Source organism: Balaenoptera borealis (assembly GCF_965194805.1).
Source record: "Balaenoptera borealis genome assembly, chromosome: 11".
Classification (NCBI taxonomy): domain Eukaryota; kingdom Metazoa; phylum Chordata; class Mammalia; order Artiodactyla; family Balaenopteridae; genus Balaenoptera; species Balaenoptera borealis.
Genome location: NC_138868.1, coordinates 108,152,673 through 108,367,783, shown reverse-complemented (window position 1 = coordinate 108,367,783; position 215,111 = coordinate 108,152,673). Strand labels below are relative to the sequence as shown.

At 45.8% G+C, this 215,111-nt stretch overlaps 4 protein-coding genes across 9 annotated transcripts; 3 read left to right on the top strand and 1 right to left on the bottom strand.

Annotated features, from left to right (window-relative positions):
• Positions 1-547: 547 nt before the first annotated feature.
• On the bottom strand, positions 548-130,663 carry ADAMTS15 (ADAM metallopeptidase with thrombospondin type 1 motif 15). 3 transcript variants are annotated; one of them, XM_082343083.1, is made up of 12 exons: positions 130,532-130,663; positions 129,709-129,833; positions 128,686-128,849; positions 95,042-95,116; positions 25,740-28,640; positions 14,231-14,363; positions 13,319-13,486; positions 12,859-13,142; positions 7,626-7,803; positions 5,776-5,957; positions 5,499-5,674; positions 548-3,979 (listed from the first exon to the last, which is right to left on the bottom strand). In XM_082343083.1, the coding sequence occupies exons 5-12, from the start codon at positions 26,694-26,696 to the stop codon at positions 3,205-3,207; spliced, it is 2,853 nt and encodes a 950-aa protein (XP_082199209.1). In that variant the 5' UTR covers positions 26,697-28,640; positions 95,042-95,116; positions 128,686-128,849; positions 129,709-129,833; positions 130,532-130,663; the 3' UTR covers positions 548-3,204. The 3 variants fall into 3 exon arrangements, with proteins under 3 accessions (XP_082199209.1, XP_082199210.1, XP_082199211.1); XM_082343084.1 differs by lacking the exon at positions 25,740-28,640; XM_082343085.1 differs by lacking the exons at positions 25,740-28,640; positions 95,042-95,116; positions 128,686-128,849; positions 129,709-129,833; positions 130,532-130,663 and adding an exon at positions 15,611-16,186.
• Positions 36,029-62,173, top strand: ADAMTS8 (ADAM metallopeptidase with thrombospondin type 1 motif 8). Its single transcript, XM_082343067.1, is given in 11 exon segments — positions 36,029-42,979; positions 42,982-43,047; positions 43,049-43,903; positions 51,340-51,579; positions 52,381-52,516; positions 53,051-53,218; positions 53,982-54,283; positions 56,264-56,447; positions 58,791-58,963; positions 59,088-59,263; positions 60,989-62,173. Coding segments are annotated over 11 exon segments (3,030 nt in total). The 5' UTR covers positions 36,029-42,820; the 3' UTR covers positions 61,560-62,173.
• On the top strand, positions 130,656-201,271 carry ZBTB44 (zinc finger and BTB domain containing 44). Of its 4 annotated transcripts, none has more exons than XM_082343109.1 (6): positions 130,656-130,794; positions 172,379-173,452; positions 188,231-188,315; positions 190,398-190,507; positions 191,861-192,161; positions 193,934-201,271. In XM_082343109.1, exons 2-6 carry the CDS (start codon positions 172,435-172,437, stop codon positions 194,214-194,216), a joined length of 1,797 nt encoding a protein of 598 aa, XP_082199235.1. In that variant the 5' UTR covers positions 130,656-130,794; positions 172,379-172,434; the 3' UTR covers positions 194,217-201,271. The 4 variants fall into 4 exon arrangements, with proteins under 4 accessions (XP_082199235.1, XP_082199234.1, XP_082199233.1 ...); XM_082343108.1 differs by having other exon boundaries at positions 190,395-190,507; XM_082343107.1 differs by having other exon boundaries at positions 190,344-190,507.
• Positions 142,241-142,763, top strand: LOC309606251 (large ribosomal subunit protein eL33). The gene has a single exon (XM_082343123.1). The coding sequence runs from the start codon at positions 142,393-142,395 to the stop codon at positions 142,723-142,725; it is 333 nt and encodes a 110-aa protein (XP_082199249.1). The 5' UTR covers positions 142,241-142,392; the 3' UTR covers positions 142,726-142,763.
• Positions 201,272-215,111: the final 13,840 nt, after the last annotated feature.

Below are 215,111 nucleotides of genomic sequence, written 5' to 3'. Positions count from 1 at the left end.
GCAGATTAGGAAATGGGATTCCAGAGACAATCTCAGATCTGAGACCAAGGCAAGCTTCTGGACTCTTAGTTGGATGTTCTCTAAAATGTGTCACGCCCCTGCCGTACGTCTGCTAACGTGGTCCGACCAAAACAAAACAAGGAAGAAAGGAATATTCTCCAAACAGAATGAAACTTCCCTCTGAAAACTTGGGCTCTCTCCTGAGGCAGGTGCCCAGGAGCGTGCTGGGCCCCCTGACCTCGGTCCAGCCCCAGAGGCCGCCCCTCAGGCCGCCTGCACACCCGCTCCTCTGGATCCCCTCCGCCACTCAGCAGGGTGTGCCCCTCCCCTGAGCCCTCCCCTGGTCCCTCTCCCCACACCCCCAGACCCAAGTGCTCCTTCTCAGCCCCAGTCCGACCCCTCTTCACACTCACCACACCTGTCACCATCTGCGTCTTTGCCAGCCTGGGTGCTGCGCGAGACAGGGACCCACAGGCTGGCGGATGGTGGGTGCTCAGTAGATCTGGGGAAGGTGTGTGTGGATGAGATGAAGTCACAGAGGCAGGACATGGGTCTTAAATACAACTTTATTGGGAGCAGGCCGTTGTCCCCGCAGCGGCCAGCTCCCACGTATACACAGTATACAGAGCCCAGCCAGTACCCAGGTCCTTCCATCCTTCTGCAGTACACACACGGAATGCAAAAGAACCAAACACAAGGGGGTCTCGGTAAACGACAGTGTCTAGTGCCTTCGGGAGCCAGTGCCCAGGCTGGGGGCACTCGGGTCCCTCCTCCCGTCCTCGGCTCCCCTGCCCCTGCTCCAGCATGGCGAGGCCCACGAGGTTGAGATCCTCCAATCAGTGCACACAACGGGCAGAGGAGGCAGGGGCTCCCGAGCCCAGACCCTTACTGGTCCACACCCCTCGGAAGAGGTTGCTGCAGCCCCAGAATGTTCCTCTTCTTCCACAGACATGAGAGACCACCTTAACTTTTTCTCCATCACCAGAAACCTGTGCCTTGAGGCTTGTCTCTGCTCAGCCTTGGAGAGTATGGTTGGATTAGTGAAATGGTCACAGACAAGACACACCTCCCAAGTTGTCTTGCTCGTACTTCTTTTAAAAAGGAAAAAAAAAGGTAAAAGGAAAACATCACGACAGAAAAGAGCGCTGAGACCCAGCTTACGTCAGGAACAAGGTTAGCTGTCCCTCCTGGAAACGATCCGTCGAGCCGCTCTCCTGGGGGCCAGGCGCCCCCAGTGACGGCACCCCCCTTCCCACCCACCCGGTCCCCGCCCCTTCCGCACGCCCCCGCGCCACCCTCTCCCCAGCGAGGAGGGCTGCACCCAGCACAGGGTGCGGTGCTGTCGTCAGCCAGCGGGGGTCCACCTGTGCCCTGCGGCCCCGCTGTTCGCTCGCGCAGGGAGCGGGTTCCTCCTCGCTCCCTTCTTCAAGGGTGGCTGCAGCCCAGCCTCCGAGACCCTCCTGCCCTTCGCCCCCCGCGGGAACTTGTTCAGGGCTCAGCCAGGGTCAGACTGGGATTAGAACACCATCCCAGGCTCACCTGGCTGGTCGGCTGGTTTGTGGATTCTATCAGGGGAAACCAAGTAAAAGGGCTGACGGCCTTTCCCAGGGAAGGCAGTGCTGTGCTCTCACCTCACCGAGGGCCAGGACTCACTACCTGCTCTCAGAGGCAGACTCTCCCGTCTTCGTGCTGGGGCAGCTGCACCCTCAAGAAATACCCTGCGTGGCCAAAGAATCCCTAACTCCAAAACATCATCCCCCTCGGAGCTGTAGGAAACATCCGGTTTCCGCTCCACTACCGTGTCTCCGAGATAGACAAGTCTCCGGCAGTTCCTACTGGTGGCTGCCAAGGGCCCCTGGGTCAGCTAAGTGATTCCTGGTGTCTCCTGAAACCTGTCCCCATGGCACCTGAAGAGAGAGACCCTGTCATCGCATTTGGAGGCCCGGGGGGTGGCCGGGCTGTGGGGAGCAGGAAGCATGCACCCAAGCTCATCTCTGTGTGTGGGCAGCTCAGTCTACAGGGGATGACAGCCGGGGTTGCTGGAAGCACCAGGGTCCCCACTGCCCCAGGGAGGGACAAGGGTGGGTTCCCAGAGAGCAGAGCCTGAGGTAGCAAACAGTGAACCCCGTTGTCCAACTGCAGGAACTACAGCCTGCGATGCAACGTGACAGACCCCGGGCAAGACCGCACGTAGCTGTCTGGATGATGGCCGCTTGTTTGTTCAGCACCTGGCCCTTCTGGGCATGTCCCACGTCCCCCTCGTGGGGCCAGGACCGTGGCAATGCTGGGTTAAGGTAACGGCCTTATTTATATCTGGCTCCCTGGAGGAAGAAGCCGTCAGAACTGGGGCCCCTCCTCCCCATCCTAGGGCGACATTCCTGCAAAGCTCAGCCCCAGCCCCAGTGACAGCACAACCCTCTCGATCTCTCCTCAAACTCCCTGCTTCGGGCTCAGAGTCCATCACCCCAGCATCTTTGTTTCTGATGGTCGGATCCCTCTTGAAGAAGACAACAGTCTCCCTACTGACCGCCTACCTCCACCTGCAAGGCCTCAGAGGACACCTATGCGGAAGCCCTCCCACTAGTCTGAAGACCGGACGACACAGGGAGAGGAGGTGACCCTTTAAGGGACGGCCGAGGGTGGAAGGAAGATGAGGAACTTGGGACTGTCCCCCACACGCCTCATCCCAAATGGAGCGGCCCAGGCTCCAGTTATACCTGCCCCCTGCCCCTCAGCTCTGCCCACCCCCGGCCAGTTTTCACTGTTCAGTCCGCATCGGTCAGAAAAGAAAGTGGCTGAAAGCACCATAAAAACCTGCCTTGTTCAGAGACGGCTCAGAGCCCTGGGGCCCCCTGAAGTTGCCAAGCTGCCGGGCCTTGGCTCTTCCAGCAGCCTGCGGCCTCCCTGACGGGGGCCAAGGTCCCTGAAGTTCTGCGGGGAGGCGCCCATCCTCCAGGCCCCTGGGAGACGGGGCCCGGTGCCTCCTGCCCAGCTCCAAGCACCCCTCAGCCTCACCCCGAGGCTGGCCCCGGAGGAGCCGGGCGTGAGGTAGACTGTGCCTTAGTGACTTAGCTTCCCCGCCCAGGTCCTTGTCCCTGGATGTGGGTGACCTCGTGGCTTGGGCCCCGGCCACTGCCCTCTGCCCGTGGCCGCCCGGAGGCAGCAGCGCGAGGGGCTGGAGAGTGAGGAGGCGGAGCGCTCCACTCAGCACGGCCTCAGGACGCAGAAGTCCAGCTCCTGGGGCTTCCGGCGCAGGTTGCACCGGTCCCGGGCCAGCAGCCGCCCTCCGTGGCCCACGCACTTGAGCGGACGCCTCTTGAAGCCCCGGCCGCAGCTCTTGGAGCAGGGGGACCAGGCGCCCAGCTCCCAGGCCGGGCAGGGCTCCCCACAGGCGCGCGCGTCCGCCGGCCGGTGGGCGGCGTCGCAGGCGGATGCCCCGCGCTGCCCGGGGGGCCCGCGACAGTCCACGGGCCGCCGCTGCAGGCCGCCCCCGCAGCTGGCCGAGCACGGCCCCCAGCTGCCCGCCACCCAGCGCGCGGGGGGCCGGGCGTCCGGCTGCTCCACCTGATTGGAGAGGCTGAGGACGCTGTTGTGGAGCACGGAGGGGGCCTGGGGGCCCGGGGGCGGCGGGGCCCGGTCCTCCCGGGGCTCCTTGGGCAGGTAGAAGGAGTAGCGGACCCGCGGCGGCGTCATCTTCCCCACGGAGAGCACCTCCACGGTCAGGGCCTCCAGGATGGGCCGCGAGGCCTGCAGGCTCTCCACTGCGGTGCCCGTGCCGCTGTAGCGCAGCAGGCTGCCCTTCACCACCAGGTCCCGCTCCACGGCCGACACCACGAAGTGCCCGTTGAGCAGGTACTTGCCTTGGCTGTTCTTCAGGGCCAGGTAGTTGTCGTCTCCGACCAGCCCTTTGTAGCCGCGCTGGCGGATGTTGATGCTGGAGGCGCCCGCCGGGATGGCGACCACGAAATTGTAGCCGTGCCTGCGGCGGCAGAAGAGTAAGCGTTAGACCGATGCCTGCAGGAGGACCTCGCTGCCCTCCGACGCCGAGACGGGTTCCCCTTCCCACACCCCGGGCAGGTCACGCAGGTGGCAGAGTACAGGGCCTGGCCCAGTCCATGGGTCACACAAACCGAGAGGTGGGGAGGCTGTCGGCACATCGGCCAGCACCCCCCACCCCGGATATGCTGGCTGCACCTGTCGCCTCCAGAGGGAGCGGAGAGGAAGGGCGAGGAGGACGGGAGGGGCCGGGGCTGGGGCTGATGCAGGGAGGTACACACCCTGGAGGCAGGGACCTACACCAAGCCTTGGCTCGGGCGCCAGCTCCCTGATGACTTCAAGCAAATCAGCCTCTCTGGGCTCCAGGGGCCTCATCTATGCAATGATCAGGTTAAAAGAGATGATGCCTCAGCTCCTTCCCACTCCACTAGTCTATGAAAGGGACACCTGCCATTTAGCCTGTGAAGACAGTCCGGGGATCTACCTTTAATTCCCAGCCCGGTCTCCCCTGCGGGCCCCTGAGGGACAGCCTGCAACACCATCTGCCTGCAGCACCCGAGTGCCCAGAGAGGTTGCACCCCGGGCTCGGCAGAGGGCACTGTGGCCAGGGGGCGGGCGAGGCTCCTGGACAGCCATCGAGGCCTTACTGCCACCGGCACCTGGACCCCCAAGTCCTCAGAGCCAAGCATACCCCTCAACGGAGACAGCAGGGACTCTGCTTGCCCCTGCTTCTTCCAGAGCTTGGGTTGGGACTTTGCAAGGAGCACAGCCCCCTGAAAATAAAGGGAACGTGCTGGACCTCGGAAAGGCAGGAGCCCAGGCTCAGCAGAGACATTTCTTCAGCTGATCTGGGCACCCATCTCCCAGGAGCGGGCTCCCTCAGTCCCAGCCGTTCACTCCGCCGTCTCCCTGCAGTTTAGTGCCATTCTCGGCTTAATCCTGTCCCCAAGGCCAGGGCCTCAGGCTCAGAAAAGGGGGAGGCTGTCACATCTGTCCCCAGGTATGTTTTGTTATCATCATCATGAACATTTAGTGAGCATTTATTATGCAGCAGGTACTATGCTAAGCATGTTACTTGAATAAACTCCCTAATCCTCACAATAGCAGGACATGAAATGTATTAGCATCGTACTCACTTTACAAGTGGGGAAATCTAGAATTCTAGAGATTGTGTCACTTGCCCAGCGTCATCCAGAAAATGGGGAACTGGGACTTGAACACAGGTCAGTCTCACTCTAGAATTCTAGACAGACCCTAACAACTCTGCCAAATGCCTGAATATCATCTCCAGCTAAGTGGCATCCTAGTCAAGCCTTCATCTTTGCTGGATGAATGAATGAATGAACATCATACTTGTAGCCGAGCATGAGTGGTCTCTGCAGCAAGGGTACTGGCCAGGATTTGACACTTACTCCATCTAACCCAAGCTTCCTACGCCTGGGGGCAATTGCACGGGAATTGCCCTCCTTCCCTCCCCCCATCCCCCAGGGCCCAGGACTCACATGGGCTTGGTGAAGAGTCCTGACACCTTCTTACAGCTCTTATTGTCTCCCCCGCACACCCCACATTTGTCGAACTTCTTCTTGGAGCCCAGGTTCCCGTCGCAGCCAGCCTTGATGCACTTGCCTTGGACGCAGACCGAGGTGGAGTCAGGGGTACACAGTGTGCCGTCCACCACCTGCAGTGGCCCAGGAAGGGGAGAAGAGGAGCGGGGGCAACTCTGCCTGATACTCCCCCAGACCTTGCCCCTGCCCTGGTCCCCTGCCCAGGCTCACCCACCTTCGGTGCCAGCACGTAGAAGTAACCGGTGCCGTTGGCTCGGCAGATGAGCTTGCACTTGTCCCGTGGGGAGACGCCCGAGTACTTGGGCACCCAGGCCACGGCCAGGGTGAGACGGTTGGTGCTGTGGTTGTAGCCGTTGAAGGCCTGGCACTGCTCCTCCCGGAAGCTCTTGCCAGAGGCTGGGGAGGGGGAAGCACATGCAGGAAGCTAAAGGGAGGGGCGAAGGAGAGACGCCCCTCAGGGGCGCTCAGCCTCCCCCGGCTCTAAACAGCTTCTCCTCACCCGCCGCCGAGTGGTCCTCATCACTGAAGCCACCCCACCTCAAAGGCCCAAGGCAGGCAGGGACCAAAGGATGCAGGATACAGATGGTAACGCATCCCGCAGGCAATGTGCCACCTCTCCCAGTGGTCTGCCCTTAAATTCCCTCTAACCGGAATCCTAAATAGAACCCCCCAGCAGTCTATTGAAACTGCTTTCAGAACGTTCTTAAATGCATAAAATACATAGATAGATTACAAAGAATACCAATTACATTTATATACAACTATCAATATATTTTGAAACGTATTTGTGATCTATGTGCTTCCTTGTTAACCTATTAAATAGCAAGATCCAATAATGAGTCTAAAACCCACTGTAATCTTGAGGTAGTGATGAGCACAAAGGCCATTTGAAGGAAAATCTGCAACAACTGAAAATATGCAACATATGAAAATGCCTGTGATTTCTAGTGGCAGAGCCACACGTACTGTGACTAGCATTGTAGTTTGTTGCCTAATTAAGAGAAATACTAAATTTTGGGTGGAAAGGTTAGTACAAACTACTAAATTTCTAACTGAAGGAAATACTAAATTTTAGATTAAAAGGTTAGTAAATATAGAGATGTCATTTTCCTCCCACCCAAGTTCATGAGGCTTGGATAAAGAATTCCTGCTTGGACTTCCCTGGTGGCTCAGTGGTTAAGAATCCACCTGCCAATGCAGGGGACACAGGTTCAAGCCCTGGTCCGGGAAGATCCCACATGCCGCAGAGCAGCTAAGCCCGTGCGCCACAACTACTGAGCCTGCACTCTAGAGCCCGCGAGCCACAACTACTGAGCCTGCGTGCCACAACTACTGGAGCCCGTGGGCCTAGAGTCTGCAGCAAGAGAAGCCACTGCAGTGAGAAGCCCGCACACTGGAACAAAGAGCAGCCCCCATTCGATGCAACTAGAGAAAGCCCGTGCACAGCAATGAAGACCCAACGCAGCCAGAAAGAAAAAAAGAGAGAGGGAGGGAGGGAGGGAGGAAAGAAAGAATTCCTGCTTGTATACAAGTAAGAATGGTGTCTGAGTTTGAAACTGGGCTGTACCTATTGCAATCTCATTAAAAATAGCAAGAAACTGAGAATGTGGAAAAGATGTAATTTACTTTTATCCCAGCAAATTACAGACAGCTGATCGTGGTCTATAGGAAAGTCAAACAAGGGATACGTAACAGTTCCTTTTTTTTCTAAACCATATTACTTCCATTCTGCTATTGTTATTGCAAAGGATTATTCTCAGAAAACAAATTAAAAGCTAACCTATTTAAAAAAAAACAAACAAAAAAGAACTTCTGCGTATGAAGATGGGCTTGTCTGTGCTTAACTAAGAGGGTTCTAGTGTCCTGACCCCTTGGGTCATCTAGACTCCCAGCCTCAGCATCAGAGGAAAACAGCCCTGGCAAAGGTGGCGAGGCCAAGAAATGATCCCAAGGATTCTGCACATCTGCACGTCCGGACTGTGCCCTGGGAGTGAGAATCTCGACTGCAGGAGCTCTGTGGTCTCCCACCCACCGCCCAGCCCGGCCGCGGCCGCCCCCGCTCACCTGAGCTGGGGCAGGACTCCAGGCTGCAGGAGCGGTATTTCACCCTCACTCCCTCGCAGTACCTGCCGCCGTTGGCGGGGGCGGGGCTGCGGCACTGCCTCCGCGCCAGCTGCACGCCCCCGCCGCAGGTGCGCGAGCAGGGCCCGTAGGGCTCCCACTTGGCCCAGGAGCCGTCCACCTGCGAGGAAGGGTCTGTTACGTCCCTGCGGGGTCGGGGCACCGCACCCACACGCTGCGCCTGCACAGGAGCCCCTCAGGGACAGCCTCCACCGTGCCATCCCACCGGAACGAAACCCACTTTGTGCCACGAGGGAGAGAATGAGCAGCAGATGATCCTGTGCCTGGGACGCACACGACACTTCAGCCCGTTGATTAGCGAGTGCCCACTGCTCCCAGTTACACACGAGGCCGCGCGCGGGACAGGGCTCCTGGCTGCGGAGTCAGGCAGGCAAGTGCCACCCGGGCCTCTGCCCTCGCCACGTGGGTGGTCTTGAGCAAGCAGAGAAACTTCCTTAAGTTTCAGGTGCTTCGTGTGCAAAAATGGGGCCAGCACATCGACCTCGGGTGTGAGGTCAGATGGAAGATTTAAATGATGCAGCGTGTGTGAAATTTCCTAGCTCCGCGCTTACCACCGCGAGGGAGCTCAGGGTTTCTCTTTCTGTGTCGTTAGTGTCCTTACAAAAGTCTCTGAGTCTAAAGGGTGGCCAGTAAACCGTGTCGCCATAGATATCCGAATATTTTTATTTGTAAGGTTTCCGTAATTCAGACTTTTCACCAAGCCAGACTGGTCTTCACCTCAATCCGGGGTTAAATTTGAGAAAGTTTCACTACAAGCAGATGTAATGTTTGTGCTGAGAGGAGATAAAGATAGGAGACTATTGAGCAATCCTGAAACTCTGTTTGGCTTTGGGGTGAATTATGCAGTGTTGTTTTACTTTTCAAGAGGGTGGAGAAGGGAGAGAAAATTTATAGTCTTCATTATGTTTTTCTTAGCCAGTTCTCAGCCCTGAATACACACGAGTTGGGCAACAGGGCCCAGGTGTACGAGGCTGGTGGAGAGGCTGTCACAGGTCACCGAAAGCCGCAAACCTGCACGGAGCCAGTCGGGAACCGGCTGCAGGTAAGACAGATACCTTAACTTAGGTAGATGCTCAGAGTTTCATCCTGAGGAAGGACACTTTCCCTGAACCCTGCTTTCTCCTCAAACCATAGCCCACCTCATTCATGCCTTCCCTTCCCCAGAGGCAGCTGCACCTGCTCTTTCTACCTGCTCCCTCCTCCGTGCCTTGCAGTGCGGGCTCTGTCCCCATCGCACCACGGGAGCTGCTCTCTCAAAGGTCAGCAGTGTCCCCTCTCAAAGGTCAGCAGTGACCCCCCCTAAAGAATGAAAGAGTCTGTGCCCAGGCCCGTGGTCCCCAATCTTCAATATTTAACTTTGCTCCTGTGGCTCCTGAGACGATGCTATGTTTTTTTTTACCTGGCATCACTTCTTCCTACCCATTCCTATGGGAAACACTCCTGCCATGTGCCATCAGTCACTCATTTGCCAAACATTTGTTGAATTCCTACCACAAGCCTGGCACCATGTGCAGCAAACCCCTGCCTTTGAAGCAACTGCATCCCAGCGGGGAAGACAGACCATAAAAATAAGCCTGTGCACATAGTGTCAGGTGGGGTTAAAGCAGGTGCTGGGAGCGGGAGATGGGGAGGGCCCTGGCGAGGTGGGCTGCCCTGTGTTACAGGGGGGCATGGAGGCCTCACCGCTGAGGCGACATTTGTACAGAGGCCTGAAGGAAGTATGGGAGTGAAGCACGTCGATATTAGGGAAAGAGCGATCCAGTGCAAAGGCCCTGGGGAGGGAGCGGGAAGGGCAGGGGCTGAACACAGAGACGGGGCTCACTGGGTCTGAGCGAGGAGTGAAAGCCCTGAAAGGTCCGTGCAGAGAAGTGGCAGGACCTGGCTTGCATTTCAAAGGATCCCTCTGTCTGCTCTGGAGGGAACCGTGTGTAAGGAGTAAGGTCAGAAGTAGGGGGACCGGTTAGGGAGCAGGGGTGATAATCCATGGGGCAGGGGGCGGTGGCGGGGAGGGGGTGACAGCAGAGGAGATGGTGAGAAATGGTTAGGCTCTGCATCGATTTCGAAGACAGTCCACAGCGATTGCTGGACACGAGTCTGGGGCAAAGGCGCATTGGCCTGAGCACCTGGAAGACGCCAGAGCAGGTTCGGGGTGGTGACGAGGAGCTGCATTTTACAGATGTCGTATTTAGGACAGTCATCAGTTATCCAGATTGGGAGATGGAGATCCAGGGAGACAGGCAGTGTCCAGGAGAGAGGTCTGGGCAGCAAACTTGGGAGTCTTCAACATGTAAATATAAATGGTGTCTACAGCCAGCGATCTAGATGCACCTCAGAGGGTGGCGTGGATCTTGACGGGGGCGAGGACCGAGCTCTGCAGCACCCACCCCAACGCTGGGAAACAGGAGTGTGGGGAAGGGGCAGCCGGGGGGGAGGAGGGAAACCGAGGCGGGTGAGGCTGTGTCCTCAGGGCAGAGAGCCATGGCCGGGTCAAATGCTGCTCACAGGTCAGGCAAGAATCACCGACCAGCAACGTGCAGGTTGTTGGTGACCTTAAGAAGAGTTATTTCAGAGAAACAGGAGGACTGAAAGCCTGTTTGGAATGGGTTCCAGAGAAAAGTGGCAAGACAGGCATTGGTGAGAGCCGGTTCATACAACTCTTTCAAGGAACTTTGCTGTAAAAGGGAGTCAAGGAGAGAGACTGTGATACATGAGAACAGGAGGGATCGTGAGAAGTTTAGTTTGAGGTGGAAGAAACTACAGCAAGCGTGCATCCTGTTAGGAACGATCCGACTCAACAGGGGACAATCCGATGCTGCAGGAGAGAGAGCGGAGATTGACAGGGTGCTTTCCTTGAAGAGACAGGAGAGGAGAGCATCGGAGCGCAAAGCACAAAGCCTGGCCTCAGGTGAGCGTGTGGGCAGCTCATCCGCTGTGCAGGAGGAAAGGCAGCGCCATGGGCGCAGAGGCAGGTCCGGCGGTGGATGCGGTGCTGGGAGCTGGTGGCAGTTCACGTCTGATAACTTAAATGCTTCGTTTTTCTTAGGGAAAGAGGAAGAAAGGTCACTGGCAAAAGTGAAAAATGAGGAGGAAAGAGCTGGTCACGGAAGAGAGAAGTGAAGGTGTGAAGTAACAGCTTAGGTGGTTGGGAGAGAACTCAGGAAATAAAACGTGATGTGACCCCTGAGCAGCAGGACAGGCCCACCGCAGCGTCCAGGTCATTGATTTAAGCTGAGGCCAGCGAGCAGGGCTGCGTGTGCTTCTCCGGCCGTGTTCACCTACGCTGGCACCACTGAGAAGGTGAGGGGGTCAGATGCCACCAGCGTGGTGGCTTAGCCCAGTGAGTACGATGAATGGGGATGGGGGCAGAGGAGTGTACATGAAGCAGTGCTTCCAACAATGGACCACCGTGTCTCAGCTCAATAAGAGGCTGGTAAGGGCCTGAGAAGCCTAAGGGATGATGGAAAGATGTCGGATCAAGGGACGGTAGGTCAGATGGGATTGAAGAATTGCTGGAGTCCCAAAACTGGAGGGAGTGAGCTGGGAAAATAGGGCTTCAGTGGACAGAGTGGGACCCCTGAAATGAGATCTCTGGGGTGATTAATAGGACAAGCTTTGTGCTTTGACCTTGGCTGATGAAGGCAGTGTCCTCCCTAAAGGGCCAGGGTGGAGGAGGGACAGTTCGCTCAGAAAGAAGGTTGAGGATAGAGTGGATTTGGCCCTGATGGATTGAGAGGTCCAGAGAGCTTCTCCCATCACATTTCCTGTATCCAGTATCCCCCTGACCAATCTCTTTATCCTCCGACTCATCTTCCCAAGAGAAGGAACTGGCAGTGACTGGCCTGTCCTCAGGACCTTCCAGCCTCAAGGCATCAGGCTGGTGGTCAAGGCAACTAGGGGCTAGTAGCAAACCACCCTCCCAAAGATGCCTCCAATGGAGTGCTCATCCACGCAAGCCTCCAGCTCAGCCCACCTCCCAGACTCTGCTCCAGCTCTGCCTGTTGAGACCCTACTCATCCCTCGAGGCTCTCTTCAAATCCAACCTCCTCATCAAGGCTTTTTCCGGCCCTTCTAATCATCGTTAATCTCTCATCCCTGTTCTCCACGACACGTTCTCGCACTCTGTCTCAACACACAGCACACACCCCTCTGCGTCTTGGATTACAGTTACATTTCTAGCTTCCCCACTATACTGTGAGCCCTCTCTGACGTGGCCCATGTTTCATTCGTTTTTCTGACCACCACAGTACTTTACCCAGATCCCTGAATAGAGTGGGTTGTTGCCTAATGAATGAATGAAGCTTTAATTAAACGTATATTCCCAGAACACAGAAGATTCTACATGATTCTGTACCATGCCCATCTCAGGGCAATGGATAAAGTGCTTGGTGAATGCTTTTTTATTATTGACCCATGGCCTCTGAGTACATAAAACCCCAAGGCAAGCCCTCCCGTGGCCAAGGCAGGGGCAGGAGAGGGCTTGACAATCCCCGCCAGGATCAAGGGAGAAGATGGGCCTCTTTCTCATTCCTTTTGGTGGAAAAGCGCAAATCCCTTTGCTATCTCAACCCAAGATCTGGAGAAAATAAAGTTTTTATTATATTCAGAGAATATGTGGATTCTGAATTTGTTCCGGTTTGGGTGCTATTCCTATTTATCGGGAAAAAATAACTTTTGTTCTTTTATGTTTCAACTTCAAAAACGACCAGTCACAACAGAAACTGAAGCTTGGTTCGGGATGTAACAAATAGGGTTCTGAGCCTGGCTCGTTCTGAGCCCGGCTCATCTTGAGCCCACGGCTCTCCGGCCATGAAACACCCGCTGAGGGCAGAAAGGAAGGAGCGGGCAGTGAGCCAATCCGAGCTCCAGGTGTTGGGTTCCAGGTGTTGGGCTCCAGAACTCCTCCCAGGGTGCAGCTCAGGGCCGGGCCCGCTGCCCCTGGGAAAGCACCCCACCTGTCTACGGCCTCACCAGTTTCTCTGACCGGCCTCATCTTTTCTCCCTGGTTTTGGAGTCAAGAAGGGGCCAGGACCGCAGCCAGGGCAATCGAGGCACAGAGCAGCAGTGAGATACAGCTATGGCCACACAGCAGTGTGTGCCGGGGCTGGTCCCCAGGACAGGGCCCCGGAGTCCACCCCCCGCCCCCCAGCCCACTCACCCTGTGCTTGCTGAGGCTGCGTCTCTCCACACAGGCCCCCTTGAGGCAGAAGCTGCCGTCCCCGCAGCTGGTGCCGTCGGCCCAGGGGAAGTGGCGGGTCTGGCACAGCGTCTGGCCCTGGGCCTTGCCCGTGCACCACAGCTTGCTGCAGCGCTGCATGTAGGGGCAGGGCTTGGCGCCCAGGCCGAAGGCCAGCTCGCACTGCTGGCTCAGGGGGTAGCTGGCACCCGGCAGGTCCTCGGGCAGGGACACGGGCTTGCTGGGCTCGTCCAGAAGGCAGTCGCCTGCAGGGGGCCGAGGGCGCTCATCAGGGGAGAGCCAGAAAGGTGGCCGTGGCCAGCGCAGGGTCTCGACGGGAGCAGGGATGAAGCCAGGGGAACGGAATGGGCCCCGTCAGACGCCGTGGGCCACGGGGCACAGACGGGACGGGCCAAGCCCGCCTCCCCGGGGCCCCGCTTACCGTGCCCGCTGTCCAGGAAGTCAGTGACGATGGCGGCGCTGCAGGCCGACCAGGGGTTGGCGCGGTCGATCTGGATGAGCGTTGGGGACATCATGTGGTTGCCCCGGAGCTTCCCGGACACCTCCTCGCACACCTTCACGTTGTCGTGGGGCATGTTGAACACGTGGCCTGCGGGGGAGGCGAGAGGCCTCAGAGGGCGGCACGCGGGCGAGCGTGGAGCAGCCCGAGGGGTGGGTGGGGGTCGGGAGCTAGAGGACCTGGGTCTACGGCTTTCAGGAGGGTCACTTCTGCCTAATGGTAGATTGCTTTGCAAGTGCCCTCAAGATCATGTTCCTGGGGACTTCCCTGTCGGCGCAGTGGATAAGACTCCACGCTCCCAATGCAGGGGGCGCAGGATCAATCCCTGGTCAGGGAACTAAGATCCCACGTGCGTGCCGCACCTAAGGAGCCTGCGTGCTACAACTAAGGAGCCCACGAGCCACGACTAAGGAAGCCATCTGCCACAATGAAGGCCCGGCACAACCAAATAAATAAATAAATATTTTTTTTAAAAAATCATGTTGGGGTTTTATTGCTGTTATATTAAAAAAACAGAGAGAGAGAGAGCATGATCTCACAGGTCCTGCCCTGCCCATCGGCTGTGGGCTCAGTGAGGACAGCAGGGTAGGGAACCTGCTCTCCCCTTGGCCCCTAGTCGATGAGACACTCTGACCGCTGACCGACACAGTGTCACCGGCCACCTGGGCTGGGGCGGTCGGGAAAGTGAGCCATCATCAAGGCTGACTCCGACCCTAAGGACCCTAAGGAAGGAGCCCAAGGGAGCAAAGATAGACGTCTACCCCTACCCAGAACACCCGGTGCAAACCCAGAAGGGCACTCCCTCCTCCCTCCCCCACGAGCCCCCCGCCTCACCCAGCTCGTGGGCGGTGGTGAAGGCCGAGGGAAGCCCGTCGTCCTCGATCACGGAACAGCTTCTCTTGGGGTCGCACATGGTGCCCACGTCGGCCATGCCCAGCGTGTCACAGGTGGTGGCCCCGCACAGGTCCTGCCCAGGTGGGGGAGAAGCAGAAGCCGGCCAGAAGTTAGAGACGTGACAGAAGGACCAGATGGGAAGGAGGGGCACTCGCCCCGCTCCGGGCCCCAGCAGGCCCGGCACTTCCCAGCCAGGCCCTTTGCCCAGGGGGCTGCAGGGCTGTCATTCGTGGAATGCACGCAGGGAAAAAGCCTCAGGAGGGAAGCTCGGCGGCTCGCTGAGAAGATGCGACCCAAATCCTACCCGGGGAGGCCCTGGGAGGAAATCAGGAGGTACAGGATTACACTGAAAGGACCGTTGCTTTCTATAGACACAGCCTTCCAGCCCTGAAAACGGCAACTCCCCAGCCGGGTGAGGTTCCGGTCATGGCTCACTGGGCAGGAGGGGGTGGAAGGCCGGCACCACCCCAGGCAGGGTCGACTCTGGGAGCCTCGATCCTTGATGAGGGACTGCCTTTGGACCACCATGAATTAAGCTCAGATTCTCAGCCAAAGGGTGACTGGCCAAGGGCCCGCCCTGCACAAGGCCTGGCTTCCGCGGGCTGGGAGTAGGCACAGCGAGGCAGAGACGAGCCCGGATACAGACCCAGCTCCACTGGCCACAGAGGCTTGGGGGACCACAGGCTCCACGGCCGCTCCGAAGAAGATACATTACATGAGTCGTGACCTAAGCAGGAAGGTCCCTTTTTTGCACTGAAACAGCCTGCAGCGGGGCCAGAGCCTCTGGCAGCCCAGACGGAATACACTTCACGGATGTGGAAGGGTCTCCTGGGGGCACATCTCGCAGGACTCAGGAGCATTATGGGCCAGCAACGCACCCAGGTGCCTTCGGAGCCCGGAGTTGGAAATAGGATGAGACACCTGTACACATTCTGCTCCTCCTGAGAAGACACTTTGAACGGGTGACACTGGTACTCTCTACATCACATCCCTGCCTTTAACGTGGAGGGCATTTGACAGTTTACACGAAGTTGACGTGCAGCATCTCGTGTAATCCCCACCACAGGCTGAGGAGGCGGAGGTAGTATTACACCCGTTTGGCGACGGTGGAGACCGTGACTCATGATCACAGCTAATCACGGTGGTGACTGAGTAAATGCTGACACCGGGCCTGCACCTGACACACATAGTGCTAGTTAATCCTCCAGCATCCCCTAGAGTCATGACTGCCACCGTCACCCTCCACAGACACCTCTTCAGAGTCCCCTGAAGCTCAGAGAAGCTCAAGACTCAGTCAGGGTCTGAGGGCTGGACACTCACTCTCTGTCCGCTTCATCGCAGCTGTTCACCCAGCGTCTCCTGAGCCCACGCACTGCGGGTGATTCCCCTGGGAGCCCAGGGGCTCACACAACAGGCACGGAGAGCTGTCCTCAGCTGTGTGTCTCCCTAGGGGTGTGTGTGTGCCTGTGTGTGTATGTGTGTGTGCACGTGTGCTGACATGGGGAAAAGGTGGGCAGCCAGGGCGTGTAAGGGGAGCCAGGGCACACAGGAGGAAACATGGTCACAGCACAGAAAACCAGCAGAATGTAATCCCAAGCGCTCAGAGGTTTACCGCCTGAGCGGTCAGACTTGGCTTCTCACGGTCAGGTGATAGTCACACCTCCGCAGGAGTTCACGGGGATTCTGGCCAGAGAGCTTCCAGGGCGATCAGACTGAACCCAAGGGCACCCGAGTCTCTGGCGGGTAAAAGGCTGTCCCGCACTTGCTCACGGCTCCTCTGTCCCTTCTGGGAGGCCCCGGGGGGACCTAGAATTCCGGCCTCTTCCAAGTCCCCTTCCCTCTCCAAAGGCTCACTCCCCAGAAAGTTCTCCCTATGCCAGAGTTCTGAAACCCAGAAAACACCTGCTGTCAGGACGCATGGGGGCTGGCGCGGGGGAGGCTCACCTGACCAGTGGTTGAGGGAGCGTGGCCGCCGAGGAGCAGGCTGGGTCGGTGGAGCGGCCCGAGAGTGGAGGACGGAAGGGAGGCAGGGAGGCTCGTGCAGGGGCAAAGGGAGGGGGGCACGAGAGCACAGGAGCCCACAAAGGTGGTCGCCCTGAAAGTTCTAGCCTGGCGGTCACAGCCGTAGGGAGAGCCTGCAGGACGAGCGTGTCACACTGTCCCCGGGCCACCATGTGCACCCAGCACTGGCCTTGTGTACGAGAGGGCACGGCAACAAGCACCAAGAAGCCCAGAGTCTGGTCCTGGCCCATCACGCTGCAGGTGTGTCCCTTCGGGCAAGTCACTCCTGTCCCCTCGTTCTCCTCCTCTGCGGAAGGGCCAGTTCCCAACTAAAACCCAGACGGTCCCAGCACCTGAAGCCTCTGCTTCTTCCCGACCCCAGGGTGCTCAGCCCCCCACCCCCGGCCTCTGGGTTATAAAAGGAACACCCAGAACAGTCTGCTTGTAGAATGGAAAGAACCCCAAAGCTGATCTGGTCTGCTGACCCATGCTATGTAGTTGACAAAACTGAGTCACAGAAACGTGAAGTCACCCACATGGAGATTCAGAGGCCCATCCCGTGCCCTGCTCAGCGGAAAAGGCTAGAGCAGAGTGAGAGCTCAGGCCGGAGGCCCGCGGCCGCGGGGCAGCCTGCCTCTGTGGCCAGGAGGTCCTTAAAGCCAAAAGCCGCCTTCCTCTCGGGGAGTGTGGATTCTCTCTGAAGCAGACATGCAGCTGCAGGCCCTTCCTGGCCAGGAGCAACCTGTTCTTTCCATCAAGAAATCCCAGTTTCCCTGGATCAAACAAGAGGAACAAGGCAAGAGCCGGCAAACTTCCCGCGGGTCGGATGCAGCTGAGAGCAGCCGTCCCGCAGTACCCAGCCCATCGCTGTGGGAAGACCAGCTGCGTGGGGTCAGAGGTGCTGCCTGGCCCTCTGCCTGGCCCTTTGCCCCGAGTCAGGACTCAGATGGAGCCTCGCTGGGCCTCCACGCTTTGAACTCCCACAGGTGGCTGTGCAGGGTCCCAGGGTGCCTCGTTCGTGGCCCTGTGTGTCTCCACCCTTCTGGAACGAACTCAGATGCACTCAAGCTGCCTTAACCTCTTCAGCTCAGGCACTTGTCTCCAGAAACTGAAACGGTTCTGGTTCCTTCCACCTGGAGGGCGTAGGCACCGCCCAGCCCAGCCCCTCACTATTTCTGGTGATTTGCCATTTCTTCTTGTAGCTGCAACTGCCTTTCCAAATGACCCAAGAATCATCCTGGCCAAGAACTTAATCCTCCTGGATTATTCTTTTCTAATTGTCTCTTTTTATAAAAATAATTTAGGACTAGAGCCGCATTTTGGAAACAAATCAATAAATAAGGATAACACCTCGCAGCGGCCTATCCCACGTTTACCAAGATTGTGCGCTACACACGCACCACACCTCCCTGGCAGCTGCCTTCCTTACGGCCTTCCTTCCACCTCCTCTCACTTCCCCCGCCATCTGCTGAGATGCTCGCGTGTTCAACGGTAGGAAGAGGGGGAGGCCCACAAAAATCAAGCACATTCGTTTTTTTAATGTGGCAGAAGATACATGTTCTGATGGAGCCAGCTCCCTGCTCACGCTGAACTCCTACGCGTGCGAGCCAGCACTCATGTTCACGGCCACGCCACAGCTTCCAAGAATTCTACTCACAGAACTTCAGAGCCGCCCTCTCATTCTGCAGGCGAGGAAACTGAGGCTCCATGAGCTAAGATCACTCCCCCAAGGCCACGCCGCTATGACGTAAAGAATGGGGTCCGCATCCGTGCCTTTTGACACCAGGCCAGCAGTGGCCTTTGGTCTGGATGGCACCACACGAGTTAGGGTATCCTAATCACTGGTGAAACCACCCTGCACTTGTATTAACACTGCCCCACAGCCTGTTACCCAGCTGAATCTCTCAGGCGTCACTGGATTTCTTCATCCAACTCAGAATCCACTTCTGTTTGTAATCTCCAAGGATGGGAGGGCGTGGCTTTGCTAGAAGAAAAAAAATCTAGCAGTTCAGTGCCCGGGCAGTGTGACTCAGGACGCCTGGAAGAAGAGGTTAGTTCACGCAGGCAGCTTCTATCAGCAGATTCTGTTCCACTGGGATATAAACACCTCAAGATATACAAAGTGGTATCCCAGCAAGAGGTGGATGAAACCAAACAAGAATTACATCATTGAGGAAGCAGAGCAACCTCACTGCAGGAAGACCAAACAACTTTCTCCAGAAGCCGTCACTTCAAGGAAGGGTGCGTACCACGTCCAACAGTAGCTGGCCTTCATGCACAGACGCTATTCTGAGCACTTCACCTGCTCGCTTACAGAATCCTCACAGCAGCTTTATGAAGGAGATGCCATTACCAGGCCCCGTTCTACAGATGAGACCCGGAGAAGATGCGTAACCAGCCCAGGGTCAAACAGCAAACCCAGGTTAGACTAGGAGGGAGGGGCCGAGGGAGGGCTGAACCCAGGCAGTGCATCAGCAGAGCTGGGCCCTCCCTACCCTTTCATGCTGCTTCCAGGGCACGTGCTCCCAAAGAACGAAGGGGCTGGGGGGGTCTCAAGAGGGCAAGGTCGTCCATTCCGGACCCCCTGCCCCCAGAGCGCAGGCTGGTCATGGGTGGGGAGAGGCCGGAGGGGCCCGGTGGGAGGGGAAGGCAGGATTAAAGGCCACGAGTGCTCTGGGAACGGGGTCTGCGCCAGACTCCCAGCCCCACACCTGCACAGACATACTGACCCCAGCCCTGCCGTGCACCGTCTGCCAGCTCCTCCTGGGCAAAGCCTGATGGTAAAGAGCCAAGATGAAATGCCAAAGAACCCGAGGCTCCCTCTCCCAACCCTGCAGCCTCAAAAGTTGGATGAACAGTCCCCAGGAAGGGAGGTGAAACTACCTGAGCACTCAGAGCTCTGTGGTCCTTTCACTGCATCAGCACCTCCCTCCTGCGAACACACTGAACAACGGCGACACGCATGGGCCCATCGGAGGCGCTACAAAGATGTAGAGAGGTCCTGCCCGGAAGATCAGTGGGACTGGCAACTGTGCAGCCCAGAGTTTCCACACAAATAGGAAGTGGTGGGCATACCTGCAGGGGGATGGGGCAGAATGCTTTGAAGCAGGGCCGTCTCAAACCTAAGCTCTGGCCAGGGACCCATCGGTGATGATGGGACAGCAGCAAACATACTGAGCGAGACTAAGGCAGCGATGGTATCAGCGGCACCAGTTCTGGAACACTCGGTAGCTCGTCCCCTCACGAGCCCTGCCATTCAGGTACCCTCGTCATCTTCATTATTCTTGTTTCACAGATGAGGGGAGAGTAGTTCAAACAGCTGATTCGCTCACTGTCGCTGCTAAAAGTGCAAGTGCCAGGATCCCAACTCAGCTCTGCCTGACTCCACGCCTGTGTTCTTTCCACTGAGCCCTGCGACCCGGGCAAGGTGTCACAGCAAGGTGAGCATGAGGGCCCCATGTGATGCCAACAGCTACAGAGACGTTGAAAGGCAGGGGGAGGGCAGGACCTACCGAGGAACCAACCTCGCTGGCCCTCCTGACTAATCAGCGTTTAAAAAAAGAAAGAAAAGATTACAGGGCACATTCCTCCCTCCAAACTTCCTCCCCACCCTCCCCCATCACTCCCGGCTTGCTTATTTGCTGCAGGTAAGAAACGAGGCAGAAGAACTATCACCCTACAGGCCAGGGAGAATCATCTCTCCTCCTCCTGCCTCCCAGAAGGAGTGGGGTTGAGTTTCCATTTAGTGATAAAGATTTACAAACTATTAAGTGACAAATCTACAGCTGTCTCTCTCTCTCTGCTAACATCTTCCTCCAAGACCTGACTTCAAAAAAGCTTCTCACAAAAGACAAAAACTCTAATTCGAAAAGATACATGCGCCCCAATGTTATAGCAACACTATTTACAATAGCCAAGACCTGGAAGCAACCTAAATGTCTATCGACAGATGAATGGATAAAGAAGATGTGGTATACTTATACAATGGTATACTACTCAGCCATAAAAAAGAATGAAATCATACCATTTGCAGCAACATGAATGGATCTAGAGATTATCATACTAAGTGAAGTAAGCCAGACAGAGAAAGACAAATATCATATGATATCACTTATATGTGGAATGTAACAGAATGATACAAATGAACTTATTTACAAAAACAGAAATAGACCTCACAGACATAGAAAACAAACTTACAGTTACCAAAGGGGGAAGGGGTTGGGGGAGGGATAAATTAGGAGTTTGGAATTAACATATATACACTTACATATGTTTTTTATATATTTATAAACATATAACACATATGTACATATATAAACTAAACAACAAGGTCCTACTATATAGCATAGGGAACGATACTCAATATTTTGTAATAACCTATAAGGGAAAATTATCTGAACAAGAATATATATATACATATATATATATATATATATATATGTATATATATATATATATATATATATATATGTATATATATACACATGAATCACTTTGCTGTACACCTGAAACTAAAACAACATGGTAAATCAAAAAGAAAAATTAAAAGATCCTGGCGACTTCCCTGGTGGTGCAGTGGTTAAGATTCCATGCTCCCAATGCAGGGGGCCCGGGTTTGATCTCTGGTCAGGGAACTAGATCCCACATGTATGGTGCAACTAAGAGTTCACATGCCACAACTAAGGAGCCCACGAGCTGCAACTAAGGAGGCTGCCTGCCACAACTAAGACTCAATGACACCAAATACATAAATATTTTTTTTAAAAATTAAAAGATCCTGGGGCTTCCCTGGTGGCGCAGTGGTTGAGAGTCTGCCTGCTAATGCAGGGGACACGGGTTCGAGCCCTGGTCTGGGAAGATCCCACATGCCGCGGAGCAACTGGGCCCGTGAGCCACAACTACTGAGCCTGCGCGTCTGGAGCCTGTGCTCTGCAACAAGAGAGGCCACGAAAGTGAGAGGCCCGCGCACCGCGATGAAGAGTGGCCCCCGCTTGCCACAACTAGAGGAAGCCCTCGCGCAGAAACGAAGATCCAACACAGCCAAATAAATAAATAAATAATAATTAAAGGTGCTAATAATTAAAAAAAAAAAAAAATTAAAAGATCCTGACAAAATTATGATTCTTTTTATTGTGTTGGGAGATGTGTGTAAAATCCATATTATTATTTTATCATTAGCATTTCTTTTGTCGGAACACTAAATTTCACTGCCATGCTGCAACTAGTTGATTATGGAAAGAACTGGCCTCTGTTTCAAATGAGGGTCCAGAACGCGGATCCTTTGTGCACAGTGTAGAATACGTATACATCCCCACAAAACCCAAGGCCAGAGCGGAAGACAAGCGCCAGCCTTGGGACGTGAGAGGAGGAAAGGTGAGAGCGTGAGTGAGGAGAGGAAGAGAAGAGAACGATGACAGAGAGCCTGCCTCGATGACCCCACAAGAGGAAGAAGACAGCGCGGAAGAAATCGGGGCGAGAAGGGGACGAGGCAGCAGCAAGCATGGTACTCAGCGCGACAGGAAACACAAGTAAATGAAGGAATAAGCAGGCAAACAAACCCCACAGACTATGAATCCCAAAAAACAGCCAGTCCCATGGAGGAAATGTCACAAATAGCCAACCAGAAGGTGGCCTGAAGGAAGGGCCTCCTGCAAGGTAGAAAACAGGCTTCCTGTCCCATCACCACCACCTCCTTCCTTCTTGCCTTTCCTTCGGTCCAGCATCTGTCTGTCCCTTGTCCTCAGCTTCCAGACTCCAGTGTTAAAGAGAATGACCCCCCTCTGGGCTTCCAGAAGACAGGGTCCGAGCCTTCGCCAGGGCACTTACACCGCATTGTAATGGGTTGTTTCCTTGTCAGGGGTCCCTGACACACAGTGAATTCCTGGAGGCCAGAGGCCACATCTTAGGAGTATCTGTAGCTCCACAGCCCGGGATAGTACCAGAAAGAATAGATGCTCAATAAGTGTTACGAGAATGTATGGATAAATGAATGGAAGCCAGCGGACCACAAAGTTGCCCAAACAGCAGAGGCGCTAGACCTAAAGAGAGAGAAGACCCGGAGAAGTGCGGTCCCACTGGACCACCGCCCAGCACAGCAGAAGCCACAGAAACTCCTCCTCTCAGAAATAAACGTCCACACGGAACGGCTGGCTCTCATTCTGCACAGATCCTGGTTCCAGCCCTATGTGACCTCACCCTGCTGTTATGAGCTGGAGGCTGATCGCTTTGCAGAATCCAGCGTGCACTCTTCCTATGGGAATGGACTTATTCCGAATCTTTAAGGAAACTCCTCCAGTTGTCAAAATCCTTGCTGTAGGATCCATTGTTTCCACTTTGTGGACAGTAAAGGATCCTCCCTGGGTCTCATCTTCCCAGTGTTTTGATTTCAATACCTCACATCCCTCCATCCTCCTGCAAAGGGGACAGCAGGCTCCCCACAGCCTGGCCCGGGCTTGTTTCCACCGCTGCAGCTCTGAGACGTCGGAGGGGAACTCCACGCCTGCCAGGCCTACCCTCCTCCTGCTCTCTGCCGGGCACCCCGGCACGGGGAGCTCCCTGGAGCTGCTCTCACCTCTTCCTCACAGGAGGAGGTACCATCCGGCCAAGCCCGACCCCTTCCTAACTGCTTCCTCCCCGTGAGAAACACAACCGGAGTGCAATCAGAAAGAGGCAATCGCCATTTTTCCAATTTCTCTGGGGCAACCAAGAGATAGGTGACTCTAAAGGGACTCCCCTGGAGGTCCAGTGGTTAAGACTCCACACTCCCAATGCAGGCGGCCCGGGTTCGATCCCTGATCAGGGAACTAGATCCTGCATGCCACAACTAAGAGTCCACATGCCGCAAGTAAAGATCCCGGACACGGCCACGAAGATTCCATGTGCTGCAACTAAGACCCGGCGCAGCCAAATAAATACATAAATGTTAAAAACAACAACAACAACAACACAAAAAACGGTGTCCGTCAGCTCAAGGTCCTTTAGAGACAAAAGGTAATTTACAAAATAAGCACCTTTCTAAAAAAACGTCTTATCCAAACAAATTATATATATTCTTTAAAAATTTTAGTTTGAAAAAGCATTGATTACACCACTATTCCAATAAATAGGGTTTAAGCAGAGAAGCTCACACGTCTGATTTAAAGGATTCCTCCCCACCCTTACAGAGTAAGACAAAAGTCCCTCTTGCGCTGGAGCAGAGAGGAGGCTCCAGGTTCCTGGAGACCACGTCGGCCTCCGTCTAGAAAGAGCAGCTGCGCGCTGGTGTTCTCATCTCATACTGTACCTTCCCCGGGGAGCTCAGGAATGAGCCGTTCCTAAGGCTCTGAGAATGCAGCAGGCCCTGAGGTCTGTACTGGCAGGGAGGTGGAGGAGAGACGTTTGCTCTGAAGCATGAAGCACATACCGGCATAATGGGCCTGCCGACACAGCCTCCCCACTCTCTGGCTTTGCCCTCTCCACGCCTAAGGGAAAGACAGCTTCTAAGAGTCACACCATGCACATCCCTGCTTCCAACCCAAGTGGCCACACATCTTGTACCCATTATGCATGGTCAACGTAGCCCCCTAGGGGAGGTCTGGCACACACCGCTGACAAACAGAAGCTGTCACGCTGTTTGATTGCTTCTTCTTCAAAAGGCGGATCCTTCTGACGGCATGGCCCATATCCCCAGCAGGAGTGCTCTTCCCAGGGCTGGTTCCAAAAGTCAGCCTCACCGCCAGGCAGTAGAGACGGAGGTCTGTTACTTTAGACCAGTGAATGGCCTCCACAGGGGCATCCCAGGTAGCAGATGGGGCAACAGCTGCTTTGCCCATTAAGAGATCCTGTTCTTGGCCTTTGCTTTTTCCCCAGCCATCTGACTGCCGAGTTGGGCTGTGTGCAGAGGCTGAAGCCTCCTCCTTTGCGGCTTCCCCGTGACTCAGGCAGTGCTTGTAGGGGCTGGGCAGTGACGGCTCCACAGACCTCAGTTGGAAGAATGAGCGCAAGGAAACGGCCTCGGGCCAAAGGCCTCCCTAGAGGAACCAGGTGGTGGGAGGAGAAGGCTGGGAAAGGAGGAAGCTTAGCTCCAGGAAGGGCCCAGCTGTGCCAAATGGGTTAGTGTGGACGTCTTCAGCTCCTGTTCCAGCCCCATGCGCGCCAGTCCCTCTGGATACGGTGGAGAGTCAGGGCCCCGTAGGTACCCAAGGATTCCTTGCCACCCCCAGAAGCCCGTGGTTATGATGTCAACAAAACAAGAGCCTGGCACAGATTCAAACCACAGCCCCCCAGATCAGAGGAAGCAGCAGGTCACATGGATGCTCGCCTTCCTCCCAGTCTCCTGTATCTGAGAAATTTCAAGAATCCAAAAACACAGCACCCAGTCACTGCAACATCTACGAATCTAAATGTTCAGTAGATCCATAGCAAAAGGCAGAGTTGCTTTTCTGATCTGCTTTTTTGATCTGTCTTTCTAATCCCAAGGCTCAGTATCTTTCCAACCCTGCAGCTGGGATCGCCAGATGCTCTGCCCTGAGCTCACTCCACTTCCGCACTGCCAGGGCCAGAAGCTGGAGCCCCGTAGTCGAGCACCGTCATAGGAAGTGTCAGTGAGTCTGGGTCATGAGCAGCCCTGCCCGCTCTGCCCAGAGCCTACATCAGGGCCCAGGGTCACACTCCACCAACAGGGACACGGGAAAAGTGAAAGAGGTGTCCTCAACTCGGCTCTAAGTGAAGCTCCACTTGAAACTCCAAGCCTCGAACCGTTTGCCTGCCCTGAATGGACCAGAAGCTCCTCAAAGAGGAGACAGGCCCAGCACAGACGGGTGTAGGAGAAGCAGCAAGGAAGTCGGAAATGTTGCCTGTACTTGAATCTGTCCTTTCACTGCAACCCAGTAAAAATCCCAAACGAGCCCCTCTATCCCAATCCAGCTTTCCCAGGCCCAGGACAGATAGAGGGTAAGGACATGCTACCCACGAGAAAAGCAGCAGGCGCTCAACTTCCAGTTCCACAAGCAGAAAAAAAGAAGCCTGGGAAGGATATGTCCGAAAGGACTTAGACGCCCCCTTACAGTAGGGGCGGACCTCGCCAACACCATCCTCAGAGCGCCTCCTGTCTGCCTTGGAGACAAACTGCGGCTCCGGGGCGGCAACTTCCTGGGTTCCGGCCCCTCGGCGCCGGATCCAGGAGGCGCTCATTGGCCGCGCCGGGCCTACACCTTCCGAAGGAGCAGGCGTTCCTCTGACCGCCCACGTGCATCCGGATGCACTAGAGCCGGAGCTCCACCGAGCCCAGGAGCCGGCTCTCCCCGGAAGATCCCGAGTGGCAGTCGGAAGAGATCAACGAGATTTCAACTCGGGGGTGGGGGATGGAGGTGATTGCGCGCCACAGAGCGCATTTGGAGAGCTAAGGGCAGTGACCTCCCCCCCAAAAATGGGGGCTATCTGGGTCCAAAGAGGTGACAAATCAACTCACCTGCCGGGTGAAGAGGATGGCGGTGTCCCAGTACTCAGGGTGCTTGTCACTCACTTTGTTCAACTTCTTCTGCCACGCGCAGAAGTTGCGCAGCGTCAAGGCCGCGTTGCCCGTGACCTTGGGCCCCGTGTCGCGGTCTCCGAGAAGCAGCACCTTGACCACGACGATGTTGATGGGGTTGAGGATACTGGGATGGCGGTAGAGCCGCGCCGCCGTGGCCAGCAGCGTCAGCAGATAATGCTCCAAGTCCGCGCCGTGGAACTTGACCATCGACTCGTCCGCCACCACCAGCGTCTCCACGTACCGCGGGATAGACACGAAGCGCTTGGCGCGCCCGGACCTGCGCGGGCTGCGACCCTCCCCTAAGCCGATCCGCGGAGGCTTGTAAGGGTCCAGGGCCCGCAGGATGGAGGGGTTCCAGCTTGAGGCCACCCCGCAGCGAGACGTGGGACCTGCGGGAGGCCCGCCGGGGGTGCCCCGGCGCTGCAGGAGGTGTGCGCGCTGGCCGTTGCGCTGCGCCGCCGGCGCCCTGGCGTTGGGCAGCGGGCTAATGACGTACTCGGCGCCTCGGTAGCCAAAGGCTCCGCGTAGCCCCCCGCACAGGCTCAGGGCGGCGAACGAGTCCGGCTCGGCATTCACGTCCCCAGAGTAGAAGCAACGTCGCAAGTCCGGAGAGCTCCCGATGAGTCCCTGGAGGGGGACGCCCAGATGTTCAGTGGCGAAGGCGGGCGCCAGGAACTGAGCATCCGGCGTCAGGTGTAGGTAAAAGTCCTCCTGAAATGCTGAGATCTGAAAAATGAGTCCCTGGTCCCCGGAGTCCTGGGGACCCCGCCAGTAGTAGTGGCGGCCGTTGATGTCCGGGTCCAGTCGGATGGGGACCACCACCTCTCGCTCTGGCTCTGAGCCGCCAGCGGGTGCCCCGGCGAGAGCCAGCGTTAAGACGCCCAGCAGAAGCATGGCGCCGGGCGGCGCACAGCAGCGCTCTGGGAAGGGCTCGGCCGGCTCCCCGGCCGCCGGCACCGTCTCCTCGCAGCCCGTACACCGGCACCACCGACGCCTGGGGCCGCCCGCAGCTCCCAGAAAGGAGAGCCCGGGGAGGGAGACTCCTCGCCAGCAGCGAGCGTGCACCGGGCAGTTCGCGCCTCCTACCTGGCCTTTCCAAGCAAAGCGCGCCCTGGGAGCTTAAGTACAATCGCTGTCAAGTGCAAGGACGAAGATTTGCAGCCGAGAACTAGAGGGAGGTGTCGGCCGCTCCTCCGAACCGCAGCCGCTCCGCTCGCAGCGCCGCAAACCAGGCGCTGGGCGAGCCTATTAAAGGCCCCCTCCTCTTTGGACTGCCCAGTCAGCGCCCTCCCTCCCTCCCCTCCCTCCCCTCCCAGCCTCCCAAAGCTTGCAGCCTCCTGGGGCCACCGAAGAACTCGGTCCCGCCTCCCGAGCGGAGAGCCACTTGGCGGGGAGGGAGTGGCGTTGAGCTGAGGCAGGAGGCGTGGGCTGGCCAGAGAAACCAGCGCCGGAGTCTGGATTCGTGTCCTGCCCTCGCGCTAAGTCCCAGTGCCCGACACATCGGTCCGGACCCACCATCCGGCCGCTCTCTGGGTCTTAGCCTTTATCTCAAGGCAGTTGGGGTCAGGAGTCGGACATGAAGACCCGCCGCTGACCCCCTCACCCCTACCGCTGCAGCATCCCTGTTTCCTCATCCTAGTGTCCCCTGAAAGTCCCGGAACCAAGAATTGCCCCCTGTAAATGTGCACACTCCCGGGCACATGGAGGGACCTTCTGGAAGCCAGGGCCGCCCAGGTCCACAGTCTGCCATGGGGGCGGTGGTGTGCTGGCTGGGATGAGACTGACGGTTAATTTTCAAGAACTTTGCCAGTCGGCTGTTACACAGTCATTCCTAACATTTTAATTATGTGAACTTATAAATTACGTTTAATAACAAGCCCCATCGCTTCCTAATTATTTGTGCAGGGTTATCTGGGCTCTTGAGCCTCCAGGACAGCCCCCAGCCCCCGGGGCAGGAGAGCAGAGGGGTGGGAGTACGATGGCAGGATTGAGTGGTGCGCCATTCCGCATGGCCCCAGGCTGGGGTGTCACGACGGGGGCTCGGACCAGGTCCTGTGGGATGTTCACACCACCCAAACGGGCAGACGCTGCCACTCAGGGCTTGAGGGAGGGAGGGGAGCCTCCGTGTTCAGCCCTGACCAGCGCACCGGTGCAGGGGGGGAGGCAGAGTCAAAGGTGCTCTTCCCGCCCGGGAGGCGCTGAGGCACTGGTGGACGGTGGGAGAATCATCAAGAAAAAGTATTTCCGCCCTGACTTCCTCTCATTTGATCCTTGACCAAGTAGACGCAGGACCCCGGAGTGCGACGCTGAGAGTGTGTGGGTGGGATGGCCGTCAGGCCGCGAGCTCGCGCTTACTGTGCGCGGAGGCTAGGAGCCCGGTTTCAGGCTCTGGGCCCCAGGTCCTCCCTAGGCCGCCGGAAAATCCACGTCTTTTCTTCTCACCAGGAAGGAGGTCAAGTAGAGGAAGGAAGCCTTTCCTAGTCTCTCCTGACACCGAGAACATCTTCCCAGAGCCAAAGGGCTCTGGGTTGAGTTCTCAAGAGGAGGGGGCAGGACAGTATGTGTCGCTGTGAAGCATGAGAAGGGGTGTGTGTTCGGAAGAAGTTTGGAATTTTCTCAGGAAAGTGGCTGCTGGCGAGTAAACAGCCCTGTTGTTGAAGGGAAGAGAAAGCTGGGACGGGTCCATGGCGGAGAGGGCTTTCTGCCCGTTATCTTCTCCCCGTAAAGGAGCCCGTCTGCAAGAGCCCCCTGGGGCCTTGGAACAGGAAGAGTGCTGGGATGCCCGCGAGTCTCCTGGGGCCCCTCTTCAACCGAGATGCACTGGGGCTGAGATTCATTCTGCGAATGAGGAAGAGACGGCGTCTATGCTCTGTAAATGAGAGAGCGAGGGTGTGCATATGGAGGCCGGTGAGAGAGAGAGTTCACGTTTCCAAAGGCCTTCTGTGTTTGAGTGTTTAAAGAGGGCCTGTAATTAAAGAGAAACTCAGACAACCAAGGGCAATCGTAAGTCACTTATTTAGGGCAAGCAATTGTTTTCCTACACCCAGCAGTTTCAATGGTGAGTTACAAGGTTACTTTCACTGTGATCCATGGGGTTTGGTAGGGGGCCGTGGCATGTCACTCACGATGGCAGGCCCGAGAGAGGAAGCCTTTCCCCAGCTGTGGGCCTCGCTTCCCCTTCCCCAGTCTCACCCCAGCTGCTCTCACCCCCTGAGCACAGAAACAGGCCACGTGGACGTCCTCAAAGGCACGAGCATGCACTGAGCCCTTACTCACCGCTAAGCACTGCACCAAGAGTTTTAGATGCGTTCTTATTTAATGCTGGTCTCTCCCTGCTTGGGAAGCTGCAATTCTGTCCAGGCACTTTTACCAGGGGCCCCTAAGCAGGAATTGAGGCTCTAGGGAGACGGCGAGGTAAAGCACATAGAACACTTGAGGAGAAGGTAGGAGAACTCTGCACGGACACTCCAGCGCTATCACTGATCTGATTCTCTGACCCTACACTTTCTCATGTGTCAGAGGAAGAGGGAGTCTCCTCCATCAGAGGTCTTCGGTCGGAAGACTGCTCTGGAAACCTCTGGTCTAGGTGATGTCTGTGATCACTTCCAGATCAAATACCACCTGACTATTCCAGGCCTGTGGAAGGCGGCAGAGCGTAATGATTGGGAGCCCAGGCTCGGAGGACCCGGTGTGCATCCTGGCTCCACCCCATCTTAGTTGTGCCATCTTGGATGAGTTACTGTACCTCCTTAAGCCTCAGCTTCTTCACTATTAAAATTAGCGCAATAATACTACCCATGTCCTATACTTATTATGAGGATTAAATAAGTGAATGCTTAAAAAGTGCTCGGAAGTGCTGGTGCATAAAAAAGCTTTCTCAAAGTTATCTAGTAGTGCTGTGAATATACTTATTAGCTATTATTATGAATTATTATTACCACCAAGCTTTACTTGAACTTCCGAGATGATTGCATCATCACCTTCTGAAGTTTCTGGTATTTCTAGTGGGAAAGGAGGAAAGCTAGTGGGACCACCTTCTCCCAGCTCTGCTGGGCCTCCCAATGTCACTTTGGTGGCCCCGCTTCCATACTAGGACACTGCAAGTGCCACCCTCTTACTTCTCCCTGTCCTCCAGGATGTTAAGATCTTTGGGAGATAAAAAACAGCGCTTCCCCCAAAGAAAGATCGGGGCCTGGCCCTGCTGTCAGATCTGAATACCTCAGCTTGGCCTTCATGCCCTTCACCTACTAGGCTGACCTCTTCCTGGCCTTCTGGCCTCAGCCCAAGTGCCACCGCGTCAGAGAGGCCTTCCTAGGCCACCCAACCTAACAAGCCCCAAATCGTGATTATGAGTCCGTATTTTCTTTTTCTCCACAGCATTTACCTCTATCTAAACCTGTTTTGTTCACTTGGATCTTTACTTCTTTATTGAACCCCCCAAACTATAGAATAAGACTGGGACCTCCTCTGTCTCATTCACTGTTACCTCCCCAGGGCCTGGCCCAGCGTTTGGCCAATAGGGAGCTCTCCATAAATACTGAGTGAATGAATGAATTCGCCTGATTCTAATCTCAGCTCGGCCACTCGCAGTGGACGCGGAACTTCAGCTCCCAAATGGGGGCGAGGCTATCTCCCAGGAGAATTGGGAGCGCCCAGCAACTGCTCCCATAATTATTAATTCCCTACACCTCTGTGACGGAACCTCAGCCCAACGCCCTAGTCACCCAGCCCAGGACCCTCGTGTCATAGTTGAGGCCGCTGAGGTCCAGAGAGAGAAAGTTCCATGCCAGCGAGCTGCTTTGCTCGTCTTATAAACTCATTGCTCTTTACCCTTTCCATGAAAACCTGGCTTTAGCTAAATTAGTTAGTTTGGCTTCTTCTGCTCTGAAGCTGTTACTTCAGCTCACCATCTCCCTGACATGGGATGCCCTCCCAACCTCACCTCTGCTTGTCTCTATAACTCTCACCTCCTATAGGAAAACTCTCACAGCTTTGATTATGCCTTTTTCCTTAGTTCCTTCAGCATATGTGTGTTCCATTTCTAGCAAATGAACATTCAATTCGAACTTGCTTGCCTTTCGCTAATTAAATGTTAAGCCCTTTTCCTGGGACTGGGCTGCAGCCACACTGGACCTGAAATCAGCAAAACCGGGGCTTCCTTTTCTTTCACGTGAGTCTCCATGACAGTCCCCAGAGCAGCTGTGGGTGGCTTGGCTGAGCCAGGTGGGTGCTGAAGTTTCCAGGTAGAAGATCAGCCCCGAAGGGCGATGTACTGAGGCCAGAGGATACAGCCACAGGATTCCGTTAGGAGAGTTAGAACTCACTTCTTTCAGATTCTGCTTATTCACCAACATCAGGACCAAGGATGACTTATGCCCCCTGTAAAATCGAGCATCCTGGCGTATCTCCCCAAACAGGAGATAAGAATTAAGGAGAAAAGAGAGTGGGAGGGAAAGTAGGAAGAAGCCCTACAGTTGAGGCAAGATTTAGTGGGGAGGGATGTCTCTCAACTCCTCAGATCAGGTGTTATTAAATCATTGGTTTACCATGTTAGCATTTAGATCAGAAAATAGATTTAAGAACGTACCATTTTTGCATGTGTGCTGTATGTCTCAACCATTCTCCGGCAAAGATCCCTGAAAGTCCCAGGTGTGTTTAACCTGCTTTTCATGGAAACTGTGCCATGGAGACGGGCAAAGCAGATAACATCCACAGAGGCATTAGGGAAGCTTTTTGGAAGGCTCAGGAAGTGTTAAAGGCATCATCCACGGTCTCCCAACCAGTGCTGGAGCTCTTGGCCAGTCTTCCCCCACATGTGGAGACAGCTGGGGCAGCTGGAGATTCACCTCAGGCCCCATGAATTATAGCCCTGGGCCTGGGTCCATTCTTCTCTGCTCACAGGAAATATTTAACTCTATTTTTCCCCACTCTGTTTTTCCTCTGGGGCTCAGTATTTAATAGACATCCCTCTGGTACTTAAGTCCTGTATCTCTTCTCTTGGATGCTAGGCGGTTAGAACACAGGGTCCTGACTTGGCCTGCGGACGCTCACCAGATAATAGTTCCAGGCTTCCTCCTTGCAACCTGAGTGCCCCCTTCAACCGTCTTAAATAACAGCCACCACACTCATATCTCAGGATCCCCAATTTAGTAACTTATTTCATAGATTTACACACACACACACACACACACACACACACACACACACACACGCCAATGTAAATCACTGTGGAGCTCTTGGCTGTTCAGGATATCGCTGGCCTTCGAACTGGTGCAGGAGCAACACCTAGAATGGAGATGAAATGAGGCTAAATCCTCAACTCCTGCCTGGGGATTTAGAAAGCAGCTCGTTCTTTCTGCCAAGCAAGCTTCTTGCTGCTCTGCTCCTCCAGTATATGCTTTCCCACCACCATCAGCATCCAGAATAGTAGCTTCAAGATTGGGCTTGGACCAGAGCCCCAGGCCCCCTGCGTGGTCAGTAGGAAACACCGCCTCTAAACATCAGGATGTCAGAAAAGGCCCCAAGATAATTTCATCATGCCTCCCAAGCGCCATGTTCTTCTCCATCAACCCATTCTCCTTCTTAATAAAAATACTTGACATGTACAGAATAGCATGTGATCTGTAAAGGAGTTCATATTGATATATATTATCTGACTTTATCCTCACAAAACACTGGGGGAGGGGGGGTGGTGGGACAGGAATGAGTAACATCTCCACTATGGGTAAGAAAAACAATTAACTTGATGGCCCTAAAGTGACTGAGCTACTGTGTTTGGAGTTTTTACAAAAAGTCACAGAGAACACCCTAACATAGCAGAGGAGTATTATTTAATCTGTATTCAAAGGGCATTTTTTCTGTTGTATTCATTTTCACTTCCTTCCTTCTAAGCTAGGGCACTAAGGGAACCCAGCTCAATGGAACTCAGCATAGATCACAGTTTGCTCCAATGTAGCGACCCTGAGCCTCTTAGGGACCACAGAGGATGTCGTAAACAGTGAGAAACCTGATCCCTGGAGTCACCCAGGCGCAGACACACACTCAGAACTTTGCCGGTAACTTTGGGAGATTTGTAGACCCTCAGAAGCCCACCCCTCTGCTCCCGGAGGCTTAGCAAGTCCTGCCTGCGCCCAAACAAGAGGAGAAATCTCCTCTCACACCTGTTGTTAAAATACTTGAACATCAGATAGGCCACAGCAGGACCTGGGCAGAAAAAAAGCAGCCCTGATGTGTGACTGAGGGTAGCTCACTGCCCCAAACTGCAGATCTGCAAGCCAGCGCCCAGCCCCAGCTCTGGCGGTGGGCTGTTTGGGGGTGTCAGCTAAATGGCCCCGTCTCCTGCAGCTTTGAGTTCCGTATCTGTCTACGAAAGAGGAGGACTATTCTTACTGTCATTAGTGAGGACCCATGGAGCCCACAGAATGAACAGCATCATTTGGGACTCTTGTCATTAGAAAGTACGATACCGTCCTCGCTTCAGGAGTTTGCCAAGAAAACCTGGGGCAAGCTGCAGGCTCTGGCTCTCTCCCTGTGGGTAAAATGGGGGGGAGGGGCATGTGGCCCGTGGAAACCCCAAACCCCGGGGGCCAGCTCTTCCCGTCCGCACCCCACCCTGCCCCCTCCACCCTCTGCTTCCCCCGTCCACCCCCACCCCCCAGGCTTTCTGTCCTCTCTCCAATTTCTGCATCCTCACTCGGCTTTCTCAAAATCTGCTGCTGCCACCGGCTTCATTTGCACTAAGGTGCAAGCAACTGATAACAGCTTTAAAATGTTTCCCATTCACGTATCTTTACACCTTAAAAGGATCAAAGCCTTTTCCAAAACAAAGTTCTGACAGTAGGATCTCAGAGAGTGGCCACCAGGTGAGGTGCTTTAAGAGGGCAGGAGGGCGAGAGGATGGCACAGAGACCTTCCCAGGCAGGGTCACAGCCCAGCTCTGGGGGTGCGGGTCTCAAAAACAACGAGAAATAAACCACCTGTGCCACATCTGATTCGTGTCCGCACCCTGCTCTCACCCATCACTCTGTTCCCTGGGCCCGACAGGCTGAAGGGTTCTCACCGAACCTCCCAGGACTGGAGGGTGTCCACTGAGGAAGCTACTGTCCCTGCGTTTTTTCTCTGGCGTCTCATTTAGAAATGCTCCGTGAACTGCCTCCCCCTGGTCTGTCCCTAATGGGGTCAATGCACGTAGGCCTCTCTGTTTCACCTGGAAGCAGAGAAGCGAGGGGGCAAAGGGAACAGGTGCCGTGGACGGCCAAGGTCAGAGCAGGAGCCAGAGCAGCAGAGACAATTCCCACCTGAGCCTCCATGACCCAACATTCACGGACATGCTTACAGGACATCAGAAATTAAAGGGCAGACCGGGAATTCCCTGGTGGTCCAGTGGTTAGGACTCCGCACTTCTAATGCAGGGGCATGGGTTCGATCCCTGGTCGGGGAACTAAGATCCCACATCCTGCGTGGCGTGGCAAAAAAAAGAAGAAAGAGAGAAAGAAATTAAACGGCAGAAAACCCTGGTATTTAACTAAAGAACGGGACTTCCCTGGTGGCACAGTGGTTAAGAATCCGCCTGCCGATGCAGGGGACACGGGTTTGATCCCTGGTCCGGGAAGATCCCACATGCCGCGGAGCAACTAAGCCCGTGTGCCACAATCACTGAGCCTGTGTGCCTAGAGCCCACGAGCCACAACTACTGAAGCCCGAGCGCCTAGAGCCCGTGCTCCCACAACTAGAGAAGTTGCATAATGAGAAGCCCGTGCACCACAACGAACACCCAACGCAGCCAAAAAATAAATAAATAAATAAAATTATTTATTTAACAAAAACTAAAGTAGAACATAGAACGAGCCCCTGACCAGTCCATCGGGAAAAGGAAAGCTGCTCTGGCTCTCCTGGCCCGGGCCCCCTCCCACCTGAGCAGGGGTCCCAGAGCAGAGCCCGGGTGCCCGGCAGATCCCCGCTTGCTCCCAGCCGGGGCGCCCCAAAGCTCTGTAGCGAGGCAGGATGCCGTCTCCTTGGTCAAGGCTCTTGCGCTCTGCCCGCCCTCGCCTCCTCCTCCCAGCACCACTGTGCGGTCTCCCTGGTCACTCTCGAGAGTCAAGAGGTGATGGGATCCAGTAAGGTCACTCCTTAGCCAACCTGGCAGGATCAGCCCAGCAACCCGTCCAGTACTTTCCAGCTGTGGTTGGTGAGACGCCAGACATGAGTCACTCCAAGTAAAGACTTCTCCCTGCTCCCCTTCTCTCTCCGGCCAGCTAGGAATCTCCTCCTTCACCAGGGCAGCCCACCCTCACACCCGAGTCGGCCAACAGACCAACTGGAAGACACCTGCAGACCACAGAGCCCAGGTGGGTGAAAATCACCGCGTCTCATCAAGGAGAACCAAGGGTGCTGACTCTTCGGGAAAGACCCCAGAACGGGGATTAGACAGGCTGGCCTCACCTGCACCCTGAGAGGCGCGAAAAGAGAGGAAAGTGAAGGAATGGGGAGATGCTGGGAAGATGAGCAGAAACTTAGGAGGAAACAAAGAGGATCCTTAACTGCGCACACATTAGTAGAGCAGAGCACACTCACAGCTTCAACTACCCATCTTGGCAGCCAGCTCCACATCCGCACGCCCGGCCCCACCCCTGCATGAGCCTCGTGGCTGTGTATCCATCCCCACCAGCCGTCCCAGAGGGCGCTCAACAGGTCTGAAACCAAAGGTATCACTCCCACGCACATTCCCAAAGCATCCTGCACGTACACGTACACCTCGTGCCGTTTTCCGCAACTGGGGCAACGGCACCTCTGTCCACCTCATCACGCCGTGCGTCAGCCCCACCTCCTCCCTCCCCTCGGCGCCCCGCAGCATCACCAGACGAACTCAAAGACTCCAGGGCGTTCCTGTGCGTCTCCGCCGCCCCTTCCTTCCCTCAGGCGCACACGGCCGCTGGAAAGCGTGTCATACCAGGCCCCCGTTACTCCAATCTCTCCCTTAATGCAATGCTCGTTCTACATAATTGCTGGAGTCATCTTTCTAAAAGATGGATGCAGTCATGTCACTTCCTTGCTTCCAAGTCTTTAATGAGTTTGCATCGCCCTCTGGAAGAAAACTCAAGTGCGCAGGTAACAAATACACCCCTCGCACCTGCCCCAGCAACCGCTTCACTGCCCGCCACCCCCGCCGCTCCAGACCTGCAAGACGCACTGAACTCCGTTCCTTCCCAAGTGCAAAAGCTCCTTTAATGTCATTGTGTGTGTGTGTGTGTGCACGCGTGCGTGCACTGGGGGGTATAGGTATGAGCGGGTGCGTGGGGCGTGCACACACACACACACACGACAAGACATGGGAAAAAAGCCTTCGATATTTCGAAGCTTCGATGCTAATTAAAAAGCTTTTCCATGCAAGGGCACCAGGCCCTCCATCTGTATCCTCTTCCCCTTCCTCCCCAGACACGTGGCTGCGCAAATGCCACTCTCCTCCTAAGTCCTCAGGCCTCTCCTGTTTCCCCATCACCTTTTGAGGCATTCGGAAGATACCTCCACATTCTTAGATAGTATCACTCAGGGTGAAACACTCCTCTGTAAGTCACTAAATATGGCTAAAGTCTAAATACTTTGAATTCTTCCTTAATGGAAGGTTCTTTTACTGGAGAAAAAGCAAACATACCAAGGAAGAGTTCTGAGTGAAGGTAACATGCTGGATGACGAAGGATGCTGAAATACACCAGCACGCCTCGCTGTACCCACGGACTGGGGCTCCGCCGCCAGGCCCGTCTCCAGGCAGCACTGGGACTTGGGTCGTGTCAGACGAACCCTCTGAGCTCAGGTCCCGCTCTGCAGGAGAAGGTGGCGTTAGATGGGACACAGAGAGAACGCCAGGCTGAGAACGCACATTCAGGCCCTGAATCTCCTGTCTGACGACCAGCCTTGTGACTCGGGAAGGAGGACGGTCTTGCAGGTCTCAACCTCCGCATCTGTAAAACGGGAGGATGGAGAAATGACCTCTGCCAGCCTCATCTAATGTCTACCGTCCTCTTTAAATTCTCAAATCCAGTGAGCTTGATGCAGACAGAGAGGACTGCAAGGAAGAATGTTCTGAAAAAAAGAAATGAGTCCTGGAACCTCAGGAAGTGGGATGGGTGGGCAGTTTGCACTAGGCCCAGGTGTCTAAGAGAAAAATATCTGGATTTTTTAATCCAGAATCAAGAGAATGCTCATTTCCTCCACTGCCCAAGAACACCTGGAAAATAGAATGCATGGGGCCCTCACGTTCTCATAACATCATCCCCCGCCCAGTTCAGAAATCCTCTTTTAATTTGAAAAAGAATAGACATGTGTATGTATAATTAAATCACTTTGCTGTACACCTGAAACTAACACAACATTGTTCATCAACTATACTCCAATATAGAATAAAAAGTTTTTAAAAATCCTCTTTTAACACCCTTTCGGGTGCCCCCATCTATCACTTAGGAGCCCTGGTGTGTGTCCCTGGCCCCCAGATTTCTCGCTCAGGCTACAGCCATGGTGTCTGAAATTCCACCATTAGTTGTTTATTTCTTTTGGTTCCCCTTCCTCCGGTCTCTTAAAATTCAAACACTCCTAGGGGTACTTGCTATCAAACCAAAGGGTACATGACTTGGATTCCTTTCTGTCAGTGAGAGCAGGTCAGGGAAGCACCCTGGACAACTCTGAAGAAGAGAGAAGCTGAGGGTGAGGAGAACGAGGCCAAGATAAACTCCAGAGACTTTACGACCTTTAGTCCACCAGGCCAGGGCCGGTAGATAACGATGAAGACAGTGATGACGATGTGATGGAAACAGTGACCATTTACATACGCCTACCGTGGGCCAAGCACTCTTCTTAGCACTTCCCATCCTAACTCACTGGGAACATATTTATAAAAAGTGGATCGTTTTTATATCAAGTCCCTTGATGACCTTGAGTAAGCACTTCATCTGCCCTGAGAAGTCACCCTCCATCCTGAAATCCCAGCTCCTTTCCTTCATCCCTCTTTTCTTCCCTCTGTTACAAGGAGAAATGCATGCAGCGTTGCACGTTAGTACAATAAAATATATTTATATGTATGTGTGTGCCTGTGTGTGTATAATCAGAAGTGGTTAATTAGACCCATTGTTTAGAGAGACTTCAGACCCTCTTGCATCGGCTATTAAAGGTAAATGTGACAAGACTCCCATCTGGTGGTTAGAATCAATAATGAAGATGTAGAGGAAATAGATTGTTTTCATTCATGATTAAAGGACGCACGAAAGCCAAACCATCCTCACAATTAAGGTGGTCCCGGGCCCTGGAGACACCACGGCTTGGTCAGCTCTCCAAGACTGCCAGGTAATTTGAGTTGAGACACACTGGTCTGATGAAGACCGGAAATCGAGGTGAAGGAAAGATGGTGGGAAGGGGAAGCACTGGTTATAACAAGCAGGACAACCACACAACACCTCCTTCAACCTTCTCCGGGGACTGGGTGTGAGAAACAGAATGAACACTTAGATTTATGTGCACAATTGTGAAGGACTGCCGCCTCAGACTTGCATGATGTGATAGAAATTTCTAACTTTGGAAAAAGTTGCTCTGCAGCGGATAAATGTCACGTTGAACAGTGCCACCTGCTGGCCATTTTGTGGTAAAGCAATCATGACCCAAACCTCTTGTCATTCGTCTTTGTGGCCGTCGTTACCGCATGTTAAGACTCAAAATGCGCAAGTGACTGGCCGGTTACGGTAGTGACCACAGATTGTCATCACGGATGCAGCCCACATGGATCTGGGGCGACTTTATATTTGGGGTGCCCCACAATGAGCCCAATACTTGGCAGTTAGTCGTTGAATATACAAAGTAGGAACAAAAAAAGTCTGTTTGCTTCTGCTCGTTATATTAAAATCAATCAACGTCTGGTCAGCAAGCAAGTCGACGTCAATATCGGACTAAAGTTTGTGCTAGATCTGGTTCTCGGTGATGTAAATAACAGGATTGGGAGCGTGCCCATTGAGACTGTCTGTAAACACCAGAACAGTCAGATGAAGGTAGGAAAAATAATCAGAGTAGCTAGCGCTGCACAGGAGTTAGGACATTGAACTTAAAGTGGCCTCAAGAATATGAATTACAGATTTTCCATATACTGGGTGAAGTTCCAAAGGTTCCAAAAGATAGAATACTTAGGACTAAGAAAGAATTAAGCAAATAAAAACACAGAGGAATGCTTGTGTACGTACAAGTGGCGCTCACAAAACCCTGCATACCAAACGGAATACAAAGGCACATCAGCACAGAAGTGATGTCAAAAACCAAACCCGAACTGCTGGGGGTCTGAGCTCACTAGTGAGACAGAGAAGGACCAGGAAATCCTCCCTCTGTTATAGGCAATGTGTGGGTCACAGCAATTAACCAAAGTTATAGAAAATGAACATGAATTGACGCAAAAAAAGGCATTATTTTGTTTAGAAAAAAAGAACTCTGTTTATATTTAAATGCCATCACAGGCTTTTGAGAAAAGCTGTTTGTTCCCTTCTTTGAAATCAAAATCCTAGAGGCCCTTCCAGCTCTGTAATACCATGATTTAATCTTTGGTTCTAAACAAAGAAACGCTAATTCAGTGTAGGACATCATCACTAGAAAAACATTATATTTAATTAGTAGTTTATGAATGCGACCTTAGTTAAGACCGCTGTTTCCACCACTTATTAACTGAGTGAACCTAAGCAAGTTATCTAACCTCTCTAAACCTATTTCTTTATCTGTAAGATGCCTTTTTCAGAGGATTGTCTTGATGGTAAAGTGAAATCATGTTTGTGAGCTGTTCAGCACAGTGCCTAGCCCACAGCAAGCAGTCAAAAGATGGACGCTATTATTACCGAGGATTTAATGGAAATTAAATTTAAATGAGTCTTTAGAACATTGCCTGGCTCAGAGTAAGCACTCACTTTTAACAGAAAGGTATGAATTGCAAATGAAATTTGAAAGTAATACATTTTTTTTATCTTCCTGCAGTGGGTACCATAGCATTTTAGGAAAATTTTTACCACTAATTATGTGTCTTTGGGTAAGTCACTTAACCTCTGAATTTGTTTCTTCTCTGCAAAATTGGAGTGCAAATGGATCAGATGGCCACTAATGAATGGATCTTCCAATTGGAAGGAGATTCTAGAGATAGCAGAGCTTAGGATACGTTATAAATTTATAATATATACTCTATAAATCTCTAGTGATAAGCTAAGAGATAACCAGTTACTAATAGTATGAGTTAATTAAAAACTTAAAATTCATAATAAACCTGTAGTATAAGGTACCATAAACATAAATATCCTTTAATTATTTAAAGACTAATTAAATAATAAATAATTGCTAGATACAGAATTAAAGACAGACAGAGATATTTTGATTTTCATTTTTTATATAATTTCCCCTTCATATTCAGAGCAAGAAATTATGTTACAATTCTTATTCCACATGAATCACAGACACTGAGTCTAAATAATCTCACATTCCAAATTTGAGGACGCCAAATTAATGTCGCTCTACTGTAATTCAGAGGTCAACAAACTGTTTCTGTAAAGGGCCAGATAGTACATATATTTTAGAGGCGCTTAACCCTGCCCTTATAGTACAAGAACAGCCGATGTGTAGATGAATGACCGCAGCTGCTTTCCAAAAAAACGTTATTTATGGACACTGAAGTGTGAATTTCATACCATTTTCAAGCATCGTGAAATCTTACTGTTCTTTTTCATTTTTTTCAATCATTTCAAAAATGGGGGTGGGAAGCATCCTTAGTTTGTGGACTATACAAAAGCAGGCAGCACGCAGGATTTAGCCCACGGGCCGTGGTTTGCCAGCCCCTGGTGTAATTATGCATTTTGGGAAAGAATATGGTAACGTAGGAAATCCGCAACCGGCAGATACCCCCCTGGGATTTTCACGGGCCCGTTGTTGCATTTTGTTTTGTTGTACTGTTTCTACCTGCCATTCTCCTGAGGGCTTTCACCACAAGCCAGGGACCCCCTCTCAGTCCCAGCGGCAAGGGCACTAGGTGGAAGCATAGCTAAGGTAAGCCTGACACCTTGAGGATGCAGCGCAAGTGGCAGGCACCACCCTGGAGTTACCAGCAAGGCACGTACAGCTCCGGGGAAGGGTGGATCCAGAAGGGCGGAGGGAGGCCAGCCACGCACGCTCAGCCCAAAGTCCACCACCCGACCTCTCTCCAAAGGAACTTCCAAAGAGCTGTCTTTGGAGGCATTTCATTCTATTTAAAAACAACAACTCCCAGAGCCCTCCCAGCTGAAACCAGGAGGCCCAAGGATGTCCAAGACTTTCCCTGGTCTGGTTAAATCTCCCAACTGTTGCCTCCCCAACGAAGGAGAAAGAAAAAAACCGTAAGGACCCAATTACTATTGATAATCAGGAGTTCTACTGGGGGGCTGGGGTGGGGGGGATGGTGAACAGGGGACTTTCGGCTCTAGGAAGCAAAGACGGATGATCACAGTGTTACAAAAGGCCTGCAGCAAATGGAATTACTCATTGCCTGCCCGGGTCAGACTCCCCCAGGGCTGTGATACCATTGTCCTGGGATGAAGTGTTTTGCTCATTCTTGGAAAAGGATTGAAGAGGCCATTCTTTCCATCCCCCTGCCTCCAGAAGTGTTTCCCCGGAACTCCAGTTATTCCTGTCTTGTAAATTATCCAGGAAAGAAGACTCGGGAGCATGATACGATAAAAAGCTCATCCTTCCTTTCATCTCACTCAAAGCCTTCTGTGTTTCTGAGAAAGCAGAGGGAGGGGACACTTGGAGGGAATTTGCCAGGACGTGCCCTGGGATTCTGTAGTCGCTAAGGAACTTTTGTGTCTGTGAGGGGCTCCTGTTTTCGAGGGTAAGAAGCCCTGAGAGTCTCACACTCATGCTGATCCTGCATAGACGGTGAGGGAGCGGGATGGGCTAAAATGAAGAAGGGGCGGCCCCAACTGTCTGTCGGCACCGCAACCCAGGTGGAGAACTGGGCAGCTGGGGTAGGTGAGCCGGCAAAGGTCCTGACCCCCAGGAGTCTCCCACACTGACAACTCAGAGCCCATCCTCAGAGGACAGGACCCTTGGCCCAGCCCAGACCTGTGCCATTAGGACTGGGGTGCCAGCCAGTGTTGTGTTTTATGGTCTTGAGAGAGGACCGTACCATTCCCCTCTCCAGGTTCCGGCCCCTCTCATCCCAGGGAGGTGACGTTGTGGGACAGAATGAATCAACTCTCATACACACTGGTACCCACAGCCATGGGCAGTGCGATGGGGGGTGGGAGTGCCACCTTTCCTGAGGTCCCCAGGCAGCTGAGCGCTGTTCCAGTTGAGTTTTCAGGGCCAGACACGAAGCCCCTGGAGCTCAGGTGCCCTCCTCTCCAAGTGCTTACCTGCCCCGGGGTGATTCCACCCTGCTGCCACCTCCCCTGGTGTAATTTACCCCCGTGCTGGGTTCTGCCCCCAGCCCCCGACCAGGCAGTCACAAAGTCCTTGGTTGCCTTAACCAAGGTGGTATTGCTTGCCCCGATCCGCAGCTTGGGGTGAAAACGTGTCTTTTAGCAGACAGAGTGACTTTAATATGACCTTTCTCGCCTCCCTCTTTTGCTTTACAATGAAAAGCTCTGGAACCTTCTCTGGAGATCTCTCTTCTGCACAGTCGGATCCCCGGAGTGACACTGTCGCTGGGACCGGTGTGAGGGTCTCCTGGGGTATGTGTCCCAGGCACTTGGCCTCAGAGGAGGGAGCGACTGGGGTCTCCCCAAGGACGCTGGTTGAGGGGCCCGTCCAGCACTGGAGGAGTTAATGTGGGACCGCGTAAGCGAAGGGGAAAAAGTTGGAGTTGACACTTAAAGGGGGGCGGGGGGGGCGGGGGAGCGAGCCCCGCTGACTCCTGATTGGTTTTACATTTCATCCAATTTTTTTTTCTCTCCTCTCTCGCTCCCTCTTTTCAGTTTCTCTCTCTGATCCCAGGGGAGGGGAAACGGGAATAGTGAGAGATCAAAAATAAACCTCTTATGTCAAAGCCGGGAAGGAAGTATAAATACGAAGGGCTCGGCAGCCCACTCTGTGCTTCCCGGGGTGGGGAGAAGGCAGGGGCGGAGGACGCGCACGCGGCCGGGGCGCCAGTTGCTCGCGCTCGGCTGGGCGGGAGGGCGCGGGAGCAGCGGCCGCGCCAGCCGGAGGGGCCGCCCGGGGACCGCCGCCGCTAGGCGCCCACCGGCCACGCGGCCGGCCCGCCGCCCGAGCTCCCGCCCGCGGGGCCAGCGGCCGGGCCGCCAGCACCTGCCCGCGCCGGGCCCGCTTTCTGCATCGCCCGCGCCGCAGCCGCAGCCCCCATGCCCCGCGCCGCCCCCCGGTGGCCGCCGCTCCTGCTGCTGCTGCCGCTGCTACCGCTGCTGCCGCCGCCGCCGCCGCCGCCGCTCGCCCGCGGCGCCCCGGCCAGGCCTGCAGGCGGGGGGCCGGCCTCGGCGCTGGTGGTGCCCACGCGGTTGCCGGGCGGCGCGGGCGAGCTCGCGCTCCACCTGTCCGCCTTCGGCCGCGACTTCGAGCTGCGCCTGGCGCCCGACGCCAGCTTCCTGGCGCCCGAGTTCAAGATCGAGCGCCTCGGGGGCTCCGGCGGGGCGGCCGGGCGCGAGCAGCAGCTGCGCGGCTGCTTCTTCTCGGGCACGGTGAACGGGGAGCCCGAGTCGCTGGCCGCCGTCAGCCTGTGCCGCGGGCTGAGCGGCTCCTTCCTGCTGGACGGCGAGGAGTTCACCATCCAGCCTCAGGGCGCGGGGGGCTCCTTGCACCGGCCGCACCGCCTGCAGCGCTGGGGGCCCGGGCGCGCCGCCGCCGCCGAAGCCCAGCCCTTGCCCGGAGCGCCCGAGGGGGAGGCGGAGAAGGGAGAGGGTCAGAGGCAGGAGGAGGCGGAGGAGGAGGAGGAGGAGGAGGAGGAGGACGAGCAGGGCAAAGAAGAGGAGGCAGAAGGCGCCAGCGAGCCGCCGCCGACCCTGGGGGCCACGAGCAGGACCAAGCGGTTTGTGTCTGAGGCTCGCTTCGTGGAAACGCTGCTGGTGGCCGACGCGTCCATGGCTGCTTTCTACGGAGCCGACCTGCAGGTAGGACTCGCTCTGTCCGGAGACCCCGGTCACCTCCCAGAGTCTCCAGATTCTTCCCTTTCCGTCCCTCTGAGGAAACCCTTCGCGTTCCTCACCCCAGACAAGGTTCTTTCCTTTCTGAGAAAGGCCAGTAACTCCTTCCCTGACCCCTGACACCTGGGCTACCTCCTCCTCCTCCCACGCGACCCTGCCAACTTAGAGCGCAGGCCCTGGGCGTCCGCCTCCCCGCTCAGCCCCGTCCCTCACATCCTGAACTGAAAGTGGGTTTTAAAGCACCCCCGCCCCAGACACCTGCCCCTCCCAACAGACACGATAAGTGAACATGTGGGAGAACATCCACCCCACCCCCATCTCTCCGCCCTCTACTGTCTCCAGACCTGGGAGGCTCCCAGGGAAAGGCAGCTGGGATGGAAAGATTCCCTTTGCCTACAGAACTGAGGCTGCCATAAGTAAAAGACATTGTTTGCAGGGAGTTGAACCTGGAAAGGGGCTGCCCAACTTCTGTGTGCCCAGCTGGTTCTGATCAGGGGCACGGACACCTTGCCAACCTGGCGCTCAGCCCTGGCAGAACTTGGCAGTGCCAGCATCAGCACAACAAGGGAGGGGAACAGAATTTCTGCCTGGGGGCTCAGCCCGGGAAACTGAAGCTTCAGTGGAAAAGGGAAGGAGAAGGGGGTGGGGATCTGAACTCCTCTGGTGAATGTTCCTGGTGGAGCCAGAACTAGCCTTGGTCCGCCCGAGCTGCTCTCCGCCCAGACACAGCTCTCTACTGAGCTGGGGCAGGAAAGCTGATTCCAGGGGACAGCTCCTGTCGCCAGGCCATTTCCAACTAGATTCCAAGATGGTGCAGCATCAGCAGGAGGTGTGTGTGTCACCCTACACCCCAGCACCTCGTGAAGTGGAAGGGTTCCAGGAGAGGCTGCGCTTTTCTCCTCCCTGGGGCAGCACAGAACCAGAGACGTGCGCGGTGGAGAAGAACTGACCTGCCCAGCGGTCATAGTTTCCTGAAAAAGGCACCTTGGCCGCTGCTGCAGCTCAGTTGCTGCCTTTTCGGTGATGGCACTCTTGGCTGGGACCCTATTCTCGGCTCGGCCTGTGCCCAGCTGTTGCGGGCACCGAGTGCTTCGGCATCCCCTATGCAGAATAGCCTAGACGAGGCGCAGCCGGCCCTCCAGCTTCTCGCCCCATCCTTCTCACTCTGCGGTCACTGGGAAATGCATTCTAGATGGAAGGATGGGAAGAGCTGGCTGCTGCCGGGGCCGTTAAAGCCCTGCGGGCTCCGTGGGCGCTGTCCCGGTATTCGGTCCTCCCAGAGCACGGGAAGGCGGCTTGGAGCCGTCAGCGCGGTCTGCCCCCGGGACTGTGGGTCTGCACTGACTGAGTATCTGCTTCCCTGCCTTCCATGAGAGCAGGGGGAGGCACCAGCCGCCTTCCCTGACTCCTTTCCGCAAGCAAGTCCTCCAGAGGGCGGCAGGTCGGTGGGCTTCTCCCGTCTCAGGTGAGGATGGCTATTCCGGCTACCAGGGGCTCCATCAGAAAGCACATTCACCACAAACCCAGAGCTGAGGGGCTCGGCCCCTCCCATGCACGACTCCTTTCTGACAGCTGCCTGAGAACCAGGAGGTGGGAAAGCCAACAAGAACCGGAGCAGCAGCAGAAAAAGAAACTTGCCCTTCGGTCTTCAGAGCCAGAATGTCCTCCCTGACGTTTTCCTACCATCTCACTCTCAGCTCAACGCCCAGACACTTCAGATGCTGTCTGTTTGCCTCCAGCACACACTCGGCAGCTCCGGATGTCAGAGCCATCTGAAAGCAGACGTGCTTGCTGCCGCCAGGGCTCCCAAGCCACTGAAGCCAGGGGCTGGGCTGGGTTCTGCCCAGGTCTGCTGCACCAGACGAGTTGACTTTCTCTTCGCAGAGCCACCCAGGAGCACTTCCAGCCTCGTATGACCCCTGGCTGGGTGACCCAGAGCACGCCTGTCCCATCTGTTCCCCCTGCACACACACAGGTTTCTGGACTATTCACAGACTGGCACCTCTGCAGCTGCCAGCTCCCTTGGGTCAGGAGAGCGTGTCACAATAGGCATCAGGCACCTTGAAGACTGAGGTCCTCTCCCTGGGCGGGCGGGGGGGGCTCCCTCTCTCCTTGGGGCCAGCCCTGCCACCTCCCCCCTTGGTCTCATCACGTCACTGCCTGCATCCTGCTGTCACCGCGCTGGGGTGGGGCAGGGGCTGAGACACAGCTGTTTCTATGACTGGCCCCTGGCCCCTCTGCTCTGACCGCTCACCGGCTATGGAGGTGCCACAGAACAGACTTGAACTTCTCAGCTCCATTCCCTGGGCTTCCTGGCTCAGCCAAGACAGGAGTGGATGTCAAGGGCCGGTTCCCCGAGACCTTGCCTTCCCAGACCCACCTCCCAAAATAGAGCCTAGTTCTTTACAAGTAACTCTCCGAGGGGCCTCCTGGAGACTTCATTCATACAGATGGAAAAAGCTTCGGGGTGTCCCGGCAACGGGGGGGTGTGAGGAGGATGAAGAGGGCCTTCCCCCTCACCTGTGAAGCGAGGCGCCTGCACTAGGTAATCGATTCTAGCCTGAACATCGATGAGGCTGCTTCGTGGTGAGTCTTCTGGAAAGTTCAGCGCCACGTGGAGAAGCCACCCACTGAGCATGTTCAATCTGCAGAGTGGTTTCCACGCACCGCCTGGTGGAAATACCTGTGAAGGGGCGGAGGAAGAAAGGCCAGCTCTCGCAGCACCCGAGGGCGGTGCTGGTTCACTGAGCCATGCCGCCTCCTGAGCACCAGGAGGGTCTGAGGCCCTGGCCCCCCGACATCATCCACGCTGTGGGAATGCGTCACCGAACCCAGCAGCCCAAAGACGTCCAGCCGCAGTGGGAGGCCAGGTCCTGAGAAGGAGCCGCCTTCGAGGCCAAGAGAAAGAATCAGCCGCGCGCAAGGCTGGTCCCACTGCTAAGCGACAGGGGAGTCTTCCAGACTCTGTACACTTGAGTTCAGTCAATCCCTCGACAGGAGGGGCCCTGTCTCCCCCCTTCCTCTCTGGCTTCACAGTTAAGGAGCTCAGACAAAGGGGGCGTTCTGAAAGGAGGGACCACCTCGGAAGAGACGGTTAACTCTATCTGCATCCGGCCGCAGCTGATTGTTCCCTGGATGAAACCGGAGCAGGAGAGGGGCGAGTGGGGATTGTGCTGCGCCCCATGGTTGGTCTGGGAAGCTGTCCTGCCAGGGCAGCAGCTGCAGGCTGAGCTTCTGAACTCACTGCTGAGCAGGGAGGGCCCCCAGAGAAGACCAGAGGAGTCCCAAGATTCAGGCTACTAGCAGGTGGTTTCAGGGAAGGGCCAAGTCACAGCCATTTCGTCTCCCCTTGCCCTTGCCCCCTGGGGAAACGCCTCCCCCGCCAGCCCTAATACCCGAAGTGGCCAAGTACCCCGGCTCGCCCAGCACAGCCTCCATCTAGGCCTGTTCATTCTGGCATAATTATTAATAGTCTCATCTTTCACTCTCAAAAGTGTCCTGTTTTGGATAATAACAGAAACAGACACGTGCCCAAGTCTCCACAGGCCACGTTATATGCATGTGAAGTATGTTCCCCCACTGGCAAAAGACCAAGTCTTCTCCATCCCTTTGGTCTGCTGCCGTCAGAATGATGGATTATATGAAGTATTTCCCAAAGAGAAGGCCCTAGTATTCAACCGTCTTTGATTCACCACTTCCCCCTCCCCCCCGGGGGGAGGGGGAGTTGGGCAGAGACAATGTCAGGGGGACCCTGGCTGGCTTGTTTGCATGCTTTGTTCGGGCTGTGCTGCAGTTTTCCTTGCGGCAGCAAAGAGGGTGGCAGTCAGTGCCATGATGAAGAGCGTAGACTTTGACAGGAAATAGACATGAGTGGCCTTGAGCGAGTTACCCATTTCTCTGTACCTCGATTTCCTCACCAGCCTGACAGGCACAGTTATACCAATGTCCTGGCAGTGTCTGGAGGAGATGGTAAAATACGGAAGGCACCTGACCCAGAGCCTGGCACATAGTAGGTGCTCGGCGAAGCGTGGCTGGCGCTAGAGTTGCCTTGGGTGATGCATTTGTCAGAGTAGGAGGGCAGGGCGGTCCCACGCCGTCAGAGCCAGCCAGCGCTGTGCCAGCTGTGCTGTCCCACGCAGCACAGGACCTGCCTTTCAGCCTGCTCTGCCTGGACTGTATCCACTGGACTCCTTGTGGTGCTGGTAACTGCGTGCTTTGGCGAGGTGGCCTTGCCCCTCGCTGCTTGGAGGACGAGGAGGGATGAAGGACATCTGTGCAGGACCCTGTCTTTTCTCCGTCTCTTCTTTCCTCTCCCTTTGCTTCTCCCTCCTCCCCAGCAGTCTCAGGCCCCAGAGAGATGCCAGAAGGGAGAGTGATGGCCCGTTGCTGCGGCCGCAGGGTTTCCGTGTTACCACCCCTCCTCTCCCTGCCTCTCCCAGGCGTGCTGCGAGGAGAGCGCTGGGCCCACAGCGTCCGGGATGACGTTATGAGCCAAGGAGCTGCTGGAAGTGCGTTTGGCCCGGGCCCAGCCTTCCCCAGACTCCCGCCATAGCTGGCCTTGGCTGCACGGGAGGGAGCTCCGGGGGAGGAATCTCCTTGTTTGTGTCTCAGAGAATCAGAGGGCTACGTCCCAGCCTAGCTGGCGGAGTGTCTTTTCGCTCCACCAGGTCCTGGGGGCACCAGGGGAGAAGGAGGCTCCCTGAAAAGTGCCCACCCTTCCCTAGGGAGACCCAAGGGCAGGAGATCCCCAGGCCATTCCAGAGTCGGGTTGTGTGACCACCCCGGCCGGGCTGGCCCTGGGCTCTGACCTACCCGACCTGGTTGTGGGGAGGTTGTCTGCAGCCCGCAGCCCGCGCCCAAGTGGTGCACAGGGAGGTATAAATAGACAGGGCGCGGTAGAGCAAGCGAGCTAACCTTCTCCTTGACTGGCTCCTGGGCCCACTCTCTGTGGGACTGGAAGTCAGGCCTGCCCTTTCGGACCAGGAGATGCACCGAGAAGCGGGGGCTCACAGACGCACGGCCGCCCACCCACCCAGGCCCAGTGGCCCTTCGCCCAGGGCGCTGTCAGAGGCACAGGCACCCGGGCCACCGTTCCTCAGAGGAGCCGATGCAAGGGGGGCAGGGCAACCCGCCCCCAAAAGTTCAGTGAGGCAAGACAGAGGCGGAGGTGAGCCGGACCGGGACTGGGGACTTGAGCAGAAACTCCGGACCACACTGGCCTGGCAGCCCTCTTGCGATGGGAATTATCTTCTGAGAAGGCAGCCAGAAGGACCTTCAAACGTCCTCCCGTCTAACCCACCTCCTGGAAGGAAAACGACTCTCAGGCCAGCTCAGCTCCCCAGTTGTTACTCGGTGTCTGGAGAAGATGCTGTGAGCTGCCTGAACTCAAGCACGGAGACTCCAAGGACCTCGGTGTCCGGACGCGCCCCCCAGGCCGGCCTTTGTGCAGCAGTTTGTACGTGTGCACCTCTGGTTTTCATCGGGGACGTGCCCATCGCATGGTCTCTGCTCGTCTGGCCAGGCACCTTGGGAACCAGACCCTTCTGAGACCTTAGGTCTTCAGTTCCTTATCCTGAGCCTTCGGGGACTGCTTCGGAACATCTGGCGTCTCTCATCTTCTCACCTTCTTTGTAAGACATCAACTCCCCAGTTTTGAGATTGTGAAGGTGGGACTGAAAGGAAGGCCTCCTGTGAGGAGAGTTTCAGGTCGTCTCGGAAGAAGTTCCCGGAGTTGGCCCCTGGTCCTTCCTGGGGTAGGAGACCCCGGACGCAGCAGAGGCCTGGAGGAAGTAGCCCCAGCAAGCTGCCACTCCTCAGCCCTCGCCCCCAGTTGCATAATGATGTGATTGCTTGTTTCCCTCAGGAATCTGACTCCGGGGGCTGGTGCCAAGTTTCAGCTTTGCTGATAAGATGTTTACATCAGCCTAAACATAGCTGGAGCGCTTGACACAATAAGTAACCTACCAACCCCTGTTTGTAGGGCTTACAAAATATCTGGCTGGTTGACTGCGAGGTGAACAGACAGATCCCATTCACAAACAATGGGATTCGTCTAGAACTCCCACACATGGCCTCAGCCCATGGAATGTCCGTCTCTAGCCTTTCACCCTCCTTTCCTTCCTTCTTCTCCCACCTTCCAGAACACCGGAGGGAAGAAAGAGAGGCTACAGGAGGTGGTGCCCTAGGGAGCAGGGAGCAGGGCTGGCCACACTCCTGGCTGACGGCCTGAAGGCCTGTATGCCTCTGCCCCATTCGTCTCCTGTTCTGCGAAGTCATCCAAGAGGACTCCCTTCTGGAGGTCCTGGAGGCAGAAGAGTGAGCCCCATCTGGCCTCGCCCAAAGCCTTGGGAGCAGTTGGCAGCCCAGGGTTGGGGCAGAGGCCAAGCACGGATGTCACCGCCTTCAGCTGGCCTTGGTGGGACTGGAAGCAATGGGAGCCTGAACGCCTGGGTCTCACCGACCCACCTGATTCTCTCCCACCCCAGGCAGAGGGGAATGAACCCTCTGGGCTGTCCAGGCAGAAGCCAGGAGGCCAAGCCCTGGGAAACTTACTGAGAAGAGTGTAGACCTCAGAGAGAGACACGCTTGGGCTGGCACTCCGGCTTTAAGAGCTGCGCGGCAGTAGACTAGTTATTTAACTTGCGAGAACTTCCACTTCCTCATTCGTGAAATGGGGATGACAATCCCTACTTCCCAGAGTTATTGTGAGCATTTAATGAGGTGACACGTGTACCGTCTGTGACTGGTGCAGAGGAGCTACTGTTAGGAGTGATCATCAGAGCAAAGTTTTCCCATCCTGAAGAGTAGGGGTTACCCCAGCAGACATCAGGAAAATTCTCGACGGATTTTAACCTTGAGCGCTGAGATAATTGCTTCTGGGCTGAGGGCGGAGAGGGGATGGGTGGCTGGCAGGGAGACGGTCGGTGTCAAGGTTAAGGTAGAATCACCAGTGCCGTCCACTAGAACTTTCTGTGATGATGGGAGTGTTCTGTCTGCTCAGTCCGCTGCAGTAGCCACGAGCCATACACGGCTATTGGCGCTCTTGAAATGTGGCCGGTGTGGCAGAGGAGCTAGGATTTTAATTTTATTGAATTTTAATGGATTTCGATGTCCATGGCCACATGTGGCTGGTCAGGATGTTAAACGCTTAAGCTTTGGAGCCAGGCGTTCTGGGTTCACACGCTGGTTGACACACTAGGTCTGGGACCTTGGGCCACCTACTGAGCCGTGACTTTCTTATATGTACAATGAAGGGAAGTAATGCCAGGGCCTCGGGGGTTTTGTGAGCCTTCACCGAGATGCTATACACCAATGCCCAGCACACAGGGTGCATAACGTGACGTGACGGCAGGGGCGGGCGGCGGCCAGATCTACCCCTCCCTCTCCACCCCTCCTTCCTGCAGAACCACGTCCTGACGCTGATGTCTGTGGCGGCCCACATCTACAAGCACCCCAGCATCAGGAACTCCATCAACCTGATGGTGGTGAAGGTGCTGATCGTGGAGGATGAGAGATGGGGCCCCGAGGTGTCCGACAACGGCGGGCTGACGCTGCGCAACTTCTGCAGCTGGCAACGGCGCTTCAACCAGCCCAGCGACCGGCACCCCGAGCACTTCGACACGGCCATCCTGCTCACCAGACAGGTCCGCGGGCCTCTGGGAACCGGGGGCGGGGGGGGGGGGGTGCGCCGAGGGGCGCCTCGGCCGCCCAGACACGGGGACCGGCTCCCTGCTGGCCCCAGCTGGACACCAGGAGCCTCGTGTGCAGACCAGCAGGAGGAGGAGGTCACGAGGACATGTATGAGGCATGTGCGGGGGAAGGAGAGGAATTCGTGAGGGCTCTTCTCCAGAAGTTTGTGACCAGCTGTCTGCTGAGGTCATAACAAGAGGAAACGGGCTCAAACTGCCCAGAGAGCGATGTGGAGCTGGAACTAAGACAGGAGGTCCAGCTGCAATGGGGGTTAAAGCCGGTGGAGGTAACCAGGGTCCCCTCAAGACTTCCCCAATGGCAGTAGGCCTGCCCATCTCCCTGGTGTGGTTTAAACAGATGGCTTCCTGAAGGCCAGCAAGTGTGATCACGTGCGGAGACCCTGCTCACCCCCCAGGCCGCACGCACAACCCCAAGGCGAGTGCTGCGTTTTTAGCCCCACTTTACAGCTGGGGAAACCGAGGCACAGAGCGGCCACCCCGTGGCAGCGCCCGCAGTCAGGCCCCAGCCGCCTCGCTGTGGAGTCCACACCCTTAATCACCCGCCAGGCTATCCCACCTCCCGGGACAAGCTTTCCGAGTCCCAGGCAGCCCGAGGACATGCCGACACAGAAGGAGAAACGGCCTTTGGGGAGAAATAGGGATTTGGCTTAAAACGTGTCCTGTGTCTCCGGAGGCGCAGGAATGGGAAGGGTTTCCATCCTGTCTGTCCTCACGTCCCGCTCTCTCCGCGAGCAGAACTTCTGCGGGAAGGAGGGCTTGTGTGACACCCTGGGCGTGGCGGACATTGGCACCATCTGTGACCCCAGCAAGAGCTGCTCTGTGATCGAGGACGAGGGCCTGCAGGCGGCCTACACTCTGGCCCACGAGCTCGGTAAGGCTCGCCACACGGGAGGCCTGGGCTGCTGCACGGGGTGGGAGGACCCGCCCTCCCGAGTCCAGCCAGGGCGGCGCCCCCAGGACCCGGCCGCCTCTCGGGGCCACCCCTCCTCGTTCCGGCAGGGTGACTCTGCCCTCGTGCTGTCTCCATCCCCACCCTGAGCACGGGGCCATCCTCAGAGGTCACCAGGGAAATGCCAGTGCTCAGGTAGAGCCGTGGGGCCGCATCCCGGCTAAGCAGTCAGGATTCTGGAAGGTCAACTAGCAAATGACTGAGACGGGTGTGAATCAGCACAGGCCCCGGCAGAAAATAAAGGGACCCCGGTGTTCCTGGTGCTCTGAGAAAGCTTCCTGGGAGAGGAGAGCCAGGCAGAGTGGGCCGGGAACAGTCTTTGAGGAATAAGCGGAGCGGCGGGGTGGTCCCTCGAGGCGCTGGCGCTGCTTAGGCCTTCAGAGGCCCTCTGCCCCCTGGGCGGACGGCTGAGGGCAGTGGAGACGCTGGGCGGACCGCGGGTCTCGTCCTCCCCAGGGCACGTCCTCAGCATGCCCCACGACGACTCCAAGCCCTGTGCTCGGCTCTTCGGGCCCCTGGGCAAGCACCACGTGATGGCGCCCCTCTTCGTCCACCTGAACAAGACGCTGCCCTGGTCCCCCTGCAGCGCCCTGTACCTCACGGAGCTCCTGGACGGCGGGCACGGTAGGTTACCCAGGCTTCTCCCTGGCCGGCGGCCGGCACCTGCAGCGCAGGCATCTCGGCCTGGGAGAGACTCAGGAGCTGTGTCCCCGCCACCCCGCCGGGCACAGTGTTCCGACCTCTCCACAAAGCATGCCCTTCCTTGGCCCAGCTTCCAGCAGTCCCTTTAGATTATCCCACAGAGCAGGTGGAAGTAGTCTGAGAAGGTCTGTCTGGAGGAGGTGGGTTCGAACAGAGCTCGAAGGAATGGAAGAATTTTTGTCGTGCAGAGGGGAGAAGGGAGCTTCTGGCTGGAGCGATAGATCACAGGGTAGCGTGCAAATGGCAGAGAGGCAGGAAGTGCCCCATGAGGGCACGGAGTGGGGCGAGGTGCCTGGTGAAGACAGCCTGACTTGTTGAGTAAAGCAGTGAAAACACAACTGGTTCTTGATTCTTGATAGAAAGATAATAGATTGGCCAACATCAATACTTTGGCTTTATTTCTCCTGGCCTGGTTTTTAAGAGTCCATTTACATCCCCAATTATACTGTGACGTAGATTTAGTGTTACGATTAGCTGGCCTTCCCTAGGTAAACGCTGAATGCATATAAGATGTTCTGGATACCAAAAGAAATGCAACCCTTAAAAAAAAATTGCTACTGATAGTCAAAACTTGGAGGAGCTTCTGTGGATGCCTGAGTGTTGACAGTTTGTAGGTGGAGGTCAAGGAGGCCTCGAGTGTGATGGGGGGGGACCCCTTCTTCCTATTCCTCTGCTTCCTCCACAGGAGACTGTCTCCTGGACGCCCCTACCTCGGCCCTGCCTCTGCCCACAGGCCTCCCAGGCCGCAGGGCCCTCTACGAGCTGGACCAACAGTGCAAGCAGATCTTTGGGCTGGGCTTCCGTCACTGCCCCAACACCTCTGCTCAGGACATCTGTGCCCAGCTCTGGTGCCACATGGATGGCGCCGAGCCCCTTTGCCACACGAAGAACGGCAGCCTGCCCTGGGCGGACGGGACGCCTTGCGGGCCCGGGAGCCTCTGCTTGGATGGCAGCTGCCTGCCTCAGGAGGAAGTAGAGAAGCCCAAGGTGAGGGACGGCCACTGGGAGTGGGGGACAGGGAGGGGGAGGGCTGTCTCCAAGGAGGAAACCACACCTGAGAGCCATGAACTAAGAGACTTTGGGCCAGGGGCAACTGTGAGGAAAATCACTCACCTTTGGACAAAGCAAAGCGTATTTATCCAGAGTCGAGGGGAGCCGCTCAAGACCGTGCTCAGAGCCGATGGCTGATGTCGGCAGGGCTCCGGGCACTCAGGGGACTCTGCCTTTGGGGCTGCCGCGGGGCTGACTCGAAGGCCTGTGAGGCTTGGTGCTAGGTGCGGAACACTCCAGCGCAAGAGCAGTCGCGGCCCTCAACAAACAGAAGCCGTTATGAATCCTATTATAAACAGGTAGCGTGACAGCAGAGGAGGGACATCCAATCAAGAACGAGGGGAAAGTATTCGTATCCTACCCGTGTCGGAGCTGAATGCATAGCTAGGGGTCAGGAGAGTGAGAGTAATTGTGGGAACTCCTTGCTCAAGGAGGAGGGAAGGAGGAATCAGAATCACCTCTGACCAGGCAGAGAAAACCTGGCAGAGTAAACGCGCAAGGAAAGGCAAGGCAATGCCAGTGAGAGGTTTTAAACGATTTGCTTCTTCGCCCTGCGCTTAATACACCCGAACTGTGAGGCTGATCACATTTCTCTGCGAGTCACTGAGCCACCTCTGAAACAGCATCCACCGGGTTCGCAGCCTGGGCCCGGCCCAGCTCGGAATCACCAGGGTGGCCTGTGCGCTCACCCTCCGGAGGGCTGTCCTCAGCGGTGCTTCCGTTGCACTGAGGCCCGCGGGCCCGCGTGGGCGGGTAAAGCACATGCTCCTTCTAAGCCTGAGCCAGGACGGGATCCGCGGATTCATTCTCAGCCCCCTCCCAGCCCACACCCCGACACTGAGCTTCTCCCAACCCTGTCCTGTGGCGTGTGCTTCACACGTTCCTGAGGGGAGAGGCAGGGAGGGAGCCCATCCAACCTTTCCCAGCACCCCAGCCAAGCCCAGTACAGGGAAAGGTGGCCAGAAAATGATCACCAGATGATGCTTATCACCTATGTTTAAGGGGAAAAGACATCATAAAATACTATATATACATATGTGTGTGTGTGTATATATATATATGTATACGTATATGACAGGATCATATCTGTGTAAAGTAAAACCTGGCACCTTCATGATCCTATAGTCAGAGCAAAGGTACAAAAGGATATTGATGAAAATCATGTCAATCGTTTCATCTGGGTAGTGGTATTTTGTAAGCGTTACTTTCTTTTTTACACCTTTCTGTATTTTTCATTTTTTATATGAGCACGTATGACTTCTGCAACTTTTTTAAAATTATTTTCATTTTGAAAACTTAATGAACACACCCAAGGCAATGCCTTGTCCTCAGGGTCAGTTGTAAAGTTGGAAGCAACTCTAGTTTATTTCCCAGCACCATCCTACCCCTGGACCTGGCGGCTGGTAGACTAGTGGCCGCACCTCCTAGAGATTAGTCCTTCAGACCAGAACCTACCCGCCTCAGCACCGGGGGCATCTGGGCTGCGTGCGCCCCGGCCGTGGGAGGCTGTCGTGCTCGTCGCTGGATGTTTAGCAGCACCCTGTCCCCCACCCGCTCGAGGCCAGCAGCCTACGCCCTGCCCAGCTGTGACAACCACAGGGTCTCCGAACACTGCCACGCGTCCCGGCCGATGGAGAACCGCTGCGTTAGACCCAACCTTATTCCCATAAAAGTGTCACTCAGCAACTCCCGTTGAGCACCTTGCAAAGGGCGAGGCACTGTTGTAGACACCAGGCGGCCAGCCGCGAGCAAGGCCAGCACAGACTGTGATCGGGGAGCCGCGGCTGCACGGGCCACACAGCCCCTGCACAAATGAATCACGCAGTTTACCGAACTGCACGCACCGGGACGGGCGCAACTAGGTGAGGAGGCCTCCTGCCCTCTGCTCCCCACTCAGCGCAGCCTTGTGTGTTGCAGGCCGTGGTGGATGGAGGCTGGTCCCCGTGGGGACCCTGGGGAGAATGTTCACGGACCTGCGGAGGAGGAGTACAGTTTTCACACCGCGAGTGCGAGGACCCCGAGCCTCGGAACGGAGGGAGATACTGCCTGGGTCGGAGAGCCAAGTACCAGTCGTGCCACACGGAGGAGTGCCCCCCCGATGGTAATCGCCACACCGGCCAGAGCAGCTGCTGTGTTGCCTGCAGCAGATCCCCAGAGGAGTGCGGGGCTCTCCCGGGCGCAGAGCTTTCCTGGGTGCAGACATAAATGGTTTAGAGCAGCCCATGGCGACCCAGGACAGCTCTCCCTGTCCGGGGAGAGCCCGGCAAAGGAGAGACACTGCCCTGGTCTTCCAAGATGTGGAGATGGAGGGCGTCACTCCCAACCAAACTTATTCATTAGAGCTGGGGGAGGGCTTTGCAGAGGGGCGAGCGTCTAGGATAACGTCTGAACCCTCGTCTGTATGCAGAACGGAGGCGTTTTCCAAAGCCAGGGTCAGAGCCAAACCTCCAATATCTTTCCAGCCAACATCCAGCTCAGGGCGGAGGGAAGATTTCTGCATCTGACCCTAGCGCGCATTCCCCCTGAGAAGAGTTGCCCATCTCCCCTCGGAGCGTGGTAGCTGCCTGGCGGCCCCTTCTTGGGAAGCAGCCCCACCTCTGCCTCTCCTGGGGACGTCCTCCCCAGTGCCTGCTAGAAAGCCCACACATTAACTCAGGGGCAGCAGGCGACGTGAGAGCAAATCATTGCAGGTCTTTTCCCCACCATCCCATCCAGCTCCCCCTTGTGCAGCCCCAGGAAGTATTGGCAGGCTGCAAACGACAAGCAGAGAGACGCATCCAAGCGCAGAGGCGCACTGGCATTGGAATGGTGTCTAATGAGGGAATCTGGAGGCTTTGCAGTTTTGCAAGATGAGGAGGATCAGTAACGGCACGAAGCTCTGGAGCTGTGCGAGTCTGCCTGGCACACGCGTGAAGCGTTCCCGGGGGAATGAGAGAGAGAGAAGGGGGAGGGGAATGGATATAGGCATGCGGTAGACACGGACCGTAGGTGATACCATGATTTCAGGGGCACCGGGACCAGCCATCTCAGTCAGTGAGTGTTTTGGTGCCTCTTGTGTGGGTAGAACTGGAATAGGTGTTGTAATGACATAAGAAGCATGTTCTCTGTACTCAGGGAACGTGCAGATCTTGTTAGAGATCCAAACCCCTTTTACAGAGCAATTAAAGGTCAATCTGTGAGGCACAGACCCCAGACTGACAAGGAATCCAGAGCGAGGAGAGGCCTGGCCTGGTCGGAAGCTTCTTGAGGAGTCAGGGCCTGGAGGGCTGAGACAGAGATGAGGTGCAGGAGGACGTGTTGCGATGGGAGCTATGATCCCCCCAGGGCACGGCTGAGCAGAGTGGGCCAGCGTTTCCAGGCCAGCCAAGGGTGCGTAAAAGCTAAAATAGCCTCAGGAGGCTCTCTGTGCTGGCTGTCCCATCAGGTCACCTGGGAAGCTTTTCCAAACACAGAGGCCCAGACGCCTCAGGTGTCCTGACTCAGAGTCTCAGGAGGAGTGCACGGCCACCCGGGATTTGAAGCTCCACAGACCATGCAGATGTGCAGCTGGCGTGGAGAACCTCAGTAGTAAGAGCGGGTTTAACTTCAGGATTGTGGAAGGGAAAAGCCCAGGTCTTACTTCAGACAGATTGTTCTGGAGGCAGCGTGCAGCAGGACGGGAGAGGAAGCAGGCTGTGTGTCGGAGGCTGGGCACCAAGTCTCGCAGGAAACCACAGGCCTTGGCTTGTGAGCAGTGGACCAAGATGCTGACAGTGGGAAGGAGACATTTAAAATCACAGATCGTCCTGAGTAGAGTACAGGACTTAATGACAGGTTGGGAATAGTGGATGTAGATGCGCAAATGTTCAGAAGATACCAGGGTTCCGGTCTCAGGCTGGAATGTGGTAGCATCACCAAATGAAAATCCAGCCAGTTCTTCATATGGAGAAACCATATGGAGTTGGGCCTCGCTGAGCTGGAGGTAATGGCAGCATCTACAAATGGAGCTCCCCCAGAGAGACCCAGAATTATAGCAAGTGGGGTGTAGAGGCAAGGTCAGAACTAGAGATGTACATCTGGGAGCCTTTGGCCACATGTCCAAGGAGGTCAAGATAAATCACGATCAGCAGAGGCCCAAAAACATAACTCCACGTGTCATTCCGTGCTTCCCCTGTCCCCACCTAAATTTGTTCATCTGTAAAGCAGAATTAATATTCTCCCCAAACGGGAAGACTGTTTTTCCCAGAAAGCCCAGCTGAGGCTGGCTGCTCCTTTCCTTGCCCCGTGAGTCAGGGCTTAAGTCGGTGTCTAGGAAAGTCGGGCCCAGGTGACACTGGACCTGTGTCCTCCGGTTGGGTCAAGTCCGGGAGGAAGAAGGGTGCCCGGAATCTCGGCATTTCTCCCGTGGGGTCCTGCCTGCTTCAGCTCAGCCTGTTAACTCCATGCCCTCTCGCCCTCATTTTAGGGAAGAGCTTCAGGGAGCAGCAGTGTGAGAAGTACAATGCCTACAATTACACGGACGTGGAGGGGAACCTGCTGCAGTGGGTCCCCAAGTACGCAGGGGTGTCCCCCCGGGACCGCTGCAAGCTCTTCTGCCGAGCCCGGGGGCGGAGTGAGTTCAAAGTGTTTGAAGCCAAGGTGAGGATCCTTCTGGAACTCAGGTGCACAGGTGGGGAGGAGGGCCCCCTGGCCTGAGCCCAAGAGTGGGCAGCGTCAGTGCTCACTGGGCCCTCTGACCGCCCCCCCCGCTTCCCCGCTGCAGGTGATCGACGGCACCCCGTGCGGGCCCGAGACTCTGGCCATCTGTGTCCGTGGCCAGTGTGTCAAGGCTGGCTGTGACCACGTGGTGGACTCGCCTAGGAAGCTGGACAAATGCGGCGTGTGTGGCGGCAAAGGCAACTCGTGCAGGAAGGTGTCCGGTTCCCTCAACCCCTCCAGGTGGGTCTCCCCAGAAGTTCTGTCCCTAGCTGCGCGAGCAGACCGGGCTTTGGAGTCACAGGGGCCTAAGTTTGAGTTGTGGCTACGACTCCATCCCCGCGGAGCACTGAGCTTCAGTTCCTTCATAAAACTCGGCGTCCTCTCGATCTCAGAGTCGCTGTGAGGAGGCACGAGATGGGCAGAGCACTTGGCCCAGGGTCCGGCCCGCAGAGATGACGGCTCTCAGGGCAGCCAGAGGCCACACGGATAGGGATGTATCTTCTCTGAGTCAACTGGCAGTAGAGCTACACTGAGTAACCGGGACTTTTGCCAGAAAGCAGCTCTTCCAGGCCTGCTGTGGGAAGGACATTTCACCCTAATCTGGCGGGCCCTGCCCTTTCTGCAGGTGGATCTTCAGAAACGGGGGGCCCACAGGCGGGTCTTGGCAGCCTCAGGGCTTCATGAATCTGAGAACTCCAGACGCTTTCTCCCACCTTAAAGCCACACGTTCATAAAGCTCCTATATCTGTTCAAGTGCTTTCACTTCTGTGGGCTCGACGGATTCCTCAAATAAGTCTATTGGGGCCAAGACCGTTACGCCCCTTTTACAGATGAGGAAGCATAGGCACAAAGAGACTACATGACTCTTCTAGGGTCACAGTGGTAGGTCATGGCGGCCAGAGGTGAGCCTAGGTTTACCCATTCCTGGGCGGGTTTTCCCTGTCCCACACACACTTCCCGGGGAGGAAGGGCTAGCGCCTGCGGCCGCACTGCACCCCTAGCTGCCTCCCTCGCTCTCTCTCCTCTCATCAGCCTCAGAAAACAGAATCTGCCTACGGCAGGCAACTCAGGAGTCTTTTCAAATTTAAACTCAAAGGATATAGAAAAAAGAAGCATGGGGTGTGGGACAGTCAGACGTTGGGTCCCTTCGCAGAGCTCTCTCAGGCATCAGACATGGGGCCCGGGGTCCTTACCCAGCCGCCCAGCGGGCGCGAGGCAAGGACAGCCAGGAGCAGAGTGGCTGCCGTCCTCAGTCCTCTCCGCCTCCCTCCCAGCCTGCGAAGCCAAATACTTCTACCCCAAAAGACAAGAGTAAGAATTAAGGTTTCCCCATCCCACATAAAGCCCCAGACCCACAATAAAGTTGGAACATTTTCCCCAAACAGCATCCCCGCACCCGGGCAGCCCCGCTCGTGGTGCTGGGCACGCCCAGAAGAAGGCCCCTCGGAGCAGGCTGTGTTGCCTGCTTCCTGCCCTAGAGCCACGATAACCAAATACCAGGAACTGATGGACCCTAGGAGGTGGCGTGACGCGTCCACCTGGTCAGCTTCTGGAATCGGTGTGTGGATCAGATCTTTCCACGTGGGTGTGAGCTCTGGGATGAAAGTGGCCAAGCAAAGTTTACACCAGTGCAAGGAGCTGCGTGTGCCTGAGATCTCTTTTCAGCCAAGAGCCCAGGTTTGGCAGCAACGGCACAGCATTCACCCCCTCTAGGCTGCCTTCCCCTCTGTGCTATTGTCAAGATCGAAACTCCAAACATTTGAAATAGAGCTCCCAGGCCAAGCAAAAGTCCCGGTGTACCAAGTGTTCCTGTCCGCCTCAGCAGCTAATTTACTGGGCACTTTGGGGCGACTACTTCCTTATTTGCTAGCAAACTTTTGTCTGCCCACCCCCAGTCCCCGCATGCTGACTTCCTGAGTACCGGGCTGGGGAGCCACGGGTCCTAAAGGTGTCTTCCTGTCATAGTTATGGCTACAGTGACATCGTCACCATCCCAGCTGGCGCCACTAACATTGACGTGAAACAGCGGAGCCACCCAGGGGTCCAGAACGACGGCAACTACCTGGCCTTGAAGACCGCCGATGGGCAGTACCTGCTCAATGGAAACCTGGCCATCTCCGCCGTGGAACAGGACATCCTGGTGAAGGGCACCATCCTCAAGTACAGCGGTTCCATCACCTCCCTGGAGCGGCTGCAGAGCTTCTGGCCCCTGCCTGAGCCCCTGACCGTGCAACTCCTGACAGTCCCTGGGGAGGTCTTTCCCCCCAAAGTCAAATACACCTTCTTTGTCCCTAATGACGTGAACTTCAGCATACAGAGCAGCAAAGAGAGAGCGACGACCAACGTCATCCAGCCCCTGCTCAACGCGCAGTGGGTCCTGGGAGACTGGTCTGAGTGCTCCAGCAGCTGCGGGGCCGGCTGGCAGCGGCGGGCGGTGGAGTGCCGCGACCCCAGAGGCCAGGCCTCCACCACCTGCGACGAGGCTCTGAAGCCGGAGGATGGCAAGCCGTGCGGAAGCCAGCCGTGCGCCCCGTGACCCAGCGGGCGGGCCAGGCTTATGCTCGTGGACTCGGGGTGCGGGGTGCAGACCAGGGTCACGCTACGGTGACCCCACATCTGGGGGTGGCGTGGCCTGCCTACCCAGGCCCCCCGCTGCTGCAGCTGGGCATGAATCCATGGGGGGAGGAGAGGAGAGGAGACAGACCACAGATGCTAAAGTCTACTATCTAGTGGGTTGGACCTTGCTTGGGTTCAAGTAGAGGGCATAGGTTAAAAGGTAAAGAGTGCTCTTACGGACCCAAAAGGAAGACTTGGTCAGCCTGTTTGCAAAGGACTAACAAAGTTAAACGAAAAAAGTTTTTTCTACTTGGTTCCCTCGTTAAATAATCTACCTCAGAGGGGAAAAAATTAGTCAAAGAGAGATGTGGAGTAGGGGTGGATGGTGAGTGTCAAAGCAAGCACTGTAGCTGCACCCCAAACTGTCTTCAGAAATGACCAGGAGTGTCTTCAGTATTAAACCCATCGCCTGGAGGGCTGCGAGTCGCAGGATTGTGGAGAGCCCCGTGTTCTCGGGCTCCCACCTGCAGGGGTGGATCCATTTCAAGTATTTATACAAATGTGTCTCTGAACTAAAGTGTGATCTTGCGCCAATGGAGTGGTCTGATCTGGTTCGGTATTTCTTTGGAAAGGGCAGGGGACCCAGGGCCCAAGGACAGAGGCTAAAACTAGGTCGGCTCACCTTGAGCACAGCCAGGGAAGCGGGCACCTTGCCTGCACCTCTGAGGCCTCCCCCGAGTTCTCACGTCTGCTGAATCCAGGTCATTCGGGCAAGTCTTTATCTGCATAATCTAGACCAGCGGTTCTCAAACTTTAGTGGGCATTAGGGTCATCTAAAGGGCTGCTTGAAACACAGATGGCTGCGCCCCACCCCAGAGTTTCCGATTCAGCGGGTCAGGGGCCTGAGAATCCACATTTCTAACAAGTTGCCAGGTGACATGGAGGCTGCTAGTTTGGGGACCGCACTTTGAGAACCACTGCTCTAGTGGAAACTTCCAGCTCTGAGGTAACAAAACGTTATTCTCGAGAAAGCCCGTGCCACTCCACTCTGCATATGTCCTCATTCTCACATTTACATACTGACCAGGCAGAGATACAAGATTCTCCTAGCATCTGAGGAATGCCGCACCTGTTTCTAAGTAACATCATCCCAATGACCTCAGCTCCTTCTCTCCACGCCAAATGTCATTCCCAGCTCACAACTCTTTTGACCCAGGCAAATTGCAACTGTCCCAATCAGCCCTTTTACATAGCCTGACCTTCCCCACTAGCCACCTGAAACCTGCCTGAGAGCCTCCCAAATCCCATCTTCCCTCCACGTCACCTCATCTCTTCCTGGTCAGACAAAGCCCCCAGCTCGACTTCCATATGGTCTGGTGTAGAGGGAGCTCAGTCCTTGGTCGTAGTGGGCGAAAAGGAACAGACAACATCAAGAAATGACATTCTAGGGAAAAGGAGGAAAATATCTAAATTTGCATGGTCCCTTTTCCTGTCACCATTGACCCCACCCCCCTTGTCCTTCCCTTTAGCTTTCTCTCAAGACCCCTTCAAGTAAAAATTGGCCTGGGCAGGGCTTCCCTGGTGGTGCAGTGGTTGAGAATCCGCCTGCCAATGCAGGGGACACGGGTTCGAGCCCTGGTCTGGGAAGATCCCACATGCCGCGGAGCAACTGGGCCCGTGAGCCACAACTGCTGAGCCTGCGCGTCTGGAGCCTGTGCTCCGCAGTGAGAGAGGCCGCGATAGTGAGAGGCCCGCGCACCGCGATGAAGAGTGGCCCCCGCTTGCCGCAACTGGAGAAAGCCCTCGCACAGAAACGAAGACCCAACGCAGCCAAAAATAAAATTAATTAATTAATAAAACCAAAAAAATATATATATATATATGAAAAAAAAAAAAATTGGCCTGGGCAGAGAGGATGCTACATGGAGCCCCTGTGTAAATGAGGAAAAGGTGCCCGCTGGGAGGACTCAGGCCGTTGGGACAGAGGCAGGGCAAACAGGATTTCAGCCCCTACCGTGCCCTCAGCTGGTCGTCTTTGTGTGGCGCACACTCTGCATGGTGGCCGTGGACACGGTGGCCGCTGACCACTTTTCCCTGACCGCCGGCTTTTAGTGAGTGGGAGGCCGGGCTTACCTAAGCATAAACAGTCACACACACCGGCATGTTGATGACGACCAGGAAAGCCAGATCTGTCCTTGCTGTGAACCAGCTCTACTGAGATTGATTGTATGTTCCTGCAACCCTTCATCTCCTTCCATTTCTCACTCTCCCCCAAATAATCAAGGCCAGGTGTGTCCCCATTAACCACCCACACCAGTCCGGCTGTGCCATATCTAGAGCCTGCATCATTACCAGGCACAGAGTTTGCCCTGGAGTTCAGCTGGCAGCAGGGCTGCTGATGTGCAAAGCAGAATGGAATCCAGCTTGGCTCTTCCTTGCTGTGTGGGCTCAGCGAGGCTCACAGAATACGTACTTGTTTGTGTCTGGAAACTCAACAGCTGCAGCTCAGGGACTCAGAAAACAGATCTGCAGAGAGAGACCATGCCATCATTTCCCCCAGCCTACCACGACCACCCTTCTAGCCCAGAGAAGGGAAGATTGCATTTCCTCTGCTGAGAGCTTGCATTTTCCAGCTAGAGTTCCTCGCAGAAATGGTAGTGGTGCCTCCTCGCGAAAGTCCACAAGGCCCTGACTCAGCAGGTAACTTGGTCATTCCTCTGGATCCTCCGAGCTCCTGCCAGAAATATTTCAAAGGTGGTACATTAGCATCGAAGTCCATTTCCAACCTCTGTCCGCGAGACAAGTGAATCCTTGTCTGGGGTTTATTCTCTGTCCTTTATTCTCCTGTAGCTGACCAGAGGGCTTTGTGAATTTACAAAAGCATGTTCCCCGGCCCGCTTTAGTAAACCACCCTTCTCTCCCAGAGGTGATGGGAATGTCTTCCCACTAGCTCCACACCTTGCTCTCTGATGATGTCCACTAGGTTTTAGATCCTTCGTGTTTGGGCATTTTAGCCAGTGGACCCTCTTACTGAGGATTTTTCCTCCTTCCTAGCATCCAAACATTAGTTCTTCTTGCTTTCTCCTGGAGCCCTCTTCATTTTTACCAAGCCTTCCTACCACCACCAAAACAAACAAATAAACAAAAAAGACAGGAACAAGAGGAAAGTTCTTAAGAATATGTTGTCTTTTGCTTTGTTGTGATATCTCTGTGTGGTCCAGACAAACAGAGTGGCTTTGTCACAGCTTCACTCTCAGGCCTGTGAAGTGAGGTGGTACCTCTGCTGTGCGCCAGGCCTTCGCACGCGGCCTGAGTCCCCCAGAGTCCGAGTCTCCCCTGGTCGCGGGGAAGGAGGCTCCCGAGCCCACAGCGACCTCGGCTCTGTATGCTATGCCTCAGATCTCCAAGCCCCTCCGGGAAGCAGCGGCGCACCCATGGCTGTTGGGGAATTAGGAATGGTTTGTCCATAAGAGTGACCAGAAACATGGAATTTACCAAAGAGAATCAGGGGTAGTGCTATCCTTGGATTTCCAGATTTCTCCTGCCATAGTCGCATCACTTCCTCTCGCCTCTAGGGTGAGTTGAAGGCAGATTACTAAGTACATGGCCAAAGTCAAACACGAGATGGGCTGGGCGAGACGAAGACTGTGAAGACCGCATTTTAGGCAAGGCTAAATCACTGTCTCGACACCTGGCCTCCCCCACCCAGGCTCTGCTCCGTGCGGAGTGGAGAGAGGTGTACCCCCAGCAGCGCCCTCCTCCCCTAATTCCACCGTCGATTAGACACTCAGCCAGCCCAGGGTCCTGAGCAGGCACTGCCCGTGAGTCCTAGGAGGGGAGAGAGGCAGTAGCACCCACGCCCGGGAGGCACGCAAACCGGGGTTCACTGCCTGTGGTGGCCTCGGCTGCAGGACGGCGCGTCTTTCTGAGAAAGGTCTCTCCTAGTACGGCACCCTTCCCCGTGGTCCTCCGCTGAGCTTGTAGCTTCGAGAAAGCTGCCCGCGGAATGTGAGAGAGAAAGAAGGCACCAACCTAAGCTGATGCTTTAGCTGGTTCAATCTAGGTAATCACTAGACGTACTGTGGTCAGATCGACCTTGCATACAAAACAGTTCTAAACAAAACGAAATAACTCGCAAAGGGAACTGGAAGTTGGAGCGCTGAGTGAGCAGGGCAGTTGGGTTGCGACCCCCTGCTGCCCCTGCCTCGCGGGCACCACGTCAGCCCCTCCCAGGCACCTGTCTGCTTTTCAGGTCAACACTTCTTCCCAACAACCCGGCTAGGCTGATCAGAACAGGTGCGCCCCGTTACAGCTCTGTCCCTGCTTCTTCACATGGGGACCTTCTCTGATACTCCACTGGGGAGGTAGTGGGCCTTCCCGGCTTAAAACTGAGTGTCTGCCAACCCACACCCCCCAAAACAAGACCCTGCTCAAGTATTGGGAAGAGAAAGATGAGACCCAGTGCAGAAGTAGAGCCTAAGCTGAGATGCTAGTGCTGGAAGAGAGGAACACAGGAGCCTTCAAACGCACCTGTCTCTTTTAGGACATACTTTCCCTCAGGCCTGGGGCTCAGCGACGAGAGACCGGAAAGTCCTGGCTAGTCTTCCATCCCCACGAGCTGCCCAGCCTACCCCTGGCAGATGCACAATTGCCCCAGGAAAGGAGAGAAGAGTCTTCCCCAGCCCTCACCGTTCCTCATTCCAAACAACTTGTAAGTCCCAGGGGCTCTGGAAGAGTTTGTCCTCAGCCAAACACAACTTCCTGTTTCTAAGAAAGGGAAGAAAAAAATAGTTGAAAGGGTTTTTAGACACTGGAGATGTTGAGTTTCTGTAAACGCAAATGAACCAGACACATGTGGAATAAATTTCTCCGGAAGTAAGAAAAGATGCTGTGAGTTTCTCTTGCTGGACCAGAAAGTGGAAAAAGCGTAGCTGAGATGAGAGGTGCATCCGAGGCTAAAAGGAGAGAGAAAAGCCGTGTGAATGTCGGATCAAAGAGAGGGACCCGGTGATGACGAAGGTCAGTGTGGGCCCCCAAAGACCATGTCGTGAACTTGCTTATTTATTCCTCACAACTTCTCCACCTCTGAAGTCATAGATTTAAATATCCTGCCCCCCAACCACAATTTACGATCCTTCCCGACCTCTCACTGCTCCCCCTACACTTATTCTAGGGACCCCAGATCCTTGACGGCCCCCCATACACACGTCCCCATCTTTATTTCTCTGCCTCTGCCTCAGTTTCTTCTTTCCCTGTGTGCTTAAAGTCCGTGTTCCAGCACCTCAAGCTCGATCTTCCAACATTCCCACCTTCCTAGCCCCGCTGACTGTCTGGAGCTCCACAGCAGAGCCCACGAAGACCGTTCCACCCTCTGCCCGAGGCTCGCCATCATGACTCTGGCAACCAGGCTCCACACCACCGAGCATGTGGGACCACCGTGAAGCTGGCATCTCCAGTGGAAGCTCTGACCAGCCACCCACACAGGCTTCCCTCGTCGGCTCTGTTGCTGCTTCTCTACAAGATTATCTTCCACTCTCTCCACTCTCCTCACAAGCTCAGGATCCTGCTGTGAGTGGAAGACCTCACCTCCACCTACTCAGCAGAACCCAACACTGCATCTCCCATGATACGAGGAGAGAGGGGACACGGTCTCACTGTTGACAGGTCAGGCTACAGACACGAGTCTAGAGGAACATCCTGATTCTGCCTTATTTTAGAATCAAGAGGCATATTCCAGTAACTATCAAGTCCGTCGGAGAGTGGAGATGCAGGACCTTATTAAATTAATCTCCCAGGTCCTCCAGGGCACAGCACGTCAGGTTCTAAGCATCCAGGACTCCCTAGCCCGTCATCCTTGTCCACCCCTCTGTTCTCCACCACCCACCCAGAGTAACGCCTTTCCTTGTGCTTGTTCCCTGACATGATTTATCAGTTATTCCACTCTGTCTGGTTTCACTGCTCTATGGAGCTTGACCTTCAGATCTCAGGGTGGAGGAAAGGAAGGTGGAAAAGCCCTCATGGGGACAGAACCAAGAACAACAATGACAGCAGCCTTTCCCCCATGCTCGCCCATCTCTGGTGTGTTATGATGCTGAAAGAATGCCTCCCTCTTCTCCATCTTGTGTTATATTACCAAAGATCCCTTCTATTTTTCTAGCCCCCGAATGTGCTAGATCTCAGAAAAGGGATGGGATGAAAACAACAAAACAAAACAAAACCCTGCCCCACAAGAGAATGAAAGTCATCCTACAAGAAAGCTCAGTGTCTTACCGCCAGTCCTAAGCCTTACCTGTAGCTCTATCTATTCTTTAAAAACCTATCCTCTTTTCCTTTTTCTGTTACATGTTGAGGTATTTCCGCCGGTCAGAATCAATCCCTTCTAGAAACCAGAGCCCTCCACCTTCTCAAGGTCCTCAGCCCATATATAGTCTGCCCTCTGCCTGAAATGACCTTTTTCCCTTTTTCTACTCCCCTGACTTCAACAAATTCCTACTTATTCATCAGTTCCCAGATTCAAGGTCACTTAGTCAAGGAAGCCCTCGGGTTAGGTGCAACACCCGCACGGCCTTGTGCACTTTGCTTTTCAAACACTCCGCTGGACCACAGACTCCGCAAGGTCTGGACCACACCCTGTGCTCACTGCATCACTCACGTCTGGCCTAGAGCCTGTCATGCAGCAGGCACTTAATACATGAGAAAACACGTGATCAAGTTTTTTTTCTGTCTTACAAACAATATGTTTACACCTCCCCACGTCCCTCTCTGTTTCTTCCACCCTCCTCACCCCCTAACAAGCCAGCTTTCCCCACAACTGCCCACAGGACTGCTGGCCAAGGCTGGCAGTGACCTTGCTAAGTCTGCAGACATTCCTCTCTCCGGCTGCCTGCGTCCTCACCTCCTTCGTGGTTCCTGTCCCCCGCTCATTCCTAACTTGTGGAGATCCTCAGGGTCCTACTTACTCTTCCCGGGGCGGGGCGGTGGGGGGGGGGGTGGGAATTTCATATGGTCACGTGGTTACGGTTTTTTCCTACATGCTGATCACTCCCAAATTTAAATCCTGAGACTGTCAGGGGTCCCCAAGACCACCCCATCATTCTGAGATTCGCTAGAACTCCCGAGACTCAGGGCAAGTTGTGCTCATGGCTGAGATTTATTAGAGACACAGTGAGGATACCGGCCGAATCATAAGGGACAGAGACACCGGCGGGTCCAGAGGAATCCATGTGAGGCTTCCGTGCTCTCCGCCTCCCACGGGGGCCGCATGGAGCTCGCTCTTCCCCAGCAATGAAAATGCAGCCACATGCGTGTGAGGTTTCAGCCCAGGGACGCCCAGGAGAGACTCAGAGCTCAGGGCTGTATCCGGGGGCTGCTCATGTGGACGCCCTCCGCCTCACACACACCAACATGCCAGACTCCCGGAAGGAAAGCCGGCGTCCAGCATAAACCACAGGGTCTGTGCAGACAGTCTAGGCGCGGAAAACCAGCCTTGTCAGTTCACTGGTGACGGGGACACCCTGAGAGCCGAGGTCCCAGATACCAGCCAAGGGCCAGCCAGCCGTGCCATCAGGTGTCTTTAAGGACGGCGGCCTCGGGCCTGCTGTGTTCCCTCCTTTCCGCGCAGGCTGGCTCCGTCTCCTGAACCACAGGCCCATATGCTTCCAGCTCCCCACCAGACTCAGCGGCCTCAAACTCACCCTCTCCCAGCTGTCGTGCCTGTTCCCCGCCCCGCCACCCGTCCTATGCACTGGCCTCCACGCGAACCACTTCCCTCTAGTCCACCAGCTGCTCAGGAGCCCCAACCCGGGACGGAACAGACAGCACGTCCCACCCCTCCCATCTGATTCTCACGTTATTCAGAGTTATCTTTTAAACCTGAACAGTGGATCATTTCACTTCTCCACTTAAACCCTTTAATGGCTCCCCCCGATGCACTGAGCACATAAACGTAACCCTCTCAGCAAGACCTGCCAGTCCCCGAGCGACCTGCCCCCCGGAGCTCCCAGTCTGATTTCACGTCCCTCCCTGCTCTGGTGACACTGTGTCTTGTCAGTTTCTCTCCAAGTCCTTTCTCACCCAGGGGCCTCACAGGCACCCTCCCCGAGCCTGTGATGCCCTTTCCTCGGCTCACGCCAGGCTCCCTCCACTCATCCTTCACGTTGAAGGTTGGCGGTCGCGTCCTCAGAAGTCCTCCCCTGTCTTCCGTAGTCTAAATGAGGCCCTGTTACTCTCTTCCGTAACAGTAGCTACATATGTCTGCGAGGAGCGTTCATTTCATGCCTCCCTCTCCCCCCACAACTAGACTGCAAGCTCCATGGGGGCGAGGATTCTGTGTTCGCCCTGGATTTCCAGAGCCAACAGGCGCAGGGCTGTGTGCGTCTCCGTCAGGTGGGCTGCCATAACACAGCACCAGAGACTAGGAGCTTAAATAACAGGAATCTGATTCTCTCTGTTCTGGAGGCTGCAAGTCTGAGACCAGGGTGCAACCACAGTCAGTTCCTGGTGAGAACCCACCTCCTGGCTGGCCGGCAGCCCCCTTCCTCCGTGTCCACATACGACCTTCCCTCGGTGCATGCTCACGGGGAGAGAACCTCCTTCAAGTTCCTCTGTAATTCCCACCGCCTATAGGACAATTCCTGAGGCCCTCAGCACAGCTTCTGAGCCTGCGGTGACCCGGCCCTCCTCTCGGTCCGGTGTCTCTCTCGGCAGCGCCCCTGCATAACTCCCTCTTCTGCAGGAGCACGTTCAGTGCCCTGGCTGCCCTCACACCCCTGCCCCCTACGGGGTGGCTCTCTCCACCGTGGCAGCACACCTTGCCCGCAGCCCCTTCACAGCCCGGATCCCTGCAGCTGGGGTGGTGCAGCCGAGGATGCCCGGTGAGCGGATGCAGTAAAACTGCCCAAAACTGCGCTCCTAGGAGGTGAGGAGCTGCCGGAGAGGAGAGGAAACGAAACACATGCCGGGGGAGGAAAGAGCCGCGCACGTGAGCTGGGGGGAGGAGGCTGAGACCAGCTCGGTGCGCGCACTCAGCTCGGTGTGCGCTGCGCAGTCTCTCGGTCCCTGGCTGCCCGCCGGCGGAGCAGAGCCGGCCCACCGCGCCCCGCTTCCACATCCCGAGGGAACCAGCGGGGCCTGCCGCATCTGTGCGCGTGTCCTTCCCAAGTCCCGTGAGCGGTTAACGGGTGAGCGTGGCACACAGTGGACGCTCGGTGCACAGACGTCCTTCTCCCCTCTCGCTGCTGCCCGTTCCCAAGCGCATCCCCTGACCTCCACGTCACACGTGTGCCTCCAGCCCTGGCACCTCTCCCACCGTATTTTCCTGCTCCCCGGACAGCTGCCGTTGCCCTCGCCATGTTGCACACTGTCCCAGCGGATCCATGTGGATGAAGTGGTGCGTAATTCCTTTTGTCTGAATAGCCTCAATCTATCTACTGATGGAAATGAAAACTGAGAATAAATTTGCTAGATCTTCAGCCTCCACTGTATTCCAAGTTGAAAGCTGACTTGGATGTCACATACGTGGCAAAAGGGTGAGCGTGTGTATTAGAAAAGCTGTAGACTGAGAGTTAGGTGATCTGGCTTTGAGCTTTGTGTCTGTCATTTATCAACTAAGTGAACGTGGGCAAGCCACGCAGTCCCTCTGAGCAACAGTTCCTTCGTGGAGAAAATGTCCTACCAACCTCAGATAATTTGTGTAAGATTTAGATGAAAGAACGCTACGTGAAAGTGCTCTGCACATTATCACGTGCTATGGAAGTGGAGGGGATTCAATACCCTAAGTCTTAGGAGAGTGGAGGCATCACCTGCTGGATCAGGGTTTTGGTTACAACCAAATCCCTGGGTTGGAGGAGGCTGTAGGCAGAGGAGGAGAAAGAAAAGCATAAACTTACCTAAATTTAGAGAACACCGGAATTGGTGGCGTAAGTTCTCTGCGTGATGGCAAGTTGGCGAGAATTGGAGGGAACAAAAGAGCCACCCTGGCCATGTCTGACTCAGGGGTCTGGGGCTTCAAAGCCAGCGCCAGGCTGGGCAGACGTGTAGAGGGTGGGCCACCCTCCTCCCCCTCTGAGTGTGGAGACTTGGGAAATAAACACAAGATCTGAGGATCAGAATAGACACTTTATATTTTTACAATAGCAAGAGATTGGAAACTCCCAAATGCCCGTCCATATGGGACTAGTTAAATAAATTATGGAAATTCCTTCAATGATACACTATGCAGCCATTTTAAAAGGTGAAAAAAAAAACAAGAGGATGTTGAACACTATATATAGTATGCTACCAACTGTGGGGCAATGTATGATTTATTTGCTAATGTACGTCTAAAACATGTCTGCAGGGACAGGAGACACTGTAAACCCTGGTGGGCTCTACAAAGGGGACTAAGAAGCTGGGGGACAGAAGTGCGGGAAGATACATATGGCCCTTTGTTCCTTTTGCATTTTGAACTGCGTGACTGTGAGACCGCCCTGTGTGTGCGTGTAAGTGTGTGCATGTGTGCATGCACGTACGTGTTTGTGCGTGTGCATACCAGTTTTACTGGACTGGATCAACGTCTTGAACCTGAAGCCAATGGACTCTCTCCTTCCTAATACTTAGGTCTCCACCCTAATTTCAGACCCCATGACCCGCACATGCAGAAATCAAATCCAGACAGCAACACGCAGGACAAGAGCAACAGAACACATGCTGTCAGTCCCTGGGAAACAGCCAAGGGCTGTGGACAGCAGTGCCTTTCTCCCAGTCTCAACAGTGGGAAGAAAGGGCTTGGACGCCTCTCCAACTGGATGGCCTTTCCCTGCCGTGTCGATATAAAGGGTGGGATGACAAGCACCCTCCCTAACGGCACAAGAAAAGCCAGCGTCAAGCGGAGGAAGGAAAGATGAGCCACACACGTGAAACGGTTGGGGCTGGGGAGGTGGGTGCGAAGAAGGAAGCTGATGGGAGTGTGCAAAGCTAAGTTAAAGGATTCTGAGAGAAATTAAGTGGTGCCAGCGTGTCGTGGGTCACAACTTCTGTGAGGGCCAGGGACCCAAATATTTTCTATCGCGTCCGTTAGTGAGACAGAAGAGTAAAGGGGATACAACTTCTGATCTGGCGTAATTAGCGAGGATGCTGACAAGATGGGAGCCTGATTCAGTCTGGTTCTAAGGAAGCCCCTCCCTCACTGCCCCTCACTGCATTCCTGCTCCCCACACATAGAAATCTCTCTTCATTCGGTGTTCCAACGTTCTGTTTTACATTTGGTTTTGTTCAACTGCTGCGTCTGCTTAGCCAATTTCTGCTTAGAAGCTAAAGCGCCAAGAAACTACACGAGAAGAGCAGGGCCTGGGCAGGATCAGAACTGCCGGAGATTTTGCCACCAAGCCTCATGCACCAAGACTGCCAGGAGAGCTTTGGAAATGGAATCAGTCTGAATGCAGCTGATGAGAAACATATGAATGAACGAAGCCAGTACAAACAGAAACCGTTGAGTTTCCCACCGCAGTAGCCTGGAGTGGCTTCCCCAAAGTTTCTACTCAGATGCGTCTGCCTTTCTGTCACAAAGAGGACTCATGCCCCATGGAAACGTCTCCAGATCCTGCTGATTAACCCTGATCTCCCAAAGCCCACGTCCCCTCGAGTCCACTCAGCGCTCAGGGTGCAGTTTGCCCAGGAGCTATCTGGTCCCTCTGTTTGGTACATTTTTATAGGGGACAGGTGGGAGGTAGAATTTGGTCACAGTATGGTGCCTGCTCTTCCCTGGAATTGGAACAGGTTACAAAACCTCACCCACTGACTAGGTGTGTCCCCATCACCCCCAAATAAAAGTCCAAGATGTCTCCCAAATGTAGTTGGGGAATTTGGGGCATTCTCCTGTAATTTCCTCAAAGAAGCATACCTGATATCAAACCATCAATGGCAACATTCATTGTAACCCGTCTCAGATGAAGTTGTAATAAAGGAACATGATTATTTGCCTAGAGCTAAGAAAAAAAGAGTTAGGTAGTAATAAAACCTGAGCAGAGGTTGTCTAGGAACTTCCAAGGAAGAGGGCACCCTGATTCCTACTAATACTTGCACTGGAGCCCAGCCTGCTGTGTCTACAGAGTGGAAAATTACAACACTCCCAAGAGATATTAACTCCAGACAGATGTGGTCCTGGCAGTGTCCGGTTTCCTTTTCCTGATTCCATCTTCACCATGCGGCCTTTTCCATCTTAATTGAGAGCAGTTGGCCAGCTCCAACGGCCCTAACAGACCGCGGCCGTTAGCTACCCGGACATTATGCTTTATCAATCAGGCACTGTGTGTTTAGCCGGCATGATTTTGGGCAAATGCCACATAGGGATTTGGCATCTGCAAAGCTTTGGTTCAGACCTGGAACCGATGGTGACTGATGGTGCTGTGATTCAATATTTAGGAATCATCGAGCCGCCAGTCCAGAAACAATTAAACCACTGGTCAGAGAGTTGTTCTGCTTCTTAGGTTTTCTGAAGGATAACTTAGCTACGTGTTACTCTGAGCATAAACATTACGCTGACCTCGATCCAGGAATTTAAACAGTGTCATTTAATGTAAACGCTAGCAAATACCTTCTTGCTGAAGTGGTCTGTTTTCGGGATGGGTTAGGGTTTCTTCTCTCCAAAAGTACTTTGGGGCATTGGATTTTAAACTCACAGTCAGATCTGCATTTCTTCTCTCATTTACATGGCGTGGCCTCCCAAGCACCAGTAGCAGCTTGTAAGGTTGAGGGAGCCCCCTGCTGATGGCCTGGGTGTAACTTCACAGCACATGGCAAGGAAAACTGGGTGAAGTCTCAAGATCTCCTGAATCTGAAAACTGTAACCTGTCTCTAGACCCAGAGCAGACTTTTGCTGTGAAAATCCAGGCTCTAGAAAGGTCCTTTACTTCCTCAAAGTATCCACATTTTTTCCGATTTTACTCTTCCGGGAAGTAGAACAAAGAAGGGCGGTCTGTCTGTCTGTCTCTCTCTCTGCAACTGCAGTGCCCTGATCCACTCCAGGACAGTTCTGCTCTGTGTGTGTGTCCTGGAGTAAAGGATTGGGAGCTGCCTGAGTATATATAGAATCCCAGAATCATGGGACTGAATTTAGGAACATTTACCCTTTGTGGCGTGTCCAGACGAAGAACTCTGATGAGGCCACAGCTTGAAAGAGGAATTCTTCCCGGCAGCTGTGGCCTTGATTCTGGAGGTTAACAGCTTAACACCAGGGTGTGGTGCCCAATTCCGAAGTCTGAAAATTAATGGTGATAAGGGCGGGCCGCCTGCCAAGGCCTGCAGTGTGAATCCCAAGAGAAGAGCTTTCTATTTTGGGACCTCTCTCAACCCAGCGCACGCTGTCCTGTGCTTTGATGCGTGTCCCACCTCTTCGTCTATACGCTTCTTCCTCCAACTCTTTTATTCCTAAACTTTCTTGAGTTTTCAACCCACGGACAGTGACGACAACTTACTCCCTATCCCATCTAACTCTCCGAAAAGAATAGTCATGAGGTAATATGAGTCAAATACCTGACCCAGATGTCAGCAGGAAGAACCAAGGATACAACTTCCCCTACCACAAGCATCAAAGAGAAGGGAGAGGAAATGGCAAACAGAGTATCAAACCTGGATGAAAGGGAACAAAAGAACAATAAGGTCCTTTTCCTTGAGCCGGCTCCCCTGGAAAGAAAAAAGAAAAGTGAAATCTCGCGCCCGCATAATGTAGCCAACACTGCCAATAACTGCATGCAAAAGGAGCCATCTCCGGAAAATCAAAAGATCAAAAGGTCTTCGGTGGTCCCCAGTTCCTCAGGGACTCCCCATTGCCCAATAAAGTCTAAAGTCTTTAAGAGGGTATTCAAGTTTCTTTACTTTTTCTGCCACAGTCCCTACCTGACCCAACACATGTATGCAGAGCTCACTCTCACTCTGGCAGTTAGACCACTTTCACCTCATGTTTTCCTGCTCCTGTTCCTTCCTTCTCCTTTTGTCAGGGGCCTGCGCATCCTTCAAGCGTTAGCTCAAATGTCCCATCTTCCGTGAAGGCTTCTCCAGTTCTCCCAGAAAGAATAAACTCCTCTCTCCCTTAGGTTCCCGAAGGATTCTTGTTTATATCCTGCCTCCAACCTCACCGTCATAATACTTATGTACGGTACTGAGAGTTCAGTCTCCTCTGCGGTTTATAAAGTAAGATCCAGCCACGCATTCATTCCTGCATCTTCCCTCGAATTCCCACCTCCACCAGGTCTCTCCATGCCCCACCATTCCCCATCCTCATTCCTCCTGTAAAGGGACTATCATAGCTTCTTCTGCATAGGAGATTCTCAATACACTGCTCGTTCCATTAAATTACGTTAATAACTAAGAAGATTAGGAGATTACAGTTCACTCCAAATACAGAGGAAGGGCAGTACCCTGACAACGGGCAAGTGAGATATTACTTCAGACCCTAAGTAATAAGAACCCTCATTTGTCAGTTCCAAGATGGCTCATCTAGAAGCTGCTCAAGATTTTTAATTTCTCCAGGTTACGGCCCCTGCCTTCTACATGTGACCATAGAGCACTGAGAACCATTTTTGAGCAACTGTGAATTAGGAACCACTCCCCACCCACCTTGCTCAAGACAGTTTACCGCCATCTGCTAGAAAGTTGTCATTAAAAATGACCCAAATATGCTATGAGCAGGGGGCAAGTGCTGACCCCGGAGTTGTGCAATGACCAGCCCTAAGTGGCCTTAAACATGAGAAGTTGAACATATCTGTGGACCTAAAAAATTATTCACAACCTAAAAGTTGAGAGTTATGTTTTATTCGGCGGGAATTTTTAGGACTTCAAGCCCGGGAAGCAACATCTCAAGTAACCCTGAGAAAACTGCTCCAAAGAGGTGAGGTGGGAGCCAGGTTATATATCAACAGAAGTTTTGCAACAAAGGGCAGGGAGCCAGAACATCAAAAGATTATTATTATTTTTTAAATATTTATTTATTTATTTGGTTGTGCTGGGTCTTAGTTGCGGCAGGCGGGCTCCTTAGCTGTGGCATGCGAACTCTTAGTTATGGCATGCATGTGGGATCTAGTGTCTGTGAGTGAATCCCTGGCCAGGGACCAAACCCGGGCCCCCTGCATTGGGAGCGCAGAGTCTTAACCACTGCGCCACCAGGGAAGTCCCCAAAAGATTATTTTTAATGAAAGAAAACCAGATACCCCAAGTTAAGGAATTTAGCGCTTTTCTATGTATGGGAAGATGCAAGAGTCTGGGCTCACTGAAATCATTCCTTTGATGTGCACCTCAGCTATCTGGGGCCAGTATCCTGTGCTTTCTCATCCTGAGTCTCCTCAGGGTACACCATGGGGAGTGGCTGCAGCCTGATGGCTGCTAGATGGCAGGTATTCTTTCCTTCCTGAGTTCCCTCAGGGCTCACCAGCTCATATCCATCGCAGTGGTGGCTGCAATCGGTGATGACTGTGACATACTTTCTTTACTGATATGGCAAGAAATACTCCACCTTTCATATGCAATCAGTGTTTGTCCTTCAAGATGGTCGTCACAGTGGTACATGGACTTTGGAGTTCAAATCCAGGTTAACTATTTTAACCTTCAGTTTCCATACCTCTGAAATGGAGCTAATAAAATCCCTCTTCATCAGGTTGCTTTTAGGATTAAATGAGATTTTGAATATCAAGTACTTAATGACTCACAACAAATGCTCAGTAAGTGAAAGTTATTCTTATTACAGTAATGCTTCCATAATTTAATACATTTCTGAAAGTTTTCTTTTGGAATCACCTTCAAAGCCCTTTTATAAGCCACATGTAAAAATCATGGGTTTTTTTTTTCTAATTATTTTAACTCCTTATTTTGTGCTAAAATATTACCATATTTGAGTCTCCATTTTATTAATCAGATTTATCTAAAAATTATATTTAGAGGTTCACAAAAGTCAAATCCACTGTTTAAAGAAAAAGTGTTGCAATCACTGACTATACACTTCAGGTACTTATGGAATTCCAAAGGCATGGTTCAAAACTCAAATGTTGTATAAAAAGCACTTACATCAAAAAATTAAAAAAAAAAAAAAAAAAGCACTTACATCTTACTCAAACATCCCAGACCCATTCTCCACAATATCTAGAAAAAGGTTAGAACCACTGTTTCCAGCTTAATTCAAATCAAGTATTTACTGAATAAATATATGAAGGTTATTGAGGGATGACAATTGTAAAAATCAGGTCTTCTGAATCCATAGACTAGAATGCCAAGAAACCCAAAACTGTGGAAGCAACCCAGCCTGGAAGCTGAGTTAAGCTGACATTCTAGAGGCTCCAGGGCACTTCAGTGGAGGGATAGTCTCTCAGCTCCCTTCTGGACCTGAGAATGACTTTAATTATTACCTCATATTCCAATTTTTCACTGCTTAGCCAGAGAATGTCCTTGAAAGGTCCCTGGATTCACTCACAGACACTGACAAAGCTCTGATTTTTCAAGAGTGATTTTTATTCATTCAATCAACAAGCACTTCCTGGCTCCTCTTGTAGACACAGCACTTAACACCGTAGGAGTTACAAGGAAGATAATGCATGAACCCTGACCTCATGGGGATTCCACTCTAGACGAGACTAGAATCTAGAATTCCAATGTGCAAAATGTCAGTTCTAATCAGTTTATAAGACTACAAAGAATCTATCATAAGTAATGCAATGACTCATTGAGTAAAGAGTAGAAACAATGCACGCTATGGAGAGAAAGACATGAGTGGGAGTGGTCATGGAGGTCCCGGAATGAAACTCAGCCTTAGAGGATAGAAATGCTTTCAACAGGCAGCGAGAAGGCCGACTATTCCAGGGGAGGGGGCCACTACAACAATGGCATAGTGATATAAGTGGCCTTGGAAAACGGAAAGTGGACCAAGATTCAAACAGAGGCTAAAGTAAGGACATAGTCGTTATACAATGGGAAAGGTAGTTTGGGACCATATTGTAAAGAATCTGAATGGCAGGAATTCATACTTAATCCTATAGAGTCTAGGACGGGACACTCCCCTGTTGTATGCTGGAGAAATTTAGGCAGGAGATATGGAAATGCTAAGCTTTCAATGGGCCCTTTTGACATGAGCTCCAGAGTCAAAGGGCTTCACAGGCAAGTGGGTCTAAATTTTCTGCCTGGGAAAAAAAAAATGGGGGGATTAGCTGTACATTTTAGTCTTCCGTGTTCACCCTGGCCTCTCTGACTGAGGGTCACCAGTAATGGGCAGCTGAAGCAGGAAAAGCCAAAGAAACTGAGAGCTGCTGGTGGCTGGAAAGAAATTGTTCCTGGCAGTGAAATCTGCCCCTTCGATGCCTGGGATAAAGCAGTTGGGATTAGGTGGTTTGCTGGGCCCCATGGCATGGTCTGTGGCGCTGTCAGCAGTCTTTCATCAAAACATGACGGTGTAGCGCGCAGTGGTGGCTGGTTTATGTTCTGGATATGAAATGCAGGCTTACGTGTCCGTCTATTTATATGTGCACCCAGGCCTGCTGGATGACTGCCATTCCATTCAAGGGAGGTGAAATAAAACCCTCTGGTATAGCACGCTGGGACACACACCACACATTCCTGGAAGCAGCAGGCAAGAAAGGGTTTGACCTGCAACCACAAAAAAGAATCCAGTAGGGGAAACCACACAGTGGCCTAACAGACCACAAAGAGAAATCCATTCTCAGAGTGTGGAAAGCTGGTCTTGGCAAAAGCAGTAGGTGGGATTTTGAACAAACCACACGGATTCTGAAAGCAACATGAAGGGCCCTGGGGGCACCACCTGTCTCATCTGCATCAGCTTCATGGTCCAACTGCAGTCTTGTCGAAATTCTTGCATTGGGAGCCCTCGTAGTTTGCGCTGACTTCATTCCACCATGCCTTAGGCATACCCTACAACAGAGACTAAGCCAATTTCAACCCAAAGGAGAGCAGATTGCAGAAGTCAGCATGGTTGGTTGTGTGGGAAATGGCTACACGGAGTTTGAAGGCTCCCAGAGTTACCACAGGTCGGCAGCGTACCCTGACGAAACCCGCTGCTTTCGTGGACTTTCAGTTCCAACCGCCAGCCTCCCACTCCTCTCGGATTCCCCACCCTTGAGCATTTATAGACAGACCCATATTTTATTTTATTGGCTACCCCCTGCCTAATGCTTTCCCAGGTTACCAGGACTGAATGCTGCTTTTTTTTGAACTGGTGCTCATCTCACGGCACTTTTCACGTACCTCGTTTTGTCTGATTATTTACATACACAGCTTTTCCCCCACTAGTTTGTAAACTCCTGTGGGTGAGATATAATCGCCCTCTCCCCACATCACCTTAAACATCAGAGATATTCAATAAACTCTTACTGAAAATATATACAAATATATTTTGTATAGTTGGGAAGCTATAAATCATCTAAAAAAAAAAAAAGGAAACTGTTGAAGATTTGTGAGTGGGAAACCAATTAGGAGACAACTGCCATAGTTCAAGGGGCAGTTAGTGAGCGTCTGAAGTCAAGGGGGCAGAGAAGGAGACGTGAGGCCTCAATACCTGTTGCTGACTCCTTCACTGACTTTTAGAGCAAAGTGACACTTAAGCAAAGCACAAATGACCTCCAAGATGAAGATCACAGCCAAATAGTATCGCTGTTTGTCCAAACTCTGACTTGCTCTGAACGGATAATTGGGTATTAAAACCAGTACTATTCTAATAAAAAAGTAGAGAGGACTTCCCTGGCGGCGCAGTGGTTAAGAATCCGCCTGCCAGTGCAGGAGACACAGGTTTGAGCCCTGGTCCGGGAAGATCCCACATGCCGCGGAGCAACTAAGCACGTGCACCACAACTACTCAGCCTGCGCTCTAGAGCCCACGAGCCACAACTACTGAGCCCACGTGCCGAGAGCCCGTGCTCCTCAACAAGAGAAGCCACTGCAATGAGAAGCCCGCACGTCGCAACGAACAGCAGCCCCCACTCGCCACAACTAGAGAAAGCCCACACGCAGCAACAAAGACCCAATGCAGCCAAAAATAATAAATAAAATTATAAAAAAAAAATAAAAGTAGAGGGACAGTCAGGTTTGGGGAGGTGACCACCAACCTTGAGGAAAAGAAGCAGATGTGAGGATTCTTCCCTCCAGCCTCCCTCACCTCCATCCCCTCCTTTCCATCCCCACAGTCATCCTTTCCCCAGCCAGTCTTCACATCCCCTTCTCTCCCCTGCCCCTTGAGCTAAATGCTCACTAACTGTCCCTTGAACTGCGGCAGCTGTCTTCTAATCAGTCTTCCACTCAAATATCTTCGACAGTTTCCAGTTTTTTTTCTAGGTAATTTATAGTTTCCCAAACATGTCCCACACATTTCCACCCCCAGATCTTTGCTCAAGCCTTTGCAGGGCCTCTGGCCTATTTCCCCCCATATCTGCCTATTCACATTTTATTTATTCTTCAAGATTCAGTCTAACCACATCATCCTTGAGTCTTCCCTGAAATTTCCTCCTGGAAGCAATTTCTCTTTTTCTGAACTCCCGTAGCACTTGGCACCTTTCTTACTGTATTCAGCACACTCTGTATTCCAGTTTTCCATGTACATCTTTGCTCTCCAATTAAAATGGAAATTCCTGGGGACACAAACTTTTATCTTATCTCCCATAGTACCATGCATTGTTAATTTCATATAATATGTCCTCCATGAATACTTGCTGAGTGAAGGAATGTATGAATGAATGAGCATATAAAGCAATATAAATAACTGAATGAATGGGATGGACTGTCAGTATTTCCCAGACTTAGGGAAAAGGAAAGTCACTCCAGATACTTATCAGGTTGAACCTCTTACCTTTACCTAGGTTAATTATTATTAGCCTCATTTTACAGACAAAGTAACCGAGGCCAATGTAGACCAAATGCTTATGGAAATCATATTGCCCAACGCAAGGCTCTTTATTCTAGGCCATTCTGCTCAATATTAGCCTCTATTTTTTAATCTCTGGCATGTACGTCATGGGATTATCTTCAAGACCGGAAAAGATACCCTAATTCTTTTTATTCCCTTCTCATTAACCCCTTTTTTTAGTCCCATGCCTTCACAGAGGGTACAGATGAGCACTTATAATAGGAAGATGTCCTACTCTATATAAACAAGGCAGACAGGGTCTAAATACCTCCAAAAAGCAAAAGTCTTTCAAGATCAAAAGTAATTCCCAAAGAATTCCCTGGCAGTCCAATGGTTAGGACTCAGCACTTTTACTGCCGTGACCTGAGTTCAATCCCTGGTCGAGGAATGGAGATCCCGCAAGCCAAGCAGCTCAGCCAAAAAGAAAAAAAAATAATAATAATAATTCCCAGATTACAGTCTATGGATATGGTGAGGAGGGAATTTTATCAGAAGAAGCGGCCTAATTGTGCAGAATGTGAGAAATCAGCCAATCACAGACGCCTCCATCAGCAGGCAGGGCCAGGAAAACAGCTGTCTGCAAGTATTCTGTCTCTCCTGGCCACAACGCCACCAGGACCTCCTTGGTAGATGGTTCCCTGGACTTGGTTCAGAGCCCACGAATGGAAACTCTCAGGGCAAGCTTATTCTTCTTGCTGCTGGCAAACTGCCCCAGAAGCATTCCAACCCCCTGGGCACCACCGGGAAGCAGGCATCAAATCACAAGAGCAGGGGCTTCCCTGGTGGCGCAGTGGTTGAGAATCTGCCTGCCAATGCCGGGCACATGGGTTCGAGCCCTGGTCTGGGAGGATCCCACATGCCGCAGAGCGGCTGGGCCCGTGAGCCACAACTACTGAGCCTGCGCGTCTGGAGCCCGTGCTCCGCAATGGGAGAGGCCGCGGCAGTGAGAGGCCCGCGCACCGCGATGAAGAGAGGCCCGCGCACCGCGATGAAGAGTCGCCCCCGCTTGCCAGAACTGGAGAAAGCCCTCACACGGAAACGAAGACCCAGCACAGCCAAAAATAAATAAATAAATAAATTTAAAAAAAAAATCACAAGAGCAGAGCACCAGCTACCAGGGACAGGGTGCACCTGGCTTGGTAGAGGCCCCAGGCCCCAAGAAGTTAGAAGATCACTAAACAGGCTAATTCTGCTACAGCAAGAAGAGTTAAGCCTGCTCCTGAGAAATCTCTGGCAAACGTTCTCACGGTATGATTTGTGAACAGCAGTTCCCGATAAAAGCTCAGAAAGAAGATAGTAGTTATTAACACCCTTTGGGCTGAGGCCTGCACCTCTTTTGACAGTCTTTCTGCATGTTAGACAAAGGGGTGCGGAAAATCAGAAAGATTTACAGGCAGTTGGGGGTGAGTGCTGCAGCCTGGAATCAGAAGGCAGTTCTCACCTGGCCCTTCTAAGAGATAAAAAGCTAAATGGTTCCGTGCGTCTATGTCCCCAGCCGTAAGATGGGTTTTCCTGGACTGGGACTGTTGTGCTTGTATGGAAGATGCCAGATCTACGCTCCGAGCGTCAGCCAAATGTCCTCAAGCCACATCAGCCTGGAGTGGCAACCGTGATGGTCACTTCAGGCTCAGTTCTCAGCGGTAACAAGAACCTTCCTCGTGGGCTGCTTCCTCCCGGCAGCTCAGTCCCCGGACGCCGTGCCCTTCCTCTGGCTGCGGCGACGCCACTGGAGCCCCGGTCTGGGCTGTGGGCCGTGCTGACCTTACAAACCCTGGTGTGGCATTCTAGTGCTCGGCTCCGGCACTCCCCTCCCCAGAGGGCCCAACTGCTCCTCTCCGGTTTCATTCCACTCTCTTCTTGGGCTCCCACATCACACAGACCTTGAGGGAAGTACCTGACTGGTTTCTGCAGTTCACTAAGCTTCCTTGAAGGGCTGGGGTAAAAGACCATTCGAAAGGCGTCTCACCACGTTACGCTCTTTTTTTTTGGCCGAGTCCCCTGCATCGGAAGCACGGACTTGACCACTGGATGGCCGGGGGCGTCCCAGTACACTCTTCTAAAGTGTCCTTATCTTAACGTTGAGGACATTTTAAAACATAATCATTGTGCCTTCATCACACTTATCAAAAATAACAATAATTCCTTAAAGTCCTCTCCTACCAATCCCTATGCATATTTCCTTGATTTTCCCAGTCTTTTTTATTGTGGATTTGTTTCCATCAGGATCCAAACAAGGGCCTCACGATGCATTTGGTTATCTCTTCTGAGTCTGTTTTTGTCCGATAATAACTCACCCTCCCTTTTTCTCTAATGCCATTTTTGTTGGAGCATAATGCATTATTAGTTGGAAAAACTGGGTCATTTTTCCTACAGAATGTCCCACCTTTTGGATTTAGCCAATTGTATCCTTGTCATTTAAGTAGTTCTTCCATCCCCCATATTTCCTATAAATTAACAGCAGTTCTAATGACTTGATTAAAATCAGGATCAGTTTTTTAGGCAAGAAACATTGTAAGAGATACTTCCTGTTGCATCACCACATATAATGTTTGTGTTGTCCCACTTTTAGGGAGGCTAAGATTGATCACAGGGTGTAGGTGGTGTCAGCCTGACCCTTCCATCAGAATGCTCCCCACTGACATTTCAGCTAATAGTTTTAGCCTCATTAATGGAAGTTGCCTAGATCAATTATCTCTTTAGAGGTGGAAAATGGTGCGTTTTAAAAAATTCTATCATTCCTTCTGCATTTATTGGTTGGAATTCTATTATAGGACCTACTTGTATCAAAGATTTAGTTACCCCATAATATAAGGCATAGGAAAGATAAAATACTTTCTCATTATTTATTCATTTTCAGAATAAAAAAATATTACCCTAGCAACTTCCAATGGCAAGCCTATTAAGTTGTTTGTGATTTTTTTGGTTTCATTATGAACTCATGGTTTTTATGTATTTGACGGGTTTTAATCCATTGAAGTTATTATTCTTTTTGATGCAGAAATTGCCCTATTTTGGCCAATAAGGTCCCCTTTAAAGTGGTTCCTGTGTTGTTTTGACATGACCTCTAATAGTCTGGGAGAGTTTCCTTGCAAAACAAGTGGTCCACGGCTCATCATGTAGATTTCTTGTCCCAGACCTGGAATCAGCCATTTCACCATGGGAAACGGTATTTAGAGACCCATGCCAGGATTTTTTTTTAATTAAGCATTGCAAACATAATTGAGAGTTTCTGTGCGGACATCTCTTGGATCTCATTGCCCTTTTTTTTTTCCATTGGAGGTAAATACTACCATGAATGTGTTATTTATCCTTCTTGTTCAAGTTTTTATTCTTTTACTACATATTTTGTATACATACATACTGAACGGCATTGTCTTGCAGGTATTTAAATCTTATAAGATGGTATTACACTGTGTGTATCTTATTTCAACCAGTGTTTTCCACACAATACTATATTTTTTATATTTACCCATATTGGTAGATATATTGCCGGTTCATATTAGCTGCTGCATGTTATTTCCTGGTATAAATATAACACAGTTTTTTTTCCTGTTGATGAATTCTTTGGTTTTCAAATTTTGCTATTACAAACAATACTGCAATGAATATTCTCCATCACACCTCACTGTGCATAGCATGAGAATTTCTCTAGGGTATATTTCTAGATGTGAAACTGCTCAGTCTTCGGGTATGAGCACTTTCAGATTTACTAGATACTGCTAATTGCTCTCCGAAATGTTTGTGCAAATTGATACTTCCACCAGCAGTGTACAAAAGTTCCCACTTTCTTCCTACAATCTCACTCAAACTTGGTATTATCAGACTTTTTAATTTGTGAAGTGATTTTTCCTTGGCATCTTAATTTTCACTTCTGTGACTGCTAGTGAGGTGTGTTGGCTCCTCACGTGGTTGTCTCTATTGCGTGTGAGAGCATAGTGGTTAAGACCATGGGAACTGAAGCCAGACTCCTAGGCTCAAGCTCAGCTCCATCACTTAACTATCAGTGATGTTAGGCGCACTATTCAGCCCTTTCTGTGCTCGTTTCTTCATCTGTAAAGTGGGGGTGGTAAACACCTGTCTCACAGGGGCATAGTAAGGATTAAATGAGTTAATATATCCCGAGTGCTTAGGACAGTGTCCAGCCATCACCATCATCATCATCATCATCGTTATTGGCTTGCCGGGGTTCTTTCTATATTCTGGATACTATTTTCTTTGTCAGATTTTGCATTATAAATATCTTTTCCCAAATGTCTGCAATTCGTCTTTTTACTTTGTTCTTGGTATCTTTTGTTTTTGCAGAAAGTTTTTTGTTAATATGATGTAATAAAATTTTGTCCTTAGTTTTTCTTATACAGTTCAAGGTTTTGGTGTAAAGCCTAAGAAATCTTTCTATACACAAGGTCATAAAGACCTGTATTTTCTTATAAAAGTTTAAAGTATTTTTCGTTTTTTGTTTTTTTTTTTTACTTGTAGGGTTTTAACCCACCTGTGATGTAAGAGAGGGATCCAACTTTGTGTTTTTCCACACACATAATCAATTTTCCAAGCACCATTTATTGAACGGTCTTTGTTTTCCCATTTATTTATAATTCTACATTTATTACATATTGTGTCCACATATGTGTGAGTGTGTTTCTGGGCTTCCTATCCTGTTCCATTGATTCATTTTCCAATTCTTGCACCATTCCACTATGTCCGAATTTCTAAGACTTTTATTTTAAAATAAGCCTTCATATTTCATAGAACAAGTCCCACCTCTTTTTTTTTTTTTAACATCTTTATGGAGTATAATTGCTTTACAATGGTGTGTTAGTTTCTGCTGTATAACAAAGTGAATCAGCTATACGTATACATATATCCGCATATCTCCTCCCTCTTGTGTCTCCATCCCACCCTCCCTATCCCACCTCTCTAGGTGGTTACAAAGCACCGAGCTGATCTCCCTGTGCTATGCGGCTGCTTCCCACTAGCTATCTATTTTACATTTGGTAGTGTGTATATGTCCACGCCACTCTCTCACTTCCACCTCTTCTTTTTTGAAATGGAATCTCAGTTCTTGGCCCCTTGCTCCTCCACAGAGTCTCCCGAAGCCTGAAGGACAGTGTAGACTGTGTCTAACATCTGAGAAATCTGGCTGGTAGCTGCTCTGACGGCGGAGCAAAGGCAGGCATGAGGGGGATCCCACATCCCCAGAATTTATCTGAGTGAAGTGTGGAGGTATTTCCCCTGAGCCAGGTGTGGGCCATAGGAAAGACTTGTCTTTGTGGGATCATCTTAGATCCATGTAAGAGGGCCAGCTTCTATAAAGAATTAGAGCTGATGGTAAGCTAAGTAACCCGGTGGAAAAGATGCACTCTCCCATATGAATGAAATTGGAGATGAGAGATTCCCAGAAACAGAAGGTGTCCAAGAACGTCCACAGAAGACCTCCATGATAGAAGAAGTCAGCTTTAAACCTCCGCCCAGTCCAGCGTGGTCTGATAACCAGCTCGTAACAGGGCTGGGCCAGTAGGACCTTTCCTTTTGCTCCCCTCTCTTTCCCTGCTTCAATTCTAGAGGAGCCAGAGACCACCTAATGAGTGCAAGGGGAGGAGGAGAAAATCTAGTCGAGGAAACAGATGGCACACATACCGTGCTGTCTATTCCCATTGCAAGCTTTCCACCTGTTGCAGACTCAGGCTGGGGATGAAGATAAGCTTCAACTTTGTGATGCTGGAAGTTTTGACTGTTACCTGGGACTATATATCTTAATTCATAAACTGAGACCATTTCTCATGATCAAAGGACTTTTTAGTTGGAGTGGCCAAAAAAGTGAATGAGTTTTCGTTTATTCAGTGGCAAGAAAGAATTGGTCCACAATTCAGCTTACAAGGACAAGAGCAGGAGGCAAATAGTGATACTGCACAACTGTATTCCATGGATCCGACTCATTTGAAGTACTTATTATCTCTATTACGTTGCTGAATTAAATTTGCTAACATTTTACTTAGGAATCTTGCATCTACATTCTTAAGTGTGGTTAATAGATAATTATCTTGTCCTTGTCAGCTTTGGTATCGAAGTTATACTAACTTCATAAAAAGATATGGGGAGCTGTCCCCCTTTTCTATCATCTGAAACAGGTATAATATAAGGATTGTATGTTTGTTGATGACTTTGTAAAACTTGTCTCCAAAACCATCTGGGCCTGACTTTGGGGTGACTTTGGGGTACAGGAGACTGGGTAATATAACCTATAATTCCACTTAGGTACAATAAGGTCTCAATCGCTGGGAAGCAAACAAAGGTGGGGGGCCATTCTCCCTCTGCATTGTGGAACCCTCACCCTCCTCTTAGGCCCCCTCAGGTAGCATGGATAGCCCAGGGCTCATGATGGAGGGAGAATGCCAGTGCCAATTTGGATATCAGGTTTTAGTAAAGCTGGATTTTTTTTTCTTTTTAGATAAAAATTAAATAGAAATTGAAGAAAAAGGAAAAATATTGCCTCCCATACACCAGTGGAACCTCTTATGCACCCCATCTTTGGAGACCACCGCACTAGAGAGTGGACTGAACATGACCAGCAGCTAAAGCAGTCCGCGCAGAGCCTCTGCGGGGAAAGGGAGAGGCAGGAAGAGGGGCTGGTGGTGTCAGCAGCCACGTGCAGGTTTTACCTGTGAGTCTGATCACAAGAGTCCCTGAGCACACTTGTTAACAAAAGAGACTCCCAGACTTTAGCCCAGACTTACCAAATCAGAATCTCAGAGTGGGACGGGGGTGGGTGCCTGGAACCTGTATTTTCATTTTAATAACCACTCCAGAAGTCTTGTAAATGGGCAAGTTTGGGAAACACACAAAAGGAGAATAAGCATGGGCTTTGGAGTTAGGCCAGAGCTCCATAATCACTCACCCTTTAATAGTTGTGGGCTTACAGTGTGCCATTTAATCTCCCTGTGCCTCCATGCCCTTATTAAGAAAAGGGGGTTAGTCGTACCTCCCTGGTAGGGTAGCCATAAGGATCAAATGAGAGGATTCATGTAAAACACTCTGTACAATGTCCAGCACTTGGTAAATGGTCATCTTTTTTATGGACAGGCTTCTGGTGGAAGATGTGAGGCTTAAATTTCCAACCTGCAAAACATTCCTCCGTGAGGCTGAGATGAAGGGACAGCGCCTCAGTTCTTGCCCATTCAGCACTCAGTCCCACTTTCCTGGAGGCAGCAACTGTTTTTCTTAGAGAGTCACCACCACCTTCCAGTGCCGTTCAGGTTGATGGATCTGACCCTGCCCTTCACCTCCAGGGCTGAGTGTGATCAAGGCCTGGCCAATCAGCATACTCCTTTCCCCCTGGCCGCCATGACTGGTTCTGAATAAGGAGTATGACCCAAGTTGGTCCAATGAAATTCCACCTTGGGACTTTTCACTAGAGCTGTGAGCCTGGAGCTGAGCTGCCAGCTTCCCTCTTGCCAGAGGAAGAGAGGGCCCACCTGAGAACGCAGCAACAGAGGAGAGAAAGGCTGAGATATGGGGAACATGGGACCAGAGCTCAAAGGAACTTTGAGCCCTGGAATCGAGACGTGCTGAAGCAATTCCATCCTGAGAATTTTCAGTTATGTGAGCCAACAACTTTTTTTTACTTAAGACAGTTTGAGTTAAATTTTCTGTTACTTGCATTCAAAAGGGTTCTGACAATGAGTTTTAAGGCACTTCTATTTTAGTCTTCAACTTACTGTATAATCATGTAAGCCCCTTTCTTGTCTGATACATTTCCTAACTTTATTAGGAAGAAGCAATCCCATGGCCTTAGCATTTAGACTTGATGGATAATGGAAATTGCTAAGGCATGATCACTCCCTGGGGATTAGACAACTCAAATCCTTTCCATCTAAATAGATTCTTTTCTCTCAGGGTGAGAAGGAGCTGATATTTAGATAGGTCTCTGTTTTTGTTCTCCAAACTCTGAGAAAGGTTGCCGTTAAAGGGCAACACAACAATTAAAAGCTGTTGGATACGAGAATGACACGCTTGGTTGGTATGCAATACTGTGCAGCTGAGATGATTATTCTCAATTAATGGGCAAACATTACACAATTGTCTCTTTCAAGTCCAGAGTGCTAATATATAATACACAATCAGAGGGCATTGTACATCGGAATATAACTCATTAGCCAGGGCCAATTCTTTACCCCTTAGAAATAAAATAGTCTGTTGTTTATGAAAGCCACAATTTGGAGTCTTTTAAATTTGCGGCTATAGACCAGGTGAAGGACTTCTATTTGGAAAGAATCCAAATGGAATTGGGAACCGAAATTCCTATTGGGAACTCATTATTAAGGCAAAATCAGTGTTAGTAGAATGGGGGTGGGAGGGAGACGGGCTTTGATCTCCTGTGCCTCCCACCAGGAACCCCACTCAAGGACTCTTGGCCAGTCTGGCTGAGGCAGCATCTGCCCTGCTGAGGGACATCCCAGAATGGACACGTCCCTGTGTGACTGCCCAGGGAACGCCAAATAGATTGGGTCATTTTTTTTTTTTTTTTTTTTTTTAGATTGGGTCATTTTATTCAAACCTGGGGGATTTGGCTGCCGAGGCACATGCCCTGTGGACGAATTCACTTTTGCTTTAGTCCACATGGCTGCCGAAGTCTGCAGCTCAGAGAGCAAGGGAAAGAGGTGAGGAGAAGGCAGGGCGGGAGATCAGAGAAATCTGTGGAAGAGGATTGAATTACTGTCGGATCACAGGGTGTGGGAGACTCTGGGACAGATTGATGGGAGAGCCTACCCGGCTGGCAGGGACCTGAGAACTGTCACAGATGGCTGCGCTGAGCCAGCTGCCTTGCTTGTGCAGGCGGAGCACAAGCTAAATGGGAGCAGGGCATCTTAACAGTTACCACAACACCCAGCGGTATATCAGCCCGCCTAACTGGAAAACAAAGCAGGCCTTTGGACTCCAAATCCCCCAGGCCAAAGCCATATCTACAATGTTACCCAGTGTCTTGCTTCACAGGGCATGTCTCTTATCAGTCTTTCAACAAACACCTATTAGAAGCTTCTAAATGTCAGGGCTGGCTGTGCTAGGTGCTGGGGATGTGAAGGAAATATGCACAGTACTCCCCTCTAAGGGTCTCACCACCTAGTAAACAATTATAAAAAAGGGAAAAAATGCAGTAGGAGCTGGGGTAAAGGAGAGCACAAGTACTACAGGCACCCAGGAAACAGGCACCAGCTTATGTTAAGTTGTTATGTAAAGCTAAAGAATTTGTATCTCCAAACATGCATGAACCACTCTTCAAATTCCACCCAACAGTTGTCTCTCATCCAATCCAGGCTCATACCTATGACCTCAGCATGGTAAAAATATCTCCCATGGCCCTTAAGGTCTAGTAATAATTTAATGTTTTGTTTTTCTCTGTATGTTCTCTGATGTGCTTTCATATCTCGGATGTCTTTCTTTTTGAGGGTGTTATTTACTCTGGTTGGTAGGATATGATATTAAAAAGGTCAAGGCTTTAATTTTGTGGAACATGTAGCTTCATTTGGAAAGAGAATTAAGCCCCCACGATCAGAGGTTTACCCCTCAATCTAAGCCAGAGGCTTAGCAAATGTGAACTGTGTCCTTGCTTACTGGGGCCAGAGCAAGAGACAAAAAGAGGTTCGCTCCATCCAAACCCATCGTCGTTACCGGATATTATGCCATTGACAGGACACGGCCATTAGGTGGTTTGGCAGCGTTACTGTGCTCATAAATAATGGTAAATATGAGCGTGTGTGTGTGTGTGTGTGTGTGTGTGTGTGTGTGGGCATGTGCATGTGCACATGTAATGTTTTGCAATCTCCTTGAGGGCAGCGATAATGGTAATTATTATGAGCGGACAAGCGTAACCCCAGATACTGACAAGGCACACTCCCTCATATCTCTCGTGTCTGTGCTCAGCATCACCTCCTCAGAAAGCCCTTCCCTGATCACCACTAGAATGTACATTCACTGGGATTTTTGTCTATTTTGTTCACTGTCCACAAAATTAAAGACCTGAACTTTTAAAATGTCATCTTCCACTGAGTACCTTAAACAACATAGTCAAGAAGAAAGATGTCCTATATATAGGATGAATAAACAACAAGGTCCTACTGTATAGCACAGGGAACTATATTCAATATCCTGTAACAAACCATAATGGAAAAGAACATGAAAAAGAATATATATAACTGCATCAATTTGCTGTACAGCAGAAACTACCACAGCATTGTAAATCAACTATACTTCAATAAAATAAGTTTAAAAAAAAAAGAAAAGAAAGATGACCAAGATGTGAAAACAGAGAATCTACACGGAGAAGAACACAAACATTAAATTGTTGCTAGACCTGAACGGCCTGGGGATAGTTTGACCCTGTTGAGGTCATGGATATGAGACTAAAGGGAGAAGAGAAAACCGTTGGACGGACATAATGGAAGACGTGGCATCTGAAGAGTGGTTTATGTGGCTGAGGACAATAACGAACTCTTCAGCTTCACATCACAACTTACATGAAATGGTGCTACCTTCTGGGTGCAGCTCCTAGAACAGTGCCTGCCACATGATAGGCACTCAGTAACTTCTTATTGAATGTCAAGTGCTCTTCAATGAAGTTTTTATTTGTTTCCTGTCATTTAATTTTGTAAAAGGGTAGTATGTTGACATAGTTCAACATTCATTTTAGTGTAAAAAGGCAACACAAGGCCTTGTTCTTACCATATTCTCTGCCTGACTGGTTCCCACCCAGCAACCACGTCCTGTAACCATTTTTATTACTTTCCTTCCAGACTTTGTTTATGCAAATCAAATACAACTATATTTTTATTTTATTATGCAAAAGATAACATACTATCTACTCTGATATTAACCTTGCTTTTTTTCATTCAATAATATAAGTTGATGAATGGGTAATGTGGTATATTTATACAATAGAATATTATTCTACCATAAAAAAGAAGGAAATTCTGCCATTTGTGATAACATGGCTGGACCTTGAGGGCATCGTGCTAAGTGAAATGAGTCAGACAGGAAAGACAAATACTGCATGATCTCCTTTATATGGGAAATCTAAAAAAAAAAATCATACTCATAGAAGTAGAGAAGAGGTTGGTGGTTGCTAGAGGCTGGGGGCGGGGTGGAGAAACTGGGGTGAAGGCAGTCCAAAGGTACAAACTTCTAGTTCTAAGATAAGTAAGTTCTAGAGATAGAACATACAGCATGGTGACTATAGTTAACAATACTGTATTGTACATTGGAAAGTTGCTAAGAGAGTAGATTTTAAAAGTTCCCATCACGAGAAAAAATAATTGTAACTATGTGAGGTGATGGATGTTAACTAAATCTATTGTGGTGATCATTTTGCAATACACACGTACATCAAATCATTATGTTGTACATCTTAAACTAATACAATGTTATGTCAGTTGTTTCTCAATAAAATGGAAGGGAAAGATATAATTTGGAGATTCTTCAAGTTCAATTTGGTGTCTTCAATTTTTTTTTTTTTTTTTTTTACAGTTCCAGACAATTCTACCGTTTAAATGTTCCACAGTTTATTAAACCAGCCCATGTGGATGGACACTTGTGTTGTTTCCAATCTTTTGCTATTAAAAAACAAAAGCACTCTATACTATATAATAGTATAAATTCCCAGAGATAGGATTGCTAGGTCAAATAGTTTATGTCTTGGTAATTTTATATACATATTGCCAAATTGCCTTCCAAAGGGGTTATGTAAATTTAAGTCCTCACCAGCAATGTAAAAAAAAATGTCTGTCTTCCCACCACCTTGCCAACAGTTTTATCAAACTTAGAGTTTTGCTAATCTAGTAAGTAAAAAATAATACCTCAGTATGGTTTTTATTTGCATTTCTCTTGTGACACAGAGCACCTCTTTATTTCTATGAATGGATGGATACTTCATACCTTTCTTATGTTTCTGTTAGGTTAATCGTCTTTGTATACTTGGCTTATGAGAAGCACATTACATATACGGAGATTAGCCCTTTCTCTGTAATGTGAGTTTCAAAATTTTTTTCCAGTGGTGTGTTGGTCAGTGTTTAGTAATGGTCTCTGGGGAAAATAAATCCTGGTTTATAGCATTTGCCAAGTTCCATGATGTAAATATTCCCACTACAGCCAATTTCAAGCTACCAACATGACATCACTAAATGTGGAGTTGGGGAGAAACGTGCAACACCAGGCCATTATGTAATATCTCCATGATACAGACACAACAGATGTAAATCACTCCAAGAGCATGGATGATAGCAAAATGTAGTTAAACAATTAGAGTGATGAGTCTTTGAGCATATATTACCTTTGTATCATTCTTTATTTAATTATAAGTTTATATAACTTAATTTTAAATAATGGCTGTGGTTGACAACCAGCTTGCAAAATTTCTAAAATTTAATAATCAGCTCCTGTGAGCCAGTGCAGGCCATCTCCAACACCCCACTGCCTTTTATTCTATTTGTTTTCTGCCTTTTGACTTTTTTTTTCAAATGATGTTTTTCATCATGCAAAGGTTTCATTTTGATGTAGTTTTATTTATCAGTCATACTATTTATGAGTTCAGAATATTAAGTAACGGCTAGGAAGACCTTCCTCATTCCAAGATTATAAAAGAGTTTTACCACGTTTTCTTCTGACACTTTTATGGTTTCACTTTTACGTTTAAATCTTTAATCCATTTATAGTATATGCTAGTGTATGGTGGGAGGTGCGGCTCCGACTTGCAGTTTTTCCATCCAGTTATCTCACAACAGCTGTTGAATTGTCCATCTTTTCCCACTGATTTGTAAAGCCATCGTTATATGATGCAGCTTTCTTGATTTTAATGAACATGGTATTTATCATTATTTGCATGACGTTTTAATTATGATTATAGTTTATAAACAGCTTCCCTGTGTCTGCTCATTTGATTCTTTAACCTATAGTGGTAGGTTTGGTAGATTATAATAGCCACCATATTTTCATGCCCAGCATACTTTCCCATCCTCTGTCTCTTGAATCCTTTAGGGAACTCCCCCTTCATGCAATGTGATCCTGGAGAGACAGTCAATTATGGTACACTGGCCAAATACTGTGTTATATATGCGATCTAGGCTGGCCAATCGAAAAATCCCAACACACGGTAATAGGCTAGGGTTTGGACATCTGACCTGAGCAAGGCAATATAATCTTCCCTGGGAATGATATTTGAAAAAGATTTTCTGTTGGAATTGTTAAGCTGGGAGATAAGTTCTTTAGATCTTCTTAACTGACACATAAATTAAAACTATCTGAGAAAAAACCAAACAAAAACAAGCAGAGCTAAGAAATGGAGAGCCAAAAAGTTTTAAAGGCATCATTTGGGTCTTTGGATCCAGCCTTGCCCAAAAGCCCTTGGACAACCAGGAATAAAAGCCTACAAATTCCTTTTTTTATTTTCAACTTATGTTAATGCGTTCAATATGGCTTCTTATAATTTGCAGTCAAAAGCGTTCTAACCCTCTTCAATTGATATTACTGTTCCCACATTACAGAGGAAGAAACAGAGGCTGGTAGAGGTTAAATTCAATCAGTGTTAATGTGCTTCCCACTCTTTGCTCTTACCTTCTGGGACCCGTCCTTCCAGCACTGGCAGCTCCTCACTTCGTATACTGTATCCCAAAGGTTTTCCGGTGATGACTGGGAAGAAAGGCCATATTAATGTATGGAGGCTGCTTACTATCTTCTAAAACAGGTAAGATTCTAAATTAGATCTGTTCTATTCCTCCTCATCAGCCTTTCTTTTCCTGTGGCAAGGTGAAAATCTCCCTGACCTGACTTCTCAATACGATCAAGGTTTTGGCTTTATCCTTGGTATCTTGGGCTGGAAAGGTGTAAAAGTTCATTATCCAATGATGTCACATTCAAATCAGCCTCATAGCGTCTTTTCATATTGCTAGGAGAGATTTGATTTTCTAAAGTCCCTTTATAATTGGGAATTTCTTTATACTATCTAGAGTAGAGTATACCTTAAAAACATTCTGAGTTAGAACCAGGTCCTCTAAAAATTCTCTTTCCTATGGAACAGCTAATACTTAGAGCTTCACAATTAGAAATGTTTTCTTTTAGCTTGAAATACAGACTTCTGTTAAAATGCAAACAGCCCCTGGACAGGTTTACACTCGAGTCTTATTGGCTATGTGCACTTTAATGTGAATTCATTTAGCAGATTGGAACATATTTTCACTGAGGTAGTAGGAGGCAAAGGAGGACAAGTAGTCAGAGAAGAAAAAGGAGAGGAGAGGCAGAGGATACTAATGATAGGAGAAAGAGTGAAGAAATGGAGAGTTGAAGACAATTACTAAAGGTTTTCCTCCCAAGTCACTTCTGAGATACAGCTGTGAACCACAGTCAGGGTTAGGACAAGCTGATATGACAGCTACCATTAGGAATGAATTGAATTAGATTCTCTGAGCTCTGAGGGGAGGATCTAATTCAGCACCAGAACCAGCCATATCATTATCTTCACATTTTCTTCTACTTGGTCATTTTTGGCATTGCTCAAGACCCTTCAAGAGCTGGAATTAATATGCATCCAGAAATCAGACCCAACCATTTGTAGCACGTAACTGCAGCTGTCCCACACTGTCAGCAAGCGCCAACTCCCTGAGCAATTTACTATCTGGACAGAAGTTCATTTCATAAGCTTATCTGTTCTCAACTGTCATCCAATAACCTAGTGGATTCCTCATCTATAAAATTTCAACTCTCCAAGCAAGTTCCTATTCCAAGCCTCCTTACAATGGCTCAGAGTGTCTTTGCTCCACCATTTTTTAGTAACTACACACACCTTCACTTAGGTTACATGCCAAGTGCTCTGATGCTCTTTGGTGAAAGTCCAAGTGAAGGCAAAACTAGGTTAAAGAAAAGACTTCAGCAAAATGGCAGCCTAGGAAGCTCCAAGTTTTCATTCCCCAACAGAAATGTTTTTTAAAAAGGCAGAAGCTGTCTGAACTAATCTTACTGGAGCTCTGGAAAACACTCAAAGTTTTATAGCCACCAAACAAATACCCAATCAAGAAAAAGCCATCTTGGGGCTTCCCTGGTGACGCAGTGGTTAAGAATCCGCCTGCCAATGCGGGGGACACAGGTTCAAGCCCTGGTCTGGGAAGATCCCACATGCCGCGGATCAACTAAGCCCGTGCGCCACAACTACTGAGCCTGTGCTCTAGAGCCTGCGAGCTACAACTACTGAAGCCCACAGGCCTAGAGCCCGTGCTCTGCAACAAGAGAAGCCACCGCAGTGAGAAGCCCGCACACCACAACAAATAGTAGCTCCTGCTCGCCGCAACTAGAGAAAGCCTGCGCACAGCAGCAAAGACCCAACGCAGCCAAAAATAAAATAAATTTTAAAAAAGAAAAGAAAAGAAAAAGCCATCTTCAAAATGGTAGGAAAGTTCTGTGGCATTTTTAGTTACCCTTACTCCACCCTTCCCCAGCATGGCAGTGGTTTTGGTCTTGAAGTGGTAGCAACCTGGTTTCCAGTATCATTCCTCAAACTAGAAGAAGCAGAGCAGAAATTATTTGCAAATTATTGTGTACATTTAAACTGTCTGGTGGATACCTGAAGGACTGACACAAGAGCCTGTCTCTGTTATGTCTAACTCAGAAATCAGGTGGTAAAAGTGGTGGACACTACTCATAAAACTTGCAAATGACTATAGACCCACAGACTCCTGGAGCAAGAAATTATAGGTGGAAACATACAATAGACCTTCTAAGGTGCAGAGGAAAATCTGGGGTAAGACTGGGAATCTAGGACATTTGAAAGCAGCCAAAAATATGGGGGGATTTAGGAAGCCATATGCACACCCAGGCAAGATGCATGCTCAGAAAATTGCTGAGAAGACCTTAAGATTTTACCTCAGACTGATTGCTAGCCTCAGAACTAGCCTAGCTAAGTATTGAAGGAATGCCCTAGTACAGAGCCAATCTGCAAACACTGGAAGAGTTCCTGGCACTCAAGAAAATTTCTATCAAAACATCTGATTTTGAGCTGAATATGAGCTAAAGGAACAGATTTCAGTGATCACATCTGACCAGCAATAGCCTCTGCAAAAATAGTTAGGAAATCACTCAAAACAAACAGACTATTATAGCCTTCAACAACAATAACAACAACAAAACCAGCAAACCCTGGGAAAGGGGAAGAATGTGATTTCCAGAGTCATCATATATTTGGCCATGCCCCTGGCATATGGGATATTAGTTCTCCATCCAGGGATTGAACCCGCACCCTTGCAGTGGAAGCATGGAGTCTTAAACACTGGACCACCAGGGAGGTCCCCAGAGTTACCATATTATAATAGTTAAATATCCAATTTTCAGGAAAAGAAGATTGCAAGGCATAGACAGAAACGGGCAAACATTCAAAGGAACAAAATCAATTCACAGAAACCATTCCTGAGGAAGCCCAGACATCAGAATTACTAGATGAAACTTAAATATGCTCAAAGACCTAAAGGAAAACATGGATAAGGAACTAAAGGAAACCAGGGAAAATGATGTATAGATAAAATGAGAATATCAACAGAAATTATAAAAAGGAACCAAACAGAAATTGTGGAGCTGTAAATTACAGTAATTGAAATGAAAATTTCACTGGAGGGATTCAACAGCAGATTTGAGCAAAGAGAAGAATCAGCAAGCTTGAAAATAAGACAATCAAAATCATAGAGTCTGAGGTGCAGAAACAAAAACAATGAAGAAAAGTGAACTAAGGGATCATGAAGTATACCAACATACACATTATGAGAGTCCCAGAAGAGACAAGAGGGGGGTGGAGATTATTTGAAGAAATAATGGCAAAACATCTCAACTTTGATGAAATAAATAAACCTACAACTGTAAGAAGCCTGATGGACTCCAAATAGGATAAACTCAAAAAGACCCAACCAAGACATATAAGCAAACTATCCAAAGATAAAGAGAGAGTCTTAAAAGCAGCAAGAGAAAAGTGAATCATCATCATGTACTAGGGATTCTCAATAACAATATCAGCCAATTTTTCACAACAAACCCTGGAGGCCAGAAAGACATGGGATAAAATCTTTAAAGTACTGAAAGATAAACCTGTCAACCAAGAATTCTATAGCTGGCAAAACTTTCCTTCAAAAATAAAGAAAAAATTAAGACATTCCTAGATAAACAAAAGCTGAGGAAACTGATTACCACTAGGCTTGCCCTACCAGAAATGCTAAAGGGAGTCTTTCAGGTTAAAATGAAAGGATGTTATTCAGTAAATTGAAGCTGTATGAAGAAATAAAGGTCTCTGATAAAGTGTTTAAAAGAAAAAATGCATAAAGAATAATTATAGAGCTATGTTATTGGGCACTGTTAATGGGTGGTATTATGTCCCCCCCCACCACCAATTAATAGTTGAAGCCCTAATCCTCAGTACCTCAGAATGTGATCTTATTTGGACATAAGGTCATTGCAGATATAATTAGTTAAGATGAGGTCATACTGGAATGGGTGGACCCCTAATCCAATATGACTGGTGTCCTTATAAAAAGGGGAAATTTGAGAGAGGCATATGGGGAGAATGCTATATGAAGATGAAGGCAGAGATCAGGGTGATGTTTCTACAAGCCAAGGAGCAACAAAGATTGTCAGGAGACCACCTGAAGCTAAGTAAGAGGCATGGAACAGATTCTCTCTCACAGCCTCAAAAGATAGCAACTTGCTGACATGTTGATCTCGGACTTCTAGCCTCCATACCTGTGAGACAATAAATTTCTCTTATTTAAGTGACCCAACTTGTGATAATTTTTTAGAGTAGCATCAGGAAACTATTATAGGCACATAATAGATAAAGATGTAATTTGTGACATCAATAACATAAAGTGGCAGGGGAAGACAGACCTATATAGAAGTAGAGTTTTTGTATGCAGTTGAAATTAAGCTGGTGTCAATTCAAATTAGGTTGTTATAAATTTAGGATGTTAAATGTGATCATGATTATAGCCACAAAAATATAGCTAGAGAATATACACAAAAGGAAATGAGAAGGGAATCAAAATGTGTGACTACCAAAAAAATGAACATAACACAGAAGAAAGCAATAATGGAGTAAATGAGGAACAAAGAAGCTGACAGACATACAAAAACCAAATAGCAAAATGATGGAAATAAGTCCTTCATTATCAGTAACTGCTTTAGATGTAAATGGATTAAACTCTTCAATCAAAAGGCAAAGACTGGCAGAATTGATTTAAAAACATGATCCAACTATATAATGTCTAAAACAGATTCTCTTTATATCCAAAAACACAAATGGGCTGAAAGTGAAAAGGTGGAAGAAGATATCCCATGCAAACAATAATCCAAAGAGTGCTAGGGTGGCTATACTTGTTAGACAAAATAGACATTAAGTCAAAGACTGTTACAAGAGACAAATAAGGACTATATAAGATATTATGTATCTATAAAAGGGTCAATTCATCAGGAAGATATAATAATTACAAGCAGAGATGCACCAAACAGCAGGGCCAAAGACCATATGCAGAAAACCTTGACAGAATTGAAAGGAGAAATAGTCCTTCAAAAATAGTTGGACACTACAAACCCTACCTTCAGTAATGAATAGAACAACCAGACATAAGATTAATAAGGAATAGAGGGCTTAAACAACACCATAAACTAAATATATATATACATATATATGCAGAAAACTCTAGCAACAACAGAATACACACTTTTCTTAAGTGCACATGGAACATTCTCCAAGATAGACCATATGTTAGATGACAAAACAATTCTTAATAAATTTAAAAAGACTGAAGTCATGCAGAGTATCTTCCTATCAAAATAGAATGAAACTGGAAATCAAAATAGAAGGGAAATTAGAAAATTCAAAAATATGTGGAAATTAAACAACATACTCTTAAATATCCAAAGGGTTAAAGAAGAGAAATTAGAAATTAGAAAATACCTTGATAAAAATGAAAATGAAAACACAACATATCAAAATTTGTGGGATGCAGAAAAAGTAGTATTAAAAGGGAAATTTGCAGCCGTAAAAATTTACATTAAAAAAGGAGAAAGATCTCAAATCAATAACCTAACTTATACCTTAAGAGAACTAGAAAAGACAAACAGGGAAACCAACACTAACAGAAAGAAGGAAATAATAAAGATTAGAGTGGAGAAAAATAGAGAATAAAAAAAATAGAGAAAATCAACAAAACTAAAAGTTGATGCTTTGAAAAAAATCAGTAAAATTGACAACTCTTTAGCTAGATTGGATAAGAAAACAAAGAGAAAACTCAACTTACTAAATAAGGTTGGGGGGAAAGGACATTACTATTGACTTTACAGAGATAAAAAGGATTATAAGAGAATACTATGAATAATTGTATGCCAACACACTGGATAATCTAGATAAAGTGGACAAATTCCTAGAAATATACAACCTACCAAAACTGACTCATGAAGAAAGAGAAAATCTGAATAGATCTATAATTAGTAAGAAGATTGAATCAGTAATCAAAATCTCTCAACAAAGAGGGCTTCCCTGGTGGCACAGTGGTTAAGAATCCACCTGCCAATTCAGGGGACACGGGTTCGAGCCCTGATCTGGGAAGATCCCACATGCCGCAGAGCAACTAATTCCATGTGCCACAACTACTGAGCCTGTGCTCTAAGGCCCATGAGCCACAACTACTGAGCCCATGTGCCACAACTACTGAAGCCCATGCACCTAGAGCCCGTGCTCCGCAACAAGAGAAGCCACTGCAATGAGAAGCCTGTGCACCACAACGAAGAGTAGCCCCCGCTCACTGCAACTAGAGAAAGCCCGCGCACAGCAACGAAGACCCAATGAAGACCCAATGAAGACCCAATGCAGCCAAAAATAAAAATAAATAAATAAATAAATTTATTTTAAAAAAAACATCTCTCAACAAAGAAAAGCCCAAGATCAGATGGCTCACTGGTGAATTCTACCAAACACTTAAGAAAAATTAACACAAGTCCTTCTTAAATTCTTCACAAAAATTGAAGAGGAGGGAATACTTCCTAACTCATTCTATGAGGCTATCATTACCCTGATATCAAAGCCAAAAAAAGATACTAAAGAAAACTACAGACGCACATCCCTTAAGAATATTTATGCAAAAATCCTCAACAGGGCTTCCCTGGTGGCGCAGTGGTTGAGAATCTGCCTGCCAATGCAGGGGACATGGGTTCGAGCCCTGGTCTGGGAAGATCCCACATGCCACGGAGCAACTGGGCCCATGAGCCACAACTACTGAGCCTGCGCGTCTGGAGCCTGTGCTCCACAATGAGAGGCCGCAATAGTGAGAGGCCTGCGCACCGCGATGAAGAGTGGCCCCCGCTTGCCGCAACTAGAGAAAGCCCTCGCACAGAAACGAAGACCCAACACAGCCAAAAATAAATTAAAAAAAAAATCCTCAACAAACTAGCAAACCAAATTCAGCAGCATTTTAAAAGGGTTATATACCATGACCTAGTGAGTTTTATTCCCAGAATGCAAGAATAGTTCATCACATGAAAATCAACCAATGTAGAACACGATATCAATTGAATTAATAGAATGAAGGGGAAAAAACACAACTAATGCCAAAAAAAAAAAAAAGGCATTTGACAAAATTCAACACCCTTTCATGACAAATACAATCAATGAAGTAGGAATAGAAAGAAATTTACTCAACATGATAAAGCCTATATATATATATATCTCCACAGCTAACATCATACTCAATGCTGAAAGACTGAAAGCTTTTCCTCTAAGATCAGGAACAACACAAGGATGCTCACTTTTGCTACTTCTATTCAAAATAGTATTGGAAGTTCTAGCCAGAGCAACTAGGTGAAGGAAGGAAGGAAGGGAGGAAGGGAGGGAGGGAGGGAGGGAGGGAGCAAGGAAGGAGGGAGGTAGGGAGGGAAAGAAGGAAGGAAGGAAGGAAGAAAGAGAGAGAGAGAAAGAGGAAGAAAGGGAGAGAGAGAGAGAAAGAAAGAAATAAAGGAGGGGAGGAAGGAAAAAAAGAAGGGAAGGAATAAAAGAAAAGAGAAGGAAGGAAGGGAGGAAAGAAGGGAGGGAAGAAAAAGGTATCCAAATTGGAAAAAGAAAAGTAAAGTTATCTGTGTTTGAAGACAACATGATATTATATGTAGAAAACCTACAGAGTCCACACATCACAAAAAAACTGTTAGAACTGGTTAAAAATTTAGAAAACTTGCAGGATACAAAATCAACACTCAAAAATACTGTATTTCTATGTAATAGCAACAATTAATCTGAAAAGAAAATTTTTTTAATTTCATATACAATAGTATCAAAAAGAATAAAATACTTAGGAATAAACTTAACCAAAGAGTCTAAAGAACTTTGCACTTACAACAATAAAATGTTGCTGAAAGAAATTAAAAACAGAAATAAATAGAAAGACATCCAATGTTCATGGATCAGAAAACTCAATATTGTTAAGACATCAACACTACCAAAAGCAATCTATAGATTCAATGATATTCCTATTAAAATTACAATGACTTTTTTTGCATAAATAGAAAATTCATTCTAAAATACATATAGAATCTCAATGGACCCCAAATAGTCAAAACAATCTTGAAAAGAAAAACAAAGTTGGAGGTTTCACACTCTTCTTGATTTCAAAACTTACTACAAAGACACAGTAATCAAAACAGTGTGGTACTAGCATAAAGACATGTAGACCAATGGAATAGAATAGACACCCCAGAAAAAAACCTTCACATGGTCAAATGATTTAAAACAGGGTGCCAAGACTATTCAATGGGGGAAGGACGATCTTTTCAACAAATGGTGCTGGGAAAAATGGATATCCACATGGAAAAGAATGAAGTTGGATCCTTATTTCACATCATATGTAAAAATTAACTCAAAATGGGTCAAAAACCTAAATATAAGAGCTGAAACTATAAAACTGTTAGAAGAAAACATACAAAAACTTCGTGAATTGTATTTGGCAATGATTTCTTAGCTATGACACCTGTTTTTGTTGGTCACAAAAGAAAAAGTAGATACACTGGACTTCATTAAAATTTAAAACTTTTGTGAATCAAAGGACACTACTGAGCGAGTGAAAAGGTAGCTCACAAAAAGGGAGAAAATATTTGTCAATCATATGTCATATACCCAGAATATATAAAGAATTCCTGCAATTGAATCACTCACACACAGAAAAAGAATTTAAAAATAGGTGAAATACTTGAAAAGACATCTATCTGAAGAAGATATATGATTGGCCAACAAGCACATGGAAAGATGTTTAACATCACTAGCCACTTGAGAAATGCAAATCAAAACCAACAGGAGATACAACAGTTGATCCTTGAACAGCATGGGTTTGAATTGCACAGGTCTTGAATTGTGTATATTTATCAGTAAATACATGCTACAGTACTGCACAATCAAGGTTGTTTGAATCCTTAGATGTTAAACAGCAGATTTGGAGGACCAAGCATAAAGTTATAAGCAGATTTTCACTGCGAATTTTCAAGGGTCAACTGTACTTAATATTCTAAAGAATGGATAATACCCAACAAGAAAAGAAAAAAAAAACAGAAAGAAAATTACAGGTGTTTGTGAGGATGCGGAAAAATTGGAACCCTTGTTTATTGCTGGTGGAAATGTAAAATGGTGCAGCCACTGTGGAAAACGGTATGATGGTTCCTCAAAAAGGTAAACAGAACTACCATATGATCCAGCAATTCCACTTCTAGGTACATATCCAAAAGAATTGAAACCAAGGACTCAAACAGATACTTGTACACCAATGTTCATAGCAACATTATTCACAATAGCCGAAAGGTGGAGACAATCCAAGTGTCCATCAACAGATGAATGGATAACAAACTGTAGCAGATACATACAATGGAATATTTTTGAGCCTTGAAAATGAATGAAATTCTGGTACATGCTACAACATAGATGAACCTTGAAAACACAATGCTAAGTGAAATAATACAGATACAAAAGGACAGATACCATATAATTCCACTTACATGAGTTACCAAGAATAGGCAAATTCACAGAAACAGAAAGTAGATTAGAGGTGACCAAGGGCTGTGGGGAAGGTAGAATGAGGCATTATTGTTTAATGTGTACAGAGTTTCTGTTTGGGATAATGAAGGAGTTCTGGAAAGGGTTAGTGGTAATGGTTGCACAACAATTTAAATGTACTTAATGTCACTGAATTTTATACTTAAAAATGGTTAAAATGGTAAATTTCATGTTATATATATTTTACAATAAATTTTTTTAAACTATATTGAAGATAAAATGTGTTTTCATAGCCCTCTCGAACCACCCATTAAGTGTCATTTGATCTTTTCCCCTTATTCAACCAAATGTATTGATTGCTAACCAGATGTCAGCTCTCCGATAGGTTCTCAGCTTTCAAAGATACACAGAATAGTCTCCGTCATAAAGGGCTTTATAATCTGCTTGGAAAGGCATGAAAGTAAATCTAACAGACATATATTCTTTTTCAGATACTTTTCCCTTATAGATTATTACAAAATATTGAGTATAGTTCCCTGTGCTATACAGTAGGTCCTTGTTGTTTATCTATTATATATATATATATATATATTACTGTGTATATGGTAATGGCAAACCCCTAATTTATACCCCCCTTCCCCTTCGGTAACCATAAATTTATTTTCTATGCCTGTGGGTCTATTTCTGTTTTGTATATACGTTTATTTGTATCATTTTTATTTTAGATTCCACATATAAGCAATATCATGTGATATTTGTCTTTCTATGTCTGACTTACTTCACTTAGTATGATAATCACTAGGCCCATCCATGTTGCTGCAAATGGCATTATTTCATTCTTTTTATGGCTGAGTAATATTCCAGTGTATATATATATATACTGCATCTTCTTTATCTATTCATCTGTCAATGGACATTTAGGCTGCTTCCATGTCTTGGCTATTGTAAATAGTGCTGCAGTGAACATTGGGGTGCATGTCTTTTCAGTTATGGTTTTCTCTGGATATATGCCCAGGAGTGGGATTGCTCTATTTTTTAGTTTTTTAAGGAACCTCCATACTGTTCTCCATAGTGGCTGTACCAGTTTACATTCTCACAAACAGTGTAGGAGGGTTCCTTTTTCTCCACACCCTCTCCAGCATTTATTTGTAGACTTTTTGATGATGGCCATTCTGACCAGTGTGAGGTGATAACTCATCATAGTTTTGATTTGCATTTCTCTAATAACTAGCAAGGTTCAGCATCTTTTCATGTGCCTTTGGCCATCTGTATGTCTTATTTGGAGATGTCTATTTAGATCTTCTGTCTATTTTTTGACTGGGTTATTTGGTTTTTTGATACTGAGCTGTATGAACTATTTGTATACTTTGGAGATTAATCTCTTCTTGGTCACATCATTTGCAAATATTTTTTCCCATTCTGTAGGTTGTCTTTTTTTTTTGGCAAAAGATTTTCAGTTTATTATCGCTAGGTAAATATCACACTAAAAAACAAGCTCCTCTTCCTCCCCCCCCACCCCCGTAGGTTGTCTTTTTGTTTTGTTTATGGTTTCCTTTGCTGTGCAAAAGCTTTTAAGTTTAATTAGGTCCCATTGATTTATTTTTGTTTTTATTTCCACTACTCTAGGAGATGGATCCAAAAAGATATTGCTGTGATTTATGTCAAAGAGTGTTCTGCCTATGTTTCCCTCTAGGAGTTTTATGGTATCCAGTCTTACATTTAGGTCTTTAATCCATTTTGAGTTTGTTTCTGTGTATGGTGTTAGAAAATGTTCTAATTTCTTTCTTTTACATGTATTTGTCCACTTCTCCCAGTACCACTTATTGAAGAGCCTGTCTTTTCTCCATTGTATATTCTTGCCTCCTTTGTCGTAAATTAACTGACCATAGAGATTTCAAACTATCTAGATATATCAGGTAGGAGCCCAGCAGGAAATAGAATTCAATGAGATGGGTTTTGTGAAAGAACTATCTTTAGAAGTACTGTCAGGTTTAAGGGAACAAACAAGAGATGCCAAGTACCTGTCAAGAACTGTTAGGGATTTGAGATTTTACCCTATTTGAAAGCTAATGAGATAGCCTGTTACAGCTTCATGGGCAGTGATTGAAGACATGACACTCCTGGGTCAAAGATGAAGGATGGTTGACTACACATAGCAATAACAGTAGCCAGAGCATCAGTACTTTTGTTTTGGTTATCTAAGCCCCAACTCCCCCAGAGTGACACGAAGGGGGCCAGATAACAACTGCACATGCGATGGGTTCAATTATAGGCCAGGAAACCCTGAGTTTAGGAAACGCAATCTTTTATAATGGGCAGTAGGCATGTCTGCCCTTTGCTTCAGAGGGAGACGTTACCTTCATTACACTGGACAGTGAGTATGACTGCCTTTTGCTCCAGAGAGAGACACTATCTTCACTTTCCAAGGCTATTCGGTATACAAACATCCTTGAAAAGATCATCAGTAACAAAGGGCATTTAGTACCTTACTCACAAGATGTACAAAAACATGAGAGACCCGTGGAGAATTATCTCCTGATATTACCTAGAAATCAATGGTGGTAAAAATCTGTTATTCATAGGGCCAAAATGCAAGAAGAAGAAAGAGAGTTATCTGAGCCCAGTGAAAGCTGGATCCATGGAAAAGGGGCCATTAGTGGGAACTCTAGTCATGGAGAGACACATATGCTACTAGAGAAGCAATGCTGAAGCAGGGAGAGAATGGGAAGGAACTCTGTTCTCTCTTTCACTCACACTGATTTTTGGCCAGTGACTCCAATTTGTCAAACTCCATATGAAGCCAGCTAGCAAGGACACCTGCATGACACAGTTCATAGGGGTCAGTCTTGCATATCCAAATCAGCACTGAGAGAAGATTGGAGAATCTATTTGGGATGCAGTGGAGGAAAATAATCAGTATAATATATGGCCCCTCCCATATCTTAGTTTCAAAACTTCTTGACTTTCTGGGATCAAATGATCTTCAGGCTGCTCACTCTAGTCAACCACCCTTGAGGCTACATGAAACTTATCAGCACACAGGACTCCTCCATCTATGAAATATTAAGCCTAAATATACAGATCCATGACCATACTTGCTAAACCTCCAGCTTTTTAACTCTCTTTTTCCCCAGTAAACCTGCTTTGCTTACTTGAGCACCACTGCTTCTTGCATTCCATTTATTTCTTACGATTCCAATTTCCTTCTTATTGAGTTACTACATTTAATGATGCTTTCAGAAAGAGTCACTGAGAGACACATTCTCAGTCTTCTGACTAGCTGAACATGTTTTTATCCTATCCTCAATATTCTGTGTTAGTTTAGCTGGGAATAGAATTCTGGTGTACCAGTTATTTCCTCTCAGAACTTTAAAGATATTATTCCAGTGTTTTCTAGCTTCTAGTCTCAATGACAAGATACCAGTTTAATACTTTTTTTCTCCATAGGTGACCTTTGTCTTTGTCTCTAGTGTCCTGTGTTTACAGAAGGATTGCTATTGATTTATTTTGCTCATGAGTCAGTTTTCTTCAATTTGAACAATCAAGTCTTCTAATTCTTGGAAAATTCTCAGCCCATATCTTTTTGATATTGCCTTTCCCCCATTCTTTTTTTTTTCTTTTTAAAATTTTTTAATTTAATTTTATTTTTTTATACAGCAGGTTCTTATTAGTCATCAATTTTATACACATCAGTGTATACATGTCAATCCCAATCGCCCAATTCATCACACCCCGCCCCCAACCCCCTGCCGCTTTCCCCCTTTGGTGTCCATATGTTTGTTCTCTACATTTGTGTCTCAATTTCTGCCTTGCAAACTGGTTCACCTCTACCATTTTTCTAGGTTCCGCATATATGCGTTAATATACGATATTTGTTTTTCTCTTTCTGACTTACTTCACTCTGTATGACAGTCTCTAGATCCATCCACGTCTCAACAAATGACCCAAATTCGTTCCTTTTTATGGCTGAGTAATATTCCATTGTATATATGTATCACATCTTCTTTATCCATTCGTCTGTTGATGTACATTTAGGTTGCTTCCATGACCTGGCTATTGTAAATAGTGCTGCAAGGAACATTGAGGTGCATGTGTCCTTTTGAATTATGGTTTTCTCTGGGTATATGCCCAGTAGTGGGATTGCTGGATCATATGGTAATTTTATTTTTAGTTTTTTAAGGAACCTCCATACTGTTCTCCATAGTGGCTGTATCAATTTACATTCCCACCAACAGTGCAAGAGGGTTCCCTTTTCTCCACACCCTCTCCAGCATTTGTTGTTTGTAGATCTTCTGATGACGCCATTCTAACTGGTGTGAGGTGGTACCTCATTGTAGTTTTGATTTGCATTTCCCTAATAATTAGTGATGCTGAGCAGCTTTTCATATGCTTCTTGGCCATCTGTATGTCTTCTTTGGAGAAATGTTTATTTAGGTCTTTGGCCCATTTTTGGATTGGGTTGTTTGTTTTTTGAATATTGAGCTGCATGAGCTGTTTATATATTTTGGAGATTAATCCTTTGTCCGTTGATTCATTTGCAAATATTTTCTCCCATTCTAAGGGTTGTCTTTTCATCTTGTTTATGGTTTCCTTTGCTGTGCAAAAGCTTTGAAGTTTCATTAGGTCCCATTTGTTTATTTTTGTTTTTATTTCCATTACTCTAGGAGGTGGATCAAAAAATACCTTGCTGTGATTTATGTCAAAGAGTGTTCTGCCTATGTTTTCCTCCAAGAGTTTTATAGTGTTCGGTCTTACATTTAGGTCTCTAATCCATTTTGAGTTTATTTTTGTGTATGGTGTTAGGGAGTGTTCTAATTTCATTCTTTTACATGTAGCTGTCCAGTCTTCCCAGCACCACTTATTGAAGAGACTGTCTTTTCTCCATTGTATGTCCTTGCCTCCGTTGTCATAGATTAGCTGACCATAGGTGCGTGGGTTTATCTCTGGGCTTTCTATCTTGTTCCATTGATCTATGTTTCTGTTTTTGTGCCAGTACCATATTGTCTTGATTACTGTAGCTTTGTAGTATAGTCTGAAGTCAGGGAGTCTGATTCCTCCAGCTCCGCTTTTTTCCCTCAAGACTGCTTTGGCTATCCTGGGTCTTTTGTGTCTCCGTACAAATCTTAAGATTTTTTGTTCTACTTCTGTAAAAAATGCCATTGGTAACTTGATAGGGATTGCATTGAATCTGTAGATTGCCTTGGGTAGTATAGTCATTTTCATAATATTGATTCTTCCAATCCAAGAACATGGTATATCTCTCCATCTGTTGGTATCATCTTTAACTTCTTTCATCAGTGTCTTATAGTTTTCTGCATATAGGTCTTTTGTCTCCCTAGGCAAGTTTATTCCTAGGTATTTTATTCTTTTTGTTGCAATGGTAAATGGGAGTATTTCCTTAATTTCTCTTTCAGATTTTGCATCATTAGTGTATAGGAATGCAAGAGATTTCTGTGCATTAATTTTGTATCCTGCAACTTTACCAAATTCATTGATTAGCTCTAGTAGTTTTCTGGTGGCATCTTTAGGATTCTCTATGTATAGTATCATGTCATCTGCAAACAGTGACAGTTTTACTTCTTCTTTTCCAATTTGTATTCCTTTTATTTCTTTTTCTTCTCTGACTGCCGTGGCTAGGACTTCCAAAACTATGTTGAATAATAGTGGTGAGAGTGGACATCCCTGTCTTGTTCCTGATCTTAGAGGAAATGCTTTCAGTTTTTCACCATTGAGAATGATGTTTGCTGTGGGTTTGTTGTATATTGCCTTTATTATGTTGAGGTAGGTTCCCTCTATGCCCACTTTCTGGAGAGTTTTTATCATAAATGGGTATTGAATTTTGTCAAAAGCTTTTTCTGCTTCTATTAAGATGATCACATGGTTTTTACTCTTCAATTTGTTAATATGGTGAATCACATTGATTGATTTGTGTATATTGAAGAATCCTTGCATCCCTGGGATAAATCCCACTTCATCATGTTGTATGATCCTTTTAATGTGTTGTTGAATTCTGCTTGCTAGTATTTTCTTGAGGATTTTTGCATCTATTTTCATCAGTGATATTGGTCTGTAATTTTCTGTTTTTGTAGTATCTTTGTCTGGTTTTGGTATCAGGGCGATGGTGGCCTCATAGAATGAGTTTGGGAGTGTTCCTTCCTCTGCAATTTTTTGGAAGAGTTTGAGAAGGATAGGTGTTAGCTCTTCTCTATATGTTTGATAGAATTCAACTGTGAAGCCATCTGGTCCTGGACTTTTGTTTGTTGGAAGATTTTTAATCACAGTTTCAATTTCACTACTTGTGATTGGTCTGTTCATATTTTCTATTTCTTCCTGGTTCAGTCTCGGAAGGTTATACCTCTCTAAGAATTTGTCCATTTCTTCCAGATTGTCCATTTTATTGGCATAGAGTTGCTTGTAGTAGTCTCTTAGGATGCTTTGTATTTCTGCGGTGTCTGTTGTAACTTCTCCTTTTTCATTTCTAATTTTATTGATTTGAGTACTCTCCCTCTTTTTCTTGATGAGTCTGGCTAATGGTTTATCAATTTTGTTTATCTTCTCAAAGAACCAGCTTTTAGTTTTATTGATCTTTGCTATTGTTTTCTTTGTTTCTATTTCATTTACTTCTGCTCTGATCTTTATGATTTCTTTCCTTCTACTAACTTTGGGTTTTGTTTGTTCTTATTTCTCTAGTTCCTTTAGGTGAAAGATTAGATTGTTTATTTGAGATTTTTCTTGTTTCTTGAGGTAGGCTTGTATAGGTATAAACCTCCCTCTTAGAACTGCTTTTGCTGCATCCTATAGGTTTTGGATCGTCGTGTTTTCATTGTCATTTGTCTCTAAGTATTTTTTGATTTCCTCTTTGATTTCTTCAGTGATCTCTTGGTTATTTAGTAATGTATTGTTTAGCCTCCATGTGTTTGTGTTTTTTACGGTTTTTTCCCTGTACTTCATTACTAATCTCATAGCGTTGTGGTCAGAAAAGATGCTTGATATGATTTCAATTTTCTTAAATTTACTGAGGCTTGATTTGTGACCCAAGATGTGATCTATCCTGGAGAATGTTCCGTGTGCACTTGAGAAGTGTAATCTGCTGTTTTTGGATGGAATGTCCTATAAATATCAATTAAATCTATCTGGTCTATTGTGTCATTTAAAGCTTCTGTTTCCTTATTTATTTTCATTTTGGATGATCTGTCCATTGGTGTAAGTGAGGTGTTAAAGTCCCCCACTATTATTGTGTTACTGTTGATTTCCTCTTTTAGAGATGTTAGCAGTTGCCTTATGTATTGAGGTGCTCCTATGTTGGGTGCATATATATTTATAATTGTTATATCTTCTTCTTGGATTGATCCCTTGATCATTATGTAGTGTCCTTCCTTGTCTCTTGTAACATTCTTTATTTTAAAGTCTATTTTATCTGATACGAGTATTGTTACTCCAGCTTTCTTTTGATTTCCATTTGCATGGACTATCTTTTTCCATCCCCTCACTTTCAGTCTGTATGTGTCCCTAGGTCTGAAGTGGGTCTCGTGTAGACAGCATATATATGGGTCCTTTTTTTGTATCCATTCAGCAAGCCTGTGTTTTTTGGTTGGAGCATTTAATCCATTCACGTTTAAGGTGATTATCGATATGTATGTTCCTATGACCATTTTCTTAGTTGTTTTGGGTTTGTTTTTGTAGGTCTTTTCTTCTCTTGTGTTTCCCACTTAGAGAAGTTCCTTTAGCATTTGTTGTAGAGCTGGTTTGGTGGTGCTGAATTCTCTTAGCTTTTGCTTGTCTGTAAAGCTTTTGATTTCTCCATCGAATCTGAATGAGATCCTTGCCGGGTAGAGTAATCTTGGTTGTAGGTTCTTCCTTTTCATCACTTTAAGAATATCATGCCACTCCCTTCTGGCTTGTAGAGTTTCTGCTGAGAAATCAGCTGTTAACCTAATGGGAGTTCCCTTGTATGTTATTTGTCATTTTTCCCTTGCTGCTTTCAATAATTTTTCTTTGTCTTTAATTTTTGCCAATTTGATTACTATGTGTCTCGGCCTGTTTCTCCTTGGGTTTATCCTGTATGCGACTCGCTGCGCTTCCTGGACTTGGGTGGCTATTTCCTTTCCCATGTTAGGGAAGTTTTCGACTATAATCTCTTCAAATATTTTCTCAGGTCCTTTCTCTCCCTTTTCTCCTTCTGGGACCCCTATAATGCGAATGTTGTTGCTTTTAATGTTGTCCCAGAGGTCTCTTAGGCTGTCTTCATTTCTTTTCATTCTTTTTTCTTTATTCTGTTCCATGGCAGTGAATTCCACCATTCTGTCTTCCAGGTCACTTATCCGTTCTTCTGCCTCAGTTATTCTGCTATTGATTCCTTCTAATGTAGCTTTCATTTCAGATATTGTATTGTTCATCTCTGTTTGTTTGTTCTTTAATTCTTCTAGGTCTTTGTTAAACATTTCTTGCATCTTCTTGATCTTTGCCTCCATTCTTTTTCCGAGGTCCTGGATCATCTTCACTATCATTATTCTGAATTCTTTTTCTGGAATGTTGCCTATCTCCACTTCATTTAGTCGTTTTTCTGGGGTTTTATCTTGTTCCTTCATCTGGTACATAGCCATCTGCCTTTTCATCTTGTCTATCTTTCTGTGAATGTGGTTTTTTTCAACAGGCTACAGGATTGTAGTTCTTCTTGGTTCTGCTGTCTGCCCTCTGGTGGATGCGGCTAAGAGGCTTGTGCAAGTTTCCTGATGGGAGGGGCTGGTGGTGGGTAGAGCTGACTGTTGCTCTGGTGGGCAGAGATCAGTAAAACTTTAATCCGGTTGACTGCTTATGGGTGGGGCTGGGTTCCCTCCCTCTTGGTTGTTTGGCCCGAGGCAACCCAACACTGGAGGCAACCCGACCTGGGCTCTTTGGTGGGGCTAATGGCAGACTCTGGGAGGGCTCAGGCCAAGGAGTACTTCCCGGAACTTCTGCTGCCAGTGTCCTTGTCCCCAGGGTGAGCCTCAGCCACACCCCCGCCTCTGCAGGAGACCCTCCAACACTAGCAGGCAGGTCTGGTTCAGTCTCCCCTGGGGTCACTGCTCCTTCCTCTGGGTCCCAATGCACACACTACTTTGTGTGTGCCCTCCAAGAGTGGAGTCTCTGTTTCCCCCAGTCCTGTCGAAGTCATGCAATCAAATCTCACTAGCCTTCAAAGACTGATTTTCTAGGAATTCCTCCTCCCGTTGCCGGACCCCGAGGTTGGGAAGCCTGCATGGGGCTCAGAACCTTCACTCCAGTGGGTGGACTTCTCTGGTATAAGTATTCTCCAGTCTGTGAGTCACCCACCCAGCAGTTATGGGATTTGATTTTACCGTGATTGCGCCCATCCTACCGTCTCACTGTGGCTTCTCCTTTGTCTTTGGATGTGGGGTATCTTTTTTGGTGAGTTCCAGTATCCTCCTGTCGATGATTGTCCAGCAGCTAGTTGTGATTCTGGTGTTCTCGCAAGAGGGAGTGAGAATGTGTCCTTCAACTCCGCCATCTTGGTTCAGCTCTCTCCCCCATTCTTTCTACTTTCTTTTCCTGGAAGCTACTATATCCTCTATATCTCCACTTTTCTTTCATAGTCTCCATCCTGTTTGTGCAATCATTTGGATAGTTACCTTTTGGTTATGTTTCACTTCACAAATCATTCATTAATGTGTTAGTCTATAGTTTAGCCCACTTATTCAGTTTTCATTTCAAAAAAAATGTTTTTCATTTTGAGAAACTATTTGGCCCTTCTTCAAATCTACCCAGTCTATTTTCACAGAGTCCTGTTCTCTCATTATGATTTCTATATCTTCTTTCATCTCTTTAGTTAGTCTCAAACTACTTATTTTATAATCTTTTCAAGACTGTTTTATAAAAACAAGGTTTCAGAGTTCTAACTCCATTGATAGAATTAGATTTGGATAAATCTCTGCATAAAGGATCATTTCCCATGTGGTTTGGAATTTTGAGTATAAGCTCATCTTCAATAGAGATTAGTTTTCCCACGTGAGTCTCCTGGTTGATGGAGGTATACTACATAGTGACTTTATATTTGCATCTTCCAGGCACACAAAGGATTTCACTGTCCAGGATAACAAACTGTCCAGGACCAGCCTTTATACTAATATCTCCTCTTCAGGAATCCCATTAATGAAAAGGAAAATTAAGGAAAATTAAGAATCAAAATCTGAACATGGGGCAGAAATACATTTCTTTATTACTTTCCTGGGAAGTTTGTAGTTTTCACTGAGATAGCGGGGGTAATTTTATCAGAGTCCTGGCTTGATTTAGGGATCTCAGTTCCAGCTTCTTGCCTTGTTCTCTCTTAAGGCTCTATCTCCTATCCTTATACAGGTGTTGTGAGCCCAGTACCTAGCCTCTAAAGTATATACACTGCTTTGTTATCTCTCTGGCTGATGAATCAAGTTTACAGATCCAGATTTTAGTTCCTCTTTCACTTTTGGCACCAGGAACACCATTTCTATGCCTGTGCAGTGGAAAGGGGTAACAGAGATCCTCATTGGCTCATTCTGCCATGATGCTAAGACTGGCGTCCCCTTACATTGTTACTTCATTAATAACTCTAATTCCTTCATTTCTCCATTTGTCCAGGAACCTTACTCCATTCATGGCTATGGTGCCATCCCTAACCAGACTGGAATCCATAGTACACCATTCAACCATTCTACTTCCTACAACCCACCTGTAGACTTCTTTTATTCTGCCTCACCCATGTGGCAAACACTCAAGATTGGATCTATCTGAAAATCCCTTTTCTTATAGCAAGGCTATGATGAACACAGTGCAAGCATGGACTTTGGAGTAAAACAGCTAAATTTGAATCCCAGCTCTGCCATTCACTAGCCAAGTAACCCTGGGCAAGTTATTTAACTTCTCTAAGCCTTCATTTTTCTCCAGTAAAATGTAAATAATAATATGCATCTCAGAGTTATTGTAAGAACAAAATAAAATAGTAAAGGCAAAGCACTCAGCACAACTCCTGACACTTTCAATAAATGTAGTTATTATTAGATTCTGGAGAAAATCTCCAGATTTTCACCCTCAGCAAGGCCCTCTGTGGGGTTTGGGGACCTTGTTTGTGAGGCCTTTCCTATTTCCCACAAGTGCTCTTGCAAATCTGCAACATTATCTTCAAGCCATGCACCACAACTCTGACACAGCAGGTAACTTTGCTTCCTATCTAGATGAAAACATTGAGAGTATCAGATGCCTTCACCATCAACTTACTGCCCTCATGAGAGCCCTGTATCAAATGTGGTTTTTCATTTCTTTTTTGAGTACATGTTGTGTGCCAGGCAGTGTTTTAGGTCCTGTGTATACATCAATGAACAAAAGAAACAAAAATCCCTCCCCTATATAGTTTACATTCTACTGGCAGAAAAGAAAATAATAAAATAAAGTAAGTAAATTACATTGTATCTTAGAAAGTTTTCAGTGTAATGAAGAAAAGTAAAATGCTGGCAGGATTACAATTTTAGATAGGGTTATCAGGAAAGTTCTCACTGAAAAGGTGGCATCTTAATAAAGGCAGTGAAGGAATGAGGAAATAGGAAGTACGGGTAGAGACATGCCTGGTGTGTTTGAGAAAAGCAATGACGCCAGGTTGGCTAAAGAGAGGTGAGTGAATAGAGCACTGTGGGAAGTAAGGTCACAGAACTAAGGAGGGGTGAGATTGTGTAGGGTCTTGTAAGCCATTACCAGGACATTGAATTTCACTTTGAGTTAGATGGAAAGCCTTTGGAGGATTCTGAGTAGAGGGATGACTTGAGGTGTTAATATTTTTTAAAATTAATTAATTAATTTATTTATTTATTTTTGGCTGTGTTGGGTCTTCGTTTCTATGCGAGGGCTTTCTCTAGTTGCGGCGAGCAGGGGCCACTCTTCATCGCGGTGCACGGGCCTCTGACTATCGTGGCCTCTCTTCTTGCGGAGCACAGGCTCCAGACACGCAGGCTCAGTAGTTGTGGCTCATGGGCCTAGTTGCTCCACGGCATGTGGGATCTTCCCAGACCAGGGCTCGAACCCGTGTCCCCTGCATTAGCAGGCAGGTTCTCAACCACTGCGCCACCAGGGAAACCCGAGATGTTAATATTTTAATGGCACCTCTCCGCTGCTATGTTGACAATTGGCTGAAGAGATGTAAGAGCAGACTCAGGGAAACTAGTTAGGAGGTTACGGAAATAATACAGGCAAGAGATGCTGGTAACTCCTATCAAGGTAGTAGCAGTGAAAGTAGTGAGAAATGGTCAAATTCTGCATACATTTTGAAGAAAGTACCAGTTGTATTTGTTAATGCACTGAATGTGGAGTGGGAGCAAAAGAGAGGAATCAAGGATGATTCCAAGATTTTTTGCCTAAGTAACTAGAAGGATAAAGATCCAACAAATTAATTAAGAAGTGCTGAGGGGGGCTTCCCTGGTGGCGCAGTGGTTGAGACTCTGCCTGCCAATGCACGGGACACAGGTTCGAGCCCTGGTCTGGGAAGATCCCACATGCCGCAGAGCAACTAGGCCCGTGAGCCACAACTACTGAGCCTGCGCATCTGGAGGCTGTGCTCCGCAACAAGAGAGGCCGCGACAGTGAGAGGCCTGCGCACCGCAATGAAGAGTGGCCCCCGCTCACCGCGACTAGAGAAAGCCCTCGCACAGAAACGAAGACCCAACACAGCTAAAAATAAATAAATTAATTAATTAATTTAAAAAACAAAAACAAACAAACAAACAAAAAAGTGCTGAGGGGATTGGGTTTTGGTGGGGAGGATAAGGATGAGGAGGAATTTAGTGTAGGGCACGTTAAATCGAAGATGCCCACTTGATATTCAAACAGAGATGTCAGGTAGATTACTGGAGTTTGACATTCGAGGGAGAAGCCCAGGCTGGAGATATACATTTGGACATTGTCAGCATATTTAAAGCCATAAGACAGGGTTATATCACCCACCAAGGGAGTGAGTGCAAACCTACTCTACAAACAGAGTAGGTCCAAGGACTGAGGAGGAGACAGTGAGGATGATTAGCAAAGGAGACTAAGACAGGGTGCCTAGAGAGGTGGGAGGAGAGCTGGGAGCGTGTGGTGGTGTCCCAGATGTCAAGTGAAGAGCATCCCAAAGAGGCAATGATCAACTCAGCCAAATGGCACTAAGCGAGGTGAGGATGGAGCATTGACCGTTGGCTACAGCAATCCAGAGGTGATCCGTTACCTGGACAAAAGCTGTTTGGGCAGAGCAGTGAGAGCAAAAGCCTAACTGGAGTGGATTTAAGAGAACTAGCTCAAATAGATACTTGTACGTCAATGTTCATAATAGCATTATTCACGCTAGCCAAAAGGCGTTAACAACCCAGATGTCCATCAGTAGATGAATGGATAAACACCATGTGGTATATACATACATACAATGGAATAGGAAGGAAATTCTGATACGTACTACAAGATGGATGAACCTTGAAAACTTACACTAAGTGAAATAAACTAGACAAAAAAGGACAAATATTGCAGGATTCCACTTATACGAGGCATTTAGAATGCTCAAATTCATAGAAACAAAAAGTAAATGGTGGTTACCAGAGGCTGGGGTGAGGTACTGAGAGTTATCGTTTAATGTGTACAGAGTTTCTGTTTGGGACGATTTAAAAGTTCTGGAAAGTTCTCAACGTGGTCATGATTGCACAACAGTGTGAATGTTCTTAGTGCCACTGATCTGTATGCTTAAAAACGGATAAAATGGCAAATTTTATATTATGTACATTTAACCATGCAACAACAAAAAATTTTTTAAAGGGAAAGAATTGGAAACAATGCAGACAAATCTTTCAGGAAGTTTTGTTGTAAAAGGGAGCAAAGAAATGGGGCAGTAGAAGGAGAAGGAAGAGGTCAAGAAAGAATTTAAGAAGGGAGAAATTACAAGTTGTTTTGATGCCAGTTGTAATGAAGCTGGAGAAGGGGGGAAATCATAATGCAGAGAGCAGGGAGATAGCTCCAGGGGTGTTACTGAGTGAGCAAGAGGACATGGCCTGGTGCCAGGTGGCAGTGAGGCCTTGCTGGCAGCAGAGGAAGGGGCAGTCTCTGAAGGAAGAGCTGGGACTTCCCTGGCGGTCCAGTGGTTAAGACTCTGCGCTTCCACTGCAGGGAGTACGGGTTCGATCCCTGGTTGGGGAACTAAGATCCCACATGCCGCGAGGTGCGGGCAAAAAAAAACAAAAACAGGAAACAAAATGAAGGAAATGCTGGGAGCAAGAGAGTTTCAACCACCCCACAGGAAGGAAGGCAGAGTCCCTGGATCCACACAGTGGGGATGGGTGGGTAGATGTGGTTATAAAGAGTCTGTCAAAATTCTCTTCTGACTGCTTTTCTTTCCTTTCTGATATAGGAAGGATGGTCATTGTGGTAGACAGAGTAATGGCCCCCCAAAGTTGTCACATCCTAATCCCTGGAACCTGTGAATATTAACTTACATGGTCAAAGGGAATTTGCAGATGTGATTAACGGTAAGGACCTTGAGATGGGAAGATTATGCTGGATTATCTGGGTAGGCCCAATCTAATGACATGAGTCCTTAAAAGTGGAAGAGGGGAATGAAATACTGCCACATGTTACAACACGGAGGAACCTTAAAAACACGCTAAGTGAGAGAAGACAGGCACAAACGAGCATGTACTGTATAATTCCACTTAGATGAAATGTCCAGAATAGGCAAATCCATAGAGACAGAGAGTAAATTAGTCGTTGCCAGGGTTTGGGGCTGGGGAGAATAGAGGGTGACTGCTAAAGGGTACAGGGTTTCTCTGGGGGATGATGAAAACTGTTCTGTAATTGGTAGTGGTGAAAGGTGCACAATTCTGTGGCTATACTAAAGATGACTGAATTGTACACTTTAAATGGGTGAATTGTATAGTATGTGAATTAGATCTTCAATAAAGCTGTTACTAAAATCAAACAAACAAAACTGGAAGAGGGAAACAGAAGATTGCATCAGAGCAACATGTGACAATGGATATAGGGTCAGAGAGTTGCTGACTTTACAGACAGGAGACCGTGAGCCAAGGAATGCAGGTGGCCTCTAGAGCCCGAAAAAGCAAGGAAATGGGTTCTCCCCTTGAGCTTCCAGAAAGGGACACAGCCTTGCCTACACCCTGATTTTAGCCCAGTGAGTCCTGTGTCGACGTTTTGACCTATAGAACTATAAGACAATATATTTGTGTTGATCTCAGGCACTACATTTGTGGTCATTCATGTTATGGGTCATAAACTGTGAGTGAGAGTAAAGAAGAGGTATTAGAGGTTTGACAGGAGAGGAGACGTTAGGAAATAGTCCTGTAGGAAAGCAAAAGAGTGAATTGACTAGGAAAATAGAGCACGATTACCGGCCAGTGTTAAAAACACGCCTAAGGGAGTTGGGAACTTCTTTTCCCCCGTGTAGATGGCTACTGTGGGAAGTCTGGTTTTTTATTACCCACAACTGGGCAGTATTTCACTGACTGTTTCATCCAGCGAGTGGATGCTCGGAGTAAGCAGGAGGTGGGAGACGGGAACCTGTCGTTTGCTTGGTTGGACTCGGTTTCTGGTCTCAGTTTCGGGGACACCCAGCAGTCAGAGTGCGAGTCGCTAAACAGAAGCCCACAGCCTTCTCTGGTACTCAACAGAGGAGTGAGCAATCTGTCCCCACACTGGAGGGAAGACCCACTGGGTCAGACATCGTGAGAGGTGGCATGTCAGCCTCCACAGTGGCTCATAAGTACAACATATTGTGCTCTATGGGTGATTTAAGAGATCTTCCAAGGTAATTTCAACTACACCTGATTTGTAAGATTTGTAACGTGTTTGTTGTATAATTTAGTTATTTTCCATGTTTGCTATAGAAAATAAGACAAAAAAAGAAGGCGGCTAGATGAAACCGAGTATAGAAGCCAATGGCATGCGAGGAATGTTGGAGAGATATAAAAATAAGTAGAGCGTACATGTTCTGAACTAGATAGACAGGGAAGGAAGGACCAAGACATACCAAATATTCCTGATTCACTAAATATACGTGAGATACACCAAGCATCCAACGTTTATGAGCCACCCATAGATGATGCCCTTCTGACCCCACTTGTCCTCTGCCCGAGAAATGTAGGTGAAACCACAGCTACTGGACTTCCCTGGTGGCGCAGTGGTTAAGAATCTGCCTGCCAATGCAGGGGACACAGGTTCGATTCCTGGTCTGGGAAGATCCCACATGCAGCAGAGCAACTAAGCCTGTGCACCACAACTACTGAGCCTGCGTGCTGCAACTACTGAAGCTTGTGTGCCCAGAGCCTGTGCTCCACAACAAGAGAAGCCACCGCAATGAGAAGCCTGCGCACCGCAACGAAGAGTAGCCCCCGCTCGCTGCAACTAGAGAGAAAGCCCGCTCGCAGCAACGAAAATCCAACGCAGCCAAAAAGTAAATAAATTAATTAATTAAATAAAATTACCTGGGCTTTCCTGGTGGCACAGTGGTTAAGAATCTGCCTGCCAATGCAGGGGACACAGGTTCGGGCCCTGGTCTGGGAAGATCCCACATGCCGTGGAGCAACTAGGCCCGTGAGCCACAACTACTGAGCCTGCGTGTCTGGAGCTTGTGCTCCGCAACAAGAGAGGCCGCGACACTGAGAGGCCCGCGCACCGCGATGAAGAGTGGCCCCCGCACGCCACAAGTCGAAAAAGCCCTTGCACAGAAACGAAGACCCAATGCAGCCAAAAATAAAATAATTAATAAAAAAATAAAAAAAATAAAATAAAATTACTTAAAAAAAAAAAACCACAGCTACTCATCAGGGTAACTGATACAGGTATTTGCCAGGTATATTTGCCCCTGCATCATTTCAATAAACAAGTGTGTATGATGGCCCTATGTACCTTCAGTCTATGGATCCCCTTGCTCAGATGCAACTGATTCCCATAAAGCCCCACCACCAGAGAGGAAAGCTAACACAACAGGGAAAAAACAGGAATATGAACATTGTATAATCCAGACTCAGGTAGTATGGTTCTTCCACCGTGCTCGTAGCTTATCCAATGTGTGTTCACATACCCCACCTTTCCCCTTACTTCTCACTATGTGTTTTAAACTTTATTGATAAACTGTGGGATTTGAGCTTCTTAGTTTTGTCTATGCACTTTTCTCCTCTGTGGCCTCTGGGATAACTTTGCCTAATATGGGTCTTGGAGGTTATCACTGGCCCAAGGTAAATTCAGCATCAGGAGCTGACTTTAGAATCTTTGCAAACAATTGTGACTCTACTGTTTTGAGAGTATTTAATTTGTCATTTAGCCGATAGGTTGCAAAACTGTGTGCAATCATATCCAGACATGGTCAAACAGAGATTCTGGAAATCAGAGATGGATGTGGTAGCTAGTTATGTCTTTGAATAGTTTCTCATTGAGGAGGCAAAGTATCTGTTGTTCTATGTGGGAAAAGTGCATTATGTTGGACAAGGGAATTTATGATACTGGATGTATGGGAAGAAATATGTGTGTACCCTCTATGAGATTGTCTGCCTGGCATTCCCCCTTCTTCCGGAAATTGCCCCTTTGCATCCACATATCTGGCATAGAAGCTGCATGTTCTTAATGATGCCCATCGTGTTGATTTTGGTTGGTTGGTTTAGGGATGAGTACCTGACCTGACCTAAGCTAATAAGCCCCTTCTCTAATCCAGATCATTCAGGACCTTGCAAGATGAATAGGGCACTAAAGGGTCAAGATCTTGGAGGTTAGGTTAAGGATTTTGGATCAGGATGGTGGCAGTTGAAAATGAGAGTAGACAGGGTTAAGAGATAGTGAAAGGGAAAGAATCAAGCATTTATCCTGCTTTCTTACATGAACTATACCAACGGGTAATCAAATAATTGAAGAGGGGTGATTTCCCTTGTAGAAATATTGCAGCTTCTAAATGAAGAATGATTGAATTATATCATCATTTTAAAACTCCTAATGAATGAATTGATGCAGGCATTATTCATCAACAGCTGTTAACACTACAAAAAGAGAGACAAGCACACACTGTGTGTCTCCTAATGGAAAAATACACCACCACCTAGGAAGGTATCCTGCCAAAAAATTAAACTCGAATCTGATAATACATCTAGATCTTACTACCAATTTATAGAAAATAACAGAGGACAAGGTAACACGTTAAAGTATGCCGTGGGGATGCAACTGACAAAATCTGTATTGTGGTAAAAACTAAAGGACAAACAACTAACTTCCTTAAATTAAAAAAAAAAAAAAAAATACTAGGCGTTCCCTGGCGGCCTAGTGGTTAGGATTCTGGGCTTTCACTACCATGGCCCGGGTTCAATCCCTGGTCAGGGAACTGAGAACCCGCACACCTAGCGGCGTGGCAAAAAAACCAAAAACAAAAAACAAAAAAAGGGAAAAGAAAGAAAGAAAAAATAAATACAGAGGACTTTCAAAAATGTACCAACCCAAAAAGAATCTACAAAAGAGTGGATAGATGTACATGTATAACTGATTCACTTTGCTGTATACCTGAAACTAACACAACATTATAAATCAACTACACTCCAAAAAAAATTTATTTTTTAATTAAAAAAAAAAAATGTACCAACCAAACACAGTATAGCTCCTCACTGAAACATTTGGTTAAAAAAAAAATGTAACATTTATGAGTCTATCGGAAATGTGTATACTAACAGGATATTTTATGACATTAAGAAATCATTGTTATTTTAAAATTGTGATTATGGCATTGGGAGTTTTTTTTTGAACTCTTTTAGAAATACAGACTATTTACATAGAAAATCATATGATATCTGGACTTTTCTTCAAAATAATATGGGAAGGGGAAAAAATTGATGGGGGTATGGACGAGGCAATGTTGGCCATTGACTGGATTTGGGGGCTTGGGTGTTAGGTACATGTTTATATATTTTTAACTGTTCTTTCTATATTTTATATGTTTGAAATGCTCCACAATAAAGAAGATGTTTATATTAAAAGAAATTTGGAAAGCAAAATTGACATAATTTAATAATAAATCGAGAGAGGGAGGTGTCAGAGATGACCCTGGGTTGTGCCTGGTTCTAAAATGGTACCCTTCGGTGATTAGAAAACAGTGAGCAAGAACACTGTCTATAGAAGGCCATTCATCTATCTTGGACATGTTGAGTCTGAGGTATTTCTGAGACAACCAAGCAAAGTGGAACTAGTAGGCAGTTAGACAGGCACATCTGGAGCTGGGTAGAGAGATATGGACTAGCAGCGTGCATTTAAGAATCAGTGGCTTGGGTGGTCCAGTGGTAAAGAATCTGCCTTCCAATGCAGGAGATGTGGGTTCGATCCCTGCTTGGGGATATAAGATTCCACATACTGCAGGGCAACTAAGCCCGCGTGCCACAACTAGAGAGAGAAAACCCACACGCCACAACTAGAGAGAAGCCCATGTGCCATAACTAACACCCGATGCAGCCAAAAATAAAAATAAATTTTTTTAAAAGTGCATTAAAAAAAAAAAGAATGGCTCAAAGAGTTTATGTGAGTAGACAGGTTTGCCTGGGCACCAGTTCTTAAACTTGAGCAAGGGTCTGAATTACCTGGAGAGTTCATTTAAACACAGATCGCTGGGCCACTACCCCAGAGTTTCTGAATCAGTAGGTCTAGATATGACTTAAGAATTCACATTTCTAACAATTTGACAGGTGACGCTAATGCTGCAGGCTGGAGACCACATTTTTGAGACTCACTGGTCCCGGAAGATAGTATAAACACTAGTTCTCAACCCTGCATGCACATTGAGAATGTCAGCAAAGACAAGGGAGAGAGTGTTTCAAGTTTGATCGAGTACTCAACAAATCCAAATGCTGCTCAAAAGTCCAGTAAGATGGGGAATTCCCTTGCGGTCCAGTGGTTAGGACTTGGCGCTTTCACTGCCGTGGGCCCGGGGTTCAATCCCTGATCAGGGAACTAAGATTCCACAAGCTGTGTGGCACACCCCCCCAAAAAAAAATCCACTAAGATGAGAGTGCAAATAAATATCCTCTGGCAATATCCTCTGGCATCCTTATCGGCAACATAGAAATAATTGGTGACAGTAAGAAGGTAGAGTGAAGGGAAGATCAAATTAGAGGGGATGAGAAGTAAAGAAGGAGAAGCAAGAATAAAGAACAGTGAGTGCGGATAACATCTAGGTTTGAGAAGTCTGGCTGTGAATCCTGTGAAGACGAAGAAAAATAGTGTTGTGGTGGGAGGCGAGGTGGGCTGAGAGCAAACAAAAGCATTAAGATCAAATCACTGAGACCAAAGCACTGCCTTCTTCCTTGAATTAAAAGAAAAAAATTAAACCACCAATTCCCCATCTGAAGATGAGTTGTATTTCAACAGTTGCATCTTAAAGATCTAACGAGTCTTCAAAAATCAAAAGGATGTTGTGACCAGATTTGACAATTATGAATAAAGCTGCTACAAACATTCAAAAAAAAAAAATCAAAAGGATGGACTTTAATTGTGGATATTCTGGCATCTTGGAGAACAATGGGTAAGTCTACTGAAGCACAAGCTTCTTCCCTGACATCACAGGTCTTGGGAAGTTGCCATTCTACTAACTGATAAAATTGGCCCCCATATTCATTTATTTCATTAATCATGATTCATTCCTTAAACATTTATCAAATACCTATTACGGGCTAGACACTGTGCTAGGCTCTGGGATTAAAGTGGTGAATGATAAGAGGGAACTACAGTGGTAATTAGAAGAGTGTTGGAGAAATGCAGGGAGCTCTAAGAATCTATACAATGGGATCTAACACAGTCAGGGGACACGGGAGGAGGCCTTGAATGAGTGGTTGTCGAAAAGAGAGCTGAATTCCATTTATATGAAACGTCCAGAATGGGCAAATCTGTAGAAGCAGAAAGTATACAGATTAGTGGTTGCCTAGGGCTGAGGAGTTGGGGAGGAAGGGAGAGTGACTGCTAATGGTAAGAGTTTCTTCTTGGGGTTACGAGAATGTTCAAAAATTGACTTGTGGGGCTTCCCTGGTGGCGCAGTGGTTGAGAATCCGCCTGCCAATGCAGGGGACACGGGTTCGAGCCCTGGTCTGGGAAGATCCCACATGCCGCGGAGCAACTTGGCCCGTGAGCCACAACTACTGAGCCTGCGCGTCTGGAGCCTGTGCTCCGCAACAAGAGAGGCCGCGATAGTGAGAGGCCCGCGCACCGCGATGAAGAGTGGCCCCCGCTCGCCACAACTGGAGAAAGCCCTCACACAGAAACGAAGACCCAACACAGCCAAAAATAAATATAAATAAATAAATTAATTTTTTAAAAAAATTGACTGTGGTGATGACTGCACAACTCTGCATATACTAGAAAACACTGAACTGTAACACTTTAAATGGGTGCATTGTATGGTATGTGAATTATATCTCATAATGTTCATGTATATTGTTAAAAAACCAAAACTCAACTCAGTAAATTTGAGCATCTAATTCAGCTTATTCGATTCCTGAATCAGGTAGCATCCTATCTAGGAATGAGGAGTGTGCTCTGAGGGGCTGTACAAAATGGAAGGTTTTATAGGAAGAAGCGGGGGCGGGGGGGCAAGGGATGTTTAATGAAAGAATAGAAAGGATTATTTTTAGGCCAGGACACCTTCTTCTGTGGGGGGAAGTGACAGCAAGGGTTTCATCATGCAGACTGCATCTTCTTCCTGGGGAGGGATGGGGTGGGGAATGGAGAGGGTCCATGTGACAGATTATTATTGCTGACCAGAAACTTCCAAACTGGCTGATTAAGATTACATTCCCGGTAAAGGTCGAAACTGCAATTAGGTCAGGTATTAAATCTAGGTTTGGTACCATGGGCTTTAGGAAAAGTGACGCCATTTGGGCTTGGGGTTTTTCTCTTTATTTTATTATTATTATTATTATGTTAATTATTTATTTTTGGCTGTGTTGGGTCTTCCTTGCTGCACACGGGCTTTCTCTAGTTGCAGGGAGCGGGGGGCTACTCTTCCTTGCGGTGCGCGGGTTTCTTCACTTCAGTGGCTTCTCTTGTTGCAGAGCACGGGCTCCAGGCTCATGGGCTTCAGTAGTTGTGGCACACGGGCTCAGTTGTGGCTCGTGGGCTCTAGAGTGCAGGCTCAGTAGTTGTGGCGCACGGGCTTAGTTGTTCTGTAGCATATGGGATCTTCTCAAACAAGGGCTGGAACCCGTGTCCCCTGCATTGGCAGGCGGATTCTTAACCACTGAACCACCGGGAAGCCCTGGTTTTTCTCTTTAAATACATATATTATGCAGAAGAGATGTGTCGATTGAGAGGAATTAGCTAAGGAACAATGTATACATATACAGAGGGAGTAATGTGTGCACTGGAGGAAAGAGTGTGGCATTTTAGATGTGAAAAAAAAATCTGCATGTGGCATGTTCCTTGAAAGAGTATAATGAGAGTTGAAGCTGAAGCTATGTATTGAACAGGCCCACATTTGTAGCTGTGAAAGCCATGGTAAAAGTTTGAGATTTTATCCTAAAAACAATAGGAAGCCATTGTTGTGTGATAAGATCACTATGCATTATAACTCCAGCTACCATGCAGCGAGTGAAGAGAAGGGCGGGGCGGGGGGTGGGGGTATATTCGGGAAACCAGGTAAGTGGTGTTACAGTTCTCCGGGTACAAGGTATTGGTTGGTGTCTTAGATTGTTAACGCAAGTTCGTGTGCCCGATGCACAGTGAGGCCAAACAAACTGAAACATCGGGGCCATGCAAGGAGATGAGGAGGCTCACACCCTAAAAAGCCCTGAGCTCCCCGAAGGTCGGCAAGGCACTTTTAAAAGCCAGGGTGGCAGGGGGAGCCTCAGGGTATGTGACCAGCTTATCAGCTTATCAATTCTCTGATTGTCTGATGCTGAGGCAGCAGGGTGGTGTCACAGGGGTTAACTTTATCAGTCCTTAGGCTCCAGGAGGCCTGGGGCTATGTGCTCAAGGTTAACATCTTCCATTTGTTGGAGAGGGGGGTTTTTTACATCTGCAAAACAACTCAGGAAATGTGCATCAAATCCACTACTATCTAGGTACTTCGGAGAGGAGCTAAAGCAGAGGACCTGGGGGAAGGCCTGTCCTGGGAAGGCGCCACGGGGTCCTGCTTGGTTACAAGATTACGATGGTGGTCGTAGGAATGGACGAATTCAGCAGGACCTGCTGATGGGTTGGAAGTGAGATGTGGCAGAGGAGTGAAGTAGCCAAGCTGACGTGCTAACCGTATGGAGGATGAAATGGGAATACGAGAAGAGGTGCAAGTTTCAGGGTCGGGGGGCAAGACGAATTTGTTAATATAGTTGGAATGATCTAACAGGGGAGCAAGGGTGCTTTGTGCAGCACTGAGTTCTCCTCTATTGGAATTATCCGAGTTGGACTAGAGATCTTTCAGTTAAGTGTCCAGTGTTCTTGCTCTGAAATAAGTTGTGGACTAAGTAACTAAGTTCCCATTCAGCCCTCATGGTCTACCACACGCAAGTGCCATTTCTGCCAGAATCTGGTCCCCCAAACAGCTCAGGGCTGAAATAAAACCCTCTTTGCCTGAAATTTGAATTCCTCAGAATCACCTACACCAGGTTAATAATTAAAGGTTCCTCATACTGTCTCCGTTTGTTTGTTTCACCTGTGTGCAGGATTCTGGTTTCATAAAATCCTCCCAGCAGTATTATTTAATCTGGTGTGGAATAAAGGTGTATATATTCCACCAACCCAAGGGCAAGTCTCTACTAGCCCAGGAGAAGGTGGGAGGCTGCAGATGCCACAGAAAGTGACCCTGCCCAAAGCCAAAACAGAGGAGAGGACTCCTACAAAGTTAATCTTTGTATATTTTCTCACACCCTCTCCAACCATCTAGCCCTGGGCCCTCAGGGTCCCACAGCCATTGGGTGGTTAATTGATCCTCCGGTCCCAGGGAGGGGGTGGGGTGAGAGAATGATAACTTTTAAATATAAAATGAAAAACAGAAAAGTACAAAAAGGGAGGAAACGGAGAAGAGACAAGAGAGTAACACAAGAAGAGCTGTATTTTGTGCCAGGGCTGCCACCTCAGTCCCCTGGGAAGCAATAAGGACTTGCCTAGAGGTCCCTTATCGACTCTCCGATTAAATGCCCTAGGAGAGGTCCGCGGGATTTGTTTGACTGCTTTATTCCCACCCTGATCCTTCTCCAGGTATTACCTTGTGCACCTGCTCTCACACACACCAGGCCATTCCTGAGACTTGCTCTGTCGCTGCCGTTCCCCTCCCAGGGTAAGCATTCCGCCTTCTTTTTCTTCTCCTTCTTCAAATCTCAGCACAAAACTTTCTGGGCCTCATTCGCATCTTCCTGACTTTCCTCATCTCTGAAATGGGAATAATAAAAATGATGGTGGGAATAACAGCAAAACCTACGTATGACGATTGCTGTGAGGATTAAACATTATATATACTTGAAAATCTGTTGGAAACCGCAGAAGACTATACAATTTGACGTTGCTTTTTAATGGCCTTTATTTCTCACGTAGATTTCGGTGGCTAGAAAGAGGAGGTGCTAGGGTGCTGGGGTGCTTGTCTCTCAGTGAGATCAATGCAAGACGTTGCCAAGTGTTTCAGAAGAAAACGCCACTCTACTTCAGACGGGGTGCCGGCCCACCTTGCACAAAGCCCTTTGGAGAAGTTTTTCGGTGCAAAAGCTGAAGGCGTGGGAAAACACAGCATGCAGCTGCGGAGCCCCCGGGTCGCTGCAGGCCGCACCCCCTCGGCCCCCGCGCGGCCGGCCGGCTAGCCTGGGGCGCGCTCCTGCCAGCCGCCCAGGGCGCCCCTCCGGGCCGCCGGGCCGGGGACGCTAAGGCTTGGGGTCCCAGGAGTTTTAACACTTGACGCGATTTTGCAGTTGACCGAGAACTCTCAAGCCCCCCGCATACTCCCTCGCCGGAAAGCCAGGTTACTGGCGGTGGAACCAAATGAGACTCCAGGTGTGGAAGGAACAGGCATATTTGGGGAGCGGCTCTAGGTGCCCCCCGTGTTGGGGGAATGAGATGGATTTCTCCAGTCATTTCAGAACCGCACCTCCCGCCGGGTGGCCCAGGGAAATTCTAGAACAATCCTCGGGCGCCGAGAGGACGCCCCGGGCTGCAGAGGCCGCAGGGAGCCGGGCACCGGCCGGGCTTGGCTGCCTGCGGAAAGGCGGGCGCGGGAGCCGGCGGCGCACGGCATCCTCACCTGTCCGGGGCCGCCTCTCCGCAGGCCTCAGTTTCCGCGTGTGAGAAATGGGCTGACTACCAGCTCACCCTCTCACCGAGAGAAAGCGTCTGGGGTGTTCCGGTTCAGCGCCGCTACAGAAACCACTCGAGAAAACAGGAGTTTGTTTCGCTTTTAGCTCAAAGAAGGAAAAAAAAAAATGCAAGAAGCGTGCACCGTGCGCAGAAATGCTTGTCAAGGTTAGCGAGAAGCCGGCTGAGCGGACGGGTAGAGGAAGGGCGAATTGGTCAGGGCCTAGGCGGCCTGTGAAGGTAACTCTACACGTGTTCACGAAGGCACGAAGATGCACGGCCCCTGTCAAAACCCCCGGGTGCGTCGGGAGACCGAGCTCAAGCGACGGCGACCGGGAGCGACCTCCTCTGCGCCTGCGCAGTACCCGCGTTTTCACCCCCGCCCGGAGCTCGCGCCCCGCCCCCGAGCTCGCTCCGCCCCGCCCACTTGCCCTCCCCATCCCCAGCCCGGCCGCCCGCGCAGAGCATTCTGGGACACAAACAAAGTGCCCCCAAACAGGCTGGAGTGAGCGGAGCGGTAACCGCGGCGGCGCCGGCCCGCACGCGCGCGGCGGCGGCTCCCTCCCAACCTCCCCCTCCCCTCCCCTCACTCCCCTTCCCCTTCCCCACCCCGCCCCGCCGGGAAAACGCGAGCCGTCGCCGCGCTCCCCAAACCGCCGCCTGCCCTCGGCCAACCGCCCCCAACGGCCGCCCGCGCGCGGCTCGCCGGGCCCCCTCGCTCCTCCCCTCAGGCCCCCGGAGCGCTCCCCTCCCGCCGCCTCGCACTCTCCCACCTCGCAGGCACGCCGCTGCTCGGGGCCGCCATGCCCCTGCCGCAGGCTGTCCACGGGCCTAGGCGCGGCGGCCCGAGATAGGGTCTCCTCCGCCTCCCGGGGGAGGAGAGAGGGAGCGGGCCGCGCGCTCCGCCCCCTCCCCCCGGGCTGCCGCCGCCACCGCCGCCACCGCCGCCACCACCCCTTCGCCGCCTCAGCCTGGCGGGGAGGAGGAGGAGGAGGAGGAGCAGCAGGCCTCCGGGCCCTGGCACCGCCGCCCGCAGGTAACGGGGAGGGGAGGGCAGGGCCGGCCCCTCTTCGCCGCCCGCGCCCTCGGGCGCGCCCTCCGAAGGGCTGACGCCGCGCGTCCCCCATCTGGGCGCTGGACGGAAGGGAACGCCTGGTCTCGTCTCCCCCTCCGCGCCGGGAGACACCCCGCAGGGTCCCCTCAATGGCATCTAAGCCTTCGGGAAGGAGACTGGCCTTGGGTCCCGCCGTCCAGGAGAAATTGCCCCGATCTCCCAGGACGCCCCGCATCCGCACGCGCGTGTGCCCAGCACCCTAACCCCGAGGAGGCGGGGTGTTAGCGTCTCACCTGGTCGAGCCTGCAGCGCGAGACCCACTGTTCCCTCCTCTCCCCTGCTGCTTTTTTTCTCTGGTACTGGGAAGAAAAGGTTGGCACTTACTTAAAAAACAAAAAATGAAAAAAACCCTTTTCTTCTTCGCTATCTGGGGATCAGTCTGCGTCTAGTCATTTTCTGCTGGCCTAACCAGAAAAGGGTTACCTGCGAGTGAAATGACGAGTACATTAGAACTGATGAAAGGAGGCATGCTTGTGAGTTGTATGAAGGTTAACCAGAATTTAGAGTAAAGCCCAGTAAGTCTGCTTTATTGGGACTGACTTATAGAAATGAAGGCCAGAACTTACATTTTTTTCGACGTATAAGTAGATTTTCTGTTGGTTGGGAAGACATTCTCTTTAACTTCCACTTATTTTCTTACTGTTTTATTCGGATAAGCGGCTAATACCAAAAGCAGACTTCACAATTTGATAGATACCAATAGTTTGGATAGGTAGATTTTTTTTGCCTAGAGGGTTTCGGTCGGAATTACTGCATTTAAAAAAATATTATGTAAATCTTCATTTATACAGTTACTTATCCCCATTACTTCACTTTCACTGCCAATGGGTATTTAATTTTACCTAATGTAGCTTCCTAATCATGGAATGTGGCAATAATGAAAGAAATGTTTTCCTTTAGTCTTGTATTTTAGGATGATTGCATTAATTATGAAAATCAGATTTACTTATTGTGTGCAGCACTGCTAGGCATTTTACATATCTGATGTGATTTTATTCTCAGAACAACCTAATGACTTAAGATATTATTACTTGAGTTTTACAGATGAGACAAACTCAAGTGATATCAAGTAACTTGCTTTAGGCCACACAACTAGTTAGTGATAGAGGTGAGATTTGTATCCAGATATAATTCCAGCGTAGGTGTGTTTTCTACCATTCCTCTCAGTACGGGTACGCTTTTTTTAAACTTAATTATGAAAAATGTTAGTCTCTTTGAAATTGAGGGGAAAATGCAGTGAACACCCCAGTACCTAGATTCAGTGATTGACATTTTTGCCATTTCCCCCCTCTCCTCCCTTTCTGTGTGTCTCAGTATGTAATCATTTGAAAGTAAATTGCAAACCCCACAACACTCCAGTACTTCAGCATGGTTTCCTAAAACTAAGGACATTCTAACCCCAGTATCATTATCAACACCTTTCTAAATTAACAATCCATATGCAAATTTCCTTAGCATGCCAAGGTCTCTTTTGGGAAATCTACCCCTGCCCCCAGCCTTGCATTTGTTGATTACGCCTCTAGTCCTTTTTTTAAAAGATGGGTACCCATCTTTTTTTATTCTGACAATTAACCAAACCACTTGCTTTATAGAATGCTCCCACTTCTGGGTTTGTCTGTTTCCTAATGGTGTCATTTAATTTATTCCTCTATCCCCCTGAATTTCCTGTTACTGGAAGTTAGGTCTAAAGAAAAGCTTGAGTAGCTTAAGGAAAACTTTATTTGGCAAGAATATTTAATAGATGATGCTGTGTACTTCATGTTACGCCATTTAGGAGGTATTTAACGTCAGATTGCCACACTGTTAAGGATACTAAATGTGACCACTTGATCAAAGTGGTGACTACCAGATCTGTTATAAAGATGTGGTTTCCCTGTTTGTCATTTGTACGTGATCTTGGAGTAATACCTTGACACCAAGCAAATACCTGTTTCTGCCTACCCTTTGCTCAGTGATTTTAGCACCCATTGATGACTCTTGCTTAAATCAGTTATTTTATTGGAGATTTTCTGTCAGGAAGATTTCCTTCATTAACTCAGTGAACTAAACTTCCTCCTAAAAATGCTAATGTCCTCTCTCCAGTTATCAGTATTCAGAGTAAAGAGCTGGGGCGATAGTCACCCCCAATGGTGGCAAATAAGGGTGTTTTTTTTTCTTTTTTATGGGGATAACTGTAACTGAGCAGGACCCCATGGGGCCTTCCCAGGACAGGCCTTCCCCCAGATCCTCTGCTTTGCTCCTCTCTGAAGTACCTAGATAATAGTGTTTGATGCACATTTCCTGAGTTGTTTTGCAGATGTAAACCTACCCCCCTCCAACAAATGGAAGACGTTAACTACTTGGCGACCTTGAGCACAGAGCCCCAGGCCTCCTGTTGCCTAAGGACTGATAACGTTAACCCCTGTGGCACCACCCTGCTGCCTCACCATCAGACAGTCCGGAGAATTGTGCACAAGCTGATCACATACCTCGCGACCCCCCTCCCTCACCTGGCTTTTAAAAGTACTCAGCCGAAACCCTTCGGGGAGCTCGGGCTTATTAGGGCCTGAGCCACCTCATCTCCTCGCGTGGCCCTGCAGTAAACCTTTCTCTGCTCCAAACTCCGACGTTTCAGTTTGTTTGGCCTCACTGTGTGTCAGGCGCATGAACTTGCATTAACAGTTTCACTATGGACTGATGGGTTTTAATTTATCCTTTTTTTTTTTTAATAACCATTACAGTCGTTTTTCTTCTTGATGGTCTAACTGTCCCAAATTTGGACAGTAGGAACCTTTTCAAGCTGTCTCCTGTGTCTTTTTAATGCTGGGAGTGCTTTCTGGCACAGGATATCCCAGGCTTGCCTTGTTACTTTCCTTGTTCCAGATCTGGAATGGGCTGTTAATCGAAGGAGTCTTGGTTCTTTTTAGTGAGAAATGGTGTATAGAAACCAAGATCTGGATGTTTGGCATATTCATTGCTGCTGGAGTGTCACTATTTCTAGGCCCTTTCAGAGGGGAGAGCTAAAAATGGTTTTTTGCTTGTGAATCAAGTTCATAGTGATATATCCAGTTCAGATTTAACATAGCAAATTTTTCTTTAACTTCTTTGATTCTATATTGGTCTCTTTTGTCTTAAACAAAAATCTTGGTTCCTAATAAAATTAACATACTTGCCTTATCCCACTATGTATACTTAAAATCATTTCAAAATTATACCAATATCATTACTAACAATAAACTGAATAAAGTTTAAGATTTCTTTGCATTTATTTTTGTCCTTAGAATATATTACATGAAGGCTGTATAATCAGAGTACTTACTGTGTTCAGAAGTCACTTGAAGTACTTTTCTCAGGTTACACTGCCAATTTGATATGGTTCATTGGTTTCATTTTTTATCTTAAGGTTTTCTTTTTTAAACTTTTTTTTTTTCCGAAAGAAACAACTTTTTATTGAAGTGTAGTTGATTTACAATGTTGTGTTAGTTTTAGGTGTACAGCAAAGTGATTCAGATATACATATTCTTTTTCAAATTCTTTTCCTTTATAAGTTATTACAAGATACTGAATATAGTTCCCTGTGCCATACAATAGGTCCTTGTTTATTTTATATTTAGTAATGTGTATCTGTTAATCCCAAACCCCTAATTTTTCACCCCCCATTCCCCCTTTGGTAACCTTTGGTTAACCTTTGGTAAGTTTGTTTTCTTTGTGTCTGTTTCTATTTTGTAAATAAGTTCATTTGTATCACTTTTTTAGATTCCACATATAAGCGATATCATGTGATATTTGTCTTTGTCTGACTTACTTCACTTAGTATGATAATCTCTAGGTGCATATATGTTGCTGCAAATGGCATTATTGTTTTTTATGGCTGAGTAATATTCCAGTGTGTGGAGGGGTGTGTGTGTGTGTGTGTGTGTGTGTTTGTATACACACATACTACATCTCTTTATCCATTCATCTGTCAGTAGACATGTAGGTTGCTTCCATGTCCTGGCTATTGTAAACAGTGCTGCAGTGAACGTTGTGGTACATGACTCTTTTTGAATTATGGTTTTCTCGGGGTGTATGCCCAGGAGTGGGATTGCAGGATCATATGGTAGCTCTATTTTTAGTTTTTTAGGGAACCTCCATACTGTTCTCCACAGTGGCTGCACTAGTTTATGTTCCCACCAACAGTGTAAAAGGGGGCTCCCTTTTTAAATTTTATGTTTGAGTATATTAAATATATACAAGGTTCAAAAGTCAAAATAATATTTTAAAAGTATGCTTAAAGAAGACTCACCCAAATTAGTTTTTAAGATGAAGTGTTCTTTAACTTCCTCAACCCTTTTAATATCTAATCTCATAAATCTTGACTGCAGTAGGCAAAGTATGTTACTTATGTGGAGCAATCTAGGAGTACTTTTAAATTTTGCAATTCGATTCCGATTCCTCTGGCAAAGAGAAAACACTAATCTTTAGAGGTGAGCAGAGAAGTAGATTTCAAGCTTGTTTTTGCAAGCTTTACTTTGAAAATCATATCTTTATTGTTCGGTCAATTTTTTTTTTTTTTTTTTCCGTTCGACTGCAGGTTTGTGGGATCTTAGTTCCCTGACCCTGGGCCCTGGCATTGAAAGCCCGGAAACCTAATCACTAGGCCACCGGGGAATTCCGAAAACCATGTCTTTAAAGGGGTATGTAGTTGGTAGAGTTTTATGAATCCATCTACTTATATGTCACACAGCAAAACTGACATACATATGCTATCTGCAAATATTAAAGGTATTTGGATATATGATCAGTGAGGATAGCACTTTTTTTTCCACTGGGCAAAATTTGATAGAAATTATAATTATGCCTTCAAATGAGAATATAAAAGGGAGCAATCAGTGGTTGTCTAAAATAAGCAGAATACAATTACGCAGTTTATAAGCTGCCTATCACCCAGGAAAAGTTGTGCCCACGGTGTGTTTCTCTCTGTGTACACCATCACTGCTTTTGGTAATAGAGCAAACATCTCTTTCCTTCAGGAAATGGAGTGGGAAAATGAGGAATACATATGCTTTGGTCCCATTTGCTTTCATTCTGTCTTTAATCTTGGTAAAATATACTATCCAAGATTAGAACACATAGGGTGATGAAAAAATGCCACAAAGTGTAGCATAGGTATATACACTTACGTAGCAGCTAGAGCTTATTGTGGTAGACTGAGTGGGCTAATACAGTGATGATAATTGCCAACATTTGTTGAGCCCTTTTAAAAAGGTAGCACTGTGCTAGACATTTCATGCATCATCTCATTCACATCTCAGATTAACCCTTTGTTATTGCTGCTGGTATCTGCAAATAAGGAAACTGATATCCAGGTTTCAAACTCAAGTCTGTCTTCAGTGTTTCACTTAACTACTTTGCTGCACCTTACAACTAAATATATGTCATAAAATTGGATATATTTTCACTCAGCATGAATCAAATTAAAGGAAGTACATGACTGACAGTCCTATAGCAGCACTGAAGATTGCATCTAAAATTTTCCTAATAAAATGTTGGAGGTTTTAATTTTTTTTTTAATTTTTATTTATTTACTTATTTATTTGGTTGTGTTGGGTCTTCGTTGCTGCACATGGGCTTTCTCTAGTTGCATCGAGCGGGGGCTACTCTCCGTTGCGGTGCGCGGGCTTCTCATTGCAGTGGTTTCTCTTGTTGCGGAGCTCGGGCTTTAGGCGCGCAGGCTTCAGTAGTTGTGGCACATGGGCTCAGCAGTTGTGGCTCCTGGGGTCTAGAGTGCAGGCTCAGTAGTTGTGGTGCATGGGCTTAGTTGCTCCGCGGCATATGGGATCTTCCAGGACCAGGGATCGAACCCGTGTCCCCTGCATTGGCAGACTGATTCTTAACCACTGCACCACCAGGGAAGTCCCCAGTGTTGGAGGTTTTAAACTTTAAGTCTTCCTAGCCTTGTAAAGGATAAAACTCTCTTGTTATTGAAAATGGTCAAGAATCAAAGACTGTTGTAAAGGGGTTTCCTTCATTAGTTGGGGGAGCCTAATTAATTTGGCTTCTTCCAACTGTAATTTTTTAATATCTTTATTATATATATTGAATGTGTGTGTGTGTATGTATATATATATATTTTTTTTTTTTTTTCCCCCTCCGTGGTTTCCTGGTATTCTGTAGACTATTGAGCATGTCTTTATATAAGGTATAATGGGATGTTTTTACTTTAAATGCAACCGCATTCATGACTGAGACAGTTTACCCTGTACCTCAGACTGATTGCTTGAAATTTATCTCCTGTTAAGCTGAAAGCCACATTAGTTTTCCTTTGTTCTTTATATCAGAAATACTTCACCCAATTTTAGACAGTGAGCTGGAAATCTCTGGATTCTTAGTCACAGGATCTAAAATAAAATAGTGATTGCATATGTGTCTTTAAAAATATAAAGATACATTAAATTTATATTACACTCTTGCTTGAAGGGCACATTGAATATTACATTAATTTCTTCACTAACATTATTAGGGGCAAAGGTGACCTTAGCCAGCACATTTTTACATAACTGATCATGGAGTACATCACTGGCTTATATCATTGTGGTATTTCACATTGATAATTCTGTCTTATAAGAGTGAAAGTTGATGGATGAAACTTATTAATGTCTCAGTTTTCTAGGAGAACATCTTCTTTGTCTCCATATTGAATGTTCTTCCATTTTAATAATTGTATAGCTTTACAAAAACTTAAAAATTACAAATGTTTGATACTCCAAGAATTTGTAATTTCAGTATTCTGTATTGTTATTCTTCTATAGGTATTCAATGGTATATATATGTATTTTTTTTAATGTTGACAAAATTTGCTGTTTACTTGATAATTTTTGATGCATTCAGCATAACTATTGTACAAACATCTTTGGGTACCATATAACCAAGACTTTGAATCTTTGGAATCAGGATTTTGTGGAACTGCTACCCTCGGGCTTCTGAAATGACTTTATTTTTATTTTTTTTAATATTTATATATTTATTTATTTGGCTGCGCCGGGTCTTAGTTGCGGCATATGGGATCTAGTTCCCTCACCAGGGATCGAACCCAGGCCCCCTGCATTGGAGCGCCGAGTCTTAACCACTGGACCATCAGGGAAGTCCCCTGAAATGACTTTAGATAATTCCTTTTAAAAATGATTTTCTCTTAATTCAGATCTTAACCTAAGTATCTGATCTTCACCTACTGTTAGCAAGCAAGCCTATTCAGAACTACCCTCTATTAAATGTTAATTTTATTCACTTTGATAAAATTAGTAAATTCTTTGGTCCAAACAAAGGAAATAAAATGTAAGAGTTTTCAGGGACTCGAGGCATACTTACTTTGCTTCCATTTCGTTTTTCTCTTTTACTGGTGTGTTTACTAGCATGTGTGTGTGTGCTTTCTCCCATTTTTACCTTTTTCTCCTTTTTTACATTTTGACTATCTGGGTTTTACTTTTTCCTTTGCTTTTGCTTTTCTTTCCTTTTGCTTTGGATCACCCAACATTGTTCATTTCCTTTTTGTGGCTTTCCATAACTCCATGAGGACAGTTTCTTTTATCTGTGGTGCCTTTTACGTGCCATATGAAACTATACCCTACTTCTGTGAGAATTGTTTCTATTTACAGGAATCACTGCCTCTGTTTTTGGCCCATCTGGTATGTTTCTTCCTCTTTTCTTCCTACTTCCTTCAACTAGGTTCACTTAGCTTTACTTTGAGAGGCAGTTCAGTGTAACGCATCACTGAGCATACCGCCTAGGTTCAGATCTTGACTCTAGTGTTTACTAATTGTATGGCCATGGGCTGGTTCCTTAACTTCTCTGTGCTTCATTTTCCTTGGGTAAGTGGAGATACCAAGTGATAACCTATCTCAAAAGGTTGTGTGAAAATTAAATTATTTAATATGTAAAAAATACCTAGAATAATGCTTGGTACATATTGAGTACTATGTAAGTATTAACTAATGATTATTACTGCTTTTTTAAAAAAAATGGTTCAAAGCCATTGATTATTCTTTAACAGTTCCTTGAGATATACATAACTCAAAAGCCATAGATTATTGACACTAGAAATTTGTGGTCTCCAATTTCAGTGGGGCCTTCAGTGCCACCTAGCCATCCTTTTTTTCTCTTCCACACATTTTTTGCATATTTCATTTTCCTCAAAATTCTACTTTATGTCCTCTCTTGTCAGCAGTCTAACCTCTACCTATAACTTCAGAGAGAAGTAAAAGCCAAAGCTATCAAAAAAGAACTCCCACTACTTCTTCTCACCACCCACCTATAAGCCTAACTGTAACTACACCCCTTCCTTTCCTTTTTTCTTACACTGGGTCTCATTCTGTTTAAGGCTAATTCTTACACTCAAGCACTGAATCCAGTTTCTTTCTATTTATCCAGGGATCTTACACTATCTGTTATCACCTGTTTTCTATATCTTTTCCTTCTCTGATTCTTTTCCACCAATACTCAAAACATTCTCTGTATATTTTACCACAATTTAGAAAAGCTTATCTGGGGGAAAAAACATGCTGTAGTTTCTCCCATTCTATAAAAATACCGGTATCCTCCCTCAAGCCCTTATTTCCCTCCAGCTAACCCCCTTGCCCTATCTTTAGAGCCAAACTTCTTTAGATTGAATTGTCTACTCAAAATTTTCACTTCCTCATTTCTATATAGTCTTTATCTTTATTGCAATCTAGCATCTAACTCTACTGCCTCTCCATTATGTGCTGTTTTAAGGTCACCAGTGACTCCTTGCAGATAAAGTGAATAGACTTTATATCTTATTTGACCTATCAGCATCATTTGACACTGTCAACCACTCCTCCTTGAAGTGCTCTATGCCCTTCATTTCTGGAGCATTCTACCATCCTGGTTGTAACAGGGAAGAACAAACTCTGACACCATGTTGGATCTGTTTCTTTTACTTTGACCTTTGCTTTCCATTGTTTTTGTTCTGTCTGTAGCTATAGGCATACATAATGGCCTGCCCCTCCGCCTGAATGTTAAACTGAAGTGCCTTTGTTTAGCTCACGGGGAAACAATGACCTGCCCACCTGTGTGTGAATGGCTGCAGAAAAGAAGAAATTAACACATCCCCTCCCTGGGACTGGCCAGAACCAGGAGATATTTTGCAAGACTTACGGGCTTTTTACTTTACTTCCTCACCTCTTCCACCTCTCTGTTCTGTAAAAGAAACTAGCATCCCCATCCCGATAAGATGGTACTCTAGGCCGCTAATGCGCCATCTTTTTGGACTCCCAGCTTTCCAAATAAAGTCACTCTTCCTTGCCTCAACACCTCGTCTCCTGACTTATTCGCCTGTCATGTGGCAAGCAGAGTGAGCTTGGGCTCGGTAACATGGTCATTCTATATATCACTTGCCCAGGTTTTCCTTCTGCTGCCCCGTCACCCTTTTTTTCCCACCTCTTTTTCCCTTGGTCAGTCTAGCTAAAGACTTATCAATTTTGCTTGTCTCTTCAGAGAACCAAGTTTTGGCTTTAATTTTTTCTGTGATTTTTCTATTTTCTGTTTAATTTATGTCTGAGCTTTATTTCCTTCTATTTTTTTAGGGTTTGTCTTGCTCATTTTCTAGCTTCTTAAGGTAGAAACCTAGGCCATTGATTTTTTTTTTTTTAATTGTAGTGAAATACAGGTAAAAAATTTACCAACTTAACCATTTTTAAGTGCGCTGTTCAGTGGCATAAAGTACATTCACATTATTATGCAACTATCACCACCATCTATCTTCAGAACTGCTTTCATCTGCAGAACTGTAATATAATTCTGTACTCATTAAACAGTAACTCCCTATTCCCCTCTCCCCCCAGCCCCTGGCAACCACCTTCTACTTTCTATCTATGAATTTGACTGCTCTAGGGACCTCATATAATTGAAATCCAACAACGTTTGTCATTTTGTGACTGGCTTGTTTCACTTAGCATTATGTCCTCAAGGTTCATCCATATCATAGCACATATCAGAATTTCCTTCCTTTTTAAGGCTAAATAATATTCCATTGTACATGTATACCACATTTTGTTTATTCATTTATCTATCGATAGACGTTTAGCTATTGTGAATAATGCTCCTGTGAACATTCATGTACAGGTATATGCTCATGTCTCTGCTTTCAGTTCTTTTGGGTATATACCCAGAAGTAGAGTTGCTGGATCATATGGTAATTCTATGTTTAATTTTTTGAGTAACTGCCATACTGTTTTCCATAGTGTCTACGCTTACATTCCCACCAACAGTGCACAAGGGCTCCATTTCTCCACATCCTTGTCAACACTTGTTATTTTCTGTTATTTTGTTTTTTATAGTAGTCATCGTAATGAATGTGAGATGGTAGAGTGTGAGGTGGTAGGCCACTGATTTTTAGACCTTCTCTAATATATATATTTAAAGCTATAAATTTTACTTTAAGCACTACTTTAGCTGCATTGTACAAATGTTGATAATGTATTTTCAGTATTTTACTCAGTTAAAAATACTTTGCAGTTTCTCTTGTTGATTCCTTCATCACTATGGGTTATTTAGAAGTGTGTTATATTTAAAATACATGAAATTTTCTTGATAACTCATTGACTTCTAATTTTTTAATTGTGATTAGAGAACATACTCCGTGTGCATTCATTCCTTTAAAAATTATTAAGAAGATTTGTCTTATGGCCCAGCATATGGTCTGTCTAGGTGAACATACCTTGTTGCACTTGAAAAGACTGTGTACCAGTGACCTTTATGATATTAAAGATGGCCGACTCTAGCCTTCCTTTACTTGCTGTTTGCATGGTGTATCTTCTAAAATACCTCTGTCTTTTTATTTAAAGTAGGTTCCCTGTAACAAACGTGTAGTTGGGCTTGCTTTTTTAATCCTACTTTCTCTGCCTTTTAAATTGAAATGTTTATTAGTCCATTAAAATTTAATGTAGTTACATTTTACATTATTTTGAAAAGCAGGTGTGTATTAGTTTGCTAGGGCTGCTGTAACCACAAACTGGATGGCATGAAGAGAAACTTTTGTCTCAGTTCTGGAGGGTAGAAGTCTGAAATCATGGTGTTGGCAGGGTTGGTTCCTTCTAAGGGAAGGAACTTATGAGGGAAGGCTCTCTTCTTGGCCTCTCTCCTTGCTTTTACTAGTGCCTTGCCTTGTGGCAGCATAATTTCAATCTTAACATGGCATTCTCCCTTTGTGCATCTGTCTTTGAATTTCACTTTATATAAGAACATCCTGATTACCTCAGTTTAATTTGATTGCTTTTTAAAGAGCATGTTTCCAAGTAAGGTAACATTCTCAGGTACTGGGGATTAGGATTTCAGCCTATCTTTTGGGGGACACGCTTCAATTCATAAGACGCATATAGATGATATGCTGGTGCGGCTCCGAGGCTTTACCAGCTCATGATTTCTATGGATTCCAGCAACAGGGAGGACAGGATGGAGGAGATACGGGACTGATGGTGCTGGTCCCCTGACCTCCGAGAATGGGTGCTCCGGCCTGCTGGGAACAGGACTTCTAAAACGACAAATATGTCTGGGAGGCTGTGGTCCAAGGCCATTTTTGCTGGCTATAAGCGGGGTCTACGGAACCAGAGGGAGCACACAGCTCTCCTGAAAATTGAAGGTGTATATGCTCGAGATGAAACTGAATTCTATCTAGGCAAGAGATGTGCTTACGTGTACAAAGCAAAGAACAACACAGTAACTCCTGGTGGAAAACCTAACAAAACCAGAGTAATCTGGGGAAAGATAACTCGTGCTCATGGAAACAGTGGCATGGTTCGTGCCAAATTCCGAAGCAACCTTCCTGCTAAGGCCATTGGACACAGAATCCGTGTGATGCTGTACCCTTCAAGGATTTAAACTTATTGAAAAGTAAATAAATAAAAGTGTGGATTTGTTCCCTTGTTAAAAAAAAAAAAAAAAGACGCATATAAGGTTGGCAACAGTGCAAAAGCGTATTAGGTAAAGCCACTATACTTGTGTACATATTTTAAAGCATACATAGTAGGACCCATGAGTACATGGTAGGAACACTTAAAACACTCTTTAGAGAAACACAGAGCTCTTTAAATGCTAACTGACTAAAACGGACTTGAATTTGGTTTGCTTATGTAAGGATCCAAGAGACTGAATAAGATATACCCTTTCTTCAAGCTTTCTTTCTGGTAAAACGATTTGAGGTTAATAGCTGATATCCCTTAAGTACTGTGATTGAATTCTTGTAAATGGCAACTGATGGGATGGGGAGGGAGAGGGGACTGTGAATTTGAGTTTTCAGTCAGACAGACCTTTCTTCAAATCCTGGTTTTATTACTTATAGGAATATGGACAAGTTAATTTAACCTTCTGTTTCCTCCTTTATAACTGGATCTTAAAAATTCTTTTCCCAGAATTGTGTGACCAGAGTGTGATAAAGACACTTGGTAGGAGTTACTCAATGTATATTAACTTATTTTCCCTGGATATAGAAACTGATAGTCAGCATGACTCTGTGGTTACCAGCAATGAGAAGAAATTCTAATAGTTTAATGTCACTGGTTTAATTGATTTATTGTTTAACTCCAAGTAAATCTCATTCTTCTTCTCAAAGCTCTGAACTTGAAAGAACTTCTTCGTGTAGTAAAATGATTAAAACCTTTACTTGATTAAAAAGTGGCTAGTTATAAAAGTTAAATGACTTTTTTTTTTAATAACTCAGATACAGTAATTCATTTGGAATTATTCCTGAAAACTCAGTAAAGTCTTAAGGAAGACCCTTGGGGATTAAACGGTTGTCAGATAAATAGCACATGCACTTTTATTAGTGTTCATGTCCTCAAATATGAGTACTCATATGAATCCATTCTGAAAAGTGTGATTCCTTTCATGGAAAAATGTAGATATTTGTTTTTGCTTAGATTGACAACATAGTGACAGGTTTTCTTAGAACAAAATTTAAAATACGAGATGCTGTCATATTTGTCCAAAAAACTTGATTCTAAAGGAAATAATAGTGGAAAACATCTTATTTTAACAATAACTTCCTGGAGAAGGAAGTAAGTGAGTTGTAATTTTCACTACTTCACTCAGATTTCTGTGTAATTTTAGCATGAAGTTTTTTCTTCCATTCTTAAACCATCTATACTGACAAATTTTCTATAAAACGTTTGCATGTTGTATATGTTAAACTCCTTAAAAAATATTTATTTCAGGTATTTTGCCTCAAGTTTTATTTTGTTGTCCATCATTTATAATTATACTTTTATTAATAATGTGAATGAACATAAAAGAATATGCTTATTCCAAAAGTAAGCACCATAAGTCACAAACATTTATTCAACTTTTTAAAAATGCCCTGTGTTAGGCAGTTAAAGAATAGACACAGGCTCAACCTTTTCCCTCAAATAGCATATAAATCTGTAGGAAAGCAAAATCTGTAGGCAGCTAATTGATCACCTATTATACATAAAATACTGATTAAAAGAGCAGTGATCCTTTGTGACCATAAAGGGATGCCTAGTTGAGAACCACTGCACTATAATAAGGAACGTTACTGATAAGAGTATAGCACATGTAAATGGTGTGGAGACAGAAATGATTTAGAAACTCTGCTGGTGTGTCTACACGAAGACTTGTGCACAAATGTTCATAGCAGCTTTATTTGTAATAGCCCCAAACTGGAAACAACTCAAGAGTTTGTCCTCTGTTAAATGATAACCAGACTGTGGTACATCCACACAATGGAATAATACTCAGCAATAAAAAGGAACAAAAATTCTTGAGCCTAACAACATGGATGAATCTCAAAATAATTATATCCAGTGAAAGAAGCCAGATGAATAAGAAAATATATACTGCCTGATTCCATTTATGTTAAAATTCTAGAAAATGCAACTAGTCTAAAATGAAAAGCAAATTCATGGTTGGGGGGTTAGGGGGGCTGGAGGGAGAGATTGTGAAGAGGCACAAAGAAAATTATAGGAGTCATGGAAATGTTCCTTATCTTGATATCTGTGTGAAAAGTGACCTAATTGTATGCTGTAAATATGTTTGGTTTATTTTACATCAGTTATACTTCAAGCATTTATAAAATGATTTTTAAAGAACATGGGTATAATTGATTCTAAAAATATACTGGAATTATCCTTGGAGAGACAGGGCATATACCTGGTAAACCTAAATTGGTATTATATCAAATACCTAAACTGGTATCATATCAAATTCCAGATCAGTGGTCAAGACAGAAAATGCTACCGGAGTTCAGTGGAGGGAAAGGCAGCATAGTTTAATAATAAAATGAGGAGAGGATTAAAGTCAGAGTACTTGATTTTGAGGCCCTATTAGGCCACTTACTTTTTCTGATCTTTATTTTCTGTGATCTTTGAAGAATTTCCTAATCTACTTCATAAGATTTTTAAGATCCAAAGAAAATATATTTAAAAATACACTGTAATCTGAAAAGTGGCATGCAAATGGAAGGTATTGCTGATATCCAGAGTAGAAGGAAGAACAAAATAGAGTAGTATTTGACCTGTTGAGAGCAATAAGGGAATTCCAAAATGAGACCAGAGGTGGGGAAGTGGAAATATGTATAGTATGTTCAGAGAATGAGTCAAAGATCAGTTTGACTGGAGCAAAGAGTTCGTGTTGGAGAGGAAGGAAGAAAAGATAACTAAAGCATCTAAAAGCACAATAGAGCAGAGAGAATATGAGATATATAGTGAGAAAGACTAGCATCAGGATGTAAATTGCTGTTTAATTGCCTTATGGCTTTGGATAAGTCATTTATCCTCTGAGCTTCAGTTTCTTCATCACTATAATGGGAGGATAATAGTCTGCCTTATCTTGAGTATTTTATGTATTGAAATCAATTGATGTCTAATGATACATATATGAACATGCTGAAAAGAACTTAGTGCTGTTCAGAGTTGTGCAATGTGATAGCTAAGGCATGAGGTAATAATTGCTGTACTAAAATGATGGGATTTTAGACAATGTGAACAAGGGTGGAGGATTAACTCAAGATTGGTGAGACTAAAGGCAAGGAGACCAATCAGGATGTTAAGTAGCCCAAGGTAGTGTGGCTAATGGAGAAAAGAAAGGGTGGATTTGAGATACGTCTTAGTGACCAAGTCTGTGTTAGGGGGAAAAGTGAAAGATAGAAGTTGTATTAGTTTCCTGTGGCTCTTGTAATAAATTATCATGAACTGGATGTCTTAAAACAACAAATTTATTCTCTCACAGTTCTGGAGGCCAGAAGTTCAAAATCGGTATCACTGGGTTGAAATCACAATGTTGGCAGGTACCCGCTTCCTCCAAAGGCTCTGGTGGGGTGGGGAATCCATTCCGTACCTCTGCTAGTTTCTGGTGGCTGTGTAGGCATTCTGTGCCTTGCAGCCGCATCACTCCAATTTCTGCCTGTCTTCCCATCACCTTCTCTGATATTGGTGTCCAGTCTTCTAACCTCTCTCTTAGAACAATGCTAAAGATTGTATGTAGGAGCCACCTGGATATCCAGAGAAGTCTTCCTATTTTGGCATACTTAATCACACCTGCAAAGTCTGCCATAAAAGTACCATTTGCAAATTCCAGGGAGTCGTTCATGGACGTATTTTGAGGAGTGACCTTTTTTAGTCTACCACAGAAGTCAAAGATGACTCCTAGGTTTTTCACTTTTTGGAATGTGGTATCATTGGCCAGAGAACTTCAAGAGGAAGAGAACATTTGTGAGAAGTGATGATTGAATTCATTTGGACCTGTTGAAGTACCTATGGGACATCTGTATATGGATATTCATTTTGTGTGTATCAGAAAACTTTGAATCGAGTGACTTAAACACTAAGAACATTTCACTATTTCAAACAAAAGCAAAACAAATGCTAGAGTAAGACAGCTTCAGAGTTAGTTACTCAGCAATTCAGTGATATCATCAAGGGCCTCAATTCTCAACTTTTTGCTTTGCCATCTTAAGGTAGCTCTCCTTATGGTTCCAAGGTGACCCCTTACAGTTCTAAGCCTTAAGTCCAGAGATGAAAACACCTAACCGGCTTGTTTTGTGTGCCTTTTTTTTTTTTTTTAATCAGCAAGGAGACCTAACCCTAACCCCTGAATCTCCCCAGCAAGCTCTATTCCTCTTAGCCAGATAAACATTTTAACGTTTTCTTGACTAACTTTTACCTAAATAGATCTATTATGTCTATGTTGCAGTTGGTCCTTTATGATTATCTTGACTGACAAGTGGATTTTACTACTCTTTGATGTGCAAATTTGAATATACAAAACCATCTTTCTCTGGCTTGGCTCAGATATTTGAACAGCAGTCTATTCACCTTGCTGAACCTTTTCGAAATTCTTGTCTACAAATATCTAACCATCTCCTGATTTAACATTAAATGTTAAGGCAGTGGTTACTGTGGTGTGGGAACTCTCCTGAGATCCCCAGAAGCTTTTAGAGGGTACACGAGGTCAAAACAATTTCATAATAGTGTTAAAATATTGTTTGTCATTTTCATTCTTATTCTCATGGTGTACAGTGGAGTTTTCAAGAGGCTACTTGAAGTGGGATATCACAACAGACTGAATGCAGATGCAGATAGGAGGATTCCACTGATAAAATAATAAACCAGACTTGAAGAGATTTGCAAAAATCCATGCCACTCTTGCTTCTCTTTTGTTCTGAGAAAGTGTAGGTTTTTGAAAAATATGTTGTGCTAACAGGTAATGGGCTTATTATTTTTAACGAATGAAGTTTTTGCATTTCTAAGTTTCAATGTATAATATGGTAATATTAGTAAATATAGTTCACATAAATAGAAGTTCTTTGGAATTCTCAGTAAATTTTAAGAGTGTGAAGGCGTCCTGAGACTAAAGAGTTTGAAATCTTGCCATATAGTGTTGATGCTACTCTAAACACATACTCAAAAGTTTTTCCATTTTACTAGTTTTCCTTGTCTCCCTAGCTGATGATTATCAATTATCTCATAGATATGGCATCTTTATGTATTGCAGGATTTGTTGTGCGTACTTCAGAATCATTCATACTGCTCAGTGATTTATTCCATTCATGGGGGGGGGGGCAGCATCCTTTCTCACTGTTTATTAAAATGTTTAACTCTGAGTTTTGTTTCCACCATAATCACATACTTCTCTTTATTAAGTTTAACGGTTTTTGTGTTTGTTGACCATGATGGATTTAATAGTATTCATAACTACCTCAAAACTAAGCACAGAGAGATAAACTAATGAAGACTAGAGCAAAGATTTAAATGACCATGCAAAACCATTATTATTGTCTCTTGGTAGTGGGTATAGTTAACACTCTTGCTCTGGAGAATGACTTTGAATTATCAATAAACATTTATAAGTTGGGGAGTATCTGTAATTTTTCTGAATTTGCCTATGAAGGGAGAGTAGCTAAGGGAAGATTTCCAGGTTTTGACAGGAGATGGTGAATCAAAAATGAGTACTAGATTTTAAGCTCTGGGTGACTGGATAATTGAATGCATCTATCATTAATAGTTAGAAGTCCTGTTGTGGAGTATCAGTTGAGGAGAAAGAATTTGAGTTCAGTTTCAGACAGTGAATTTGAAGGATGGCAAACACATTCAGATGGAATTGTCTAGCACTCTAGCTCATCATAAGAAGTCCAGAATTGGAGTTCAGGAAGGATGCTGGGGTTAGAGATTTGAGATTAATTCAGCCAAAGGTGAGAGAATCAGACCTATCAATAAGGATACTTCATCTATTACTGAGTGCTGTATCACGTTCTTGTGTGTATACTATGTGCTAGGCACGGGGTGCTTCCCATGTACTCATTTAACCTCATTTAACCCCTGCCACATTTAACTTGTTTAAGGGCATCCAGTCAGTTCAGTGATATAGTCATGATCAAGATCCAGGTTTGTAGAGAAAGATAAATACTGTATGATATCGCTTATATGTGGAATCTTAAAAAAAAAATACAACAAACTAATGAATATAACACAAAAGAAGCAGACTCACAGATATAGAGAACAAATTAGTGGTTACCAGTTGCGGGGGCAATATAGGGGTGGGGGAGTGAGAGGTACAAACTATTGGGTGTAAGATAGGCTCAAGGATGTATTATACACCATGGGAAATATAGCCAATATTTTGTGGTAACTGTAAATGGAAAGTGACCTTTACAACTGTATAAAATTTTTTTTTTAATTAAAAAAAAAAAACAGGAGTTCCCTGGCTGTCCCTGCTTAGGACTTGGAACTTCCACTGCAGGGGGCATATGTTCCATCCCTGGTGGTCAGGGAACTAAGATCCTGCAAGCTGCATGGCGCAGCCAAAACAAAAAACAAAAAAACAGAAACAGACTCACAGACATAGAAAACAAACTTCTGGTTACCAAAGGGGAGAGGTGGAAGAACAAATTAGAAGTATGAGATTAACAGATACAAACTACTATACATAAAACAGATAAGCAACAAGGATTTACTGTGTAGCACAGGGAATTATACCCAATATCTTGTAAGAACCTACAATGGAATGTAGTCTGCAGAAAAACCTTAATCACTGTGCTGTATCCTTGAGACTAACAAAAATATTGTAAATTAACTATGCTTGAATAATAAACAGGTTATAAAACAACAACAGCAACAAAGATCCAGGTTTGTCTGAACTAAAAAGCAATTGCTCTTCCTACTATATAAGCTGTCTCTAGGCACCATTAATATATTAATTGATAATTGAGTATAGTGAAATAAATAATGCTTAGTTATACATGAGGTGGAGAAATCTGTTGTTGGATTTGGGCAATATGAAAAGACTTTAATTCTTTTAATTAATGCATTGTACTGTGTCAAAAGACTCAATGTATTTATCCTTATAGCAATTTTCTATAGTTCAAAGGGGTGTGGATACTAAGAGTATCTACCTATGGCATATCTAGAATTTAAAACTAATAGGAATTAAGGAGTTATGATGTAAGATATATATTGCTCATTGGGGAGATTTGAGGTAGTAAGTTTCTAAGAAAATTCAAATTAATAGGTTTTTTTAAGACTTTATTGTAGATTTCTGTATAGATTGAAGAGTTGTAACTATAAGCATGTATTTTTCTGGGACATTCAGATAATGACAATAGGCTAATGTTTGGTATTTTCACAGTCACCTTTTCCTCTTTAGATTGTTTTGTAGCAAAGACTACAACTAAAACTCAGCTTTTAAAATTCTGGCCCAACAGCAATTTTTTTCTTTATTTCAAACATCATTTTGTTATAGAATTTGCCTAACTAAATCATTTGTTTGAAAATTTAGAAAGGTATTTACTTGAATGTGTCATAACCTTTTCCCATCGCAAGCTGTCTCCAATTGTTTCCTATATGGAAACAATTATTCTTATACTATTATCAAATCAGTGGAAAGAGTACTTGTAATTTAGGAATACTGGCTCCAGGTCCTGTTTTTAACTGTGAATTTTGTACAAAGCAGTAGACTCCAAGAATCAAGTAATCTGAGCTCCACTCCCATCTTCCATTAAGTTATGACTGGTTAATGTTTCTGGGCTTTTTAGCATAGTATCTAGCACTTGATAATGTTTGGTGAACTAAACTTTTAAACACATAATCTACTAATATACCTTTCAGCTTTAAAATTCAAGTTCCTTCATTCTATTTTCTGAGGGTTTTTTCCCAGTTGAGGGGGGGAAAAAATTGCATCTTTTCAATCTATTCCTCCATCCTTTATCTCTTTAAGCTCTAAGATAATGTTCAAGCCATGAAACATTCTCTTACAGTAAAAGAGAATGAAAACTATCAGTTCCAGAGACATACCTCACAGTCTGACATATGGTTCCTCTGGAGACGCTTAACATAGTATTGACTATATCAAAGTGCTATGTTTTTCCATAGTTGTCTGTATCTTCAAAGATTGGTGATTTCCAGAGTTGCTGTAGGAAGTCCTGTTCTTGACCAATTTGAGTCAGGGTCCTCAACGGACCAGATATTACCAGAGGTTTTGTGGTTGCTGTCTCTTTATCAGTTGTGAGTTAAAGCTAGAGCTATTGTAAAGAACCATTACTAATGTACAGTACCATTAATAGTTGTGGCAATTATGAATTATTTAAGTGTGATTATTACAATTACTTTTATTTTATCCATGAATAAATTTTTAATGAAAAGGATGAGTAAGCAAAGTGTGAGTTGCACTTCCATATTGCCTATAAGCAAGAATGATTCAATGAAAAAATTTGCAGTAACAACATACAATGTAATTCTATAAATTTTACCTACCTGTGTGCTGCCTTTTTAATATTATCTGTGGAGTAGAGAATCAGAAAAAAAAAATCAAGATTCCTTCTCATTGTCAAATAAACTCAATTTTTAAAAGTGAAGTTGAACATATTAATTTATTTTCTTTATATAAAAATGAAGTTTTTTGATTTATTTAAATGATGAACTTATTTCTTACACACTTTGTAAAATCCTTTTGGGAATACCATGCCAAAGTAAAGTTTGACGCTATTTGCTTTTGTTCTCTGCAGTTCTTTTGAGGGTTGTCAAAATCTGGCCTTGTCAATGAAAAAGTTTTAGAAGTAGGTGATGGTGCTGTCTGCACAACAGTGTGAATGTACTTAATGCCACTGAACTGTACACTTAAAAATGGTTAGAATGGCAAATTTTATGTTATATATATTTAACACGGTTTTCTTTTAACATCTTTATTGGAGTATAATTACTTTAAATGGTGTGTTAGTTTCTGCTGAATAGCGAAGTGAATCAGCCATACATATACACATATCCCCACATCTCCTCCCTCTTGCGTCTCCCTCCCCCCTCCCTATCCCACCCCTCTAGGTGGTCACAAAGCACCGAGCTGATCTCCCTGTGCTATGCGGCTGCTTCCCACTAGCTATCTATTTTACATTTGGTAGTGTATATATGTCCATGCCATTCTCTCACTTCGTCCCAGCTTACCCTTCCCACTTCCCGTGTCCTCAAGTCCATTCTCTACGTCTGCGTCTTTATTCCTGTCCTGCCCCTAGGTTCTTCAGATTTTTTTTTTTTTTTTTTTAGATTCCATATATATGCGTTAGCATACGGTATTTGTCTTTCTCTTTCTGACTTACTTCACTCTGTATGACAGTCTCTAGGTCCATCCACCTCACTACAAATAACTCAATTTCGTTTCTTTTTATGGCTGAGTAATATTCCATTGTATATACGTGCCACATCTTCTTTATCCATTCATCTGTCGATGGACACTTAGGTTGCTTCCATGTCCTGGCTCTTCTAAACAGAGCTGCAATGAACATTGTGGTCCATGACTCTTTTTGAATTATGGTTTTCTCAGGGTATATGCCCAGTAGTGGGATTGCTGGGTTGTATGGTAGTTCTATTTTTAGTTTTTTAAGGAACCTCCATACTGTTCTCCGTAGTGGCTGTATCAGTTTACATTCCCACCAACAGTGCAAGAGAGTTCCCTTTTCGCCACACCCTCTCCAACATTTATTGTTTGTAGATTTTTTGATGATGGCCATTCTGACCGGTGTGAGGTGATACCTCATTGTAGTTTTGATTTGCATTTCTCTAATGATTAGTGATGTTGAGCATCCTTTCATGTGTTTGTTGGCAATCTGTATATCTTCTTTGGAGAAACTATTTAACACAATTTTTTTTTAAACCTGAATTTTTGCCCATGGAGGTGTATCATATATGTGAACATCCTCTTTCATATGTGATATGGCTAAATAAATAAAATTAAAATACTGGTGGTAATTGCCAACTTGGAAAAGAGAAATGTGAACAGTTTAAAGTGGTAGCCACTCTTACTTAAGATGATACAGAACTTTATGATTGTGGTAACTTCCATCAAATGATTTTTAAGTATTAGAAGACTGTGGAACTAGATGACCTCCAAGATTGATCTCTACCTGGAGATTCTTTGAATTTGTGAATAAATCTTGCTTTCATTAGTTAAGTAGAGGATTAAAAAATGGTGGACACAATCCAAATTTTCATCAACAGATGAATATATAAACAAAATATACATACAGTGGGATATTATACAGTCTTTAAAAAGGAAGGAAATTCTGATACATGCTACAGAATGGATGAGACATTATGCTAAATGAAATAAGTCAATTACAAAAGGACAAATATTGGATGATTCCATTTATATGATGTACCTAGAGTAGTCACATTCATAGAGGTAGAAATAGAAGGTTGGTTACCAGGGTCTGGTAGAGGGTGAAGAATGAGGAGTTATTGTTTGATGAGCACTGAGTTTTGTTATGGGATGATGAAAAAGATCTGGACACAGTGACGATGGTTGTACAGCAGTGTGAATGTCCTTAAAGAAACTGGACTGTACACTGAAGAATGGTTAAAATGGTAAATTTTGTGTTATTTATTTTGCCACAATAAAAAAAAACCTTTATTAACTGCTGTTAATTAAATAACTTATTAGATAATGTAGGTGTTTTCATTTATAATAGAGTTTTGGAGAACTTTTTTTTAATAAAGTGATATGGGCACATTACCAATACAGTAAAACTGCTTTTTGATACATTACTTGAAGTATGGCTAGTAAGACTGAGGAGCTGAATTTTCAATTTAATTTATTTTAATTGATTTAAATTAAAATAACCACATGTCGCTAGTAGCTCCTTCATTGAACAGTGTAATTCTATATTTTCTTCATCCTTTTACTTTCAGCCTACCTATGTCATTATATTTGAAGTGAGTTTCTTACAGATAGCATGTAGTTGGCTCATGGTTTGAAAATATGCATTCTACCAGTCTGTGTCTTTTAGTTAGTTTTATTTGGATTATGTACATTCAAGGAAATTATTGATATGTTGAGGCTTAAGTCTGCCATTTTTTTGTTTTTATTTGTTCCCTCTGTTCTTTGTTTCTGTTATTTTCCTGCCTTCCTGTGGGTTACTTGTACCTTTCTGAGAATCTATTTTGATTTACCCTTAGTGTTTTGAATGCATGTCTTTGTATATATTATTTTAAATTTGCTCTAAGTATTACATATACATAAATAACTTATCACAGCCTACGGTTGTCAGTATTTTACCAGTCTGAGTGAAGTATAGAAGGCTTACCTCTTTTTGAAGTTACAGTCCCCTGTTTATAATTGCCTTAAATATTTCCTGTACATGCTTTGAGAATCACATCATTGTTATAGTTTTTGCTTCAATTATGTGAAACAATTTAGAAAAGTCAGAGGAGAAGGAAAGACTATATAGCCTATACAGTTGACCTTTGAACACGGCAGGGATTGGGGCACCGAGCTGACCCTCTGCACAGTGGATAATCTGTGTATAACTTATAGTCAACCCTTCGAATCTGAGGGTTCCTCCGTATTCAAGGTTCTGCATCCTTGGATTCAGTGAACCTTGATTCAGCTAACCGGAGATCATGTACTGTAGTATTCACTATTGAAAAAAAAATCCACATTATGAGTGGACCTGCACAGTTCAAAGGGTCACTATAATTCGATATATTTCATTGTTCTTGCTTTCATTTCAGGAGCTGTCTGAACTTACTCTTTTTGGGTGGATCTGCTGGCATCTGATTCTCTAGTTTTCAATCATGTAAGGATGTCTTGATTTCCTCTTTATTCCTGAAGGATGATTTTTGTTGCCTATAGCATTCTTGGTTGGCAGTTCTTTTCTTTGAGTACTTAAAAAGTGTTGTGCCACTTCCTTCTGGCCTCATGGTTTCTGATGAGAAAGACTCCATTATTTGAATTGTTTTCCCCTTATAAGTAGGGAGTCATTCCCCTCTTGTTGCTTTTAAGATTTTTTCCTTTGTCTTTCTGTTTCCAACAGTTTGCTTATGATGTGTCTGAGCATGGACTTCTTTGAATTTATCCTGTGCAGGTGTGTTGAGCTTCTTAAATCTCTAGGTATAGAGTTCTTGCCAAATTTGGGAAGTTTTCAGCCATTATTTTTTTCAGCCCCTGCCTCTCTTTCCTCTCCTGTCAGAACTCTGAAGATATCCATATTAGATCTTTTTTATAGTTCCATAGGTCCCTTAGGCGCAATTCATTATTTTTTCAGGCGCAATTCATTATCTTTTCTCTCTGTTGTTCAAACTGAGTAATTTCTAATGTTCTATCATCAAGTTTACTGATTCTTTCCCCTGTCCTCTTCATTCTTTTGTTGAACTATCTCTTGAGTTTTTTGTAACAGCTTTAAAATTAGTATACCATACCCTACATATTCACCCATTTAAAGCATACAGTTCAGTGGCTTTTAGTATATTCATTGATTTGTGCATCAATCACCACAATCAATTTTAGACCATTTTCCATTACCTAAAAAATCCCTGAACCCCTTAGCTGTTACCCCCAAATTTCCCCACTCCCCAACCCTAGGCAACCACTAATTTACTTTCTGTCTCTCTAGATTTGCCTGTTCAGAACATTTCATATAAAAGGAATCATACAATATGTGGTCCTTTGTAACTGGCTTTTTCACTTAGCATAATGTTTTCAAATTTTATCCATGTTGTAGCATGTATCAGTACTTCATTTCTTTTTTGTTACCAAATAATACTCCATTGTGTAAATATACCACATTTTATTTGTCCATTCATCCATGATGGATATTTGGGTTGTTTTTACTTTTTGAGTACCGTGAATATTTTGCTATGCTGTAAAGGTTTCTGTGTGGACATCTCTTCAATTCTTTTGGGTGGGTAGAGTTGTTAGAACATATGATGACTCTGTATAACCTTTTAAGGAACTTCCAAGACTGTTTCCCAAGTGGCTGTGCCATTTTGTACTCCTAGCAGCAGTGTGTGAAGTTTTCTGTTTCTCTGTGTTCTCAGCAACATTTGTCATTGTCTGTCTTTTTGGCAGATAACAACATTCTAGTGGGTGTGAAGTGGTATCTCATTTCCGTTATTGTATTTTATCTTTTATTCTTTTACTGACATTTTCTATTTTTTCATTTGTTACAGGCATGTTCATAATGATTCCTTAAAGCATTTTTATGATGGCTACTTTAAAATCCTTGTCAAGCAGTTAGAACATTTGTGTCATTTCAGTGTTGGCATCCATAGACTTTTCTTATTCAAATTGACGTTTTTCTTGGTTCCTTGTATGATGAATGATTTTCTGTTGTATCCTGGACATTTTTGGATTTATGTTATGAGGCTCTGGATCTTACTTAAATCTTCAGTTTTAGCAGGCCTCCTCAGACACAACTCCAGCAAGGGAAGGGGGGCTCTGCCTCATTACTACTAGGTAGAGGTGAAAAAATACATGGTGGAGAAAATAGTGCCTAGTTACTGCTGGTCAGAGTTGGAAGTTTGAGTTCCCCACTAGGCCTGTGTTGAACTACCCTGGTGAAAGAGGAGGAACACCTTGTTTACTCTCCCCTTGTGGACTCCACTGACTAATGGGGGGGTCCTCTTTATCACTGGGCAGGGATGGAAGTCCGTACCTGCCTTGGCCTTCTCTGACACATACCAACAGGTGGCAGAGGCACCTCGTTACGCTTGTGGAAAGGGAGACATCTCAGCTCCTCGCTTGGCCTGTGTTGATGTGGTTGAAGTAAGAGTTTTTTCTGTGGCGTTCGACTGAGTAGAGCAATTATTGTCTTAAACATTTTCTTTCTTACTAGGCTTCCTCTTGCCTTGTTCTTTGGCTATAAAGAGCTGGCTTTTCTTGGAACTTTTTTTTTGTCTGCACCTTCTGGCATTTGTTGGCCTTCTGGCTCCTTTCACCCAGTCCAGGAAATAATAGGTAAATATAAAACTCAGAGGACTCACCGGTGTCATTCCTTGCAGGTCTACTATTTCTCCGTCTTTCAAAGTTGTCTTATGTTTATTTTATACATAATGTACATAGTGCTTAACTGTACTAAGTGGAAGGAATAGAAAGAAGTGTTATATTCATCTTGGCCCAGAATCAAAACTCTCTCTTGCCCATTTTTTCATGGGGTTGTTTTCTTACCATTTAGTTGTAAGAGCTCTTTACGTATTTTGGATAAAAGTTCTTTGACAGATGTGTGATTTGCAAATAATTTCTTCCAAGCTGGAGCTTGTCTTTTCATTCTCTTTTAATAATAGTGTTTTCACAAAAGTTTTTAATTTTGAAGTCCAATTTATCGTCTTTTTGCTTTTCAGTGTGCTTTTGGTTTAATATCTAAGAACTCTTTGCCTAACCTCTGGTCACGAAGGTTTTCTCCTATCTTTTTTTAAAGATGTTGTATAGTTTTAGCTTTACATTTAGATCTGTGACCCATTTTGAGTTAACTTTTGGGTGAAGGATGAGGTTTAGTCAAGGTTTTCTTTTCATATATGGAATTTCAGTTGTTGCAATAACATTTACTGAAATGACCTTCTTTACTCCATTGAATTGCTTTTGCCCCTTTGTCAAAAATCAGCCATGTTTGTGTGGATATATTTTTGGCTTCTCTTCTGTTCCATTGGTCTCTGTGTCTGTCCTTTTGCTAATACTACTCTGTCTGGATTATGGTAGCTTTATAGTAAGTGTTTAACTTAGTTTGATAACTTTAACTTCATTTTTCTCTTTCAAAATTGTTTTGTCCATTCTAGTTCTTTTTGCTTTGTATATAAATTTTAGAATCAACATGTCTGTACCTACAAAAAAAAAATCCTGCTGTAATTGTAATCGTGTTAAATTTGTACAACAATTTGAGAAGGAATCACATTTTTATTATATTGTTTTCCAATTCATGAAAATAATGTTTCTCCATTTACCTAGGTCCTCCTTAGTTTCTTTTATCCATGTTTTATACTTTTCAGCATATAGGTTCTGTACATGTTTTGTTAGTTTTATATTTAAGGGTTTTTTTCTGGGATTACTGTAATGATATTGAGGGTTTAAATTTTTTTTTAATTAAATTTAGATTTCCTATTGTTCGTTGCTATTGTGTAAAAATACACTTGACTTCTTCATGTTTACCTCGTGTCCTGTGACTTAATAGTTGTAGAAGGCTTTTTAAAAAATTTTTTATTGAGGTATAGTTGATGTACAGTATTGTATTGTTTCAGGTATACACAATAGTGATTCACAATTTTTAAAGGTTTTACTCCATTTATAGTTATAAAATATTGGCTACATATACCAGAAAAAAAGCAGGCAACACAAAAACTGCCTGTGAGAGAGAGACCAGTTATCAGATTTAACAGAAAAAGACTTCAAAGTAACCATTGTAAATATATTCACTAAAGGAAATTAAAGGAACTAAAGGAAAGCGTGATTAAAGAAGTAAAGGATGGTGTAATGACAATTTCACATAAAACAGGGACTATTGATAGTAAATAGGAGTTGTTGGAAAGAACAATAGAAATTCTGGAATTGAAAAACACAATGACAGAAATAAAAAATTCACTAAAGGGACTCATTAGTAGGTTTGACCTGGCTAAAGAAAGATTTAGCAGACTTGAACGTAGCACAGTAGAGATTATTCAAACCAAAGAACAGAGAGGAAAAAAGATGAAGAAAAATGAACAGTCTCAGAAGAATGTGGGACACCATCCAGCACACCAACATATGTGTAATTGGATTACCAGAAGGAGAGGAGAGAGAAAAGAGAAGAAAAAATATTTGAAGAAATTATGACAGGAAACGTCTCAAATTTTTTGAAGAAAAGTAACCTACATATCCAGAAGCTCTATGAATTCCCAAGTAAGAAAAATGCAAAGAAATCTCCAAACAGACCTATCATAGTAAAAATGCTGAAAATCAAAGACAAGTAGAAAATTTTGAAAGCAGCAAGAGAAAAATAACTCGTTACTTACAATGGAACCCTCCCAAGTAAGATTAATAGCTGACTGCCTATCAGAAATAAGGGAGGCCAGAAAGCAGTGTGATAACATATTCAAAGTGCTCAAAGAAAAAAACTGTCAACCAAGAACCCTGTACTGTCTTTCTAAAGTGAAAGCAAAATATTTTAAACAAAAACTGATTTTCTTGCTAGCAGACCACCTTATAAGAAAAACTGAAAGAAGTTCTTAAGGCTGAAAACGAATGACCCTAGATAGTAATTCAAATGCACACACAAACAAAAGAGCATTGGTATAGGTAAATACGTAATTATTAAAAATAGTAGAAATGGATATTTTTCTTTCTTCTCATAACTGATTTAAAACACAAGTTATAAAATAGGTATATAATGTAATATTGGGCCTATAACATATAGAAGTGTAATGAATGTAATGTATTTGTCAATAATAGCTCAAAAACGGGGGGAACAAAACTGTATTAGCCTAAACAAGTGTAATGATCATAACAATGTTGTGTTTGTAACATTAATATATATATAATAATAGTACTAGGAAAAGTGAGGAAGGAGTAATGTTTCTGTGTGTCACTGATATTAAGCTAGTAGAAATCAACAGCTGACTCTGGTAAGTTGAGATTTATATGGTAAACTCTTGAGCAGTCACTGAGAATGTAACTCAAAAAAATAGAAAAGTCATTAAGGAAATTACAGTGCTACATTAGAAAATACTCATTTAATCCAAAAGAATTCACTACAGGAAGAATAGAGGAACAAAAAAGACATGAGACATATAGAAACAAATTAGAATGAAAGGCATAAATCCAGCTGTATCAATAATAACATTAAATGTGACTGGATTAAACAGTCAAAAGGCAGAGATTCTCAAATTGGGCTACCAAAAAAAAATGATCTAGCTACATGCTGTCTACAGGAGATACTTTTTTTTTTTAATTAAGTAATTTGTTTTTGGCTGCGTTGGGTCTTCGTTGCTACGCGTGGGCTTTCTCTAGTTGCGGCGAGTGGGGGCTACTCTTCGTTGCGGTGTGCGGGCTTCTCATAGCGGTGGCTTCTCTTGTTGCAGAGCATGGGCTCTAGGTGCACGGGCTTCAGTAGTTGTGGCATTTGGGCTCAGTAGTTGTGGCTCACGGGCTCTAGACCGCAGGCTCAGTAGTTGTGGCACACAGGCTTAGTTGCTCTGCAGCGTGTGGGGTGTTCCCGGACCAGGGCTCAAACCCATGTCCCCTGCATTGGCAGGCATTTTCTTAACCACTGTGCCACCAGGGAAGTCTGAGACACATTTTAGATCCAAAGATAGGCACAGATTGAAAGAGAATAGAAAAAATATTTACCATGCAAACAGCAACTACAAGAAAACCAGAGTGGTTGTACTAATAGCAGACAAAATAGACTTTAACAAAAAATGTTACTAGGGACATTTTATAATGATTATAGGGTCACTTCATCAGGAAGATACAACAATTATAAAAATTAATGCACTTATCAACAGAGTACCAAAATACATGAAACAAAAATGGACAGAAATGGAGAGATAGACAATTCAACATTAATAGATGGAGACTTCAATACACCACTTTTAGTAATGTATAGAATAGCTTGGGAATTCCCTGGTGGTCCAGTGGTTAGGACTCCACACTTCCACTGCAGGGGGCACGGGTTGGATCCCTAGTCGGGGAACTAAGATCCCAACATGCCACATGGCATGGCCAAAAAATAAAATAAATAAATAAAGAGAATAGAATAGCTGACAGAAGATCAACAGGAAGTAGACGCTGTAAACCAACTAGACCTAGCAGACAACTATAGAACACTGCACCCATTAACAATAGAATATACATTCTCAAGTGCATTCTCCAGTGTAGCTCATATGGTAGGCTGTAAAACAAACCTCAGTAGACCTTCAGAGGTTGAAATAATGCAAAGTATGTTCTGAGACCTTATTGGAATGAAATTAGAAATCAATAGCAGGACAAATTTTGGAAATCTCATAGGTATGTGAAAATAAAACAATGCATTCCTAAAGAACCAGCGGGTCAAAGAAGGAGTTGAACAGGAAATCAGAAAACATTTTGAGGTGAATTAAAATGAAGATACAACGTACCAAAACTTATGGTATGCAGCTTTAGCAATGCTTAGATGGAAATTTATAGTTGTATATACCTATATTAAGGAAGAAGAAAGCTCTCAAATTAATAACCATCCTTCCCCTTAAGACACTGGGAAGAGAAGAGAAAACTAAAGCTAAGGCAACCAGAAGGAAGGAAATAATAAAGATTATAAAGGAATACGATGAACAATGAACCATCAGAAATGAAATTAATGCAGTTCCATTCACAGTAGCATCAAAAAGGATAAAATACTTAGGAAATAATTTAACAAAGGAAGTGCAAAACTTATGCTTTGAATACTACCAAACATTGTTGAAAGAAATTAAAGATGGTCTAAGTAAATGGAAAAACACCCCATGTTCATGGATTGGAAGCCTCTGTGTTGTGAAGATGGCAGTACACCCCAAACTAATCTATAACTTGAGCACAATCACTGTCAAAATCTCAGATGAGGGACTTCCCTGGTGGCGCAGTGGATAAGACTGCACTCCCGAAGCAGGGGGCCCGGTTTCGATCCCTGGTCAGGGAGCTAGATCCCACATGCATGCTGCAACTTAGAGAGTTCACATGCCACAACTAAGGAGCCTGCATGCTGCAACTAAGGAGCTGACAAGCTGCAACTAAGACCCAATGCAACCAAAATTAATTAATTAATGAATTAAAAAAAAATCTCAGCTGATTTTTTTTGTAGAGGTTGACACCCTGATTCTAAAAGTTACAAGGGGGGCTTCCCTGGTGATGCAGTGGTTAAGAATCCGCCTGCCAATGCAGGGGACACAGGTTCGAGCCCTGGTCCAGGAAGATCCCGCATGCCGTGGAGCAACTAAGCCCGTGCGCCACAACTACTGAAGCCCATGTGCCTAGAGCCCATGCTCCACAGCAAGAGAAGCCCGTGCACCACCACGAAGAGTAGCCCCCACTCGCCGCAACTAGAGAAAGCCTGAATGCAGCGACGAAGACCCAACGCAGCCGTAAATAAATAAATAAAGTAAGTTACAAGGAACCCAGAATAGCCAAAACAATATTGAAAAAGGGACAAATTTGTAGGACTCAGACTTCCTGATTTCAAACTTACTATGTAGTAGCAGTAATCAATAAGAATAAGGATAGACATATAGAACAATGGAATAGAATTGAGACTCCAGATGTAAACCCATACATCTATGCTTAACTGATTTTCAACCAGGCTGTCAAGACCATTGAATGGGGAAGAATAGTCTTTTTAACAAATAGTACTGGGACAACTGTGTAGCCACATACAGAAGAATGAAGTTGGACCTTTACCTCACATCATATATAAAAAATAACTCAAAATGAGCTAAAACTATAAAACTGCTAGAATAAGACAGGTAATTCCTCATGACATGGGAGTTGGCAAGGTATTCGTGGATATGACACCAAAAACACAAGCAACAAAAGAAAAAAATAGATGTTAAACTTCATCAAGATTAAAACCTTCTGCTTCAGAGGACACCAAGAAAGTGAAATAACAACCCACAGAATGGGAGAAAATTTTTGTAAACTGTATATCTGATAAGCAACTTGTGTCTTGAATAAAGAACTTTTACAATTCAATAATAAAAAGACAACCCAGTTAAAAAATGGACAAAGCAGCTGAATAGACATTTCTCCAAGGATGATTTGCAGATAGCCAATAAGCACATGAAAAGATGGATGTTCAGCATCACTAGTTATCAGGGAAATGCAAATCAAAACCACAGTGAGATACCACTTCACACCCATTAGGATGGCTAGAATCAGGAAGTCAAATAATAAGAAGTATTGGTGAGATTTGGAGAAATCAGAACATAAAGGTACAGCCACTTTGGAAAACAGCCTGGCAGTTTCTGAAACAATTAAGCAAAGAGTTATCCTAGGACTCAATTCTACTCCTAAAGTGGTACTCAGGAAAATAGTAAACGTGTGTCCAGACAGAAACTTGTACACAAATGGTTACAGTTATTTGTAATAGCTAAGAGGTGGAAACAACCCAAATGTCCATCAACTGGTGAATAGATAAAATGTGCTACATCCATACAGTGGAATATTATTTGGGCATAAAAATTAGTGAAACACTGATACTTGCTACAACTTGGATGTACCTTGAAAACACTATGGTAAGTGAATGAAGCCAGCCACAGTTCACAAATTATATGATTCCATTCATGTGGAAGTGCTGAATAAAGAAACTTATGGAAACAAAGTAGATTAGTGGTTGCTTAGGGTTGGCAGAGAGGTGGAAGGTGAGGTGGAGGGGAGAGGATGGTGGTGTTAGCTAACATACAGGGTTTCTTTTTGAGGTATGAGAAAGTCCTAAAATGGGTACTTTTTGTACATACATGAAATACTCAAAAATCTTTGCATTCTACACTTTAAAGGGATGAATTGTATAGGATGTGAATTGTATCTCAGTAAAGCTGTTTTATAAAATGTATAACGATGTTATTGCATTTAAAAATTAACAATAATTTCTTGACATTTTCAAGTAGTCAATAAAAACAAATTTCCAATTATCTCATAAGTTTATTCTTTAAGATATGCACAAAGTTCCCCATTCTAGTTCCCCCTTTATCTCTTTCTTCCTTGCTGTTTTTTTCCTTCCAAGTCTTCTGTCCTGTAGAGTTTCTCACAGTCTAAATTTGCTGTTTGCACTGCAGTGGTATAGCTTAACATATTCCTGTTCCTCTGTATTTACTGTGAATTGGTAGTTGGATCTAGAAACTTGGTCAGATTTTTGTTCAGTCTTTTTTGCAGTGTCTTACTGCTCTTTCTGTGAAGTTATAAACCATGATGATTAATGCCTCTTTATTTGGGGGGGGGCGTGCAAAATGGTGTTCTTCTAATTCTGACATTCTTTCTTCATTTATTAACTGGAATATTTCTATAAAGAGAAACCTTTCATATTCTATTTGATTACTTAAAAACACTGTTTATATTGGAAAGGCAGGATAGATGCTTTATTCTCCCCCCCCTTTTAATAATTAATTAATTAATTAATTTGTTTATTTAGGCTGCACCAGGTCTTAGTTGAGGCATGTAGGATCTTCGTTGTGGCATGTGAGATCTTTTATTATTATTATTATTATTATTATTATTATTTTAAATTTAGTTGCACTGGGTCTTAGTTGCAGCTGTGGGCTCCTTAGGTGCGGCATGCGGGCTCCTTAGTTGTGATATGCAAACTCTTAGTTGGAGAATGCATGTGGCATCTAGTTCCCTGACCAGGGATCGAACCTGGGCCCCCTGCATTGGGAGCACGGAGTCTTAGCCACTAGACCACCAGGGAAGTCCCTCTTTCCCTCTTTTTAAAACCAGTTTTCAAAATAATTTTTTGGTTCATTAGCATCTTTAAAGGTGATGGATTAGGTTTGTTTTTGTTTCTAGTGTCATGTGAACTCATGAATGTATTTCATTGATTCAGTTTACTGTTCCATTTTTTGCCATTGGGAACCTCCTCAAAGTGACTTGCATTTTGGCATACCCCTAGCGATCTTTGATAGCTTCCTTGCATAGCTGATAAGATGTTCCAGGTGGACATTTACTGCCCCCAAAGTGCAATCTGCCGTTTCTCAGGAGCCATGATTTCTTTTAGTGGGAAATGGAATTTGGAAGCCAGCCTGGGTGCTAGGGATATTCATGGCTGAAGATTAACTACGTTATGAGTTCATACTGATGCTTTTAATTCAAATTCAAGGCTGTAAATTCAAATTGCAACTTTATCTTCACCTTTTAACCACTGATAATGAATAGATATAGGCACTTTATATAGCCAAACCAGATAGAAATTTCAGGACATATATCTATCCATTCACGTATTTCACTGCCTCTGTATTATGCTAAATACTGGACAGGTTCAAAATATAAATTAGACACCATAAAATGTTTTCACCAAATCCTTTTGCTCTCTACTTGCTCCAAGCTTCTCACAACTTGCTTTCCTGCCTCTGCTCCCTACACATTCTTTAGATATCTTAGGCTCTAACAAATTCAACAGGATGAAATTTACCAGTGACTTACGGAAAACCCAGTATTTAGGTCCAGCTCCGACCTCTTCCCCGAACTCCAGACCAGAATGGGCAACTTCATATATACATGTACTCGTGGATATTCCTCTCAGAAGTATTTCAGATTGTATGCTTAAAACCAATATATTTCTTTTCATTCAAATATAACCCCTACCAAAACCAGCTCTTCCTCTTTCACTGCCTTGTTTGGTGAAAATACCATCCACTCAACCATCCATGTCAAAACCTAGGGTTACATTCTTGTTTCCTACTACTCCCCTATCCCATCCCCAACACAAAATCATGCCTAGGTGGTTTTACCTCCTAAATGTTTCTCAACTTATGTTCTCTATCCTCACTGCCACTGACTTAGTTCGATTTTATCTTATCTTGTACTACTATAACAGCCACCCTCTATATTGCTACCAGGATAATCTTAAAATGTAGCTATAAGTAACACTGCTCTCCAACGGTTCTCCAGTGGTTACCTATTGCATAAGGTCCTAGGTCCTTAGCATTGGTATAAACATAAACATAATTGGCCTCAAACAAGCAGTGTTTCAAGTCTCAATTCCTCTGTAAAATCAGATTATTATCATCTTACCTCATGTGAGATAACATATCTGAAGGACCTAGTGCTGCATTTGCTACTGTACACAGTCAACTAGTACAGATACTTCATATATAAATTCCACCTGGATATTCCTATTAGAGGCATCTTAAATTCAGTATGTCTCTCTCCCTAACCTTCTTTTCTGTCCTTGATTGGTTTTAATTAGAATATAGGGTGGGAACGAAGTTATCTCAGTTCAGTTTTAGCATAATTAAAACCTTGTTAGAATAATTTGGAAAGTTAGTGTCCAGTTTTGAGATGTGGCTGGATATTTAAACATGCAAATTCTTATTAAATATCAAGTTTCACATCCTCGCAAATTAGTTTCAAGGTTAGCAGTCTCTCATTACTTCTCTTTAATCATCTGAGGCAGCCACCTCACTTTATATGCTGAAGAGCTACTCCATTTTTTTAAAATTTTATTTATTTATTTATTGGCTGCATTGGATCTTCGTTGCTGCACACGGGCTTTCTCTAGCTGCGGCGAGCGGGGGCTACTCTTCGTTAAGGTGCGCAGGCTTCTCATTGCGGTGGCTTCTCTTGTGGAGCACGGGCTCTAGGCATGCAGGCTTCAGTAGTTGCGGCGTGCAGGCTCAGTAGTTGTGGCATGCGGGCTCTAGAGCGCAGGCTCAGTAGTTATGGCTCACGGGCTCTAGAGTGCAGGCTCAGTAGTTGTGGCTCGCGGGCTCTAGAGCGCAGGCTCGGTATTTGTGGCTCGCGGGCTCTAGAGTGCAGGCTCGGTAGTTGTGGCGCTCGGGCTTAGTTGCTCCGCGGCATGTGGGATCTTCCTGGACCAGGGCTTGAACACGTGTCCCCTGCATTGGCAGGCAGATTCTTTTTTTTTTTTTTTTTTTTTAAACATCTTTATTGAAGTACAATTGCTTTACAATGGTGTGTTAGTTTCTGCTTTATAACAAAGTGAATCAGTTATACATATACATATGTTTCCATATCTCTTCCCTCTTGCATCTCCCTCCCTCCCACCCTCCCTATCCCACCCCTCTAGGTGGTCACAAAGCACCGAGCTGATCTCCCTGTGCTATGCGGCTGCTTCCCACTAGCTATCTATTTTACATTTGGTAGTGTATATATGTCCATGACACTCTCTCACCCTGTCACATCTCACCCCTGGCAGGCGGATTCTTAACCACTGTGCCACCAGGGAAGTCCGAGCTACTCCATTTTAATCTCAAATCCTCTGATAATTTTTATCAGTTAACCTTTATATCAAAATATACATATTCAAGATGTGCTCTGTGTCATATAAGAAATAGAGTAGATATTTTGAAATTTTATCTCCATTTCGTTTTATTCACACTTTTTCTAGGGTAATAATAGAAGCTAACATTTATTGAATGTTTACTTTGTGCCAGGAATTGTGCTAATTCAGTCCTCTTGACTATCTTAAAAGTGTAATTTCCATTCCTGTTTTACAAATGAGAAAACTGAAGCATAGAGAGATGAAGTAACTAGACTTAAGATTAATGCCTGAATGGTAAATGGAAGAGTCAGAGTTCAAAACTTAGTATTTGTCTAACTTAAACTATTCTAGCAACTGGGCTATATACCTTATTTGGTAAATGTTTTTCAACCCAACTGCAAAACAGAATCATAGGATTTTTTTCTCTCCTTAAAATATATGTTGTTTAGCAACGGCCGCTTTCATAAACACGTATATACTATTTCATAAGTAATTTGGAATAAAAGGGATGGGAAGGGAACTTTCTGAATTACTCACTAGTTCAAATTGCAAACTATTACAAAATACATTTTTTTTTAAATTTATTTATTTATTTATTTTTGGCTGCATTGGGTCTTCGTTGCTATGCACGGACTTTATCTAGTTGCGGTGAGCGGGGGCTACTCTTCATTGTGGTGCACGGGCTTCTCATTGCGGTGGCTTCTCTTGTTGCGGAGCACGGGCTCTAGGTGCGCGGGCTTCAGTAGTTGTAGCACGTGGGCTCAGTAGTTGTGGCTCGCGGGCTCTAGAGTGCAGGCTCAGTAGTTGTGGCGCATGGGCTTAGTTGCTCCACAGCATGTGGGATCTTCCCAGACCAGGGTTTGAACCCATGTCGCCTGCATTGGCAGGCGGATTCTTAACCACTGTGCCACCAGGGAAGTCCCCAAAATACATTTTTATTTTGAGTGCTACATAAACTCTGCATTAGTAATTGGATTTAAAAAATATTTATTTGAGAATTTTAAATGAGTTCCAAATTAAATATATAACTACACACATACATATTCATCTATACGCATATGGAGAGATACGAGGTTTTTTTAAATAGAATTATCTAATTTATAAAAATTTCAGGACATACTTTCTGGCTTCTGTACTACCCATATTATGTATGACTTTTTCAAATAACATAATCTCATTCCAAGTTTTGCCACAATGTGTGTTACTGCAGTATTTCTAAATTATATTTGTGTAATTTATTATAGAGTATGCCATGAGACTAAGTTTTCACAGACCTGTGTTGGGAAATTAATGTAATAAGTACATGGCATACAGGGCATTCCCCAGTCTAATCTTCATCTTCCTTCCATTCCATACCTCCGTCTGTATTATACTTTGTACCATATGTGTGTAACCATTACATTGAACAAACACAATTTACGGAAGGTACTCAGAATCCATTTTATTTTTGTCTTCCACCATCCATATAAATTTATTCTGTGGAGTTAATACTCCCTCCAGCCTCTTCAAGGGCAAGTCTTAATAACTTTTCTGGTTACTTTCAGGGAACAGAAACATTATTTTCGAGAACTAATAAATTTAATTCAGAGTTAAAGGTTTTCTTGTTTGCCCACCTCAGGCCTACTATAGGTCTGCAGTGGAAAGTGAGGTTTGTTTGGCTTCCTTTTTCTTTCTGTTTTTCCTCTCTGCCCTTTTATTCCTCCTCATTTGCTGACTGTGGTTTCTGGCCCCTCCAGGACTGAGAGAAGCCAGGATTGAATCAGAAGAAAAGGTCTTTAATAACAGTAGCAGCAGCGGCTGATGTTTCTGTAGCATTTATTTCGTGCTAAGTACGGTTAAAAGCACTTTATGTGTATCAGGCCAGTTAATGCTCAGAGCTCTCTGAAGTAGGTTCTGTTATCCCTGTTTCACTGCTGAAGAAATTACAGTGAAGTTTGGTGACTTGCCTAAGGTCCCACCGCTACACATGGTGGTACCAGGATGTGCACCCAGTATTTGGGCACCAGAGTCTCTTCAGCCACCCCGGGCATTGTTTTATATGCTGTTGGGAGATGGTAAGCATACTTCCTAGTCTTGGCCAGAGTTTAAATCAGACTTGTATCCATTAGATTTTTTTCAAGTATGACACATTTTCCGTAAACTAAAGGCAAACTTGCCTTAACCCCTTTCCATTATGGGGGAGTAGAAGGGAGTGGGAGAGGGTTTGAAACTCGCAACACACTGATCACTTGGCAAAAATCCTTTTCTAACGTTTGATTCTTTGAACGTGGAAGGTGGGTGTAACTAAAGGTTGAAACTAAGTTTTCCCCTGCCTCCATGCACAGGTGGCCTTGCACCTCACTTTGGATGCAGTATCTGTTGTTTGGGGCCTCCACCCAAACCAAGATTGAAATGTTTTCAACACCCTGTTGCACGTGTTCTCCAAATATACTATTTAATTTCTTGCTTTCACACCTTTGTTCATGCAGATGGTCCCTGGATTATGAGTGTCACTTGCTTGAAGGCATGTTCCTCCCTGAACCACATGATCCTGATCAAACTAAGTGCTCTTGATGGCTTGGCTTTTAAAGAAGCCAGTTTACTGGGGTACAGCAAATGAACAAAAAACTTCAAGTAAAGCTTTCCCATTTTTTTTCCCTCTTCATCTCATTACTGTGAGAGAGAAATCAGAAGATACGTTAAATGGTAGTTTGGTCAGATCAGTCCTAGCTGCCTGGTGTCTCGTTGTGATTGCTTGTCTTTGGGAAAGCACACGGGCAGGTTTATATTTGAGATGTCGCCTCTGATTGGTCAGGGTAGTTACTTCAGCGGCCTTACCTGGCTGGCTTGGCACAGAGCTTCATGCCATTTATTGTGTTATGAGATGAAGAAGAACCTCAGATTGATCATTTTGTCTTCTCATGTTGGAATATTCAGTGAATTTTTTATATTTATTCAGCTGGAAATCTTTAGGGTGTCTTTTTTAAAATCTTTTCCCCTTCACATGTACATTTACTTACAAAGAACATTCGAAAGTGATGTTTATGTAGTGGATTGATGTTTGAACTGACGACCTCTGCATGCCCACATTTAGAGTAACTTATAGTGCCATTAACAACAATTTGCCAGTACAGTGCACACACTGTACGCAAGGCAGTCAGGATGGTGAGCACTCACTGAGGTCGTGTGAGGTCCCATGAGAGCCCGGCACTCCCATCTGCTTTATCACCCGGCAGAGTTCTGCTCTCATTACGCCCTGCCCTCCATGGTGCCTCTTCTGCCCTGCACATTCTGAATTAAATTTTTCTTTATTTGCTTTCACATAGCACTAGCTGTGTAGTTTTAATTAGGTACGTGTGTCGTCTTCATAAAGACTAAGTTTTTTGGGTTTTTTTTTTTGGCTGCATTGGGTCTTCGTTGCTGCACATGGGCTTTCTCTAGTTGTGGTGAGCGGGGGCTTCTCTTGTTGCGGAGCATGGGCTCTGGGCACGCGGACTTCAGTAGTTGTGGCACGCTTGCTCAGTAGTTGTGGCACACGGGCTCAGTAGTTGGGGCTCGCGGCCTCTAGAGCTCAGGCTCAGTAGTTGTGGCGCATGGGCTTAGTAGCTCTGTGGCATGTGGGATCTTCCCGGACCAGGGCTCGAACCCATGTCCCCTGCATTGGCAGGCAGATTCTTAACCACTGCGCCACCAGGGAAGCCCAAGACTGTAAACTTAATGAGGTCAAGGACAATGTTTTATTTTTAATTGTGTTCTTCTCTTTACATAATAAAGTTCCTCACGTCTAATCAGTCGATTATTGAATTAAGTTTTCAATAGCATAAACAAAATCAGGCAGTAGTATGATTTGACTGTTAGAATACCGGGTTTAGTCTTACTAATATTTGTACGCAGACAAGGGAGGTAAAAATAGTAAAGTTATGCTCAAGTTATAATCCTGCCATACCTGTCATATTGTGTACAACTCTGGGAACCAGTTTTAAAGGAATATGGGAAATGGAGATTGTTGAGAGCATAGCAAGGATGTTCATCAAATTTTAAGGAGAACTTAAAGGGACAAGGGATGTTTAGCTTAAAGAACAAAACCTTAGGAAAGAATGGAATGTGATGGCCATCTTCAGTTTTTGAAAGCTTTTTCAAGGGGAAAGAAGAAGTAGACCTATTCTGCATGGCTTTGGGGTTCGAACCAAGAGGAACTGAAACCCTAGGGTTTTGCAGCAGTATGGTGCTTTTTAAAAGAAAAAAATTGTTTAATGTATAAAAAGAAGAGAATAAACACCCATAGTCTACCAGTGATTCCCTTGAATATGATGAAAGCTACCATCAATACACGCATTTTTCTGTGTGCAATTTCAGAAGGATCATGGCACCCTTAGTGAATCCATGAATCTCTAGTTAAGACCTCATGTTCTCTTGTTCTGTGTGTGTGTGTGTGTGTGTGTATGTGTGTACAAATATATACATATGTGTATACATTTCACAAGGATGATTATCGTCTATATACTCTCATCACATTTTTCTCTAAATACATAGTAATGACCACTGTTGAGTGTTCACTGTATTCAGTAATTGTGCATTCGTTTAATACTCAGAACCACACATTTTTCCAGGTCAATTAAATATTCATCATCTTCAACATCATTTTTAACTGGTGGCTATATTTTTGAGGCATTTGAAATCTTCTTTATCTAGAGATGATTTACAAAAAGTGTTTCCCCAAATTTGTTTTGCATTTATTTTAGTACTTTTTTTTTAAAAAAAAAGAAAAGTTATTTGTCTTAGATAAAATAATTGATGTACATAGCTATGTGTTCTTATATTGGAAAAGCAATCTAACAGTCAAAAGACCCAGATCGTAGCTTTGGTTGTCATTTGTTAGCCATTTAACTTCTCTGAGCATTAGTGTTTTCTTATCTTCATCAAGGGGCTAATACAAGCCTCCGTGACTTCACATAGAGGATGTAAAAAGAGTCTAGGGGGAAAGTACTGTAAAAACTATTATTTAAAAGTATTATTAGAGTTGCAAAATTAAAAGTATTTAAGAATGTCAGTTTTTTATATTTTTAGTGAATAAATGTAAAATGTGATACAGGCAAACCAACTTTTTTTTAAGGGAAAATCCAATCAGTTGATTACTAAACATTATTTGTTTTATAAATTTTCTTTCAGAAAGGTGCTTTTATCGCGTTAGTAATCTAAACAGCAGTAGCTGCTTTCACTTGAGTGCTCACAGGTGCCAAATACTGTGCTCAGCATGTGCAGCGTGCGTTGTCTCATTTAGCCCTTATAACAGCCTTGGAGGAATTGTTGAAGAAAGAATGCAGACCTATCACGTCATAAAACTTAGACTCTTGGTCACTTGTATTTACTCGCTTTATATCCTAAAAGAGGCAGGATAAAGCATTGAGGTTAAGAGTGTAGGTTCTGGAGCCAGCCTGACTGGATTTGAACCCTGGGTCTGCCACTTAATAACTTTCTGACTTCAGCAAGGTAGTTAACCTTTTTCTGTTAAATGGGGATAAAATGTACCTACTGGTAGAGACATAATGACAATCAAAATTATCGAATGTGAAGCATTTAGAACTATATCTGGAAAATAGTACTCTATAATTGTCATTATTTGCAAACTATTATTATTTAAAACTATGCAGTTCATTAAGTGTGACATTAGCTCACAGACTCCACTGATAGGACACTTTAGGGGACAGGTATAGAGAATGTATTTTAGTATATTTCTTACCTTGAACTAACTTTCTCACTACCATCTTTCAGCTTGTTGATTTAGCATGGTGGCCTCATGAAAACGATCTAAATCACCTTTTATTTCAGCTACTAAACCGTCAATTAATGCTTATTTTATTTATCTTTTAGGACATTTCTGATTCATTTGCATCCTTGAAGAGCATCGGTAGAAGAGGAAGGAAAAGATGGGTGTGAAAACATTTACTCATAGCTCCTCTTCCCACAGCCAGGAAATGCTTGGAAAGCTAAATATGCTTCGAAATGATGGACATTTTTGTGATATCACTATTCGTGTCCAGGACAAAATCTTCCGGGCACATAAGGTGGTACTAGCAGCTTGCAGTGATTTCTTTCGCACCAAACTTGTAGGCCAAGCAGAGGATGAGAACAAGAATGTGTTGGACTTGCATCATGTTACAGTGACTGGCTTTATACCCCTTTTAGAATATGCTTACACAGCCACTCTGTCAATTAACACAGAAAATATCATTGATGTTCTAGCTGCAGCCAGCTATATGCAAATGTTCAGTGTTGCTAGCACCTGCTCAGAGTTCATGAAATCAAGCATTTTATGGAATACACCCAACAGCCAACCAGAAAAGGGTCTAGATGCTGGACAAGAAAATAACTCTAACTGCAATTTTACGTCTCGAGATGGAAGCATTTCTCCAGTGTCTTCAGAGTGCAGTGTGGTAGAAAGAACCATTCCTGTTTGCCGAGAGTCGAGGAGAAAGCGCAAAAGCTACATTGTTATGTCTCCTGAAAGTCCTGTAAAGTGTAGCACACAAACAAGTTCTCCACAGGTATTGAATTCTTCAGCTTCCTACTCGGAAAATAGAAATCAACCAGTTGACTCTTCTCTAGCTTTTCCCTGGACTTTTCCTTTTGGAATTGATCGAAGGATTCAGCCTGATAAGCTTAAGCAAGCAGAAAATACCCGGACTTTAGAATTACCTGGCCCATCTGAGACAGGTAGAAGAATGGCTGATTATGTGACTTGTGAGAGCACAAAAACTACCTTACCTCTGGGTACCGAGGAAGATGTCCGGGTCAAAGTAGAAAGGTTAAGTGATGAGGAGGTCCATGAGGAAGTATCCCAGCCTGTCAGTGCATCTCAGAGTTCACTGAGTGATCAGCAGACAGTGCCAGGAAGTGAACAAGTCCAAGAGGACCTTCTGATTAGTCCACAGTCTTCCTCTATAGGTATAACGTCTTCTGTGTTTTCCATGATGCTATGAAGTCAAGTCTAGCTTTTCTTTTTTTAAAAGATTTAATTTAATTTTCTTTTTTTTGCCTGCGTTGGGTCTTTCTTTTTTTTTAATAAATTTATTTTTGGCTGCATTGGGTCTTCGTTGCCGCGTGCTGGCTTTCTCTAGTTGTGGCGAGAGGGGGCTACTCTTCGTTGTGGTGCACGGGCTTCTCATTGCAGTGGCTTCTCTTGTTGTGGAGCATGGGATCTAGGCGCTCGGGCTTCAGTAGTTGTGGCCCATGGGCTCAGTAGTTGTGGCTCAACGGGCTCTAGAGCGCAGGCTCTGTAGTTGTGGCGCACAGGCTTAGTTGTTCCGTGGCATGTTGGATCTTCCCGGACCAGGGCTTGAACCCGTGTCCCCTGCATTAGTAGGCGGATTCTTAACCACTGCGCCACCAGGGAAGTCCCTGTGTTGGGTCTTTGTTGCTGCGCGCGGGCTTTCTCTAGTTGCGGCGAGCGGGGGCTACTCTTCGTTGCGGTGCATGGGCTTCTCATTGCAGTGACTTCTCTTGTTGCAGAGCATGGGCTCTAGGCATGCGGGCCTCAGTAGCTGTGGCTCGCGGGCTCTAGAGCAGAGGCTCAGTAGTTGTGGCTCCCGGGCTTAGTTGCTCCGCGGCATGTGGGATCTTCCCGGACCAGGGATCGAACCCGTGTCCCCTGCATTGGCAGGCGGATTCTTATACACTGCGCCACCAGGGAAGTCCCTAAGTGAAGCATTTTTAAGTGCTTATTAGATAAAAGTTTTGTGCTGTATCCTATAGGAAATATTAAGAAGAATAAAACATGGTAACTGGGTTTTTTAGATGGTATTAGTACTACAATATTTTTTTAATAAGTTACCCACGGGGAGCAAAGAAAATAGTTGAACAGTATCTGATGGGACACATATATGATGGCACAGTTCATATAGCTGTGATTTGTGAATTACTTTCAATGCAAAAAATACCAGTTAAAAAAATCCAGTTAGTGTTTTATTCTTTATTAAAATATTTATTGAAAACTTACCATGTGCCAAACTTGGGGATATATGATGAAAAAGACATATAGTGCCTGCGTCTGAGGAGTTAATAGTCTAATTGGGGAAGCAGATGAGTAAATCAACAATCAGCACTAGACTAGAGGTAGGAACAATGTGTCAGAGGTTCACTAAGGAAAGAGCAAGTTAACACTGTGTATTTGAGCTGGATCTTATGTAGTAAGTAGGAGTTTGCCCAGGTGAGGGAATGACATTTCTTTGAAAATGTATAAAAGCACAGAGGTGTAGAAGAACATTGCATATTTGATAAAGCAGTGAATTCAATGCACAATGATGTGAATAAAGCATGGAAACCTACAAGCATGGAAACCTACAAGTATAGAAAATAATGGGAAATAAGGAAAATGAGCAGTTGAGAGCATGTTGTGAAAAGCCTTGAACACTAGTTTCAGCTAGGAGTGCATTCAACTGCATATAACAGAATCCCTTCAAAATGGCTTAAACCAAACGGGATTTTATTATTATTGCATAAAATATTCAGAAATAGGAAGTCCAGGACTAGTAGAGTGGCTCCACAGTGACCTAGGCCCCTTATATTTTTATAATCCACCATCCTTAGTTTGTCATCCATATACTTATTGCTTCATGGTTATAAGATTTTTGCTTCATCTTTAGCCTCATATTCTAGAAAGGGGTAACTCTTGTATGGAAAATGTTCCTAGAAGTCCCAAAAAAACTTCTGCCAGTTTATGTCACGTCATCTTTCCTAGCTGCAAGGGAATCTGGGAATACATGTATATTAGTTGGGTATGTAACTGCCTCACAAAATTACAGGAGAATGGATATTGTATGCAACTAGCAGTGTCTACCACAGCTTGGCCAAGTCAGCTTGTGTTTTATCCTAGTGGTAATAAGGAGTCTACCTTAAATGAATGAAAAATAAAACATTTACAGATATTTTAGGAAAATGAATTTGATACTGGTCAAATTCATAGGGGGTTGGCTGGGGAGAGACAGTCCAAAAACCAGTTACAGTACAGTTGTCTTTGTATGAATGAAGATGCTTAGCATAATACTATAAAGAAAATGGGTATTAAGAGACTTTGTAAAGGAAGAATCATTACTACCTGATGATATTGAATATGTGGTTTGAGGGAATAAGAGGGTCAGGGTACCAGGATGACTAGGAAAATACTGATACCATTTTATTGTATTCATTGATTATAAGTCACAGTTTTTCGTATTTTATTATCTCTAAATTCAGATATGTTTTACAATTAATAATCTTTACAATTACTTTTTCTTTCTTAATGGTACAAAAAATAATGGTAATTGTACACTCGATAGGAATCTATTAGATGCCATAACTACTTTGAAAATCATTGGTTGGAGGTGGGAGCCCAGTTTTAAGAGTAAGTCAGCAAAGTTTGTTCCGTGTGAACCATGCTTGGGTGATGACCAGCCAACGTGCCACAGAGCCGTTGAAAGGCAGGGTGGGTGAGATCAAGACTGGAGATGACCAGTTTAGGACTTTTAGCAGTGACAGATTGACTCTCAACAGGAAAATGTGTATGTAAGAGCCAAAGCCAAAGAACTGATCCTTGAGAAGTATCTATATTCAGGGAGAGAAGAAAAGCCAACAAAGATCAATAAAGAGGATTTCTCCAAAAGATTGGAGAACCAGGAGGGCCTCTTACCTTTGTTAATTTCTTGGATTTTGATCCACCATATGAGTTTCCCAGGGCTGTCACAGCAGCCGTCACACACTGGGTGATTTAAAACAACAGAAATTTATTTCCTCACAGTTCAGAAGGCTAAAAGTCTGAAATTATGGTGTTGGCAGGGAAGGTTGTAGGGAAGGATCCTTTGCTTCTTCCTAGCTTCTGACAGTTACTAACATTCCTTGACAGTCCTCAACGTGTAGCTGCATCTCTCCAATTTCTGCTTCCATCTTTATGGGGCCTTCCCTCTGTCTCTGGCTTCAGCACCAAATCTCCCTCCTAAGGACACCACTCATTGGATTATGGCCCACCCTACTCCAGTATGACCTCATCTAACTTGATACATCTGCAGAGACCCTATTTCTAAATAGGGCTATATTTACAGGTACTAGAGGTTAGGACTTGAATATGTCTTGGGCGGGGGGGGACACAATTCTATTCATAATACCTACTAAAGATAATATTCCGAAATTTGGGTCAAGATACTTGTGCTTTTCAAGTGACCACACACTCAGTAATATATTTGATGGCAGGAGATCCTAGCTATTTGACAATGTGACCAAGTTTTTGTTAAATTACTAACATGTTTAATCTTGAAAACACCTTGGTACCTTCTGAATAATGAACTAATAAGTAATTACTGTTTTAATTATTTATCTGAGAACTTAGAAACCAAATATTAATCTGAGTATCTTGCTAACTAGATATGTGAAATAACCTTATTAGATATGTGAAATAGCCTTATTTTACCACTCTCAAGTATATCTAATCAGTTCACATTTTGCCTTTATTATATCATTAACATGATTAAATAGAGAAGTTAGGAGCATAAGTAGAATAAGCCTTTCAGTTTTATAAGAATACTTCCTTTCCAATATATACTATTGCAAATGTAGGTTCTGTTACAAAGCAGACGTACAAAGAACTCTGATCTGAGTATCGTATAATCAGATAATCCAAATTAGGTGTTTTTCCCTTGTCTTCATAGCAAATGTACTAATCACTCTCAACTAACCTATCTTAACTCCAAATCTGTACACTAAAATAAAGCCTTACAGAAAAAAGTTAAATTCCTAAAGTATATTAGGCAGTGAAAAAATGTAGGAGGGAGAAGAGGAAGATGTGTGTGGTACTTTTTTTCCATATTCCATAAGAATACTTCATAAGAGTACTTAATTTTACTAACTTATTAAAGATGATATATAGCAGGTAGTTTGTCATTCTAGAGACTGAGAGTATAATACTGAATATACTCATTATGAAATTCTAAAATAATAATTTAATTACTCATGAAATTAATTCAAATAAGATTTTACCTGTTCTTTTTATTGCCAGTTGCCCAGCAAAAAGTTGTAAAATCTGACACTCCCAATAAATACAGTAAGTACAGCAAATTTAAGAGAGAAATAATTGCTAAGTTTAGATTGGGTCTTGTTTCTCAAAAAGCTGGCCATCTATATCCGGTATGGTTTAAGGAAAATTTGTTTAAGTGAGAAGGACTTCATGATAGGGCTTCATTATTTGTCTTGAAGTATTCGATTATCTGTATACACTGAAGATAAATAAAATAGTTTTAGATAATCCACAGTTTACTATGCTAACAAAGAAATTCAGGGGTTTTTTCTAGACTCTAAAATCTGCCATTAAAAGAGAAGCGACTTATGAGGGTCGGTTAAGATGTTGAGAAATTTGGCAGTTTGTGTGTAAATAGTGAATAAACTTGCTGAGGTGAGCAGTTAGAATGATGGAAGAATTTGCGACACTGAGCATATATGCAGTATAGCGTAATGATTAAAAGTTCAGGACTTGGAGTCAGGCAGGTTTGGAGTCTGCTATCAGTTTCTGCCACTTACTAGATGTGTGACTTTGAACAAGTCACTGAACCTTACCAGGTTTCCATAACCATAAAGTAATGGTAGTATTACCTATCTAGATTAAGTATGTCAGTGCTCTCCAGCAAGACCACCAGGAACACAACTGTAGTTGAACAAGTTGGGGTGGTGGTTTTAATACCTGAAAATCCCAAAGTTACTTAAATACACAGAATGAGTTAGTGTGCAGCGGGCATGTGTAAACCCTATGTCCAACATAGAAGTAGTATCCTAGTAGTGGGCGTATTGGAAATGTAAGTATCATTCATTACAGCAAGAGTGAGCCAGTTTTGGTCCCTTAAAATGGACAGATTCCTTAAGTGGAGTTAAATAGTTCCTGCAAGCCAGGCTCAAGTGTCTCTGAAGAGAACAAACTGGCTATCGTAATCAGGATGGTCCCAGGATTAGTGTCTTTCTGACTGAATAGGTCTTGCTGTTAGGATTGTAATGACTTCAGCAGAAACATGTTAATTTGAGGTCAGGGTCCATTTTTCTATGGCCGAAGCCTGGGATATGATATAATATTCCCTATAAAAGGGAATCTACCTTCTGTAGTGCTTAAAAGAACAGTTATTAAGTTTTTGTCAGCAGGGTCAGATGGAGGATAGTAGATCCAGCAATCTGTTAAATTCAGATTAGTAACTATGGTCTGGGGTTGGGGGGGGGAGTAACAAGAGTTTTGTTTTTCCTTAAGTGGCAGAAGGAGATCTTAGGAGTTCAAAACCAATAGGATGAAGAAGAAAGATCGTATTGGTTTTAATAGGCAAGATTAATAGTAAAGAGTACTGAAGAATCAGAAAATTAATCTGATTTTGTCATCTTGGGTAGGAGCTGTCCACTTTTGAAGTCAGTATCTTCTGGAGAATCCCTTAGAAGGAATGGCTGCACAGGAGTCGGAAGGATGTGATGCGTGTCTTTTAAGTTGGGAAACATGACTCCAGTGAATGCCACCTCACACTGTTAACCACTGAATCAGTTGTTCACAGTATCTGATCAGTTCCTTTCTATTGATAATCAGTGGAGAGTTTTCTCTGGCAGCATCTTTTCCAGAAAACCAAAACTCCAGATTTTAAATCATTCATAAGCTCTTCTCTGTTTGTGATAAACCTGGGTTATCATTGCAGTATCAGTTGGTAATCGTGTAGAACCTAAGATTTAAACCAAAATTCCCACTTGAAAAAGGCAGCCTACTATTAACTCATAAGGAGTCGACTTGTGGGTCGTAGAGATGATTTGTCTTATTGCTATCAAGGCTCTTGGCAGTACTTAAGACTGTGGAAGTTAGAGGGTTTTTAACTGCTTTGATAAGTATAGTTTTAGGATCTCATGTGTTCTCTTTATTTCTCTCTTGAAGTTTGTGGATGATGGGGACAGCGGAGAGTCTGAGTAAAAGATCAGCTTACAGAGTTCTTTCAGAGCAACATCAGTGTGATGTGTGGTCCTGTTACTTGAGAGTAGTTGGGATTTCCCCAATCAGCAATACGGAATCTATTAGTTTTTCTTTTGCTGTTACAGCATAGCTCTTTAGCATGAGGACGCCATGCTAAATCTACCCTAAAAATAAACAATAATCAAACAAACTCATAGCTCATTTGGAGGTGTTTAAAGATGTACGTCAATGCTTGGTTCCTATCTTTGTCTTACCAAGGTTGTGTCATTGCCAGGAAGGCCATACACTGGAAATATCCATGGGGGTAGCTCTTGAAATCCCCACCCCAGTGTTGGTACAATATTGATGTCTCTCAGATGGACAGTCTTGTTCATGTCGGAAGCTCCCTGCGAAATGGCTACTTCCAACTCCAAATTGTCCTTGGTGAAATTGAGTCAATTGAGAGATAAGTGTAACGTGTTAGTATTACAGAGAAAACATGAAGGAAACAGATGTTTGGCCTGGAAGAGATGCAGTTTCAGATTGAGGTGACTCATGAGAACTGCAGCGGTCCATAAGAATAATGCTTGTGTAACTTTTTATTTCCAGTTGCAGAGGCCAGGGACCAGACGAAACCTCCTGGTTCTGGGCATTTGAAACTAAGCAAAGCAGTTCACACAAAGACAAAATTGAAGTCAAGTCCTAATAAGGTTTTTTTAAACATCTTTATTGAAAGACAACTTACATATCGTAAAATCCACCCATTTAAAGTGTATACTATAGTGGTTTTTAGTATATTCACAGAGTTGTGTAATTATCCCCCCAAAAAGAAACCGTGTACCCCTTAACAATGCCTCTCTTCTAGTCCTACCCCTATCCCTAGGCAACTACTAATACACTGTCTGTATAGATTTGCCTGTTCTGGATATTTCATATAAATCAGAGTATGCAATATGCAGTCTTTTCTGACTGACTTCTGTCACTTTCCATTATATTTTCAAGGCTCATATATGTCATACCTTGTAAAGTTTTGAAATGTTTTTGCCAGTCGGAGATCTTCTGAACTCAGCCTCCAGGGCCAGTTCAGATGGACTAATCGGGTCTCTGTCCATCCTCTCATTACAGTGTATCTCTCTTGTAGACAAGAGTCAACACTAGATAGATAGATCATAGGAGCAGGTGTTAGAAGGCCAGAAAACAGTTTCGTCAGGGAACAATGACAAGTCCAACTGGATAAACAAAATATTCCCCAAAGACCTTTTTCTAGGAAAGCAAAATAAGCCCAGCACTGAAAGGCTTCAGTGAAATAGTTGAGCTCAGTTCAGCATGAACTTACCTCCCAGCCAAAGGCAGGTTGCACCTCAGAAGGACTTTTAGATATGCACTCTTGTCGAGGTTCCCAGTGCAAGGCAGTAAGACCTTCAGCCAAATCTCGATGAGCCCTTCATTTCTGCCAATGCCCTGTTGCCAGAGACCACCAGGAGCATACCTAGAATTAAACAAGTTGAGTTCAGTACCCATTTGAAGTGTGGGAGATCACACACCATGGGGTCTTTAGGGCTTCTCAGTAAGAGGGTGTTAGAAAGGACTTATTAGAGGATTTGGGCTTGTGTTACGTGATTTCAGGACAGCTGCAAGAACAAAGGATTGTTTGTTCAATCCAATTCAAGTAAGTGGGGTTTGCTTGGGGACTGGTGATGTCGGAAAGCATAAACAACTCTGTGACTGAGAATCTTAACAAATATCTAGGAATGCAGACCAAAGTAAACCTAAAGCAGCAGGAACTTCCATTAGCTAGAAAGGGGGGGGGGGGAGGTTTGGTATTTTTGTGATTGCACAGTGACCTTGTTTTTGTCTGTGCTTAAAAAAAATTATGTGTTTGAGACCAGTGTGATCGGGTCTGACGTTGGTGTTCTGCAAGATTGTTTTATGTCCAACAGAAAACACCAGGCCTAGCTGTGAATACCAGGCCCACTCCTAAGTGTCAGTGTCAGGCCAGTTCCTCTTTCTCAAGTATGAAATGAGGTATTTAAAACATGTAGAACTGTGGCTGGAACATGGTAAAAGCAGTAGTTGCTGGACCACTATAATTATTTTTCACCACCAGAAGGGTTTTTGTAAGTGTCTTAAGTACTTAAACAATGGTTAGCGAAAACAGAAATCAGTTTGATGGAACAGAAGCTATCATACAGCACTTCTTAATGATGGAAGAGAGTAGATTCTCTCTTGATAAAATAGCCCTTAACATATAAAGCTGATTGTCTTTATAAATCAGCTTTACTGTTTTATAAGAGAGAGGGTTCTATTCAGAATTCTTAGTCCTCATTACCACTGAGAGCAGAATCTCTCTAGTTTATTTATTTATTTAATTTTTATTTATTTATTTATTTGGCTGTGCTGGATCTTAGTTGCAGCACGCAGGATCTTTAGTTGCAGCATGCGGGCTCTTTTAGTTGAGGCATGCAGGATCCAGTTCCCTGACCAGGGATCGAACCCGGGCCCCCTGCATTGGGAGTGCAGAGTCTTACCCACTGGACCACCAGGGAAGTCCCAGAATCCCTATAGTTTAGAAAGGAAACTTCATTTTAATAATTTAAGAAACATCACTATCACCTCAGCAAAGTAAAATTGCTGGTATAGCCTGCTATTAAATCAGTTCAATTAAAATTCCAATTAATATGGTTACTTGTGCTGTCATGGGCAGAAACCACCATCTCAGGAAAATGTTTACAAGATTTATTTGTGCTGATGGTTACATAAGTGATATAACACTATGTGTTATAATGTCCACGGTATGGATAGATTTCTAAAAGTCTGTTTTAACTCTTAATTTAGCTTGGTGCTTTTATTTTTAGCTTTTGGCACATTTAATGTGCCATGGACTAGAAGAGAGTACCCTTTGTTTTACTTTCCATGCTTACTGTCCATCAAATTAGAGGTCTAGAGGCCAAGGTTTAGATATTTTAGGATGGAAATAGATTTAAGAGGGACCATCTGTTAGATATGTCTTGTACTCCATTTTAGTTCTTTTTGACCAGCCTTTTAAGCAGATGCCTGGTAACACCAGAATCAGTCCAAAACATAGTGGGTTTCATTTCTACCTCACCATGACCCTACTCCCTCCTAAAAAGTATTACAGTTTACTTGATGGTCAAATTTCAGTTAGGTCAATCTTCCTGGCCTGCCCTAATTGCACCTCCAGGCCTTTTTTGCAAGTCTTTACCTATAAGCTTTAATGTTGCCTGCGTTCTGAAGAACTGCAGAATACTATAAAGTAGATTTTTGTGTGTGTCCATGGTGACCAGATCCAAATACCGGGATTTTTCCGGTTTTTAATCCTAGGACAGATTGAAATGTTAGTGTTTAGTTCCCTCTTTAAGGAAAAAAGTGACAGTGGGAAGATATTGACAAGTGAACAGCTCTTTCTTAAACAAAATGCAACATTATCTGGTCCTCCAACCCACATCTGGTTTAAAACAAATGAGAAGGATCAGGAATAAGTTGGATAAATAGGCATAGGGGAAAAGCATAAATGTTTTTTGATAGTAAGGGAATGAGGAAAAGAAAAGGCATGCACAGAAATGCCAAACACACACCAGTAAGGGCGAGATGGGGGTGAGGGGACAGGAGGAATAGAGGTGCAGCTGGGGATGAATGTAAACGCATAGGGTCTTGTCTCCTTTCAAAAACCTCTATCAGTGTATTAGAACACAGGATAACAATTGGTGTTCTTGATGATTACCGTGAGTCATCAAGAAACAAGAAAAGAATTATATTTAGTATTATTTATTTAAGAAGTCAAGGCAAAATACAACTCTGTCACAAATTTTCTAGTGCAAATTATTTAATAAAGTAAGCTTGGATGCCTTAAAAGGGATTCGGTTAGTTTTTTGGAAAATTTTACTTAAGTGGAAAATGTATTCGGTTCCTAATGTCAGCAAATTCAAGTGTTCCAAGGGGGGAAACTGAAGTATCGGATTCAAAATTTTCATTGGGAGGAAGTTTCATCCTATGTATCTGTTAACAGATGATATTTATTAAATGTTCACATGTATATGGTGTTGTACAACTGTTACAGTTATACCTTTTAGCTTTCATTAAAATAACTGCAACCAGAAGGGTGCTGGCCATAAGGACTGCACAGCCGCAAAGGCTCGTTTGTTTACTTGGGGCAGCACAGCTTATTCGCACGCCGTAAAGACATAGGCCAGGTTTAGTACCTGATGAGAACAGGCGAGGCTGGTTAGATCTACCCTCCCACTGAAAACAACGTGATCTTTTTATTTTTTTTATTTTATTTTATTTTATTTATTTTTATTTATTTATTTATTTATTTTTATGGCTGTGTTGGGTCTTCGTTTCTGTGCGAGGGCTTTCTCTAGTTGCGGCAAGCGGGGACCGCTCTTCATCGCGATGCGCGGGCCTCTCACCATCGCGGCCTCTCTTGTTGCGGAGCACAGGCTCCAGACGCGCAGGCTCAGTAATTGTGGCTCACGGGCCCAGTTGCTCCGTGCCATGTGGGATCTTCCCAGACCAGGGCTCGAACCCGTGTCCCCTGCTTTGGCAGGCAGATTCTCAACCACTGCGCCACCAGGGAAGCCCGATCTTTTTATTTTAAGTCACGTTTTAAAGTATTTGAAAAGATGGTTAGGGAACTGCCAGGTTAATTTTAGGGGGGGGTCTGACGCAGAGAGGTAAGTACATACCAGAGCACTAAAACCAGTTTTTCCGTAAGACATTTGCCAAAACTCAAGAGGGCTTTGGTTCATCAAGTCGAAGAGTGAGGGAAACAGAGGTCGACCCAGAGCATATGAAAGCTGTGAAGTCTTAAAGAAGTTGCTCCACGCATTAAGCACTAGGACTCAACCTGCTCCCCTTCCTCCAGACTCCAGGGGACTCTAGAAACAGCTGCCTCGGCAGTGGGCTGACTAAGAGATGAAAAGGAAAAACACATCCCTGAGAAGTGGTGGGCACGGACCAGCCTCTTGCAGATTTACATCCTGCTTACTCCTTGCATGGGTAGGCCAACGAATCTCAAACAGTGAATTGGGTTAGATAGGGCCTGCCCTCTAGGAACCTAGCAGGGGCAAACAGAAAGCTTTTCTGGAAGAGGGTATATTCATCCTCCCCTCAGCAAATCAGTCCCCTGCAAATAATTTTCACGGGCAGTAACCACTGTCAGAACAACCAGAGCACGCAGGAAACATGGATATCAAACATCCTGGCAGCAGATTGGATTTCAGCAGAAGAGAGAATTGGTGAATCAGAAGATAAATTAGAAGACATCACCTGAGTGCTGCACAGAGAGAGAAACTATTAGGGTTCTCCAGAGAAACAGAACCAGTAGGATATATATAGATATGCAGAAGGAGGTTTATTAGGAGGGATTCACTCACATGATTATGGAGGATTAGAAATTCCATAATCTGCTGTCTGCCAAGTGGAGGCCAGGAAAGTCGGTTGTGTAGTTCCAGCCCAAATCTGAAGGCCTGGGAACTGCCGGCCTGTTAGTGTCCAAAATCCCAGTCCAAGTCCAAAGGCCCAGGAACCAGAAGTGCTGATGTTGAAGAGCAGGAGAAGATGGATGTCCCAGCTCAAGCAGAGCGCAAATTTGCCCTTCTTTCACCTTTTCGTTCTGTTCAGGCCATCGCCAGACTGGATGATACCCACCTGCAATTGGTGAAGATGATCTTCCTTACACAGTCTACCAATTTAAATGCTAATCTCTCTGGAAACACCCTCACAGACACACCCAGAAATAATATTTTACCAGCCCTCTGGTCACCCCTTAGCCCAGTACGTTGACACATAAATTAACCATCACAGAGACAGTGGTAGAGACTACAGGTGTAAAAGAGGGTAAGGTTTATGGATGGTACAAACATAGGTATGATGGAAGTCCTAAAAGGAGAGGAGAGAATGGCCGAGAATTTTCCGGAATCTAAGAAAGACAACAGTCCATAGATTAGAGGCCAGCAAATCCCAAACTGGGAAAAGATGAAAAGAAACATGAACCTAGGCACATTATAGAGAAAATTCCAGGAAAAAAATTAATGACAGATTACCTTCAGAAGAATATCTGACTTTTAAATAACGTTAGAAACCAGTGAAATGATATCCTCCATATGCTGAAGGAAATAACTACCAATCCAGATGTCTACACACAGTGAAAATATCTTTCAAGAATGAAGATAAGACATTCTCAAAGAAAAACAGAATTCAGCAGTATATCATCACTAAAGAAATGTTTAAGGATAGACTACAGGTAGAAGTGAAGTGAACACAGATGGAAGGTTTAATATACACAAGAGAATGAAGAGCAGAGAAAGGTAAACATGTGAACAGATGTGGACAAACATTGCTTATATTAAAGAGTAGGGGCTTTATCAAAACAAAGAAGTAAAACGTCAGGCAATAATTTGTAAGTTGAAGAATGGGTGTGTATGGGAAATGAAGTTAAAATGATCTAAGATCCTTCTGTTGTCCATGAGGAAGGAAAAGTTTTTAGACTTGGTTAAGTATGTGTCTAATTTCCAAAGCAACCAGTAAAGTGAATAGGAAAAGACTGTAATTTCCAAACTAATTGTAAGGGGGAAATGGAATGATTATTATCGTTTATATTCAACAAGTTGATTCTAAAATGTAAAAAAGGCAAAGGGCCAGGAATAGCCAAGATGTTCAGGGAGCAAATGAACAAGGTGAGAGGATTTGATCCACCTCAAATCAAGATTTATTACAGAGCTACAGTAACTAAAGTGTGGCCTTCATGCAAGTGCAGACCAGCAGAGGGAACTAGCAGAGAACCCAGAAACAGACCCATGCTTTCAGAGCACTGCAGATCAGAGAAGAAAAGACAGACTTTCCAGTAACTGTGTTCCGTCACAAAATCAACTCCAGGTGTGTTAAAGAAAAGACCCAAGTGCCAAGGGCAAAACCTAGATCTTTCATAAGGTAATTTGAGATAGGGAAGGATTTTTAAAAACAAGCTCTGAAAGCCATAACCATAAAGGAGAAGACTGATCAATTCAATTAAAATATAAATTTTTCGGTCATCAAAAGAAAATGTAAAAAGACAAGCCATGTAAGAGGGGAAAATATTTGTAACATCTTTTATCTACAAACATGAAAAGAACTCTTACGATAAAAAGGACAACTCAATAGCAAGACTTGAACAGGCATGTCACAGAAGAGGGGTTCAATAAATACATGAAGTTAAAAAAATACATATTCTGTGACCGAGCAAGTCCATTCCTGATATAGAGACCCTAGGAAAAAAAAAGCATGTGTATGTGCATTGTTACTTCAGTATATTCACAGCAGGGAATTCCCTAGCGGTCCAGTGGTTAGGGCTCTGCGCTTCCACTGCAGGGGGCGTGCGTTCTCAATCCCTGGTCGGGAACGAAAAATATATATATATATATATATATATTCCCAGCAGTGTTGCTCATAGTAGCCTGAAACTGTCCATCAAGAGTGAATTGGATAGATGATGAATAATACCTAACTTCATTTACATGTAACAACATGGATAAGTCCACAATATTGAAGGAAAGAAGCAAGACATAAGAATACATACAGTGTAACTCATTTTATGTAAGGTTTAAACCAGACACCATTAAATGGTATGTACTCTTGCGTACTCTTCGTGGTGAGGGCGTGATAGTAAATATTTTAGACTTGACCTCTGTCCCAAGCTCACTTGCTCCACTCTGCCACTGGAGTGAAAGCAACCCTCGATGGTGCTCAGCTGTGTTGTAGCATAAAACAACCCCTAGTTTATGGAAACATGCATTTGAGGTAAAATTACTTTTTAAAAGGAAGGGGGAGGGGATTTCCTGGCGGTCCAGTGGTTAGGACTCTGCGCTTTCACTGCCGAGGGCGCGGGTTCGATCCCTGGTTGGGGGAAGATCCAGCAAGTGGAGTAGCGCAGCCAAAAACAAATGAAAATAAAAAATAAATAAAAGGAAGCAGGATAAGAAGAAAAGGAAAGAAATGATTATTGTGAAAGAGGATGCTGATGGTTGCCTCCTGGAAGGAGGGGTTTGTGATCAGAGAAGGGTAATGGGAACTTTCAGGATGCTGCCAGTGTTTTAGGGGGTTTGTGAGGAGGTTTCACAGATGTTCACCTTACAGCTGTCTTTCTAATTCTGTGTAGAAGTTGTGTGTACAACAAGTAAGTTGTATGTCACAATAAAATAAGTTTTAAAAAACAAAACTTGTCAATGCTTCCTTAAATGATTGTTACAACATTACTTAATTTTATGTGAATTTTTGTTTAGTTTACATTTCAATTGCTCTACTTCTTTCTAAAATTTATATCAAAGAAATACTCTTGAAAGAATTTCAGTAGTGATATAAGGCTGTTGTTTTGCATGTGATTTTTTTAAATCACAAACATTTAATTAAAATAAAAGTAGGGACTTACCTGGTGGTCCAGTGGTTAAGAATCCCCCTTCCAATGCAGGGGATGTGGGTTCAATCCAGATCCCACTTGCCGCGGGGCAGCTAAGCCCGTGTGCCACAACTACTGAGCCCATGCACCGCAACAAAAGATCCCGCACGTCGCAACGAAGACCCCGTGTGCTGCAACTAAGAACCGATGCAGCCAAATAATAAAATAAAATGTAAAAATTAAACAAAAGTAAAAAAGTTATAGAACACTACTACTTCTGACCAGTAATTCAGGGTATATACATTAGATAATCTGTTCAGAGGCTTGGAGACACAGCTTACAATTTATATCTTGGCTTTATTTATTACACCAGAGTATTGACAGCTGTCCTTTTTATTCACAGGTTCAGTAGATGAAGGCGTCACTGAAGGGCTACCTACACTTCAGAGCACTTCTAGCACCAGTGCTCACGCAGACGATGACGATCGGTTAGTACTAACATAGTACATAGTTTTCTTGTAAGGGCTGTGCTTGTAACTCTAAATCCAAGCATTCTATCTGGGAATTACATAAAAGTTTATTGCGACCTCCCTTTAGTATATTTTTTAGTCATCAGGTAGCCACATAAATTAGACAACTTATAGTACAAGGGTTTTTTTTTTTTGGCATTTCCAAGACTTCCCAGCCCAGCTGCTTTAAATAGTATCTGTATTAGGGGTTGGCAAGCTGTGGACCACAGGCCAATCCCAGCCACCACCTTTACTTGTAAATCAAGTTTTATTGGAACACAGACATGCTCATTTGTTTACGTATTGTCTGTGGATGGCAGAGTTGAGGGGTTGAAACAGATCATGCGGTGTGCAAAGCCAAAGCTAATTACATCTGACCTGCTACCAAAAAAGTTTACCAAACCCTTATCTATGTACTCATGGTTCCCAAGTCATTATCTTCACATTGACCCTTCCTGCTTGATAATTTTCACATAGATGTAGCAGGGCCAAGACTTCATATATGGCCAAGATAGAACTCTAGCCTTTCCCTCCCCTCAGACCCACTCCTCCAGTCCTCCTATCTCGGTAAACAGCACCATCATCCCCCCAGTTTCCCAAGCATTGTCTCTGGGAATTATACTTGATCCTTCTTTCCCTCACCTCCCACTACCATATTTAATCTTTAAGCAAGTCCTGTCAGCTCTGCATCCAAAATATACTTCTTCTCCTTCTCAGTCCACTTCTCCTCCAGCTCTGCTACTACCACCCCAGCCCAGGTCACCACCATCTTTTGCCTTTACTACAGTAACCTTCGACTGGCCCCTGATTTCATTCTCCCTTACTCCAGTCATTCTCCATGTAGCAGCCAGAATGATTTTGTTTTTTAAATTAAGTCAGATTATGTTGCTGTTCTAAGTAGCAGATTCTTAAAATGCTCCAGTAGATTGACACTTAAAATCTAAACTCCTCACTATGCCTTTAAAGGCCTACCTGATAGGACTTCCTTCAGACCATGCTCCTCCTTGCATACCATATCCAGCCACGCTGACCTTCTTTCAGTTCCTAGAATATTTCTAGTCCATATTTGTTCTGGCTTTGGGGCCTGTCTGCCATTTTAGGGCCTTTACTCTGCCTGAAATGCTTTCTCCCCTAATTTCCACATTGCTCACTCTTTCCTGAATCTTCAGATCACTGTCTAAGTGTCAGTTCTCAAGGAAGATTTTCCTCCTGGGGGAGGGGGAAGAGGTTAAAGACAGACAAGTAAGCAGATAATCATGAGTCATCTGCAGAGGGGTCTGTCGCTCTGCATAGGAGGGTACCTACCTAAACCACTGATGAGTCAAAGAAGGCTTTTGGGAGGAGGAGGGTACCCAACTTCTTGGGTACATTTCATAAAACGTCTGGGCGTGTTATCTAGGCAGAAACGGTAGGCACGTAAAGGAAGTTAAATATATGAAAGCACAGCACTGAGAGAGAACTGTTAAGGAGGAACTGCTTGGTATGGGTATGTTTGGGGAGTATGACAAGAAATGAGGCTGGAAGAGTACACAGACCCAGATCATGCGGAGTCTTGTCTGCCTTCACTCTGAAGGTAACAGTGAACCATCGCAGGATTTTTATCCGGGGACTGATTTAATCAGAGAGATCACTGTGAAACAGTGAGGATGCATTAAAGGGGTGTGGGGCTAAAGAGAAGGAGTTATTAATTCAGCCGTATATTGATGAGGGCCTGAATTAAAGCAATAGTAGGAAGGGAAGTATTAGAGAGATGAAGGATACCTAAAGTAAAATCATTTATGATATGTGCTTGGTCATACGTCCTTGCTTAACTTAAGATACTTGACATTCTGGACAATAACATTGTTTCTCCTATTGTTATAAATGAACCTTGTAATCTTAACTTTTAAACTGCTTCAAAAAGTCTTAAAGTGTTTTGTTATTGTTGTTGTTCATTTAAAGTTGTGCAGAAATGTTTATTGAACTTAAAAATCAGAGCCTGGTTGCCTTCTTTGGTCTGTTTTTTAGATTGGAAAATGTTCAGTATCCCTACCAACTCTACATTGCTCCTTCCACCAGCAGCACAGAACGACCAAGTCCAAATGGTCCCGATAGACCCTTTCAGTGTCCAACATGCGGGGTGCGATTCACCCGTATTCAGAACCTGAAACAGCACATGCTCATCCACTCAGGTAATGTCGTCATCCCTATTGTGGCATAAATGAGCACTCCAAAACATTTTATTTTGAAATTCCAGTTAAAAACAGTAAACAGATGCTTTTGAGTTAGAAAAAAGTTTATCTCTGGGAAGTCTAGTGAGAACAGATAAACATAGGTCCATTGCTGAATTGGTGCAGTGTCAGAAATGTATTTGCTTACAGGCATCAGTATTCTCATTAAGACTTGGGTCGGGTGTAATATGTAAATGAAAAAGGTATCAGATGCATGTGTGTGTATATGTGAGGGAGAAAAGCACAAATACATACGGTAAAGCAAATGGGGTTAACAGGGTGTATATTGGTGTTCTTTGTACTATTCTTCTTGTAACTTCTCTAAGTTTGTAATTATTTCCAAATAAAAAGTGTTTTTAAAAATTAATAACAATAATTTAATTTTAATTCTACAATCCTAAATTTCTCTGTGCCCTGATTAGTCAGCCTTGTAGTATTTTTTTAGTGTAAAAGAGGTCTTGGATAAATGATGTGTAAAACATATTTGAAATTTAAGTTAAGTGTTCACATAAAGGCAGTAAAATTCTTGCGGGTAGAACACTGACCTCTGATAAAGTAAGAAATCTTTACTGCTATTCTCAGCTGTATAACTATCTCACTTAGATAGGTCTAACAATCCCTGTGCTAACACTAATTCCCTATGACTTTGTTGAATCAACAGATGATGTTTTGAAGGTTTTTGAAATTTTATTTGCTAAAACTGTGATAATGAATTGGAAGGGACCATTAATATACTTTATATTTCATATATTAATTTCTACATATTTTTTCCATCACTGTTACATTAAATACCCCAAAACTCAATCAAGTAGTAGTTCTGTTACAATCACTAATTATGTTCAGAGATGTTAGAATTTACCTTTTTTCTTCTCATTTTTCTCTTGAGATAGGAAATGAAGAGTAGGTACTGATCATTTTCACATCTTCTCAATATAAACCTCACTACTTTAATGAAATGAAGTAATGTTATGTGAAGATTTAGGCTCTGCTTAAATACTCTGGTTAAATTGTGTTTTGAAGTCTATAAAATACAAGATTGGGAAGCGTTCAAAAATCTGTTGGAGTATATATTACCTCGATTACCCCCACCCCATGGTGCCTTTCTTTCTCGCTTTCTTTTTTCAAGCACTAGGGACTTCTTAGATGTTCTGTACCTTTTCTGAGATACTGAGTTTGGAACTCATTTTTGCTGATGATTTTTGTCTTTTCAGATTATCTCTTGCTACAGAATTAACAGTTCAGAAATCTGTGAGGTTTATGACATTTCCACTTATTTTGTTTTTAGATAATATTTTGTTTTGCTTTATTTTATAGGAATTAAACCATTTCAGTGTGACCGATGTGGGAAAAAGTTCACCAGGGCTTACTCGCTAAAGATGCATCGCCTAAAGCATGAAGGTAAACGCTGTTTCCGGTGCCAGATATGTAGTGCCACTTTCACTTCCTTCGGGGAATATAAACACCACATGAGGGTTTCCCGGCACATTATCCGCAAGCCTCGGATTTACGAGTGCAAAACATGTGGCGCCATGTTCACCAACTCTGGAAATTTAATCGTGCACCTGAGGAGTCTGAACCATGAAGCGTCAGAGCTAGCAAACTACTTCCAGAGCAGGTGAGGTGCACAACGAAAACCGAACCAGGAAAACTGCTTTCTAAACTCTCTTTTCCTGCTTTTAGGGCAGCCTGCTGTGTTTTTTTTATCAGGTTGCCAGCTAATCAGTCACATTCCTTTTAAATTCCCACTATCCAATAATGCTCTGATCTCCTGATCTGATCAAATTTTGCTGATCCTTCTAAGTATAAACAATTTTAAATACATTTATAGTTGGCATTAGAAATCTTTTCCTACAGAAGTAGACTACTTACCAGCTTGTTTTGGTTTTTTTGTGGGTTTTTGTTGTTGTTTTTTTAAATACAAGATTAAAGTAATTCTGTAGTACATTTTAAAATAGACCTTATTGGAGAATTTACTGTGTCAGATGATATTTAGTGATAGTGGATTACTTCAGACTCTTTGGATGTTAATTAAATTCTTGACCACTTCTCTCTTTTTTCTTTAAATAGTAAGAGAGAAACTTCTACACCAACTAAAATGGATATGATAATTTACATCAAATGAAGTTTTCCTTTTTTTCTTTCAGTTTAGAGCGCCATGCTTTTAATATAAAAAACTTATAATAGAGCTACCTTTCTGATTTATTGGGTATCCAAGGATCAGGTTCTAGTTCTAGCTCTGCCACTAACTAGTGTTACGATTTAACACGTCACTTTACAGATGAAGAAGCTTGAAGCGTAGAGAAAGATAAAATGTAAGCTTTAAAGATGATTTCTAAGGTCTCCTCTAGATATAAAACTCTGTTGTCTATTTTTAATACTTTATCAGAATTGTACATCTATAGGAATCCTTAGTTTCTTATAAAATCAAATCTTAAATTTTTAACTGCCTTCATTTTTTAAATCTTATTTTTCAGTAAATTATTCCTGCATAGATGTTGTTTTTCTCTTCAAGCCAGACATTTTGTTTAATGTAATCATTTCTAACTCTGGGTGTCTGGTTATCATATCACTAAACCTAGATTATACATGACATAACAAACTTTGTTCCGGACTAAAATAGTGTCTCAGTTAACCATGCCTGTTTTCTATGTCTTCCCTGTACTGAGCCCTCTATCCTCTACTCTTGTTTAACAGCTGAAGACTTTTTAGAAAATATAACATAGGACATCTTAAATTGCTTTGCAGATGAGCAGACTTCAATTTTTTTTATTAATAGTGGACAAATTGTAAAATAATCTTAAGTATATTAGTTATTGAGATAAAGTGTAATGAATTTTTTTTTTGTTTAACAGTAAAGATTTAAATCAAGCATCTAAGTAGTTTTTTACATTTCTCTATGTAGTAGATTATATAAAAGGTCATTTATGCCTGAGGATTTAGTTTCTTAACTAATTTATATCCAGGAAGTAATAAAAAGCTAGGTTTATATACCTTATAATTAGTGTATAATCCAAGAAAGGTTACGCATAAGTTATTCAAATGATCTTTGTTTAAATGAACATGCTATTTCCATCTGTTTTGTATACAAAAACTCTTCTACATAGAACAAGTAAGGATGTTTAGGTGTCCAGAGTGACACTGAAGGTGATAATCTTCTCTCTCTTGGTGGTAGGGAGAGTTGATATACTGACTGGTTCTAATGGATGGTTTTGGTTCATATATTTAGGAAAGTTTAGAAGTTGAAAATTCCTGAGTTCTAATATTCGTTCAAAAATTAGAGAAATGAAAAATCCCAATCTTGTTTTACAAATCAGGTCTTTTTATTGTGTCTTATTTATTACTGGCTTGAAAATTAACTCCCTGTTTCATCCTTTGCCTCTTACCTAGTGATTTCCTAGTACCGGACTACTTAAACCAGGAGCAAGAAGAGACCCTTGTTCAATATGATCTTGGAGAACACAGTTTTGAAAACAACTCCTCTGTTCAGATGCCTGTAATTTCACAGGTCTCCTCGACCCAGAATTGTGAAAGCACTTTTCCCTTGGGGTCTCTTGGTGGGCTGACAGAAAAAGAGGAGGAAATGCCAGGGCAGCCAAAGACCAGTGCTTGTGCCGAGGCAACCAGAGAGGACCCCCCAAAATCAGAGCTGTCTTCTGTAACTATTGAGTAATTTCATGGTTTGGCTTCATTTTTGATTTTTGGAAAGTGCCTGTGCTTGGTCTTGTACATTTGAATTTAATTTAACTTTTTAAGCAAAAAAGGGTTTGGGAAAGAATTTCCCTTTTTACTTTGTAAGTTCTGCAACTGATGTTTTATTTTTCATGACTGAGAGATTGCTTCTGTAAGTGCACAATAACATGGTGTTGAAATATAATAGAAACCTTGAGACTTAAGGAGAACCAGTTGACTTAAAACTTGTATCAGTTTCCTCTTCCATTATCAGGAGTAGGCTAACAACAGATCATTAGGTCAAGAAGAAATCAGATGATTATTGACCTTCCTGAAATGAAAGCGTACACCAGAAACATATTACTGAACGAATCTGGCAAATGGCCTGAATAGATGTTTACTCCTATACACAGGATATTGTACAGTATTTTGTAAAGCCTGTTGCTTTTGGAAGTATTTATGGTGAGCTTTCTTAAAAATGATTAGGGTATATACTTCTGAAATCCCACGTGTTTTGTTTTTTTTTTTTTTTTTAAGCTTTGTCACTATAATTTTTCATGGTGAAAATTTGGTATTGGGATAGGTATTCCCTGTACCTTTATAGTACCTCTCCTCCAAGTAATCTTTCTTCTGTGAAAGAAGGCGAAGAACCACGGTTAAGGATAGTCAACTTGTGCATGAAATGACCAGGAATGGAGAATATAGTATGTGAATCTCGGCTTCATAGGAACTCTTTCATACTGCTTTTCTGGATAAAATTATTGTTTACCTGGTCTTTGAATGTTAATGCCTGGCTAATTGGGTCATTGCCTAAATCAGTTTTCTCTTGCCTATACTTGGCATGATCCCATGAAAAGGAGATATACTGGAGATGTTCTATATTTTATACATAGGTTTGTGTATTGTTGAGGATGTTTTTATTCTGCTGTTTTGGACAAAATAAAGAATTCTCTGTTAAGGCTATATTCTTAACCCAACTGCGATTGTTTACAAAATACCCATATGACAGTGATAAATTGTCCTTATTCCAAAATAGTTTAAGACATTGCCAAATGTCATATTAAAAGCAGTTAGGATAGTTTTTACGCAATGTAAGCAATAATGTAGAAGTAGAGGAGAGTCTATAAAATGATGATCTATGACTCAAATCTATTTGGGGAAAAAAAAAAGAATTGTTAAGACTAAAGAAAAACTAAAAACCTTAAATTAATGACTATTACCTCTTGCTGCTAAAAAAAGAAAAGGAAAGAAACTTCGTGGTTTATAGTTGAAATATATATGATACTCTAGACTGGAATATACGTTTTTACCTGGTGCCATTAAAGCATCACTGACCTTAATCCTAAATATTCATGAGTCCATGAACAATGATCTTTTGAGTAACTCTTTTTTTTCTATGTATATACCCAAAGTTTAATAATTATGAAAACACCTGATTAGGTTAGAAAAAGAAAAGACAGTTTCTTATTCAAAACACAAGATCTCAGTTTTGTCTGGGTGCTAGTTGTTAATAATAAAATTTTTCTAAGTTATAGTGATTTGTTTCATTTTTTTTTAATTGGCTAATTCTATAACTTCTTTTATCCCCTACAAATGTAAAGGAAGGGAAAGTGAACTCATTGAAGATTTTTTTTAGGCTAATGTTCTTTCTGTCTGTTTGAATATTCTGCTGTTTTTAACTTGTTTCCAACTCCTTTTCTCTCTCATGAACCTGTTGTTTCCTCTTTGCTCCCAAACATAGGTATAGTACCTTCAGGAAAATCAACATATACAGATTATGATGGCTTTCCATTATTTATGCTTCTTTACTAATAGGTTGAATTACTTTCTTCAACAGACTGTGATACTAATAGCGGTACTGCTGTGTCTCAACTGGAAAGGTCAGGAATTTGTATTTTTAATGTAATATAGATTCTTTGGAAACTGTTATGCCTACCAGTAGATAAATCTCAAAAGTTAATTTTAAAATCTTAATGGAGAAGACAAAGAATCGGTAAAATTATGACCAGGAGTCATTGTTGCCCTCGGTTCTAAGAGTTATTTTTTTAAAAAAGAAGAAGAAGGAAGGAAGAAAAGGAGGAAAGGAGTAGGGTTAATGAGAAGAAATATGTCAGAACCATTTGGAGATTTGTTGGTTGAAAGTGTTTTAGCACACCCCTTGTCCTGAGAATTTTGTATTAAGAGAGTCCTACACAGTTTTGGCAGCCCTGAGGTGTTCTGTGTTCTCAGAATGTAGGATTACCACCATCACTGGCTATGTTTTCCCAAATGGAAACTTTAGATTTTCATTGGTAATTACAAATTATACAGATTTCCAAGTTTTATGAAACATTTGAATCTACAGTGAAAATGCCGATTGTTGGTTGTCTGCTCCCCAAATTGTATCAATACAGGTAACTAACTAGTACTTAACATGTGATATAAACAGAGTCCTTTTTTTTCTATTTCAGTGAGGCTCTACATTTTTCTTGATACACAGTTTAAGCATACTTAGCTTATGGATCTGTTTTAGGAAACTAAGCTGTGAGGGATAATTGTATATAGTGCTATTTAGATTTATTTAAAATTCCTTTAAGAGAAGGATGCCTGGGTGTATAATTTTTACCAGAATATATGGAAAACATTGCAAAGAGATGAAAGCCAGTTATATTATCTCATCCGTTAGAAATTACCAGTATAACTAAACATAAAGAAAATTCCAGTTTAGAATACTTTAGCATAGCTATCTTTCTGAAGGCTCAAGGGGGTAACTTTGTTAAAGGGCTTAAATTTTAGGATGCAAGATAAATTGCCTTTTTAAACCAAGTATTTTATATAAGAAAAGCATTTATTTTTCATTTTAAAGCTACCAAATAGGTGTGATATACATACTTTAGAAATGAGCAAAGATGTTTGCTGTGATACTGGATATTACAGCTCCTGCAGTCATTCTTTCCATTTTTAAGGGTGTATTCTAACAGTGGAAGCATCTAGCATGTCAGTGATTGTACTAATTCAGAAACAAAAGCATTAATACTTGTTTTCATTTTTTTGAATTTCAAGTTCGAGAAAGGGATGCAGATGGAGGTTATCACCCACAAATGTATTTAAATGGATATTTCTTACTTTGAATTTAAAGTAACCTTCTTAATTTTCATTTTAAATAATTAGTTATATATTTAGTTACATTGCCAGTTTTTAAAGTTCTCACTTTCAGTGAGGCAAAAGTGTACTAAAATGTTTAAATAGCTTCATTCATTCTTACATTTTAACATTTCAGCAACCATTCTGGCTTACAGAACTTACATTCTGGTTCCATGTTATGACACATGCCCTTTGGTTTTAAAAACAAAAGAACTTCCATTTTGTTAAAATATGTTCCCAAGTGGAATGAACCAGCCAGCACATCTAATATACTTATCATTGGTAACTCTGTTACCTTCTGACTACTGAGCCAGTCTCTCCGGATGTGTAAATGGTTCCCTGGGAGCCTTTGGAAGTTGTATTAAGTCTTTTCGGTCTTTTATTTTATCTCTTATTATTTTTTATTCTCATACTTAATCTAAATAGAGGCAAGTTATCTAGCTTAGTGGCTTTTATTTTGAAGATTCTCAGATCATGGTTTAGTTTCTTTTAGCTTTGTAGCCCCTGAGAAATACATTACTTTATAAGGTATTGGCAGTTTGTACTAGTATACCACATGGAGAGAATTATTCTTATTACTTGATGAATGAACAATCCTAAAATTATAATATTGTACCTGCTCTGGAGTATACATCTAAGTGAGGGAGAATAGTTTTCTAGTTATTAATATTAATTGGGAGGGGAAAAACTGGTAAAGTTCACATCTGGAAGCAACCCAAAGTTGCTAAAAGGTAGTAAATGTGGTTTTCAATGTAAGTTATTGACATAAGATGATTTATTTATAATATATTTAGATTTGGAAAGTTACTGAGAGAAGCATGTATACAAACAAGATTTTCTTTTCTCAGTCAGTGGTACAGAATGGGGGGTGCTCGGTTACAGTAACCATGTCTATGAGGGATATTTAGAGCTAAGCATACTCCTTCAGGCTTCAGGCTCAGATCGTCAAAATTCAAGTTATTCCGTATTTTGCCTATACCCATTTTTATCTTTCAGTGTCATTTTTGTTTGACAACATGTTGGTGACCATAGGGTATTTTTATTTGGAAGGTCCTCAGCAAGACTAATTTGCCAAAAGCAATAATGGTTCACATTAACAATGAAGTAGAGTTGAACCAATTTCCAGGTTCAGCTAAGGAGCAGACAGTCTATGGATGTTTCATTTTTAGATTATAAATATGTTGAGATTTATTAATGGGAAGTTAAGCCTATGTCAGCTCATGGGATGAAGACGCTTAGTGGCATCATAGTTGTACTTTTTTTTTAACTTCATACTTGACACAGTTAGATATTTCTACTACATCATAGTGATTATATTTTTATGATTAAAAAAAAAGTAATAGTTCCATATCTTTACAAATAGTCTCTGCAGGGATGTCAGGCGATGATGTTACTGGCATCTCAATTTGGCAGTATCCAAAAATTGAGACTGCCTTCAAGTGTATATGCTACTTCGGTTATATAGCTCCCTCTGCATAGGGGCCAGGCCAGTTCCAACTAATACCAAGGTTTTTATGTACATAATAGTTTTCGAAGAATTTAAGGGTTCAGCCCATTGGTTGAAAACATAAAACTTTAAAAAAAAATTTTTTAAAGACTTAAAATTTTTAAATTTCAGTTTGAAGTGCCTGGTTTATAAAATCTGATTCTTTGATGATTGCCTTTCTCTTTTAAACTGACTGATTTTGCTGAGTAAACTTAAAGCCCTAGGCTCAGTTGTAATGATTTATTGATAAAATTGCTGCTTGATGGTTTGAGGGCCTACAGTGTCATGACTTTTATTAAATTGTCCCTTGTCCCTGTTTTCCCAAATACCGGTCTAACCATATCCAGATTTCATTATTCAGTTAAACAGGTTTAAAAATCATCCTGTAAATGAATGTTCAGGTTACCAAAGTACATCATCTGCTGAGGAAGGATCAGTCTTCCCTACATTAAGAGGACCGTCATCTCCTCTAAACACATGCTGTTTCCTTGGTATTAGTGGAGGCTGTGTTCATTTAAAGATGGGAAGCCTTTCATGCAGCTCCTAGTAACACCTGCTTTTTCTAGAAAGAACCTTTTCTATGATTAGGTTATAATTGTGTTTTCTCTGAGAGCTTTCTTTTATTTCAGTTATCAGTTTTCAAGTTGACAAATGCTATGTAAAGTCTCTCATACTGAGAGCGGTCCATTAAATTACTGAAAGTTACACTGCTGTTCCTCTTTCAGGTACCTGAAATGAATGCCATCAGGTGATCAGGAGTAAGATCATAAACTTTATTCATTTTCTTCCTTATACAAAGTGATGGCTTCTAATGCTTATATTTCAAGATATTTTTTAAAAAGACAACAGTCTCTCGTAGAGTAAAATTTGATTTCAGTCCAGGTCCCAATAATATATTTGATTTTTCTGTTGTTGCTGGTGCCTCCTGTTGCATCAGATAGAGATTGCCTGCCTCTTTGTAGGGCACCCTTGCGGCACCTTATGTCCAATTGGAAGATAGCATATGGCTTCTTTGTGCCTCTGCTATCTTTTCAAAAGCCATTTTATAAAAATCCTAGGTAGCCTATTTTAATATTTAAATATATATATTTGTGAGAGATACTTTTAGAACAGACTTTTTTTTTTACTTTAAATTTCCTGTATTCCCATTTTTAAGAGTAAATGTAAACTTTCCAGGATTTGAACTTGTCTTTTTCCACAGCAGCATAATGAACAAGTCGATTTGAGACAATAGACCATAATTCAGTGGTAGAAGAAATTGATGTCTGATTAAAGGAAACAGATTTGAAGGGGAAAAAATTGTTTTGATGTAACAGAAATGAATTTTTAAATAAAATTGTTTTAGTTTCTGTAATTTTGTATTTGCTGCTACAGTAGCTCAGTATTTTACAGAGCTAACCTATAAATCCGGCTCCATTCAAAAACTGGAGTACTTTCTAGTACCACCAGCCTAGGAGGAAGGTGTGTACGTACCACAGTCTTCCAGATGGGTGACTGGCGGTCCTGTTTAGCTAATGAATGCATGCTTTGAAATCCGCCTATAGCCCAACATCAAGGAAGTTTGGGAGAAACTTTTATCTTGCTAGTTATAGCATTATGATTCTTTTTGGGCACTGGCATTTTGTGAAACCCTCGGGGGAGGGAAGGTGATGCTGGGGAAGAAATGTGAATTAAATTATGTGGAAGGGTGTTGTCCCGTCTTCTACCCTCTCCTAGAACCAGTACAACTTTCTTACCTGGGACAGGCCCAAGTTCACCAGCTTTGTATCCAGTTGTCATCTCCTTCAAGTTTGGCTTTACTTGGTTACAGTGGCCATAGCTAAGTTATTTGGCATGTTTGACTTTCAACAGTAACAAAAATGGTTTTGGATTTTGTTTTATTTCCTAAAAATGTATACAGTGTCGGAACTTCACCTTTTATATACTAGTATCTGGCTATTAGTACTTTACAGGAACCATAGTTCTTGGTGACTACATACATATATATATTTTTGTGACTTTTTTGTATACTAAGTGCCGTTTCAATGTTACAATCATTTTTAGAGTTATTGTAATCACTGTGAATATCATGTTTTTTCAAATATGTTCTGAGCCTATAGTGTTTGCTTTGTGAATATATGTGTATCGTATATATTCTGTATAGTTACATTGTACTGAAATATTAGCTTGTTTGATACACGGAAAGTATGTATTGAGTACTTTTTGCTAGCCTGGTTGTTTAATCTTTTTTTAAAAGGTTTAAACTTTTTAAAAAACAAAAGCAAAAACTTTAAACCAGCCTTTATTACATGGTCAGAAATAACATTGCAGTTAGAAGGGATGGGCAGGGAAAAAAATAGTTTTGAGTGTCTTTGAATAGAAACATAAGCCTAAGGTTTGTTTGGTTCCCCCCCGCCCGCCCCCCGACCCTTCATTAAAATATCTTATTAATGCTTTCTGGAGTAAAACTTCCTGCTGTTGTTATTTACTGTTGGCTGGAAGGAAGAATTGGTGGTGCCGATCGAGGTCAAGTGGATAAGAAAAGTCATGAGACCAAGGCGCGCCTTACGTAAGCATCCATTGAGTTTGTACAGACTAGAGAGTGTTCGGCGAGGCAGCACACACATCAGCTTCCTGGGCAGGTAAGAAAAGAGCTGAAAGGGCAAGGAGTCCATGAACACCATCCCTAAAACGGAAAAGAATATAAAGGAGGCTAGTTGGAGAAAGTCATCAAATCCTAGAGCTGTTGAGCCAGGTATCTTGTGCAGAGCTGCTTTCCTGAGTGGTGGGTTACATCTTGAGAAGTTGCCTTGAATCTTTCTGAAGCTATACTTTATTGATTAGAGACCTGTTGGGATATTTCAGTAATACCTTACAGCCAAGGAGTAGAGAATGGTACTTACTGGGGGAAGGCAGCTCATTGCCTAGGTGCTGAGCCTGCGAGAGCCTGAAGGAAGGGCATTCTAACTACAGATGCACCTTGCTGTGAATTTTGACAATAAGTGGTCTGTAGCGTGAGAGCAACAGGCAAAGGAGAGTGTGTGCTGACCCCAAGCTACCAGCATCACTTAAGTTCAGGGAGGAAAAGGGTAAATTTTTAAGAAGCATTTTCTATCATTCAGTGAGTGTGTTGAGTGTTTTTAACAACGGTTTACCAAACCATTCAAGGCCGGCAAACTGTGTTGGGGTCCTCAGTAGCTACCTCAGCCACAGGTGATCCATATAAATGCAGAACGTAGAATTTTAAGTACTCGTGCCTTACAGTTTGATTTGCATATGAATAACAGGCCAGAGAAATTCCTTTCAGAGAATGATACTAAAGGTAGTAAAGGAAGATGTGTGTCTGTCTCCTCGATGCATGGCACTGGGACACATAGTTGGGGCGTTGTTTTCTGAACAGAATGTTTGTTCTAAGTACTGAACTGAGAGATCTGCAAATGTACTGAGAGTTTAAATGGGGGGAACTTGCTCATAAACATCAAATCCCAAAATGTAATGTAATTCATTTTTCACATGGGTAAACTTTTATACAGATGGGAAAACTAAGATGGGGCATAGTCAATCCAGAAAGAACTTCCTCATCAGCAAAATGATGAGAACTAGGGTTTGAACAGCCGTGGGGACAAAGGGAAAGCTGTTTTACTGTTGTTAAACTCTTGATTTGTTTACTTGAATTCTTGTACCAAAAATACTTGAAATTTTTATACCCACCCATTTTATAGATAAGCAAACAAGTCACTGCAGAGGCTATGGGCAGAGTTGTCTTTAGAGTCATTTTGCGGGGCGCCTCCACACCCTTCTTTCTATTGTTGCCTACTTTTTTCCACAGCTAACATTTCTGGGGGCCTTTGGCTGGAGTCTGAAAGACTGAATAAGTGAGTGAGTGCGTCTCATTGACCAGAGAACCTGAAAAGTTAGACAGGCTTAGCAACATACACATACACACACTCAGTAAAGGGCCAGCGGCAAATGAATTACCTCTGATGATTCTTGCCATCTAGAGACCCTCTGTTGGGAAAGTTGCTTTAGAACATAAGAAGAAAAGATCACAAGCAAATAAAATTCCACTAGTTCACCTTAATTTAGGGGCTGAGGCAGATGTGCTCTCTTTGGCAGTTCAGGCAGCAGTGGTACATGTGGTAGGACCTGTGTACATGATAACTTTTGTCCAGAAACAGAATTCTCTGTTGAATGCAAATGAGTCTACCTACAAGATGAGTAAAAATTCCTTTTCAGTGTGTTTTACAGTTTATAAAATGCTAGCACTGTGAGTGATTTGGTTTTCAAAAACCCAGTGACATAATAATAAATGTATGACCCACACAGATAGTTGGGGCCCTTCCTACCCATTATAAAAAGGCATTAGAGCCACCCTGAAATCCCTAGGCACCAACAGGGCTGCAACCCGAGAAGTCTTGAGCTGATACAGCTCTCAGCTCTCCCAGACCCAGTGATAAGAAGAAAAACCTGGAGCTTTGACCCTGCCAGTACTGGCATTGCGATTCTTTGGGGCACTAGCGTTTTGGGAGACCCTTGAGGGAGGGTAATGCTGGCAGAAAATGTGAGTTCGTTTATGCAGATGGGTGTCTTTGTCTTTTGTGCCAGGGCCTAGTTCTAAAGGAGAGTCAAGTTAACTTATTCTTCTGATGTAAAACAATTACAGGTGACCTTGTTGTAAATATGTGAACTGGTCATGTGCTTTTCTTTGTGTGCTTTTACCTAAATATCACCTCTGGATTATCTTTCCCACCCCTGTTGGTAATATTTTCTGTCATTTTCTCCGTCCCTGCTGCTGCTACTTAATTCAAGCCTTTGTTGTTTCTGGCCTAGAAACAAAAACAGCCCTCTCTCCAGTCCGGCCCCCTCTGGTCCATCCTTCCCGTTTCTGCTGGGTCATGTTTTAACCGGGCCACTGCCCTGCTTAAAGTCCGCCTCCCTCTCCCTGGGAAATCCGTCCCGGCCTGCTGTGCTTGGCTACTTGTAGTTGGACTTTCAGTACAAAGGTCAGGCTTCACCTCCTCTCGGAACCCGCCACTCAGTCCCCACTCCCGTCTGCCTCCAGTTTTGGGGTGAAGGCCCCTCATGTCTATTTCCCTAGCAGATTTTGTTTAGCTACACCAAACCACGTCTCAATCACACTGTCTTGTAAAGCTACCTCCTGGGGCAGTTATGAGAGTGGAATTATATGTAAAAGGCTTAGAACAGCAAGCACCTAGTATAGAGTAGCCACTTAATAAGTCTTGTCTATTGTAACTAGTGTGTCTCCCTCACCTGATTTATTTCTTGACATCGGACTGTGTCTTCTATTTGTATATCCGCTGTAGTGCCAGGCACATAGTAGAGCTCAAAAAAATGTTGAATGAATAATTGAATGTTGCCAGGAAATGATCATAAGCTCACTTTACCAGAATGCTCAGAGGTACTCACCAGGGAACTTTAGGACAGAACACTGAGAAACATGGCACCTGATAGTTTGCCTCAACTCCCACTTCAGGTCTAATCCTCAGAACAACTGCCATCAGCCTGGCCAAAATTTCTCCAAATTGTTCTCTGAAACACTGGTGCTGCCATTGTCCTCCCTTTAGTCCAGTTTACTCATCCATCAAGTCCATACCTAAGTTTCACTTCTTAAAGAAGCATTCCCAGAGCCTCCCACGCTGGGCTGGGACTTCCTGTTAGGTTCACGTAGCATCCTGTGCTTTTATTACAATGGTAATTGATTATTTAAAAGCAGTTGGACTAAACTCCATTCGATTAAGTTCCATTAGGACAGGGCCATACCTGTCTCTTGTACCAAGGTGTCCCCAGGCCTGGGGTTGATTGAATGAAGTCTCTGACCTTAGGAGCTTATGGTTTCTGAAGTAAAGACTGACAGAAATAAAACGAATATAGAAGTAACTGAGTGCCATGAGGGAAACAGCAAAGCATGCATGTCCTCTGCAGATTTGGAGGGAGAGACCTGGCTGGAGGGATCAGGGAGGCTACGTGGAGGAGGAACATTTGAGCTGGAATTTCCTTGTAAAGAGGTCTAGAAATTTGTACTGGCAGAAATGGGGGTGGGACGGCACTTAGGAAACAACACTGAGCACAAGAGGTGGCATGTCCAGGGAGTGAAATTGGTTTGATTTGCTGAGAGTTACAGCATCCCTGAAAAGAGAAAATGGGAGAAAATGTTAGAAAGCAGACTGGAACCAGATCAGAGGAGGCCTTTAAGAACTTGAACTGAATTTGGTAGGAAACAGAAAAGCATCGCACATTTTGAGGCAGAGGGACAACTTAATCAGAGCTTGCTCTAGAAAGATAAGAACAAGCATGAAGTAGATTAGAGGGAAGGCGTACAGACTGAACCACGATCACTGAGGAATTACTTAAGTAGTTCAGGGAAGAGCCCAGAGGAAGGTGCCATGAGTGGCACTGGAGCAGGGGTCTGGGGAAGGGTTTGGTGAGAGGTGGGGCTGGGTGGGATCTTAAGCATGTCTAGTCTCTGAACAGTGGACAATATCAGCTCTATTTCAAGCTCTCGAAGTGCCATTTACTTGACATTGTCAAATTCTTAGGGGAACTCCCTTTGTTTTTGAGGGAGAACTCTGTGTCCTAGACAAAAATAGAGAAAGAGTTAGGCAGAGTTCTGAGTCAGGTTCCAGAGCTGAGCTCAGAGTTAGGGTGAGGAGAGGTTTAGGAATAGTCGTGCAAGGAAGTTACTTTTAGCTGGGTGGCCCTTTCCTAGCAGAGCCTGGCTTCTACTAAACCGGGTTGGTGGGGTTGAAAGTTCCAAAGACATTTCTCCTGTCCTGCTTTGCTCTGCTTCTTACATTCCTTCTACTTTCCTTCAACAGACACTGAGTGTCTGCCACACGAGACACTTGCAGGCGCTGCAAGCACAGCATGGAAGGGAACAACAGAAACCTTTGCCCTCGTGGGGCTCATCATCTGGGTGGAGGGGAAGGGCTGTGGCCAACAATGCAGATAAAGTGTGGGGGTGGGCAGGGGAGCGGTGTGGCCATTCTCTCACGATGGCCAAGGTGAGAGAATGGCCAGTAAGCCAGCTCCAAGCAGGTGAGGGTCCACAAGGTCAAGGGCGCTACCAGGCGTGTTCAGGAGGGAGGCCGGGCTCCCCACCCACTTCTCTCTGGGAAGGAGCCAGAGCAGAACAGGACGTGCCCGGAGATTAAAAAGGGACATAGACTGAGCATGGAGGATGGAGGAAGTTTGTTTCCACGTGTAACGTCTTTTCCTGGACAAACTCAGAGGAAGTCTGTTTCCCCAACACAGGCCAAGGAGCAGCTTGCTCTGAGTGAGAAACTGAGCGTAAAGGCCGGACACCGGCAGCAGCTGTAGATTTAACTTTTTAACGTAGCTCGTTACATGTATCCAGATTTTTGGCTTCTAAGTTCAAGGTGCCGTTTAAGAGACTTCCGCGTGTATCAAATACCCAGATGCATCCTTTCCTACGGGGGACTGACTCTCCCAGGCTCCTGCGTACACGGAGCCCAGAGATGAGGTGTAGGCTGCCAGCGTGTCATCTCCATTGACGTAGGAAACATGAGTGGCTTTTGGAAGACGGTTGCTCTTCCCCCAGGAACCTCCTGACATGTGAGGAGATACGCATAACTGCCCTGGAAGGTTTTATCAAGTGCCTTTTGAAGCGGTACAGCAAGGAAGCCCTAGGGAAAGCATGAGATTTAAACAGGGAAACGTGCACATGCATGGAAAAACCAAGCACCGATGCATCCAGTCCTGCCCAACACGTGCCACGTACACCCATGCATGATTTCTACCCAGAACGGGGGTTCCACAGCTCCCGCGGCCTCCCAGGTACGACCGTGTGACACCTGTGAGAATTCAGATCCACTGTCCAACGTGGCAGGGCCTTCCACGTGGTCCCAGGAGAGAGGGACTGGTACAGATTACCTTTGGGGAAGGTCTAGCTTTGCCTTGCATGTTATAAGTGCCACAAAACACGAATGTATACACGCATACATACAAACACACACACGAAAAGTAGGAGCAAGGGAAGAAGGGAGGCCTCCGTTTCAGTCCAGGTCAATCTGCAGTTCTGGTCTCCCCGTGTCGGGAGTCCTGCCCGCCCAGCACTTCCTCCCCGGGGCTGCTACCAGGCCCACCCTCTAGGGGCCCTGAGCCTGCACCCCTGAAACAATGGGACCAGAAGCTCTTTCGTGCCCCACCCCTCGCTGTCCGCAACAGCCGCCATTCCAGAGCCAAACAATTGGAGCCCCTAATTTGCCTCTGTTGACAGGCACCAGGTGTAAAAGGTTTTTCCCCAGTTTGCTGAATCCCTTTCCACCTGGACTGTCTCTCAGTCACTGGGGGTTTTTTGTTTGGTTTTAATTTTTTGGCCCCGCCGAGTGGCATGCAGGATCTTAGTTCCCCGGCCAGGGTTCGAACCCGCCCCACCATAATGGAAGTGTGGAGTCTTAAGCCCTGGACCGCCAGGGAAGTCCCTCAGTCACTGGTTTACCCCAGCTCTCATGTGCGTCAGTGGATTTTCTGGCTCATCTCCCGTCGTAAAGTGTAGGTTGGAGGGGTGAGCAGAGCCAAGAACAAAGGAAAAACCCAGCAGTTCATTCTGCCCAGCAACCCCCAGGCTCCAGTGGGAACCAGATGCCTCCTCGAGGCCCGGCCCACAGCACGGCCCTCAGCGCCCAGGGTCCTGCACCTCGGACGGGGGGAGGGGGGGAGGGGGGTGCCTCTCCCTGCTTCCCCACACGTCACTCCAAGTACGTTGCATAAGAAGCATAATCTGTTTTCAGTGTAGACGTGGAAGTTTGGTCCTTGCTTCCCAGAAGTTACCCATAACAAAGTCCCATGAGTAATAAGTAGAAAATAGAAGGGGTTCCCTAATCCCAAGGAGGATGAGAAGCATGTGGGGAGGTCAGGGCTGAATGTAATTCAGACTCAGTCCAAAGTAATGTTAATCTAGGGTGACAGGAACATGTGGTAACAAATATGCTTAAGACCTTTCCAGGGCGAAAACCTCACCTTTTAGTAGCTGCGTGTTGGTGAGCTTTTCATGAAACCCTCGGCTCTGCCGCCTGCCTTTTGAAGGTTCTTTCCCTCCTGTGACCGACGCACAGGACAGGAGCGTGTGTGGGCTCGTGAGCCACTTACCTTCCCAGCCTCGCTTTCCTCCTGCCCAACCCCATGCCCGAGCCTGGCACGGGCCTGGCACACGGTGAGAGGTCAGTCAGTGAGGAGGGACGAGTACACATCCTGGAAATGGGTCCATAATAATGGCAGTCTGTCCTGTCACAGATGAAAAACGGGTGTAACACAACCTCAACACACTTCCCACCTCTCACTTCCACTCTCAGTGATGGAGAAACGCCTGATTATGAGCTGCTCACGGGGGAGTGAAGCTCTTCATCAGCTTCCCTAGTCCGTGATGTGAACACGACTGAGAAACTAGAAAACAGCATCAGTGAGGAAAGCTGGACGGGGATCAGTGTTAACCTTGGAGACGTGGAACGTTTCCAGATACATTAAGTGGGATGAAATCCACACTCTGGAAAAGGCGACCCGCGAGGCTTCTGGGAGCCCTCTATCCCTTCCCCCCCCCCCCCCACCCCAAGAAGAGAGGAAAGAGGACGCTCAGTCCCCATGGCAGTGACCATGACGCCCGAGTCCCTGGGCCTCCCGTAAACCTGCTCCAGCCTAGGAGTCTGCCAAGGACTCCCGCGTGATGCCAGCCCTGAACACGCTCCAGCGTCACGTAAGCGAGCCCTGCTGCACTTACGGAGCTGGCCGTCCAGCGCCTGCCAGCCTCTCCAGGACGGTGAGTTTCCCATGGTGTCCCCTGCCCATGAAGTTCGCACTCTGGGGTGAGGGGTCGGGAAGAGGAAAGGCAGCACAGCCGCTGGAGAGCCGCCTTCACGGTGGGCCCAGACGTGGTGTTTCCACACTTGGGAACACAGGGTTCCACATCTGGGCTTTGCCAAGACTCACCATGAATTGGGTGGGAGGAGGTCGTGGAGACAGGTGGGACACCCACAGCTTCCTTCCGGACCGGCTGCTTCAGCGACTGTGCCTGTGACGTGCAGGGCGTGAGCGCCCCCTACTGCCCTCACCTAGAATGATCCCCAGGGCAGGGACTCAAAAGAATCTTTCTTTGCCTTTAAGCCAAACTTACAAAATATTTATTAAACCTAATTAAAAGGCTTTTGTTTAAAATAAATACCCAGCGAAACAGTTCAAACTGTTAACCACGCGTTTATTTTTCAAAAGCCTTTGAACTAGAACAAAATGGATTGTCTTTTCAGCTCCGGTTGCGACATTCCCCTAGGTCTCAGTAAATGTCCTTGTCATTGGTGACCCAGAAACATTTCTATCACCCCACCCAGGCTCATTCTGTGGCTCTTTCTTTGGGACTGGAAAAAATCTGAGAAAGGGCATTTCCCTGGACGCAGCAGGACCCTGCAGACCTTCTGTCAGTCCTCCTTTTCGTCACTTCTCCAAGCCCGGGTGCCCCCATTGCTTTTGGCCTCTGTTCCTTTTGCTTCAGCTTCCCCCAAGGCCAGCCAGCATTCAGCAGACGTGAATGGCTCAAGGGAGGAAGATGAGGGCAGAAGAAGTGACCCTTCTGAATCACACATTGTCCAGCTGCCCACGGCCAAGACCTCGAGGAAACGTTCTCTCCCTCCGGTCCCCACTGCCCCTAGGCGGAGGAATAAGAGAAAGCAGATGGTTTGGGCCCTGAGAAAGGGAAATGCCCAGGGGCTGCTGGGGGTAGTAGCCAAGGAAATAGGAATGGGAAAGACTTTGAGACGCTGAAGGGGCCCTTTCAGAGCCCAGCTAGTTCATTTTGGCCTCTTCCACGTGTGCCTAAGCCACGAAGCCGATCGCCTGGCAAGAGGCCCTGGATCCTCCAGGCTTCAGGTTGGGGGTGCCCTGCCTCTGGAGGGCAGTCCAGGACTTAACTGCACGGGCTTTGGAGTCCAGCGGCTGGGTTTGCATCCTTCCTCTTCTCTTTCTGAGGAACCTTGAGCGAGATGCCGTGGGCAGGATGTAGTGATGTGATGCACACGAGGCACTCGGCACGCGCTGCCCCGTTACTGACACTTCGTAGATATCACTGGAGCGGCTGAGCTGCCAGACCCTCCCCAGCGAGGACAGCGGCGGGACAGACACGGTGTGCAGAGCAGGTTTCTACCTACCTGACCTCCAAAGCTTCTTTCCAGCTGTGAGGTTGAATGGAGGTGTCCTTCCAGTCCTAAAAGGGCAGCCCTCAGGCAGCTGTTATCCCACTGAGCAACTGGAGGGTCACAGAGGCCCGGGAGGCAAGTGGCCAGGCCCTGTGACCTCACACCTCCTGGGAACATGAACTCCCTCCCACCCACCAAGGACCCCGGACGGGCTCCAGGACCTGCTTCCCAGCGTCTGCAAGGCCAGGCCCGAGGAGCCTGAAGCAGACCCCGTCCTACAACGGCCCTGTTCCCCAGTCACAAAGGGCGCAGGGCGACCCTCGGCAAAAGCCTGTCGAATCTGTGACTTCTTTCCTCATCCTTTCCTCTGGCTGGTATAAATAAGCCATTTTTTAACCATTTTTTTGCAAGGGTCACGTGTTCCAAACATAGATTTCAATTTTTTCTAGTCTGTTTCTACACATTTTTCTTGTCCTTTTAGATATTTGGACAGTACCTAGGTTATGAAATTCAAAGAGGTATCTGATGCCCTGTTTCCTTCAGGAGCTGTTGCCTGACAGAGAGAGAGAGAGAGAGAGAGAGAGTGGGAGGGAGAGGGAGAGGGAAGGAGAGAGCTCCCCTACCCTTCTCTCCCGACATGGTCCTTCTCCCCTCCCCCAGCCCTCCCCCACACACACCGTGTACTCGCAGCTCTTTGGAAAAAGAACACAGGCTAAGGGTGGAAGAGTTTTCTTTTCTAGATAAACAAGTCCATACGAAGTTCCAGAAGAGAGGTCTGGCAGGGAGACTGAGTTATTCCTGACCACAGGGGCGTGGGCAGGGAAAATCGTGATAACCTCAGGGTGAAGGAAGCATGTGGTGGAGGAAAGCACAGAGCCAAGGGGAAGGGCAAGCTAGGTTTGCACCCCAGGAAAATACACAGCCCTCCCGCTGGAAGATTCTGAAGCAGTGGAACAACCGGACAATGGAGTTGATTCCACCTCGCCTGGAAACAGCTCTGGACCCTGACTTTGTAGGAAACAACTAGAGATGAGGGGAAAAGGCAGAAAAACACACAGCCTCGTAGCTGCAGGTGCAGGGCGATGGCACGGGAGCACGCAGCCCTCTGGAGAAGAAAAGGGGGAAACAGATAAATGAAATGAACTGAAATCCGAAGAGCTGGGGTTTCTTCACCAAAATACGGTCATCATTGTAGGCATATCAGACCAGGAGCAATTAGCGCGTCGTGCAAGCGCTGACTGAGAGTCAAGGGCTGCTCTTTCCTCAGCATCTCTCTTGCAGGGAGCAGGGGGGTGGGGGGCGAGGACAGCCTGAACATAAAGGGAATCTGGACCCAGGCCGCCCTCGCGCTCGGCCGGCACCCAGGTCCCCCTCGCTCCCCCTTTTCCTGACGTACCAGAGGCGGCCCCTCTCCTCAGGGAGGAGCCTGACCACGCCCAGGCCCAGAGGAAGCGCCACTTGCTCGAAGCCCCTCTGACGTCTTCACTCCCCGTTGTCAATGCCGTGTTTGTCATCTTGTGGAAGAACAGTTGGAACGATCTTCTAGGTCAACCCGAGACGTAAAAGCAGGTGATAAATATTCGTATTCCTGCTTTGGGGCCTGCTCTCATCATCTGAGTGGTGTTTGGTGGCTTTCCAACCTCTGTTCCTGATTGTCACCCTGAGGAACCCCAGCCTGGTGACCTGAAAGCAGTTGTCCGGACCCCCTTCCAACGGACACTTCCCCCTTCCCTCCCTCGGCCCATCACCCTTACAGGACGAGTTGAAATGGCACGAGGGCTGATGCAAACCCCCCTCCTTTGGGCCAAGTGGACCCCAAGGACCCAATAAGCAGCGGCGTGCCACCCAGGCTGGCAAAGCAGATGGGGAGCGAGTGCACTGCCCACCTGGAGCAAACCCCTCACCTGGAAAACAGCTCTCACGGCGGGGAGGCCTCGTGACCAGGCCTGCTGGAGTTCCCCAAAGCAAGGGGGGACTCGAGCCTAGGGGCTGGCCCACAGGGTCTCTGAGAGCGTGGCCCCTTCCTTCTACCCGCGAGAAGTTCCTTCCCTCATGAAACGATGGTGTGTGAGTAACAGAGTCTATGGGGGACAGAGCCTAGGTGCCCGGGGCCTAGGAGACCAGACGTGGGACCTTGGGCGGTTACTTACACTCTTGGCGCCGTGGTTTTCTGTTGTAAAGTGGGAACAACCATAGGGCTGTTGCGAGGTTTACATCAGACAAGTAAAGCACTCGGAACGCTCAGGAGGCACTTTCATTAGATGGTAGATATATGTTGGAGCTTCAGCGTTCCAAGAAACTCAAGTCTGACAAACACCGGCTTAAAGGTCCAATCTCCCTTACGTGTGGCTGCAGGTGTGCAAAACACACACACCCTCGTGATTCCAAGCCTGGGAAAGTGGGAGGCCTCATTCCATCCCAGAGAGCTGAGGGAGGCCCCCTGAATTAGAGTCTGCGGGCACCCCAGGCGCCCCAGAGAGGGAGGGTGTCCTGTGGTAACAGCCAGGCCATGTTTCCAGGACCGGGAGCTCAGGCGCTAACACGCAGCCCTGCCCCTCCCCCAAGGACGCGCGTGCGCCTGCGTGCGTGCGTGCGTGCGTGCGTGTGTGTGTAAGAACGTACCTGCCCGCGGGCTGCAGCATCTGCCGGCTGTGATAACAGGTACTGTTCCATGCTTACTCCTCCAGAGATAACACCCACCTCCTGCCACAGGTCACCTCTGTCCTCAAACCCTAAAGCTCTTTTGACCCCACCCTGGGCATGTTCGTCCTCTGGGTCCCAGAGTCTGAGGGCCAGCAGGTCCCGGCCGCAGGGAGGGGGTGGGTGGGTGCGGGGCCTCCGGCTGCCCACCTGACACGGGGCACAAAGGGAGTGGAAGCAGCAGGAGACAGCCTTCCGGGAACGGCGGGGCCTGGGGTCCGTCCCAACCCACCTCCCCACCCTGCGCAGCGAGGGCCCCTCCCCTGTGACAGCACCTTGGCCACCGGGAGGCTGGCGGCCTGGGAAGCCCTGCGATGCCCCTGGTGGCTGAACAGCTTCCCTACGCCCTTCTGGTTCCCCCCCGCCCTGGGTCCCCGCAGACTGTGGCTCCTGCAGGATCCAGGATTAAACATTGACTGAACTTGCATTTTAATGCTTGTGACTGGTGGCTGAAACAAGTGAGACGCAAGGTAGTTTGGGGGATCAGAGAGATGGCTCGTTTCAAGATCCTAGCAACTAAAACAGGCTAGTCAGTCAGGAAAAGGCCTCACAGAAGTTCGTTGAGCTTTTGTGGGGACTCAACCGAAGGCAACAGAGAGAGCATGAAGCGGAGGCAGCGCCCTGTGCACCGGGCCCGTGCGCCTGCCTGGGGCAGCGCTGCCTGGTTGCCTGGGTGCGGCCACACGAACGGCACTGCACCGTCGTGGGCCTGGCTGCGGCCACAGCGGGCCGCATGGGCGGAACTGAACTTGGTCACACGCTTGGAGCTGGAGTTCTTGAACTGGACGTGCAAACGTGTGCAAAACAGTTTTGGTCACTAGTCTCTCCCCGGGACTTCACCTGGGTGCGGGAAGGCTGAGGCGGTGGCTCAGGGCTGATGCCGGTGCCGCTGCCCTCGGCAGAGAGGAGCGGACCCGGGCCGGCTGTCACACCCGTCGTCAACCCTGACTGTGCTGGGGCCCCTGTCTTCATTACAGCTCGAAGACGAGGCCGACTTCCCACTAGCTAAGGAGTCTTAGCTGATTCTTATCTGTGGTCAGAAGTAACGCTGGATTTGGCTCCACAGTCTTTTGAAAGGCACTGGTGCTCTGTCGGTTTCCAGGCGTCAAGTGTTTGTGGCTTCCGGGACCCTGCCAGGACCGCAGGACACGCCTGCAAAGCGCAGTGCCGGGCGCCTGGTGGGCACTCGGTGATGCTGATGCTCTTCGCCCTGCGGTTCGTCAGAATCCCCCGGAAGCCTTGTTACAGCAGATGGCTGCGCCCCGCCTCCCGGAGTCTCCGACGCGGGAGGGCTGGGTGGAGCATGGGAATTGAGTCTCTGCGACGCCCCAGGTGGTGCGGATGCCCCCGGCCCCGGGGCCACGCTGTGGGAACGCTGTCCTGGATGACCTGCCCAGTCCCACCCCGGACACGCCAGTGAGACCCCTGAGACAGCGGGGTGACCCCAAAGGGCCCCAGGAGGACAACAACGAGGCTGAGAAACCACCATGAACTGGGACAGAGGGCAGTGGAGAGGGAGCCGCTGTGCCTTTAGGGGACAGTGAAGTTGTCTCATGACCCCGCCTGCGTTTCTGACCTGGGGAGGGGGCCTTCTGGACCATGTCAGGTGCCGATAGGAGAGAGGTGCTGTGGGTAGGCACAGGCCAGGCCTGGCTGCCTGAGGGGCTCTCACACTTGGGAACCAGACCACAAGTGAAGCCTCTCCCTACACACCAGCTATTTACACTCGGCGCCGTCTGCACAGGGTCTTCTGACGGCACCTTCATTCTCCTACTCCCCACACCTCGGTAAAAATGATACCCTTTCCCTTCCCTGGAAGGAAAACCCAATGTGGATGCTTGCACAGCTGTCAAGACAAAATTTCTCCCTCCTTCCAGAGGGTAAGGCACTCAGGCTAAAATGAAAGAGGCAGCTCACCTCCTCCAGGAAGTCTGCCCAGATTGTTCCCTGTGGTTTCCAAAACACACAGAGAGCAAAGACCATTCAGTCAACAAATATGTGTTAGCATCTTCTAGGAGCCAGGCCTGAGCTGGCGATACAGCAATGAGCAAAGACCACCCACCCTCCCTCACACGGCCGTCTGATTTCTCTTCCTGGGTCTGCTGCTATCCCCCAGCCCCAGCTCGTACAGAGCCTTGGCATACAGAAGGCCCTCAAACGTCTTCTCAAGAACTCCCTGAGCCCTCCCCACATCCTCGTCTCTGTCCCTCTGAGTCATCCCAAGCAAGAAGATAGAGAACACTGTAATTTACTAAGTAGAAATCAAAGGAGGAAGGACAGCACGAGACACGGGAGAAGCCTCAAGCGAGGCGGCAGCATCAGGACCCACCCACTCAGCCCACGCTAGACAGCCGTGAGTTCACGCACACTCTCGTGTCCGAGTGTGCAAGCGCAGGCGCACAGGTACACACACACACAGCATTCGTGTGACCATCTCCCCACCTGACAG

Bases quoted from the DNA above. Each gene is read 5' to 3' on its own strand.
- LOC309606251 (XM_082343123.1), top strand. From the start codon at position 142,393: ATGTCTGGGAGGCTGTGGTCCAAGGCCATTTTTGCTGGCTATAAGCGG.
- ADAMTS15 (XM_082343083.1), bottom strand. From the start codon at position 26,696: ATGCTTCTGCTGGGCGTCTTAACGCTGGCTCTCGCCGGGGCACCCGCT. The intron at 13,487-14,230 runs GTGAGGCGGGGG...CCTCCCCCGCAG, and splicing joins CACCACCGCCCACGAGCTGG to GCCACGTGTTCAACATGCCC. The intron at 13,143-13,318 runs GTAAGCGGGGCC...GGCCCCCTGCAG, and splicing joins CTTCCTGGACAGCGGGCACG to GCGACTGCCTTCTGGACGAG.
- ZBTB44 (XM_082343107.1), top strand. From the start codon at position 172,435: ATGGGTGTGAAAACATTTACTCATAGCTCCTCTTCCCACAGCCAGGAA. The intron at 173,453-188,230 runs GTATAACGTCTT...TTTTATTCACAG, and splicing joins TCCACAGTCTTCCTCTATAG to GTTCAGTAGATGAAGGCGTC. The intron at 192,162-193,933 runs GTGAGGTGCACA...CCTCTTACCTAG, and splicing joins GCAAACTACTTCCAGAGCAG to TGATTTCCTAGTACCGGACT.